Source organism: Mya arenaria, chromosome 5 (assembly GCF_026914265.1).
Source record: "Mya arenaria isolate MELC-2E11 chromosome 5, ASM2691426v1".
Classification (NCBI taxonomy): domain Eukaryota; kingdom Metazoa; phylum Mollusca; class Bivalvia; order Myida; family Myidae; genus Mya; species Mya arenaria.
This window is the reverse complement of record NC_069126.1, coordinates 5,538,620-5,783,620: the sequence shown is the minus strand read 5'-3', so window position 1 is coordinate 5,783,620 and position 245,001 is coordinate 5,538,620. Positions and strand designations below refer to the sequence as shown.

The 245,001-nt window shown below is 36.5% G+C and overlaps 7 protein-coding genes, 1 long non-coding RNA gene and 3 other non-coding genes across 14 annotated transcripts; 8 read left to right on the top strand and 3 right to left on the bottom strand.

The window, feature by feature from the left end:
* The first annotated feature begins 1,872 nt into the window (after positions 1-1,872).
* Trnas-uga (transfer RNA serine (anticodon UGA)) lies at positions 1,873-1,945 on the top strand. The gene has a single exon. It is a non-coding gene; the product is annotated as a tRNA-Ser (tRNA).
* Positions 1,946-2,144: 199 nt separating this feature from the next.
* Positions 2,145-2,217, top strand: Trnas-uga (transfer RNA serine (anticodon UGA)). Its single transcript has one exon. It is a non-coding gene; the product is annotated as a tRNA-Ser (tRNA).
* A 199-nt stretch (positions 2,218-2,416) lies between these two features.
* On the top strand, positions 2,417-2,489 carry Trnas-uga (transfer RNA serine (anticodon UGA)). Its single transcript has one exon. It is a non-coding gene; the product is annotated as a tRNA-Ser (tRNA).
* Positions 2,490-5,815: 3,326 nt separating this feature from the next.
* On the top strand, positions 5,816-28,349 carry LOC128234996 (uncharacterized). Its single transcript, XM_052949669.1, has 11 exons — positions 5,816-6,029; positions 10,633-10,883; positions 15,430-15,531; positions 16,048-16,226; positions 18,600-19,556; positions 20,130-21,271; positions 21,801-21,963; positions 22,654-22,791; positions 22,997-23,127; positions 25,327-25,463; positions 25,848-28,349. The coding sequence occupies exons 2-11, from the start codon at positions 10,643-10,645 to the stop codon at positions 26,528-26,530; spliced, it is 3,873 nt and encodes a 1,290-aa protein (XP_052805629.1). The 5' UTR covers positions 5,816-6,029; positions 10,633-10,642; the 3' UTR covers positions 26,531-28,349.
* A 5,740-nt stretch (positions 28,350-34,089) lies between these two features.
* Positions 34,090-48,388, bottom strand: LOC128233811 (uncharacterized). Its single transcript, XM_052947668.1, has 10 exons — positions 48,110-48,388; positions 46,879-46,980; positions 46,193-46,371; positions 43,827-44,783; positions 42,441-43,564; positions 41,341-41,503; positions 40,350-40,487; positions 38,330-38,460; positions 37,428-37,564; positions 34,090-34,891 (listed from the first exon to the last, which is right to left on the bottom strand). The coding sequence occupies exons 1-10, from the start codon at positions 48,348-48,350 to the stop codon at positions 34,359-34,361; spliced, it is 3,705 nt and encodes a 1,234-aa protein (XP_052803628.1). The 5' UTR covers positions 48,351-48,388; the 3' UTR covers positions 34,090-34,358.
* Positions 48,389-48,601: 213 nt separating this feature from the next.
* LOC128235091 (uncharacterized) lies at positions 48,602-69,678 on the top strand. The gene is made up of 7 exons (XM_052949813.1): positions 48,602-48,685; positions 57,967-58,023; positions 58,526-58,582; positions 61,710-61,796; positions 68,283-68,345; positions 68,569-68,655; positions 69,516-69,678. Exons 1-7 carry the CDS (start codon positions 48,658-48,660, stop codon positions 69,590-69,592), a joined length of 456 nt encoding a protein of 151 aa, XP_052805773.1. The 5' UTR covers positions 48,602-48,657; the 3' UTR covers positions 69,593-69,678.
* A 10,274-nt stretch (positions 69,679-79,952) lies between these two features.
* On the top strand, positions 79,953-113,265 carry LOC128234966 (uncharacterized). Of its 4 annotated transcripts, none has more exons than XM_052949619.1 (3): positions 79,953-80,478; positions 109,863-110,008; positions 110,471-113,265. In XM_052949619.1, exons 1-3 carry the CDS (start codon positions 80,406-80,408, stop codon positions 110,765-110,767), a joined length of 516 nt encoding a protein of 171 aa, XP_052805579.1. In that variant the 5' UTR covers positions 79,953-80,405; the 3' UTR covers positions 110,768-113,265. The 4 variants fall into 4 exon arrangements, with proteins under 4 accessions (XP_052805579.1, XP_052805581.1, XP_052805578.1 ...); XM_052949621.1 differs by lacking the exon at positions 79,953-80,478 and adding an exon at positions 86,202-86,253; XM_052949618.1 differs by lacking the exon at positions 79,953-80,478 and adding an exon at positions 87,958-88,127.
* Positions 113,266-119,044: 5,779 nt separating this feature from the next.
* LOC128234401 (tripartite motif-containing protein 66-like) lies at positions 119,045-121,187 on the top strand. The gene is made up of 2 exons (XM_052948617.1): positions 119,045-119,382; positions 120,096-121,187. The coding sequence occupies exons 1-2, from the start codon at positions 119,045-119,047 to the stop codon at positions 120,700-120,702; spliced, it is 945 nt and encodes a 314-aa protein (XP_052804577.1). The 3' UTR covers positions 120,703-121,187.
* Positions 121,188-125,568: 4,381 nt separating this feature from the next.
* LOC128234400 (uncharacterized) lies at positions 125,569-127,887 on the top strand. The gene is made up of 2 exons (XM_052948616.1): positions 125,569-125,906; positions 126,492-127,887. Exons 1-2 carry the CDS (start codon positions 125,569-125,571, stop codon positions 127,885-127,887), a joined length of 1,734 nt encoding a protein of 577 aa, XP_052804576.1.
* A 46,812-nt stretch (positions 127,888-174,699) lies between these two features.
* Positions 174,700-193,164, bottom strand: LOC128235341 (uncharacterized). Its single transcript, XM_052950157.1, has 7 exons — positions 193,047-193,164; positions 187,346-187,402; positions 185,561-185,617; positions 185,045-185,101; positions 182,638-182,724; positions 182,290-182,376; positions 174,700-175,076 (listed from the first exon to the last, which is right to left on the bottom strand). The coding sequence occupies exons 1-7, from the start codon at positions 193,066-193,068 to the stop codon at positions 175,000-175,002; spliced, it is 444 nt and encodes a 147-aa protein (XP_052806117.1). The 5' UTR covers positions 193,069-193,164; the 3' UTR covers positions 174,700-174,999.
* Positions 193,165-214,466: 21,302 nt separating this feature from the next.
* LOC128233709 (uncharacterized) lies at positions 214,467-225,422 on the bottom strand. The gene is made up of 6 exons (XR_008260758.1): positions 225,227-225,422; positions 220,937-220,987; positions 220,493-220,549; positions 216,692-216,778; positions 215,913-215,999; positions 214,467-214,776 (listed from the first exon to the last, which is right to left on the bottom strand). It is a non-coding gene; the product is annotated as an uncharacterized LOC128233709 (long non-coding RNA).
* Positions 225,423-245,001: the final 19,579 nt, after the last annotated feature.

Genomic DNA, 245,001 nt, shown 5'->3' with positions numbered 1-245,001 from the left:
GGTTTAAGAGTGCAGCTTTAATAGTTCTGAAAGGTCATTTCTTCTGCTACAGTTATAACGTTTTGCATATATGATCAGGAAGAAACAATTCCCATTATTATAAACAATATATTTTGACAAAGTAATCAATTTTGCGTTCATGGTAAGGAAAGAAGAAAAAAGTTTATTCGAAAGCAATTCACAACACACTTCATATTTGAAATAGGCCAATATGACCCTTAATCAAATTATTATAATACAATGGCATATATATATATACATTGATGGCGGAGCATATTTATAAGTTTATAAGTTATAGATGTATCTAAATGACAATCTTAACAACTGTATCTGTATAATTCAATATACTTTTCTAAGTACATCAGCTATGTAATTTTTCTCTGTAGTATGCCTATTATAGGTTTAACTTCCGCTTGTAAATACATATGCAATTAAAAAAATGACCTATGATCAACATAATATTCGGTTACAGTTATACCCATTTTGTGTAAATGATAAAGAAACAAAAATTATCCGTTATTACCTTATTATAAACCACTGCTACAGTAACAGGTATTACCCGTCATTCTGCTTCAGGAACCCATTCTGCGTTAATGATCAGGAAACAGGGATTACCCGTCATTCTGCTTTAGGAACCCATTCTGCGTTAATGATCAGGAAACAGGGATTACCCGTCATTCTGCTTTAGGAACCCATTCTGCGTTAATGATCAGGAAACAGGTATTACCCGTCATTCTGCTTTAGGAACCCATTCTGTGTTAATGATCAGGAAACAGGGATTACCCGTTATTCTGATACAGTAACCCATTCTGCGTTAATGATCAGGAAACAGGGATTACCCGTTATTCTGATACAGTAACCCATTCTGCGTTAATGATCAGGAAACAGGGATTACCCGTTATTCTGATACAGTAACCCATTCTGTGTTAATGATCAGGAAACAGGGATTACCCGTTATTCTGCTACAGTAACCCATTCTGTGTTAATGATCAGGAAACAGGGATTACCCGTTATTCTGCTACAGTAGCCCATTCTGTGTTAATGATCAGGAAACAGGGATTACTCGTCATTCTGCTTCAGGAACCCATTCTGTGTTAATGCTCAGGAAACAGGGATTTCCCGTTATTCTGCATCAGGAACCCATTCTGTATTAATGATCAGGAAACAGGGATTTCCCGTTATTCTGCTACAGTAGCCCATTCTGTGGTAATGATCAGGAAACAGGGATTACCCGTTATTCTGCTACAGTAGCCCATTCTGTGTTTATGATCAGGAAACAGGGATTACCCGTTATTCTGCTTCAGGAACCCATTCTGTGTTAATGATCAGGAAACAGGGATTACCCGTTATTCTGCTTCAGGAACCCATTCTGTGTTAATGATCAGGAAACAGGGATTTCCCGTTATTCTGCTACAGTAGCCCATTCTGTGTTAATGATAAGGAAATAGGGATTTCCCGTTATTCTGCTTCAGGAACTCATTCTGTGTTAACGATCAGGAAACAGGGATTACCCGTCATTCTGCTACAGTAGCCCATTCTATGTTAATGATAAGGAAACAGGGATTTCCCGTTATTCTGCTTCAGGAACTCATTCTGTGTTAATGATCAGTAAATAGGGATTACCCGTTATTCTGCTTCAGGAACCCATTCTATGTTAATGCTCAGGAAACAGGGATTACCCGTTATTCTGTTTCAGGAACCCATTCTGTGTTTATGATCAGGAAACAGGGATTACCCGTTATTCTGCTTCACGAACCCATTCTGTGTTTATGATCAGGAAACAGGGATTACCCGTTATTCTGCTTCACGAACCCATTCTGTGTTAATGTCACGGTACCGATACCTACACATGTGGTGAGGAGGTGTGTAAGCGGTCCGGTAGCTCAGTCGGTAGAGCACTCGCCCTGATAGCGAGGGGTCCCGGGTTCGAGCCCCGGTCTGGCTGCACACTTTTCTCACCCTGTGACATTTGGCGCCCAATGAGGGACCGTGGCAGCACTGTTTGGCAGCATAATGCGCTCTCAGTGTTAATTATGTGCATTCCTTAGAACTGGTGTTCCTCAAATTCGAGGACGAATTTCCAGTTTGCGGGGAAGTATGTCACGGTACCGATACCTACACATGTGGTGAGGAGGTGTGTAAGCGGTCCGGTAGCTCAGTCGGTAGAGCACTCGCCCTGATAGCGAGGGGTCCCGGGTTCGAGCCCCGGTCTGGCTGCACACTTTTCTCACCCTGTGACATTTGGCGCCCAACGAGGGACCGTGGCAGCACTGTTTGGCAGCATAATGCGCTCTCAGTGTTAATTATGTGCATTCCTTAGAACTGGTGTTCCTCAAATTCGAGGACGAATTTCCAGTTTGCGGGGAAGTATGTCACGGTACCGATACCTACACATGTGGTGAGGAGGTGTGTAAGCGGTCCGGTAGCTCAGTCGGTAGAGCACTCGCCCTGATAGCGAGGGGTCCCGGGTTCGAGCCCCGGTCTGGCTGCACACTTTTCTCACCCTGTGACATTAACGATCAGGAAACAGGGATTACCCGTTATTCTGCTTCAGGAACCCATTCTGTGTTAATGATCAGGAAACAGGGATTACCCGTTATTTTGCTTCAGGAACCCATTCTGTGTTAATGATCAGGAAACAGGGATTTCCCGTTATTCTGCTACAGTAGCCCATTCTGTGTTAATGATAAGGAAATAGGGATTTCCCGTTATTCTGCTTCAGGAACTCATTCTGTGTTAATGATCAGGAAACAGGGATTACCCGTTATTCTGCTTCAGGAAAACATTCTATGTTAATGATCAGGAAACAGGGATTATCCGTTATTCTGTTTCAGGAACCCATTCTGTGTTATGATCAGGAAACAGGGATTACCCGTTATTCTGCTTCAGGAACCCATTCTGTGTTAATGATCAGGAAACAGGGATTACCCGTTATTCTGCTTCAGGAACTCATTCTGTGTTATGATCAGGAAACAGGGATTACCCGTTATTCTGTTTCAGGAACCCATTCTGTGTTATGATCAGGAAACAGGGATTACCCGTTATTCTGTTTCAGGAACCCATTCTGTGTTATGATCAGGAAACAGGGATTACCCGTTATTCTGCTTCAGGAACTCATTCTGTGTTAATGATCAGGAAACAGGGATTACCCGTTATTCTGCTTCAGGAACCCATGGATTATCCGTTATTCTGTTTCAGGAACCCATTCTGTGTTATGATCAGGAAACAGGGATTACCCGTTATTCTGCTTCAGGAACCCATTCTGTGTTTATGATCAGGAAACAGGGATTACCCGTTATTCTGCTTCAGGAACCCATTCTGTGTTAATGATCAGGAAACAGGGATTACCCGTTATTCTGCTTCAGGAACCCATTCTGTGTTAATGATCAGGAAACAGGGATTACCCGTTATTCTGCTTCAGGAACTCATTCTGTGTTAATGATCGGGAAACAGGGATTACCCGTTATTCTGCTTCAGGAACCCATTTTGTGTTAATGATCAGGAAACAGGGATTACCCGTTATTCTGCTTCAGGAACCCATTTTGTGTTAATGATAAAGAAACAGGGATTACCCGTTATTCTGCTTCAGGAACCCATTCTGTGTTAATGATCAGGAAACAGGGATTACCCGTTATTCTGCTACTGTAGCCCATTCTGTGTTAATGATCAGGAAACAGGGATTACCCGTTATTCTGCTACAGTAGCCCATTCTATGTTAATGATCAGGTAACAGGGATTACCCGTTATTCTGCTTCAGGAACCCATTCTGTGTTAATGATCAGGAAACAGGGATTACCCGTTATTCTGCTTCAGGAACCCATTCTGTGTTAACGATCAGGAAACAGGGATTACACGTCATTCTGCTACAATAGCCCATTCTATGTTAATGATAAGGAAACAGGGATTACCCGTTATTCTGCTTCAGGAACTCATTCTGTGTTAATGATCAGGAAACAGGGATTACTCGTAATTCTGATACAGTAACACCTTCTGTGTTAATGATAAGGAAACAGGGATTACCCGTCATTCTGCTTCAGGAACCCATTCTGTGTTAATGATCAGGAAACAGGGATTACCCGTCATTCTGCTTCAGGAACCCATTCTGTGTTAATGATCAGGAAACAGGGATTACCCGTCATTCTGCCTCAGGAACCCATTCTGTGTTAATGATCAGGAAACAGGGATTACACGTCATTCTGCTTCAGGAACCCATTCTGTGTTAACGATCAGGAAACAGGGATTTCCCGTCATTCTGCTTCAGGAACTCATTCTATGTTAATGATCAGGAAACAGGGATTACCCGTTATTCTGCTACAGTAGCCCATTCTGTGTTAATGATCAGGAAACAGGGATTACCCGTTATTCTGCTTCAGGAACCCATTCTGTGTTAATGATCAGGAAACAGGGATTACTCGTAATTCTGATACAGTAACACCTTCTGTGTTAATGATAAGGAAACAGGGATTACCCGTTATTCTGCTACAGTAGCCCATTCTGTGTTTATGATCAGGAAACAGGGATTACCCGTCATTCTGCTTCAGGAACCCATTCTGTGTTAATGATCAGGAAACAGGGATTACCCGTTATTCTGCTACAGTAGCCCATTCTATGTTAATGATCAGGAAACAGGGATTACCCGTCATTCTGCCTCAGGAACCCATTCTGTGTTAATGATCAGGAAACAGGGATTTCCCGTCATTCTGCTACAGTAGCTCATTCTGTGTTAACGATCAGGAAACAGGGATTACCCGTTATTTTGCTACATTAGCTCATTCTGTGTTAACGATCTGAAAACAGGGATTACCCGTTATTCTGATACAGTAACCCATTCTGTGTTAATGATCAGGAAACAGGGATTACCCGTTATTCTGATACAGTAACACCTTCTGTGTTAATGATCAGGAAACAGGGATTACCCGTAATTCTGATACAGTAACACCTTCTGTGTTAATGATAAGGAAACAGGGATTACCCGTTATTCTGCTACAGTATCCCATTCTGTGTTAATGATCAGGAAACAGGGATTACCCGTTATTCTGCTACAGTAACCAATTCTGTGTTAATGATCAGGAAACAGGGATTACCCGTTATTCTGCTACAGTAACCAATTCTGTGTTAATGATCAGGAAACAGGGATTACCCGTTATTCTGCTACAGTAACCAATTCTGTGTTAATGATCAGGAAACAGGGATTACCCGTAATTCTGATACAGTAACACCTTCTGTGTTACTGATAAGGAAACAGGGATTACCCGTAATTCTGATACAGTAACACCTTCTGTGTTACTGATAAGGAAACAGGGATTACCCGTAATTCTGATACAGTAACACCTTCTGTGTTACTGATAAGGAAACAGGGATTACCCGTAATTCTGATACAGTATCACCTTCTATGTTATTGATAAGACAACAGAGGTTACCCGCTTTTCTGCTATAGTAATTATATATTTATAAAACAAAATTCTTCGTGATACTGTGTTAAATATTTACTTGAAATTCTGCCGAAATATCTCGAGAGTAAATCAGGTTTTGAGTTTATATGACATGAAATACTCACGGGGGAAAATTTACCAATTAACCCTTGAGGACAATTTAAGGATTTATATGCACATATTTCCCCTAGGGTTAATTTAATAACGGGGGCATATTTGCACCGTGGGTTAATCGCGTCATATAAACGGGGTGATAAATTCCTTCCCGTTACCTTTGCAAGGTCGGGCTGTTTTTGTAAACAAGGTAGACGCTCCCATTCTTAACCAAATAGTTGAATTGATCCTGTAAATGGTTTAAACTCACTGAAGCATTGAAAGGTCATAAATAGAACGTACTTTACGTCAATTTACATACATACAGTGGAAATAAACATTGTTTAAACTATTTGGGATTTTCCCTGCGAGTTTGGTTTACTCATATATTGATTAAATAATGATCATTTTAACAATTTAACTGTGTGTAAAGATCGATATATAGATTATAGGATACTTTTTTAAATATCGGGACGTCTTGTATTTTGACATTGGCATACACAGGTAAGGCGTTTACTTCATTTTATACGTGACTAAAAGTGTGTGATATACGAAATAACTAAGATTCCTAAAGTATTGTTTTGTGTTATTGAAACTATTGCACCTTTTTAATATTAATATTATATACATGTTGTAACATGATATTTCTTATTCGATATTTTAACAATAACAAATCAACAGATCGATCTGTATGCTTAATAGCTTCCCCATTTAACGATGTTTATTTTATAATACTTTATAATCAGTATTACCCAAACAAATCTCAGCATGTCACAGTTTCATTCAAGTATTCACGTCTGAGTTCTCATTTTGAAATGAAATACGTGAGTAATTTATTAAGATTCAAAATTTATCATATATATTACGTATTATGACACATACTTGTTCCATAAATATATAAACATTATTTAAAAACAAGGTCGGGTCCAGGATTTGACGTAAGAGGGGGCGTTACCTTTTGACCTGCGCCCCTCACTCAAATAATTGTTATTATTATTATTATTCATTATTTTTATTCATTATTATTATTATTATTATTATTATTATTATTATTATTATTATTATTATTATTATTATTATTTTACATTATTATTATTTATTTATTTATTTATTTATTTATTTATTTATTTATTTATTTATTTATTTATTTATTTATTTATTTATTTATTTATTTATTTATTTATTTATTTATTTATTTTATTTCATTTTTTTGGAGGGGGGGGCGCCTTATTCGCTAGTGATATATACTATTTATTTCCACAGAAATGTGAATTAAATGTTTCATATTTCAAACGGTCATATAGATTATAAGCATCAACACAAACAAATCATAAGACTCATAATGTAAGAAAATAAATACATGCGCTATTTCATGATCGCGATCTGTTTCGTAAACATGTTTATGTTAAATACAAAACAATAGTACGATTTAATTTAAAATTGAACGTGCTATCTATTACCAATCGGAAACGATAAATGTTAAAGGATTTATTTGAGTGTCACAAATTTCTTAAAGTGTAAGGTCACTAAAAGCAGCTACGTACATAGATGTTGTTGTTGCTAAGATGGCTATACAATAAAACATATACATAGATACATTATAGATGAAAGGACAAATATAATATTGCATCTAGAAAAAATATTATCAATAAAAATAATTTTCTAAAAGTTTATTTGAGTATTAATACATATACCACATTATTATAAACAGGATGGACTAACTAACCGATAAACAGGTTGTTAAGATAATGATATATTATGCCATGCTGAGAGATAATATGTATATAACCCAGGCGTATTGGTTGTAAAGAAGTCTGTAAAGGTAAGCAGCGTTGTTAACGTAATCGTTGTTAACAATCAACTCGTTATGCACCAGTCAATTGTAACCGCAGGTCCGGGGGTGTACCAGGGAAATGGGCCGTGTTTTAACCTTTCAGTTGGCCCCGCAGTGCCGGGTGAATGCGGTGGTTTTGTCTTCGCTTTAAATATAGCGGGGACTGGGCCTTACCTAGGGTCCCTGGGGTGCGGGGGCATTTGGTAGGGATTTGACCATTTGTTCGTCCCCGCAGGGCGGAGATTTTAACCGGGGTTGGCTGGACCGAAAGTCAAAGTCCCCGCTATTCACCGGGCCTGGGGGCGTGGTTACAATTGACTGGTGCATTACTGTTGAGGAAGTTGAATGGATACACTTGTGATCTGCAGTGTTTTAAACAAGATTTTATACACAGCTTTTATTCAGCTGTACTTGAATGTTTATGTTTCAAGTTTTGAGTAAATCATTAAATATTTGAAGTTTAAAAGTTAACAAAGAAGTCGTTAACCATGTTGTTAACTTTAAAAAAATCTGAAGAATCGATACATTGTAATAAATTTATTTTGATGAAGATATTAAATTGAATTAAAATGTTTGACGACGTATAAATGCTTCTATTTTTTGTTTACATATACGAATGAACACTGTCTTGCATTAGATCAATGAATTTCATCACACTAGGATTTACTAAGTTTAAAGTGACACTCTTATTCAAAATCAATACATATACAAATGTAAAATAAACATAAATTTTGAGTGATACACCCTCAACTACATACTAAATATAGCGTTTATGGAAAATATTAATTACTATTAACACTATTATAATTGTGTATTTAATAGATGAAAACGCAAACATATTAAATGGCTGTTGAATGCTAAAAGATTTATTGCGATTTACTTTGGTCTCGTAAGGTAGACATACAGTATTTGCTGCACATTCCTTTTAAAGTAATCTCGGTATCCTTCATAACAACCATTGTTTTTGATATTGGTTCATCCTTTTGGGTATATTTAAACAATTGTATTAAATGGGTTAACTCTTATTTTGGAGTAATAGTGCATCTTGAAATTTCACGATATATATCCTTAAGAGGCATAAAAAGTAAAATTTCTGTTCTCTTATCACCATAATTACAAATATTTTTTTTCAAGTATTATGTGTAATTTTACTGCGACCAAAAAGCCCTGTTTCAATAGGTAACTGGTGAAATGAGGGTTTCAATTAATAGTATTATCGTCCCAGCTAGTAGGGAGCTCGAACCAACACCACCAACACTAGTATATGTGAGCAATAGCATTATCGTCCCAGCTAGTAGGGAACTCGAACCAATACCACCAACACTAGTATATGTGAGCAATAGTATTATCGTCCCAGCTAGTAGGGAGCTCGAACCAAGACCACCAACACTAGTATATGTGAGCAATAGTATTATCGTCCCAGCTAGTAGGGAGCTCGAACCAAGAACACCAACACTAGTATATGTGAGCAATAGTATTATCGTCCCAGCTAGTAGGGAGCTCGAACCAAGACCACCAACACTAGTATATGTGGACAATAGTATTATCGTCCCAGCTAGTAGGGAGCTCGAACCAAGAACCACCAACACTAGTATATATGAGCTATAGTATTATCGGCCAAGCTAGTAGGGAGCTCGAACCAAGACCACCAACACTAGTATATGTGAGCAATAGTATTATCTTCCCAGCTAGTAGGGAGCTCGAAACAAGAACACCAACACTAGTATATGTGAGTAATAGCATTATCGCCCCAGCTAGTAGGGAGACCGAACCAAGAACACCAACACTAGTATATGGTAGCAATAGCATTATCGTCCCAGCTAGTAGGGAGCTCGAACCAAGAACACCAACACTAGTATATGTGAGCAATAGTATTATCGTCCCAGCTAGTAGGGAGCTTGAACCAAGACCACCAACACTAGTATATGTGAGCAATAGTATTATCGTCCCAGCTAGTAGGGAGCTCGAACCAAGACCACCAACACTAGTATATGTGAGCAATAGTATTATCGTCCCAGCTAGTAGGGAGCTCGAACCAAGAACACCAACACTAGTATATGTGAGCAATAGTATTATCGTCCCAGCTAGTAGGGAGCTCAAACCAAGAACACCAACACAAATATATGTGAGCAATAGTATTATTGTCCCAGCTAGTAGGGAGCTCGAACCAAGACCACCAACACTAGTATATGTGGACAATAGTATAATCGTCCCAGCTAGTAGGGAGCTCGAACCAAGACCATCAACACTAGCATATGTAAGCAATAGTATTATCGTCCCAGCTAGTAGGGAGCTCGAACACAGACCACCAATACTAGTATATGTGAGCAATAGTATAATCGTCCCAGCTAGAAGGGAGCTCGAACCAAGAACACCAACACTAGTATATGTGAGCAATAGTTTTATCGTCCCAGCCAGTAGGGAGCTCGAACCAAGACCATCAACACTAGTATATGTGAGCAAGAGTATTATCGTCCCAGGTAGGTAAGGAGCAGGAACCAAGACCACCAACACAATGAATGTTAGCAAGAGTTTTTTTAGCAATTGTTTGAGCGTCCAAGCTTCTAAAATTAAATTGATGTTTTTAAGCGGTTTAAGAAAAATGCATAAAACATCAATTTTGAGAGGAAATATGAAAATCTGCGATCTGATCTTTTGTCATCAGTCTTTTATTGCTGGTTTTCAGATATTTACGCAAAAAACTGCTCGTTCCAAGACAAAAAATAGAAAAGTTGTGAAAACGTTCAACCTGTGAGAGTGCAGCTTTAATCTACCTTTAAGCACAATCCCGCAAGCCCTGCACTGGGCTTCGTCAAAATATTGATTTTATAATACAGGACTTGTTAAAAAAGGTTTTTTGGGCTTGCTGATTCAAAAGTATAGTTTCAATGACTGTTATAATTGCCAAAAAATGTGTTTGCACATTTTATGAAGTCATATTTTACGAACCACGTTTCGTACAGTATTTATCTTCCTACTTCAAACAGTAACTGCCATATGCACGTATCTGTTATTACTTTACAAAGAGAGAGATGTTCTATAACATTATATTCAAATACTCAAACCATTTACACAGTATGATTGTTGGATGAATTATCGTCAATCATTCGCTATTGTACTTTCGTGTTTTAAATTCCGCATGAAAAATACACACAAAACAAATTTCACAAAAAAGATTAAAACAAAATGTTAAAGACTTTAAATTCTTTATAAAACTTTACTAAAATTGTCATTAGGGTGTTTGTGAATTACCTTTGTATCATAAACTTCCAGATCGGATTTCATGGCGCAAATACGGTCATTAACGTCAACTGTAGCGGTATTTGGTGTCCTGCTGATATGTCACGTGGCTGGGCTTGGTGACGACATATTGCATGGTGACGTATACGTGCAGTACCTTGGCGCCCTCTACAAAGACAGCACGTGCACGACGGTGGAACCGGAAACAGTTCAGAACCTGCAGGCGATCAAGTGGACCCTGGATAGGCTCAACAAGTTGAACTTCATCAGCGGTGTCAGAATAGGTATTTTGATAGATTATGTTTATACTCACTGAATAATAAGAGTTACTTATTTGTGAAATGCAACTATAATTATTGTTCATGTCTGTGAGTGTTTTCCCATATCAGAACGGCAACACGTAGGTGGAGCTTGTCCGTGCAATAACCATCGTGCGGATAAATTACAACGCTATTTGAATTGAATATATTTATCCGTACTAAAATTTAAGATTTACTTATTTGTGAAATGCAACTATAATTATTGTTCATGTCTGTGAGTGTTTTCCCATATCGGAACGGCAACACGTAGGTGGAGCTTGTCTGTGCAAAAACCATCGTGCGGATAAATTACAACGCTATTTGAATTGAATATATTTATCCGTACTTAATAAAAGGTTTAACTTATGTGTGGGATGCAACTATAATTATTGTTCCATGTCAGTGAGTGTTTTCCCATATCGGAACGATAACACGTAGGTGGAGCTTGTCCGTGCAATAACCATCGTGCGGATAAATTACAACGCTATTTGAATTGAATATATTTATACGTACTAAATAATAGGTTTTTCTTATGTGTGTGGCGTAACCAGAATAATTGTTCCATGACAGACAGTTTGTTTCCCATATCAGAACGGCAACACGTAGTAGGAGCTTGTCCGTGCAATATAATATTGCGGATAAATAACAACGCTATTTGAATTGACGGATAACTTACAACGTTATTTGAGTTAATTATATCCATACGTACTAATAGTCCGGGTTCCAAGTCATCATTTTTGAGAAAAAAGTGTCCGGCATGTTATACAAATTATTTTTATATGTCGTGTTAGGAGAATGTCTATTGTTTATGAAAAGTGCCTTTGGCCACATGGCGGCTCTTGCGAATTCGCTAAATTCAAGATGGCGTTCAAAATGGCCGCCAAAATTTGTAATATGAGAAATAATATAATAATAGGTTGATAAGATACTTTGAAAGTAAATATTAAAACCAAATCACTTTTAAATATATACATACACCCACTACTGTTCAGATTCAAGTTTATTTACTTTTTTATATTTTAAAGGTCAAGGTCATTTTAGAGGTCAAAATGTAAATTTTGAGAAAAATACACTATCAGACTGGCTTCTTTCTTTTATTTTTTAAAAATGATAATGTGTATCAAGCTTACATATATACCAAAATGAACTGCTATGTATGTTCTTTCAATATTTTATTTTGAATGCACCCTAGACATGGGTATGTTTGGCTCTAAATAAGCATTATTGTAGTCACAATTGACTTGATAGATAATTGAACCGACTTAATTATAGACCTATTGATATGCTTGACTGTACACTGGCACTGGTACTGTTTCGGCTCGTATAGAACCTACATGGCCTTGAATATGGCAACTTTATGGATCACGTGGCACTCGATTGGCTTCATACGGTCTATATTTGGCAGATATCAGAAATGAAAAAAGTTTATTGGACACAAACTGGACTTGCGAACAGCCATAGTTTGATGATGGTCTGGAAGATTGAGTTAGGTTACAGCCGAACGCGGTTGAATGGCCACTGGCTTGGCTTTCGTAGAGCCCGTTTGTGTTTATTTGATAATGAAAGCGTTTGTCTGTTACCATAATAGTGATTTTTGAGCACTTGACGAACCCTTCTGTAGTAAGAAGGTACAAAATGGGCTTTATTGCAATCATTCAGAGGGCTGTTGGGGACCTTTTGTGTCATGTGGATTCTTTTTTTGGCGCTTAGAAGGGCACAAAATGAGCCATAATGGGGTTTCAGGCATTCAGTAGGCTTATATATAAACACTTTATGGACTGCTTAGCAGGTATTATACCTAGAACGAACTGATTTTGGATTATGATATCAATACATTAAGTTGGCAAAACATTGGATGGACTTGAAAAGGCTGGATGTGCTTACATAAAAATATATGTCATGTAGCATGTTTAAATTGGCTCAAGAAGGGACATTTTGTGGTTGACTTGACTTTTAATATGGGAAATATATTAACTATGGTTAAAACTGCTTGGTGATTTTGATAATTTATAGACGTTTTTAGATCAAATTTAACCAAAATATAAATAAATTAAATAATAACAGCGTCGATATTGAACATATTTGCATTTTGACATTCAAATGACATTCAAATGAGTTTGACTTTGATTTTGAAAAGCTTTATTTTGTATTTCAATATGAACTTCTTTATAAAATAGATAACATCTATTCGTATGGATATATGTTTAAAAATGAAACAGTTACAATGTAATAATGAAGTATCTTGGAATAAACAAATTGTTGTAACTGCCTTGGGTAACATGTACAAGGACGACACCTAGTTGTCTCCATATCATCTTTAAAACATTTCACTTAAAAGTAACTGAACAGAGATCAAAATAGAGAAAACTATCAATTACTTTTCTGCAAACACAAATTAATTAACAAAATTTAAAAAATAAATAGGCGAAAATAACAATATTCTCAAATGTTTGTGTTTCAATATATTTTGACCTTGAACTGACCTTGACCTTGAAGCAATCAGATAAGTATGTCAGCATGAAGCACAGTATGAAATCGATACATGCCATGAATTAAGATATACATATGAATTGACTGTTACACTAGCACAACTTGCCATTAGACTCGTTCAGCAATAACAATCTTGCGATCACCTTTAATTGGCGCACTCTAACGGTATGATCCTTGGCGGTGGCGGTTTCAAAAAATAAAAAAGCTATACCCTAAACAATTGTTTTAAATGAGGAAACATATAATTTACAATTCTGTCTACGCCTTAAGACACATACTAAACGTAAATTGAAATGAAAATGAAAAAAAGTATATACAAAAAAACAAATTTTGAGTTATTTTGCATATCTTGACCTTGAAATGACCTTGACCGTGAAATGGCTGAAATAAGCTTAAACTTGACATGGGAGAGGTCAGATGGATATGTCAACATAAAGCATACTAATAGATACAAGCCATGCATTTAGACAGACTTTCAGAGTAACACTAGCATAGTTTGCTATAAGACTCTTACAGCAATAGCAATCTTGCGACCACCTTTGGCATGCTATTATAGTATGAACCCTTGCCGTTTTCAAAATATATAAAAGCTATATCCTAAAATATTGTTTTAAATGAAGGAACATACAATTTACGATTCTGCCAGCACTTTTTAACACACAATTAACATAAATGAATTAAAAAGAAGAAAAGTAAACAGGAAAAGTAGAATTTTAGGGCATTTTTTATACTTTGACCTTGAAAATGACCTTGACAATGACCTTGACTTATTTAAGTTTATATGTCAATTTGAAGTACAATGAGAAAAGTAATATCCATGTGAATATTTTTTCTTATTTATTTAATGAAAATAGCTATATTCGAACATAGTATTTTTACTGAAATGGCAATTAATGGCGGCCATCTTGGACGCCATCTTGGATATTTCCTTTTCGCAAGAGCCGCCAAGTGGCCAAACGCACTTTTCATAATCTACAGACTTTAACCTACAATTTGATACCAAATTATTTTGTATAGCAGAGGGGTGCAGTAAATTTCCTTATTTTTCACATTTTTCTGCCTTGGAACCCAGACTATAAATAATAGGTTTATATGTTTGACGTAACCAGAATAATTGTCCGTTTATTTAACTATCGTGCGGATAAATTACAACACTATATGAATTAATTATGTTAATACGTACTCAATAATAGGTTTTACTTATGTGTGTGACGTACCCAGAATTACCATTGTGCTAACTGGACACCGTGCCCAATTCTGTTTCTATTCAAAGGCATGCCGATGTCAACGGTGATATAATCGTTCTAGGATGGTGTTGGTTTTGAACGTTCCTTTATGCACCAGTCAAGTGTAACAACGAATCACCAGGTCCGGGAAATAGTGGGGACTTTGACTTTCCGTCCAGCCAAGTCCGGGTAAAATTCCCGTCTTGCGGGGACGATCTGCTGGTAAAATCCCCGTAAAATGCCCTGCACCCCAGAGAACTTAGTAAAGGTGCATCCCCCGCTATTTTGGGCGCGAAGACAAAAACACCGCATTCACCTGGCACTGCAGGGCCGTGGTTTCAACTGACTGGTGCATTAGCGAGTATCAGTAATTCAATCATTACGTGTTCCCATATTATTTAAAAGGGTGTCATATAAATTGACATTGACGTCATATCGCCTAACTAATGTAACGTTGTGCTTTTAACTAAAAAAACCTCACACAATTACTGTGTTATGAGACAAAAAGAAGATTCCATTACAAAAAAAACTCGTAACGGAAAAGTTATGAAGCTTATCAAAAACTTGTATAATAAAACTCGTTCCACATAAGTTTATTAATATTGCATTATAAATAACAACTAATATGTGTTCATTATGTACACATCTTAATGTGCATATAATTACATAAAAGTGACCACCAACTGACCTATGGCCGCGGTGCGCAGTTTCAGAATGTTTTTGTATACATTTAAATGCCACTGTCATCAAGAACTTAGTGAGTGTTAGTGAGAGCTCATAAAGAAAATATGTGAGCTGAATTTCTTTTTTTTCAGGTCTGCGGGTGAAGGCCTCATGCAACTCAGTCGAGGCGGCCCGGCAGCAGGCGCTGCGCCTTATTGTCGAGTTAGGGGCCTCAAATACTTCTGACGTCATAGGTAAGGTATCCAATACCATCCGACGTCATAGGTCAGGGCTCAAATGCCATCTGACGTCATATGTCAGGGTTCAAACACCCTGTGACATTGGTAAGGACTCAATTAACCTCCGACGTCTTGAATCAGGGCTCAAATTCCATCCGATGTCTCAGATCAGGGCTCAAACACCCTCTGACATCATAGGCTATGATTTATGTACAATGCGGTGTTATAGCGACGTCGAAAAGCGGGCCCGCCCTAATATTACGAAAATACTTAAGTCAAATCTCAGTCTCAACTCATTTAACCACATTGCAGGGTTGCGGAATAGGAAAACCGGGGAAACCGGAATTAAACATGCTATTAAACATGCTATTTTTTACTCCTTATTATAACTATTGCTTGAAAGTAAACCACACAAGTTTACCTGTTCGAAACATTTCAGTTTTCATATAAGCTTATAAAAGCTTATAATTACTCAAGATCTTGAACATCTGACAGAATTTATCTTTACCTTTAGTTTCATTTTTCAACCAGGTGTAATCGGATCGGAGTACAGCTCGGAGGCGGAAGTGATCTCGCGGCTGCTAAGCCCACTTCCGGATCGCTTCCGGTTGTTACAGGTGGGCTTCTCAACGACGGCCGCGAAGCTCAGGGACCGCAGTATATACCAGAACTTCTTTAGAACCATTCCACCGGATGATCTTCAAGTTAAGGTAATATTAATGAAACGTTGTCACCCATGTGTCTGATGTCTTAATCCGTCTATAACATTGTTTTATCAGTTCAATTATGCCAATATAAATTGACTGCTAGATTTTCATCCATTTTTTTTAAATGGGGGCGGGGATGAAAATGTATTTTATTATATTTTTAGATGACTGTTTTTCCGTTGAACATGTGTTCATGCTCTTTCTTATTGAATAAGGGACCATATACGTGTGTTTCTAGACGAGCCACGAACACGATCATAACAATTATCCTTTTAACATGTGAATGTTATGCACCAGTCAATTGTAGCCACGCCCCCCCCCCCCCCCAGGTCCGGGGAATAGCCTGGACTTTGACTTTCGGTCCTGCCAATCCCGGGTAAAATCCCCGCCCTGCGGGGACGAACTGATGGTTAAACCCCGGCCAAATGCCCCCGCACCCCAGAGACTCTATATAAGGCCCAATCTAAATATGGCGCTATTGCAAAACCACCACGGTCAACAGGCCCTGCAGGCCATCTGGAAAGTAAAAACACAGCCCTTTTCCCCGGCTATCCCCGGAATACCCCCGGACGTGGGGGGGGGGGCGTGGTTACAATTGACTGGTGCATTATACATCGACTCCGTACGAATGAATGAACGCCATTCCCGGACAGCACAGTTCAGAAAACCAAATTCAGACCCTAGCTCATTTATTTTTATTTGAGTCAATAAAATTAAAGATACGGCGGAAAAAGAGGGGCGGGCGGTGATGAAAATCTAGCAAGTGATTTATAGTCGCCTGAAATTGCATGATGTCTAAACAAACATGCTTTTCGAAAATATATGAAACATAAGGTTGCTCTATCGGAGCTTAGCTCAAGTTGAGAACATGATAAACGACATCGTTGCTATCTTTTAAACGTTTATTTCAAAATGTTTGAAGATTTGCTCACATATTTAAATATAAACACGTACGGCTGAAACAGTTTGTTTTTAAATCTTGTAAGAAATACAGCAGAAAACAAGCGTATCAATTAAACTTCCAGAGCATTAAAGATTTGAAAGTGAAAAACGTTGAAGTTTGAAACGTTGTAAAACTTAACAAAGTTCTGAATAATCGGAACATCGTAGTATTGATTAGGGGTCGTATTCAATAAAGAACTTAGAATGAACTTAAAGATGCATTCTTATTCCCACATATGATTTACCACAATTAAAACTTTTGTTTTAATATTCCAAAAAAGATGAATAAATGTCGAATACAATGGTTCTTAAGAAGGATACCGAGTTTAGTTTGAAAGAAATGTGCATAAACACGGTATTTCTACCTTATGAGACTATAGTAGATCACAGTAAATCTCTTAGCATTCACCAATCATTTAATATTTTTGCGCTTTCAGCTATTAAATACACGGTTACAATTATGTTATCAGTTATTAATATTTTCCATAAATGCATTATTTAGTAAGAAGTTAAAGGTTTATCACTCAAAATTAGTGTTTGTTATACATGTGTATGTATTGATTTTGAATAAGAGTGTCACTTTAATAATAACTTAATGTTAGAAACTAAGTGTTTTTGATTGGACCGTATATTATACTGACCGATAGACTGAAAGGAATCACTGAGGCGTGTCTAAGTTAGATAAAGATAAGATCAATATTGAATACTGGTCAAGCGGCCGTATTCAAAAAGCAACTGAGATTAAACTGAAATTTAAGATTATAAAATAAGTGTTTTTGATTGGCCTGTATATTTAGCTGACCAATAGGCTGAATGGAATCACTGAGGCATTTGATATTACTCAAGAAATTGCTCCAACTTTGAAAAATTAACATTGAGCTCAATTGTTTGTTTCGAAAATGTCATTCGAAAGAATGAATTCCAGATAATTCCCTCTTAATGTCTAGTATTTCTTATCCCCGTTCTATTTACTCATAAGAGTTAAATGTGTTCGAAATCAAATACAATATATAAAGACCGGAATTCACATAACATGCCGGTACAAATAAAAGGTGAAGTTCATGCTATTGAAATTCATGTATTAGACCATTGATTAAATTGTTTCCGAGGTAACGTGTGTATATTTTTGGTATAATTTTGTTTGTACCGGAGGATTAGCTTGGGTTAACCAGAATATACATAATTCCGGGTTTAAACTATTGTAACAATATTATCAACCATAATGTCTTTCCCAACATGTTATCATTGAAATAATAACTTTTTTTGGTTATCTGCATGCACGTTTTTCTTCTGATTTTATTGCGCCTACTTGATGCTATGCATCAATTTTTTCTTGTTGAATACTGGCCCAGAGTTCTTATTCATCAACGCTATGGCTGAGTACCTAAATATATATAAATTAATATTAACTTCCTTCTTAATCTTTATATCCAGGTGATGAAGGAATTCCTAGTCAGTATGAACTGGACATTTCTTGCGATAATCCACGACGACAACTCGTATGGCTCCGGGGGCGTCCAGACACTCCTTCAAGAGGCGAAGGGCATTGACGTCTGCTTCCCGGAAGTGATTCCCGTGGGTACCGATTACAACGAGACGGTTGTGGAGAATCTTCTTCGAGAGCGAGTGTACAGAATAGGGCGGTCACCGCTACCTCCTGTCACTGGTATAATCGTATTCGGTACTTTCTACCTCACTTCCGCTGTGCTGAAGGCCGCAGATAACATTTCTCGCCAGGACGGTGACGCCGCTAACATTCGGCCCGTTTTCCTGTTGTCGGAGGCGGCTGGTTATCTTGAAGGCGACACAGATCCCATAACTAAAGGCGCCTTTGTTCTAAGTCCGCCTCGCCGAAATATGTCTGAATTCGAAACAGAATGGAAACTTAACCTAACAGACAGTAACAGATTAAGAATCGAAGCAGAAAACAATTTATATTTTAAGAAAATGTATGAACAAATAAGAAATTGTCAGTTTTCGGAAAATAATACGTCATCAAGCGCCTACTGTAGAGCTATGACTGACGCGGAGTTTCGCGATCAAATCCCCAATACAGTTTACAACCAGTACGGGATACAGGCCGCCATGGTGGTGGCGAAAGCGGTTGGCTTGGTGAGTGGCAAGGTATGTCCCAAGGCCGCCTCCTGCCCGCAGCTGACAAACACAAGTCTTGCACCAAGGGCGGAATTCATCTCTGTTCTTGAAAACCAACCCATTGATTTTGACGCGGATTTTGGATCGTTCCGGCTGAACGCGTTTATGAACCAAAACCTTGGCATTGTATTTAATGGGTCGGCGGATCCGGTCTTCTTCCCGGCGGGACAGAGCCCGGAGTACGAAGTGTACAGCCACCAAGATTGTCCAGGACCTAGTTCCCCGTGTCTGCGAAAGGTAATCTCTGGTTTACTATTGATGCTTTGCATGTGAAGTATTTATCATACACATGTACATGAATTATATGTCGTTTTTTTCACATATATTATATATTTATTTTACTTTCTATTTATAAAATTGACAATGCATGTTTACTACATGTTGCATTTTCACAATGATGTTTTAAATCATCGTAATTGTTGCACCAGTCCGGGTGTATACCGGGGATAACCGGGGAAATGGGCCGTGTTTTTACCTTCCATGTGGCCCCGCAGCGCCGGGTGAATGCGGTGGCTTTGCCTTCGCGCCAAACGCGGGGATTGGGCATAATTTAGGGTCCCTGGGGTGCGGGGGCATTTGGCGGGGATTTTACCAGCGGTCCGTCACCGCAGAGCGGGGATTTTACCCGGGCTTGGCTGGACCAAAAGTCAGAGTCCCCGCTATTCCCCGGACCTAGGGGCCGTGGTTACAATTGACTAGTGCATAACTTGAGGAATATAACTGGACTGAAAGATGAATGACCGTGAAATTCGATGAAGTGTTTTTTCTTGTCTTGGTATTTATCTGGGACACTTTAATTCAATGTTTCAGGTAGCGGAATACAGATTAGGTCAACTTAAAACCTCGGGTTTCAATCCCATTAAATGTTACGACCTAGCTGGCACAGAGACCGACTGTTCCGTCAATCGGCCGCAGGTGCCGGATGGCCTCCGCTCAGGCACGTGCCTTGAACGACAGGAACTGGATACCATTCTCTTTGAGAAAGGTGACATGTACATAGTAGGAATCGCACCCGTTCATAACGTGGGTAGCTCGCCCCTGGAGTGTGGTGTTATCAAAAAAGGTGGCATTGATATTGTTGAAGCCATTCGGTTTGCGGTGAGTGAGAAACATACTTTATTTTCGGGTAAAGTCGGAGTTATTATAGTGGACAGTTGTAACGATCCGCAGATCATACAAGAGAAGGTCCTCTCCATTCAGAGACTGGGCGTGTATCACGATGGTGTCTATGAGCAGGTCCAGGGTAAGATTCTTGGCTACATAGGCGGCTGGTCGAGCGACGTAAGCACGGCTGTCGCACACATCACAAGCCGCCTCGGTCAGGTTCAGATCAGCTTCGGATCGACAGCCTACGCCTTGAGCCGGCGGAACGAGTTTCCGTACTTTCTACGGATTCCAAGCCCGGACAATGACCAGGCACGGACGATGCTGGAAATTGTTAAGGAACTCCACACAAACCGGACACAAGTTCAGATTCTCTACAGCAAGAGTGCGTATGGTGAAGGTGGTTTGAGCTTGATCAAGGAGATGGTTGACAGTTTCCAGTATGACATCTGTATAGTAAATCAGATACCATTCTCGGCGGAAATCAGCCCTCAACGCGTCGTCGACAGCCTACGAGAGAACGCAGGCGCCAAGCTTGTTCTAACGTTCTTGGGGTCGTTCGACGTGGATATCATTATCGACACTCTTAACCAATTGGGCAAAAACGAATTCCTCTTCATAAGCTCGGAAGGATGGGGGCTAAGGCAGGAGATGGAGCGCTACCCGAACCTCAAAGGCTCTATTGCGATCGCCTCACGCCTGTGGGTGACGGACTCGTTCGAGAACCACATAGCTGCCCTGGTGCCCGAGGGTAGCTCCATCAATCCCTGGGTCCGCCCCTACATGGAGTCGCAGTTTGACTGTTATTACCAGTGGAGTTTTGACAAGTCGTCCAATAGGACATGCACGTATGTATTTCGGATAGCTTAGCATGAGATAACTCGAACAGGCGATTACTCGAAAACGTTTTATTAATTGTCACACTTTTACGTTTAAAATACAGGATAGGGATAGGTTCGCGAATTTTCCACATTGCACAGCTTCTGTGAAAAAAATCGGTATAGTCCGGCTGAAAAAATGTCCGAAATACACATCAAGTTTCTGTTTACATATGACGTATTAATCACGTGGTATGTTAAACATTATATGGACAAGCGCGTGGTATGTCAAACATTAAGACAACTACCAAAGGCAATAAATATTATGTGATGTATTTGTACAGCAGCCTTTTTGAAGTCAAAGGATTAATTTCCCCAAATGAAATAATATCCAAAGGAAGCTAAATGTGGGTAAGCCGTCTCAATGTCCAAATACCTTGAACTCGAAGCAAAACGCATTTTCTAGTTAAGTAAAAAAAATGTTGTGATTGGACCTAATACACAGAATCATTATTATGTATTAAAACTAAAGTATATTTTCTTTCCTCGTTCATTCCAGAGGTCTTGAGCGGCTAACCAGCACTGTGTACGACATCGATTCGTGGGCACCGTTCGCTGAGCGTGCTGTGCAGGTGCTCATGGACGCCGGAAAGAAATTCCTGCTGTCCACGTGCGGAGACTCGAGCACAATCTGCCCAGCGTTTCACAACTCGACGGACAAGGTAGGAAAAATATACACCATTTTCGTAGCTCTGTCAAAGTGATCGTTGCAATTCATTTTGGCTTTCGTTTATGCTTTCAAGTTCTAACCCTTACCATAAAACAGAACAGAACATTTAGTCACCAAGGTCCTAGACCGGCGTGGCCAAACACGCAATAAATAAATGGCGACAGAAACAAACATCCATATGTTTTCATTAAAGGGACAGGGCCTCGATAAAGCAGAGCAGGACACGAATTAGTTCCATTTTTTTGTCACCGGCGGTGACGTCATCACGGCCCTGTATACGTTGTCGCCCAAGCTAACGAGTATCTATATCCGTCCTAAAAATTTATATCAGAGTCTCAAAGCATCGTCACCATGATGTTGGGTACCCGAAAGTATGTTACGAATGTATGAATGTCACTTGGGATTGGTTTCTGTCGGTCCTGAAGGACCGTGATGACGCAAGAAACCTAACTGTTTCAAGTGTCTGACGTCAGTTGTGACGTCACTATGACCTCGTGTGGCTAGTGTGATACATGTACGTTATAAGTCTAACTGTATCAATCAGTTGCATTTAGTTGCTGGCAGTGCTAAAGAACAAGCGTGTTACGAAAGAGGCACAGAATCTGAAGCTTATTGACGTCATCAAGACCTTTGGTATCAAATGGTAACATACAGATTTATGTTGACTATACACTTCTTTCAGTTTCTGACAGTCTTAAAGAATGAGCGTGCTAAGAAAGAGGCCCAGGACGCTAAGTTATATCCCGTATTTGACGACAACGGTGACGGCACTATTGGATACCGGATATACGTCTTCGATAGCACCGGGGACCCAATAAAGGTAAGCTTTACCCCCGACGACGCGGCAAGTGTGCCAGAGAGCCTCCAGGGGCGTTGGTGCACAAACCTAGTTTATCTTCTTTTTTTCTGGGGGTGGGGGGTGGGGGGTGGAGGTTCTCATAGCTTTTGCAACATTTACAAGTAATATAAAATGAAATAATTTCATCCATGATGGAAATGCATGCAAATTCTACTTTTTTCTTCAGATCGGGTCGAGCGGAGATGAGACGAGCTTCAACCTGCAAGTGGACACATTCAACGTGCACCGCCCAAGTGACTCTTACATCTCCTCGTGCGGAAATTCACCCGCTTGCAGCAAATGCTTCCCCGCCCCTATGTAAGATACCCTTGTATATATTGTCTTTAATTTGGGAACCAAAATTTTACACCTTTTTTTTTTAGCTCACCCTAGCCGTAGGCTGCGGGTGAGCTATTAGGATCGATGAATGTCCATCTTCCGTCGTCTGTCGTCCGTCCACACTTAGTTTGTTAACACTCTAGTGGTCACATTTTGCCTCAATTGTTACGAAACTTGGTCATGTTGTTTGTCCTAGTAATCACTCGAACGAGTTCGAATATGGGTCAACTCGGATGAAAAACTAGGTCACATGACCCAAAAAAGAAAAATCTTGTTAACACTCTGGAAGCAACCGTTTAGTCCAAATAACCTGGAAATTTGTCAGAAAGGTTGTTTCGTTGATTTCTAGCTCAATTTCGAATATGGGTCATCTGGGGTCAAAAACTAGGTCACAGAGCTCAAATATGGTAGAACCTTGTTAACACTCAAGAGGTAACGTTTTCAGCCAAATTATCCTGGAAATTTGTCAGAAAGGTTGTTTTGATTTATTTAAGTCAAGTTTGAATATGGGTCATCTGGGGTCAAACACAAGGTCACAAAGCTCAAATATGGAAAAAACCCTTAACACTTTAGAGGTGACATTTTCAGTCCAAATATCCTAAAAATTTGTCAGAAAGGTTGTTTTGATATTTTTATGTCAAGTTCGAATATGAGTCATCTGGGGTAAAAAACTAGGTTACAGAGCCCAAATATGGAAAAACCTTGTTTACTCTCTAGAGGTTATATTTGTAGTCCAAATTTTCTGGTAATTTGTTAGAAAGGTTGTTTCGATGATTTCTATGTCGAGTTTGATTATGGGTCATTTGGGGTCAAAAACTAGGCCACAGGGCCCTAGTATTGAAAAACCATGAAAACTATTTAGAAGCTACATTTTCAGCCCAAATATTTGTCAGGAAGGTTGTTTTGATAATTTTTAGGTCAAGTTCAAATATGGGCCATTTGGGGTCAAAAACTAGGTCACAGATCTCAGTTCTCACGATTCAGTATAAATTTCTTGAATGTCAAGGATGGCACTGTGATGTAGGGATAAAGCATCTGATTCCGCATCTGTTGGTCATGTTGATATAATCCCTGCCCAACGGTGTTACAGGTGAGCGATCTAGGGCCATCGTGGCCCTCTTGTTTTCAATACTCAGTGTCAGAGCTCATTTGTAGTTGTTTTATATTAGACCCTTTAATTACTAAGATGAGGTTTTCTGCATTTCGCGCTCTTGTTCAAGTAGTGTACGTCCTTTTTTTTAACAATCTACTAAAGCATTGACACTGCTTCTGATTTGCTTCATTAAAGTGAAGTGAAGTGGCTAGCACACTCGCTTCTCAACAAGACGTCGCAGGTTCGATTCCAATTTGAGTCGTATGTGAGTTTGTTTGGTGGTCACCAAGCCGGACAAGTGGGATCTCCTGGCAATCCGGTTTTTCACACGATACAATACGACCCTGATTTTAGCACTTGTGTCTTCAATTTAGTTATATAAGATACTTCACAATTGTACAGACCCCGATTGTTAGGAAAACTGCGGATTTTCTTCTTAAAAGCTGCACTCTCACAGATATACAGTTTTTACTTTTTTTATTTTAGTTATTGTCTTGGAAAGAGCAGATTTTTTTTGCGTAAATATTTGCAAACCAGTGATAATCCTGACAAAAGATCAGATCGTTTGTTTTTAATATTTCCGGTCGAAAATTAATGTTTTATGGCTTAAAGCGTTACTAACGGTTGAAAAAATGCATAAAACATCCATTTTTGAACATAAATATAAAAATCTGCGATCTACGTTTTTGTCAGCAGTCTTATATTACTGGTTTCCATGCATTTTTGCAAAAAATGGCTCGTTCAAAGACAAAAATAAAAAAAGTTGTCAAAATGTTCAATCTGTGAGAGTGCAGCTTTAAGGGTTAGTTACGATTTAACCCATAAGACATCAATTATCGAACATTAATATGAAAATACTGCTACCTTATTTTTTGAAAGCAGACTTATATCACTGGTCTCCACCTATTGACAAAAATGGCAAGAGAGGAAAAATAGTTGTCAAAACGGTCAATCTGTGACAGAGCAGCTTTAAGATTGAAATCTTACTGTCTACAATTTTAACGATAAAATACATATCTCAATAAGCATGGATATCTGATAGTTGATATTGAAATTCTAATGTCATTTATCTCTGAAAATTACAGTTCGTCTGATTCAACCGGAAGTTCGGCGGTTTCTGGGGGTATTATCGCCGTGATCGTGGTCCTTGGGGTGCTGTGTTGCGGGCTGACGGCCATTCTCCTCTATATCTGTAACCGATATGGATGCTGCCTCCGCATCCGTAAGACGCTTTTAATTGTGTTTTTTGTTGTTCGTATCGTCCATACTGTAAACTAGCTTTAGAAATTTGTTAACGCGAAGTCAACGAATAATTGAAAAAAAAAACCCATCATAAATCACAACAAATATCAGAAAAATATATGATTTCACATTGACATAATTTTATAATACTGATATCAATACAAAATAATATTACCTATTTTCGTGGTGTTCCAATATCCGGATATTTCAAGCTTTGAAAAATACGAAAAAGACTTTATTCCACCGAGAAAAAAATACTTATAACACGCAATATTTTCCGTTTTATCAATGTATTTCTTTGTTATTAAAAAGGGTCAGTAAAAATACATTATTTACACATTAAAAATTAATCCATACATTACAGAAAACGGAAAGCCACAGTTTACGGGCACGTACCTGACGCCAGTGTACGCGTCCCAGGGACGATCGCCAACGGCGGACGGCAGCGAGTTTTCGGCGCAACCACAGAGAGCACTTTCGCACGTGCCACAAGAGCAGGGCTACGATAGTATAAGCAACTACGATATCAGATCTGGGGATGGCCGCTTCGCCAGTAACCAAACCATGGCGTCCAGGAATACTTCCGGTCAGGCGGACAGCGCGGGAGGGGTGGTGAACCTTGTATTTGACGGTGAAAGTGCCGGTATGCCCAGGAACCCTTCCTCGGACACGACGCTGAGCATCTCTAACGGAGGCTTCGGGACCTCAGACGGTGGTATTGTCACAACGAGCCCACAGTCTCACAGGTTTATCAAACCTAAGCCTTCACAACAAAACCAGAATCAGCAGCTACAACAGCAACAGCAGCAGCAGCAACAACAGCAGCAGGAGCAGAATCCAAAACCGGAAGATAGGCAGAGTGTAATCTTTCAGGATGACGGGGGCTATATCACGGCACCGCAAGAATCATCACAGACTATGCAGAATGGACAAACCGGAAGTGGTGAACCGGAAGTGTTGGGCGAAGAAAAGCCGCTTGGATGCAGAGTTAGTGACTCTAGCTTAGGTTACCTAAGAAGTCCTAAGTCCGCGCATGACATTATTTAAAAACTGACAGTTGAGAGCTTCCAGGAGCAAGAATGCTGCAAATTGTTGTTGAAATTGATCATTCTGTATACCATGACAGAATACTCCCCTCATGATTTACGAGTATACATTTGTTTGTTTAGATGAGTGTGGTTATAAAGAAGTATTTAAAGCGCTTTTTATACGTCCGTTGTGGGCGTACTGTATTATAGTGTTGCATTTGGCATAATGGAGAACGGTCGATCGGGCAGCATTCAGTACATTTTCCGATCGATAACTTTAGAATGCTTTGTCCATCATCACCAAATTTGGTCAGGATGTGTATGTGCATTATATCTCGAACAAGTGCAAAAAACAGTTATATGGCTTTAGTCAATCGAGAGTTATTGCACTTTAATTTTAGAAATAACCTTAGATTGGCCTTTTCCGATCCATAACTTTAAAAACCTTTGACCAATCATCACCAGAATGTGTATGGGCATAACATATTGGACATGTTTGATTTACCCAATCTTATTTCGTGAGTTACTCGAAAGATACCGCCCATTAACTATAGAAGTTACCTTAAAATATGTCATGTCCGATCAATAACTTTAAAAGCCTTTGTCCTATCATTAACGAATTTGGTCAGAATGTGTAGGAGCAGAATATCTCGGTCAGGTTCGATCACCAGCCTCCATCACTCCAGAGTTATGACCCCCTGAATTGGCAAAAACTGTCTTTACAGTATACGATATTTAAATGTGGCTTAACGTTCAACCATTGATCATCAAACTTGTTGTCCTGAAAGGCCTAGTTTAAGGAATCTTTGGCATGGCAACCCCTGCTGTACATATCCTGTTAATTGCACTGGTGTCACAGTAGGGACCTTTTTCCTGTGTATTTGCTTATTGGCTCAGGGCCATGTAGGGTCCATTTCTTGTATAAAACCTCGAAAACTGCACAGCAGGTTACTCAGATCAGAGATCTGATACGACAGTTATGCGATTAGAAAAAGATCAAGATCAATACACAGAAATTGTGTACTATATACAATGTTTTTTTTTTTTTTTTTTTTTTTTTTTTTTTTTTTTTTTTGGGGGGGGGGGGTCACTTTTAGAAGGATTAGACTAGGCCTTTTAAAGAGAACGAGCGTATTTTGAGAGAGTAGTAGCTATAGTTATAGGTTTGGTTGCTTGACGAATGCTTACGCATGCATTTATGAGTATATATTCACCTTAAAACGTGAGATTAGTTCTTTGCCATACTTTAAGTGATATCTTAAGGCATTGTTTACATATGTGCAATAACATTTCGTGTATGATTATGTACATAGTTAACTATCAATTGTGTAATTATGATAGAAAATATTTAATGCAGATGTTTTTATAATTTGTTTAATAAATACTGTATTGTATACATTATATTCGGCTTTATTATCATGAATGTATGGTTTATAAACATAGTAAATCTCTGTTTCTAACCATGAATTAATTGTTTTATATAAATGGGCAATGTCTGTTTCTTATCACGAATGTATGGTTTATAAGAATGGGTAATGTCTGTTTCTTATCATGAATGTATGGTTTATAAGAATGGGTAATGTCTGTTTCTTATCACGAATGTATGGTTTATAAGAATGGGTAATGTCTGTTTCTTATCACGAATGTATGGTTTATAAGAATGGGTAATGTCTGTTTCTTATCACGAATGTATGGTTTATAAGAATGGGTAATGTCTGTTTCTTATCATGAATGGATGGTTTATAAGAATGGGTAATGTCTGTTTCTTATCATGAATGTATTGTTAATAAGTGCAGATAATCTATGTTCTTCACGATGACTAATAAAGTTTAAAAGAGCGGGTTAACTGTGTTTCTTTCCATGCCTACATCATTACACTGACCATATGGTTTGTAAAAGCTGATATTTTCGTTTCTTACCATAACTATACATTTTGTAAGAGCGGATACTCTCCGCTTTTACCATATCGATATAGTTTATAAGAATGGGTTATCTTTGTTTCTGATCATGACGATATGATTTGTAAGAATGGGAAATCTTTGTTTCTGATCATGAAGATATGGTTTGTAAGAATGGGAAATCTTTGTTTCTGATCATGAATATATGGTTTGTAAGAATGGGAAATCTTTGTTTCTGATCATGAATATATGGTTTGTAAGAATGGGAAATCTTTGTTTCTGATCATGAATATATGGTTTGTAAGAATAGAAAATCTTTGTTTCTGATCATGAATATATGGTTTGTAAGAATGGGAAATTTGTAAGAATGGGAAATCTTTGTTTCTGATCATGACGATATGATTTGTAAGAATGGGAAATCTTTGTTTCTGATCATGAATATATGGTTTGTAAGAATGGGAAATCTTTGTTTCTGATCATGAATATATGGTTTGTAAGAATGGGAAATCTTTGTTTCTGATCATGAATATATGGTTTGTAAGAATGGGAAATCTTTGTTTCTGATCATGAATATATGGTTTGTAAGAATGGGAAATCTTTGTTTCTGATCATGAATATATGATTTATAAGAATGGGAAATCTTTGTTTCTGATCATGAATATATGGTTTGTAAGAATGGGAAATCTTTGTTTCTGATCATGAATATATGGTTTGTAAGAATGGGAAATCTTTGTTTCTGATCATGAATATATGGTTTGTAAGAATGGGAAATCTTTGTTTCTGATCATGAATATATGATTTGTAAGAATGGGAAATCTTTGTTTCTGATCATGACGATATGATTTGTAAGAATGGGAAGTCTTTGTTTCTGATCATGACGATATGATTTGTAAGAATGGGAAGTCTTTGTTTCTGATCATGACGATATGATTTGTAAGAATGGGAAGTCTTTGTTTCTGATCATGACGATATGATTTGTAAGAATGGGAAGTCTTTGTTTCTGATCATGACGATATGATTTGTAAGAATGGGAAGTCTTTGTTTCTGATCATGACGATATGATTTGTAAGAATGGGAAGTCTTTGTTTCTGATCATGACGATATGATTTGTAAGAATGGGAAGTCTTTGTTTCTGATCATGACGATATGATTTGTAAGAATGGGAAATCTTTGTTTCTGATCATGACGATATGATTTGTAAGAATGGGAAATCTTTGTTTCTGATCATGAATATATGATTTGTAAGAATGGGAAATCTTTGTTTCTGATCATGAATATATGATTTGTAAGAATGGGAAATTTTTGTTTCTGATCATGAATATATGGTTTGTAAGAATGGGAAATTTTTGTTTCTGATCATGAATATATGGTTTGTAAGAATGGGAAGTCTTTGTTTCTGATCATGAATATATGATTTATAAGAATGGGAAATCTTTGTTTCTGATCATGAAGATATGGTTTGTAAGAATGGGAAATCTTTGTTTCTGATCATGAAGATATGGTTTGTAAGAATGGGAAATCTTTGTTTCTGATCATGAATATATGGTTTGTAAGAATGGGAAATCTTTGTTTCTGATCATGACGATATGATTTGTAAGAATGGGAAGTCTTTGTTTCTGATCATGACGATATGATTTGTAAGAATGGGAAGTCTTTGTTTCTGATCATGACGATATGATTTGTAAGAATGGGAAGTCTTTGTTTCTGATCATGACGATATGATTTGTAAGAATGGGAAGTCTTTGTTTCTGATCATGACGATATGATTTGTAAGAATGGGAAATCTTTGTTTCTGATCATGACGATATGATTTGTAAGAATGGGAAATCTTTGTTTCTGATCATGAAGATATGATTTGTAAGAATGGGAAATCTTTGTTTCTGATCATGAAGATATGGTTTGTAAGAATGGGAAATCTTTGTTTCTGATCATGAAGATATGGTTTGTAAGAATGGGAAATCTTTGTTTCTGATCATGACGATATGATTTGTAAGAATGGGAAGTCTTTGTTTCTGATCATGACGATATGATTTGTAAGAATGGGAAGTCTTTGTTTCTGATCATGACGATATGATTTGTAAGAATGGGAAGTCTTTGTTTCTGATCATGACGATATGATTTGTAAGAATGGGAAGTCTTTTTTTCTGATCATGGCGATATGATTTGTAAGAATGGGAAATCTTTGTTTCTGATAATGACGATATGATTTGTAAAAATGGGAAATCTTTGTTTCTGATAATGACGATATGATTTGTAAGAATGGGAAATCTTTGTTTCTGATCATGACGATATGATTTGTAAGAATGGGAAATCTTTGTTTCTGATCATGAAGATATGATTTGTAAGAATGGGAAATCTTTGTTTCTGATCATGAAGATATGGTTTGTAAGAATGGGAAATCTTTGTTTCTGATCATGAAGATATGGTTTGTAAGAATGGGAAATCTTTGTTTCTGATCATGAAGATATGGTTTGTAAGAATGGGAAATCTTTGTTTCTGATCATGACGATATGATTTGTAAGAATGGGAAATCTTTGTTTCTGATCATGACGATATGATTTGTAAGAATGGGAAATCTTTGTTTCTGATCATGACGATATGATTTGTAAGAATGGGAAATCTTTGTTTCTGATCATGAAGATATGATTTGTAAGAATGGGAAATCTTTGTTTCTGATCATGAAGATATGGTTTGTAAGAATGGGAAATCTTTGTTTCTGATCATGAAGATATGGTTTGTAAGAATGGGAAATCTTTGGCCAGTCGATCAGCTGTTTCTTATAACTTTGTTTGCACAACAAGACCAAACAGTAAAATGACATCGGGTATGCTCCCTTGTAATCATATAAACTGGGCTTAGGAAGGTTGAGCAACCAGCAAATACTGTGTCCAGTCTTAAGTACCCTATCGGTAAATGGTGAGCAACCGGCCAATACTATGTCCAGTCTAAAGTACCCTGTCGGAAAATGGTAAGCAACCGGCCAATACTGTGTCAAGTCAAAAGTACCCTGTCTGTAAATGGTTAGCAACCGGCCAATACTGTGTTCAGTCTAAAGTACCCTATCGGTAAATGTTGAGCAACCGGCCAATAATGTGTCCAGTCTAAAGTACACTATCGGTAAATGTTGAGCAACCGGCCAATACAGTGTCCAGTCTAAAGTACCCTATCGGTAAATGTTGAGCAACCGGCCAATACTGTGTCCAGTCTAAAGTACCCTATCGGTAAATGTTGAGCAACCGCCCAATACTGTGTCCAGTCTAAAATAGCCTATCGGTAAATGTTGAGCAACCGGCCAATACTGTGTCCACCCCAAAATAGCATATCGGTAAATGTTGAGCAACCGGCCAATACTGTGTTCAGTCTAAAGTACCCTATCGGTAAATGTTGAGCAACCGGCCAATACTGTGTCCACTCCAAAATAGCCTATTGGTAAATGTTGAGCAACCGGCCAATACTGTGTCCACTCCAAAATAGCCTATCGGTATATGTTGAGCAACCGGCCACTACTGTGTCCAGTCTAAACTCTAAAGTACCCTGTACCAAACATTGAACCGTGTATGGTGTACATTATTCACTTGTTACATTGAAAATGTAGGCTTGTATTTGTGATTTTTTATCCTGTGGTACACCCAGTCTTAGAACTGTGCTTTTTAAGAGAACGCAGTCGTGTGGTAATGCAATTCTTTCGTTGTAAGTGTGTCTTTAACTTATATAGTTTTGTAAAGTACTTAGCTGTTTCCAAACCGGGAAATATATTACAAAAACTGAAATAAATAGAAGTTAAATAAGTACACAAATCACAAGGAAGCTAATAAGTTTCTTTATACAGACCCGAGAAAGGAAATAAACAAAATCAAAAAGAACGATGTACTTTTCAGATATGTTGCATTCAGGGGTGGTATTCAATATTGGTCTTAATTGAGGTAAGAACGATGTAGCTTATCGGATTACTCGATATAAATAACGGACATAAACAGTGAATGGAGTCAATGATATATGAACATAAGAATGACATAAGTCGCACATTAAATACCACCCCAGGGGTGGTATTCAGTATACAACTTAAGTTTATCTTATGGTCATACTTGACTTCATTCCCCCTATTGGTCAGTTATTAATAACGAGTAATCCGATTAGCTACACCGTGTCTTATATCCAATTAAGACCAATATTAAATACCAACCAAGATTTAGAATGAAATGTTTGTTAAAACGAGATTTTTATTATGGCAAATGTCCGACTGTAATACCGGCCCGAGTCATGCAATAACAAGAGAATCGATAGAAGCGACGGGTGTTCCCATATGCTCTTTGCCGTCTTTGGCCATGGAGAGGCAGAAATTGCAATACAATGTGCTGGTAGAAGCGGAATTGTTGTAGCACTATTATACACAAGTTGAAAAAAATCATAACATGCAAAGGTATGGGCAGGTTTGAGAATTAAATTTTAAAGTAAAACTGTTTATTTTATGCAAATTAATAAAAAGCCGCAATTGAAATTTACAAATATCATTAGAAGAGGAACGTTGTATGATAGCCTGAAACGGACCTTCAAACGTTTTATAATGCCATTGCCATCTTTGTATATACCAAGTTTATTGGAATCCTTACAATAAAATGAATTCAAATGTTTATGATAGGATTATGGTTCTTGTGCACAGCACTTCCTAGCGTCGTCATCTATCTATATACCAAGTTTTATCCCTATCCCATCAGTCATTGTAAAGTTAAAGTTAATCTCCAAGCAAGGATGTGACGGACGGATGGACGGACGGACAAAGCGGCGAGTTTTTGCTCATCCATTTGGGGAGTATAAAATGTTACCGGGAAGTGATAGTGGTCTAAGCCTTCGCGTAAAATCTCTCGAGCCGACATTGCTCCTCGTGGCCGGTAACATCTTCAACGCGTGTTTATAACCTCGTACGATGAACTCGGGGGCCAATTTCCCAGAGTGACGTATGCAATTGTCAGCGTGCATTGCAACAGTACATTTAATAACATTAAGTTTTACCGAGCCATGTAAGATAAATACAAAAAGTGTCCGGTCGCGCTTTATTCTGCAACAGGTATCCTATTTTGCTTGAAATGTAAGACAACTATTTATTGAATAGATTCTGCTACAGTTCTCCCATTATAGCATTGCAAGAAATAGAAATTACTCACATAAATAAAAGGTTTGGAAAAGAGATCATACACGGTTCTCAGTAGTTGGTCTGCAATCGGAGAACCTCGGCCATTTTCCTTCGAAAACAACCTCGGATGTATATGATGGCGTAAACGTTTTCAGCTTTCGCGTAGTAATTTCAATTTAGCAGTTAACCCTATGAATTTGTTCTTAGGAAACTTAATTATTTACGCATTTATACACTTTACTTGCAATTAATTTGACTTAATTAATAAAAATACACTTTAAAACACTACACTGACCAAATGTTATTGTTATTAATTTTGCGAACTACTTTTACGGCATACACTCGAGGTTCGTCGTATGGCGGAGATGTCCGAGGTGTTCCGATTGGTTAATTTGAAGTTGGCTTGTTATCTTTATCTAATGCTTTGACTGCGAACTACTTAATTTTATAAATATATTTTCACCTGAAGTAGATTTTCTAAATGTGCACAGCCCACGGTCATGTTAGTTTCCAAAATAGGTTTGATAAATAAAGACAATAATATATGACGTATATTTATTTAAAAAAAACCCATCATAATAATGCATGTATTTTTTATCAACCTGAACATTATTAAAAATAAACTACGAAAATGAACACAAACTCAATGTCATTTCATAATTGTCAAGGTTCTTTGTAAAAACCATTTTTTTCACACGTTTTATGACCGAGCAGTATTATCATGTTTTTAATTATCGGCCATCATATTATTATATTAATATCTGGCCTCTCAAAAATCTGTTGAACCAAACCCTGTTCCAAAGTCAGTGTCCGGCACTTCAAAACTCCATCTTGTTCTGCATACTGATATAATGGCCGCCATCCTGAAACATGACACTATGTTGCTCGTTTGGTTTTAGCATCTGATGTTGCTGCTGCTGTTGTTGTTGTTGCGGAGCCTGTTCTTGTTGTTGTTTGGGGTTAATAAACCTGTGAGACTGCGGGGTCTCAGTGATAGTACCAGCGTCTGAGATCTCGACGCCTCCGTGGAAGACGCTCGTCTTCGTGTCTGAGGAAGGACTCTTTAGCATCCCGGCACTTCCATCGTCAAAGATGGGGTTCATAACCCCTCCTGACCCGTCCGCCTGACCGGTAATCTTTCTGGACGCAACGGTCTGGTTACTTGCGCAGCTGCCGTCGTCTACGGATCTCGTCTCGTAGTTGATGACATTATTGTAGCCCGAATCGCACGGTCGTTTCGGAAGTTCCCTCTCGGGCTGTGCAGACCAATCGCTGCCGTCCGACGTCATCATTCGTCCCTGTGATACGTACTCCGGCGTCAAATACGTATCATACAGAGGATTTCCGTTTTCTGTAATAATAGATTATTAGTATCGTCCATGGCCGAGAGTATACGATAGGTTCATCCCCATCCTAGACGTGGGATGTTTTGCGAAAACGAGGTTTACCGAGTTTCCGCAGACACCTGCTCAAGTGTTGGGATAAATGTAGCATACACACGCGGCCTTGCTAGATGCTTATTCTTCTCAGTTTATATAGTACCAATGTATTTTGATTGATGTTATACGTACGGGATTTTTAATCTTTGCCCGTGAGCAAGATTATAAGTATCTTCCATGGCCGAAAGTGTAAGTTAGGTTCATCCCAACCCGAGCGTAGGGTGTTTCGCGGGATCGAACACCCTGCGCGAGGGTTGCAATGAACCTAGCTCACACGATCGGCTATGGTAGGCTATGATAGGTGTTTTTTTCTCCCATCTCAGTTAACAAAATAAAGTAAAAAATGTATTTTTTTTTCGCTGGGACTCTTTTGTGCTTAGTGTAAATAATGTGCGTAGAGATATGTGATAATTCGTGGTTGTCATGGATATTCATGCAGTAATTCGGATTATGTTAATAGTCAAATTGTTCCTTAAATATTTCTTAGAAGAGTGCAGCATTATTTCTTGAATGGAGCGTGAAAACTTTTTATGGTGCCATTCAAAACGAGAAATAATTAATTAGGATTTTAAATATTGTCACAAGAAATGGTTTTCATAATGCTTAAGACGACGGTCTTTAACGAGGTAGGAGTTCCATACGGGTACTTGTTTTATCTTTGCTTATGGGCAAGATTATAAGTATCTTCCATTGCCGAGAGTGTAAGATAGGTTCATCCCGACTGAGCGTAGGGTGTTTTGCGGAAACGAGGTTTACCGAGTTTCCGCAAAACACCATGCGCGAGGGTCGGAATGAACCTATCTTACACGAGCGGCTATGGTAGATGCTTTTTCTCCCACCTCAGTTAAACAAAATTAAGTAAAAATGTATTATTTGCAGGAACTCTTTTGTGCTTAGAAAAAATAATTGCGCATGGACATTCGAAAATTCGTGGTTGTCATGGATGTACGCGCAGCGGTTCAGATAATGTTATTAGTCAAATCGGACTTTAAATAGTTCTAAGGAGAGTGAAGCATTACTTCATGAAAGATGCCTGATAACTGTGTTTTATGGTGACATTTGAAGCGAGAAATAATTAATTAGCGTTCTAAATATTACCATAAGACAAGATTTCCTTGATGCTACTGACGACAGTCTTCAACAAGGGAGGTAATTACAATGTGGTAAAAGGAGTTCCATACGGGCATTTTATCTTCGCCCGTGGGCAAGATAAGAATATCTAGCATGGTTAAATTATTGGATCTACTTATCTGAGGTGGGAGAAAAGAATTTCCGGCATTTTTTGGACCTACTTATAAGGGGTGGTAGACAACTGTTCCATTTTCTTTTACAAAACTTGTATAAAAAACTGACACAAAAGTAACAGTATATTGGTTACAATAGTATCATTAAACTACATGTATATAAATTTATTTTATATATCGGCCATGCAACGTCATAAGTACATGTATACTGATATACATGCACATATTATATTTCTTTGGTTCCTTGGTCAATACTACAATCTAATAATAGTTCAATATATTTAAATAAGACTGTGACCAATCCATATTTCCTTAATCAGGCTAAAATTGCACTTTCACAGATTATCAGCTGTGAGTATTTCTTTTATTTATTTTTGTCTTGATATGAGCCAAATTTTGCGTAAATGTCTGAAAACCAGCGATAAAAAAATGCTGACTTAATATTAGATTGCAGTTTTTTATATTGATGGTAGGTCATAAGGCTAAAAGCGTTACTAACGTTTAAAGAAAATTGAATGTTTCGGCCGTTTTTCGATAAATTGATTTATGTTCTAATATAAATTACTTTATACGAATGGATTGAAAGCATTGATGCCCAAATAATCTGATTCAAAGCAGAAAAAAATGTCAAAACTGTCAATCTGTGAGAGTGCAGCTTTAAAGACGCAAACTTTAGCTTGATGCAAAAACATATATACATTTTAAATTTTATAAAGGCAAGTATTTTTATCTGTACGCAAATCAAATGCTTTTAGCACAACATTCGATTTTGAATGTCCAATTTCCAATGTCGTGCTGGCACGACATTCGTTTTTGAATGTCCAATGTCCAATGTCGTGCCAGCACAACATTCGATTTTGAATGTCCAATGTCCAATGTCGTGCCAGCACAACATTCGATTTTGAATGTCCAATGTCGTGCCAGCACAACATTCGATTTTGAATGTCCAATGTCCAATGTCGTGCCAGCACAACATTCGATTTTGAATGTCCAATGTCCAATGTCGTGCCAGCACAACATTCGATTTTGAATGTCCAATGTCCAATGTCGTATGTTTAGCTAACTTCACACAGCTAATGCTTTTTTGTAATGCCCAATAAAGCCAAATGAATAAAACATAAAAATGCTTTAGTAACTTTTGTACATATTTTTGAATCATTCTCTTTTGCGCGCCTTTCAACCAAAGTAAACTTATGCGTCTTACGGAAGCGGAGGAAACATCCATAACGGTTACAGATGAAGAGGTGGGCGGCTGTCAGCCCGCAACACAGCACAACAAGGACCACGATCACGGCGATAATTCCCCCAGAGACCGCCGAACTTCCGGTGGAATCAGTAGAGCTTCAAAGGTGTTTCAATAAAAAGAATTTGATATGAGTGTATAGCTGACATTTTATCATTAAAGGGACTAGACCAGATGATACAGCTGCAAGAAAAAATGCAAACACTTGTTATTGTTGTGTAAAACGTATTCAATCTGACATACTAATGTAGCACATCGCTTACGGCAAAATCATCTACCAGTATCTTTCGAAGTTTTTGCGTATTTTTACAAATCGAAAAATTACTGTCTTTGTCTACCCCGTAAATCCCGGTGAATTTAAAATTGCTCCGGTATGTGGATCTGTAGTAATGACGTGCCTTTCACATGCTTAATATAATTATACACTATGAACTAGGACAACATTGTACAATTTTTAATGGTTAACTCACATACAGCGATTTTTATTTTATTTCAATCATGTAAAATAATGTTTTATCGGCCTCATACTACTAGCTAGTATTGACAATTTTGGTCTTGTTTTGATGAAATGCTGTATTTGCTGATTTGGAACCATCTGGTGTCTAGTCCTTTTAAATTATTTAATTTTCAATACAAGACAACGTTAAAGCACCAATTTTCACGTTCTTTACATTTTAATCTTTCTAGTAGATCAATATATAGAGATGAAACGTGACATATCATGAATGTAACTTGTTATGTCATTGGCCTGACTTTTTCACAAATATAATGAAATCAAACAAGCAAAAACGTCACCTAAAAGTTTCAAAATCTTGTTACAATTCATAAACTGCAAAAAACACAAGACACAAACTGTGTCTCACCTCGGAGCGGGAAAGCATTTACCGCAAGCCTGGGATTCTCCGCACGAGGAAATGTAGGAGTCACGTGGGCGGTGCACGTTGAAAGCGTCCACCTGCAGGTTGAAGCTCGTCTCTTCTCCGCTCGACCCGATCTAAAGAATATCCAGGCTGATGACGTTATATCGCTTACACGCAAAGCCTTAGCATGAAATTATAGGCGCAAGTTTTGCATTTTAATTATTCAAGATAGAGTTATCTTACTTGACTGTATTACGTTTCATTGGAATATATCAAGTATTTGGTGAGTTGTTGACTTATATATGCTAACATGCAAAACCTTAACCAGATCTGCTAGAAGACGAATAATAAAAAGGCATTTATTTATGAAATACAATTAAGAATTATCTAATTTGATTAAATAAGCAGGTTTGATGGCTGGGATACTTTGTATACAGTTTCAAACAATACATCAAGTACTTGCTAAGACATTGACTTGTGTACGCTTTCATGCAAAACCTGAAACAGAATTTCTATTACGAATAATAAACGACCATATTCATGATAAAGTTATATAACTTGATATATTAAGTATGTTGGATATTTGGAAACACCTGTCTGAAGTTCATTGCAATACATAAGATATTTGCTGAGGTATTGACTTCCTCTTGGTTTTATACAAAACCTAAACCAGAATTTCTATATCAAATTTTAAAGGGCCATAATTTGCATTATATACAAACCAGAGTTATATAACTTGACTATTTTAGTACGTTTGATGGGTGAGGATCTTTGTATAAATATTTAGCCTCAATGCCATACATCACAAAGTTGCTGAGATATAAACCAACGAGTGCTTACACGGAATGCATTGACCAGAATTTTAAGTCGAATGATAAGGGGCAATAATTTGCATTATATGAAAGATAGAGTTCTCCAACTTGACTCATTAAGTAGGTTGGATAGTTGGGAACACCTGTTTGAACGCAATGTATGGTGTTTGTGTCGAAATAATGTCTTAAAGGTCCTTACATGCAAAATCTTAATCAATATGTGATGCTGACGCCGACACCGGCGCCGCCGCTATTATGAGTAGCATAGCTCTCTATATTATTCGAATAGTCGATATAATAATGACTCGATTGTCAGCTTTATTATATCCCGGGACCGATGTGATATTCACTCGTGATTACAGGGGCATATATATGTAACAAGTGCTATGTAAGACCAACGAAACCCAACGCTCATAAAAAGGATAGGATCACACGTCATAAAAGAATCGCACAAGAGGCCAAATGCATTCAGTACTGAATTTCTCAATGTGAGGAAAAACTGAAGTTATCGTTGTTTAAAGTCTTCAGTTTAAGCAAAATATTGCCTTCCGGCGAAGCATATATGATGTAATTTATCACGTGATATACACTCACTGTTTCTCCTACTCCTGAGTATTAAAAAATATACTGACCAAAGTCAAGCACTTGGCTGAAATGTTAAAAACGGCTCTGGCCCCGATTTCACGAACAATCTTAAGTCCAATATAATAAGAACAAGCAAAGCTCACTATTTTTGGTTTGGTATATAATTGGTTATTCCTTATTTTAATAGTTTATGGTGGTATGGGAGTGGAATCCGCAATGAAGTCTGCAGTTTCTTATGTTTATGCATCGGTCAATTGTAACCACGACCCCCAGGTCCGGGGAATAGCCGGGACTTTGACTTTCGGTCCAGCCAACCCCGGGTAAAATCCCCGCCCTGCGGGGACGAACTGATGGTTTAACCTCGGCCAAACGCCCCCGCATCCCAGAGACTCTACATAAGGCCCAATCTCCGCTAAATTTGACGCTATGACAAAACCACCGCGGTCACCCGGCCCTGCGGGGCCACCTGGACAGTAAAAACACGGCCCTTTTCCCCGGCTTTCCCTGGTATACCCCCGGACCTTGGGGGGGGGGGGGCGTGGTTACAATAGACTGGTGCATTACAAAAATAGGACTATAGAGTTATTTACCAATGCCATGGTCTCTAAAGGTACACTAAACACTACCTTAACTGGATCCCCGGTGCTATCGAAGACGTATATCCGGTATCCAATTGTGCCGTCACCGTTGTCGTCAAATACGGGATACAACTTGGCGTCCTGAGCCTCTTTCTTGGCACGCTCGTTCTTTAGGACTGCCAGAAACTGGAAGGTCAATGCCCAATTATACGTTGTAAGTGTCCCACTTTTCACACCAGGACAAAGTGACGTCATCACTGACGTCAAGCACGTTAAAAAGACGTATTGTGTCCATCATAAGCTCAGATCCTTCAGGACTGGCTAAAACTAAAATGACAGCTGATCTTACTATCTACACCTCAATATCATGGTGACGTCTCAGCTGACGTCAAACACTGATATAAAAGGACAAACATATAGCCTTATATATTTTACGCTACGATCCAGTACCCAAGATCATGATGACGTCGCTGTTGTGGTCAAACAAGGGATACAATGTGGCGCTCCGTTTTATTGTGGCACTGCTCGTTAGTGTTAAAGTGACACTCTTATTCAAAATCAATACATACACATGTATATAACAAACATAAATTTTGACTGATAAACCTTTAACTACTTACTAAATAAAGCATTTATGGAAAATATTAATTACTGATAACAAGAATGTAACCGTGTATCTAACAGCAGAAAGCGCTAATTATTTAAATGATTGGTGAATGCTAAAAGATTTACTGTTGTCTACTATAGTCTCATAAGGTAGACATACCGTGTTTTAGGCTCATTTCTTTCAGATTAGACTCGGTATCCTTCATAAGAACCATTTTTTTTCGACATTTATTCACCCTTTTTGGAATATTTAAAGAATGGCATTAATTGTGCTTAATCTTATCTAAGAGTAAGAGTGCATCTTTAATACTTATTGTAACATTCTAGTTGTGTTGTAACGTCGGCCAAGGACTTTATGGAGCAAGCCAAACTATTTAGACAAAATATTGCGATTATTTTAACGGAGCTTCGAAAATGACCCTGTCTTACATACCTGGTCCGTCGAGTTGGCAAAAGCTGGGCAAATGGAGCCGCTGTTTCCGCACGTGGACAGCAGGAACTGACTGCCGGCATCCATGAGCATCTGTACCGCCCGTTCGGCGAACGGCGCCCACGAATCAATGTCGTACACGGAGCTTGTAAGCCGCTCACTACCTCTGGTGTAAGGTGGGAAAGATAAAAAGATGACTTAGCTTAAAAAATAAAGATATTAGGGACATCTTACCAACGCATTTATCGTAAGATCGATTTTTGGAAGCGATATTTCTGATAAATTGTGATATCTATTTCGAAACTAATAACTTAATTGGTCGGTTTAGGCCGTTTATATTGTTTGTAAAAAATAATAATTCATTTTGTGACACTCAATATATATGTAATTGAAATTCAAGGTCAGGGTGTACATATCACTTGATTAAAACGTCATATGTAATTAATTTCGATCATCTTAACGCTTGCATCTAATCCGGGCCTATACCGTTCAATGCGAAGTCACAATCAGAACTCCTCGGCCACTTTGATCGAAAACAACCTCGGATGTATGCCGTTACATCAGTAGAAGTAGTTCGCAAAGTTTTGAATTATATCATTAATTAAATAAGTGTTTTAGCTTGTATTTGTTGATCAAAGATTTAATTGATTGGCAGGAAAGTGTAAAATTGCAAGATTCCAAAAGATTTAAGTCATTATGTTTAACTGCAAAATTAAATCACTACGCGAACTACTTGCAGCGGACTTAAACATACCCATTTCTGAGTATGTAAACCGTCCATATACATCCGAGGTTGTTTTTGATAGAAATGGCTGAGGAATTCTGAATGTTTGAAGTGATGAATTGATCAGAGAGGCTGAATGATTTAGACTATTTGTAATCAGAAACTTGAAGATAATTTCGGATATATTTCAGTCTAGATCAATAATGTTCATAGAAGCTGTAACATGGGGAAAATGACAACATAGAGGTTTGGTGTACATTGACCCATCCTTATGAACAATAACTCTGTGTTTTAAGCGTGGAAGTGTGACAACTAAAATAATGTTTTCGAGTTATCGCCTGTTCGAGTTATCGCATTCTAAGCAATCCGAACTACATACGTGCAAGTCCTATTGGACGACTTGTCAAAACTCCACTGGTAGTAACAGTCAAACTGCGACTCCATGTAGGGGCGGACCCAGGGATTGATGGAGCTACCCTCGGGCACCAGGGCAGCTATGTGGTTCTCGAATGAGTCCGTCACCCACAGGCGCGAGGCAATCGCAATGGAACCAATCAACGCTTGTCGCAGCCCCCATCCTTCCGATGTTATGAAGAGGAATTCGTTACTATCCAATGTGTTAAGGGTGTTGATGATGATATTGACGTCAGACGATCCCAAGAACACTAAAACAAACTTGGCGTCTGAGTTTGCTCGGAGGCTGTCGACGACGCGCTGAGGGCTGATTTCCGCCGAAAATGGTATCTGATTTACTATGCAGACGTCATACTGTAAATTTTCAATGACGTCCTTGATCAGGCTCAAACCACCCTCACCATACGTACTCTGGCTGTAGAGAACCTGAATTTGTGTCCGGTTCGGGTGGAGTGTCTTTACAATTTCTAGCATTGTCCTCGCCTGGTCATTGTCAGGGCTTGGAATTCGGAGAAAGTACGGAAGCTCGTTCCGCCGGCTGAGGACGATGGCTGTCGATGCGTAGCTGATTTGAACCTTACTGAGGCGGCCAGTGATTAGCGCGACAGCCTTGCTTTCATCGCTCGACCAGCCGCCTATGTAGCCAAGGATCTTACCCTTGACCTGCTCATAGACACCATCGTGGTATACACCCAGTCTCTGAATAGAGAGGATCTTTTCTTGTATGATCTGCGGATCGTTACAACTGTCCACTATAATAACTCCGACTTTACCCGAGAATAAAGTCTGTCGCTCACTCACAGCAAACCGAATAGCTTCAACAACATCGATGCTGCCTTTTTTAATATCGCCACACTCCAGGGGCGAGCTACCCACGTTATGAACAGGTACGATCCCTACTATGTAAATGTCACCCATCTCAAAGAGAACGGGATCCAATTCCTGTCGCCCCACGCATGTGTCAGACCGGAAGCCGTTAGGCACCTGAGGCCGATGGACGGAACAGTCGGTCTCTGTGCCAGCTAGGTCGTAACATTTAATGGGATTGTAACCCGAGGTTTTAAGTTGACCTAATCTGTAATCCGCTACCTGAAACAGTGAATCAAAGTTGAACAGTTAAATACGAAGACAAAAAACACTTTCTCGAATTCCACAGTCATTTATCTTTCAATCCAGTTGTTTACCTCAAGTGAATTACGATGATATAAAATACCATTGTCAAATGAAGCGTCTAGTATACATGTATTGTCAATTATATAAATAGAAAGTAAACTAAATATATTTAATATCATATAATTCATATTTGTTAAATACTTCACATGCAAAGCATCAATAGTAAACTTAAGTTTACCTTTCGTAGACACGGGGAACTAGATCCTGGACAATCTTGGTGGCTGTACACTTCGTACTCCGGGCTCTGTCCCGCCGGGATGAAGACCGGATCAGCCGACCCATTAAATACAATGCCAAGGTTTTGGTTCTTAAACGCGTCCAGCCGGAATGATCCAAAATCCGCGTCAAAATCGATGTGTCTGTTCTCAAGAACGGAGATGAATTCCGCTCTTGGTGCAAGACTTGTGTTTGTCAGCTGCGGGCAGGAGGCGGCCCTGGGACATACCTTGCCACTCACCAAGTCCACCGCCTTCGCCACCACCATGGCGGCCTGTATCCCGTACTGGTTGTAAACTGTATTGGGGATTTGATCGCGGAACTCCGCGTCAGTCATAGCTCTACAGTAAACGCTTGATGACGTATTTGTTTCAGAAAACTGACAATTTCTAATTTGTTCATACATTTTCTTGAAATATAAATTGTTTCCCGCTTCGGTTCTTAATATGCTGTTGTCTGTTAGGCTCAGCTTCCATTCTGTTTCGAATTCAGACATATTCCGGCGAGGCGGACTTAGAACAAAGGCGCCTTTGGTTATGGGATCTGTGTCGCCTTCAAGATAGCCTGCCGCCTCCGACAACAGGAAGACGGGCCGAATGTTAGCGGCGTCCCCGCCCTGGCGAGAAATGTTATCTGCGGCCTTCAGCACAGCGGAAGTCAGGTAGAAAGTACCGAATACAATTATACCAGTGACAGGAGGTAGCGGTGACCGCCCTATCCTGTACACTCGCTCTCGAAGAAGATTCTCCACAACCGTCACGTTGTAATCGGCACCCACAGGAATCACTTCGGGGAAGCAGATGTCAAGGCCCTTCGCCGTTTCGAGGAGCGCCCGGGCGCCACCGGAACCGTACGCGTTGTCATCGTGAATGATCGCAAGAAATGTCCAGTTCATACTGACTAAGAACTGCTTCATTACCTGGAAGATCGACATATAAAGAATGCAATCTGATTTTCATGAATGAAATTTATTTCGGCACCATTGAAATTCAATGAGAATACAACCACAATCATCATTTACATAAACTATTTTTAAAGGTAAAACAATGTAAGTAAAAATGAGCGAATGCAGCTGCTAAAACATCTTATGAAAATCGTAACGATATAAAACCAAAATACGACATGCTGTTTATAGATGAAATTATGAGCATGTCCGTAAAGCTAGCGGCCTAGCGACCAGCGTCCTGGAGTTGTCCGCCTAGCGACGTGAAGTAAGCGACCAAGCGGCCTAGCGGGGTAAAGTAAACGGTCTGGCGGCCTAGCGGCGTGAAGACAGCGACCAAGCGGCCTAGCGGGGTAAAGTAACCGGCCTGATGGCCTAGCGACGTGAAGAGTTAGCGGCCAGGCGGCCTAGCGGGGAAAAGTAAAAGGCCTGAAGGCCTAGCGGCGTGAAGTCGGCGACCTGGCGCCATAGCGGCCTAGTTTTTTTCAAACAATTTGATTTTGATTTGTTTCTTTTAAATTAACGTTTATATGCACAAATGAACATCATGTAACGATAATTAAAAAGTTATCCCCAATGTTGCAAAAGAAGTGTTTGGGTTTCAATCGAAAGCTAAATCAAAACTGTCATTTTATAGCACCTTATGGACAATGGGGCATCTTTTCATTTCAAGAAGTTTTGAAAACAAAAAAGTCGATCAAGCACTCCAGCGGCCTAGCGGCCTGAAGTTAGCGCCATGGCGGCCTTAAATTGTATCTATAATCGCTACAGTATGTTAATTTGTGCATAAACAACGTTTTAATTAATTTTTTTTGAAGAAAACGCACCCAAAAATGCTTTGAAATAGAAAACAATTTAAGGCAGATAGGGCTGTTATATCGACCTTTCTGTGTTCATACTTCTTTATATGCACAGATAATGCTTAAAATAGAAAACAATTTGAGGCCACCAGGCCGCTTATTTCTCGACAAAAGGCCGCTCGGCAGATTAATGGTAGGCAGATAGGCTTCTAACTTAAGGACGTTAGCCACTTGGCCACTAACTTGAAACCGACATTCTGGTCTAAGGCAGCTAGGCCGCTTTGCCGCTAACTTCACACCGCTAGGCCGCTAATTTCACGCCGCTTGGCCGCTTGGCCGGTACCTTTGCGCCGCTAGGCCGGTTGGCAGCTATGCATCTACGCCGTTAACTTCACGACGCTATGCCGCTTGGTCGCTAACTGCACCCCGCTATGCCGCTTAGCCGCTAAATTAACGACGTTACGCCGTTAACTTGAAGCCAATAGGCAGCTAACTTGCATTGCTATGCCACTTATTTGACGTTAATATTATCAGCCAAAGGAAAAAAAAGATCATAATCAACATGGATGACAAAGATTCACGTACCTTAGCTTGGAGATCATCCGGTGGAATGGTTCTAAAGAAGTTCCGGTAAATACTGCGGTCCCTGAGCTTCGCGGCCGTCGCAGATAAGCTCACCTGTAGCAACCGGAAACGCTCCGGAAGTGGGCTCATCAGCCGCGAGATTGCTTCTGCCTCCGAGCTGTATTCCGACCCGATAATACCTGATGAGAATACGTCACTAAAGGTAGATTTTGACATAAATATAAAGTCAAATGTATCGAACTTGAATCTGAAACATAGATATAAGTGCCGTAATAATTGATTGTTTCAAAAACAAAGCCAGAGGAAGTATTTTATCAAATAAGATTGCTTTCCGGCAGCAGAATCAGGTATTTAAGCAAAACCTTGCACAAAACCATAACAGTTGCCATGGTGGGCTCTCAATTTCAGCCGTCGGACTAAGACCGAGCGAAACTACTGTTAAATTCCTTTCTCGCGTTTTTAAAGTTTTAACAGAACACAACAATATTTTCGGACAGCGTTTGGTGTTTTGACAATACTCATATGACATCATTACGTATGACATCACCAAGTATTGATCCCTTACCTATGACGTCACATGTTTTTATAAACCTTAATGACGTTGTAAGGTATTTGCGCCCTGATGATTGACGTCATTGGGTACCTAGGCCCTGACGTATGACGTAGGTAAGTATCTGAAACCTTACCTATAATGTCGGAAGTATTTGAGGCCCCTAACTCGACAATGAGACGCATCGCCTGCTGCCGGGCATCCTCAACCGAGTTGCATAAGGCCGTCACCCGCAGACCTACAACGAAGTTTTTTTTTATATTTTTATCTTTATTGTAATATCTTAAAATAGACTAAAATGTCACCCAAATGTATGCTTATGGATTTTTAAACTCAATAATTACAACGATTGATCGTGATTTTTAAAACTGGAAGCCAAAATCATAACAAGAAAAGAACACTTCTAAAAATGCACACGTCGCCACGCCTTTAAAACACATGTATAATCTACGTTGTCGCATTAATGATGTCAGAGACCGCTGTCTTGACGCACACACGTTAACCTTATAATAACATAAATAACTTTTATACCACTGATGAATATCCGTGTTGTTATTAATGAACGGACAAGCTCCACCTATGTGTTTCCGTTCCGATATGGGGAAACACTAACAGACATGGAACATTTTTTCTTGCAAATTCTACTACTTCTACTACTACTACTACTACTACAACTAATACTGCTACTGCTGCTGCTGTTGTTGTTGTTGTTGCTGCTGCTGCTACTACTACTACTACTACTACTACTACTACTACTACTACTACTACTACTACTACTACTACTACTACTACTACTACTACTACTACTACTACTACTACTACTACTAGTACTACTACTACTACTACTACTACTACTACTACTACTACTACTACTACTACTACTACTACTACTACTACCACTACTACTACCACTACCACTACCACTACTTCTTCTACTACTACTACTACTACTACTACCACTACTACTACTACAACTACTACTACTACTACTACTACTACTACTACTACTACTACTACTACTACTACTACTACTACTACTACAACTACTACTACTACTACTACTACTACTACTACTACTACTACTACTACTACTACTACTACTACTACTACTACTACTACTACCACCACCACTACTACTACTACTACTACTACTACTACTACTACTACTACTACTACTACTACTACTACTACTACTACTACTAGTACTACTACTACTACTACTACTACTACTACTACTACTAGTACTACTACTACTACTACTACTACTTCTACTACTACTACTACTACTACTACTACTAATAATAATAATAATAATAACGATAATAATAATAGTATTAACTACGTATAAATATAATGAATTCAAATACCTATTCTCACACTGCTGATGAAGTTCCTCTTGTTGAGACTATCCAGAGTCCACTTGATCGCCTGCAGATTCTGAACTGTTTCCGGTTCCACCGTCGTGCACGTGATGTCTGTGTAGAGGGCGCCAATGTACTGAGCGTATACGTCACCATGCAATATGACGTCACCAAGTCCCGTCACGTGGCTTATCAGCAGGACACCTATTACCGTTATAGTTGACGTTGTTGACCACATGTGCGCCATAGTATCTTAGCTATATGATACGAACACTGTATAATGGTTGCTTAAGACCGTTTGCGCACCTTTATAAATCTCTTTATTGTGAATATTTTCCATGCGGAAGTTATAAACATGAAAGTATTTACGATGGCTAGTGTTCGTTTGTAGACATATGGATTAGATTGCTATTGGACGTATTCCCATTTGTTAAGAACAAAGATTTATTGGATTTGGAAGTAAATGTTTGACGTAAAAAGATAGATATTCTTTTAAATGAGATAACGCTTTGCACAATATGAAAAACACATTTATTTTCATTTTGCAAATGTGAATGACGCTTTCAATAACAAAATCATCCAGTAAGGGTCACATACCTTTTTGAGTAACATTTTTCATGTCAGCTACTATATTTCAGTATCGTGAACAAAAGAGTGATAACCAATCAGCCCGAATGGTTAATTGGGAGCACAACCTACTAACGAAGACGAATTTTGCAGAGTCGATAATACAATTGCTAAAATATACTAGTGTTGGTGGTCTAGGTTTGAGCTCCCTACTAGCTGGGACGATAATACAATTGCTCACATATACTAGTGTTGGTGGTCTTGGTTCGAGCTCCCTACTAGCTGGGACGATAATACAATTGCTCACATATACTAGTGTTGGTGGTCTTGGTTCGAGCTCCCTACTAGCTGGGACGATAATACAATTGCTCACATATACTAGTGTTGGTGGTCTTGGTTCGAGCTCCCTACTAGCTGGGACGATAATACAATTGCTCACATATACTAGTGTTGGTGGTCTTGTTTCGAGCTCCCTACTAGCTGGGACGATAATACTATTGCTCACATATACTAGTGTTGGTGGTCTTGGTTCGAGCTCCCTACTAGCTGGGGCGATAGTACTTTTGCTCACATATACTAGTGTCCGTGGTATTGGTTCGAGCTCCCTACCGGCTGGGACTAGCTCCCTACTAGCTGGGATGATAATGCTTTTGCTCACATATACTAGTGTTGGTGGTCTTGGTTCGAGCTCTCTACTAGCTGGGACGATTATACTATTGCACAAATATACTAGTGTTGGTGGTCTTAGTTCGAGCTCCCTACTAGCTATGTCGATAGTACTATTGCACAAATATACAAGTGTTGGTGGTCTTGGTTCGAGCTCCGTACTAGCAGGGACGATAATACTATTGCTCACATATACTAGTGTTGGTGGTCTAGGTTTGAGCTCCCTACTAGCTGGGACGATAATGCTATTGCTCACATATACTAGTTTTGGTGTTCTTGGTTCGAGCTCCCTTCTAGCTGGGACGATAATACTATTGCTCACATATACTAGTGTTGGTGGTCTAGGTTTGAGCTCCCTACTAGCTGGGACGATAATGCTATTACTCACATATACTAGTGTTGGTGGTCTAGGTTTGAGCTCCCTACTAGCTGGGACGATAATACTATTGCTCACATATACTAGTGTTGGTGGTCTAGGTTTGAGCTCCCTACTAGCTGGGACGATAATGCTATTGCTCACATATACTAGTGTTGGTGGTCTAGGTTTGAGCTCCCTACTAGCTGGGACGATAATGCTATTGCTCATATATACTAGTGTTGGTGGTCTAGGTTTGAGCTCCCTACTAGCTGGGACGATAATACTATTGCTCACATATACTAGTGGTGGTGGTCTAGGTTTGAGCTCCCTACTAACTGGGACGATGATACTATAGCTCAAATATACTAGTGTTGGTGGTCTTGGTTCGAGCTCCCTACAAGCTGGGACGATAATACTATTGCTCACATATACTAGTGTTGGTGGTCTTGGTTCGAGCTCCCTACAAGCAGGGACGATAATACTATCGCTCACGTATACTAGTGTTGGTGGTCTAGGTTTGAGCTCCCTACTAACTGGGACGATGATACTATAGCTCAAATATACTAGTGTTGGTGGTCTTGGTTCGAGCTCCCTACAAGCTGGGACGATAATACTATCGCTCACGTATACTAGTGTTGGTGGTCTTGGTTCGAGCTTCCTACTAACTGGGACGATAATACTATAGCTCAAATATACTAGTGTTGGTGGTCTTGGTTCGAGCTTCCTACTAACTGGGACGATAATACTATAGCTCACGTATACTAGTGGTGGTGGTCTAGGTTTGAGCTCCCTACTAACTGGGACGATGATACTATAGCTCAAATATACTAGTGTTGGTGGTCTTGGTTCGAGCTCCCTACAAGCTGGGACGATAATACTATCGCTCACGTATACTAGTGTTGGTGGTCTTGGTTCGAGCTTCCTACTAACTGGGACGATAATACTATAGCTCAAATATACTAGTGTTGGTGGTCGTAGTTCAGTCTCCCTACTAGCTGGGGTAATAATACTATTGCTACCATATATTAGTGTTGGTGGTCTTAGTTCGAGTTCCCTACCAGCTGGGGCGATACTATTATTGCTTACATATACTAGTGTTGTTGGTCTTGTTTCACATTTTTCGTCCAAAAATAAATTTCATCATCTTAACTTACATCCGTGTTTATGATATATAAATCTTATTTTCTAAGCATTCCAGGACCTTCACTACTATTTTAAACCATTATAAAACGCAATTACCATATAAACATGAAACTCGCAAGCTCAAGATTTAAATGTACGGCGTGGTAAATTATATTGAAGTTATTAAATTAGATACTTATTTATAGCTATCCGACATCCGTAACCACAACTCTATACAATGTGCGGTTGAATTATGCTTTTATTTTTAATTTTTGCATAGCTTATGATTCGAAACCGTCTATGAATACATCCAATGGTTGGAAGTTTATTTACTATTGCATGAAACGAAGTTATTGTATACATGCAGGTTTATGTATCACAAGTTAAAAGTAAATTATACTCAAGGGAAATAAGATTATAGTGGATTATACGCAAGGAGATATAAGATAAGAGTTAATTATACTGAGGGGATATAAGGTAATAGTTAATTCTACTGAGTGAAGATAATGGTTGATTATACTGAGGGGATATCAGAAAATAGTTTATTCTACGGAGGGGATATAAGATAATTGTGAATTCTACTGAGGGGATGTAAGATAATAGTTAATTCTATTGAGTGAAGATAATAGTTGATTATACTGAGGGGATATCAGATAAAAGTTAATTCTACTGAGGGGATATAACATAATAGTGGATTTTTTTTATTCCAAAAATATATTTGACCATCTTAACTTACATCCGTGTTTATGATATATAAATCTTACTTTTCTAAACATTCCAGACCCTTCACTAGTATATTAAACCCATTTAAAATGCAATAACCATATTAAACCTGAAACTCGCAAGCTCAAGATTTAATGGTACGGTGTGGTAAATTATTAAAAAAAGTTATTAAATCAGATACTTATTCATTGATATCCGACAGCCGTAACCAAAACTCTATAAAATATGCTGATGAATTAGTTTTTATTTTATTTTGGATAATTTATGTATCGAAACCGTCTGTGAATACATCCAAATGTTGGAAATTTATTCACTATTGCATGAAACGAAGTTATTGTATACAGAAAGGTAATGTACCACAAGTTGAAAGTAAATTCTACTCAAGGGAAATAAGATTACAGTAGATTATACGCAAGGGGATATAAGTTAATAGTTAATTCTACTGAGGGGATATCAGATAATTGTAAATTCTACTAAGGGATATCAGAAAATAGTTTTTTCTACTGAGGGGATATAAGATAATTGTGAATTCTACTGAGGGGGTAAAGGATAATAGTTAATTCTACTGAGGGGATATAGGACAATTGTTCATTCTACTGAGGGGATATAATATAGCAGTGAATATCAGAAAATAGTTTATTCTACGGAGGGGATATACGATAATTGTGAATTCTTCTGAGGGGTATAGGATAATAGTTAATTCTACTGAGGGGATATCAGAAAATAGTTTATTCTACGGAGGGGATATAAGATAATAGTTAATTATACAGAGGGTATATAAGATAATAGTCAATTCTACTGAGGGGATATCAGAAAACAGTTTATTCTACGGAGGGAGTATAAGATAATTGTGAATTCTTTTGAGGGGATATAGGATAATAGTTAATTCTACTGAGGGGATATAGGATAATTGTGCATTCTACTGATGGGATATAATATAACAGTGAATTCTACTGAGAGGATATAACATAAAAGTAAATTCTACTGGGGGGATATAACATAAAATATAAGATATAAGAAAATAGTGAATTATACTGAGGTGATATCAGATAATAGTGAATTGTACTGAGTGGATATAAGATAATGGTCAATTCTACTGAGGGGATATAAGAGAATAGTGAATTCTACTGAGATGATATCAGATAATAGTGAATTGTACTGAGTGGATATAAGATAATGGTCAATTCTACTGAGGGGGTATAAGAGAATAGTGAATTCTACTGAGATGATATCAGATAATAGTGAATTCTTCTGAGGGGATATCAGAAAATAGTCATTTCTTCTGAGAGGATATAAGGTGATAGTGCCACTAAGCGTGTTAATACTTATAAGTTTTGTAAAGAGGCTAGGTTAAAACAACTTAAGTCACGCCGAGAGCAACACAGACTCACACCGTTCTATAAGATGATTAACTCCATGACATAAATTTATCTATCAAATCTCATCCCAATTTAGTACAGAATGTTACATAATATTATCTACGGAATTCTTCTTCTACAAGAAATTCCTTTTGTAATACACAGGTTTTCGCAAAGTCATTCATCTCATCCACTATTGCCTTATGGTACAATCTCCTTTCTAATATCCGAGAGTCTGAAACAGTGTCGATTTTCAAGTCACGACTATCAAAACTTTATCAAATATCCAACCTACCAATCTTACATTATGAAGGCAATCGTTTCGACTCAATAATGCACTGTAGAATAAGGACCCATTGTAGTATGTACTTGGTTTCGAAGAACATAATTCCAGACCCATGCTGTCAGTGCGGCCAGATAGATGCCACCGAACACTGCTTCTTCCACTGCTACACTTATTTCGCCTTGTTCATAAGTTCAGCTCAGCCTCGAAAATGTTTTCGTAGTTTATTATAAAGGCCTATTCGGGATTATCCTCGAACAACGAGAGCAAACCAGTTTACATGCCCTTCTTTCTACTACCTCTTTCTCTCCTGTCATTTCCTTTCTCTGTCACAGCCGGTTAAAACTCCGCATAAAGAATCTTTATACCTACTCTTATTGACCCTTCTATCATTTCTACTGCTTCTTTTCTAATTGAGTAAATTTCACGTATGAATAAAAAATATTTAAATGTGTACGCTATTTTTCTACATAGCGATACATTTGTGATTTCCGACAACCTTACTACATGTATCTTTTCTGTGTTGCTATACATTGTCTATACCATATCGATGTATTAACAATATGAGGAAGGAGAAAAGTTTTAATATAAGCTGCAAGCTAACTCTTCAATCCTTTTCCTTGTATACTTGTAATGGTCGCTAGTTTTTACTATTTATATAATTCGAAATTAGTTTTTTCCGCTCATATATATATATATATATATATAAGTGTTACAAGGACGTTTGGGAAGGTCGCATGATGGCGTCTCAATTTTGTGCTGGTAATATAATAATATAACTTTAAAGTTGGATTTAAGTTTTTCATTTCAATATTTACGTGTTTTTGTTGATTACAAGTAATTTGCATAAATATTTATGTAAACTTTTCTCAATATCCTTCTCTTACGCAGGGAGAAAACCCAAATGTTACACGTTTTCGCGACATTGACAAGGAAATGGTCAAGTCCCTGCAAAGAAAAAACAATATATTAGCTTTTTGGGCAAATCAAATAATGAATGGTACTTAATTAGGATGGTATGATAAAAACTAATCATTGAACCACATTGATTTTGAAAGTCGCTTTAACATGGTGGTGGGGAATCGCGCACAACCGTTACTGCTGGTGGAGCGAGAAAATTGTTTTGCAAAGTTCCGGTGATGGTACTTTAATGGATATTTTGACAGGGGAAGGTAGGTGGTCAACTTTGACTCATTTTCATTAAAATTTCAAGCATTTCTTTGAAAATCGGGGAATGTGTTTCAATGCTTGTTGGATTTATCTGCACGCTGGTATAACAACACTCTACTGCAATATAAGCATATTATCATCTATACATTTCGGCATCATTTATGAATTTTTTGATTTGCCGATCTTTGCAATTCCGTTTAAAAGTGATCCTGTAGACGAACGGACGTTTACGTGACCGCAATACGTACATTAAACATGTGATTCCAGTGGATAACGTTAATGAATGTTATCTTGCACAACCTTCACACCCGTAGCAAAACCGCTACCGTATAATTGTGGCCAGCATTTTCCTAAAAACAGCCTACACAGTTAAACCAGTCACTGGGAATAAACAACGGAACAAAAATTTGTTGTTGCAGTGATATAAGACATAAAATATTTCAACTAAATACTGCATGGAAATAAAAAAAAAACCCCACTTCACCTCTCGTTGAATTTCACTCAGTTCAGAGCCTGATTGTTCGTCAAAACTCAACGATGTTTTTACATATTGGTCTCATATTATACCAGCGTGCAGATCAATCCAACACACATCATATTCCCCGTTTTCCAAAGATATGATTGAAATTTTAATGAAAATGAGTCAAAGCTGAATACCTACCTTTCCTGGTCAAAATATTTGACTTTGCAGAACAATTTTCTCGCTTCACCAGCGTTTACCGCACGATTCCCACCATCCCCGTATTTAAAACGAAGTAGAAAACACATTGAAAACAAATGCACTTTGACATACTTAGTTATGCATCTGAAACAATATTCCGTGGGCGCAATGCTGTGCATATCATTCCGTTCTATTTGTGTGTGTTCTTTTAAACTTTTAACTGTACAAACATATACTACTTTGGGATTATGTTTTATATCTCAGGGATCCACATGCCACATAATGCATTGATTATTTTTTCGTCAAAGCAAAAACTGGCCAAGGCTAGGAATTCAGAGAAAAACTGAATATTTCTAGTCAGTCTAAACATTGTGGACTTCAATTGTGTCGATGTAGATATACTTAAGTGTGACTATTTCCTTTTAAATAGTTTGCAAAAATATGAAGAAAAAACAATCTGAATGATATTTTGACAAATACATTTTAAAATCCCTCAATGATGTATATCAGTCATCATAAACAAATCTTTTAATATAAACAGATCAATGCAGATTAACAGTTGGCTTAAATCATACTCTCAAAGAGTTAAGGCATTACATGTTGTAAGAAAAAATAGAACACAATAGTTTTTCTTGTGGCTGAAAACAAGAATAGCGGTGCCCATTATGTCATGTGTTTTAAGGTCATGGGTACTTTTAAGTTGAGTTATGTTTGATGTAAATATGTTAAGTATAAAAACCGAATTTGAATAAATGCCAAAAACTAAGTATTCTTTATGTTTGTTGTGGCTCAATACTAGTATGGAACATCGACAAGAGGTTATACATCAAGTATTTTCAAATAATTTCGTTTGGGGGTAAATGGTTGCCGTGTTCGAGGTTCATTGTTTCTATAAAGACTTTACCTTTTAATCACATTAGTCATATCCTTGAATATTTAGCATTTCAGATGTACTAGCGATTGTTTGAAAAGATACCCCTTTTGTCAGATATGTACCAAATGAACACATTTTATCACTAATAGACAAATATTAAATTCAAAATTTAGCCATACACTTTGCTTTCAGATGTGTTGTTTCTGCGGCTGTTTCAACATCTCGTCATTCGGACGTTGAATGGTGAGTACTGTATAATAGTATTACTGTTTGTCTTGCATCAAGACTTTTTCATTGAAAAGGTTATGTTTTGTGTTAATGTGACTACAACATACCAATAAAACAAACATTATATACCTTGTGTTTTTTGATAGCCTTCCTCACCTACCAGACATTAAGTTTTCTTAAAGGGACTGTAAACCATATTGGCACCAGAAAATGTTTTTTTTTCTGTAACGAATCTCAGGACAATTATCTAATAGAATGTGTTACGCTTTGATTTCATAACTGTAAAAAAAATAACCAAAATTGTAAACAAAAAATTGTGTCGGAGACCGGGTTTGAACCCGTGTCGCCAAAACTGCAGTCAAGCGTCGTTTCCACTGAGCTACAACGGCTTGCTCTTAATGAGTGACATAATTAAGCTATATACCTACATCGGTAATATCACGTGATAACACCGACTAGCCAATCACTCATAAGGTAGGATTCTACCTGGTAGACATACCCAGTAATCTTTTTTAATGGAAAAATACGAAATAACTGCTAAACTTAAATAAATTGTAAACTATGTGGTACTTCAGTTAGTAAGTTTCAATGCATTGTACACATCGATGCCAAGTTTACGACAGTTTTCGACAATTTTCGTTTTCCCCCGCTATTTTATCATACGGAGTACAGCCCCTTTAAGATGTATCACTGCAGTAATTTTGAACTGGATTATATTACTTGTAACTTATTCTTGAGGACACACTATGGAATAATATATAACATACTGCTTATATATGTTAGATAATTGGAGAAATGTTGTTGTAACGTGCGTAGTTGTTTTGTTGCTGATGTTTCTCAAATTGAGGTTTCTTTACAATTTCTCAATTAATGGCAGCTCGCCTCTCATGTAGGGTAACCAATTGCGCGACATTTTAACAAGAGGCAACACAAACAAGATCCATGTTCCTTTTTTGAAAACGTTAACCCTTTGGTAGTTTCCGTAAGCCAGGACGTGCAGCTGCAAAGCAAATGGCAGATGCTCTGTCAATCACAATAAGGAATGAAAACATAAAATTATTGATCAATAACTAATTCTGGAATAAATCGTTAACAGAGTGTTGTTTCTTGCAAAAGTTATGATTGTATAATATTCAAAATGGAAACCTTAATGAAAATGCCTCCTGCAGGGCTGGAATTCTATATTGGTCTTAACTGGAGAACGATGTAGCTAATCAGATCGCTTATTATTTATAACAGACCAATAGAGTGAATGAAGTCAATCATGTATGACCATAAGATTGACTTAAGTTACATATTGAATACCGCCCCTTTACAAAAATGCATATAAAAGTGATGTTATGTAACTTTACACATATGGAGGTAACATTTACCGTAATTGATTCATAACACAGTTCTTTAATAAAATAAATGAAATGATTGACAGTTATGCAATTCTTCGAAAGATAAAACGTAATAAAGTAAAATTGTCAACGAGGTTATCAAAATTTACATACATGAACACTTTGGTAGTATTTTTACAGATAAATTGGGGAACTACAAAATATTCTTTGCTTGAGACATATTTAGTTCGGGTGAATATGTTAAACAAGATTTAAACTCTATATCATTGGCACAACGTAATAATTTATATATGAACTTGGCGTATAAAACTAACTTCGCGTAAATAACTACATGGTTCAAAAGTCAAAACATATGCATCCGTAAACCAATTTCCTGAGTTGTGACGTATACTCGTGAATTCACAGACAATTCTAACATATGATTTGTTGACACATGTGGTGAAAGTTTGAATGAATATAAGAATTACGACACTAATGATGTTTTAAATAACCATTTTACATTTATTCCAGGCCTCCAGCACACTTTGCCGCCACCAAACCAACCGGGGTATAGATCGCTAGCACGTGGTTAGTACAGTTTACAATAAAACAATGAAAACAAGAGGGACATGCCAGGGCCGAAATTCATATAGCACCTTCAATCACTCTCTAATTTAAGTAACTTTCTAATAAGGCATATGATAAAAAACAAATTTCCAATTAGATTTTAATTTACATACATGAACAGTAAGGAAATATTTGTACCGTTAAAATGGGGAAGTACAATAAATTCTTTGCTTGAGAAATATTTAGTTCGGGTGAATATGTTAAACAAGACTTATAGTCTTTAGCATTGGCGCAACGTATTAGTTTATATCTGAACTGGACGTATAAACCTAATCTCGCGTAAATAACTACATGATTCAAAACACATATATCCGTAAACCCTTTTTCTGAGATGACACGAATACTTGTGAATTCACAGACAATTCTAACATATGATTTGTTGACACTTGTGGTGAAAGTTTGAATGAATATAAGAATTACGACACTAATGATGTTTTAAATAATCATTGTACATTTATTCCAGGCCTCCAGCACACTTTGCCGCCACCAAACCTACCGGGGTTTAGATCACGTTCACGTGGTTAGTACAATTTACAATAAAACAATGAAAACAAGAGGGACAAGCCAGGGCCGTCTTTCATAAAGCACCTTTAATCACTCTCTAACTTAAGTAACTTTCTAATGAAGCATATGATATAAAACAACTTGGTACTTTCTGAAAAACATTGTTTATTATTTACGTTATAGAATAAATACTGTTTAATGTTCAAAACCCTTAAACGTTTCTTTCATGAAAAATATGAAAATCTAAGAAATCGACTTAAGTTAGAAAGTGTTCTCTAAGTAATCAACAAAGTTTATTAATGGAATACCAAACAATTATCTTTTAAAAAACAACAACAACATATGTTCAAGGACAGTAGTCATACTGGCAACATACAGCCAAACTATCTATGCTTCAGTTCTCTAAATAGCAACAGACATGAACATGTCTTGCTCATCAGGCAGTTTTAAACATTATTTTTCACAACGTGTGAATTCTTCGCACGTTTATGTTACACTTTGAAAAGTGCCCTATACGTCTAGTCATTTTATGGGTTTGTAATATGAAATGCATATGTCACATACTTTGTTGACATTCCAACTCTTGCTCCTGTATGAAGTCTCCTCTGATAGAGCCTGTAATGTTGTTTCATTAAGAAACTGTTTAAGGTTGTTGTGTAGCTTCCATGTGTGTTTTTGATTGGGTATTGTAGAGTTGTTACAGTCGGCGATATTAATTGTGGCTACGATTAGTTATTAGCTGATATAGACTACATTCGTATTCACTTACAAAGGGAGCAGGCATTAACACGCGATAATCCAGAGCTGTTGTAATAAAACCTGGATTTTTTTTCTACGGGCCCTTGGAATTTGACCCACAACCTTTATCTTGAAATAGTTGTCTAAAACCCCAGCTTTATCTGCACAAGATGTACATGTATGTGCAAATGTTTCTTGCTTGTCCTTTGACTATCATTTATACCCGGACACCAAAGGAAAAGTCGCTCTAAAAAGCCTTCCACAATGTAAAAGTTAATTTAAAGGACCAAAACTTAAGTGTTTAAAAAATGATTTTTTTATTTCATTTTAAGGCTATATATTTATCAAGCATAATACATTCGTTGCAACATGTGTAGGTTAAATAAGGAGTTAAACAGCTTTTATGATATGAGATTTTATCAGATTTTCCAAAATAGTCAACAATTTATTGCTGCTTTGTCGTGATTGCAGGTATTTTTAAAAATATGTTGCTTTTTTAACACGTTAATGAAACAAATCACCATAATGCATTTTTCTTTTGAACAGTTCCTTATTTGAAAAGATATCACCAAGAACCCACAGTACATTGTTGATTGGGTAGTCTGGAACATTTTGACAAAAATATATTTATATTGTCGACAGACCTTTCCAAAAAAATCTGATCAAATCTTCTTTCATCAATTTGCTGAACTCCTTTTTACCAAAGAACATGTTGAAAACAGTGTTTGTTCAACTCCTGAAATATATAACCTGATGATTGACTGTGAAGCTCGTGATTTCCATTTGCTCTTGGGGTCATAAATGACACGCCATTTGATTTTAATATATAGACCCGCAGTTCCGAAGCCTGTGTAGGTTTAGGTTGATGATTATTTTGTTCTTTGACTCTAACCTAACCCTTACCCACTCGAGCTTTGCGGACTATCGAGTCTACGGGTCCGGTTACTTTAACACGCTAGACCGTTGCCTCACAGGTGTAAAATTTGTACAATGGGTAATTAAATAAGATGGACATGATATCCTTGGATCTTTATCTCAATTTGCAAAAAGAGTATTTCTTTCTATTGTTTTTTTTAACTTAAGAGTAACTTCTCTCGAAATTCACTTCAGAGAGGGGTCAATTATGATCAAGGCTGTCCAACAGCTCTAGGGAAATGGGGCATTGGTCCTTACAAAGAGCAATGTAAGGAAAACGAAGTTTTAATAAATAAATAGTTCTTACTCTTAAAATATTAAGTTGTATATGGATTGTTGTGTCATCATAAGTTATCACATAATCTATAACTTGATTCTAGTGATTGCCTATTGCAGGCGATTCCATGTCCACTTTTGATAAAAAAGAAACGACAAGCAGCCGTTAGGCGACGACACCAGGTCTTAGTATATGCCATTAGATAACTGGGCAAAATAAATGTGTTCTGTGCCTTAATGAAAATAATGGTCATGCTAAAGTAGTGAAACGGATTGAGTTTATAACAATGTTTCCTGTAATACTAACAGCTTTATTGACATAGACCCTACTAACAACTTAATCATATTTCCATAAATTTTTATATGGACCATCAAATGTTGCAGAGCTCGAATGATAGACCCCCATCAGGTCGGAATAATATAAGTCCATTCCTGGAACGCTCGGATAAAAACGATGACATGCTTTTAAATTAGTTAAAAACTATTGTAGAAATTGATTGATTTGCTGGATGATAAATCAGTCAGTAAATTTGCTGACGTTTAGGCAAGAAAGAAAATGTTTTGGACTAACAACATTTCAAACCTTAATATGATGTCACGTCTTTATGCACTGGTAAACATAGACTTTGTGTAAATCTACATATTATCTTTGAATTTGTTCAGCCTTATTCCCAGTGGATGTGTTTGTTACGTTATTGGTAAGGGAAGATACGTTCTGTGCCTTTTTGGCTGGGTAGGACACTGGATGTGTTGTTTGCTAAATGAGCACATCGTCTTCGGTAAATGAGTAAACAGAGGACTTTAGTATACTGTACCTGGCATATTGTACATGTATTTGATGATGGTTAAAAGACAAGTGTGGTTGATGGTGAAACGAAACACCAATGTTTATGAATAGCAATTCCTGCATACGAGTGTGCTTGTTTAAACAATATTTATTTCGACATAATATTTACAAATAGATCGACAAATTTGAGCATAATCAAGGTTGACCAAATATGTAATGCATTTAAACAAAGAACATGTAAATTATGCACAAAACAATAGTGTAAACAGAATTGAGAAGAAAGCCTTAAGGCTTAAACTATGTCTCGCTTCTACGAATGTGTTGGATATTGACCTGGCTTAAATGTAAGGAAACTTTAGTGGTAAGATTTGTACACGAGACTGTTAACGAACATTAACTGATCAAGCGAAGTCTTATTATATTCTAGGTGTCACTCCCATCCCTCCGAGGCCCTATGGACAACTTCCAGGCGATCTAGGAGCTGGCAGGAGCACGCCCGTTATTGCACTTTCCGGTACGCTCAGGTTTTCACACATACGTATACTCTTTATTGTATCAATTACTGTAGTCTTGCCTGCTGTAAAGAGAATAATCTGCATCACACCATAACACTAACAAAGTTATGGCTACAAATTAAACTTTCAATGCAATACCTGTTTTGACCAAAAAATTACGTCATGTCATTTCCCAATGGAGGCATTGCCACCTTTTTTAATAGCACATAAATGAATTTTGCATATTTGTGATGTTTGATATATACTTTGTGTGGAAAAATAAGGAAAATCTAACTGTGCAAAATGTGATTTTTGGGGTAAAGTGTTAAATATTGTAAACAAAAGTATGAATTTCTTTGATTTGTCCATTTCAAAATTAGATCTATGAAAATAAATATCAGACTAACTGTATTTATAAGATAGTATACAGCAACATAATATATCTTATGTGTAGACTTATCATATGTTGTTAAATGTGTTTTTTGGGTAAAATGTTAAAAAAAATGTAAACAAAAGTAAGAATTTCTGGAAATTGTCTACATTGACATCAAATTTTACAATAGAAATTCCAGAATAACGGTATCTGATAGATAATATACAACACCATAACATACCTAATGTGTCTACTCATTACTAATATGAACTATGATATTATTGGGGTAAAATGTTAAAAATGTAAACAAAAGTATGAATTTCTGTTATTTGTACATATCAAAATTTTATTTAGCAATAAATGTACCAGAACAACTGAAAGATACCTAAATAACTGTATTCAACTTACATTGACAACAAAGTCAAGGTGCAGATTATCATTAAATGATAAAGGGGATTATTTGGTTAAAGTGTTATAACTATAAATGAACATGAAAATTTCTTGAATTTGCTAAAAACCATAACGAAATTTAGTATTGACATATCAGAATAACTGTATCCTATAATCCTATACATGGATATCAATTGTATAGAAATATTGCTAACTGTGAAATTTCAAATTAAAGGGGCTGTCTCACGTATGATAAAATAGCGAAAAAAAAGAGAAAATTGTCGAAAATTGACATGAACTTGGCATCGATGTGTACAATGCATTGAAACTTACTAACTGAAGTACCACATAGTTTACAATTTATTTAAGTTTAGCAGTTATTTCGTATTTTTCCATTAAAAAAGATTACTGGGTATGTCTACCAGGTAGAATTCATTCCTTATGCGTGATTGGCTAGTCGGTGCTATCACGTGATATTACCGAGGTAGGTGTATATCTTAATTTTGTCACCCGATTAGCATAAGCCTTTGTAGCTCAGTGAGTAAGAGGCTGGACTTCAATTTTGGCTACGCGGGTTCGAACCCGGTCTCCGACACATTTTTTTTTACATTTTGGTACTTTTTTTACAATTATAATATCAAAGCGTAACACATTCTATTAGATAATTGTCCTGAGATTCGTTACAGAAAAAAACATTTTTGGTGCCAATCTGTGACACAGTCCCTTTAAGGGAAACACGTTTAAAATATAAACAGAAGTTGAACTTTCTGGAATTTGCTATTATTCAAATAGAATAAAAAAAGACATAAACACGTTCTGTTATTATTATTATTATTATTATTATTATTATTATTATTATTAGATAAATAATCAATCATAGAAAGGAAGTGAAGTCAACGTCATACAATGTTTAATAACGGCGCATTGTTTCGCAGCAATACCAATGTCGTTGATATAAAAAGAAATATGATATATGATATAGACCCAACAAATCGGTTTATTAAAAGGTATTATGGATCCGAAGTGATGCAATAGCCTATTAGAAATTGTTTAATAAAAACATAGTAATAGGCAAACATGTTACAAATATGTGACTCAATTAAATATCAACTAGATATTAATTATTGAGACCGTTAAACTTCTATATGATATTTAAAAATAAGAACTTAGTTTGTCTATAATTAACAAAATAAAATCTATAGAAGATGATAAAAGTGTTGGACTCTGCTAAATAGAAAAGAAAAACATGCGTATGAGTGATTTTCTTTCTAAAACATAATTGATTTAATGATTTGTTTGGACGCTTGTGAAAAAAAGGCTCAACAAAGAACTGTCTCGATGATAGTTCTGAATGTGATCAGATTTACTAAATTTTTGTTAAAAACCGAATTATTTTGTGACATATACGGTATTTTATTGAAAAGTAGTTCAATAGCATCTTGTGATTTTGGGCTTAATGAGGTTGCATTCCTTTCAAACTTATTTCTAAGTATTGTCATTTGCACATCATTTTCTATTTTCGGTTTGTGCTAATTACTCTACTTGGGTTTCGATAAGAACTGCGAAGTTGGACCCGACTTTTTTTCAACATTTATATTTCTTTATGATATGCTATGCGGTGGCTTATAGAGATATATCAGTGAAATAAAAATTATATTTCACTGTTTCAAACAGTGAAATGATCAATTTGATATTTTACACTGTTTTGAAATTTTAGCCCGCTCTCATTTCCGAATCAAACGTAATCGCACATATCACGGGGGATGAGCAAAAAAAGTCACGTGACCACAAATGCAAACGCCAGTAGTATTTTGGCTCGATTGATCGTCAATCAAGGTAAGTTTCTTATCGATATTTTTGTTATACGCGAGAGTTAGTTCAAATGACATAGCGCAAAAAAGAATGCATTGTTTTGTCTTTCGATCGGTGTATTGGTCACCATTCATGTCTGCATAGTTTCTGAGAACACTTCGATACAAATTGTGTCCATGAATGCAAACGCACGTAGGTAGTGTTTTAATGTCACATATTTTGATATATTGCCACATTTTATTCAAATGTTTGTTTTTCAGTTGTTCAATAATTGTTTTTAATTGTTTTATGAATAATTTGAGCGATGCAATATGTACAAAAATGCATTTTCTGAAGTATTTCAAATTTGGCAAACGTACGTAGTCTACCTAAAATGGCAAACGCACGTAGGCATCTTATAATAAGGAGCAAACGAATATTTCGTTAGCCTTTAAAAACTGAAAATGTGTTCAAGATATTGAAGATATTTATCCGCTTTATTATTAAATATCCATCATAATGAAAGTTATATAAATTTATGATACGTAACAAACATTGACACGATATTATGCGGAAGTGTTGCGGGAAATATGAGTTCTCGAACAAACTCTCATCCGGCCATACCGGTGGTATACAGACTTAACTAACTTAACAATGCTTGTAAAATGTTTATCTCGAACATTTAGAACAGCTGATTGCTTGCACAATCTACTTCTATGCCGATAACATTTCCCACATTCAGCGCACTGGTATGATTTCTCGCCAGTATGGCCGTCAATATGAGCCTTCTGGTCTATTTCTCCTCCATTGAAATCCCACACATGTCGCACGTATAACGTGTCGTGCCATCTTCTCCTCGCCAGTCCCTGTTCAGGTACGTATGTGTGGTGAGCTCCTGCATGCATTTCGGGCACAGAAACTGCTTATTGGATCCATGTGTGCACCTGTATAAATACATGTATACCTTTAAAAGTATGCAATTAAAATACTTGAAATTGCAATATTTTTGTACCCTTTAATAAAAACGCCTGAGCTTGTGACTGGTAGATAATTGCTTAATTATAGAATAATATAGAATAAAACAAGAATAATATAAGCATTTTGTAATACTATAATACACTTTCATATGGCGCGTCAAGCTCTCCGTGGTGTATAACTGTTTCTAACAGCATGTAAATGCTTTTACACCGTCAGTGCGGCGCTCATGCAATTTCAGCCCCCACGTCTTTGTTGTAATTCCAATGATATTGAAGATGAATTTCACTTTATCTGTGTGTGTCAAGCTTTTAATGATTATAGAAAAAAATATATTAAGAAATGCTATTATACAAGACCGTCTGTATTTAAATATTTACAACTGTTGCAATCAAATGATAAAATAGAGCTTATTAAACTATGTCTGTTTGTTAAAGATTCGCTTAAAGTAAGATCCACGATAATTAATGTTATAACTTAATACTGTAATATTAGTTCATCCTCTGATTTAGATAGATGATTTATTTATTTTTGTTTTTATATATACTTATTAGTATTACATTGTTTGTTATTATGCATACACGTTGACATTGACTAGTATAAACATATGTGTTGTTGACGATGTACATTGTACAAGTCGAAATAAACTGTCTGTCTGTCTGTCTGTCTGTCGTTTTCAACGCATTCCCACAAACGTGGCAAACAAATGACATCACTGAAACAGACACTGTCATTCATTTATTAAGCGCCACTTGATTTACTTCGCAAAATATATTACACAAATTGTTTGTTAAAAGAATATCACATGTAAAGACATTTTCATAAAAAATACGTCTCGTGCAAACAAACGCTTATTAAAATCTTAAAAAATGGCTTATCTAGCTAAGTAAAACGACATAAAGCGTTTCACTTTCCCTTAAGCATATGACCGTAAGCATTATGATCATAATAATAATTTAAATATAAATTCAAAAATCTTACAGCAATAGTTATGGATATAAAAAGGATAAAATGTTTTAAAAGCTTTCGACATATACGATAACTCATTATTATTATTATATAAGATGCCTACGCGCATTTGTCATTTTAGGTAGACTACGTACGTTTGCCTTATAAAAATGTCAACGTGCGTTTGCCAAATTTAAATACTTCAGAAAATGCATTTGTTTGTACAAATTGCATCGCACAAAATATTCATAAAACAAATAAAAGCCATTATTGAACAACTGAAAGTCAAAACAATTGAAAAAATGTGGAAATTTATCTTAATATGTGACATTTTAACACTACCTACGTGCGTTTGTATTCATGGACACAATTTGTATCGAAGTGTTCTCAGAAACTATGCAGACATGAATGGTGACCAATACACCGATCGAAAGACAAAACAATGCATTCTTTTTTGCACTATGTCATTTGAACGAACTCTCGCGTATAACAAAAATATCGATAAGAAACTTACCTTGATTGACGATCAATCGAGCCAAAATACCACTGGCGTTTGCATTTGTGGTCACGTGACTTTTTTGCTCATCCCCGGTGCATATGCTCGGGACAAAATGACAACGACGTCATTTCTGACGTTTCGTTCGCATAAAATTTAAAAAATCTACAATAAATTGGCATTTTATATTCTTTTAGGCATACACTAGAAAAGGAAAAAAATCAGTATAAGGTCGCAATATATTTAAGCTCATGAAACCAAAAGTAATTATTTAAATCGTGGCTACGCAATTTATGAAATATAGCTTTTGGTGCTCACTCGGTAATTTTTTTTACACTTAAACAAACAATGATTCTCTATGTTTCTGCTTAACCCGCCCGATTGTTTACAATTACAATGCATTCTCAAACGTTTCTTTCTTTATGCTCCATAAAGATTCCGTGCTTAAATAACGACTCAAATTATAAGCATATTAGAATATCACAATACATTAAAATTAAAGCGTGTCATTTCAATAATGTCTTAACGTTATAACGTCATGTATATGACGGCAACATGCAAAACAAACTCTTACGTATAAACACGTAATTTGACGAAAATAAGAGATATCATCATGAAATGTTCAATAGTTCTTCCTGAAATGTCATTGAACTGATATACCAATTCAACAAAGGAGGCAATCGTTTATCAAAAGGGCCAAATTTGCGCGCTGCGGCTCATATGGATCATGGATCTAATAGTGTATATAATGAAAATGTCTGTACATGTAAAGACGAGACAATAAGTTCCTTCCATGGCCGAGAGTGTAAGATTATAAGTATCTTCCATGGCCGAGAGTGTAAGATAGGTTCATTCCGACCCGAGCGTAGGGTGTTTTGTGGAAACGAGGTTTACCGAGTTTCCGCAAAACACCCTGCACGAGGGTCGGGATGAACCTATCTTATCACGAGTGGCTATGGAAGATGCTTTTTCTCCCACCTCGGTTAAACAAAATTAAGTAAAAATGTATTTTTTAATGGAACTCTTTTGTGCGTAGTGAAAATAAATGCGTATGGGTATGTGATCATTCGTGGTTGTCATGGATATGCGCGCAGTGATTCAAATTATGTTAATAGTCAAATCGGTCTTTAAATAGTTCTGAGGAGAGTGAAGCATTATTTCTTGAAAGGTGCGTAGAAACTGTTTTATGATGACATTTGAAGCGAAAAATAATTAATAAGCATTCTAAAAATTGCCAAAAGACAAGGTTTCTATGATGCTACAGACGACAGGTAGGTAATTGCAATATGATGACCATTAAAAAGGAGTTCCATACGGGCGTTTTATCTTTGCCCGTGGGCAAGATAAGAATTTCTAGCATGGTTAAATTTTTGGATCTACTTATCTGAGGTAGGAGAAACCAATGTTCATGAATATGACTACTTCAATACAGATGTATAAAATATTGAACGGAATAGATAAAATGTGTTGAGGCATTTAGCAAGAGATTACTTACAAATATGAAATCATCCAGAGAGGCCCTATTTTTTCCAGGTGTGATACCCGTCCCACCGAGGCCCTATCGACAACTTCGAGCAAACAGGCGCGCGACTTCAGGTACGACCTGGCTTTGATATATTTACTCATTACTTTTGATTATTGTACGTTTGAGTAAACGAATGACTAGAGTTCAATGTACATTGTGTGGTTGAAAAGCCTGGTGCATATGGGTCTAATCATGGGTATAAGGATGTATAATATGTAGCATACTTTCTGAAAGGCCTTAAATGTTAGGAGACTGTTAAATAAAATGATCTAGCAAGGCCTTGTTATGTTCCAGGTGTGATTCCCATCCCTCCGATGCCCTATGAACAACTTGCATGCGATCTAGGAGCAGGAAGGCGCACGCCTTTTATTGCACCATCGGGTACTGTCAGGTTTTGGCATAGATACTCGTTATTTAATTGATAATTATACTTTTGATAGTGTTTTTTTTTCTGAAAAAGTCGTATTTGCAGTAAACTGTGTAATTTGCAACTAGGCCATGATAATTACAAAGTCAAGGGTACAAAAATGAGACCTTTTCAATGATATACGTGTTTGGTATCTATGATTCTAAGTGTAATAATGACTACCTATGTAACATGAGAAAAGACAACCAGTGCATGCGACTTCCACATGAGGTCATAATCATTCAAACGATTTGTATATATAAGGTTCGTAGTAATGGCTGAAAAAAGATATATTGCTATTGAATCCGTTTAGATCAAATACCTAAAATGAAGTACATAATGCTTAAGTACGTCGATGCTTGGTATAAAACATTATTATGTATAATGAAGAGTGTAGGTACAGATACATGTATTGCATGGTTTATTTTGTATTAAAGTAAGAACAGTTGAACATGGTAACTTTTTGAAATCACTTTAAAAATGTGTATACTATATTTTCTGTCTATTAATATTCGTTCGTATGTAATTTACAAAATGAACTATATACGAAAACGATCATACAAGTTTTAGACATGTGTTTTTCACAAAACGTAAGAAAGTAAACCAGGTTGCAAGACAAACCATTACCCGCAACTAAGTCTTGATTCAAGAACCACCCATTTTGCTAAAGACTATTGTTAGTGTTACACGTTGTTTAGTGTTATCATAATTGAAAGATTCAAACAGAATCCCATCCATAAGAGAATACATCAGAAACGTAAAACTTTGGTAGAATGCAGATTTATGTTTTATGTGAAGAATGAAATATATTTGATGAATATCATTTGTTTTCCAGGGAGGCCGAGAAGCAGGATTACCTATGTCTGTAGAATTGGGGGCTCTCTGTTTCGATTCGACAGAAAAATGACATGAAAGGGCACTGTACACAAAACGTATTAAATTACTGAGTCAATCATTTGAAAATTGTTGATGAATAAATAATTATAAGTATTAAAGTTATAAAAAATCATATAGAACTATATTGTTTATTACTTCATGAGTAAGGTTTCTTCTGGGTATATGTTTTTTTTTATCTAACATAGTATTCGTAATGCTAAAAATATATTTAATATGTTTCATTTGCCAAAACATAAAGGACAGAAACATTGCGGTTTGTCCCATGGTTTGCAGAGGCCCCATGTCCCATGATTTGCCAAAACACTGTAGCTTGTTAAATAAGGGCCCCATGTCCCATGATTTGCAGAAACACTCCGGCTTGTTAAATAAGGACCCCATGTCCCATGATTTGCAGAAACACTGTAGCTTGTTAAATAAGGGCCCCGTGTCCCATGATTTGCAGAAACACTCCGGCTTGTTAAATAAGGGCCCCGTGTCCCATGATTTGCAGAAACACTGCGGCTTGTTAAATAAGGACCCCATGTCCCATGATTTGCAGAAACACTGCGGCTTGTTAAATAAGGGCCCCGTGTCCCATGATTTGCAGAAACACTGCGGCTTGTTAAATAAGGACCCCATGTCCCATGATTTGCAGAAACACTGCGGCTTGTTAAATAAGGACCCCATGTCCCATGATTTGCAGAAACACTACGGCTTGTTAAATAAGGGCCCCGTGTCCCATGATTTGCAGAAACACTGCGGCTTGTTAAATAAGGGCCCCGTGTCCCATGATTTGCAGAAACACTCCGGCTTGTTAAATAAGGACCCCATGTCCCATGATTTGCAGAAACACTGCGGCTTGTTAAATAAGGGCCCCGTGTCCCATGATTTGCAGAAACACTGCGGCTTGTTAAATAAGGGCCCCGTGTCCCATGATTTGCAGAAACACTCCGGCTTGTTAAATAAGGACCCCATGTCCCATGATTTGCAGAAACACTGCGGCTTGTTAAATAAGAGCCCCGTGTCCCATGATTTGCAGAAACACTACGGCTTGTTAAATAAGGGCCCCGTGTCCCATGATTTGCAGAAACACTGTAGCTTGTTAAATAAGGACCCCATGTCCCATGATTTGCAGAAACACTACGGCTTGTTAAATAAGGGCCCCGTGTCCCATGATTTGCAGAAACACTGTAGCTTGTTAAATAAGGACCCCATGTCCCATGATTTGCAGAAACACTACGGCTTGTTAAATAAGGGCCCCGTGTCCCATGATTTGCAGAAACACTGTGGCTTGTTCAATAAGGGCCCCGTGTCCCATGATTTGCAGAAACACTGCGGCTTGTTAAATAAGGGCCCCGTGTCCCATGATTTGCAGAAACACTGTAGCTTGTTAAATAAGGGCCCCGTGTCCCATGATTTGCAGAAACACTGTAGCTTGTTAAATAAGGGCCCCGTGTCCCATGATTTGCAGAAACACTGTAGCTTGTTAAATAAGGGCCCCGTGTCCCATGATTTGCAGAAACACTGTAGCTTGTTAAATAAGGGCCCCATGTCCATTGATTTGCAGAAACACTGTAGCTTGTTAAATAAGGGCCCCGTGTCCCATGATTTGCAGAAACACTGTAGCTTGTTAAATAAGGGCCCCGTGTCCCATGATTTGCAGAAACACTGCGGCTTGTTAAATAAGGGCCCCGTGTCCCATGATTTGCAGAAACACTGTAGCTTGTTAAATAAGGGCCCCGTGTCCCATGATTTGCAGAAACACTGCGGCTTGTTAAATAAGGGCCCCATGTCCCATGATTTGCAGAAACACTGCGGCTTGTTAAATAAGGACCCCATGTCCCATGATTTGCAGAAACACTGCGGCTTGTTAAATAAGGACCCCATGTCCCATGATTTGCAGAAACACTACGGCTTGTTAAATAAGGGCCCCGTGTCCCATGATTTGCAGAAACACTGCGGCTTGTTAAATAAGGGCCCCGTGTCCCATGATTTGCAGAAACACTCCGGCTTGTTAAATAAGGACCCCATGTCCCATGATTTGCAGAAACACTGCGGCTTGTTAAATAAGGGCCCCGTGTCCCATGATTTGCAGAAACACTGCGGCTTGTTAAATAAGGGCCCCGTGTCCCATGATTTGCAGAAACACTCCGGCTTGTTAAATAAGGACCCCATGTCCCATGATTTGCAGAAACACTGCGGCTTGTTAAATAAGGGCCCCGTGTCCCATGATTTGCAGAAACACTACGGCTTGTTAAATAAGGGCCCCGTGTCCCATGATTTGCAGAAACACTGTAGCTTGTTAAATAAGGACCCCATGTCCCATGATTTGCAGAAACACTACGGCTTGTTAAATAAGGGCCCCGTGTCCCATGATTTGCAGAAACACTGTAGCTTGTTAAATAAGGACCCCATGTCCCATGATTTGCAGAAACACTACGGCTTGTTAAAGAAGGGCCCCGTGTCCCATGATTTGCAGAAACACTCTGGCTTGTTAAATAAGGGCCCCGTGTCCCATGATTTGCAGAAACACTGCGGCTTGTTAAATAAGGGCCCCGTGTCCCATGATTTGCAGAAACACTGTAGCTTGTTAAATAAGGGCCCCGTGTCCCATGATTTGCAGAAACACTGTAGCTTGTTAAATAAGGGCCCCGTGTCCCATGATTTGCAGAAACACTGTAGCTTGTTAAATAAGGGCCCCGTGTCCCATGATTTGCAGAAACACTGTAGCTTGTTAAATAAGGGCCCCATGTCCATTGATTTGCAGAAACACTGTAGCTTGTTAAATAAGGGCCCCGTGTCCCATGATTTGCAGAAACACTGTAGCTTGTTAAATAAGGGCCCCGTGTCCCATGATTTGCAGAAACACTGTAGCTTGTTAAATAAGGGCCCCGTGTCCCATGATTTGCAGAAACACTGTAGCTTGTTAAATAAGGGCCCCGTGTCCCATGATTTGCAGAAACACTGTAGCTTGTTAAATAAGGGCCCCATGTCCATTGATTTGCAGAAACACTGTAGCTTGTTAAATAAGGGCCCCGTGTCCCATGATTTGCAGAAACACTGCGGCTTGTTAAATAAGGGCCCCGTGTCCCATGATTTGCAGAAACACTGTAGCTTGTTAAATAAGGGCCCCGTGTCCCATGATTTGCAGAAACACTGTAGCTTGTTAAATAAGGGCCCCATGTCCATTGATTTGCAGAAACACTGTAGCTTGTTAAATAAGGGCCCCGTGTCCCATGATTTGCAGAAACACTGCGGCTTGTTAAATAAGGGCCCCGTGTCCCATGATTTGCAGAAACACTGCGGTTTGCTAAATAAGGGCCCCATGTCCCATGATTTGCAGAAACACTGTAGCTTGTTAAATAAGGGCCCCATGTCCCATGATTTGCAGAAACACTGTAGCTTGTTAAATAAGGGCCCCGTGTCCCATGATTTGCAGAAACACTGCGGTTTGCTAAATAAGGGCCCCGTGTCCCATGATTTGCAGAAACACTGTAGCTTGTTAAATAAGGGCCCCATGTCCCATGATTTGCAGAAACACTGTAGCTTGTTAAATAAGGGCCCCGTGTCCCATGATTTGCAGAAACACTGCGGCTTGTTAAATAAGGGCCCCATGTCCCATGATTTGCAGAAACACTGTAGCTTGTTAAATAAGGGCCCCATGTCCCATGATTTGCAGAAACACTGCGGCTTGTTAAATAAGGGCCCCATGTCCCATGATTTGCAGAAACACTGTAGCTTGTTAAATAAGGGCCCCGTGTCCCATGATTTGCAGAAACACTGTAGCTTGTTAAATAAGGGCCCCGTGTCCCATGATTTGCAGAAACACTGTAGCTTGTTAAATAAGGGCCCCATGTCCATTGATTTGCAGAAACACTGTAGCTTGTTAAATAAGGACCCCATGTCCATTGATTTGCAGAAACACTCCGGCTTGTTAAATAAGGGCCCCGTGTCCCATGATTTGCAGAAACACTGTAGCTTGTTAAATAAGGGCCCCGTGTCCCATGATTTGCAGAAACACTGCGGCTTGTTAAATAAGGGCCCCGTGTCCCATGATTTGCAGAAACACTACGGCTTGTTAAATAAGGGCCCCATGTCCCATGATTTGCAGAAACACTGTAGCTTGTTAAATAAGGGCCCCGTGTCCCATGATTTGCAGAAACACTGCGGCTTGTTAAATAAGGGCCCCGTGTCCCATGATTTGCAGAAACACTGCGGCTTGTTAAATAAGGGCCCCATGTCCCATGATTTGCAGAAACACTGTAGCTTGTTAAATAAGGGCCCCTAGTCCCATGATTTGCAGAAACACTGCGGCTTGTTCAATAAGGGCCCCGTGTCCCATGATTTGCAGAAACACTGTAGCTTGTTAAATAAGGGCCCCGTGTCCCATGATTTGCAGAAACACTGTAGCTTGTTAAATAAGGGCCCCGTGTCCCATGATTTGCAGAAACACTGCGGCTTGTTAATTAAGGACCCCATGTCCATTGATTTGCAGAAACACTGCGGCTTGTTAAATAAGGGCCCCATGTCCCATGATTTGCAGAAACAGTACGGCTTGTTAAATAAGGGCCCCGTGTCCTATAATTTTCAGAAACACTGCGGTTTGTTAAATTAGGGCCATATGTCCGGCATGATTTGCAGAAACACTGCGGTTTGTTAAATAAGGGCCCTTTGTCCCATGATTTGCAGAACCACTGCGGTTTGTTAAATAAGGGCCCTATGTCCCAAGATTTGTAGAAGTGTCATATCCCTCATATACAAACAAAGGACGTTTGAACGGTCCTGATGAGGAGAACTTGAGAAGTTTTCTTGCAAATATAAAACGCCTAGCATGCCTTGTTGCATACAAAAACTAAAACTTTATATAAGAAATCAACGCATTTCCTTATTATGTTCTTTTAAAGATAAGAAGTTAATCAATGGCCCAAACACTCTCAATCTCCCAAGACACCATTTTAAATATATGTCAACTGGCTGAATTATCAAAAGCATAGACCAACGATTAAAAACACCCAACTTGTTACATGATCTTAATTAAATCAATGGCAAGACATTCCGGGTTCAGATTGCTATATGTCACTACATAGAAACAATGAAAATCTTAACTCAAAGGCTAATGATTGTGGTTAAGATGGCAACAGTTTCACTGTCAGGCATAATCTATGTTAACCTCCTTTTGAAATGAACAAGGTAATACATATTTCGCACATGAGCTTCAGATGTATTCATGGAACCACGTGGAACGAAAATGATTAGAGAGTGAGATATCCCACAACACATATACAGCTACTCTCTTGAATAACAGTAATATTGTCACCATGGCACCATTAACATAGGAAAATAGAAATTCATGCTGTAAGGCAATGTCTATGTTTTGGTATCAGACGACATTGGCGAGGTCTGCAACAATTTCCGAAAATGTTTTTTAAGAAAGAAATAAAGGTTTGTTCGGTAGAATCAAATAGAAAATATTGCCCCTATTCAGGGAAACAGTGCATCTTGTCAACCCGAGGCAATACTGTCAATTATAGCTAAACCCTCGGTCGACAGTGTTACCTCGGGTTGGCAAGATGAATGCACTGTTTCACTCAAGGGAGGCAATGTTTATATAATTTTACCCGGATCATTTCATTTATTTGACCAAATGATAAACCATTCAACTGTTATTGCAGTATACGCTATAGAGAAAAAATGCTGGCACTACAAAGCTCCGGAACATAGTGTCAGTTGGAAAGTAAAACTTAACCAAAATGTTATTCTTTTTGAGTGATGACCTTATAAAGAGGTTTTGGTATGATTTGAAAGTTTGTTGCTCGATGATTAATAATTGTCAAATCAAATCACGGTTTTTATTCAAAAGTAATTGCAGTTTGTATTTTGGTTTTTTATTTCAAATGTAATTATGCGTGAATAAACCGTTTCGCAATATCTACAGACCCAAAAAGCTGGTTTGATTTTGTGTCGGTATATTTTTACAAATTTCATTTTCTTCGCCTAAAGCCCTTTCGAAGAATACCAAACTAGTAAGGATCACCAGACAATCGAAATAAATAATGAGTAAAATTTCAGTACTCTAAAATTAAAATACGAGTAGATAAAGGGCCATAATAAGTCTAATACAGATCATATATTTTATCTAGAGTTTGCGCTCTTAGTACTTACGTAATTGAAGTACTGATCTTTAGGAGATGTTCATGTATCAACCAAGCGCTTGTAGTGTTTGCAGACGAGATCATCTGTCAGCTTTGACAGATTCGAAAAATGGATGTTAAGAAACGAGTCGGATATAGTTGATTTATATCACTCAAAAGATTCTAAAGTACAAAATGATGTCTAAAATGAAGCAATAAGCAATTTCGTGCGTATCTTTGCAAAGATAACTTTAGGAAAACCTTCAAAGAAATGCCAAACTACCTGCTGAACAACCACTTGGGAATGTTTTACGCATCAGTTTGGACCGAAAATGGAGAGAAGTTGAAGAAATCAACCATGCATTAAGTGAAATATGGACTTTACATATCAACAGAAAGTGAATTTGCTACATCCAGGGAAGCGTTCAAAGCAAAGTTTATAAACTAACAGAAAAAAGGAAAAGGATTATTGAAACATAAACAAAAGATTGCTGAACGTGATTTTAAAGAAGCTGAAAGATCAAGCCAAAATTGTTTTAAACATTTCCACTCCTTTTCAGCCTTCAAAATAAGGTAAATAAGTAAAATTAATTCATTCCTTTTATCTTACTTTGTTGTCAAACCTCTAAAGGGGACTTACACTAAGATGTAATCAATGGACATATGAAGACATATGAAGGAATTACGGCACCGTATCGTTATGTCTGTTATTGCATAAAATTTCCAATTACGTGAAATATAATGTTTTTAATACTGCCCGGTATTGTTGACAGGCAAATAATATTACATGCGCAGGAAATATGCGCGTTCGTTTTATATCTTTTTTAATGGCCGACTAAATAATTAAAGCCGATGCCCGCACAATTTATATAATTGCACAACATAGCCGTTCAAAATATCGACTACAGAATGAAATAATATAATATTATAATCATGTATTTTGTTTTTAATCATTTGTCAAAGCAGATCACTGCATATCCGTATATCACACAAACGCTTATTGTGCTTTATTTCCATCAAAAGGTCAAGGCAGTTTTTTCTGTCGTCTGTGTGAAAATTGTGAATTTGAAAACTTTTGAAAGGATGTTTTGGACAGAAAACTTCGTTTATCTTTTACATGTTTAAGAGTGATGGTAAAGACATGAAGTCCCCATCTTTGAACTCTTTCAGGACAGCTTGAGTAAGCACCTGAAAGACCAATGTTGTATATAGGCTTAAAGTCAGAATATTTTATAACATCTGAACAAATGTGAGATGTTACCTTAAAAAAATGGTTTAAGGTCTGTGGAACACAAGTTGGAAATAGCCCTGGATGATGTGAAAATTCTTAGCGCCACAGATTGTTTAGGTATGAGTTTCGACAACCCATGTGGGCTACAGAGAAAGAAATGGTTAGACATAATGCATTTCCTGTATCGGCGAGGTCGAAAAAACCTGCGTTCTATTAGGAAAAACACTTTCGCAGTCAGCCGAGATGCCGCCGGTCGAGAATACGTACACCAAGTAATTGATGAGGCTGATAAGAACCATGGGTAATCTGATATATATTAGCTTACTTAGTTCTATATATCAGAACAATAATTATCTATTTTTATGACATTTTTAATTTTGGCACGCATTGTCTAAAATTCATCAGAGTTTAGATCTGTTAATAGTAAACATTCAGTAAGCGTCCTTATAAAATGACTTCTTAAGACAAACATATCGCGAAAATAGTGTCATAAATTGTGTTAGAATTTTCCATAGATGACTGAAGAATAATATCATTTGTCATGTGTTTCCAGTGCTGATTGAAATTTCCAATCCGAGAGTACCTACGTTGCCAAGTAACGAGGCTTGCCGAGTTCGGATCTTTTAATCAGTAACGGAACCACATGATTTCAACTGTTTTGCATACATTAAACTTTCAAATATTAACAAATAAAATATCATTTTTCAGGTAGGAGTTTGTGCCTGATGATAATTTTGGAGAGGGTAAGATGTATGCCAGATTGGGTGACCCAACATGTCCAGTTGCAGAATTCAAGAAATATGTCGGCAAACAATCCTCAGACATTGGTGACTTGTGGTAGTGACCACTTAACACATATATTGACACAGATCTTGTCTGGTATTGTAAGTCTCCTGGCAAAAATACATTTATTATATTAAGGAATCATGATGCCAGAAATATCGTGGTTGTACAATTTCTCTTAGAGGTACACCAACCATTGCATTTGAGCTACAACAATTTCTACATTAGATATGGCTGAGAATGAGGCTGGTCACATTATGCGTACATCTGGACATAAGTCTGAGTCTTCTATAAGAATCATCATGTCATCTTTCACAGGACAAACAGCACCAAATGTCTGACTGTTTAAATAGTGCCCTTAGGTAAAACAACACAACCAGTGATAAGAACATTGTGAACAACGAACTAGAATCTCCGACCTCATCGTTCAGTGACGCAATTTGTTTGTTGAAGTGTAAGCTGAACTTCTCATTGCCTCTGTGCCAGTAGAACAACGTCAGATTATGCAGTCATTGTCATAGTCAGTCAGTACTGTAAACACAAACAATAATGACGTCCTTACTATAGCACCTCATATCATTCAGTCCCCAATGGAGCAACTGCACTGTGGATTTTCTTAAGTTTATTGTTAAATTACATGTTGTGTTATTACCTACATGTATATATGTTTAAATGACACAGTGATATTTACATTTGGATAAATATATTGTGATTAAAGTGCAATATGTGATAAAATGCTAAAAATGAGATGAAGAAATGTCATGTTTGTATGAAACCTGTGATAACATGCTGAATAATATAATGATCTAGGTGTTCTGCTATTTTTGAAAAAAAAATAATTTTAAAATGATAATTGTTACACGAAATTTGTTGATTTTATTTAGTATAGTAAAATAAATATAACATTCCTGTGGGGGCGCAATTAAAAATTGTCAACCTTCGAAAAATAATTTTGACCTCGACGCTGCCTCGGTCAACATTATAATTCTCAGGCTGACAACAGAGCGTTGTACTCAAAGGTCCATCACCAGACAACTGCCAGGGGGGGATAAACTACCATTAATTTTTAACGTATTTTCAGGAGTTTCGTGGTAAAATACTATCCGACTGATAGTGTTTGCATTTTATTTGCCGTATTGCGAGACGTTCGTGTTTCATCAAGTGTTTCTACATTCAATTTCATATAAGGAGTAATCATTTCATGAGCACATTCATGAATTGCTAGAATAGTACACAAGTGTATCTATAGCAGGTAAATTTGCTTAACAAATACGCGGTACGTTCTTATTGGGTAACACATTGCCGTTTGTTATAAATATGAACATGTCTAATAGCTCGTGTCTTATTTACACTTATATTAACGCAGGCTTATTCTGATTCTGCATCGAACAACAACTGCATAAAACATCCACGCCAAACATATTATAATATATATTATAAATATGAGAAGAAAATCGCCTAAAGAAAACTAAATATGCATAATAAGTCTATATGGCAAATCCAGTGGTTAGCTGATGATTGAAAATCATCAAAATAGCCGAGTCGGTTTTAATATGAAGGAAGGAGGCTTAGAGCCGAGTCTGTTTGAATATGATGGAAGGAGGCTTTGACCCGAGTATGTTTGAATATGAGGGAAGGAGGCTCAGACCCGAGTCTGTTTGAATATGAGGGAAGGAGGCTTAGACCCGAGTCTGTTTGAATATGAGGGAAGGAGGCTTAGACCCGAGTCGATTTGAATATGAGGGAAGGAGGTTTAGACCCTTTGCAAATTGCTTCGCAATTCGTTAATTGTGAATTCAAAGTACTCCAATTGGTCTTGGTGCAAATGTCCGAGGAAACAAACAGTGTTCATAACTGAACACTAGCCTGAAGTAAAAGGCTCTCAATCCTGATTTCATAATTAATCTCAAGAACCTCTTTAAAGCAAAGAATGTTGAAGCTGATGAAATTAATATTTAAAATAAATAAATAAAACCTGAACATTGCGGATGATGTTAAAATGTTTAAATGAAAAAGAACCTTATGCTGATAATCAAAATATTGATTGTATTACCGTAGTTTTTCAAGTGCTTGAATGCTTGAACTGCCAAATGGAATCATTATTCAAGCTAAATAATTTAGCAATTATGTTCCCGACACCCTTGAAATGTCGCTGCTTGCAATAATCTCTGTATCTGTTTGTGGTTTACAACCACAAAGTACAAACTACATTCCTTGTCCATCGTAATATCGACTTTCTCATCTAAAAGATAATAGAAATTGAGCGTTGTGAAATTACAAGCCAGCTTTCTGAGAAATGGTGACTGCCTACCAGCACACCAAAATAGAAGGTCGATACGAGAGATATACGTCCGTCCAATATATGTGTGAATGATTCTGCTAACTTGGAAAAGTACTGTCCTTGCGCGTAATACAAATGATTCGTGGGTAAAATACAAATTTTGATATATCCGTGGATTCAATCACCAATTTCGATCAGAAGTTTGACTAAACCAAAAGCAAATGCTAGTTTAGTTTTAACATTAGCGAATGCAAGCGTGGATATGGAACATTTTTCAATGGATTTAAAACCGTTTTGTTTTAAAACGCTTTAAAGCCTTACTTATCAAGTAACGGCATAATTGGCAATGCTGTTGCACTGTGGGGAAAAAGTATTACATTTCTGGTGACAATGCAAATAAGAAAATCCGTTTGTTCGATGTGAATGTTAAGTGGTTTTGGAATAAAAGCAATGACGTATTGGCAAGGGATCGTGATAGTTCTGGTGGCATTTATTGGTAAGATGATTTGTTCTAGCAATCATAGCGCCTGTTCTAGCTGATGCGACCATTGTAACAGAATACATAGATTGCGTTGGCATTCCGATAAGGAAGGTTACCGGAAAAAAGAACGATGCTATTTACGTATGTGCTGACTGATTTTTGAGTGACGTTGAAGTTCGATATACTTATACTTATAACATATCTGTCATTTTACATTTTTTTCTATTAAAAACATAGCCTGATAGGAAGCTATTATTTTATTTGTATATGCTTTTTACATTCCTATTTGCATTCTTTACATCCATATTGATTTAGTATTATGAGTTCCCGTTTTCAGTTCAGTACTGGAAGGAAAGCCTATTGCAAAACTGGTGACAACCCAGACATTTGCAACACTCATCTAAGATTTGATGTCAATAGCGATTTAAAAGCAATGGGTAATGACGTCATTGTTGAAGTATTACACTATGATTGGTTAGTGTGATGATATTAAAAAATGGTATTTGACGTTACCTTCAACTGTTTTTCTTTAAAACAAACATTATTTATCAATGAACATCATTTAACCATATATACTAAGATGCGGAAGACGTTGTTTCTTTTAAAATTGATTCGTGATTAACATGTAAACATCATCTATTTATCGCATTTCCCCGTATGTTTATGCTTTACGAAGGCAAGAAGAGACGCTTTCAAATTCCCAAGAAGCGCTCTTTATGGATTTTGAAACATTTATATGAGTACGGAGATCCTTTTTTATGACAAGCACTTAGCTCGTTTGTCTTGACTGTGCTGTAACCATAGTAGCTATTTCTGCATCTAAATCGTTTGATCATCCGATGATTGTTCATTGATGTAATCTGCTTTTAAATTCCAATGTATCAGTCTACCAATCACAGGATAATTCTCTTTCATGGAAGTATTGTTTTGTCTTGAAACGTTAACTCACGCAAATAGTATTTTATGTGTCTGCTAGTCGTGACTTTATGATAAATTTACTTGTAGATTGTTTTTGATGTGCATTTCCTTACACACGAACGAGAAAGTAGTTATTCGTGTGTCCTTTATTATACTTGTCATATTTTGATTTTCATTTAACTTATTCAGGATAAACAACACGTTTACGGACATACTTCTCTTTGAAAACAACACACACACACACGCACGCACGCACGCACGCACGCACGCACGCACGCACGCACGCACGCACAAACACACCCACGCGCGCGCGCACACACACGCACGCACGCACGCACGCACACACACACATACACGCACACGCACACGCACACAAACACACACACACACACACGCACACACACCCTGTGTAATGCCATTTCGCAACGAAGGGACGGTCAATTTTTACTGTCTTACAATCAGTTTCTGCACTTCAAAGAGTTTCGTGTGTCACCGCGTTGGTCCTGGTTGTATTTTGAGATTCATATTTACTGTACAAGTCAAACATAGAACTCTGAAAAGAGCTTTGTTAGCCCCTTATTCAAAGATATGATATTGTGTTCAAAGAAGGGCAATTGCGTTGTGAGTACGTCCTCCATAACCATAGTAACTTTCGAAGTGCTGGAACTTTCGAAGGCAACCATACTCCAAGATAGATCGTTTAATAATTATTTTCCCTCCACACTCAAACTGTTACAATTTGCCACAAACTTTTTGAGACTTATAACGACAAATTATATTATTATACCTCACGTGACTTTGCCGTTTTGAATTCCCATATACCCATCATGGGCAATTTCATACTGCCACATGCTGACAGCTCGGCGTTGACCAGTTGACATGATACTGTCACATAGCATGGACGTCTTAAAATACATTTTTGGTTTCCTAAGTCTGAGATGGACATCGCTTTTAAAATGTGTCGTAAATCCGTAATTTCCGGTGTTTGCAACTGTCAATACTGCAATAGTTACATTTTCAGACTGATAAAATGTTGCAGAAAAAAATACAGAATAAATTGTTCCAAAAATACAAAATTGTTGAAAGGACTATTATGTAATTGTGTTCGGTATAATAAAATAAATATTGCATATCTACCAGTGTGACAGTAAATATTGTCAACATTCGGGTACAATATGTTATCCTCGGTTTCCCCTCGGGTAACAATATTTCCGTCATATTGGCATTTTGAACTGTCACACTGGAAGCCATGTGATATTTATATAATACATATCTTGCTCTCTGTGGTATTGACATTTTCTCTACAAAGATAAAAGAAAATCAGCGTTTGTGAAATTACTCAACAGCTATTTTAGAAACTGTAATTCCCTTTTAGAACAACAATATAGAAGGTCGCTCGAATGTAGACGTAAATTAAATACAGAATAGAATAGAAAGTTTATTCAAAAGCAATATAGAACACACTACATATTTGAAATAGGCCAATATGACCCTTGATCAAATTAATGTAATACAATGATATATATATACATGTATGGCGGAGCATATTTATAAATAGGTTTATCTATATCACAATATTAACAACTGTATCTGTATAATTAAATATATTTATTAAGTACATCAGCTATGAAATCTGTCTCTGTTGTATGCCTATTATAGGTATTACACCCGCTTGTAAATACAAATTGAATTAAGAGCAAATGACCCATGATCAAAAGTAAGAAAGAACTGTTCATAAATAAAATCAATTAAATTATTGAACAAATGGACAAATCATAAGACAATAATTTTATCTTAATTTAGTATACCAATCTGATAATGATATAATGTTCATAACCTTAATAGTGAATAAACATGTTAATGAAACAGGTTAAAGATCTTGGTCGACCAGCATGAAACCAAAAAATATATTGGTATGTTTCTTCCCTCTTTCCCTTAATTAATGTTGGCCTTCGGTGCACTACTAGTGATGCACGGATACAATTTAAACATATATATATATGGGGACTCAATCACATAACCGATCAGAATATTTGAATTTATAGTTACAGGAAATACCAGCATTTTATATGTTAAGCAATTCTGTTTCAAAACTAGTCAAAGACTTCGTTACCAAATAGCGACAACATGAATAGTGCTGGTGCTCTGTAGAAATAGGAGTGTTCATTATTAATGTTTACCTGGGGAATACTGACACGATTGTTGTTTGGAATTGAAAAATGCAATTATATAAATCACACTTGCAGCCATGATAAAATACATATAACAACAAATGCAGTATTGCAGGGAGAAAAGTGTGCCTTAATTAGTTCCGACGTGGATGCAGAGTGGTTTTTGGAATAAAGGCTATGATTTATTGGCAAGAAAAAATGATCGTTTTGTTGGCTGTTAATGGTGAGATGACTATTACTATCAATGAAAAATAATCATTAGTTTATTTTATGTGACACCATCCAGATATAGGAGGATGCAGGAAAAGCCGTGCACATTATTCGCAATGCTATGTACATCCCTTGTCTTATGGGGATGTACTGTACCTTACACGATGTGTCACCATAGCAGCGACTAATTGGTTTTTGATCGATTGATTGGTTACTCATTGATATTTACTTAAATGAATGATGCAATCTTACAGTTTAACTTTAATGTATTGATGACTAATTGCATCCAAGCAATGCCGTTTAAACGACTTCGGCGTTTTGTCATGCAGTACATCCCCATGACAGGTGTACGCTTTAATTCCAGACACATATTAATAAATATATTAATAAGTGTCTGGAATTAAAGCGTACACCTGTCATGGTTAATGTTAGAAATCATCTTTCTAAAATATAAGTCACACTTACTGTGTTCTACAAGTGTCACAACTAATTCATTTCAGTTGTCACTCTCATTTACTGTGGACAAGACAAATTTGCCTAAGTTTGTGTGATCCATTTCACGACTTCATAACGATGCGATATGCTAGCGCATATTTAGTCGGAAAATATCTAAACAGAACCTCATTTGAGACATGTATTGATCAAAGAGCTACATACACAACAGGGTTAATCTATTTCCTTCAATGCTAAAATAAGTAATTTAGCGGAAACCCTGTTTCCACCCTTTTTTCTGTTTCAGTTTCTATTTCCTTGAGTAACAGCGACCTTTACCTACACCAAACTGACCACACAAGTAATCGCAAAGTGCGTCTTCAAATAAGCTTAATAAACAACGTTTAATGAACATATGTTGTTCCTAAATGATTTTATCCAGCGGTATAATGTTACAGTGACTTTACCCTTGAACCCACATACTCCAAATTTAATCTCAAGGTACATCTCATTGTGAGCATTTTACATAACATTCTTCACTATACTAGACACTGTTACGACCACCAAAACAAACCAGCAATAAACTTTAAACGACATTTATTAACTAACAACTTGAAATGCTTTGAAATGAATACCTATTATAAAGATTGATGTTTAAAGTAAAAATGTTCACAAAATATCTTCACTGATCCTGGTATATTTAATGTCCACTGTATTAAATCCACATGAAATATTGAACACCCATTATGAGCACTGTTTAAATCAACAACACTTTCAGAATAATTCTCAAAAAGTTTGAGATATAATCCTCACAGAATAATTTAATTTAATCCAATGTTTTAGAACTGTTCTAACACTGATAAAACTTTAATAAACAATTAAAGTTTTCGAAAGATTTGCAAATGTATTAAAGTCCAATGAGCAGAAACGTTTGTCCATAATAAGAATGCTCAAGTACATATTACAAACACCATTAAAGTGACACTCGTATCGGATAAACTGTAGGTTGTAAAAGAAATAATGTGATACCTATTAGCGATAACGAAACGTAACTGATGAAACATCAGAGGAGTATAAATTGTTTCCAAAAGCGGATTCCCTACTTAGGTCGTCCAAGTTTACTTTTTATTTCAACAATACATACACATGTGTAACAAACATAAATTTCGAATGATAAACCTTTAACTACTTACTAAATAATGCATATATGGAAAATAGTAATTTCTGATAACAATATCGTAACCGTGTATTTAATAACTGAATACGCACAAATATTAAATGTTTGGCGAGTACTTAACGTTTTACATTGTTTCAAATTAAACACATAATATTTGATAAGAACCACTCTTTTCGATTATTATTTATCCTTTTCGGTAAAATAAAACAATTTCAATAATTGTGGAATACCTTTTTTGGGAGTAAGAGTATTTTTTAAGAACTTTTAAGAATGTTCTCTAATATTTTGTTTATTCTAAAACTTTTGTAGATCTACATGATTGAATAAAAGTTATGCTTCTAGAACCTGATAAATACAATCTAAAGGCACCGTAGGTTAAAGCATTGTTTCTTTTCATTAATCTTGTTCACCTAACTGTGTAATTATATTGAATTTTAAATATTAAATATGTTTGAACACCCTCACAATTATGCTGCCTGCCATTAAATATGGCCTTATAACGACATAGTTGATAGCACTAGTATTTTTCCATTGAGCGATTTTGACAGCTTTTAGAGAAACAGTAACGACCTTGTATCGAAGGTAGACGTTTATCTAATATAAATTCTTGTATTAGTATTTCTTTTTTTCTTGAATAGTTTTGTCCGTTCGCGAACTACAAGTGATGCGCAGATAAAAAAATAGAATTACCCCGGAATTCAATCACCAATACTGTTCAATCAGTTGTGCGTTAGTTTGTCACTCTTGCAAACGTGTCGGAATGCATAGGCTACCTTGTGCAGTAATATAATAATACATTAGTTCGCCGTGAATTCAGTGGATCCGGAATAAATGCAATGATTTGTTCGCAAGCGAGCGTAATAGTGCTGTTTGCAGTCGTTGGTAAGATGATTAGTTCTATAAAATATTAAGTCTGTTTTAGTTAATTCTGTTTTAGTTGATGTTAACATTCCGACAGAATACCATGTTTGCGTTAAGAGATACAGGTTTACAAAGGATAAAATTGCATATGTGTTGAGTTTTGCGTTTTGTAATAGCTCAATAAACTATTAAATAATAAGTGTGTCCTTTTTTAAACAACGTCCGAAGTTATTCGGATTATACAATGTGTTTATCTTTATTATTATTTTTTTGCCTAATTTTCATGAATGAAGTTGTTGAATTGCCTGTTAGGTAATAACTAAGAAAGCCTGTAGGGACACCATATATAGAACTGTGATTCAATGTCATAGCAAAAATAACTTGACTTCTTTTTTGTATTAAACGTAAGGGGTCATGACTTTATCTTTCATATAAGTTTTGCTATACTACTTGATCAGCGAGACGTGATTTAACAAATTGTATCCTTCATTTTACCCTTAAAAAAGTTGCGGTATGTTTTTCTAATATTAGTCGTTATAAATAGTTATTTAAAATGCAAAGGGAATGAATGATTACATTTTCCCGTGTGTTCATCCAATGTGAATACAGGAAGGCGCTTGCAAATCCCACCAGAAGCGCTATCTGTGTAATTTAACGCTAACATGCTTTAAGAGATCCTTTTTTGCCAAGCACTTAGCCGCACTATAACCATAACGGCGATTAGGTACCTCTTAATCGTTTGATCATGCTGTAATGTTCATTGATGCAATCTCTTCTAAAACTTTAAATGTATCAGCCAACAAATGACAGGATTTGAAACGCGATCTCACGCTAATGGTCGTATATGTATCTGGAAAAAAAATCTTCTGACATTTAGTTATACTAACAGAGTAATCAATATTTCCCATCTGACCATTGTATTCAAGCCTTATTTTCCTGCTGTGACGAGAGTTTGTAATTTGAGCATGGGTTTATCCATTTAATTGGGTTCGGGGGATTTTCTGACAAATGCGTAGTGAACTCTAGGGATACGTTAGGGAAGTACGGAGTTCATTTCATTGCTCAATGGACATAGCGGACGCCTTACGTGGAAGTAAATATCCTTGCAAATCACGTGTTTAAATCATAGAAATGAATGGCTACCAATCAAAGTTAATAGTGGTTTGCCAATGTCAATGCAAAAATGGCAACTGTCTACCAAAATGAAAGGAAATATACAAATACTGAGTTTCTGATAGAAAGCTGTTATGAATTGTATGTCTTCCTCAATAGCAATTCAAGTGCTTGGCAGTTACCAGCCAGGATAGATAGATTTTCATTTTTTCCTGACTCCTTTACAAATTAGCTGCTTTTCATGAACTCTGGATTTGTCTAAAACCTACTTTGTCAAAGTACAGTACATCCCATGTTTTCTCTAGTATCGACAATTATTCGAAATCGCCGAGGAATTGTTTAGGCTAGCAACATACCAAAACAGAAGGTCGATCAAATATAGACGTGTATCCAATATATATATATGTGTGTGTGTGTATTCTGTTTTTCTGTTTTCTCGAACTTGTAGTTCGCGAAAGGACAACAAAAGTGATACGCGGATAAAATACATACATCAATATACTTGGGACTCAATACAAATACCATTCAGGAGTTGTCCAATATTGGAAATTATAGACACTGTTGGTGTTCTGTGGCAAACGTAATGCATGTGTTCCAGAGGCAAAGTTTCAATTCTATTTTCATCCTTGCGACCTAGGTGATAGACAGAGAACACTCACTTATGCAGTAAGGAGGGTGCACATTTGATTAATTAGTAGGTCAAATGTGAATGCATAGTGGGTTTGGAATCAAGGTGATGGCTTATTGGAAAGCGAGCGGGATTGTTTTGTTGGCTGTTGTTGGTGAGATGATTAGTACTATCAATCATAGGTTGACTTTTATCTTTTATTTTATATGACGTTTTAACACAAGTTTCAATCGCTGTTGTCAAAATTTAGATCTATAAGATACAGAAAAAAGCGTTTGTACGGATAATAATTGACCAAGTATGGATATTTGTCGGTAAATATAAAATGTTTTTAAAGTTCTTTAAACTTGATCTGTTAATGCTTCCTTCATTTCTATTATATGCGTTTCATGAATATAAATATTACCGCGTCATTCGACGCTGTCGTCGATATTTAGATTTATCTTTATGCTTTATGGTAAGGTAATCAGAATAAACTATTTTTTGGACGACAACATTGATTCCTTTAAGTAATGTGGTTCGGCAAGGACTCAATTGCATTAAATCAAGTTAAAATGGTTGTAACTTATCACGAATTAACCACATTTAAAATTATGTTAGAAAATCATTATTGATGCCATTTACATCACTCGCATGATGCAGATGTACTAAACCCAGCACGATGTGTAGCTGTGGCAGCGATAAATTGTTACTTGGTTTAATGATCACTTATTGATCATTCATCAATTGAGTGATGAAATATACCTTTTCAACTGCAGTTTACGGATGACTAAATACATCAGCTCATCAGCCGCCCAGCAATGCTCTCTCATCGAATTAGTTTTCTCTTTGGTGTTTTTCTAATCGTATGGAACTAAAGCATCCACGTGTCATAATCACAAGTGTGAAGTAGATTTCTAAATTATTAGTCACACCATGTTTATGCCCATGTCAGTACTGCTTCAATTCAATTTGTAAAATATTTTCCAGAATCAATTTATTGCATAGACGTGTTCAATAACTATTAACGATAAACAAATTAACGAATATTAGGTTGGGGATGAAATCAGCACAGATTCCGTGGAAACATTATATACAGCAGAATGCACCATTTAAGACATGAAATAGCTTAACTATTTTTATGGAGGTCCATTAAGCCCTCATATTATGTTTTTTTCTGATTTCTGTGTTAGAAGGCAAACGTTTTAAGATGCGCAATTCTCTTGACCCTAAGGTTCGCTTCCTACAAATTCCAATCATAGAACCACCCTTGTAATGGTCCTAATTCATCCAATTGTCCTGAAAAATACCTGCTTCCGTTGAATGCTTCCTCAGGAAAAGAGATACTAAACATTGATGCAATAAACGGATGTTAATTTCGAAAAGCTCTTTTCTCCTTCTTCTGATTAATATCGATATAAATGTCTGTATCTTGAAGAATGTCTCTCTTGTAATCAATTCCTAAAAGCTTTGTGCCGTTTCTTTTAAAATGCTAGCAAGAATGTGTCTGTATCTACTTGATGATAATTATAACACGAACAGAATATCTAGCTTCACAAAACATTGTGTATCTGGTTTGTTTTAACAACAAAATGGGGAGAATCGAACTGTTTATTGTCTGTAATTTGAAGATAAAAACCCTAAACATTTGGTACATCTCTACAAAAACTCAACTCAAGAAACAGCTTTTATTTATTTTGACTGCAACATGCAAGATACGTTACAGTTACTTCAAATGTTAACCGGCAGAAACAAATATAGAGAATAGTTTGTTTTTCTTTAGAAACAGGAGTGAGTTAGATTAGATGGGGCCAATTATTGTGTATGAAAAAAGTTTATGTTGTTAACAAATGATGATTAAGGTAAGCAATCCATTATACCGATACAAAGATGTGTAAGTACATTTAAGATATTTATATCGAGATTATTTTGATTTAAATTTATATTGATTAACCATATATTATTTTTGCATGAATTACGATTTTAAATAACATCATCATGACGCTAATCTTATAATCATATTATATATTATATATTATATCAAAGAAAGGTAATAATTCAAACGTTTACTATATATAAAGCGTTTTTATTAAACTTTCTCCTTTAATAACATAATGCCTCAATCAACCATTTTTTGCAGTACAACTTTTTACTTTTTGTCTATCGATATACACATAATAATTATTATGTTTTCTAAGTAATCATGTGTAAAATCCCTAGATGTTAAACATTTCTGATACTGATACTGATTCTGCAACCTATAGGCTTTTATGAGAGGCTTATGGGTTAAATACTTCGAAAAGATTTATAAGTAGCGGTAAGTTCATGATCGCCTTAAAGCTTCAGAAAAAAACGCTTAAATGTATATACCGGGCGTAAGGTAGGTTAGAAAACTGAGGAATAGCGTCACAGTTTCAAGAGGTAGATATATGAATTACTTGCAGTACAGTCTATCCTTAGGGCCATGACTATTTATTATGTTTGTGCAGCATTCGAAGCACGATCATGAATTGATGAGCTAAAATCTCAGGAGGTTTTTGAAGTCTCTTAATTAAAAGATTTGTCTTGATCAATGGCTGCCTCTGATGTATTATACGACCTTCATTCACCTTAATGTTAAAAGCTGATGCCTGGTGACCCCGGATAATTTTGGTATCTTTGCAAGGCATTTGTTTGCAGATTACTAATTTGTAATATAATTTACGAAAAGTACGTTATGAATGCAGTTATTACAGTTTCTCTACATTTCATCTGAAAACGGACGTTATTACTATTATGCATTCTCTGAAAGCTAAAATTTAATGCTTTATTCTTCCTTTTTTAGTTTGTGTGATTATTCATGTTTTTCTTTCCAACCCTTTGAAATGACAGCACAATTGATGTTGGACCAACAGGCATGAAAAATAAAAATATTTGTTGGGCTGTTTCCTTAAATACTTTATAGTATACCGTTTATATGAGAAACGATCGAGAATATCATTGACAAAATAACGGAGCAAAACATTAATTTTAAACATACAAAAGATATCTCATTGTAGTTATCAGACCCGGTAGATATGGAGTTGTCCTAGCGGATTGATTATACATTTAAACTGTTAAAATAAGTGAACATAAACCGTATCACCAGCCTGCTGTGTTATATTTGGAAATTATCTTTAAATGTTCTGTCAGAAATCGGATGAAATATGATTTTTTTTGCATTTTGGAAGGCAAAAATAAAATGCTTAATTCTTCTTATTTTGGTTCGTTATATTCTTATTTCTTCTTCTTTCCAGAACACCCTTTAAAATGACAGCAAAATATTATTGGGGCAACTGGCATGAAAAATGAACATATGTGTTGGTCTGTTTCCTTATATACTTTATAGTATTCCTTATATACTTTATAGTATATAGTTTATATGAGAATCGATCAAGAAATACATAGACAAATTTATGAGCAAACCATTAAACAAAATATATTTCTGTGTGGAAATCAGACCCGATAGATGGAGTTGTCGTTGCTAATTGATAATACATTTAAATTGTAAAAAGAAATGAACATATACCATATCACCAGTATACCGTGCTATATTTGGAAATTATCTTTTAATGGTCTGTCAGAAGTTTACTCATACGCTTACTTCGAGAATGTAATTCTTTATAGAAAAACTCGATATTCCAATAAACTTCTGTATAGAGTATATAAATAGCCATTTTAAGCTAGTTTTCAAATATTATTTGGCAATACTTTCTTTTGCAAAAATACCCCATTTACAATAAAATATGAAAAAAGTTTTATGTCCCAATAAAAGGAATGATATTTGTTTTCTACAAACTCATTCGTCGTTTTTAAAACACAAGGGTCCAAAAAAGGTTCAAAATTGATAGAAGTAGCAATGATAAATGAGAACCGTTTCTACTCTCAGACTTTCTGAATAATTCATGAACTCGCGTTGTAAGGGATGTTATGCACGCTCTCAATCGCATGTATAATGTGAAATAAAAATGGTTTCAGTTAACCTTGTTGCTAAGCGCATGCTCAATCACATGTAGAATGTGAAATAAAAATGGGTTCTGTTAACCTTGTTGCTATGCGCATGCTCAATCACATGTAGAATGTGAAATAAAAATGAGTTCTGTTAACCTTGTTGCTATGCGCATGCTCAATCACATGTAGAATGTGAAATAAAAATGAGTTCAGTTAACCTTGTTGCTATGCGCATGCTCAACCACATGTAGAATGTGAAATTAAAATGAGTTCAGTTAACCTTGTTGCTATGCGAATGCTTAACCACATGTAGAATGTGAAATAAAAATGAGTTCTGTTAACCTTGTTGCTATTCGCATGCTCATCCACATGTAGAATGTGAAATAAAAAAGAGTTCAGTTAACCTTGTTGCTATGCGCATGCTCAGCCACATGTAGAATGTGAAATAAAAATGAGTTCAGTTAACCTTGTTGCTATGCGCATGCTCAATTGAAGTTGTGGCAACATTTCAAACACATCGCATTGGCCAAGAATGCGCCAAGTTGTCAATTTTGTTTTAAAATCATGTTTATCAATTATATGGCTACAATTCAAGTGATGTGATGTTACTTGTGATGTGAGCAGTAACGATTTGAAAGTTAACTTTAATGTTAACTGCGTTGTTAACTTTAACAAAGTTGTGAACAATCGGTCCTTTTGTCCAAGTTTTGCATCGAGTGTTTCTTAAAGAGCATGAAATCATTCATGACGAAACGGTAGTTGTTCACATATATATTCGAACTGTTTATTGAAGTCATTAATCATGTTTAATTAATCACCTATCATCTGCTAGCAAGCGTAATAGCAAGCTTATTGTATCACATGTATTTAAACTGGTAAGATCTAAAAATACAGATAAGTCTATGTATTTTTCATTTTCAACAGCATAATTAATTGTTTAGGTTTTAGCTGAATTTTAGCTGAAAAATTGCTCGCAATAAAATGACAAAAACTGTCGTTAAAAATATTCAGCAGTTTTCATCCAATTAATATGAAATTTAGTCAGAGAACATGTCTGTATATTGTCTTGAACCATAATTAATATTGGTCACCTCAGATCAAAACCGTCACTAATCAGATATAAGGTAATCCAAACTTGGTCAGAATACTTGTCTGCATGTTGTCTTGATCACTTATGAATATGTGTTATTTCGGGTAAAAAAACTAGGTCACTAAGTCAATTTTTAGTGGACAACTCCCTTACATAAATTAAATAGTTTTTAACCAATCGTTATGAAACTTGATCAGAATGCTTGTCGGTATGTTCGCTTGAAAATTTATGAATATAAGTCACTTCAGGTCTAAAACTATGTCATAAGGTCAAATCCCAGAAGAAAAAACCCTGTCTAAATTCCAATTGTTTTTAATCCAATTATTATCAAACTTGGTCAGAATAGTTATCTGCATGTTGTCTTGATAATTATGATCATATGTGACCTCAGGTAAAAAAGTAGGTTACTAGGTCAATTCTTAGAGAAAAAAGAGCTTTACAGTAATAACTGTTTTTCGCAAACCAAAAAGGTGTTTGTACACATTTACATCAGTTAATAAATTCTTGTAACTATGTACGCCCTTTCGTTCCACCGTCGTTAGCATGTATATTCACTTTACGTGTACTTCCTGCATTACAGTCGAACCCTGTTGGCTCTGTAAATTAATTTACACTGCCAATAGCATAACTATGCGTGGATACTCCCATACTGCTTTTGGCCATCAACTCAAAATCCATTTTAGACTCATCAAGACAATATACAACACATCTCTCTGTCTCTCTCTCCCTCTCTGTCCCGTATCGACTGTTTTCTCTACAGAGATAACAGAGGTCGAGTATTTGTAAATTGACTTTAAAACTGTTTTAGCAAATGTTACGGCATTTAAGCACATTAAAAAAAGGTCGATATAAAATGTTATTCAATAAATCTGTGTATGTTTCGTTACTGTTTAAAATGAATTGTGTTCAATTTGCGCACGACTATTTTGTGCACAATTAGTTACTCGCTGAATCAATAACTTCGGAAGCATCCACTAAAACTGATCAAGTGTGCAACATTGAAAACTATTGTTAAAAGTAAATACGCACATTGTAAATGCTTCCAACTAGCGGAAAAACTGAAACTGCTGGTGCCCTGTTGGAAAATTGTTTTTCATTATTAATGAGTACCAGAGACTTAGCGACATGACTGTTGTTTGGAATTAAAAATTGTAGTTAATCCAATCACCTTTGCAATCCTTGTAGAAGGCATGGAACATTTTTTGCAGTTTTGCATTCAGGAGAGTGTACCTCAATAAACTCAGACTCGAATGCCGACGTGTTTTGAATAAGGGCAATGGCTTTTTGGCTAACGAGTAGGATCGTTTTGTTGACTGTTGTTGGTAAGAAATTAGCACTTTAAATAGCCCTTTTTATTCCATCTTAGTTTAAACATATTTATTTTACAACGACTGTGAAACAAGTTATTACAACATTGTATTAATCACTCTCGTTGGCACGTTTTACGCGAGAGTGTGATATTGCGTTGTGGGGGAAACCGTAGATCCAGGAGAAAACCCACTTGTCCGGCTTGGTGACCACAAACCAAACTCACATGCGCCCAAAGCGGGAATCGAACCTAGGTCGCCTATGAACTATGGACACAAAACACCACAATCATAAATACAAATACCACAAACATACCACACACGCATCAAAATAGTTTAAAAACGTTAAGATAAATCTGAAGTCCTTTAGATCGACATTCCGATACAGGATAAATACAGAGAAAGTACTGAGTAACGATATACTCTTGTCAGATAAACAGACTAATGGTCGTTTTTCAAATTATGATTTTTTAACAAACTTTACAGTATGTCTTTATCTGCGTAATATAATTATTCATAGTACAAGTTGCATTGGCTATTTCGCGCCTAATAATGTTTCTAAGGCTGCATTTTCAAGCTAGAATTTACATCTATTATCCCGACACCCTCGCGACTTTGCTACTTGCAATAAACACTGGATATATCTGAGGATAGTTGAGGCTTATATCCCAGTAAAAGTTGTTGTTTTTTAACGTTAAATTAGATCTGAAGTCCTTTGGATGACATTTCGATACAGGAAAAATACAGAGAAAGTACCGAGTAACGTTATACACCTGGTAGATAAATACGTAAGTGCTGGTTTTTCAAAGGTTCTTTTTGAAGAAATACGTCTTTATCTGCGACATATTATTATTCATATATTCAACAATTTGAATTGGCTATTTTGCTCATGCATTTGTTGTTTGGGTTTTAATACCCAAATTTTAGTATCTTAAATGTCTTTGTAGACAACACTATTAAATTAGGAAAACTCGTCAAACTTTTAAAACTTGTGTCGATGTAACAGTCCATAGAGCAAGCACTGAAATACCAATACCAAAATGACAATTCAACGTATCAAGTTCATTTTAATAAATAGATCTATGTTATTTTGTATTTCCTTTCGTATCATAAACATTATAAAAGTGACAATGGTTGCTGAAATAAATATGCAACAACGTAATTACATTCGAATAGTTTCACCACCAGCTATTAAATGTTTGTAACATAAGATAAATTTACCACATATATTTATCACTGACATTGCTCGTGTGTTGTTACAAATTGCACAACGAATGTGTCACCATAAAAGCGGTAATTATCTCTTGATCTATTCATGACTCAAGCTCTCTCCTATTTGTTCATGCAACTTACATTTCCAACTGCAGTTTTGTGATGACTAAATGCATCAGCCCACTACCTAGTCATGATTTGTTCTTAAGGTGGTCCTCTTGGGTATTTATCCATGGAGTGTATGTTTCAGAAACAAAGGCATGCATCAATTTTAAAAGTTACACATACAATTCATTTTTCTTATCGCAGTCACACGATATGAATTTATAAAAGTGCTTTTATGATGTGTGTTTTTCTGAACGTATTTGAATTGTAGGTCAAGAAAACAATAAACAAATATCATAAGACTCATCTGTGCCAATTAACATACGCATTGAGCTAATCCTATGCGTTATACAAACCGTCTTATTCTGTCAAAGAAGTGTACTTTTGAGAGAAAGAAATTACTTTGACAAAAAGAGTGATATGTATATAGATTAAATATCTGACAATTTCACGGTGATGTGCTTCCAAATGCTTTTATGTGATTGTCTTTTCTGATAGGATATATGTCTATCTTTAAAAATCGTTCATTAATAGGATTTGTCCAGAATTTGAAATAATTACTGACGTTGTGATTTTAGAAACTACAAAAGTTAACACACATGAACGATTTCAGGACAGTTTTTGCCATGCGTGACATCTAAAAAGTTGTCTCCTAATGTATTGATTATTCATCGATCTTGCCTTAATTGGTTAATCCAATGTACCTTTTCATCTGAATTTTATTTCTGATTGAATACAACAATTGCCAGGGTTATTAGTCGGAATCATTTATCTTTAGTAGTCATACTACTTGATTGAAGATGCACTCTTACTCAGATTTACCACAATTAATAATAGTGTTTTAACATTCCAACAAGGATGACTAAATGTCAAAAACAATGATTCTGATGAAGGATATCGAGTTTAGATTACAAGAAATGAGCATAAAACACAGTATATATACCTTATAAGAGTGAAGTAGGCTACAATAAATATTTTAGCATTCACCAATCCTTCAAGCGTTTTCAGCTATTATATACACGGTTACAATCTCGTTATCAGTAATTAATATTTTCCATTAATGCATTATTTAGTAAGTAGTTAAAAATTTATCTGTCATATTTGATGTTCGTCATACATATGTATGTATTGATTTGAATAAGAGTGTCACTTTAAAGGTCATGCGTATATGATATGTAGTGTTATGAACTGTGGTCATATGATTGACGATTTAAAAAAAAAATGTTTTATTGTATCATACAAAATGTTTGAACGTATTGTTTTGGAAATTAAAAATCACAAACTCCGTTAAGACTTTAATATATATTAAATTCCTTTGCAAACGGTCTCATGAAATCAGACAAGTGCCAGTTCGAGAGAAAGAAACTGACTGTACTGCATATTGATGAAATAAAGAATTTAACGGCCGCATGCTTCCTAATGCTCTTGTCTCTTCTGGTTAATGGCGATTTAAAACTGTCTTCTTTGAAGATCGTTTTATTCCGACAAATAGGATTGTTTTGAAGTGAGTTATGATGTTGGAACGACAACTTAATAAAACGCACGATTTCCCGCCTATGCATGCATTTTACAAATACTATTCATAATAAAGATTATCTGTCGTTTTACAGAAGAAAGGAAGGGCCTTTGTTGTAACCTTTTCCCACCAGTTACACAAACATCTTTATAAACTTGCGAAGCACAGGCAATGTTTTTTTTTAATAAGTTAAATAGATATGTTTGACTGTAAGTGAAGTTAGACTTATTGTCTGATCCCTAGAGATCATCAATATGTTAGCAGTGTCTATTTAGTCGAATATTGCTACAACCAAAGTATCTGATGTGCTGCAAACACTTAAATTGACAACTTCACACGATGTTTATTTCGACCTCAATATGATATTATGTTGTAATGTTTCCTTCCAATGATTTTATATAAATGTACACCGTTAAAGACTTTTTTTTAAAAGATGAGTTATAGGCTTTGTATTGAATGCATGCATGTTGTTGCAATAAGAAGTGTACCATGTGTCCGTTTTCCAGGAACCATTAACATTTTCATCTTGAGTATAGTATTGCCACAACAAAAATTAAAAACCTAGTATCTAGATTTGTGGATTTTAAAAGCATTTGAATTAGTCAACCACTTAAGTTTGAAAAAATCATATAGGAGGTTATTGTGCAATTGTGGTCTTCCCGAAATTCATGTGGAAACATGCAGACTGATTGGAAGCAAGTCTGTACTTCAGGTAAATCTACGGTACTTTGATAAATAGAAATAGTTGTTGTGTACATAAACGTTCTGTTATAAGTTATATATTCTCTAATCTTGAAAGAGATCTAATATTTTCGCTACGAATAAAGACTTTATTCGGGCGTTCACGTGTCGTTCATGGAATGATTGAAAAGCACGGGTTTGCATTTAAATACAGATGCAAACATGGAAATACAGATACTAGTATTGGTATAATGATCCAAGATGTGCTGTTCTTACATTTGATAACACTAGGTATGCAATCAAATAGTTATCACGATATTGATAACTTTCCTCTTGATTCATTGCCATCCAATCTTTATCGTATGAATGGATATATACTTTTATACTGATCATTCTTGGAAAACTAATCAATATTTTCCATGAAGACTAAGTTTCCTGGTCCGTTGGTTCTGATGACACTTGAGCACGTCATATGGTCACTGGAATTTCGAGGTAGTTTCTGAAAGATAAGCAGTTTATTCAATGATACTATGCAGTGTGTTGTGTTGTACAATGACCATGGTTGGTATATACAATGGAAGAAACTACCATTGCAAACAAACGGCTATAAATAAATCATTGTAAAGAATGGCGATTTTGTTTTAAAGTTTACTTTGGTGTAGCAAAATAAAAAGCATTACTGAAGTGAAATGAAGAAAACAAAAAAAGTACCGAGTTTCAAATTGCTCTGAATTTTAAGTGTGTCCATCTAAACGTTTCTAAGGATTGAACTTTCAAAGGCTATCATTATCCAAGCTAGATTGTTTTACAATTTACTTCTATTATCCTGAAACCCTAACGATCTGCTACTTGCCATAATTCTGGATATATAACGAGAATAGTTGAGGCTTATACGACAAAGTACAACACATCCCTTGTTCTCTGTCGTATCGACTTTTTCCCAACAAAGATGAAAGAAATGGAGCGTTTTACTCACCAGCTATGTGAGTTACTATTACGACCTTCCAGCACAGCAAAATAGATAGTCGATAGTAGAGATACGTGCTTCCAATATACATGTTGATGTTTCTGTTCGGTTTTCATGGAGTAATGTTGTCCTTTCGCGCATGTCCAGTGATGCGAGGGTAAAATACAAACATCGATATAAACGGGGACTCAATCACCAATACCGATCAGATGTTGTGCAATATTGGAAATTATAGTTCGAATGAATGCTCCAGTGGATATGTTGCAGTTATAGAGAGAAGAAATCTCATTTAAAAACGCTGCAAAGCACCGCTTAGCTATTTATACTGAGTTTGACACTGTATGTGCATTGGGGAAAGGTGTGTTTCATTGTTAATGTGAGCCAGGGGCATTATGGACGGAGTCTAGTTCGAAATTAAACTTCGTAATTACACTCATCGTCCCTGTAAACAATTGGTGAAAGGCGTTGTCCATCTTTTGCATCGATGCAGTGAAGAGAGTGTAACTTAATTTGCTTTTTTAATTAGACGCGAAGGCAGAGAGGTTTAAGAATGAATTCTATGGCTAATTGGCAAGCGAACGGGATTATATTTTTGGCTATTGTTGGTAAGATTGTTGATACTAATAGTACTATGAATTATAATTTATCTTTTAAAATGGTATCAAAATATGGTTCAACGTTTTATTCACAATATGTATTCGTTGAGAACGACATTCCGATAGACGAAATATAAGACAAAATGTATGCGGAAAACTGCAGAAACAAGCTCAGTAGCCAAAAGTTTAAACATAAACCCGGTATAATGGCAATGGGTATACGCCAAAAACATAGAACATAAAAACAAAAAAATCACAAACAAGAAACATGGAAGAAAGCACAAAACTCCACAAACAGCACAGTGCATACATACTATATATAAAACACTAGGTATGCTTATCACAGATTGCTAGGTACTGCATTGGAACGAACCTTGAGTTTTGAAATATTGTATGAGGATTAATAAGCTCTATCGAATGATTTCGTCTTTGTCATATCTACGTGGTTATATTTATTACCATGTTCTTTAATGCTTTCGCCTTATTGCTTCCAGTGTGTGAATGCTCAAGTAATTGAAATTAACATTTTTAGACGACACTTATCGATGTTGTTATTAGCTTGTTAAACTGGTGACAAGTTGTTACAACGTTTGACAATAAAATTGTCTGTTCAACAAGTACTGGAGAGGCAGCTAAACATACTACGGCCGGCAAAACTTATAATGAACTTATTTCATATAAATGTGAAAATATATGTTAGGATGCAGTTGCATTAAAATAGTTTCAAAATGAGTTTGTTAGTTACATGATATCAATATACGTATACAATCATAAATGTCTCATTGAATCGTCTTCTGTAGCTATGTCACTATAGCAGCGATAAAATATCTCCTTATATATTGAATACTTATTTATCTCTTCTTAATTGGTTAATGCAAGCTACCCATTCAGCTGCAGTACATTGATAACTCAATGCATCAGCCACCACATAGTCATTCTCTTTTATTCAAGGATATATTTTTTTCTGGTTGTTTTTTCTTATGGAGTGTATGTTTCTACAACAAAAACATGCAGCAACCGTTATTAGAATAATTAATTTGTCCTATAGCTGTCACACGATTATATTTGTGTTTGTATAACTGCGTGAATGATGTGTATTTTAATGAACTATGCTCACATGTTGGGCAAGAAACAATTAACATATATCCTTCGATGCATCTGAACCAACTGATCACCTATAGAGGTAAGAAATAATTGATTAAGAAAGTAAGAAAACTCAAAAACTCCTTTGAGACTTTTGAACATATTGAGCCATTCCTTCGATGCATCTTTGCTAATTAATTAGACAGGAGGCATTAACGAATTTAATAGGAAAATAAGAAGTTCAGACTTTTATACATATTGATCATTCGTTTCTTTTGCATAATGCAAACGGTCTTATTCCATTACAGAAGAGTATGTTTTCTTCTTCAGATAGTGAAAAATTGTATAATGATGAAAGTATTGTCAATTTCATGACCGTTAAATTCCAAATGCTCTCATCTGATTGTCTCTTTTGATAAATATCGATAGAAATATGTCAGCCTTGAAAATTTTAAAAATGTCCAGAATATGAATTCAATAAAAACGCTGTGTTTCATTTTGTACTTAAAAAAAAGATGACAAACTTTTCAAATTGTTCACAACAAAAGCAATGTAGGACCTGCTATTTAATGTACATGTATTATTCCCGACATCTTCTGCGGCTTCTCATACATTGTCTTTAGATCTATTGATTATTCATCGATCTTCCCTTGATTGGTCGATACTACCTTCCTTTTCAACTGCATTTTGTTGATGACTAAATGCATCAGCCTATCTATTAGTAATTCTCTTTCAATACAAGTATCTTACTCTTCCCAGGCAGTGTTTCTTTCTGAAACCCAGGCATGAAACAAATTCCATAGCTCCAAGTAGAATTATTCAATAGCAATAACATTATTTTCATTGATTATAGGCATTACATGTGATGCGTATATACTGTGTGGTGTTATGGCCATGATCATATGTACGAATACTAATTTTTCGTACTACCAGCGGTTCATCTGTGTAATTTTATCATACGAAATGTATAAACGTATTTTTTGGGGGAAACTTTCCCCTCCACCAGCACACACAGACTCTCATTTTCTATTGAACTATTCTTATGCATAATACAAACGGTCTCATAACATCAGACAAGTTCCAATTTGCGAGAAAGAGGTCGCCGCTACTGTATATTGATGGAATAAACACTTGACACTTGAACGGCCAAATGTTTTCAATGCTCCTATATCCATGTCTTTTCTAGTTGATATCGATATCAATATATCAGCCCTTGTAATCGTCTTACGTCGTCGTAAAGTGTTGAAAAGAAATTAGTTTGAAATGATTGTTTTTACAACAGTTATCAAACATGAAAGATGTTTTGTGTTGTAGTGTCAAAGTATTGTACGAAGTGTATGAACTGATATATTTGGAAAATATAAATAATACACAACTTCACTTAAGACTTATAATTTTGATATTGAACCATTCCTCTGCATTATTAAACCAGTCTCATAGCCTCAGACAAGTGCTTATTTGAGAGAAAGACATTACCTCTGTTGCATATTGATGAAATAAACTGACAATTGAACAGCCGCATGTTTCCAAATGCTCCCATCTTATTGTCTCTTCTGGTTGATATTGATAGAAATGTGTCTGGCTTAAAACATTTTCGTCAAAAAGTCTTTTCTAGAAATTATTTATGACTTTTTTTACACCATTTAACATAAAAGATCTTCCGCATTTGCATGCATTTTACAAGGAAAATTTATAATAAAGTTATCTGTCTCTCCACAGATGCCATTCATCATAATGAATAGTACATGCATTTTACTTATTGTTCTCGTCGGTATTTCGACACCTGATGTGCTGCCAACACATTCTCGACAAAACACAGGTTGTTTATTTTGGCTACAAAATGACGTGTTGTGATATTCTTTCTCCAATCAGTTAAGTATGCTTATAATGTTTTAAAGATTTGCAAACACATATAGTTTTTTTCGAAAAAGTATACAATAAGATGTGTAAATGGCTATGTATTGAATATATACATTTTGGTTTGTGAGTATTTTTGTTCAGGTAAACAAATCTTAATGCGTAAGAAGTGTACTTTCCTCGTTCTGTCTGGTTTCTATGTATCATAAAATATCTAAGCAGTGTACATTTATTATTGCTACAACGACAGTTTCGGGAAAAGCATCTTTGACGTTTTTGTACAGTTGTCGTTTTCCATAACTTAAAAACAAACCAATTGCCAAACAAATATTGTATGTATTGATATCTGGATTAAGAATTTAATAGGAATATGTTTCGTGCACATTAATGTTCCGTTGTTAGTCATGCATTGTCTTATCTTAAAAAAATATTATATTTATTTTCACTTTTATTGGCTTTACAATTTATTCGAGTGTAATTGACACCATCACACGGGTAATTTGGACGTTCTTGTGTCGTCTTTTGATCTAATTTAAACGCATGTGTTTGTTCAATTATATACTTATTTTACAAACAATTATAAAATCTTTTAGACAAGGATATAGAGATACAAGATATCCATACATGAGATATGCAAAACTATTTCTTTTCAATGAGATCGTTATGGTGATATCAGTCAATTCTCTTTGTTTCATTGCCCTCAAATCATATTTATACAGTGATATATACTTTTTCTGGTCATTCTCGGAGAAACTAATCAATATTTACCATCAAGACTTAGTTTTCGGTTTCTGATGACTCCAGACCCAGCCATATGAGTATTGAGATGAAGTCGGGGGATTTTCAGACAAATAATCATTTTAGTCCATGATTACTTTTGAATACTAAGCAGTTCAGTATATTGCACAATAACACCATATTCGGAACACACAAAGGAAGAGACTTTCCTTCGAACGGCTTGTTCAGTTTGTTCAAAGTTTTTTGTGGTTTATCATTATTAGTGAAACATTACAACTGAATATGAAGTCAAAGAAAATATACAAGTATCGAAATTGTTTGCAATGAAAAAACAATTGCTCTGAATTGTAAGTATTGATAACTTTTTAAGTGACTTAAAGACAATCATTATCCAAACTAGATTGTTTTACAATGTATAACAACTGTCCCCACACCCTAACCATCGCTTTGCCTGCATTAAACTCAGAACATGTTTTATACTTATAGGACATAATACATCACAAGCATTGCTTTCTCTAATATCGACTTTTCTTAGGGAATATGACAGTAATTGAGCCTTTTACTCGCCAGCTATTTGAGAAGCTAATACGGCCTTTCAGGACAACAAACAATTTGGTCGATCTAATATGTATTTGAGTTCAATATATATATGTGGATGTTTCTTTTTTGCTTCCATAGAGTAGAGTTGTCCTTTTGCGCACTACCAATGATGCGAGAGTAAAAAAAAACATCGATATACTCTGGGACTAAATCATCAATACCTATAAGAAATTGTGAATTGTTGGAACTATTGTCGAGATATATACACACGCTGATATGTTGTATTTTCAAGTGGAAGCAACTTTCGATTTATAATATTTTAACGCCTTTGTTACCATAAATTGGCATACTTAACAGTGTTGGTTCTTTGAAGGAAAAGTTAACTTTTGGTGTTGTTGGTGTAAATCAGGGTCGATGTGAAATAATATTCATTGAACAATTTGCATTCTATTTTTTCACATGCAGTCGTGTTGGACATAGCATTATTTGCAGTTATCCATTAAGGAATGGCGATGGCTTATTGGCAAGCCAGCGTGATCGGTTTGTTAGCAGTTGTTGGTAAGATGATTAGTATTATCAATCATAAGTTTAACACAAGGCATTCAGATGAAGGAATATACAAAAAATGTAGCTCGTAATAAATGACCTTGTTTTGAAGTAGTGTGGCTGGATTTTTAAGAGTTTTAGAGAGTTCGTTCAATTGATCTGCTATTGCCAATCTTTGGCAATATCTTTGACAAATGCGAAAAATGGTAATAAGTATTACCGCGTTATTCGATGCCTTCGTTCATGTTTGAAATTCTCTTCATCGACATGGACACAATTGCATTAAAACACTTCAAAAACGTTTTGAACGTTTGTTGCATAAGATAAATACCACTGGCACTTTTGGTAACAGTTGGACAATTCCCAATGATGGTATACATATTAATTGTCTAATGTCGATGTACCTTAAACGACATTTCACCATAGCAGCGGTAAATTGTCTCTTGATCTATTGATTACGTATTGATTTTCCCTTAATTTGTTGATGAAATCTACAGTTTCAACTGCAGTTTATTGATGCCTTAATGCATCAGTCCTCCAGCCAATAAGCAATGCTCTTTCATCTTGGGTATTTCTCATGCAATGGATGAGTCTGGAACTGAAGCATACATTTGCTTCTGAACTATTCGTCAAACAATTTTTAATGCAGGAATCACTGCTGATTCTTTTGAATATGTATTTAAATGAACTAAGGAATACATGCAGTCAATCTATTGCATCAAAAATATTCATTAACGAAACAAGAGTTTACGAATATCAATTCAGAGATAAAACCAACCCAGACATTTGTGCGTAATACACACGCAATTGTGGATATAGGGGAGGATTATTAGGTGGGGTAATTTGAAATAAATGATGTGGAAACATATGTTTAAGAACACCAGCTTTCACCATTGAAGACTTAAATTAGCCATACAAATCTTGAAGGGGATCTCCCGAACCATAATCTTACGTTTGGAGCCTAGTTCTGTCGGTTCATGTGATGCATGGCGCAAGTTCAACCTCTCTGCCCCACGAAGGTGTTGCCCGCTGAAGTCTTATCCTGGATTCGCCATTGTAATGGTTTTATTCCATCAGACAAATGTCCATTTTAGTGAATTGCTTTATCAGAAACAGAGTTAAAGAATATTGATAGAATAAAAGGATGCATATTCTGAAAAGGTCTTATCTCCTCGCCTTGATTGATATCGATATGCTTGCCAGTGTCTTCAAGAACCTCTCATTCGTCACCAATTCTTACAATTACGAAAACTTCTAAACAACGTTAAATGATAACAAGAAGGTGTGTGTATGTATTTTATGATAATCATTGCATAAAAGATGATCCAGCATTCACAAAACAATGTTGTTTTTTTCTGTTTGTTTGTTTTTTAACAATAGAATTGCGCAAACATGAAACTTATGTTAAGTATGTGGTGGTCCGTATCCTAAAGATCAATAACACACAAAAAAACTCGACAAACCACATTTTCTTTAGAATAGCTACCACATGCGATAAATATAACGTTTATTGCTCTTTTTCTAGAGAAGTTTTTAATAGAAACATATTTAAAGCACAGAATGTTTTCTTCTTTTTTTATAAAAAGAAGTAAGTTTATTCAGATGAATCAAGTATTTTGTTAGAATTTATATAGTTTATATTTGTTTATGAATTTAACACTGTTTTAGGACTTTGTAATTTGTTTACAGATGTAAATAGATAAATGCTAAGAATGAAATAAAAGTTAATGAAACTTAACTCGTCAATTCTTCTAAATTATTTGATTAGGTCATCTATTCAAAAATGCTCAATACAACTGGGATGATTACAATTTGTAGCCTTCTTTACGTATACTTATACGTTTCAAAGCGAAGGCAAAACTATTGAATACTGAATTAACAATCCAAATTTAAAACAAAATTTAGGCGAACGTCAAGGTTCTGTTTTAACGACCGTATTCTTTCTACTATAAAATGCTAACGTAAACTACGGACTTTAGATCGTCCTGTGTTGATGGTCCCCGTGTTCCGTCCTCATTTCCCATTATTTAACAGCTACAGTTCGTACCATAGTGTGGTTTAGTTTGATGACTGTTATCACCTTTAGGCTTTTAAGAAATAACTAATTCAATATATCAAATCATGAAGAAATATTTTACATTTTCGCTACCAAGCTTTTCATAGCTTTCTGATTCTCGTTGTCTGTGTCTGTGGTCATAATTTGCATTCCTCACATTTTTTAGCGTTATAGCATATATATTTTGTTCATGCGTCCTTAAGCTTCTTTTCAATGTCCACCGACAATTGTGTTTATTACTGCCCCATCAATTGACGTCAGTGTCCTATTATCTCAATGTAAAACTGAAATAGAGAAGATGGTTTAGATAAAACCTTTGTATTGCAATGCCCTGTTTGGTTTGCTTTCTTAATTTAGAAAAACACTGAAAATGAATGCTACGAATGTCTCACTTTGAGACTGTCTGTTGTCAATGTCTGTCTTAAAAACTGTTACCAAAACTGGCCACGAGACCAACAAACCTGATACAAGCGACGCATAGAATAGATGATGCTATTTTTTTGCCACACTATATGCAAAGGTCAAGATAATGCCCCAATTTCTCGAAACTTCTTTAGCGTAACAGGCTTAAGAATATTATTTACATTAGCAAAAATACATACATTTGTACTTAAATTTGATTTTCATCAATGAAAAATGTTTTATTGTTTTTATCATAATGATATTTCCTATTTAGGATGTAAATACTCTTAAAGAAGTAAACATAACGCTTATTATAGATACACAAAAATAGTGAACTGAGCTTAACCTGTTATAAGGGACATAAGAAGTTTCGAGAAAATGCATGGGGCCAGATTCTCTGCCTGCGATTATTTTTGTCTGATTGCAGTGGGTCGTAGGAGACGACTAAATTGTTTATGTTGTTCAGCATGCGAAACACGTAAATAAATGGAACTTATGTCTCAGGAGGTTCCTGGAATCTTTTAGTTAAATGGTTTGTCTGGATCAATGTCTGCCTCTTTTAGATTTTACGACCCATTCCTCGTCAAGAGCTTGATTCGAATCATTGGCTTTTTCAGATTAAAGGGACTAGAAACAAGATGATAGTATTGCAAGAAAACAAAAATCCTATAGCTTACGACACATGTATCTTTCGCAGTTCATGCGTGTTATTCCAGTTCGAAATTTCCTGTGTTTGTCTACGACGTAAATCCCAGTTTATTTAAAAACAGCGTCAGTATATGTATCTGTAACAATCACGTGACTTTCACATGCTGAATATTCTCACTAAAAGCTGGGAAAACACTATTCGCTATTTTAAACGGGTAAACTCAGCTGAGGCAGCGACGAAATATTCTTTTAAATGACGTTAAATGATGCATTTTTGGCCTCATGCTTGTTCGTATTGCTAAGTTTAAGCTTGTTTAAAAAATACTGAAATTGCCGATATTGGTGCAATCTGGTGTCTAGTCCCTTAAAGACCATTAGAGCATTATGTAGATATGTATATAGGGTTACTTTAGTTACCAGGTTTATAAACTTTTGATAATACACTTAAACAGGATTTAGTATATGGTGGGAACGATCAAGCATTATATTGACAAAACTACTTGGGAAAAACAAAATAAATAGGAATATAAATATGTAATCTACCAAAGTAAAGATGGAATTGGCTTAGCTTATTGATGATTGAAACTAATAAAAATGATGAAACAGGCTATCGTGCTATATATGAAAATTAGATAGCATGCAAAACACAACTTCGACAGGTACGTGTTTTTGGGCCCTTTGTCATGAAAGTACACGTTTATAATTATAAATTATATGTACGGTAGTACGAGGAAAATTATGTAAGCCTTAACAGCGATCCTATAAGTACAAGTGTAGGACAAAGTTATCGAAGAAGTTGAAACTTACTGCATTTTTGCATGTGCGTGTAGCCACATGTTTACGTCGTGTTACGAAACCTCTCATTAATTGACTTCAAATGGTCTTTTGGACGTGTGCTCGGAGATGGTATTGTTATTATTCAACTTAAGTCTATGTTATCTTCATACACCATTGCCTTCATTCACTCTATTGGTCATTTTACCACATAATACGATTAGCTATACCGTTCGTAGATTCAATTAAGAAACAATATGAAATACCAGCCAAGATGTTGTTTTAGAAAATGTTATATTGAGTCATGATTTTTTTGTTTAACAATTAACAATTGTTTCATTTTCATTTCATTTATTATAAAATAAAGCAAATGATTTAAAAATAAAATATATTTTTTACAGACAACTCTGAAAACTCATACAGGACTGTCATATTAAAACTCACAACGGACCATCGTTTGTTTTAATTTCTAAATGAAATAACTAGGAATGATAAACGAGAACCACATCGTGCGTTAGAACCGATCCCGCTCCCAGACGCTCTGAATAATTCATGGACTCGAATCGTTAGTGATATTCTGCACGCACTCAACTACTTGTGGAAAATTTGTAACGAAAATTGGAGTTCAGTTAACATTGGTGCTTTACAAAATATTTTCTTAAAGTGTATTTTTGTCCACATTAGTGTCCAATATAACACTTCAATGGCAAATATAAACTATAAAGTCATTACTTCTAACAAGTATGCCCCATTATTAAAGGCACCGGAGAGATCAATAACTTTAAACTGAAAATGGTCTTAGCATCCTGCGTAACGTCATATCACTTGTCATCCCTGCGACCAGTCATAACTACTAGGCGATCTCAGGCAAGCTCGAGATAGATCGCAGGATAGAACCCACGTGTGTCCCGATTATCATGCACCCTGTTTAACATTCGGAGCTCCTCGGCCATTTCTCATTGAAAACAAACTCGGATGTATGCCGGACTATCAGTAAAAGTAGTTCGTAAAATGTTAACGTGTATGTTGCTTATCTAAGTTTAAATTGTTAACCAGTGAAGTATTTTATTGCATAAATAATTAGTATTCCTAAGAAAATGTCGTTAGGTTAAACTGCTAAATTGAAATCACTACGCGATCTATTTGCAGTGTAGTTGAATGTAAAGATTTCTGACATTGTAAACCGTCCTTATACGTCCCAAGCTGTTTTCGTTCGATGGAAACTGGCCGAGGAGTTCCGAATGCCTGTAAAAAGGCATTTTGGGATATATACGTCACAGTGACGTATGCTCATTAAACATATATGAACAAGTTGAGAACGAGATGTGAGATTGGGTTCGTGCCAAATCGAAGGAAATCGAAGAAATTGGGGCCTGAGTTGTATCTGGTGTGTTATTGCTTTGAATCTGATGTTTTTATGGTTTTGTTATGACCATTATAGATTGATAGGAATTGACAAAATCATACCTTTAAGTATAAATGCATCTAATTGCACATACGAGATATTGCATCGAGTGCTTTTAAAGTCGATGTAAAGGAACGCTGACACAAAACGGTGCGGCAAAACGGCAGCTCACTTCCGGGCGCTCCTTTGGCCGAACAGCATATCATTATTAAATGGATACTTTGCAAGGTTTATTTTTTTTACTGAACTCGCTTAGGGTTGCCGGCTGGCCTTTGCTGTATCGAGTTCTCTTGGAGCCGCGATAAAGGAAAGTTCAAACCCTGTTATCTAGCAGCTTCCTTTCGGGCGCCCTCGCGGCCGTGTTACACCGTAGAATGCTCATGTATGGTTTGAAAATCAATTCTGTCAATGTTTCCAGGGTTGTCGGCTGGACTAGACTGTATCGAATGTTCTTGGAACCGAGAAAATGGGACTGTAGAAGACGGGTGTCTTGCAGCTCCCTACCGGGCGCCATCCCAGCCGTGTAATACCTCCACCGACTCAGGACAAAAACATTTCTGTCAGGTAAACATAATTATCATAATGCTCCGCCCCTTAACTTTGCGCATTTAATACTATGCATTCATTCAATGAGTCTCTCTGTTTGTGGTGTAAGTTTTTTCTGTGTGTTTGTATTTGTGTATGTGATGTTTACGTTTGTGTCTAAAGTTCATTGTCGTTTGGGTCCTTGTGCCCTTAAAAGTTTTTTTTTAAATTTTCGACTACTCGGCTTGTCCCTGTATTTGACATTGTATTTTAAAACAAATTAGATATGCATGCACTTATAAGTAAAGGTACGTGCTTGTTTGTATTTAATAATAATAATAATGGTAAAAGCCAATATGATTAACGTTGACCTATGTAGAGAAATGTTTATTTGAACGAAGATTGTAGAAACTTGCCAATATTACAAAACAAAATTGAAACCATTAATAGTATTTGAAACCGACCGATTTCTAATCAGATTAAAACAAAATGTCGTTTCAGACACATGCAAAGTTTGAAGTTAAAAGCGGTGTCATGAGTCTGACGTCACTGGATCGACTGTGTGACGTCAAACATTCCCGATGCGACAACGAGTGTTCGGACAAGAGCATAGACTGCTGGTCGTGTTGCCTTGACTACAACAACTGCAATAGTTTTCCCGTGAGTGTGAACATAGTGTTCACCAGCGTCTCCTCCGCTAGGCGACCGGAAGCGATAATGACGCTCGCGTTATCGGCAACAGTCTTGTCCGCGTTATCTACCATTCTCAGGTTAACCAATGATGTTGATGCAATTTAGTAAAAAGAATAGTTGCTCTGCTTAATGTTAAAGGAACTCTCTCATGATTTCAAAGCACATGCAAAATAATATTATTGCTCTGTGTCATGTGAAAATATCAACTGCTTATGACAATGGTAATATAATAGTTTTTAATAGTTCTTGGAGTCATAATTAAAGGAAATACATGTATGATAGAAAATGCTTCCTTAAGCTAGTGTAACGCTTTTAAATATGAAACGATTTTAGGCTTGAATTGACGAATCTATGTTAAAATAATATTCTGTAAGTTTATGGTTGGTGTTTGTTTTTTTGAATTTCTGTTTTTAAAATAAAATTAGTCGTCGACATGAAATCTATGAGAGAGTTTGTCAAAATGTTCATCATGTTGTTTTTTAAATGCCGCGCTTTGATTGCATTACGAATAGCAGAACTTGGATTGAATAGTGACTTCGATAACTTGTTTTGACTGGATAGTGACCTCATTGCAGAACTTGGATTGGATATTGTCTTCGATTATTTGATTTGATTGGATAGTTACATTAAGAATTGCAGAACTTCGATTGGATATTTTCTTCGATTGTATAGTGACATCAAGAATTGAAGAACTTTGATTGGATAGTGACGTCAAGACTTGCAGAACATTGATTGGATAGTGTCTTCGATAATTTGATTTGATTGGATAATGACTTCATTGCAGAACTTTGATTTTTTAACGGTTATTAAACATTGCATTCTCCATTTTTTTAAATGAATCTAAACATTATCAAAGGCTATACACCTTAAGCAATAGTATGTTGAAATATACATTAGTGAAGTGTTAAATAGTTGCTGATTTTAGAGATGTAAAGATGTGAATTGAACAGTGTTAGGAAATTTCGTCCTTTTGAGATATTTTTGCATTGAACTAACCTTATTAGTTGAACGATTAAGTAATAAAGGGTCGAAAAGGGCAATTCCGCTTGACAAATTTGCTTGCAGGCTTTTATCAAAGGGCAAATAATTATATCATTATAAATACCAAATACCCGCTATTTGAGTGGTGATACTGTCAAGCATAATGATACTTTAACATAAATTAATTTAAACTATACACAATGACCGCTCGGCTTGCTGCGCGCGCTTAACAATGAACGTATCTCATTCGGAACTCCTCGGCCATTTTTTCAAAAACAACCTCGGATGTATTTGGACGGTTTACATTCTCAAAAAGAGGTACGTTTAAGTCCGCTGCAAGTAGATCGCGTAGTAATTTTATCTAGCAGTTAAACTTTACGTCTTTACTCTTGAAAATCTTAATTATGTTTGCAATAATACACTTCACTGGTAATCAATTTAAACTTAGATCAATTAATACAACTCTTAAACACTAAATTAAATTAACGATAAAATTAAAAAAAAATACGAACTACTTCAACTGATATACCGGCATACATCCGAGGTTATTTTTGAAGAAAATGGCCGAGGAGCTCCGAATGGAACGTATCTCTGAAACCCAGCGCCACATATCACATAGGAATTATGGGAAAAGCGTGAAGTCAGAGCGCTTAATAATTATCGTATTTAAGTCTACCGACATAAAATCAGGGTTCATAACCAATTATGTGTTGTAGCGCATTGGCGTTTTCACTGGACTGTCAGTGGTTACTCTCAACTGTTTGTGATTTGAATCAGGACCCATTCAAATACAGTCGAACCCCGTTGGCTCGAACTCTCAGGGACCGGCGAAAATACCTCGAGCTTCGGAAAATTTGAGCCAAGCGGAAGCGTTAACCCTTAGTATTAAAACGGTCATATAAATCTTATTCGAGCCGACCAGGAGTTCGATTCAAGCGAGTTTGAGCTAACCGGGTTCGACTGTATGAAATAGCTTCACAAGACGCTTACCAGCCGATTATATTACATGCAAAAAGTATCAAAAATGGGGCTTATAACTTATTGTTGATTTGGGATATATATATATGCTTCAAAAACTGTCCGTATTAACAAAGCAATACAGCGAAATTATTTATAAACAAATTACCTTAAGTTTCAGATTTTCAAATTATTCAATGAATTTGTGAAAAAATAACAACACATTTTTGTTAAATCGAGAATGAGGCCCTATCACTTTTTATTATGGTTGATATGTTAATGTCGTCGCTGATGTTGTAAATTTGTTGTTGATTTGTGATATACATGTAAAAACTGTCCTTATTATCACAGCAGTGAAGTCAAATGATTTGCGAAAAAAGTTATCATTGTTTTAAAAACTGAGAATGGGACAACTAATTACTTATGATGGTTGATATGTAGGTGCCGTTGTTTGTGTTGTAAAATTGTTAGCCACAGGTGGCCAGACAGGCAATGGTTGATGAAAAGTGATATAATTATTGTACAAGGTTGTATCATTGTTTTCACCATCCATGACCGATACTGCCTCCTGTGGTCGTAACGCATTTATAAGTTGTACGTACATGTGTTTAATGTGATTATATGTAACAAATACTCGGTTGTGAATAATAAAACGGAAATCGTCATGTATTTTGTTAAAATGAAGTGTATGACATACACTGTGGGAGATGTAAATTATCTATAAGATACTGCTTGGTGTTTCTTTTTATATTTTTATTTAAATCTTTTTATGTCGCCGACATGGAATCCCGCAGGACAAAACCCCTTTAATTATTGCTAGGTAGAAAAATACCCCATATAAATTTGGAAGGTTATTTACCAGACAAATTGCTTAGAATGTTAAGCATGGCGAATTTTGTATCTCATCTGATAAGGGGATATTGCCAAAAGGGGGATTATCCTACAGCCTTAACTTGTATATAAAACAACACCAACACACTTGATGATTATTTTGAGAAACAATAGGCAGATTGCTCAGAAAATTGTTCAAGTTAACAACGTTGTTACTTTGATTGTTTTAAACTTTCAAAACTGTATTACTTTAAGAGTTTCATGGAGACACATCTGCGGTACTTGTCAAATTTTGAGATAACTAACTCAGCTATGCTTGTTTAATCTAAATATTTGAGCAAATAATAATATATTACGTTTAAAAGCTAACAACAATACCGTTTACAACGTTGTAAACTTTAACAAATTTTTGAACAATATAAACAAATTACTCTGAGGAAAATAAGCCAATTAGTACATGTATTGTTAAAAAGCAACAATAAGAAAAACACTGGACATACCTTTTTGAAATGCGGCTTTCAAGATTAGTATATACTAAGTGGTCACACAACATTTAGTATCGCGTAGAAATTACCAAACATTTAATTACCAAATTTTAATCCAATGAAAGATAAATAAAAAAAAACTAATTAAAAGCGAAAAGACGCTGTGGCGTTATTCTCCTCTTCAGATCCATGGCGATGTTAAAATATTTGAGCACAATGCACTGATTGTTCAGAACTTTGTTAAAGTAAACAAAGTTGTTAATGTTAGGGTTGTTTACCTTCACAAGTGTTTATTACAGCATAATGGATACTTTGTGATTTGCATTGTTCCTAACAAGAGTTAAGACTTCAGTTCAAGCTGTTCTTGTTCAAATTCAGGCACAATTAGGCACAACAAAACGTGTACTAATTGCTGGTTCTATCGTCCTCCAAAAGCTGGTAATAACTACCTTAGCCTCATTGACAAATCTTTAGGTTTGGCCAAAGAAAGTGGCATTGATGATAGTCTCATTACTGGTGATTTCAATCTAAACACTTTAGTCGAAAATCCAGGGCGAAAGAATCCTTATCGCAATAGTTTGCCATTGAACTATGTATTTCAGATCATACACACTTCAAATAACATTCTTATTCTAAGAAGGTCACTCGTCGTAGAACAAGGAAACATGACAATGGGAACTATACTCAATTTTGCCAGAAGCTTTCGAACACTAATTGGGCACTTATTAGGGAAACAAATATAAATTTGTTTACTTCTATTTTTTCTGAATAGTTAGTTTAAATGAAAAAAAATCGACAACGAGCTAACTCACTAACACTCAAATACATTGGACTAGGTTTCGCGGGCTGTGTAATGAAGTTGTGGATCTGATCCGGGGTTCAAAATCGAAATATTTTGATTCACTCACTTCGAACTCATATCCAGTTTACTAGGGATTAATGGAAAACTCTTAAGTCTTTTATCAGTTAAATCATGAGGCATTCGCCACTAACCATCCCACTTGATGGTCAGTGCGTTGCAGACAAAGAAGGCAAGGTCAATATCCTCAATGATTTCTTTGTCATCCAGACCTACATTGACCTCAACTTAATTTAATAACTTATGATGCTTAACTTCATTCGATTGTTTTCATACCCACCGAAGTTAAAGATGTTATAAGTAGTCTCTCGGTTGGTAAATCATCTGGGCCCGATGACATTGATAATCGTATTCTACTTGAATTTTCTTCAGAACTTATCTAACCTTCACGTGACTTGTGCAATTCTTTATTAACTTCTTGTGTTTTTTAATCTAATATTCAAATGTTTGCGCTGTCTTTAATAAGGAGATCCTTCGAACCCATCAAATTATCGTCCAACTTCTCTATAAAATACTATGAAGAAGGTCTTTGAAAACATATTCAGCTTTTTTCATGATACACATTTCTTTACCCGATTCCAATCCGGGTGATTTTACTGTCAACCAGCTTACCTACCTCTATAATAGTCTTTGTCATTGTCTCGACAATGGTGTTGAAATACAAGTTGTCTTTCTTGATAAAAGTAAAGCGTTTGGAAAAGTTTAGCATCGTGGTCTACTTTATAAACACAAAAAAGCAGGCCAATGTGGTCGCCTTCTGTCTTGAGACGATAGAGGCAGCGGCAATGAAGCCGACGACAAGTTTAAATGCGACTGTGGAGCCGTTCAGCGTGTCTAAATACTAATAGTCTTCCGGGAGTGACGTTAAATGGGGGTCCCGTGTGACAGTGCTATACACTGGTGCACTTTAAAGAACCAAGGTAGTTATAACCAGGGCTACATACTGTCTGTGCACTATGCTCCAACAACCTACAATGACTAACAATATTAACGGAGTACTCGACGAATGGGCAAGGTTCCAGTACGAGTATAAATAAGCTTGCACACCAGGTTCAGCGTGTCTGTTTATGAGAACTATAATGGTCCACGGGCCAACTCGAAAAGGAAACAGTTAAATAACGAGTCTGTGTCCCGGAAGCTTGTAGATAGAGTGCACAACAAATACCAAATATTCACCTCATCAGAATGGTAATAGACATCGTTTTATTGACGCGAACATTTTTAAATACCACATGTTACCGCATTATTCCCGATTTGTGTGTATAAACAAATTTAATTATCGATGCTCGTTTAATAGTGTTTTTACATATCATTACTTACGTAATAATACGTGATGTTTACGTATACACAACTTAAAGCTGCATTCTCAGATTTACCGTTTTTACCAAAAAAAACTGATGTCTTAGAATGAGCCAATGCGTCAATATCAGAAAATCAGTGATATAAGACTGCTGCCAAAAGATTAGATCGCAGTTTTTATGTTTACGTTCGAAATAAATGATTTAAGGCTAAAACCATTTCTTAATCCTTAAGAAAAATGCATAAAACATCAACTTTTCATCATAAAAATGAAAACCTACGATCTTATTTTTTTACAGCAGGCTTTAATCACTGGTGTCCATGCATTTTCGGAAAAAAATGTTCGTTTCTAGCAAATATAATTTTGCTTTCAAAACGTTCAATCTGTTAGAGTGCAGCTTTAAGAAAAAACTTTTACAGGTGGCACGCTATGTTTCTTTGATGTCACGAATTATATGACGATAGTATTTTAAACCTTCGAACATGACCTCTTGAGAAAAACATGTCATTGAAATAGCATTTTCAATGTATGTGTATGAATATGTAGAATGAAGAAGTGTATAATGTATATACTCTAATAAGCAATCTCAGTGCTTAAGCACATTGAATAATGCATCTTTGGAGTAACATATTTTCCTTATAGTTCGGTATAATCTGTATGCTTGTTCCAAGATGTAATATGAAGATACATGCCCGACTAGACCATATATGATATGTTGTATATAACCAGTTATATCAGCTCGTTTATATTCGTATTGAAAAGTCATAATCATTGTCCAGATTTAAGGTTTATTGTAGATGATTTAACGTATAATAATGATAATTGCGTGCTGAAAATAGACAAATACAATCATAAGAATAATATAATACTTAATCTTATACAAATATACCAGGTATAATTTATCCTTATAAATCAACAACATATTTAAACGTGATTTTTAACAATTTATAACAATGAAGCGTGACCTTAATCTAGTGGCAACAATGAAAATAAAGGACATAAAAACAAGCATAAAAACAGTACAATGATAGACAAACAATAGCAGACAGTACATACAATAGGCTATCAAACACACACGCAACAATAGCTTACCATTTGTGGAAAGAAAGGATGTACACGTATTCAGCCGCCTCTCTCTCTACCGTGGCTGGTTAGGAATAGTCCATGGCATCAGGTGATGGCAAAGTGATTGTAAATGGGTAAGTTAATTATCAACTAGATAAGAATTTGCCGCCATCTTGAATTCTCAGAAACTTGTGCAGAAAAGTAAATGTGTACCTATGCATAATCATCAATACAAAACACATATCAACTCATTGCAAATACAGAAAGAGTAATTGCAGATACAATATTAGAAATATTACGCACCAAAATATATGTCCAAATCCTGAACAAATAAGAAAATATACACCTTAACTTCCATTCCTTAAATGAACTGCCTTTCAGCAAATGCGTTCATCAACCGATAAACGCAACAATTTCGGATATGTTCGGATCGCAATTCATCGCATAACAATATACATGAAAACTATTGATCTTGTGATTGTTTGTATTGTGTCAGCAGGTCGCGTAAAATATAAATCAACATTTTAGAAAGTGTTAAGCTATTAAATTTTAAATGTATTGTTGCCAAAAGTGTTTCAGTTTTACCTTTAAACGTGATTTTAATTGGTTGATCTTTTCCCGCGTTATTGGGACGTCATCTGAAAAAAAATGTTTCCGGTTACATTCGGGTCGGTCTATTTACAGAATGGTTAAGAAAGGATTAGTGAAAGGTTTTCTCAAAAGGAATGGAGTATTTTTTAACAATTCTTGAATGAAATAATGAACTATTGGTGTAAATATAAGGAATGAATTGCGGGGTTGATGTCATTATCATTAAATGGTGACTTATAAAAGAAGGCCAATCCCCCTCATCAAACTCTGAATAATAACCTCAATCTTGTGACGGATCAGATGATTGCAATGGCGGGAACAAACTATTATCCTATTCCTACATGGTCGTGGTCACAAGACAGGTAATTAAAAATACAACGGTCACAGTGAACGAACTAAAAAAACATGAAAAGGTTACACATAATCTATCCTTAATTTATGCAAAGAATTGTACCCTGTTACATAAAGTTGGCCCGGTTGTAACACATGCCTTGTATGCTCATCTTATAAAATCTTATTTCATAAATTTTGGTCAACTCCTTATAACCCTAAGCGTGTCACAATTACTCCTGAAACGATTGCTCCACAAAACTAAATAAAACATAAACGTTTTGTGCTTGTCTTTCCTCACCCGCTTTGAAATGTTGAAGACCCTTGATTAATTTCACATAAAAGTACCTCGCACTAATTTGTTGTTCTTTTTAAAGTGACAGTCTTATTTAAAATAAATACATACAAATGTATAACAAACATCAATTTTGAGTGATAAACTTTCAACTTCTTACTAAATAATGCACTTATTGAAAAAAAATACTGATAGCAAGTTTATATCCGTGTATTGAATAGCTGAAAACACTAAAATATTAAATGATTGGTGAATGCAAAAATACTTACTGTGATCTACTATTGTCTCATAAGGTAGAAATACTGTGTTTTCTGTACGTTTCTTTCAAATTAAACACATTAACCTTCAAAAGAACCATTGTTTTCGACATTTATTAATCATTTTTGGTGAATTAAAATAATTCTATTAAATATGGTAAATCTTATTTGGGAGTAATAGTGCATCTTTAAAATGCTCAGATATGTGTAACATATGTTTACATCAATTAAAGCATAAAGGCCTTTAATCAAGTTTACAAAGAAATAACAATATAGTCCATAGTTTAATTGCTTTTATCATCATCTGCTTCATTGTCAGCAATCATATGATTATATGATATGATATTACACCAAGAAGATAAAATTATTATCCAACAAATATTATTTACAAACCCGAATTGTTGCTTATTTAACAAGCAGTCAGCTCAGCAATGGCTTCCGAGTTCCAAAATCAACTGACAGACTCGGTGTTAAGTTCCTCAGACTTACTACATGACTTTTCCTGCTCTGTGTGCAAAGAAGACGAACTGAATATTGAAGCGGAACATTTCTGTGGAGAGTGCTCCAAATATTACTGTGACAAGTGCCTGACCTTCCATGCCAAAATACACAAGCGCCATGTTGTATTAGGCCGTAACGATGTGGACGAGTGGACGGAACTAGTTGACACACTGATTACTTGTGACCTTCACCCTTCGAAGGTCTTAGAACTTCTGTGTGTGGATCACGATGTGCTCTGTTGTCACCTCTGCGTGCCGCTGAACCATAGGTGAGTGCTTAGTTCTATCTTTGTTTTTTTTTTAATTCAGTGAATAAACAGTTACGACTGTACTGGGAAAAAGCATGTAAATTAACGATAACTCTTACACATTTTAATAAGTATGTTTCCTTATTAACAAATATTTTTCAACCAGAAAATAATAAAGAACCCCTCACTGAACTATATTAAAATACATGTGTTTTACCACAAGAGCACGATTACTGAAATATCTATACGTAAATATAAAATGTATCATCTATGAATTTTACTCTTTTCTTTATAAAAGACAGTTTCAGTAAATTATGTCAATACAATTAATTGTAGCTTGACACTTGCCAAGCATTGTTACATTTCAAAACACAATATTTACTTTTTCTATTTTTTGTGTATTAATTATCAACAATTTTAAACCTCAATACATTGAAATAATTCGATATTCCAAAAGCGTTATAAGTTAAACGAGAGCTAGGTGGAACGAAAGCAAGCGCTATTCTATTTTGCTTTGTTTTCTTTAGTAGAAAATGGAGTTCTACTCAAAAATTATTAAAAGCAGAATTATGGAACGTCTAAGTATTGTTTTTTGCAAGGTTCATTTCAATGTCTTGAACAACTTTGGGTGATGGCCAATGTTTGTTTTGCACGACGACACCGTCGCTGTTTTAAAGATATAAAATAAATTGTAATCAAACGAACAATCTATTTCTTATATCCATTTAAAACAGGTTATGCAAGGACATCAGCTTGATATCTGAGGTAGCCAGGGGCATACCCAATACGGCCGACTTCAAGCAACTTCCAGTCAATGTTACCACGGTAACAGCCCGCCTAAACCAGATAAGAGAGGCCACTAAGAAGAACCAGACCTCTCTCAAAGCTTCAGGCAAGTCCATGCTAACGAAGATCAAGGCCCTAAGGTTTTCACTGAACCAGCTGCTAGATGAGCTGGAGAAAAAGACAGTGAAACAGATGGAAGATGTCTTGGCTGACCTGGATGGGTCCCTTCAGAAGGATATTGACCACTGTGACCTCCTACATGACCAACTCAATGCCTTATTAGAAACCACACAAGCCCGGAGCAGGGACAATGAGTCCAGCTCCTACATTGGCTACAGGAAATGTCAGTTCAAGATGGTAGAGGCAGAAATACTACTCCAGGAGCTGTTGACCAAAACAGAGGCGACTATCACTTTCCAGCCAGACAAACGAGCTAAACAAATTCTGTATGACTTAAAGTTACTAGGAAACACCCATGCGTATCGTGGTCCACAGTGTGAACAACCATCTGAACAGACTTTCCTTCAAGGTTATCAATGTGAAAGAGACGTTTAACACTAACAGCGAAGTTCAATACACTCAAAAATTGATTATGATATTCATGGCATAACAAAACTTCCAGGTCGAGAGATTGCTTTCTAGATTGTAGATAATAACAATTGCAGACTATAGGGTAAAGACAGCAGATACAAAGTAACATCATACTCTTATCTTCCGGAGAATCCACTGAACACCTGAAACATCTCCGACCACCAAGTGGCTGTAACTATGGTCGGTACCCTTCTGTCAGACATGAGGTCAATTTTCTCACCGAACAACATTTTCACAATTGATACCACAGGTAATATTCTGGCCACAATGCGTGGCAGTTACTTTAATTGGTCGAACAGTGTAAATCTGAATGAGGGTGGACAGGTGCTAGTTTGTTCAACTAGACCCCACATAGTGTTGGAAGTTGACCAGAAAGACAGGAAGAAGCTGGACATACTGGTCAGAAATGGAGATTGCATCAACTTACGTCGGCTACACTGTTGCATTATCATTTGGGGAGTGCAAAATCTTGGTGATAAAAATCTAGTAGTGATTTTCAGTGGTCAATTAATAAGAAAGATAATCAAAAGAGAGGAGAAACCGAAGAAGCTTTATTTAAAATTAAAACATGACTCAACATAAAATCCGTGAAATCAGCAAATGAGACTGGAGAAAGTAAAGCATTATTACAACCTTTCATTCTTCGTTTGGACTATTCAGTTGGTAGAGTAATCACAGCTATCAATGTATGATTTAATTGTTAAAACTTATCATTACATTTTTATATGCAAACGTTTATCAAAATCAGTGATAACAATTATTGAAATATCAAAATATTTTATTTCAGTTAAAAAAAAACTTGATCTATAAACCTACACCTGTGATTTATAGATATACACCGTAATCTATGGACCTTGATCTTTTGACAAACACCGTGATTTTAGACCTAGTACAGTGATATATAGACAAACAACCATGATTTTAAGACCTACATCTTTGATCAATAGCGTTACAGTCTTGATATATAGACATACAACTGTGACCATATAAGCATACAACTGTGACCATAAAGGCCTACAACCGTGATCTTCAACCCTGCACGCGTGATCTACAAACCCTGATCTGTTGACCTACATCCGTGATCTATTGACATACAGCTTTGAAATATAGACCTACAACCCAGATCATATAAAAACCTGCAGCCGTGATCTATTGACCTATAACTGTGATAAATTGACCTATAACTGTGATATATTAACCTACACACGTGATATACAGACCTACATCCGTGATATTATGACCTACAATTGTGATATATAGACCTACACACGTAATAAACAGACTTTCATCCGTGATGTACAGACCGATATCTATGATATTTTGACCTACATCCGTGATATATTGACCTACTTCCTTAATATATCAACCTACATCCGTAATATATTGACGTACAATCGTCATCTATTGACCTACAGCCTTGATCTTTACACCTGCAGCTTTTATTATAAAGTCCAACAACCCTGATCATAAACAAACCTACAACCGTGATATAAAGACCTACAGCCGTGATCTAATGACATTCACCCGTGATATATTGACCTACAACCAAGATTATAGACAAACCTACAACCGTGATCTATAGACCTACAACCGTGATATATTGACCTACAACCGTGATTTTTTTACCTACAATCGTGATCTATTGACCTACAACCGTGATATATAGACCAACAACCGTGTTCTATTGACCTACAACCGTGATCTATTGACCTACAACCGTGATCTTTTGACCTACAACCGTGATCTATTGCCCTACAACCGTGATCTATAGTCCAACAATCGTGATCTATTGACCTACAACCGTGATCTTTTGACCTACAGCAGAGATCTATAGACCTACAACCGTGACTATAGACTTACAGCCGTAATCTATTGATCTAAAACTGTGACTATAGACCTACAACCGTGACTATAGACCTACAACCATGATCTATTGACCTTCAAACGAGATAAATTAACCTTCAACCGTGATCTATTGACCGCCAATCGTGATCTATAGACCTACAACCGTGATCTATTGACCTTCAAGCGAGATATATTGACCTACAACCGTGATCTGTCGACCTAGTGCCGTGATCTATTGACCTTAAACCGAGATATATTGACATTCAATCGTGATCTATTGACCTACAACTGTGATCTATTGACCTTCAAACGAGATAAATTAACCTTCAACCGTGATCTTGTGACCTACAACCGTGATCTATTGACCTTCAACCGTGATCTATTGACCTTCAACCGTGATATATTGACCTTTAACCGTGATATATTGACCTACAACCGTGATTTATAGACCTACAACCGTGATCTTTTGACATTCAACCGAGATTTATGGACTTTAAAGCGTGATCTATTGACCTACAACCGTGATCTATTGACCTTCAAGTGAGATATATTGACCGACAATCGCTATCTATTGACCGCCAACCGTGATCTATTGACCTACAACCGTGACGAAAGCTATTCTTCATCATTTTCTAAAGGGGTAGTCCATGTTTATTTAATATTTATCCAACGAATGTATATCATTGCACGCGTACACATTATAATTAAATCACCTTAATCAAGAAATGAGGTTATCAGTTGTATGCAAAATAATTTGTATTTATATCTGTATATTGCAATACTGTACATTGATATGTAATACCTGCGTTATTAAAATGATATAATAAACAACATACCTTGATGATATGAAAAGGAGAAAGGCTTCAAACTGTCCAATACTGCATAGAATAAACACTTAGAGGCCCCATCGTACAAGAGAACTGGTAAATATAAATGAAGAGTTTATGCCACAATAACTTGCCGAAAACAATCTCTATGAGATGTTATGTATTTCAGATGATAACAATGTCCTTTACAATTTCGTAACTAATAACGAAAATGTCAACATAATTAAGCTGTCCAATAAACGTGTACATGTATGCGTGTTCAACATGATCTACAACATTAACGGAGTATAAAAATAAATTTCTTCAAAAAACACGCTAACTTTCAGATTATCGCTCCACGTACCGTTTGCGATTTTCCTGATTGACGGTAAGGTCACCGCATCTTTGGCATCGAGATGGTATAGATAGATCTTTTATTTCCTCCATACATGGAGAGCATAACATATATACAGCAGGTTTAGTTGATACCAATGTACAAAACAAATGTCAAATAATGCATGGTTTTATATACACAACATTGGACAAGACATACAAAATAAATGAACTGGTGTTTTTTAATTTAAAGGATGATTACACCTATATGTGTAAGGTCAGTGAAGATAACTACTCAATTATCACAACTAAGATATAACTGAGTAATTGCCCGAGGTGTTTGGTTGATTTGTTTATAACTGCAGGTTTTTGGAACCTAGAGACGAAAGCGAAATTCCCAAGCCGGTAGAGTGAAACGCGTATACTCATCCAGATGAATAAGACTTAGTGCTCAAGATTATATGAAGAAACAAAGTTGCATGAAATATTGATACAAAAAGATATCGTTTTTAACATATATAACGCATCACTTAATTATCAAAGTTTCGTGCAAACATCCAACAAATAAATTGACATCATTAACGAGTTCTGTGGAGAAAACAAATACGTTTTCATTTTTGTTTGGTATTAGTCCTCATAAGAAGGCAATCGCAGACATGATATTAAAATTGATAAGTATCTTTAATTGTTCATATTGTTTAACGTTTGTTTATAATGCTTGGTAAATCTTTTTAACATTAACTTGAATCCCTCAACAGAATCCATTTGCGGAAAGAACCTCACCTATAAATGTGAGCATAATTATAACCGGCGGGCAGACAGCTGTATTTGTTATATTCCGCTCACCGTGCATGTAACAATTGTAACGTTGGTCGTAAACCTGGCGTTAAACCATCACGTCGCCATACCGCAGTACATTGATATGGTCAACATCAACATACTGTGGATAGTTCGGACGTTCGCATGCATTCTGAATATTTATTAATATAAATCGGGAGTTTAACGCAAGAAAACAATTTTACAGGATTGTCTGTTATAAATACTTACAGAGAATGAGCTTACGTTGACTCGTCAACAGCTGGAATTAGAATTGATTAACATTTTATAATTTCATGAAAATATACCGAAATTAAGCTGCATGCATTTGATAAATTAACTTCATGAGCACATTGACGGGAATTGATGGGAAAATTTGCATCCGGGAAAAAGACTATAGAAATGCAAATATTTGGAAAAGGGATGGGATCAACTAGCCCCAAGGCATATTTCATGACGATAATTCAAACCAAGTTCCATGCATAATATGTAAAAAAAATCACGATGTCTTAATTTTGGAACATTAGCTATCACCAGCAATATCCTTACTTTACGCATATACATAATGCACATAAGTTCGCGGGGTGACAGATGACAGACATTACAAAGACCTCTTTGTGTTTAAGTGTAAACTGTTCTTAAAGTCATATTCTCTTTTTGACCATTATATGTGTTTATACTTATGCATAGAGAAATACATTACTGGTTGCAAAACGGTTTCAGAAAACGCTTTTTATGTATTGTTTTATCCTTACTTTCATATATTGTTTTTAACTCGTAAAAAGATCTTGCATTAATATGGATGTTTTTAAAATATTTATCTCTGATTAGTTCAGCTAAATGGCATTTTATCAATTTAACTTAAGTCTACAATATGCATAATATTATCACTGTTATCATCGTGGGCCTCATTATCAAAATTCATATGTTTACTTAACATCAACAAGATAAGTCATTGGGTCATCCCTCAAATATTTTTAAACTAACCATAATTGTTATTGTATTGTATTGTTAAGTATTTAATTCAAACATGGCCTCCAAGTGCAAAGATCCTCTGGAAACCTCGGTGTTAAATGCAAATAATTTGAAACATGACTTTTCATGTTCTGTGTGCAAAGAAGACGACTTGAATGTTGAGGCGAAACATTTCTGTGGGGATTGCTTAGAGTTTTACTGTGACAAGTGCCTGACCTTCCATGCTAAAATACACAGGCGCCATGCTGTGTTGGGCCGTAAGGATGTAGACAAATGGGTTGAGCAGGGTGACGCCCTGGTAAGTTGCGACTTGCATCCATCGAAGGTCTTGGAACTGCTGTGTGAGGATCATGCTGAGCTCTGTTGTCACATATGTGTGTCCCTGAACCATAGGTTAGTATTTCATATTGACTTTTATTGTTAGATTATTTGCATAGGGTCACAGATAAGCTTTGTAAGGGGGCATTACCTTAGGATGCCAACGGCTTCGGCCCCAGTAAAAGCACCAGTTAATGTAACACTGCAAATGTATAACAATGTTGCACATGAATCCTGGTCAACGACCCCCACTGTCTACAATTAGTATTTAAAAGCTGATGCTGGGTATGTCGTGTGAAAATTCAGGGAGGGCACAGTCGTTACTCCGACCCTTGGGATAACGGTCAGGTGTTTTACCACAAAACCACGGATCCGCCAAGCAGTCTGCAACATGTACTGCATCAATTTATTTATAACATGGTTATGGGCCTTGCTTGTGCGCATTGATTCTTTCAGTTTGTATAACAAGATTTATTTGAACATCTTGAACTGATTTTAGTAGCGGCGCCGACGAAGACAACGAGACGTCGACACTTATGCTATCAAAAACATATACATCGACTTTTCTTCTTCAAAAGCAAACATGCTGACAATGCTTTACATATATCTAATGATATGTGATCAAACATACATTCCATTCATTTTAATCGTTTTGAACAGGTTATGCAGAGACATCAACTTGATATCTGACGTAACCAAAGGCATACACAAGATGGCAAACTTCAAGCAGCTTCTAGTCAATGTAACAAAGGTAACAGCTAAACTGAACCAGACGAAAGATGCCATAAAGAAGAACCAAAACTTGTTGAATACTTCAGGAAAATCCATGCTGACAAGAATCAAAGACCTTAGGAAGACGCTGAATCAACTGCTAGATGATCAGGAGAAGAGGACAATGGAACAAATGGACAGGGTTCTGGCTGACCTGGATGGGTCACTTCAGAAGGACATTGACCACTGTGACCGCCTACATGACCAGCTCCATGTCTTACTTGACTCCGCCCTATCTCAGGACAAGGACAGTAAGTCCGGCTCCTACATTGGCTACAGGAAATGCCAGGACAAGATGGCAGAGGCTAACGAACTTCTCCAGGCGTTGTCCATGAAACCAGAGGCGACTATCACTTTCCAGCCTGACACACGCCCTCAACAATTGCTGTCTGACTTAAAGGCACTTGGAATCATCCAGGTGTATCTTGATCCACAGTTTGAACAGTCATCGCGACAAATCAAACAGTCCTCTGATATACTCAAGGTTTTCAAGGTAAAGGAGAAAAACACATTTGCGGTGAATATAAAGGCAGACAAAATTCTTTGTGACATTATTGGTATGATAGAACTTTCAGGAGGAGAAATTGTTTTAGTAGATAGTAAACATTGCAGAGCAAAGGTGTTAGACAGCAATTACAAAGTGACGTGCCACTGCGATATCCCTAAGTTTCCACAGGACATCTGCCTTATCTCAGACCATCAGGTAGCTGTAGCTGTTGACGGTTACCCTTCTGCCAAACATGAGGTCCATTTTCTTACCGTGTCAGCTGGCACCATTACAACGACCAGGAAATTCAAAGTAAACCATCTGTGTTCTTCCATCAGACACCATGGGGGCCAGCTATATATTGGCTCTCTCGCTGCACTGTACCTACATACAACAACAGGCAAACTGTTGAAGAAGGTCTACGAAGACACTTCTGGCAAAGTTACAGTGAACAACTTCGACTTGAGCACAGATGGCAGTAAGATCTACATTTTAGCCTCCAGCCACAACAAGGTTGTCACCATAGATACCAAAGGCAACATTCTGGCCACACTCATGGACCCTGATTTTGACTGGCCACTCAGTGTTCATGTGAGTGAGTGTGGGCATGTGTTTGTGAGTTCACAGGCTTCAAACACAGTGGTGCAGGTCGACCAGGAAGGCAAGAAGAAATTGGCTACACTGGTCAGAAAGGGAGATGGCATTAATATTCCACAGGCAGTCTTGTACTGCACCCGCACAGGCAGGCTTATTGTGGGGGGTCAGCAAAATAATATTTTGGTGATGGAGCTCCAGTAGTGACTTCCAGTGATTAAAAAATATGATAAGATTCATATATAGACAACAAACCGTGATATACACAACTCTGATCTATAGACAATACAATACGTGATCCTTAGATCTACAACCTTGATTTATAGACCTACAACCGTGAACTATAGACCAACACCGTGATAAATACACGTACACTTGTGGTCGATAGACCAGCAACCGTTATCTACAGACCTACAGCTGTGATATTTAGACCTACAACTGTGATCCATAGAACTACAACTGTATTTCATAAACCTACAACTGTGATCCAAAGACCTACAATCTCGATATATATACCTATATGTATAATTTTATACAGTCCGTGTTTTTTTAGACCTACGACCGAGACAAAACTTGGTTGGTCTCGTTGGAATAAGGTTTAAAATATTCATCCAATGGATGTATAGTCTTGCATGTGTACATTTTGTAATTTTCAAAATCACCCGTTGAGAAATAAGGTTATCAGTTTACTTATAAATCCTTATCACTTATATAGGATATTGCAGTACATTCACATGACTAATGCCCTGAGATACTGAAAATATTATGACGTTTTAACTCTAACACTGCCAGTCATTAAATAACCAAAATTATACATAACAACATTAACTATTTTAAATTACTCTAAATAAACTTATGAAGTTGCTTTTTTACTCTTATTTGACATTTAGGATTTTTTTGCTTGTTAAAACAATATATTATAAATGTATTTGTCCGCATTGGCCATGGCCCTGCGGAATTTCGGTAAATTAATTACGAATCTTAAATATTGATTCATTTTCATATGCTAAATGATACGAATAATAACAAACATACTATATAGTTTACATAGATTATTATTTCCTTTGTCATCCTTAAACATAATCTAGACTATACATCGTGCTGATATACTCTTTTTATCTTATTGTAATGGTTACAGGTACTTAAAGGTCTACCTACGAACATGAATATATTCATGTATAAATCAACTAGTACGTATACGTATTTATATCATACAAATTATTGCATCTTACCATACATTGCTGCAACTTATTCACTATATGTCCATGGTTTGATGTCATTCACAAATTTATAATACTTTTCATTCATTGAAAGTTGTTCGTAGTACTGAATAGCACGTGGGTGTCAAGTCATTGACTACATACAAAAACACGAGTTAGCTCATGATATTCACGACTGGACAAATAGTACTCCATCTAACTTCTGTTGAACAAACACTCGGACTTGGGTGAATTACTTGTTTAATTTTTGATCTATCAAATTTTTAATAAAATGTTTTATATAAGCATTCAAGATTTACCTTTAATTGCAAAATAGTTCACTACTATTGACTAACAATCATTTATCTTTTTGTTTGCATTTTATTGTTATGCTTCTCGCTAAATTTTACCTGTTTGCTCGTAAACCGTTTGTATGCTATAGGCATTATTGCCTGAATGCATTAAAAGTTGTTGTTGTTGTTGTTGTATTTGTCGGGTTATCAGGACTATCGTTGAACTTTTACTTGACGATTAAAACTATATGTCAAACTTCGCCTAGTATCGACCAGTCGGGCAATCTGCCGTTATGATTGGCTACTGAACTAGCTCTAGTATAAGAATGCTGTAAATAACTTTAAAAGGCAGCCATTTTGTTTTCCGTTTTACGGAATGTTTTGAATTTTTTGTGCCTTGCTTAAAACATATTAAGAATAACTAGCCTATTAAATACTTCAATTACTTTGAACGGTTGATATTACAGTTGTTTTTAAGCTGTTGGTTGATTTTATGACATTATTGTTTTTGAAACCGACAAAATGGACAACGAAGTTGTAAATAATTTGTAACTTTTGCCATATGATTTACGAAATTATCACGAAACGATATGCTTCCTTACACTGTACACTGTAATCAATTTAATTGATAAAAAGGATGCATGTCAAAATCAGCCATGAGCCAAAAGTCCAACCATGAATGCAAAAGGGAGATGAGCTTCAATAATAAGGTAAGGTAAGGTATTAGAATGTTTTTAACCAAACTGCCATTGCAAACGTTATAGTTTACTTAAAAAGTACTTATTTATTAGGCGATTTCACATTGACCGAGTTATGTGGCCTCAGTCAGCAGTATATAGCTGACTTCAGGCCAATTATTGGGCTAATGATGTCACCTAGCTAATAACATTATAATTAAAATAAATATAGCTGTGCAGTTTATGAAATCCTGGATGTACGTATAAAGAAATTATATTTATAATAAAACTTAGTAATGAAATAACATAATAAAATTGTATTAGCCATTAGAGTGAACGTGATTGTGTACGTGAAGCTTAACGTATAGAAAATAGTCAAGCTTTAAAGTCGTTTGCGAAATCTTTATACTTACTACTCGTACACTAGTGGAATTATTGTTATCGCATAAGTCACCTTTCTCGTTTTATCACACATGTATTTATAAAAAAACACATACTGAGATGATATAGTACAAAATATTCGCAACTGTTTTTCGCAACTTCTCTATTGATTCAAGTTACAGCCCGCTACCATACGCACACATTTACTGATGTACAAGACGGCGTAAAACTAAATTTCCCGTGAGCCGTGCACATCCTTTTGCGTAAAGTTGGCATGTAACCGGCGTCACATGTCAACATTTCCAAATGCTGAAAGCCGATAACGTCAACGTTTAATTGCCATAAGCACGGGCTGTCAGAGTATGGCGATCTAGCGATATTATAAAACAATGTCGATCAGGTCTATGTCTATATAGTTTGACACTGACAGCGAGTATGGTCATTTTCTATTCGGTAACTCGGTGCTCTTCCGTCGACACTACATTAATTTGGAAAACTGACTGACATCATGTAAGGGTTTTGTTACTAAACATAGAAGATCTAAAGAGGTTTCAGTTCAGCACTTTAGAAATTACCGCTTGGATTGTTTATGGATCACATACATTTGAATATTCACAACTCTCGTTGCCCCGAATGTTGACAATCTTTTTACCATAATTATAAATTGTGCTTTCATCATATAACGATTTCATAAAACACCATGCCTTTTATTGTCCACTGTGGTGTAGATCGTACGGTATCCGATTGCAAACCAAGATAAGTTGGAATCTACTCTTGCTTCCGGTCAAATACTTTAGTATTTATGTTTTAATGTACTGTTTCATCTTTTGTTTATGGTATTAATTTAACTTTATAACATATTTATTTTACAATTGTTTACATCAACACTTCAGCTGGAGGGCTTTTGATATATTTTTTAAAAAGTTACAATATGGTCCATTTTATTATTACTGTTATCATCTTCATTATAAAAAAAAATCATATAATAATTTGACGTCAACCAGATAAATCGGTCGACAATCCCACAACTCTTTTTAAACAAACGATAATTATTACTACCAAAACTAGTAGTAAATTCACAAATGGATTCCAAGTTCCAACTATCAGATAGACTGATAGACTCGGTGTTAAATGCCTCTGATTTGATACATAACTTTTCCAGCTCCGTGTACAAAGAAGAGAGCCTTAATATTGAGAAAAAAAGTATGTGGGGATTGCTCGAAATATTACTGTGAGAAGTGCCTGATATTCCATTCCAAACTACACAAGCGGCATGTTGTATCGGGCCGTAAGGATGTTGGCCAATGGGTCGTTCAGGGTGACGCCCTGGGTAATTGCGACATTCACCCTGGGAAGGTCTTAGAACTTCTGTATGAGGATCACACTGAGCTTTGTTGTTAGCTCTGTGTGTCACTAACCCACATTCGAATTCTTAGTTATATCATTTACCTTTGTTCAAGGTCATGAATAAACAGCAACGTCTGTACTGGCGAAACAACATGCTCACACCGCATATAAACACCGCTAAAATGAACTATATTCTAACAAATCTCACTAAGTAGTCCCTTTTTAACAAACATAATTTAACCCTGTAACAACAAACGAATACTCATTGTAGTAGTGCATATGCGAACTCTGAAATAAATGAAACATGTAGCAAAAGCAGATTTCATTGTAACGTTGAACAAGAATCAGACACAGGGACGGTTTTGTCTAATATCTCCGACACCGTTGAAAAGACGTGGGCAAAAAACTCGACCTTGTCCTTAAAAAGTAAACATCGAAGCAATATTTAGTTTGATTTGTTCCCAAATAACATTCATTGATTAATATTTTCGTTTTTAAGTGGTTTATTGTTTTCATTTTATTGGTACTTTTATGATAATGATGATATTAAAACTCAAAATGAGAGATAAGCGGCACCAGGGTACACGTCCGCTGCATACAGTTTGCGTTTACACAATACCAATACCTTTAAAGTTCAAAACAGATTAAACTGTTTTACAGCTATATAATAAATCAATATCTTAAAAACATTCCAGACCTTAAATTCTTTAAACGTATTGTGTTAAGACATCAGGTTGATATCTGATGTAAACATACACAAGATGGCCGACTTCAAGTAGACTCCAGCCAATTATTACCAAAGTAACAATAAGCCAGAACCAGGTGAGAGAGGCCACTGAAAATGACTAGACAGGGTCTTAGTTTAATATGAAAGTATTACCAGTCTAACTTTCGAAGCTAACCAAATACTTCTAGTGGGAATGTTAGAAAGGCACGGGTTTGTTTGTCTTTATTGTACCGTTTCAGATATCATAAACATGTAGTTCCACTAAACGTAATCCTTATAATATAAGAGAGAAACATTCTGAAAATAGAAGAGAGTAACAATACTTTTTAAATAATTAAAAATAATAATAAATAAATAATTAAAAACGCTGATCTGCAAAAAAAATTTTTTTAGAATTATAAGTATATATATTTGCAAATGACAGTTTATTTAATAGGACATTCCTGCAAACATGCATTCAAGAGACTGAACATTCCTTCTTCAGGAGAAATAATAAATCATTGGAACAAGGAACCCAGACTGGCATAGTGTTGCCTATATTTCTACCAGGTAAATAACGGTTGTTGAGAATGTTAATAGTCCGTAATGAAATATTTAAACAATGTCGAAACCATATATGTAATGGATACCAGTGAATGGGCTACCCAATAAGTAAACTGATGTATCAATTAAATAAGCCCTATATATTTATTTATTATGCTCAAAACTAAGACAGTGGTCTTTAATGTCATGCACCAGTCAATTGTAACCACGGCCCCCAGGTCAGGGGGTATACCGGGGATAGCCAGGGAAATGGGCCGTGTTTTTACCTTTCAGGTGGCCCCTCAGTGCCGGGCAAATGCGGGGGTTAATTGTCTTCGCTTTATATATAGCAGGGAATTGGCCTTTCCTAGGGTCCCTGGGGTTCGAGTGCATTTAGCAGGGATTTTAAATGCACGGATTTTACCATTTGTTTGTTTCCGCAGGGCGGGAATTTTAGCCGGGGTTGGCTGGACCAAAAGTCAAAATCCATGCTATTCCCCGAACCATGGGGGGGGGGGGGTGCGTGGTTACAATTGACTGGTGCATTAATCACTAAAACAAAGGACAGCTTGAATGGAAAGGTCAGCTATGTTATTGCGGGATACCGGTAAGACCAGCAAATGATAAGCCTTACACTTAATCCTATGCATACGTAATTGGCGGCTTGGCGTTAAAGCTGCACTCTTAAAGATTTACTGAGTTGTAAGTTGAAGAAAGGATGGTTATCATTCTTTATATAATTATTTTTATGAAACTGAGAATGTCTGTATAAAGCGGTAAAGGTTTTAAACTACATTAAAAAAACATTTCTTTTTTATTTACTTTATTTACCCTCTGACTTTAAAAACAATATGGTCAGCACCTTTTTACAGTCGGGTAACTCGAGACAAATGTATTTTTTAGGCCTTAGTTTTATTAGGAATAAAATGGAAGAGAAGAATTTAATATTGTTATTGGAAATAAAATCTTCATGGCCATGGCATGTGTTGACCTGTAAGGTAATCAGCTGTTCAAGTTTATGTGGACAGAAATGTAAATGTGGTTATTTCTATGAATATTATTTTTTTGCAACAGGTAGAGGCAGTCATGGACAAATCACCAGAGGAATAATGAGCTCATCTCTAGCAGCGGATTTGAAGTACCTTGTATTGTATAATGTAGAAACAGAGACCCGAGGGAGTGCAACAAGAAGCAGTGTTTTAAATTAAAAACAATATAAAAAATAGCAAACTTCAGTCGGGACAATATTAAACCAGATTTAAGTTGGTCCATGTAGTTTTCAGGGTGCTTCTAGACTTACAAGAGGCATATAATCAAACCAACGCATTCTCCAACTTTTCAACGAATGGATATGTTTGATACAAAATTATTGTAATATTGCTTTTCTGTTTGTGACATATGCAGATAAATTAATAACCAAACAATTGTACTCCATTATATTAATTTAAGTTTTAATTTAAATTGATAAAAAATGAGTGTGTCCGAAGTAGGAATCCATATTTGGTAACTTTACTAAACATGAAAAATTAAGACTGATATTGTCCTTGGCTGAACTTTCACTTATTTTAATATCTTAAAATTTTCCATGAGAACCCTTGAACAAATATATTTTTTACCAGCATTGATTACTGTTGCAGACAAAATTAGGACTTGCCAATTAAATAGCGTTGTTAATTAAAAACAACTCTTTGGGAGTCCGGACGAAACTCCTATCCCCACTCTAGTATGCAATGTGCCTCATATTTTCCATTTAGGTCTAAAAGAAGAAACAAACTAAATAATCTTGCCATAAGAGATGCATATAGAATTGGAAATAACATATTAAACACTGTATAATATTTTTTCTTTGCATAATATATCCATGATGTGAAATGTTATGATTTGTTCACTTGTTTTCATCTTTATGAGCTCATGCATTCCTTGATATTTAAGTATCACTTTGTTAATATGTAGCAACTCATATTCGTGTATTGCTTATTGAACATTTAATTTTATTTATTTATTTTTGTATTTGTTTATGATGAGAAACTGTAAAATTTTAAATCAAATAAATTCTGTTCTGTTTTGTTCATCTCTTCCACTTATACCCCCTGAGCAAAATAACTCACTAACATGTTTATTATGTAATATTTGGTCAGGTTGGTAAAACAGGTAACTCTATTTGCCATTCTTAAGTTTTTTGAGGTCAACTTGTTATGGAACATGGAACTTATTTTACCAGTAGAAGTAGAAACATAACATTCATAAATATTAGTATACATGAACAAAACTGCCCAAGGTTCTTGGTCCCCCTTCATACTGGAAAACATTACTGATTAGTTGCACTTGCAGACAGTGTTGGATAGAATAAGACTGTATGATAATGCATTGTCATGTTTCCAGTATGAAGTATTATCTGTATAAAACAGGGGTATCACTGGATACCATCCAGTTCATTGTTGCCAAGTTTAGGACACAATGTTTCGATAAGTTTTAAATACCGTAGTAAGTTTCGAACGTCGATTCAGGGACCAAAATTTTAAAAGTTAAAAAAAAATCAACTTCTGTTTAATTTTGAGGTTCATTATTTAACAAGCATGACTAATATATCCGATGCAACTTAAAAAGCTATAATTAGGAGTTGAGCATTTTTACGAAAGAACATTTTATCAGATTTCCATTCAAAAAGCATTCACGCTTTCCAGGAAATGTCGTAATGCAAAAAGAATGTTTGTGAGTCAAATTTATCGGAACTGCAAAATCAACAATGTCTTGTGGCTTTGTGTTAATTGCAGCTATTTTTAAAAAGATATATGCATTTTTGTTAACCGGAAATGAATTTCATCCGCGAAAGTTCATTATTGTTCTGATTAACATTGTTATTTGACAAGATATCATTAAGATCTCTCAAGACATTGTGGGATAAGTAGTCTGTGGCATTTTGACATAAAAACGAAATACTAATGTCGACAGACTTTTTCGTATTAATGTGAATGATTTTTGATCCTAAATCTGTTAAAATCTTTCTTTGTAAAAAATGTTGATCTCCTTAATAACTCTAAACATGTCGCCAAGAATAAATGTTTCACCCACCAAAAAGACTAAAAACTAAATACTTAACTAAATAAAAGAAGCATTTTTCAACGATTTAAGTTTTTGACCTTCCCCAATCACTTTTGCATCGATGCAGGCCCTAAAGTATAGTGATCACTCCCATTTGAAAAGACAAAAGTTTTCATGGTGTTAAAAAACTTTTTCACTCGGTTGTTGGATAACATTGGTCATTTCTCATATATTAATATGACAACTAATACCAGTTTCAGATTTATTTAAAAGAATGCAACATATGACAAAGTACAAATATGCATAATCAATAGAAACATAACAACATACATTTGAATAAGAAATTTGATTCATGAAACACAATCAGAAGCAAAAAAGTACTAGGCTATTCGAGGAATAAGGAGGTCTTTACTTCTCGCCCCAGCGTCGGCGTCCGGTTCAAGTTTTAGGGCAAGTTAAGATTTTCACTTATAACTTGAATACCCTTCATTCAATTCATTTAGTATTTCACACAGTTGTTCAGGGCCGTGACTTTATAAGGTTAGATTACTCCATATTATCCTTTATACAAATTATTGCCCCTGATTGATTCTGGAATTTAGGTTAATGTTTTAGGGCAGGTTGGGATATTTATCGATAACTTCTATACCCTCCACTCATTAGACTTAATATTTAATTAATACAGCTCTTGTTTTATAAAGAACTGTTTTTCCATGAAAGTGGTCACTCCCTGTTTTTCAACCAGACTTGTGACTGGCTTAGGTCAGGTTAAACACTTGACAAAGGAGAAGTTACACACCATTACTCTGCCAGCACCCTTAAGAGCCCTCCCAGGCGGGTTATCTACTGTAGAGGTCCTAGCGAGGAGTAGTACTGGGCCTCTCGGAACATTTCTACGGGGCCACACTGGTATTTTATGGGCATAACGCCAAACTAATGATCAAGATACACGAACAGATATACTGAAGCAAGTATAGGGTGCATCAGCCGCATAGTCCGATCAGTTACGAAGGGATGTCTGCAATCAACATCATGTACTTAAACCACCAGTCAGGCTTGAAAACTCTAATGAGTTCACCTTCAAACATGCATCATTAGGTAATGAAGCAAATGTTTGGCCACAGACTCACTTTGTCTATTAAACAGTAGGTAGGAAATGGTAACTAGTATCGCAGATACCTATTTCCGTTTTTTTATTTTTTTTGTCATCACCATCATTACCACCACTACCACCACCGTGGTTATCACCATCATGATCATCACCTTCACCTCCATCACCACAACCATCGTGCTCATCGCCATCATGACCAATACCACAACAACTGTGTTCACAACCATCATGACCACGACCATTATGACCATCGCAATCACAACCGTGCTTATCAACAACATGACCATCACCACAATCACTGTGCTTATCACCATCATGACCACCACAATCATGACCACCACCTCAACCTTGCTTATCACCTTCATGACTACCACAATCATGACCCCTATCTCCACCGTGCTCATCCCCATCTAACCACAACAGTCATGACCACCAACTGCACATCAATCACCATCACCATTACCATCATCACCTTCTCCATCACGTCCACCTCCATCACAAACACCTTGACCTCAATAATCACCATCAGCTTCATCATCTCCACATCCACCATCACCATCACCTCCACCCTCACCACAACTTCCAACTCCACCTCTGCATCAATCACCAACGCCGTCAATGCCCCCAGCATCACCACCTCCATCACCTCCACCACCACCACCATTTCCAATTGCACCTGCGCATCAATCACCGTCACCACAACCACATTCATCACAACCACCACCACCATCACCTCCACCTCCATCACCACCACCTCAACCTCAATCACCATCACCGCCACCAGCATCATCACCTCCACCTTCACCATCACAACTACCTCCATCACCATCCCCATCCCCATCATCACTTCCATCTCAATCAAGATTTCCAACTGCAAATCAATCACTATCACCATCATCACCTCCACCTTCATCACCCTTCCATTTCCAACAGCACATCAATCACCATCACCATCACCACCACCAGCATCATCACCACCACCTACACTATCACCTTCATCTCCATCACCTCTACCTCCATTACCACCACCTCCACCTCTACTTCAATCAACATCCCCATCACCACCACCAGCATCAATACCTCCACCTCCACCATCACCTCCACCTCCATCATCAGCTCCCCCTCAATCACCATAACCACCAGCATCACCTCATCTATCACCTCCACCATTTCCAACTGCATATTAATCACAATCACCATCACCATCATCACCTCCACTTTCACCATCTATTCCATCTCCATTTCCACCATCTCCAACTCAATCACCACCACGAGCATCATCACCCTAACCTTCACCATCACCTTTATCTCCATCACAACCACCCCCATCACCATAACCCCCACCTCCATCACCTCAACCTCAATCACTTTCACCATCACCACAACCACCTTTATCACCATCAGCATCAACATCACCACCATGATCACCACCTCCATGTCAATCACCATCCCCATTACCACAAACAGCATCATCACATCCACCTCCACCATCACCTCCACCTTCTTCACCACCACCTTCACATCTATCACCATCACCATCATCATCTCTCCCTCAATCACCATTTCCAACTGCACATCAATCACAATCACCCTCACCATCATCACTTCCACCTCCACCATCACCACCACCTCAATCACCATCACCACCACCAGAATTTACACCTACACCTCCAACTCCATTACCACCACCTCCATCACAATCACTTCCACCTCAATCACCATCACCATCAGTACCACCAGCATCATCACCTCCACCATATCCTCCACCTCAATCATCACCACCTCCACCTCAATAAACACCACACGCATCATCACCTCCATCTCCACCATCACAACCACCACCTCAATCACCATCACCATCACCACCACCAACATCATCCATCACAACCACCTCAACCTCATCACTATCACCATCACACTCACCACCTTCATCACCACCACCATCATCATCAGCACCATCGCCATCATCACCACCTCCACCTCAATCGCCATCACCAGCATCATCACCTCCACTATCACTTCAACCTCCATCACAACCACCTCCACCTCCATCACCATCAATCACCTCAATCACCATTTAAAACTGCACATTAATCACCATCACCATCATCACCTTCACAATAACCTTCACCTCAATCACCTCACTATCATCACCTCCACCTCAATTGCCATCACCACCAGCAGCAGCACCTCCATCATCATCAGCAACATCACCAACTCCACCTTAATCACTATCACCATCAGCATCACCACCACACCTCCACAATTTCCAACTGCAAATCAATCATCATCATAATCATCTAAACCTTCACCATCACCTCCACCACCTTCATCTCAACCACCACAATCAGCATCATCACCTCCACCTCCACAATCACCTCCTCCTCAATCACCACCACCATCATCACCACCTGAAACATCACCTCCACTTCCACCATCACCTCTACCTCCGTCACCATCAACTTCACCTCCATCACTTCAACCTTAATCACTTTCACCATCATCACCACCACCACCAGCATTATCACCGCTATTTCCACCTCAATCACAATCACCACCACCACCATCATCACCTCCTCCTCAATCACGATCACCATCATCACCTCCACCATTACCTTCTTCTTTAGCACCTACACCTCAATCACCATGCTTATCGGGACCACCAGGATCATCATCTGCACCATAACCCCCACCTCCATCACCGCCACCTCCACCTCAAAAACACCACAATCATCATCACCTCCACCTCCACAATCACCTCAATCACCAACACCTCTATCACCATCACCCCTACCTCAATCACCATCACCATAACCACCATAAACATCATCACTTCAACATTCACCTCCACCATCACCACCTCATCACAACCACCTCCACCTCCATCACCTCAAACTGATCACTATCACCATCAGACTCACCACCTTCATCACCACTACCATCATCATCATCATAATCATCATCACCATCAACATCACCTCCACCTCAATCACCATCACCAGCGTCATTAACTCCACCATCACCTCCACCTCTATCACCGCCACCTTCACCTCCATCATTATCACCTCAATCACCATTTAAACTGCACATCAATCACCATCATCACCTCCATCATAACCCCACCATTATCACCTCCAACTCAATCACCATCACCACAAGCATCACCAACACCATCATCATCAGCAACATCACCATAATCACCATCTTAACCTCAATCACTATCACAACCAGAATCGCCACCTTCATCAACTCCACCATTTCCAACTGCACATCAATCACCATCACCATCATCGTCTCAACATTCACCATCACCTCCACCAATATCACCACCACCTTCGCCTCAATAACCACAGCCAGCATCATCACATCCACCTCCGCAATCACCTCCACCTCAATCACCACCACCTTCACTATCACCAGCAACATCACCTTCACCTCCACCATCACCTCCACCTCCGTCAACATCACGTTCATCACCATCCACTCAAACGCCATCATCTTAACCTCAGTCATTCCACCGCCACCTCAATCACCACCACCACCAGCAGCAGTATCACCTCTACTTGCACCTCAATCACGTTCACCATCACCACCACAATCATCATCACCTCCACTTCCACCATCACCTCCATTACCACCACCTACGACACCATTACTTCCACTCCATCACCTCAACCATTTCCAACTGCATATAAATCACCATCACCATCGTCACCTCCACCTCCACCTCCATCACCACCACCTTCACCTCAATCACCATCATCTCCATCTCGACCATCACCTCTACTTCCACCTCAATTACCATAAGCATCACCACCACCAGCATCATCACCTCAACCATCACATCCATCTCCATCACCTCAACCATTTCCCACTGCACATCAATTATCATCACAATCACCATCGTATGTTCCATCTCCATAATTATCTCCACCTCCATAACCACCACCTCCACTTCAATCGCCATCACCATCATCACCTACACCACCACTACCATCATCGCCTCTGCCTCAATCACCATCATCATCATCATCATCATCATCATCATCATCACCTCCGCATCCATCATCTCCACTTTAACCTCAACCACTATCCCCATCACAATGACCAGCTTAATTTCCTCAACCTTCACCATCACCTCTACCTCCATCACCACCATCATCACCTCAGCCTCAATCATCATCACCACTAGCAACACCACCTAAATCACTTTCAGCATTTTAACTGCACATTAATCACCATTACCATCATCACTTCCACCTCCACCTTCACTGCAATCATCGTCACCACCACCACCACCACCAACAGTATCACCTCCACCATCTCCTCCACATCCATCACCACCACCTCAAATACCATCACCTCCATCACAACCACCACCACTTCCACTATCATCTCCACCATCACCTCAACCTCCATCACCCTTCCGTTTCCAACTGCAAAACAATCACCATCGCCATCACCATAATCACTTCCACCTCCATCTCAACTCAATTATCATCTACACATTAATCACCAACACCATCACCATCATCACCTCCACCTTCACCATCAACTCCATCTCCATCACCACCAACTTCACCTCAATCACCAGCACCAACATCATCACCTCCAATACCATCACAACCACCTCAATCACCATAACCCCAATCTCCATCACCTCAACCTCAATCACTTTCACCATAACCACCACCACCTTCATCATCACCACCATCATCATCAGCACAATCATCACCACCTCCACATCAATCGCCATCACCACCAACAGCATCATCACCTCCATCTCCACCATCACCTCCACCTTCTTTACCACAACCTGCACATCCTTCACCATCACTATCATCATCTCCCCCTCATTCACCATTTCCAACTGCACATCAATCACCTCTGCCCACACCATCACCACCACCTCAATCACCATCACTTCCACCTCAATCACAATCACCACAACCAGCATCAGCGTCTTCATATCTACCATTACCTCCACCATATCACCGAAATCTCTATCACCATCACCTCAACAATTTCCAACTGCACACCAATCACCATCACCATCATCACCTACACTATCACTTCCACCTCCATCACCTCCACCATTTCTCACTGCATATCAATCATCATCACCATCACCATCGTATGTTCAATCTCCACTACTATCTCCACCTCCATAACCACCACCTCCACTTCAATCACCATCACCATCATCACCTACACCACCACTTCTATCATCACCTCTGCCTCAAATACCATCACCTCCATCACAACCACCACCACTTCCACTATCACCTCAATCACCATCACCTCAACCTCCATCACCCTTCCGTTTCCAACTGCAAAACAATCACAATCACCATCACCATCACCATATTCACTTCCACCTCCATCTCTATTTCCATCTACACATAAATCACCAACACCATCACCATCATCACCTCCACCATCAACTCCATCTCCATCACCAACACCTTCACCTCAATCACCAGCACCAACATCATCACCTCCAATTCCATCACAACCACCTCAATCACCATAACCCCAATCTCCATCACCTCAACCTCAATCACTTTCACCATAACCACCACCACCTTCATCATCACCACCATCATCATCAGCACAATCATCACCACCTCCACATCAATCGCCATCACCACCAACAGCATCATAACCTCCATCTCCACCATCACCTCCACCTTCATCAGCACCATCTGCACACCCTTCACCAACACCATCATCATCTCCCCCTCAATCACCATTTCCTATTGCACATCAATCAACTCTGCCTCCACCATCACCACCACCTCAATCACCATCACCACAACCAGCATCAGCGTCTCCATATCTACCATCACCTCAACCTCATCACCACAATCTCTATCACCATCACCTCTACCATTTCCAACTGCAAACCAATCACCATCACCATCATCAAGTACACCATCACTACCACCTCCATCACCACCACCTCCACCCAAATAACCACCACCAGCTACATCACCTCCACTTTACCATCACCCCCACCTCAATCACCTCCACCCTCAACAAGACTTCCAACTCCACCGCTACATTAATCACCAACGCCATAATTGCCCCAAGCATCACCACCTTCATCACCACTGCCCCAGGCATCACCTCCATTTCAAACTGCACCTCTACATCAATCCCCATCACCATCACCATCATCATCACAACCACTTCCACCATCACCTCCATCTCCATCACCACCACCTCAATTACCATCACAACCACCAGCATCATCACCTCCACCTTCACCATCACCACCACCTCCATCACCATCACCATCCACATCATCACCTCCACCACAATCACGATTTCCAATTGCACATCAATCACTATCACTATCATCACCTCCAACCCTAACACCTGCACCACCATCACCATCATCCCCTCCACCTCAATCACCATCACTATCATAACCTCCACCTAAACAATAATCTCCACTTCCATCATTTCCACCTCAATTACCATCCCCATCACCACCACCAGCATCATCACTTTCACAATCACCTCCACCACCATCACTTACACCATCGTCACTATCACCTCAATCACCATCACCACCAGAATCACCCTCCCATCACCTCCACCAATTCCAAATGCACATCAATCACCATAACCTCCACCTCCACATTCTCCAACACCTCCACTTCCGTCACCACCATCTCCACCTAAATAAGCACCACCTTCAACATTATCACATCCACCACCATCACCTTCACCTCAATCACCATCACCATCATCACCTCCACACTCACCTTCTTCTTCATCCCCTACACCATAATCACCATCCCCATCACCACCACCAGCATCATCAACTCCAACTTACCCTCCACCTCCATCACCACTACCTCCATCTCAATAAACTGCACAAGCATCATAACCTCCATAACCACCTCCATCAACATAGCCTTTATCTCAATCACCAACAACATCATCACCTCGACCTCCTTCACAACCACCTCAAGCTCAACCACATCACTATCACAATCACACTCACAACCTTCATCACCACCACCATCATCATCAGCATCATCACCATAATCATCACCTCCAATTCAATCACCATCACCAGCATCATCTCCATGAACATCAATCAACTCAATCACCATTCAAAACTGCACATCAATCACCATCACCATCATCACCTCCACCATAACCTCTACCTCCATCACCTCCACCTCAATCACCATCATCACCAGCAGCATTACCACCTCCATCATCATCATCAGCAACATCTACAACTCCACCTTAATCACAATCACTAACAGCATCATTACCTCCATCAACTCCACTATTTTCAACTGCAAACCAATCACCATCATCATCATCGTCTCAACCTTCACCATCGCCTCCACCACTATCACCTCAATCACCACAATCAGCATCATCACCTCCACCTCCACAATCTCCGCCATCACCTCCACCTCAATCACCTCCACCAGAAACATCACCTCCACCTCCACCATCACCTCCATCACCATTACCTTCACCACCATCAATCCTCCTCAATCTCAATCACTTTCACCATCACCATCACCTCCACCTTAATCACCATTACCACGCTAGCATTTTAACCTCCACCATCACCTCCACTTCCACCACAATCACCATCACCACTACCAGCAACATCACCTCCACCTCGATCATGGCCACCTACGTAACCATCAACTCCACTTCCATCACCTCAACCATTTCCAACTGCATATCAATCACCATCACCATCACCATCGTTACCTCCTCCTCCACCATAATCTCCACCTCCATCACCACCACCTTCACCTTAATCACCATCACCATCACCTCCACCTCGATCATCACCTCCACTTCAACCTCAATCACGATATCCAACTGCACATTAATCACTATCACCATCATCACCAGCACCTGCACCACCATCACCTCCACCTAAATCACCATCAACATCATCACCTCCACTTCCACCATAACATCACAACCACCTCCACCCCCATCACTTCAATCTCATCACTATCACCACCAACATCACCATCATCACCACCTTTACCTCAATCTTTTTCTTCACCAGCAGGATCACCTCCATCATTTACAACTGCACATCAATCACCATCACCATCATCGTCTCAACCTTTTAACATCATCTCCACCTCCATCACTACCACCTTCAACTCAATCACCACAACTATCATCATCACATCCACATTCACCTATACTTCAATCAACACCATCATCACCATAACCTCCACCTCAACCATCACCACCGTCACTATCAACTTCATCACCATCAACTCCACCTCAATCACCACAACCTCAATCACTTTCACCATCACCACCACCTCCACCTCAATCTCCATCACCACCACCAGCATAATGACCTCCACCTCCACTTCCACCTCAATCACCATCACAATCACCACCACCAGCTTCATCACCTACATCTTTACAATCACCTCCACCTCCATCAGCATCAGCTACATAACCATTACCTCCTGTTTCATCACCTCAGCCATTTCCAACTGCATATCAATCACCATCACCATCACCATCTTCATATCCACCTCCATCACCACCATCTTCACCTCAATCACCATCACCTATAACATCATTACCATCATCACCTCAGCCTCAATCACCATCACCACCATCACCTCCACCTCCATAATTTCCACCTAAACCTCAATCACCTTCCCAATCACCACCATCAGCATCATAACCTTCACATCCACCATCACCTCCACCCCCATCACCACCACAATCATCATCTCCACCTCAATCAGCATCACCACCAGCATCACCACCTCCATCACCTCCATCATTTCCAACTAAACATCAATCAGCATCACCATCACCATCGTGATATCACCTCCATCACCATTATCTCAATTATCATTCCCAACTGTACATCAATCATCATTACCATCACCATAATTATTTCCACCTCCACCATCACCTCCAACTAAATCAACATCACCATCACCACCACCAGCATTATCACCTCCAACAACACCTCCACTTCCATCACCACCACCACTTCCATCACCACCACCATCATTATCACCACCAGCATCACCACCTTCATCACCTTCACCAATTCCAACTGCACATCAATCACCATCACCATCAACATCATCAACTCAACCTTCAACATCACCTCCAACTCCATCACCACCACCTCCACTTCAATCAACACAACAAGCATCATCACATCCACCTCCATTACCTCCACCTCAATCACCTTCACCTCCATCAGCATCATATCCACCTCCACCTCCATCACCATTACCATCATCACCTCCACCTTAATCACAATTTCCAACTGCACATCAGTCACCATCACCATAACCAACATCACTTCCATAATTACCTCCACTTCGACCTAAATCAGCATCACCATCATCACCACCAGCATCATTACCTCCAACAACAACTCCAACTCCATCACCATCATCTCCACCTCAATCAAAATAACCATTTCCAACTGCACATCAATCACTATCACCATCATCACCTCCACCTCAATCCCCATTACTATCACCATCTTCACCTCCACCACCTCCACCTCAATCACCATCACCATCATCACCTCAACCTCCATCACCTCCAACTTAATCACTACCCCTATCAGCTGCAGCATCATCACCTCCACCTCCGCCATCACCTCCATCACCACCACCATCACCTCCTCCACCTCAAAAACCATCACCATCATCACCTTCAGCTCAACCTCCACCTCACTCACCATCCCCATCACCATTGCCAGCATCATTACCTATACCATCACCTCCATCACGATCACCATCATCTCCTCCACCTAAATCACCATCACCACAAGCATCAACTTCACCATTTACAACTACACATCAATCACCATCGCCATCAACACATCCATCCCCACCACCTCCACCTCAATCATCACCACTATCACTTCCAAAACCATCACCATCATCACCTCCACATCAATCACCATCCCCATCAACACCACCAGCATCATCACTTCCTACCTCCACCATCATATCCATCATCACCACCACCACCTCCACCTCAATCACCATCACCACCACCAGAATCATCATCTCCACCTCCACCATCACCTCAACCATCATAACAACCAAGTCTTCATCATCACCATCATCAACTCCACCTCAATCACCTTTCCAACTGCACATCAATCATCATCACCATAACCATATTCACCTCAACATCCACCATCACCTCCATCACGATCACCATCATCTCCTCCACCTAAATCACCATCACCACAATGCATCACCTTCACCATTTACAACTACACATCAATCACCATCAACATCTCCATCCCGACCACCTCCACCTCAATCATCACCTACTGAATCACCACTATCATTTCCACCACCATCACCATCATCACCTACACATCAATCACCATACTCATCAACACCGCCAGCATCATCACTTCCACCTCCACCATCATATCCATCATCACCAACACCACTTCCACCTCAATCACCATCACCACCACCAGAATCATCATCTCCACTTCCACCATCACCTCAACCAGCATAACAACCAAGTCTTCTCCATCACCATCACCATCATCAACTCCACCTCAATCACCTTTCCAACTGCACATCAATCACCATCCTCACCTCCACATTCACCGTCACCTCCACCTCAATGACCATCACTATGACCATCTTCAAGCTCCACCTGAACCACCACCCCCATCACCATTGCCAGCATCATCACCTCCACCGTCAACATCAGCATCATCTCCATGGTTTTCAACTGCACAACAATCACCATCACCATCCCCATCAACACCTCCACATCCATTACCACCACCTCCACCTCAATCATCATCTCCAGCACCATCACCATCATCACCTCCACCTCTATCACCACCATCATCATCAACTCCACAGCAATCACCATCACCATCACCTCCACCAGCATCATTACCTCCACCTCCACCATCACCACCACCAGCATTATCACCTAAACCTCACCCTCAATCACTTTAACCATCACCACCATCATCACCTATATCACCACCACCTCCACCTCAATCACCATCACCACAACCACAACCACCAGCATCATTACCTCCACCTCCACCAGCATAACTATCAAGTCATCCTCCATCACCATCATTATCATCAACTCCAACTCAGTCACCATTTCCAACTACACATCAATCACCATCACCATAACCATCATTACTTTCTTCATCACCGCCACTTTTAACTCAATCACAATCGCCATCAACACCACCAGCATCAACACCCACACCTCCTCCAAAAACTCAAACTCCATTACCATCACCTCCACCTTCATTAAATCAACCATTTCCAACTGCTCATCAATAACCATCACCATCACCATCATCACCTACACCTCCACCGTCACCTCCACCTCAATGACCATCACTAGCACCATCGTCACCTCCACCACCATCACTACCACCACCATCACCGCAATCACCATCACCATCATCACCTCAATCTCCATCACCTCCAACTCAATCAATATCCCCATCACCACCAGCATCAACACCACCACCTCCATCACCACCACCATCACCTCCTCCACCATCACCTCCACCTTCATCAAATCAACAATTTTCAACTGCTCATCAATCACTATCACCATCACCATCATCACCTACACCTCCACCGTCACCTCCACCTCAATGACCATCACTATCACCATCGTCACTTCCACCACCATCACTACCACCTCCATCACCGTCACCTCAGTCACCATCCTCATCATCACCTTAATCTTCATCACCTCCAACTCAATCACTATCCCCATCACCACCAGCATCATCACCTCCACCTCCATCACCACAACAATCACCTCCTCCAACTCAATCACAATTACCATCACCATCATCACCTCCAGCTCCACCTCAACCTCAACCACCATCCCCATCACAATTGACAGCATCATCACATCCATCATCACCATCATCATTATCACCTCCAACTAAATCACCATCACCACCAGCATTACCTTCACCGCTTCCAAATGCACATCAATCACCATCACCATCAGCATAATTACCTCCAGCTCCATCACCATCCCCATCAACACCACCAGCATCATCACTTCCACCTCAACCATTCCCTCCATCATCGCCATCATCACCTCCTCCACCTCAATCACCATAACCATCATCACTTCCATCTCCATCACCTCAACCTAAATCACCATCCCTTTCACCATCACCAGCATCATTACCTCCACCTCCACCATCACTACTTCAATCACCATCACCTCCACCTTCATCACCTCAACCTCAATCACTTTCACCATCACTGCCACCACATTGATCACAACCACCATCATCAGTAGCAACATCAACATCATTACCATCTCCACCTCAATCACCATCACCATTACCAACACCAGCCTCATCACCTCCACTATCATCTCCATCCCAATCACCACCACCTCCATCATCATCACCTCCACCACAATCACCATTTCTAACTGCAAATCAATCACTATCACCTTCATCACTTTCAACTCCAACTTCCCCTCCACCTCAATTGCCATCACAATCACCACCAGCATCATTATCACCTTAACCTCAATCATCAACTCAATCTCATTCAACACCACCCCAATCCCCATCACCTCCACTAGCATCATCACCTCCATCTCAATCACCACCACCTCCATCACAATCAACTCAATCTACATCACCTCAACCATTTCCAACTGCATATCACTTACCATCACCATCACCATCGTCACCTCCACCCCATTACCTCCAACTCCATCACCACCACCTCAAACACCATCACCATCATCACTTACATTACCATTAAAATCATCACTTACCCTCAATCACCATCATCACCTCCACCTGTATCACCAACACCTTCACCTCAATCCCTATCCCCATCACCAACAACAGCATCATTACCTCCACCATCACCTCCACCCCCATCAACACCAACATCATCTCCTCCACCTCAAATACAATCACCACCAGCATCACTACTTCCAACACCATCACCTTACAAAACCCCATCACCACCACCAACATCATCACCTCCACCATCACCACCACCGCAATTTCCATCACCAACACATCATAACCTCCACTTCAATCACCATTGCCAACTGCATATCAATCACCATCACCATCATCACTTCCACTTCCATCATCACCTCCACCTCCATCACCACCAACTAAATCACCATCACCTCAAACATTTCCTACTGCAAACCAATCACCATCACCATCACGACCAGCACCACCACCTCCACCATTTCAAACTGCACATCAATCGCCATCACCATCACCATCACCTCAACCATCACCATCACCTTCACCTGCATCACCACCATCTCCACCTCAATACCCACCACAAGCATCATCACCTCCACCTCCATATCCACCTCCATCACCATTACCATCATCAACACCACCTCAATCACCATTTTCAACTGCAAATCAATCACCATCACAATCATGACTTTCAAGTCCACAATCCCCTCCACCTCAATCACCATGAACATCACCACCAGCAGCATTATCGCCTTCACCTCCATCATCATCTCCACCTCCATCACCATCACCTCCATCATCATCAACTCCACCTAAATCACCATCACCACCACCAGCATCATCCCCTCCACCTCGACCATCACCTGCACCTCAACCACCACCACCTCCATCTGCATCACCATAACCATTTCAAACTTCATATCAATTACCATAACCATCACCATCGTCACCTCCATCTGAACCATAACTCCCATCTCCATCACCACCACCTCCTCCTCAAATACCATCACCATCGCCATCATCACCTACACCACCATTACTTAGCCTTAATCACCATCATCATTTCGACCCTTATCACCACCATCTCCACCTCAATCACTATCCCCATTACAACCAACAGCATCATTACATCCACCTTCACCATCTCTTCCACTTCCATCTGCACTCCCACCACTATTTCTAACTCCACCTCAACATGAATCACCATCACCACCACCTTCATCAGCTCCACATCCACCATCACCACCATTTCCAAATCCACCTCCACATCAATCACCATAATCACAACCACCACTGCGCTCATCACCATTATGACCACCACCACCATCACCGTGATCATCACCATCATGACCACAACCATTCATCACCGTGCTCATCACTATCATCACCAACACCACCACCACTGTGCATATCACCATCATCACCATCCCACCATCACCGTGCTTATAACCACCATCACCATCATGACAATCACCACTGCCACCACCACCATGCTTATCACCATCATCACCATCACAGTTATAATCACCATCATCACCACCACCATCCACCATCCACCACTGTGCTCATAACCATCTTGACAATCACCACTACCAACTTGTTCATCACCACCACCAACAACCACTGTGCTTGAGACCATTATGACCATCAACACCACTACCACCACCAACTATCGTGCTCATAACCATCATGACCACCACCATCGCCATGCTCATCCTCAACATGACCACAACCACCACTGCGCTCATCACCATTATGACCACCACCACCATCACCGTGATCATCACCATCATGACCATCACCACTATCACCATGCTTAGCACCATCATGACAATCACCAAAATCATCTTGCTCATGATAATCATGACCACCACCAACACCACAGTGCTTATCACCATCATAACCACAACTATCCACCACCATCAACATGGTTATCACCATCATAACCACCACCACCATTCTTACACAATCACCACCACCATTATTACACCACCACCACCACCACCACCACCACCACCACCGTTCTTATCACCATCACCACCATCACAGTGATTATCACCATCATCACCACCACCATCCACCATCGGGCTCATAACCATCTTGACAATCACAACTACCATCTTGCTCATCACTATCATGACCACAACCACCACCGTACATATCACCATCACTGTGCTTATAACCATCATCACCATCACCATCATGACAAACACCACTACCATCTTGCTCATCACCATCGTCACCAACACCATTCTTATCACCATCATTACCATAACCACCTCCACCGTATTTATCACCTTCACCACCATCACTGTACTCATAACCATCATGACAATCACCACTACCATCTTGCTCATCACCAACATGACTACTGCCACCACAAAGCTCATGAACATCATGACCACCATCACCACCACCACTGTGCTCATCACCATCATGACCACCATCACCACCACCACTGTGCTCATCACCATCATGACCACAACCATTCATCACTGTGCTCATCACCATCATCACCAACACCACCACCACCATCTTTACCGTTCTTATCACCATCAACACAAACGCCACACTACTTATCACCATCATCACCACCACCACCAACCACCGTACTTGAGACCATCATGACCATCACCACCACTACCACCATCATTACCACCACCATGCTCATCATCATCATGACCATCACCATCCACCAATGTGCTTATCACTATCATGACGAAAACCACCACTGTGCTCACCACCATCAACACATCCACAACCACCATCTTCACCACCATGCTAACCATGCACATCAGCACATCCACCACCACCGTGCTCACAACCTTCAGCACATCCACCACCACTGTGCTCACCACCATTAGCACATCCACCACCACTGTGCTGCCCAGCATCAGCACATCCACCACCACCGTGCTGCCCAGCATCAGCACATCTACCACCACCGTGCTACCCACCATCAGCACATCCACCACCACCATGCTGCCCAGCATCAGCACATCCACAATCACGGTGCTGCCCAGCATCAGCACATCCACAACCATCGTGCTGCCCAGCATCAGCACATCCACCACCACAGTGCTGCCCAGCATATGCACATCCACTATCACCACTGTGCTCACCACCATCAGCACATCCACCACCACCATGCTCACCACCATCAGAACCAACACTAACACCACCACCTTCACCGTTCATATCACCATCAACACCAACGCCACACTACTTATCACCATCATCACCACCACCACCAAGCACCGTACTTGAGACCATCATGACCATCACCAACACTACCACCACCATGCTTATCACCATCATGACCATCACCATCCACCACCGTGCTTATCACTATCATGACGAACACCACCACTGTGCTCACCACCATCAAAACATCCACAACCACCACCTTCACCACCATTCTAACCACCATCATCGTGCTCACCACCATCAGCACATCCACCACTCCCGTGCTGCCCAGCATCAGCACATCAACCACTACCATGCTGCCCAGCATCAGCACATCCAAACCACCATGCTCACCACCATCAGCACATCCACCACCACCGTGCTCACCACCATCAGCACATCCACCACCACCGTGCTACCCAGCATCAGCACATTCACCACTACCGTGCTGCCCTGCATCAGCATATTCACCACCACTGTGCTCAACACCATCAGCACATCGACCACAACCACCGTGCTCACCACCATCATCACATTCACCATCACCGTGCTCACCACCATTTGCACATCAACCACCACGACCACTACCATGCTCACCACAATCAGCACATCAACCACCACCACTACCATGCTCACCACCATCAGCACATCAACCACCACTACTGTGCTCACCTACATCAGTCACTGAAACATGGAACCAATGCAGTCACTAATTCCCATAAAACTCTGATATATAATTAAATTAAATCATAATTAAAGAGGCAAATATCACATATATTAATAAACACGCTTATATTAAACTTGCTTATATTAATATATATTGTTTGAAATCAATTTAAAATATGTTCATTACACTAATATATCTACATTGCTGTAAACTATTTTTCACTTCTTGATTCATGAGTCTTTCTATCCAGTCTATTATAAGCCAGTGCATATGAAGCCACATGTGCAACTTTTTAAATGAAAGTATTATATAGGAATATACACGAATATGAAATAAACCTTTTCTGATACCCGTGTTTGGTTAAGGAAATCTTGGGAAAGAATGCTGGTGCCTTTTAGCATTTTCACTTTAAGATTTCAAAAACCATCATAAAATGCCTTTTTCAGTTTTCGTGTTTTTCTTAGAAATAAGTATGATTTGTTAATTTGACAAACATTTTAGAAAATAATTCGAAACTAATGATTTAATGATAAAGAATTGAAAATAATGTCCATAAATTTTAGACAAAAAAATGATAAGCTCATCCAGTATGAAGTGAAAGGATTATTTCAATGAAGACTGTTGTTTTTTTCTTTAAAATAACAGCATTGATCCGACATTGATCAAATAGTGCACATCATTGAACTTTCTTCACAATTTTAAATACATAGTATATTATTTTTTATTTGAACAGATTTTAATACATATCTTTGTTGATGATGTTGTCCACAGCATATTGTGCGAACAAGACTGCCAAAGTAGTCCCATCACAACCTGGCCACCACCATCATGACAGACAGCCACCACCACCACCACCATGCCAATGTAGCTCCATACCACCAATCTAAATAAAACAGCATAGGTTCTATGAACAAGCCATTTGAAGACCTTCAAATGTAAGCTTAGGGATAATCATCATTATCATTATCACAATCATCATCATCATTGTTATCGTATGACCACAATGACAAACAATATGATCACCATCACAATTATTATCGTCATTACCATCACAACCACGATCACCAGCATCACCATCACTAACAACCATCATCATCATCATCATCATCATCATCATTTATGGTTGGATGGTTAGACACTTCCAGTAATGGCAGTAGCTGAAAAAGTGAACAGCTGGAGTCTCTTATTTTAGTTAAGAATATATGCATAATCAAAACATGTATCAAATCATGTATGTTTTTGAAACAAAAATAGTCATATATATTATTTGATTTTTTTCTTTTACTGTTTTGTACTTTATATTCATAAGCCATTTAGAATTTCATTATCTATACCATTTTTACCAAAATATTTAAAGTTTCATACACTAAGATCACTTTTTGTCATCAATACTAGCATTATCTATATATTTACCTAAAGGTGCTAAGTTTCATGCACTTTGACCACCCGCTTCAATCCAGCTGTCAAGCTACTGTCATCAGTGAGTTATCGCCCATTTCCAACCGAAATGCATGTGTCATACAGTTGGGCACTTCCCAGTACAGTGGGCACTGAAACATTGAACTGTCATTTATTTCAATAAAGAGTTTATATATAAAATTAAGCTTATTAAAACACATATTAAACATATTTAGTGTTAATTAACTAATATTATTCAATGGTAATAAAAAACAAACGTCACATTACTATAACAAGAACCACCATTGCACATTTTAATTTATAAAGACCTAACTTTTACGACACCTTTCGCCTTATGGCAACAATACATTCAAAAAAGATTAAATTAACACTTTCTAAAATGTTGATTTAGATTTTACAGGACCTGCTGACACAATACAAACAATAACAAGATCAATAGTTTTCATGTATATTGTTATGCAATGAATTGCGATTGGAATATATCTGAGGATGTTGTTTTCATCGATTGATTAACGCAATTGCAGAAAGACAGTTCATTTAAGAAATGGAAGTTGAGGTGTAAATAACTTATAACTGGCCTAAAAAACTTAGAAGGCTTCATTTAGGTATGATTTTGATGTTTTTTGTTTGCGAAATGTTTTTGGAGGTTTGTCTTATTGGCCCGTCAACTTCAGGCCCCAGTGGGGTTTCAATTGCAGAAAAACACGGGGGGTTTCAACCTCCCACGTGATTTTTCTCCAGCTTTTCAAAAAATGGGGGAAAATCCCGCGGGGTTTCAATAATACAAGATTTAAGTTATTTTAGCTCAAAACAACATCTTATATTAAAAGGAGCATTTTGCTTCGACACCGGAAGTGAAATAACGCGAAACAAAAAACCAGCTTTTCAGTATGGGGTTTTTCTCCTTTCGGATAAAATTCCCAGATTTTAGCAAACAAAAGGAAGTCAATTCAAGCCTTATTTTTAGGAGATTATTTACATTATTTTTAAGTAAATATCTTCTTTGATGGACTATTTAAGAGTCATTTCTTTCATTTGAGAATTCCCTAAATTTAATGCATATTTTACGGGAGAAAAAACAGCAAAAATCAAGAATGCCATTTAACGAAAAATAGCATGATAAATGCACTTTAAAATTCAACTTCCAGCAGCGGTTGGATGTTGTTTAGATGTAAAGTTGTTAAACCTATTTATATTAAGTAAATGATACAAAGTTAACATGTGTTTTTAATATTATTTTTTTTAACTTCAGATTTTAATAATTAGTTGTGTGTAACCGTCGGCATCGTCGATATACAGACGTCGTAAAATCTAGTTATGTTATGGCCTAATGTCTCCATCAGTTATCTTCCAGTTTATTTATTGCCTAGATGATCACTTTCATTAAAGGCTTTAAAATTTCATTTAAGAACTACCAAGTGATATATAATTTTGTTTAAATAATGGATAACTACCCCTGCCCCCACCTCCCCTCCACTACCACTAAACATTTTAAAGCTGCACTCTCACAGAATTGCCGTTTAACAGATATTATTTTTTTTGTCTTCGAATGAGCAAATTTTTGCGTAAATATCTGCAAACCAGTGATCAAAGACCGCTGACAAAATATAAGATCCGATTTTTTTTTTAATTTCAGTTCGAAACTAATATTTTATCTCTTTAAAGCGTTATTTACAGTTTAAGAAAAGTGCATAAAACATAAATGTTTGAACTTGAAAAGAAAAAAAACCTGTGACTATTTTTGTCAGCAGTCTTATATGAATGGTTTGAATGCATTTTCATGTTTCATGACAAAAGAAAAATGTTGTTAAAACGTTCAATCTGTGAGAGTGTAGCTTTAATAATTATCTAGAATGATTTTATTGTCTAGGTAAAATACCATTAATGACTACAATTTATTTTTTGCATAACCAAATGTTACAAAAATCCAATTCAATGGTGAAGTACTACCCCCCCCCCCCCCCATACACAACACATTTAATACCAATGAAATACTTTTGTAATCTATACGCTATGTACACAATGTTTTATATCGACTGTTAAAGGGTTGGTAAAACTTTATGGATAAGTGCACCCAATATGGGGTTTAAACCCATGATAGACAATGCACTAGCATTGTCCCCTACTCAGTCCCGGTGGCTGATTCCCACCCAGACACACATTAAAGGGACTAAGACACCAGATGATCCAAAAACGAGATATTCAGTATTACCTCAAAACAAGCCTATCAGAATCAATACTAACTATTACGAGGATGATAATACATAATTTAACGTGTTTAAAAGAATTCATCACTGTCTTTCTCAGCCAAGTTATCTTTAAACAAGAAACGCCGCAATGCCACGTAACCAGGTTTTTAATGATTGACAGAAGAACTTCAGCCTGTGTCTGTTTTTCTATTTTTAGTAACAGTGACCTTGACCGTAGGGACCCCAAATGCAATCCATTGAAAGGTTTCCATAAACTCTTCCTTTATACCAAGTTGGGTCAAGATATGTCAACACTAACTTAAGAAATTCAGTTTCAACCATTTTTCTATTTTTAGTAACAGTGACCATTCCATTGAATCTAGGGACCCCAAACGCAATCCCATGAAAGGTATCCATAAACTCTTCCTTTATACCAAGTTTGGTCAAGATACCCCGACGCTTACTAAAGTAATTCAGTTTCAACTGTTTTTCTATTTTTAGTAACAGTTACCTTGACCTTGACACTAGGGACCCGAAACGCAATCCTATGAAAGGTCTCCATAAACTCTTCCTTTATACCAAGTTTGGTCAAGATATGTGGACCCTGACTAAAGTTATTCAATTTCAACCATTTTTCTATTGTGACCTTGACCTTGACCCTAGGGACCCCAAATGCAAAACCATGAAAGTTTCCATAAACTCTTTCTATAGACCAAGTTTGGTCAAGATATGTCAAACCTAACTAAAGTTATTCAGTTTCAACCGTTTTTCTATATTTAGTAACAGTGACCTTGACCTTGACCTTAGGGACCCCAAACACAATCCCATGAAAGGTATTCATAAACTCTTCCTATAGACCAAGTTTGGTCAAGATATGTCAGCCCTAACTAAAGTTATTCAGTTTCAACCGTATTTCTAATTTTTAGTAACAGTGACCTTGACCTTGACCCTAGGGACCCAAAACACAATCACATGAAAGGTCTCCATAAACTCTTCTTATAGACTAAGTTTAGTCAAGATATGTCAACTCTAACTAAAGTTATTCAGTTTCAACCGTTTTTCTTTTTTTAGAAACAGTGACCTTGACCTTGACCCTCTGGACCCTAAAAGCAATTTCATGAAAGGTATCCATAAACTCTTCCTATAGACCAAGTTTGGTCAAGATATGTCAACCCTTACTAAAGTTATTCAGTTTCAACTGTTTTTCTACTTTTAGTAACAGCGACCTTGACCTTGACCCTAGGGACCCCAAACGCAATCCCATGAAAGGTCTCCATAAACTATTCCTATAGACTAAGTTTAGTCAAGATATGTCAACCCTAACTAAAGTTATTCAGTTTCAACCGTTTTTCTATTTTAAGTAACAGTGACCTTGACCTTGACTCAAGGGACCCCAAACGCTATCACATGAAAGGTACCCATAAACTCTTTCTATAGACCATGTTGGGTCAAGATATGTCAACCATTACTAAAGCTATTCAGTTTCATTGGTGAGTTTGACACTGCCTGACCGCCCGCCCGCCCGAACAACGACGTTCGTCATTCTAAAAACCAGGTTTCACTATGTGATCAAGTAGTTGCTGAGATATTACCGATGTGTGCTTGCACACAAAACCTCAACCAGAATTTCTAAGTCGAATAATAAAGGCCTATTATTTGAATTAAATGCAAAGTAAAGTTATCTTACCTTGTTATTTAAGTAGGTTGGATGGTTGAGCATTTTTGTCAGCAATCTTATATCATAAATTTGTTTGCAGATATTTACGCAGTAATTTGCTCTTTCCAAGACAAACAATAAACAAGAGCTGTCGTAAGACAGCGCGCTCGACTTCGCCGCTTTGACTTAGAAGTAAATACAATGTTATATTACCAAGTTTGGTCTATTTATGTCAAACCTAACTAAAATTATTCAATACATAAGGTGACTTTGATGCTGCCCTCCCACCACCCAAAAAATGATGTAAGTAATTCAAATAACTTGATTTCCCATTATGAAAATGTGGTAAAGAATATACAAATATGCCTTTCATAAGAAATTAAAATAAAATAAAATTAAAATAAAATTAAAAAAAATAATAATAATAATAAAAAATATTCAAGGGCCATATAGTAAAGCCTCCTTGTTTTCCCTTGGTAAAAAACTGGTTAATAATGTAAAAATGTGCCTGTCAAAAGAAATTTAATAAAAAAATATATATATATATTCAAGGGACATAATTTGTATAAAGGGTTAAAATGGAGTTATGTTTCTTGTTGGAAGATGGTCGTAAATAATTTTGAATTTTATTAAGTGCATTGAATGTAAGGTATAGAATTTTTTTTAGTAAAATCCCAACATGCCCTTCACTTTTTCTTGCCTAAAACTGTAACCTAAGTCAATCAGGGGCCATAACTTGCATTAAGGATATGGAGTTATGTAACCTCATTGGGTGATGGTCCTGAACAATTGTGTGAAGTATTAAGTCAATTGAATGAAGGGTATAGAAGTTATTAAACAATATCCCAACCTGCCCTAAAACGTTAACCTAAGTTCCATAGTCAATCAGGGGCCATAATTTGTGTAAAAAATAATATGGAGTTATCTAACCTCATCATGTGATGGCCCTGAACAACTGTGTGAAGTATTAACTCAATTGAATGAAAGGTATTGGACTTGTAAGTGAAAATCCCAACTTGCCCTAAAACTGACATGCATAGGTGCCATTTAATTTGATTGCCTCTAAAGACAGCTTCAAGAAACTGACAGAACTCCACGGATTATTTTGTCTCGCCAAGGTTTGTTATAAAATGAAACCCATTTCATCATAAATTCTGTTTATTCCACACTTAAACAATAGTTAAGAGCCTTTCAACTAAAAAAAATAATATGAGTATCTGCAATTCCACAGTACTATCCACCCATGGTATAATCATTGATCATGGTGTAAGTTATTTTGACATCCTAGTCTGTAAGTATTATAAATATACTGAAGTAATAATTATTGTCACATGTACATTACAGAGACACAGTCGCCATGGGAAGACTTATTTAGTGATGGACATTACATTGACAGACCAAATAGAAATTAGTTATCCTGACATGTACTTAACAAACATTGATTCCCTTCATCGGGACAGTTTATTCAGGGACCAACATTACAATGACATTACTAATACTATTTCTGACATGAACAATGAAAACACACACGCCATCAGGCCAATTAATCAGGGACGGACATTAATTACAATGACATACAATATAGTACTAGTTATTCTGACAAAACATTTTATCAAAGACATGCGCCATGAGGACAGTTACTCAGGGACAGACATTACATTGATATACAATATAGTATAAGTAATTCTGACATTAACACTTAATTAAAGACAAAAACGCCATGAGGAGAATTATTCAGGGACACATACACTATATAGTACTACTAGTTATTCTGACATAAACATTTTATTAAAGACAAAAACGTCATGAGGACAGTTATTCATGGACGGACATTACATTGACATATCCACTATAGTACTATTTTTTCTGACATAAACATTATATTAAAGACACAAACGCCATTTAAGGAGAGTTATTCAGGGATGGACATTACATTGACATACATTTGTACAATATAGTACTAGTTACTTTTTATCAAGCCCTAATATATAACATTCAGAATGTGAGCAAGCCTTGCTGGAAGACATTTTACCAACGCAGGGCTCACAGGCTTGTGTCAATTTCAACCGCTGCAGTCAGCTAAATGTGCCACTACAATCATGCGCCAACCTGCAGATCACATAGGCAAAACTGTTGTCTGTGTCATATATAAATAAGCTTACTGAATTTGATTAAAATGGTAATTATTATACCTATTATTAAATGGAATTTATCTGGGCAAGGAGAGCTCTGTTAAAGGCCCCAGATTCTATCTTTAATGCTAAAATAATTTAATATTTTGTGCTTTTGCAAAATACAAATACAAATAGTTTAATATTATAAAAAATAATATATCATAAGCATCAAATACTTCTAAAAATTCAATCACAATACTTTTTGCAACACCATGTTTTCTCAAAAACCTGTTTTATTTACAATAATGAGCAATCAGGGATACTTTTTTTTATTATTTTGACATTTCTTGTGTAATCCTGTACAGTGATTCTTTTGGTGCAATTTGCTGCCTTCAAGGCTGTTTCCCCTTGATAATTTTTTTGCCATTTTCCCTCAAAGTCATATTTTTTCCCAATTTAATTAATGCAGACTTAGTAAATGAGCTGTCACAGAGACAGCACACTCAACTATTCCGTCGCTTTTCAATGTAAGGATTGAAAAATGCATGGATTGAAAGGTCGAAAAAGGGGCATAATTCTGTCAAAAGGCTTGATAGAGTTACCTCATCCTGTGTACAGGTTTGGGGCATGGTGGTAAAAAGGTGTGCAAAGTTTCAAAGCCAGATGACAATTGAATGGGGAAATATTTGAGGTGGTACGCAAACTTTAACGTAAATTCTAAGTCGAAAAAGGGGCATAATTCTCTCAAAATGCTTGATGCAGTGACCTCCTCCTGTGTACATGTTGGGGGCATGATGGTGAACAAGCATGCGAAGTTTCAAAGCCAGATGTCAATGGACTTTGAAAATATTTGAGGTGGTACGCAACATTCAACATCAGTGGTTACCCCGACGCTGACGCTCGGGTGGCTAGGATAGCACTCCTTATTCTTCAAATAAGCGAGCTAAAAAAAATCACTTCTGTAATGCTACAACTCTCTACCATTTAAAGTTGCACTCTCACAGATTTACCTTACCATACAACTTTTTTATTTTTTGTCTTGGAAAGAGCAAAGTTTGCGTAAATATCTGCAAACAAATGATATAATATTGCTGACAAAAGATAAGATCACAGATTTTCATATTTCTGTTTAGAAAATTAATGATTTATGGCTTAAACCGTTACTAACGGTATCGGTATGCGTTTTAAGCATGAAACATCATTTTTTAAACTTGTATATAAAAATCTGTGTGCTAATATTTTGTCAGCAGTCTAATATAACTGCCTTCCATGTAATTTCGCAAAAATAGGCTCGTTCCAAGACAAAAGAATAAAAAAGTTGTCAAAACATTCAATCTGTGAGAGTGCAGCTTTAACACTGGGCAAACAAATATAAAGTAGAAACCTAATATTACGCATCAATGTTGAATAATAATGACAAAATTATATGCAATATATACTCGACAGTGATCTAAACTGGATTGAATTCGTCAATAGAGTCGTTTATTTCACATTTAAATATGTCCCGTTACCGTCCGGGTCATGAAATGATTGTTGCTTTCCACCATTTTGTATACATGTTGATTTCTATTGAATTAATTAATGTAGCAATCCGTCAATGATTTTTAATCCTCAAACGTGCACTCAATGTTATCCTCGCTTCTCAATGTATTGAGAGCATTGTAAATTACATGTGTCCAGAAGAAGTGTGATCCCTAATTTGTCTGTTGTATAATGTTAACTAGGAGATATAATTAATTACAGACAGGGCTTTTTCTGCCCAATTTGGGAAAAAGATCGACCCTAGACATTTTGGGAAATTTTGCGGCGTGAAAATGCCGAAATTGGGAAATTTTACAGTTAAAAGAAAAAGCTGTCTAGTCTCCAGCAAATTAGGAAATGATTTTATATTAGTTTATTTCCCTTTAAAAGACACAAAATGCTGAAATATCAATCCTTGGGTGTAAATATCTATTGCAATAAATCGATCATGACAGATAATATTTCATACTGATCTCTGAATGTGATGAAAATCAATGATTTCCGAATTCAATAAAAAAACAAAACTTTACATCACATAATTGATTAGGATGTTGAAAATGAACCAGTGTATGTAAAAAGACTTTCTTTTGATTGGGATTTTTTTCTGAAGATTGGGAAAAATTTCTTATATTTTGCTTTGGGAATGGGTCTGATAGTCAGACCCGTTGGTACTATAGAAAAAGTCCTGACAGAGTATATTTACTATATAAATAATTCATGCAATTCTCATAGTAAAGTCATCATCATCCTCATCATCATCATCATCATCATCATCATCCTCATAATCATCATCATCATCATCACCAATCAATCAATCAATCAATCAATCAATCAATCAATCAATCAATCAATCAATCAATCATCATCATCGTCATCATCACCACTGATGATATAACGAGATACTAAAAAACCTTATTTAATATCACCCAATAAATGTCATAATTACGTCGTTTTTTCATCACCAATGGTGTTCTTTTGTACCCAGTTGGCTCTGGGTGCAAATACTTTCTAACATTTAGGCAATTGCATTTTCGGTAATAGTAATCCATTTAACCCAATTTTTTAAATTGTTCCAAATCTTATATATCTTTAATTAACAAATAATCATATTCAAATAATGTTCAATGTGCTCATGAGGATAAAAACAAAGTGTATAGAACCATCAACATACATGTATAAACATGGTACATGACGAAAATACTGTCCCTTGTTAAGTCTTGGCCGGTACCACTTTGATGCGGTAATATTATAAAACACAGGGTCTACATTGTTGCCTTTTTAGTCTATGTAATGACTATTTTCAGCGTGCGACATTAACCTCTGTACCCCGGTAGCCAATGGGGCCAAAGGTGCTCGTCACATTGCCTGGATACAGTAATACATTTTTTTTTATAATTTTTTATTTTTGATTTTTTTTTTTTTTTTTTTATTATTTATTTTGGTTAAAATAGTGATTATATGTCATTTAAAAAATTATTCCACAATTTTTCATAAAAGAAACATAGTATAATATATAAATAAATATAAGGTAAACATGTGCAAAAAATCATCGATTCCAAACGGACCTAATCAATAGAGCATAGTTCCTAAAATAATTAAGATAATCTAATAATCTTTACTGTTCTGATAAGGTAAGATTCCCATCTACAAGAAAAATATAACTTTGATGCTAGTAAGATTGATCTTTACGGCATATTCAAACAGAATGCACCGACCAGAAACTGAAACATTATACTAATTTTCTTTCATGAAAAATTGTGGAATAATTTTTTAAATGTATTCACTATCTTGACCGAAATAAATAAATATTTTTAATAAAAATAAATAAAAAAATAAGAAAATATGAAATAAGTATGTATTACTGTATCCAGGCAATGTGACGAGCACCTGTGGTGGTGACAGTTGACTTGTGCGTACTAACGAGTTGTCCTACTTCTTACTTTTTCAACAAGCCAAACAAAAATGTAAATTGTTTATCTTCGATGAAACACAAAATAATTCGTCTGCCGCATACATTCGTAATTTCCAGCAGTGAGTATTGATTACTGTATGTTCGTGTTAAACCGGTTTAAAGTCACATTCGAGTACCAATAATAAAACAATTTTACACAATATTGACATGCTAACGTTACAGTACAACTCATTAACGCAACTCATAATTTACTTTCATGCAGCATTTTTTAAGTCTGTTAAAAAGAGGAGGAAAATTTTAAAAAAAGCACTACGGTTACATTACACTATTTCATAAGTTTCGAAATTAGTCAAATGGCCTTAATAATAGCAATAAAATAATAAACTTGGGTGTTATATTAAACAAGTGAGATATTTATGTAAAACATTTGTTTTTGCTTTAAATGAAGTGCAATATACGCGTTTAAAATAATATATTGTCAAAACGGGTTTTGCTGTTTTTTCTCCTGTACAAAATACTACTGTAGTCAGTAGTCATCCCGCAGGAGAAAAAACCCGTACTGACTGTAAAAAAAATCTACAGTAGTCAGTAGTCATCCCGCAGGAGAAAAACCCCGTACTGAAAATATAGGTTTTTTGTTTCACGTTATTTCATTTCCGGTGTCGAAGCATAATGCTCCTTTTGGTATAAGATGTTGTTTTGAGCTAAAATAACTTAAATCTTGTATAATTGAAACCCCGCGGGATTTTCCCCGAGCTTTAAAAAAGCTGGAGAAAAATCCTGCGGGAGTGTGAAACCCCCCGTGTTTTTCTGCAAAAAAACCCGCTGGGTTGAGTTTGCGAAATCTGGGAATTGCAAACACAAATTGCAGGTCGTTGCGAATATTCAACTACTTCACGTTAAAAGTTAGCAACGAAGTAGTAATCACATTTAATAACTTTAAACAATCTGAACAATCGAACCATTATTGAACCATTGAACTTATTATTGGACCATTTCGTTCATATAAAAAGCCAACCTTAATTATAGACCATTGCGCCACCAATGATATGTCTCTTATTGCGTCTCTTCAGCCAACTCCATTGGAAAAGTTTCACTTCCGGTTGGAGGGAGCGACACTTCCGGCACCGTTGGCGCTGAAACATTGAACCAATAATTATGTTCAAAAATGTCGATTTAAGAGTTTACATGAATAACACTTAACTAGCATCAATTTAAAGGCATTTTAAGATGTAACACCGAAGGCGAAGTAAGACCTAGTAAAATCTATGAGTCGCATCGCGCCATTTAGGGCCTTCGGTCATCTCGCTGACACACACACACACACGCGCACACACGCGCGCGCGCACACACACACAAACACACACACACATAAAACAAACTCTTACAAGATCTCATGATAAAGGAAACACACTTGTGGACATTTTACTTTTTGCTGTTTGACAACAATTGAAAGCAAAAAACTAGCAGAATAAAATCAATAGAAACAGTTCGGGATATTCGTACTACTCATTAAAATTAACAGCAAGCAAAGTGCATGTAAAAGACAAACAACATACCTGCAATCCAGAATACACAACTATTGCGAAACGTCCATCTTGTCCCGGTTCCCACCTTCACCTGACCAATGTAAATGCAAGGTTGAATTTATCGCTCCATGCATTCACACCTATGCAAACACATGTCCAGGGGCTAGAATGCATTTTTAGTCTATTTTGTTTTGATACTTTCAGTGAGAGTGTGGACGCGCTGGTCCGGCACGGAACACATCAATGATACTGCTCAAGTGCGAGTTGTCCTATGTAACGCCCCAAAGCAGTATCAGTGGCGGGTCTACCGGGGGGGGGGGCACATAGGGCCCGTGCCCAGTGGCGGGTCTTCTCGAATGCATTTTTAGTCTATTATGATTTGATACTTTCAGTGAGAGTGTGGACGCGCTGGTCCGGCACGGAACACATCCATGATACTGCTCAAGTGCGAGTTGTCCTATGTAACGCCGCAAAGCAGTATCAGTGGCGGGTCTACCGGGGGGGGGGGGGCACATAGGGCCCGTGCCCAGTGGCGGATCTTCCGGGGGGGCATAGGGCCCGTGCCCCCCCCTAGCGGGCCGGCAAGCAACGTTTTTTTAGGGGCACATCTTTATTGATTTAACTGTACAAATAAGTTGTTTTGTCACAATTTTAATTTTATATAGCGTCTGAGCAAATAAACAACCTGATCGAGTATAATACAGTACACGAAACGATTTTTTTTGAAAATGAGATCGGGGCCCGAACATTCGATAAAAAAATCGGCGCCGCATTTTACACAGACAGCTGATCAAAAGTAGAAAAATATGGCTGCAGTTAAACGCGTAAGTTTACTGTTTACAGAATACAGTAAACAAAATTCCTAACCGGCCACCTAAATAATCTTCTTATATTCCTTTCCCTGTGAAATACCCGGTAAGCGTAATTATAAATTAGTTTCACGAAAAGACGATTACATCGTACACATGCTGTGAAAACTTGGTTCACATATTTCGCGTTGTCAAAAAGATACAGTGCCTCAAATGACAACACCCTCGATCATAAAAGTCACAAAATCTAACATAGCGTGTAAAGGAAGATAAATAAAAATACCACCCTTAGTCACTTTAAAATGGTATTTCATCGTATGTGAGACTGAAACACAGTCATCAACGACTTAATTAGTTCAAATGAATGTTCAACTTTAGCATTACCATTTATGTGAAACAAAGCCTGAGTCAAAAGATTGTAAAAAATCCAAAAACAAAGAAAATTTTGATTGCCTATGGATTTTGCATTGCTATTTCTTTTCCTTGTGACTTTTGGATTTAGGAGTAACCGCATATGAACTGTGTTTTCTCTGCCGTTTATGCTTCGATTTAGCTGAATTTTTCAATTTTTTACTTTATTAAGTCGCCGGTTAGGAATTTTGTTTAGAGTATATCCATATACCAGAAAATATAAGTTGTTTTAAACTGTTAACATTTGCACATTATATGTTCGTCATTGCTTTTAATAATGTCATTGTGTGCCAACAAGATATGTGTGTGCATGACGTGCATTTAACAAAAGTTTAAATTCAAAACGTTGACGCTTTGAAATTTTCCATTTCGGCCTTTATTATCGTCTAGTTCTCTGAATTATGCTAGAGCCTTTGTAAATTAATACATAATCATTTATTTGAAACCCTATTTGGAATTCGTTGTCAAATTGGTTTTACTTCAGTTAACTTAAATTTATAACAATGACATCCGAAGTACCTACATTATCTTTGAGTGCAATCAATATAAGGTAGTGTACATCTTTATATAGCACTAATTTTAAAGCATAAATATGTGTGTCTCCGGTTGACGATTGGTTAAAGACTGGTGCGATTCCCCAAAACAGCTAGATATTTTTTTTGTTTTTTTTTTGAGAGGTTAATCTCAGTAAATAACATATTTTTAATTCAATCTAACTGCCAAAAATTATTGACAGTGAAAACAACTGTTAATTCAATGTCATTATATGCTTAAAATAATGCATTCAAAAAAGTTTGATATGTTTATAATTAGTTGTGCCCCACCCCCTTCATTGAGAAAGTCCTGGATCCGCCGCATAAAGTTTTTTTTTTGTTTATGCGATGACCACGTAAATGCGGCGACGCTTAAAGGTACTCCGTATGATAAAATAGCGAAATAAAATTGTCGAAAACGGACATAAACATCGATTTTCACATCGATGTGTACAATGCATTGAAACTTACTAACTGATGTACCATATAGTTTACAATTTATTTAGGGTTAACAGTTATTTCGTATTTTTCTGCTTAGCGTTTACTCTGTTAAACGTTTAATCTTTCATACGTATACCCTGTGATACGTTTACCCCGTATTACGTTTACCCTGTTATACGTTAACGCTGTTATACGTATACCATGTGATAAGTTTCCTCTGCTATACGTTAACTTTGTTAAACGTTTAAACTGTAATACGTTTACTCTGATATCTTTTAACCTGTGATATGTTTACCTTGTTATAAGTGTACTCTTTTATACGTTTAATCCTTTCTATGTTTACTTTGTTATACGTTTAATACGTTGTACGTTCATCTTATTATCCGTCTTCCCTGTTATTTGTTTACCCTGTTGTACGTTTACTCTGTTATACGTTTACCCTGTTATACATTTACCCTGTTATTCATTAATCCGGTTAAACGTTTAGTCTTTTATACGTCTATCATGTTTATATTTTTACCCTGTTATACTTTTGCCGTTTTACACGTTTACCATGCTATACGTTTACTCTGTTATACATTTACCCTGTTACACATTTACCAAGTTATCCGTTTACTCTGTTAAACTACTCTTTTATCCGTCTACTCTATCATTTGTTAACCCTGCTATACGGTGAACTATATTATAAGTTTACTCCGTTATAAGTTTACTATGTTGTACGTTTACTCTTTAATACGTTTACCCTGTTATACGTTCACCCTCTTATACGTTTACTCTATTTTCCGTTTACTCTGGTACACGTTCTCCCTGTTACATATTTACTCTGTTGTACGTTTACTCTGTTATACGTCTATTCTGTTATACGTTTACTCTGTCATACGTTTACTCTGTTATACGTTTACCCTTATACACGTTTACCCTGACACCGTAAACTCTGTTATACGTTTTCTCTGTTTGTTGTATAACCTGTTATTTGTTTACCCTGTTATTTGTTTACCCTGTTATACGTTTACCCTGTTATACGTTTACCCTGTTATATGTTTACTCAGTTGTACGTTTACTCTGTTGTACGTTTACTCTGTTATACATTTACTATGTTATTCGTTTACTCTGTTATTCGTTTACTCTGTTATACGTTTACCATGTTATACGTTTACTCTGTTTCACGTTTACTCTGTTATACTTTTACTCTGTTATACGTTTACTCTGTTATACGTTTACCCTGTTATACGTTTACTCTGTTATACGTTTACTTTGTTATACGTTTACCCTGTTGTACGTTTACTTTGTTATACGTTTACTCTGTTGTATGTTTACTCTGTTATATGTTTACTTTGTTATACGTTTACTCTGTTATACGTTTACCGTGTTATACGTTTACCCTGTTATACGTTTACTCTGTTATACGTTTACTTTGTTATATGTTTACTATTTTGTACGTTTACTCTGTTATACGTTTACTCTGTTATACGTTTACCCTGTTATACGTTTACCCTGTTATACGTTTACTCTGTTATTCGTGTACTCTGTTATACGTTTGCCCTGTTATACGTTTGCTCTGTTATACGTTTACCCTGTTATACATTTACTCTGTTATACGTTTACCCAGTTATACGTTTACTCTGTTATACGGTTACTCTGTTATACGTTTACCCTGTTATACGTTTACCCTGTTATACGTTTACCCTGTTATACGTTTACCCTGCTATACGGTTACTCTGTTATACATTTACTTTGTTATACGTTTACTCTGTTGTATGTTTACTCTGTTATACGTTTACTTTGTTATTCGTTTACTCTGTTATACGTTTACCCAGTTATACGTTTACTCTGTTATACGTTTACCCTGTTGTACGTTTACTCTGTTATACGTTTACCTTGTTATACGTTTACCCTGTTATACGTTTACTCTGTTATACGTTTACTCTGTTATACGTTTACCCTGTTATATGTTTAGTTTGTTATACATTTACTCTGTTATACGTTTACTTTGTTATACGTTTACTCTGTTGTATGTTTATCCTGATATCCGTTAACTCTGTTATACGTTTACTCTGTTATACGTTTATCCTGTTATACGTTTACTCTGTTTTACATTTACTCTGCAATACGTTTATTCTGTTATATGTTTACCCTTATAAACGTTTACTCTGTTATACGTGAACTTTGTTATCCGTCTCTCCAGTTTTATGTTTACCCTGTTATACGTTTGCCCTGTTATACGTTACCCTGTTATAGTTTACCCTGTTATTTGTTTACCTTGTTATACTGTTACACGTTTATCATGTTAAACGTTAACTCTGTTATGCGTCTACCAAGTTATTTGTTAACCCTGTTATAAGTTTACCTGTTTTCCGTTTACTCTGGTACACGTTTACAATGTTAAACAATTTTCCTTGTTATACGTTAACCCTATTACACATTTACACTCATAAACGTCTATCCAGTTATTCCCTGATATACTTTTCCCCTTTTACACGTTTAACCTGTAATCCATTTACTCTGTTATACGTTAACTTTGTTAAACGTTTACTCTGTTATGAAATCATTCGGTTATACGTTTACTCTATTATCCGTCTACCCTGTTTTTGTTTACCCTGATATACATTTACACTGTTACATGTTTACCCTGTTATTCGTTTACCCTGTAATACGCTTACTCTGTTATATGTTTACCCTTTCTGACGTTTAAAAGGTTACACATTTACCCTATTACAAGTTTACTCTCTGATACGCCAACCATTTTATATTTTACCTTGTTATCCATCTACCCCGTTATTTGTTAACCCTGTTAAATGCTAACTCTGTTAAACGTTTACCTAGTTATACGTTTACCCTTTTACACGTTTACCCTGTTACACATTTACACTGTTATAGGTCTCCCCTGTATTTTTTATGCCCTGTTATACGCTTGCCCTGTTACACGTTTACCCTGTTATCCGTTTACTCCGGTATTCGTTTACTTTTTTAAACTGTTATAATGTTATACGTTTACCCTGTTATCATGTTATTAATTTATCCTGTTATACGTTTACCCTGTTATATGATTACCTTGTTATTTGTTGACCATGTGATATGTTTATTTTGTTTATCGTTTAGCCGGTTATACATTTACCATGTTACACGTTTGCCCTGTTATCCGTTTACTATGTTATACGTTTACGCTGTTACATGTTAACCATATTGTCCGTTTACTCTGTTATACGACTCTGTTATCCGTCTTAATTATTTACCCTACTTTACGGTTAACTATGTTAAACGTTCACTTTGTTATATGTTTACTATTTTATACGTTTACACTCTTATACGTTTACCCTGATATACGTTTTTGATGTTATGCGTTTGCCCTGTTATACGTTATTCTGGTACACGTTCTCCCTGTTACATGGTTACTACGTTGTACGCTTACTCTGTTATACATTTACCCTGTTACATTTTTATTCTGCTACACATTCACTCTGTTATATGTTTACCCTGTTATTTCCTTCCCCTTTTATACTTTTACACTGTTATATGTTTATTCTGATATACATTTTCTCTGCAATACGTTTACCCTGTTATATATTTACTCTGTTATACACTTATTCTGTTATATGTTTATATGTTAAACATTTACCCTGTTACACATTTACTCTGTTTAACATTTACCCTATTAAACGTTAACTCTGTTATACGTTTACTATGTTATGCGTTAACTCTGTTATACATGAAAAGTGTAGTTTTAATCGTTGTCTCCAGTGTAGTCTCCGTTGCAGTCTCAATTGTAGTCTCCATTTAAGTTGCCAATGTCGTCTCCATTGTAGTGTCCATTGTAGGCGCTATTGAATTTTCCGTCGTAGTCCCCACTGAACTCTCCATCGTAGTCTCAATTATAGACTTTATTGTTGCCTTCGTTGTAGTATATATTTATAATTTCCCACCGTAGATTTTATTGTTATCTTTATCGTCATGTAGTTCTACTATAGTCTCCATTGCAGTCTCCTTTTTTGTTTTCATTGTGGTCTCCCACGTAACCGCCATAGTAGTATCTATTGTAGTTGCCATCCCTATATGGTTTCATTTTTGGTATCTATTGTAATTCCTATCCCAGCGTGGTTTTCATTGTATTCTCCATTATCCATCATTGTGTAGTTTACATGTTTTAACATTTTTTGTTTCCATTGCAGTCTCCATTGTTTTCTTTAATGTATATTTTCATCGTATTTCATCGTAGTCTCCATCTTAGTTTCCATCTCAGTCTCCATCTTAGTTTCCATCTCAGTTTCCATCAAAGTTTACATTGAAGTTTACATTAAAGTATTATGCAGGCATTCTAGCATTGCACAGTAAAATAGTTTCTAGGGGCGTAGCCAGGATTTTGCGATGGGGAATATCCCTGTAGCCGTACCGGGGATCGGGCGGCCTCACAAGGAAAGAAATGGAAAATGGAACTAGCATGTTGAGCTCTGATGTGTATTTGGAAAAAATTATAGGTTCGAGGCATATTATAGGTTCGTTTGAAATCAATAGTGTTGGTTGATTTAGGCTCAGTAAGCTATCTCGCACAGAGAAGCAATGCTTACTTTAGCTGATCTTCCTTTTAATATTCTGATATCATTGTTAAGCTTAACCCTCGACTTTGATGTCAATTTGGGCCATATTTATTTTTTCCTTTTTTCAATTGATGTTACGCACATGCGTAAACGCCCCTGGTTTCATCTTTTATTAAAGATAAAGAAGGACATTTTCATAACAAAAAAAAAGAAAATATGGAATTCGTTTGATCAATTTAAGAACATTTTATATATAAATAAAATAGGAGGTGATTATAAAAATAATAGGAAAGGTAGAACAAGTAGAAACTCCGCAAAGCTTAACTATTAAATCAATAAACAATTTAACACATGTGTAATTTCAAGATACATTTTTTGTATACGCTTATATTTTCCAAAATGTCATGTAGACCTATTGGCGCAAACTCTGGTGAAAACTTAACATCTTGGGTAAACTGCATTATTGCCCTTTATCTACACACAGTTTAAATTTAGCTAAGTAAGATTTCTTTTATGATCTCGCACAGCAAAATATCCTTATCTTTTATTTCGGATGCCCGGTGATCCAGAAATTTTATTAGGGTATTAGTAGAAGATAATGTTGTAAGCAATTAACAACAAACAAAATCAAGCAAGCCGTCTGGTGACTAGAATGGAGACTATTACAGACACTGCATTGAACACTACAATTGAGACTGCAATGGACACTAAAATGGTGACTACAATGGAGACTACAATGGACACTGCATTGGACACTACAATTGAGACTGCAACGGACACTTCAATGAAGACTACATTGGACACTACAATTGGGACTACAATGGACACTACAATGAACACTGCATTGGACACTACAATTGAGACTACAATGGACACTAAAATGGTGACTTTAATGGAGACTACAAGGGACACTGCATTGGACACTACAATTCAGACTGCAAGGGACACTAAAATGGTGACTACAATGGAGACCACAAAAGACACTACAATTGATTACGTCGGGTCTTTAGATATTGCAAAACGGTCCATTTCACGCATGATAGCATTTAAAATCTAAAACCCAGAACAAACTGCAGTTACTTTTTCATACAATGATTTGATTTAATATAATTAATAATAAACAAATAAAACCATCAACCAATGAATTTTCAAATGAAACCAATTACTATATATTGGATCATCAGAAAAAGTTATTACCAATGGCTCCCTAATATATAATTTATACATATGATACCTCGAACCATGCCTTTGGTTTAGTTTCCTTCCCTACCGACGCTATGTTCAGTAGCTTGGTAGTGCCAGCAGTTTTTTGTATAATATACAGCAATCACAGATGATTGTATTATACTTTGGTCGAGCAAATCTTCCGAACAACATTGTGTTTGGCAATGGGCCGAGGTGCGCTAGTGGGTAACCGTGCTTGTAGAAGTACAATTTAAGGTGCCAATATTTCTGTTACTAATGACTATAGCTAATTATGATTTGTTGGATATCTCCGTTCCATATAGTTCGATGGATAAATATAAAGCCCGAGAGCTAACTATATATATAACGTTGACTCCCTACAATGGAATCTTGACCAAGACCATAAGTTATAAGGCTAAGATAGTCAGTGTCTCTTTGTATTGAAATTTAGGAGGCTGAAACCAGAATGTCCTGGTTTTCGATTTTATTTAAGTTCATCTTCTAGATTTGTTTAAATCTTAGGTATACGCTTTTGACATTTGGGATTTTTTTTAAACGATGACCCGAGGGACTGAGCGTGTCTGGCCCTACTTTTTGTGGAGCATCTTTTTAGAACACAATAAGGAAATGCATTTTATTTCATAGATTATATTTAGGGAAATTTAGTATTTCCCAAGACATCCAAGGCGTTTTATGCTTTGTACGAACCATTGGTTAATTTTCTACACCGCGTTTGTTCAAAGATCCTTTTTTGGTTAAGGAGAAATATGAAACTTATACAAATTTTGGGAAGAAGGGCACTTATTTGACAAACAGCAGTGTTGTTTTCCTTCTTTATTGGCAAGTGATAAAACATTGTATATTTTCATGCATTACGTATGACATGTTATAGATAACTAATATGCCCAAAAGAACTCCTACTAATGCTAAAGCAAACAATATAATACAACTATTATGAATACATTTATCACAAACCTTCCAAAGCTTAGCTTACGACACACGATTAGGGAAAGCCCACCATTTTCTTAAACTCATAATAGTTATAGTTTCTACACCATTATTTATAAGGAATGCATGTCACCACCAATTATTAATTTAGTTTTATCATTAAAAATATTCTTGTGTCCAATGCCCTTTCTAGTTCATGTTGCTGTCAAATCGGAACAGCGATCTACCAATTCTGCAGACATCGGTGAAGTTGCTTCTGCGTTTCCCTGAAAATCAAACGATATTTATAAAATATGTTTTATTCTTATAACTCTAGTCAATCAATACCCTGTAAAGAATGTGCACAAATCAGAATAAATATGCCTTCTACAAAATTGCTTTATTGCTTGTTTAAACTTCATGATCTGACGTCTTAGAATCACCCTAACTGATTTGGTAGGATGAATAGAGAATACTAGGTTCGTGCCGTGGATGGATGACCTTTATCTCGCAAGGCGTAGAAATATGTATGGTGAGCTGAAAAATTCCGTAGCCGAGCCAGATAAACTTTCCCTGTCCACGGAGCTAACCTAGTAATCTATTTTTCCGTTTAATACCTTGATTATAATAACAAATACGTTAAAATACTTTTATATTAACAAGTTCTTTCAAATTCTTTTAATAAAGGGGGACAACTGATTTTCCTTATTGACATCGGCACATTTGAAATGCAGTCTTTAAATTTGCCAAAACGGATTTTTTTATTTTTTGAAAATGTTCATCAATACATTTATAATCGAAATAATTGCATTTTAAATAAATAAATATAAATTCAAAAAAGAAAGGCTTTTAAAAGTCCATAAACAATATACAGCCACACAACAATTTTCTGATCACGTAACAATTATTCTGCATGTCACAGGTCAGTGTTCATAATCAAAATGGGGTTTACAAACAATCGCGGATCCAACTAATGCTGATGTTGTAACCGAGATGTTGTCATTCACAACAGAAATGAAATTAACTGTCGCTCTATACTGCACTTATTTTTCAGCATTTGCCGGTGGTTTAAGTGTATATGTAGATTTCATCTCCTTAATGTGACACACATTGATTAGATCGCAGCTACCGCAGCCAGAACTTCCAATCGAGGCTTACACCAGGTTTTGTAAAAGACAATAAAAACATTATTTAACGGTATATTTATTTAGTGTTGGGATTCTTTTTATGGTATGTATAACTGCGATTAACGGCATTTCTTGTAGTAAAATAACTCCTTTCTTTCAGATAAACTTTTAGGAAGAATTAACGAATTTAAGGTTTGGATCTGGTGCACATGCCATGATGCCATTTTTTGGCTTAGAGAATTTCCGGGAATTTTATTCCCAGTTTACACTTTCCAACAGCGAGTTACACGATCCAACACGGACGTGTTCTGTTGCCATTGGCAAATCAGTTCATATCCATGGTGAAATGTCGCAGATTACGCTATAATGCATAGCGTTCTCAAATGTATTTAATGCAAATGCATTTACTTGGAAAAAGACATCACACCCGACCCACCCGGGTCGTGCCGTAGTGATCTATGCACAGGGCTTTATGTCGCTGTTAAAATTGTGTTACGACAACTAAACATGATAAAATGTCTTATAAAGGTAAAATGGTGTAGTAACATTTTGAAGTAAGTATTGAATAACGGGTGGCAGGTCTAAAAACTGTAAGAAATCAATTCATATTTCTTCCTCGTCCAGCGACGTCATTGCCAAATATGGCAAATTCATACATATGTATCAATTTTGCATATGCTCAATATAGCATGCGCATTGCTCTATGTGGCACTATCATGCGTGAAAATAACAGAGTTTTATATATCCTCGATTCGGCGAGTAGTTTTACAAGTAGCATCTCCGCATTCATACTTTCATGTTGTTGTCAATGAAACGAATCAATGACGGCTATTTTTAGACCGACAAAACGTAAGTTGCAAAAGATGATTAAATAACAACATTTAACAACATAAAAACTCATTGCAACATATATTGTCATGTCTACGATACAATTATAGTATTTATTCTTTCTGTTGTAGACACGATATGTCAAACAAGGAAAAGATGTTACCGGGGGGCCAAGACGAAGAGAATAGCAATAAACAAGGGAGAGAACGCCCGCAAAGTGCAGGGGAGACAATCCTAGCATCGTTCGAGAAACGAATGGACGAGCTGACGGACTTGGCTAAAAGTGTCAAGTCCTGAACGGAAACGATGAGTACCATCCAAAAACATGTTGGAGGATTAAAGAGGGCAAATAATGACGATTCTTCAACAAACCCTTCAGCATAATTCCCGAGGAACGAACAGGACTCGGACGACACGAATAACAGAAACAATGGTTAAGATGAATCTTCGTCAGAGGATGATGATACATCCATTTCGGGAGCTGGCGTGGATCTTGATGCTTTTGCTCAAGGGAAGGGCAGGGAAGATACCCCGAGCCAATCGTCAATGATGGACGATCAACGGGATTTTTTCACGGAGGAATTGGAAGTAGGCGAAACTATCGATGAGGGTTTGGTGTCCCTCCTGAACGAAGCCATAAGCAATCGTCCCTCTGAGGAAAAAATGAAAGAAATACAGGGCAAATACAAGCGGCACCAGAATGCAGACAGGCTGCAAGTCTCTCAAGTTCCAGACATGCTCTTGCAGGACAAGATACCCAAACTAAAAGCTGCAGACTATCTGCGTCAGAGGCACCACGCGACTATGGTGGCAGTGGCATTCCCACTGATTAAAGCAGTAAGGATTGTCCAGAAATCGCAAGACCCCAATCTGTAAGGGCTCATAGGGGATGCGTTCAAGCTCTTAACAAATGGAATAGCCGGAAATGTTGCAACACGTCGTGAACGCATTCAGAAAGTCATGAAATCCCGCTACAAAGCCTTAGGAAAGCACAGACAATCGGTTGCCGGAACAGCTTTTCGGCGACAAATTTCATGAAACGATTAAGGTTTGGAGCGCCTAGAATCCACCTAATGCATTCGTCACCTAACACTGCCTCAGCATTAAAATCAGCCTTTTTAGGCCAGCGCCAAGGGTCCGGTTTCCCAAGACACCAACTTTGTCCAGACCTGGCAAACTACAAAAAGGGGCAAGGAAGGCAGCCATACCCAAACCAGAAAAAGCAGCTACACACAAAAAATTCCAAAACCGGAAATAGATAAAGCTGTGAGTTCTTGCGCCGTCATTGATAATTTTCAGTATAAATTACTAAACACTAAAGAAAATTTTAAAGCGGAAAAAATACATAAGCTTTAAACAAATGGGCTATGCTTACCAATGACAAATGGATTTCGGACACAATTTCTGATTACAAAATTGAACTAGGCGCAAAACCTCATCAATATAAAAATCCTTAACCATATCACGGGATCTTCAAAACATGAAATTAATGAAGAGCTTAAAACATATCTTGACGCAAACATCATTGAAGGGGTCGAAAGTACACAGGAAATGAAGGAATTAATTTCAAACAATTTTTTCAGACCAAAAAGCAACGGAAAATTAGAATAATTCTAAATCTGAAACTGCAGTGAAAGATATGTTGATAAATGGCATTTTAGAATGGAGACATTGATTACCGCTATGCTGAAAAATTGCTGATTTGCGTCAGTAGATTTGGCAGATGCATTCTACTCGATTTCAGTTGCTCAGGAGGACAGACCATTGTTAAGATTCCAATTTCAAAATAACAAATATCAATTTTGTGCACTAGTCAATGGTCTTTCCAGTAGTCCAAGGGTATTTACGAAGATCCTAAAACCGGCCTTCGCACACTTGAGAGCGAAAGGACATATAAGTTTTGCATACATTGACGATTCCTTTAGAAAAAGTCAAAGAACAAGTATTAAATGAAAAGTGCGGTAAATTTGACACTTTTTTACATTGCCAAAATACTGTTCCCAGTAATAAGACGTTGGATTGACAATATCGAAAACAGTTACAAAAAGTGACTCGCGAGAAACGCGACCTAGTACTGTTTTCTGATGCATTTTCTAGAATTAAAAGCGTGCCAATTTACTATTATGGCGTTTTGTAAAAGCATGATCAATTCCGATGAAAAATATAGAGAGAAACATTCATTTCAGTGCAGCACATGTTCCTGGGAAATTAAATCTTTAAACAAATTGTATATTTGTATCCCCAAATCCAGATTGATTTGTTTAAGACTTTATCATAAGTTAAAAGGATATGTGTCCAGATTTCATGATCATAACGCAGTAGCAATTGATGTCTTTAGCATTTCGTGGGATAAAACTTGTTTCATCCTTTTAGTATCATTCCAAGAGTTCTTCAAAAAGTGGAGGAAGGTCATGCGACGGGCATTTTAATAGCACCAATTTGGCCATAACAAGCCTGGCAGCCGAGTCTACTGAAGTTTCTACATGTATACGGCCCCTGTCAATTGTTACCACTTCCACAAACAATCTTAGCATTGCCCCAAGAACCCGATGCACAATATCCACCGCGCAAAATGCGTCTGGCAGTTTGTCCCGTATCAGGACAGCCCTCCGGTCCTCAGGCATACCGGCACGGGCTCAACAAATCATCATCGACTCCTGGCAACAAAATTACAACCGACATATTAAAAATGGATATATTACTGTGGGGAAGACAGTTATTTGACCAAGGGCAACGTTATAGCACACTCAACACAGCACATTCGGCTCTCAGTACCTTATTCAAAGTATGTGCTAATATTGATATTAATGAGAGCGGTCTTATTGGACGATTCATGAAAGGCTGTTTTTCGCAAAGGACCAACACAATCAAAATATAAGTACACGGGATGTTAACACAGCATTGATATATTTAAGGCAAATGGATTATGGCACATTATTAGCACTTTCACAAAAATTGTCCATGCTATATTTGTTTTGGTTTCAGCCCAACGACGTTAAACTTAACATTTGCTCAAAGTGTCCGATATAATATTTTCGCCAGACAAAGTTACGTAACAATTACACCTTTAGCAGTTTTAAGAACTGCAAAACCAGGAAATGAACTCCTGACTATTAAATTAATAAAATATCAATCAGAAATCTTATGCATCGTAAGGTTATTGGACAAGTACCTAAGTCGTACAGCCAACCTTAGTATGGGAGACAAGCTGATGATCAGCACGTAAAGACCACACAAAGTTGTGTCTCGTGATACCATTAGCCGTTGGGTAAAGACGATAATGATCAAGTCCGGTCTGGAAAATAAGTATGGGCCTCATAGCACTAGGGCAGCTATCACATCTACTGCAAAAAGGGCAGGAGTGGATCTTGGCACCATAATTTAAACTGCAGAATGGACAAATGCGGAGACATTTGCAAAATTTTATGATAAGACAATTCTGAGTCAAAAGACTGTTCAGGAAGCAGTCCTGTCAAACTTGTAGATTGACAGTTGATTTACTTTTTGTGTTGTATAGGAACCCTGATGGGACATAATAACACATTAAAACTTAAGTATATTTCATGTGTTTTTGAGTCGAAACTTGAAATTAACTCTTAAGTCTCTGTGGGACACATTAAGGAGTTTGCAGGAAATGAAATTGAATAGTTTGCCGAGATTTACCTTCGTAGAGGGGAAGGTGAAGGTTGATTATAATTTTATAGACTGCAAACTTCTAACGTGCTCACACCCAACCCTTATATACTTTCAAATTTCGACGAGTCAAAATGTAACTGTTAATTTTGGCTCACTGGCTCTTAATAATTATGTTCTGGCTGCGGTAGCTGCGACATTATCTCTGTGTGAGCACTTAAGGAGTTTACAGTCGATGAAATTATAATCAACCTTCACCTTCCCCTCTTCGAAGGTAAGTCTCGGTTAATTATTCAATTTTCTAGCCAGTTTTTTCAAGTGTTATTATACTACAGAATGGTGGAATTTTCTGCGCGAGTGATTCTTGAGGCTGTTGGATGACAAAGTATTGATAAGATTCTGGAGCACTATTTGTGTCTTACCCCTGACATTTCAGAATAAAAAAGATATCCGTTTTCAAGGTCAAAATGAACGATGGACTGACAATAAACATGACGTGGTCAAATATTCTAATTAAGCAAACTTTACGAGGCATAATATGCTTCAATTTGTAATAAAAGCTTACAAAAATAGCCTTTTTAAGAAACAAACATACAGAGAAGCAACACCACTGACATCATCATGTGTCCTTTTTGATGTAGTATATAGTTCTAGCACACGGAATAGGTCAAAATGCAAACATGGTTTAGACATAATAATGAACATATTAAAAATGTATTTTTTTTCTTTTCTTCAAAACAAAGTTCAAAATTTATATAATCTTCTTCGTAAAGAGATTATTTTGTAAATTCTATTCAAACATATTCTAATTGACATTACATCATTTTTATGTTATACAGATTTTTCAAAGTGAAATGTTCCCATCTTAAAGTGACGATGTTCAAATGTTCATACTTTTGATACAATGAATCATGCAATACATGTATATATACCTACATTCTTTTTTTATTTATTACCTTGGTTCCCAACCTGGGCGCATGAAAGTTTGGTTGGATGTCACCAATCCTAACAAGTGTGTTACCAACGGATTCTCCGGTTTCACAAACAAAACAAGAACACACTCTCTCGCAACATCGTGCTAACGATAATGACTTTGTATAAGCTACCATTACTTTCTTCACAATTCTTGTAAATTAATAATGTTTAAACTTTAAACTAATGTCTCATATCCAGCATCGATATATCTAAGCATTATGTACACATATATAGTAATCGATCTAAAGGGATTGTTTGTTGTTCCAAGTTTTTTAAAAGTTTAACTGTTTTGTAAGCTTGTAAGTATCATGACCTGTTGCACATTACACAGGGTGTTTCATAATATCTGTATATCTTATAAGAAATCGTCATAGTACTGCCGATTTATTTCATAATCAAACTATAAAAGCATAATTCTTAAGCAATTAAATGATAGTTTTGCATCAATGTAAAAGTACGAGAAAATGGCAACGTCATGACGTCATCAATGACGTCATTTACTGTGGGCATAACTAGCATAATGGCGCCGACCAAAGATCAGTGTTGTGAAGTTGTAAAACTATACTACGAAAGTAGATCACTTAAAGCTGTTGTATATACGATAAAAACAAAACACTCCGACGTCGTACAGAGAATTGTAAAGCGATTTGAAGAATCCGGTTCTGTAGAAGATATAAGACATGCATATCCTAAACGCCAGCAATCAGCGAGGAATGAAGAAAATATTGAACAACTGAAAACTGATATAAGTGAAACATAACAAAGGTCAGTACAAAGAATACTTGGAGATATTTCTAACTCTACAAGTGCTACATGTGGCTTCAGAATGTTGAAATATAATATACTATTTAAATCAACTACTGATATTTCAAATAAAGCAATCAAAAGAGTAATAATCAATAAAATAACGATTATCTATGTCTAAACCTGACAGTACCGGAAGGTGCAATGAAAGGCGTGCGCCTGTCTGCTCTAAGATCGCCTGCAGGTTGTCCAAAGGGCTGCGGAAGGACGGGTATCACATCTGGAACATATTAAACAAGGCTTCGCTGGGTCATTTCATATAACAGTCTCCTAACATTTAAGGCCATTCAGTATGCTATATATTATACATCCTTATACCCATGATTAGACCCATATGAACGAGGCCTTTCAACCACACAATGTAATTAACATGGCCTAGTTGCAAATTATACAGACTGCAAATACGGCTTTTTCAGATAAAGCAATCAAAAGAATAATAATCAATAAAAGAACGATTATCTAAATCAAAACCTAACCGTACCGGAAGGTGCAAAGAAAGACGTGCGCCTGTCTGCTCCTAGACCGCCTGCAGGTTGTCCAAAGGGCCTCGGAGTGATGGGAATCACACCTGAAATATTACAAGGCCTCGCTGATTCATATCACGTTTGTTACGAGTTTCTTGCGAAATTCCTTAACATAAAATTATTCATATATTCAAGCCCGTATCATTAACTATCGTATTGAGGTCGTGCTACTACGTACCATGTACCAAGAATGTCCTTGATCCTCGTGAAGTCCATATACCATATGTACTTGATCATCGTGAAGTCCATATACCATATGCTTTCTAACCAAACAGCAAGTACGTTTAACTCAATTCTACCATTTACTCAATAACCCAAGACTAATCTGCACTTTTTATCATGGGAACCAGAACACAGCCCACCCAGGGTCTCATCAAATGCAAAAAGCACAGAGTGTCTACTATTTCCGATTAAGCTTTCTTTACTCAGTACATTCAAAAATATATAGATTTTGCGCTGAACAAATTCAAAGATATTATGCAAATTTATGTACATAATTATGTGTTGATAATTGTATAAAGATATGACATCATATAAGTTTGGAAATGTCTTTTTGTCCGTTAAGTTTCATCATCGAGCAAACAGCTTTTGACCAATGAAAAAAACGGGCTTATTTTTTTCTTTAAATAGCTTTAAGCTTTTAACTTAAGCATGTCATCGTGTTTTTTTTTAGGTTTTAGAATGCTTAGGTAGAATCAAACTTTGCTGTTATTTGGTCATTTTCAATATAAAATATTTCTCGCAATATCAATTACATGTAACTTTCTTTTTAGTTTTCGTTATCGAAAATTCGTTTGACATAAATAACAACATGCTCTTTATGATATTTTTTTAGAATGCTAGAGTAATAATCTTAAAACGTTTTTTGCTAACTAGAATTTCAAACTCAAATAAAGAGAACTACTATCGTGAAACTTTTTTGGCTATTTAACGGTAGTATTATTTGGTAATACTATTAAAAAAAGTAACATTTATTTTGATTCGATTAAAAATATACTGATCATATCTGATGGCCTACGAAACTATCATCGAGACAAACTAGTTCCACTTTTAGCCTTTCATTTTACAAATCGTTCATGTCAAACGTGTATCATATTCAGCCGCTTCCGTCGTATATATAACAAGAGTTCATACAAATTTCACAGCATATGTGCAAAGTACGTTCGAATGAAGTTTTTCAATATGTATAAAACTGTATTTTTCCCAGGCGAAAAAAAATGCAAATAAAATTGATGTTCAACCATATTTTCAAAGCCAACCGCGTTTACTGTATTTTAAGTCCCCTGCATTGTCCAATATAAAAAGATAAAGGTAAAGGATCTAGATTAATGGGACTGCCTGGCTTCGTTCGTACATGCGTTAATCCATCCGAAATTAACGAACCGGAACGCGGGTACCAACATGTTGTCGAAAAGTCTTTGTTTTCGTATTTTACTACTTATTTCTACTTAACCAGGTAGTAGCGAAAAATGCCGAATATGGCCAATACTTTATTTTTTAAGTGAATGCTCGTGACGATTTGCCGGCACAATCTCGTTCGAGTATTCGAATGCTAGTTTGAAATACACCCAAGGGGTTGGTTCTTGATTTTGAATGTTATTCCAGCTAACTGAATGCCTTTTTAAGTTGCTATCTGGTAATAAAGATCCCTTGTATTCGTGGTCTGAATCCACAGGTTTATCCGACTTTTCAAAAACTAACTGAGCTTGATCTGAGTAAAAAAAAACTTAAGTTTAAGTCCTGCCAAATGTTTTGATGCATGTGAAAACTACAAAGGAGTGGATTAAAGTTTCGGTTGTTTTTTGTTTGTTAAAGAATATGTTATTAAAACTGTGAAGCTGATTGAAATTGATATTAGCCTAGTCAATTTCACTACTGTAACACTTAGTTCCTATTTGTTTTGGGCTTAAGAATGATCAATGTATAGGTCGATCCATTCTAAACTGTCTATCTTTTTTTAATTTGTCTTGTGCAAACTATCCTCTTGTATGTTTGTATAAAAATGCAAATGTGGTCCGTCAAGTTTATATATATTTAGCTTAAAATATGATTGGTCGTCATATGCATTTCATATTTCACATTCTAATAAATAACACATGCTTGAAATTATTGACTTGTATAGAATATGGCGCAACAGTACTGTACTTTATGAGTGAATTATGCTTTTATATGATGCCGTTAAGAGAATGGACTCATAAACAGACATTATGGCTTCATGTTTCCATTAAAACAACTTATAATTCTGGACATTTAATCAAACGAAAAGCATTGCAATTTTCAAATATAATCATTAAACTAAATGTATTTTATTCTGGGCTGGCTTGTCCCTGTAGGTTTTATTGTTTTATTGTGATTTACACTTACCACGTCGCAGCGGTCTTCGTCCATGAGGATTTGGAAGCGATAAAATGCGCTGAAGTTCTGGAATAGATGTAAAAGGGTCATGTAAAACATTTATAGTGTTTTATCCTGAATAGTCCATCTATCATCACATGTGACAACAAATAATTTATCTGTCAATTGCAATAGTATACGTTATAATTACTAAAACAATATGTCGATATGTGTGTATTGGATATGGGTCGTTATTTACGCAAACTTTTTTTCTTCCTTCCATTCACATAAATATTATAACAATGTGCCAATGATAAAGTCTATATTAGTATAAAATATCGACCTTAAAAAACACGTCTCAAGCAAAATAACATATTGTAGTGACCAATCTCACAATCTCAGTGGGGAGAATGTACTCATAAACAGACAGTTTGGCTGCATGTTTCCTTAATGCAACTGTCCATTCTATAAATTTTAACAAACGGTTATTCTTGGCTGGCTTGTCCCTGTAGGTTTCATTGTTTTATTGTTACAATTTACACTAACCACGACGCAGCGGTCTTCGTCTAGGAGGGTTTGGAAGCGGCAAAATGTGCTGATGTTCTGGAAAAGATGTAAAAGTGTCATGTTAAACAACAGTGGTGTTTAGTCGTGAATATTCCAACTATCATCACATGTGTCAACAAATAATAGGTCTGTTGATTGCAATAGTAATCAGAATCGGATATTTAAATGCAATGTTTAAGCCTTAGAAAATATGACAGACAATGTTGTTTTGGAAATGGAGAAATAAAAAATATAATCTGTAATAAACAAAGTATTATTTCTAGAAACTATGATAATGGAAATTCGAGGTAGAACCATGTATTATGGAAGTTAAAAGTCAAAGGAGAAAAATATGCAAGAAGGAGAGCTTTTAAATGTTATATACAAGATAGTGTCAGGAAGTATAGCCTTAAGACGGACGAACGTTTTGGATGCTTTAGTTTCAGAGGATCAAACAGGATTCATTCAAGGTCGAAATATAAGAGAAAATACACGTTTCTTTTATGATGTCATGAAAATAGGCGATGATAAGAACAATCCTGGCTTAGCTATGCTGGCTGACTTTGAAAAGGCGTTCTTTTCAATATCTTCAACTTTATTGAAAAGGGTTTGACTCTATTGGTGATATGTTTATAAAAATGGTATAATACTTTTTTCCGTACTTTACTGAAGTTGCAATCCGATCAAATGGACATATTTCTGACTTTTAGGAGAGGAAAAGGTTGTAGATAGGGGGACTTTTTTCTCCATATTTGTTTGTTTTATGTGCAGAAATTATTTCAATTAAGATAAGAAACAATTAATATAGAGAGTGTAAAGTTATTGATGGTGAGGCATCGAAGATGTTTCAGTTTACGGATGATTTAATTAGATGGTACAGAGAAAAAAGTAAAAACAGCTTTATATTTGTTATATCATTTTTTTTCGCAATAATCAGGCCTAAAATTAATTATATATATAATAAGATAAGACCAAACTAGTTTGAATATGACAACTAAAGTACTCATCAAGATCCATTAAAGCAAAGTTCAAATAATCATGGTGTACTACTATATTTAAATTTCTCAGTTTGCATTTTGATTTAGATTTAGATCAAATTGGTAAGATACATTTTAATGAAAAATATGTCAAAAGCTTATATGGTATATGTATTTAGCTTATAATATGATTGGTCGACATAAGCATTTCATGTTTCTACCACATTGAACGATTACATGCAAACTCACATTTCAAAATGTTACAGACATATTCGAATATATAAATACTTATGTGAAAAACAACAGAAACAAGCACAGTAGCCAAAAGTTTAAACATAAACCCGGTTTAATGGCACTGGGTAAACGCCAAATACATAAAACACAAAAAAATCACTAACAAGAATCATGGAAGAACAGCACAAAACTCCACAAACAGCACAGTGCATACATACTATATATAAACACTAGGTATGTTTATCAAGGATTGTTAGGTACCGCCTTGGAACGGTCAGTAAATTGTAAATTTACTGGGGGTTTGAACAAGTTTATGTTCACAAACCTCACTCTTATCCCAACAATCCTAAATAAAGAAAAAATGTAAAAGGTAAATCTTATCGGAGTATGCATTTACTTGAGGAAACAAAAAACACGTGCTTGAATCTTTTGACTTGTTAAGAATAAGGCGAAACAGTACCTTTTGAGTGAATTATGTTTTTATATGTTGCCATTTAGAGAATGGACTCATAAACAGACATTATGGCTTCGTATTTTTTATATTTTTGTAGGTTTTATTGTAATTTACACTTACCATGTCTCAGCGGTTTTAGTCCGGGAAGGTTTGGGAGCGGCAAAATGTGCTGGAGTTCTGGAATATATGTAAAAGAGTCATGTAAAACAATAGTGGTGTTTAGTCGTGAATATTACAACTATCATCACATGTGTCAACAAATAAAAGGTCTGTTAATTGCAGTAGTATACGTTATAACTACTAAAATAGTTTATGGAAATACGTGTTTTGAAAACGTGTCATTATTTATGCAAAATATTTTTTTCTACCCCCCATTCACATAAATTGTATTACTATTTGCCAATGATTAAGTCTATAGTAGTATAAAATATCGACCTTAAAAAACACGTATCAAGCAAAAGATCATATTGTAGTGCCCAATCTCACAATCTCAGTGGGGAAAATTAGTCCATACTGTATTTTTGTCTGATAACATCGTCATCTATGATTTATTATCTCTTGGATTATTGCATATTTGTCTATCTTTTGATTTATCATTCAAGGAATGTGTTAAAAAATCAAATAACAGTACATATTACCTCAAATACAGTTGATGAATACATAAAATCCATTTTGTTTTAAATATTTGCATTTCCTTTGAAGGACGATTTTTCATGGAGACTTTCAGTTTGAATATTTTTGAATCATAACATTTGCAAGAGGCTACAAACCATAATATGCTTCTGGAAGGAACATTTTTCATTGCTATTTTGTTAATTTTTGTAACTGAGCCATTTAATTGGCATTCGCGAGGATGGTTTACGGACACTCTCGAAGGAACAACCTTTTCAAGAAGGTAGAGTTTTTGTTGTTGTTTCTACGGTGTATAAAAGTTTTGCAAGCAGGACTATGGCACTAGGCTATCTAAATTGAAGCCACGTTTGTTTACTCTACTTAATGTTTGTTTTGTTCTATTAAAATCATATATGTAGGGATATTTTCATGGATGATGTTTAAACTTGAAAAAGTATGTTAAAGTCTATATTTTGTTACTTTGATTTCTTTGACGGACAACTTTAGGTTTTGAGATAGTTTGCCGTTTTCCTGAGTTAATTTTAACTCAGTGTTTCATATCAGGGGTATTGAGATAATATGGTGCCGTTTGGACGTAAGCTCCATCTCAACGTTTACCACTAGACGTTTGCGCGTTACCACTATTTGAGCACACACGAGGTTATCTCATTTTTTGAAACACCAATGGCTTAAGATGGACACGTTACAACATAACTCCACACGTATACGCATGATATTTCATATTAGTCAAAAGTGTTGCCTCAAAAACGAAAAACAACACTTCAGATAAATCCAGTTAAAAAGTTCTGAACTTATACAGAACAAGAAATGTTAAGTCTGCTAGGGGAGAAGGGTGTATGTGATGGATCTAGCAAAAAGAAAAAGTAGCTAACGTTTGTTTTTCGGGGTAGTGTAGTCATACAAAAAACTATACCTAACTCTATGATGGTATATTTTGGCAATTTTGTGTTCCAGTGTATTATTTTAATGTTGTTTGGGAAATGGAGAGTTAAAAAGAATCTGTAATAAACGAAAACTTTTGTCTAGAAACTATGGTAATGGAAATTAGAGGTAAATTTTAAATGTTATACACAAAACAGTGTCAGGAAGAATAGCCAAAAGACTGAGAGGCCATTCTCTAAATGGCAACATATAAAAGCATAATTGGACAAATAAAAATACAATCTGTAATAAACAAAGCAATAATATTAGAAACTATGAAAATGTAAAAAAGAGGTAGAACCATTTAATTTCATTATGCTACTTATAGGCAAAGGAGAGAAAGATGCAAGACGGAAGACTCTCAAATGTTATATACAAGATTATTAGGAAGAGAAGCAAATTGATTGTTAAATGTTCTGGATGCTTTAGTTTCAAAAGATGAAACATACTTCATCAAATGTCGAAAAATAAGACAAAATACACGTTTTAATTAAAATTAAAATGATCATGGTACATTTTTGAAAGTACAAATCTCTCTTTTAATGTAAAAGTTATTATGCAATCGTAAGACATTTGTTTTTGAAGGTACTTTTTTGAGCTTAAATATTTGGATAAAAGAACTAACAACATACAAATATAACATATCACATTGTGTGCATGTATGTTTATATATAAATAACTATATTTGTATCTTTTGTTGACATTGCATTTAACATACAAACAATATATTATGTTAATAGAAAGATTTCATATTATGCTTATCAAATAATTTTGTAAATTATTTGTATTGTCGTCAGTCAATACATATATAAGCAACACTAACATGACCTACCATACTGACAGGAAATTGGTCATTTCCGACAATGAGCTTATATTAAGAAAGCTACGTATGTAAGTATTTATGTATGTATGCAATGCTTCTCATAAGACTTGTGGATATGTATACATCGCTGTTTTGTGTTGAAGTCCATGCACATTTTGTGTTTGTATGTCACTTATGTTTGAATGTAGCGTTTCTTTGCATGTAGAAATACTGCGTTATAAGAAAACATAACAATGTGAATGCGTATGTATTATTAATAATATGAGGAGCACACATAGATGCTTATTATTTAAGTGCCTATGTGCACCTTGTGGTTATCTTTTCTGAACAAAAAATCACTATTTAAAAGCATATTATTATTTGGTTTACACTTCATTAATGAAACACAACGAAAGCTCAACAAATATGATTTTTTAAATCCATTGTTGTTGGAATAATATTCAAGGCGTTTCAATTTGATATAAGTAAACTATTATGTATTTAATTATTTGCTGATTCCCTAAGACTCCCTTTATGGCCTTTTTCTATTGTAGGGATTCACGAATATTCAGTTACTAATTGATACGATGTATGTGAAATTGATTGTCTACTTAACCATAAATAAAAACATGCAATATTTCAAAATGAGTCATCACCATGGATGCCTGGGCTGTTTTTGTTTACATTGAAACTTACAATGTAAAATTATATGTATATAAATTCAGGAAAAAACCCCATTTATGATGTAATGAAACAGTTATTTCTTCAACACTTTTTATTGAATGTTTTTCTGGTATGATGGATGCATTAAATCAAATGTAAACAGTTTAAATGTATGTATTTGTCCACGTTGGCCATGGCCTTCTTGATATTCTGTTAATTTAAATTAAACCTGCAACCTGAAACTTTAATATAGAAGAAATTAAATAAGTCTTCTTTTCTAAAATATTATTTTGATTTTAGGTTTATTTACATAAAATGTTATTGAAGAAGACCTTCATTTATGATAAGTACAACTTTAAATTTTGATTTATTACTCATGTTCATTTATGTTTCTAAAATGATATTCTTTAAAGTATCGAACATTCCTGTTAAGGAAGAATGTGCTTTAAATAATAGAATCAAAATAATTGAGATTGTGCACGATGCCAAACTGTTATGTGGATGGTTGAGATATTGAGTTAATTCTTCAATATTTGGGATAAACTGGGTCTAGCTTAAAATATAAGCTGTGCCTCATTCTAATTATATAAGTGTAATTGGCAACAGTTAAATATGCACTCTTATTCCCAAATAAAATTGTCCACTATTAATAATATGTTTAAACATTCAAAAAGGATGAAAAAAAATGTCGAAAACAATAGTTCGTATCCTGGACACCGAGTTTAATTTGAAAGAAATGAGGGTTAAACACGGTATTTCTACCTCATGAGACCAAAGTAGACTACAGGAAATCTTTTATTTAGCATTCACCAATTATGTTTTAGCGCTTTTTGCTTTTAAATACACGGTTACAATCTTGTCAGTAATCAGTAACTAATGTTTTCCATAAATGCATTATTTATTTAGAAGTTCAAGATTTATCAGTCAAAATTGATGTTTGTTATACATGTGTATGTGTTGATTTTGAATAAGAGTGTCACTTTAAAATAATCTAGCTAAGGCTCAGAATCAGATATTCAAATGCTTTTGTCAACCCGACAATGAAAGAAGTAATGTCACTAGAAGTGGGCAAAAAATGTTTCATTACCAGAATAATTTCTCCTTTGGACAGAAAGGACCCTGCCCCTTGATTTTAAACAAACTTATACAAATCACATTGTAAAATGTTCACCTCGGAATGAATAGACTTTTAACAGTTGGTGTGAATCCTTGCCCTTCGGTGCCTTACCCAAAATGTTCTTCTATGAAGCTTAACTATTTGGTCTGTAGGATCAAGATTCAAATTGTCAAACATGTGTTGTAATTAAGGAACCCATTGCTTATATATTGGTTCGCATTAGAATTATTTTATTTGCTTTTCTCGCAAAGTCCTCTGTCAAGTTTGATTAAAATATGTCTAAAGACATATTGTTAGACATAGATTCAATAAGCTGAAACAAGAATTTTGTCTGAATGCAGATGACATCCATTTATAACTGTGTAAGTTAATTAGATTTCCTTGCCAAGGGCTAAAGTCATGGGGTAAAACTTTGGGTTTGCTCAGGACTCATTCTTAATGACTTTCTATGGACTATTTACAACAATCTTATTTCTACCGCAAGCATAGAAATTTGTGTTTATGTCCAGTTATATGTCGTGAACAAGGTAAGCATCGGTACAGTTTTTTTTTATAAGTTTTAAAGCCAGAATGCCACCGAATATGTTTAACTTAAAAAAAAATCTAAAGATCCCAATGCCCATCCATCAGTACACAATACTTATGTACAGTATTGTAAATAATTTCTCAATAGAGGAAGCATGTGTTGAGGATGCTGATTGAAACCTTGGTTGTACCATAGTTAGTCAAAGTTAATTAAAGACACTGATGACTCATAAAACGATTATAATAAACAAACATGTTCTTGTTTAAGCTTGTATGCCAAAGGCCTTAGAAAGTTTGAATGAAACATGTGTTAAACAATTATAACCAAGCTTTTGTAAACCATGGATCTTTCGTCTTAAATGGCTTTACCTGATTCTGAGTGCTATAACACTGCTATATATAACAACTTTTGAGAGAACAACAAATACTACAACAACACAATTTTAATGGGATGTACATTTTAAGAGATAGAATTATGAAACCTGATATTAATCATTAAGCGATTTCAAAAATTGATTCATCAAAATATCAATCCGGTTTTTGTTGATTTATATATTTTTTGTAGACTATTTAATTGTAATAGTAACGCAAAAGTTTGTCTTAATGGACCACAATTATATTATTTATTTGTAAGCATCCATGAAGTCAGAAATGTCATGACTAAATATAAGAAATATTTAGTGCATTCTGTTACATGTGTATCATGTATGTATAGTTATGTACGAAACATTTAATAACAAGCAGAAACAACGACAAAAAAGCAGAAAACAACGAGCACAGAAGGACATGCATAACATAATTGTGACCAGAGGATCAATTTTCATATGTTGAACTAAGTGCAACTGTCTTACTGTGTTATATACATTTGATTTTAAAGCGACCTTATTATTGAAATGTTTATGAGATTTCATCATATCTTCATACAGCAGCACCAATCACTACTTAAAAACTCCAACTTCCTTACACAAAGATTTCACGGTAACCTCAAAACGTGCTTTGTCACGAAAATGTATAACATTCGAGTATTTTCCCTGATTAAAAAATGGGCAATGAGAATATTTTTCATGACTATGCAAGTAATAAGTTTTAAACAAAAACAATCTAACGATTGGAATGAAAAACGTAGTTTCTACTTATCAAATATTGAATTATCGTACTACCAGAAAATAAAGGCGAGTCCATTTTACAACAACTTTAAAACCAAAAGCAGAACACATAACGGTATATGTGCAGTACTAAAACAAAACGGTTAAGTAAAAAATAAATCGTTTGATAGCGATGTTTACGAACTTGTAGTTTTAAAACTTTTGAAATGTTCGTTTTAAGTTCGAAAGGAAACAATTTAAATAAATTTATTGAATACACAGAACATATTGTGGCTTGTGTAAAAAAACTGCAACAATAACAAACTATGATGTAAACATTTATATTTAGCAAATTCATTTAAAAAAAACTTACTTACCGTATGCAATTTATAAACACTTGAGGAATCCCGGAATAGCCCCGTCCGTATCTTTTCTATCAACTACATATATCCAGAAAAAAGAAAAAAAAAAAAAAGATTGAATGTTCATCATTTGCTTTAATCAATTTATTTGTATAAAACAATCAGTTTAAAGACAACAATTTTAACATTTATTTCAAATTTCGTATCCATTTATTTAAGATTTCTCTTGCCAATATGTCACAGTACTGAAATTAAACTGAAACATTTTCGTTGACTATTTCATATCCTTCTTTAATCAAATATTAAATTAAGTAAATTTATATGGGAGTACTTATATTATAAGTATGATCATATTAAGATATGTGTAATTAGTATTTCCTGAAATATAAACTATCCTATCCTATTGTTTTCAGATTGAAATGTATACATATAAGCGTTTAAATAATATCCATCTATCCCTTGATATGAATCATGATCGAGTCCGTTAAGTTTATCAAGCGATTTCAAGTTCTGGTGTTATTTGACTCCACGATAACACTGCCACCACTAAAAGAAACACCTTTTTAATGACCATGGACTTTGTTTTAGCCTATATCATGCTCAAATGTGATCAACTCACAGTCAAGGAGGTAAACGGGCGAAGGAGAACTGGGGGTGGAGTGGGCGTGTTACCCTTGTTAGACTTAAGTATCGTCATGGAACCTAACCCTGATTACACGTTGATGTCGCCATGGAACCAGATCCGTGGTTGAGTAGATGTTACTTGGAATAACATCTTATGACAATCTTTAACTAGATATGTATGTGATTGACCATACAATGTTTAAATTGGAACACGCAATACGAGTTACTAACAAAGAAGTGTATCTTATCCTAAAAGGGGCGTTTCAAGCGAGATAATTCTTAATCACACACACAATATTTCCAACTACGATATGTCAAAAGACGTGACAAGGACTTACCGATAAGTGTGAATAAGTCTTCAGAACTCTACGTGCCCGTTCCTGGGGATACACGTGTGGCTTAATAAGGAACCCTAAGTCTTTGACGTAATCACGTAATCTCCATGTGTTGGGGAAGTAGGGCTGCCGCGATCTGTTTCGAATATATGCAGTTGATTTCAAACGTCTTTTTCTAAATAATTGTTTGACAAATAATTGTTGTACATCTGAAATATTTATTAAACGTGGGAGAAACATGCGGCGTACCAACGGGCTGGCACTGCATGCAAGACAAGGTGCACTTAAATATTAGTGACATCACCGTGTATACGTAGTTTATGTAAATTTCATTTGGTCATTGACGTCATCGGCAGAAAAGCACTCTACTTGAAAAATACCATACATGTACGATTGCAAACTTATCTTTAATGCAGATTAATGTTATAATTATTGACGTGCTAGTTCATTCTAAAATTGAAGTTCGAAATTCAAAATCTAACTCAGAGCCAAAGATGAGATTAATATCTGTGAGATTGAGTGCCTTTGATACGAATATCGAGCTGTGAGTTTGATATTGGGCATTGTTCATACATCCAACACCCATTGGCTTTTGAGGGCTTAGTACCCACCGGGAATATCGAGCCATCTGCCAATGAAGAGCTCTAAGCCTTTCTCTGAGGCAGATATTTGGAAACATTCAACAATCAAGTATCTGATAATGTGTTATTTTGTTTGTTGGTGGATGTTTTTACAAAAGGTGAATATCGAGCCAGCTGGAAATATAGAAATGTGAGAAGGAGTTTACACAATAAACAGAAATCATTCTTTTAAGGGCTATATATTTGACGCTGGCTCGATATTCGCATTTGGATTTATCCCAACAGGCAAGTTCCATGAACATCTAATTAATGCATATGTTCGATTATCGAACTTACAGCTCGTTAGTCGGCCCTAAATCAATTTCTACCTATTACTTAGCCCGATAAGTTAATAAACCCTTCAGCCCCTGAAAGTACGATTTCTGTATGTTAAAGTGTTAAAGGTAACGGGACCAGCCTGGACCAATAGCGTTGCGTCATTCATGTTGGATGCGTAATATTGTCGAATATCGAACACAAAGCTCGATACTAGCATCTAGCGTAATGTTCGCCTATAAGTATGTATATTGTCGAAAACCGAGCTGAAAGCTCGATATTAGCAGCTTGATCGATATTCACATCATGTTGTAAGCTCTACGCAACACACCTATACACCACCACCAACGTATACTATTTTATATATTTTGGCAGATCTAATTAACAGCTCAATATTTGCAGGAAATGTTGCCCATGACGGTTTGGTTATGCATAAATTCGAAAACGATATAAAACTCATATTTCGTTTTCGCAGTTTGCTGGATGTACACATCTTGTTACACGATTCACCATGAAACATACTAACATATTCATCCCTTCATGCTAATGTTTTTTTTTATATTTTTTAATATCAAACTCACAACGCAATTTTCGCAGCTGGCTCAATATTGAAAAAGATTGGTATGATGAGAGTTGCAAACAAAAGTTATTAGTATATGAAGAAAACTTGACAAATTTTAATAAGGCATCAGGTAACGAAGGGAGAGAGAGAGTTTTACAGGCCAAAAAAAGAATATAAATACCAGTGTAGAAAGTCCAAATTATCATTTCACGCAGAGCGTAGTAGGGTTAGGGTAAGGGTTAAAAAATGAATGACATGCGTAGAAAATCACCTAGGGAGTTTTGGAAGATTTTTAGGGTAAAGGCTACATGTCAAAAGGGTGACAATATTCCAAATGAAGATTTTAAGGTATACTTCGAAGGGTTGATGTCTGGTGTTCAGGACCATGATGATGATTTAAGCTCTGAGTTTTTAGCAGATTTTGATAGGAACAATGATGGTACCTACGTTTGATTGTCTCGATAGATTAATCAGTGAAGAAGAAATTTTAAAGACGATTAGTAAACTTGGTAATAATAAGGCATGTTCCATAGAATGATAATGTTTTATACGAATATTTTAAAGCCAGTGTTCCGGTTTTGATCAAGCAATTGCATTTGTTTTTCAACACTATCCTTGATAAGGGGACGTTCCCCAAGTCATGGGCTAACGGGGCTATTTTCCCCATATATAAGAAAGGAGCCTAACATTTACAGGGGGATTACACTGATCAGTTGCTTTGCAAAGTTGTTCACCGGTATATTAAATGAGAGGCTTAAGAAATGGGCGATGGAGTACGATGTTCTCACGGATGCACAATTTGGTTTTAAGAACAATTGTAGTACGGTAGATCCCATATTTATATTACAATCATTGATTCAAAACAGTTTAATTCTAAAAAAGAAGTTGTATTGTTATTTTGTGGACTTTAAAAAGGCGTATGACAGTATAAGTAGGAGCAGGCTATGGTATAAACTAATTAAATTAGGCGTCGATGGTAAATTACTGGCCCTCTTACGCTCAATGTACGAAGAAGTGAAGCTTTGTGTTAAACATGTTGGGGCATAGTCTGATTTTTTGATAGTAATGTCGGATTAATTTAAGGGGAAATAACTTCCCCGATTTGTTTCTCTCTGTTTTTTTAATGATATAGAGTTACATATGCAACAAGGAACTTATGCCGGGATCTCTCTGGATGAAATAAATATCTTTCTGTTGTTGTTTACAGACGATGCTGTGTTAATGTCAGAGTCGAAAGAAGGCCTTCAGACGTCATTAGATAACTTACAAACACACTGTGATCGCTGGAATCTCACTGTAAATGTTGAAAAAACAAAAAAAAATCGTATTTAGAAAAGGCGGTAGATTGTCACAAAATGTTGAATGGAAATATAAAGGTGTTGTTGTAGAAATCGTTAATTCCTTCAATTATCTTGGTGTTGTTTTCTCATCTGGTGGCTCATGTGCTCAAGCAGCTAAAACTTTAGCTGGCAAAGCTATAAGGTCTATGAATAGTTTATTTGCGGTTATAAAAGATACACTCGCCCCTGTCCATATTCATTTTAATCTGTTTGATGCATATGTTAAATCTAAACTAAATTATGGATCTGAGGTATGGGGATTTGGTAAGTATAAATGTTTGGAAAGAGTGCAAAAAAGATTTTGAAAATGGATCCTCAAAGTGAAAAGGTCGACAAATACGTTATCGCTATATAGCGAGCTGGGCCGGTTCCCATTGTATATTGAAAGATACATGCGATGCATTAAATATTTTGTTAAATTGTTTCATTTTAAAGGAAGTGAGTGAAGTAGAACTAAATCCTTTTGTCAGAAATTGGGCCTCGAATGTTCGACATGTATTACAACGCTCAGGTTTTAATGATGTTTGGTCATTCCCCGAATCAGTGAATATGTCTGCATTTGTACCTCTGCTTAGAAATAGATTACGAGATATTTATATTTCAGAATGGAGAGTGGGTATGGACAGCTGTAGTTCATAATATATATATATATAAAGAATTTAAATGTAATTACCAAGTTTCTAATTATATTTCTTTATTAGACAATATCAAATACAGAAAAGTGCTCGCACAATTACGGCTATCTTTCCATAGGTTAAATATTGAAGTTGGCCGACATGATGGTATTTGCAAGACATGATGTACCTATTGCAACCTTAATGATATAGAAGACGAGTACCATTTCGTTTTAAGATGTCCACGATATGCTGATATTCGTAGAAGATATTTGCCAAATTACTATTAAAGACACCCTAGTATGGAAAAATTTATTACTCTACTGCAAACAGATGATAAATCTCTTCTGGTTAAACTAGCGATTTATTGTTTAAAAGCTTTCAAAGAAAGAAATGATTATATGTTTGAATACATATATGCTTTTTCTAGAAATATTTATATCCTTGTACTAATGTAAATGTTATTCCATGTGTTTTGTATATGTCTTAAGATTAGTTGTATTTGTACTGTTATCGTTGCCGTTATAACTATTTAGCACCGTTATCAAACCACTGTATTCTTTTAAAATACCATTGCCTAACATTTGCCTAAACGTTCCTCTATGGAGAGTCGAGTGTGAACACTCTCACAGGTATTTATAGGCGAGATGAAAGCTGTCGTTTTGTTTTTGTTTTTTTTCTCTATCACTATATATAGAAATTGAATAATGATTCATGCATTTATTCATCAATTTATTGTTGATTTGTATGTGTATGCGTATTGTGTATGTTGTGTGATGTGACGATGAGCTGTTTATATGCTTAAGTCAAAATAAATTTTCTGTTCTGTTAAATATTCGCATTTTGTAAATTCACAAGCTCATGGTTGTCTTATTGATGCATGTTTTCTAATACCCAACCCAGAGCTCGATAATAACAGCCGGCTCGTTATTCAACTTTCGTACTAAGTTCTCACGACCCCATGGATGTTTGCCTTCAGTAAATTGTCAAATAGCTAAGAGCTCTATAATCACAGCTAGTTTGACACTTGCATCATAAAAAGCACCCCACTTCACAGCCTTACGAATATTGATATCAGAGATAGCCATGAGTTCGATATTGAATTCCGATGTTTGATCTTCGATCTTCGAACTTAACGCGCCTCATTTATTGAGACATGTTTGTGTTTTTCACTTTATATAATATTATTACATTAGGGCTGTCATTCATATCAGTCTTAATAAATGGTTTAGTTCCTCTTTGTTCATGAATTAATTTTGAAATATTTTAAGAAATCATACAGGCGTATTATTTCCATAATCCTGATGTGTATTGGAAGTATTTGTATAGAAAAATGTTGTGCACGTCTTGTATAAATTAGCCGTAGCTTATGACAACAACAAATCAAGTGTCACTTCTTTGAACTAAGAATAAGCAGAAAGTTCCGAAACTTGCATGTTTTTTGTTAAAGAGAAAATGTTGTTATTTTTTGTATAAAACCAAAAAGTTAAAATTCTCAAAGACCGAATCGATACGAAACATACAAGTTATTGTTTACGCTTTATGTCGTGTATCCAATTCCGCAGATATCAAAGTTAACTCAGTGTGTGTATACCACGTGATAAATTACGTCATATATGCTACGTCGGAAGGCAAGGTTTTGCTTAAAATAAAGACTTAAATCAAATATTTGAAGAATCTGAAGTAACAACAAGACAAGGTCTTAGACTGTTGCACATGGCAGGGGTCTGTGGAGCCGTTCACCGTGTCATTTTAGTTGAGACAAATGTGTAGTCTCCATCAGTGCAGCTAAACAGCATGTCGATGTACTCCCACTGAGGCTCCACAGCTGACTTGACTTTTAATCATTTTATTAAGAGTGCTACTTGCCAAAATTAATTCAACGATGTACCCACACTCAGTCAATATGAAGAAAAAAAAATACACCACTTTAAGAATTGGTGCAATAGAAATATAATAGACGTATTACGCCAACAAAGTATCACTACATCACAGTGGTTTGGTACTTGATTACGGCGGCTCCATAGGTGAGATTGTCGCTCCATGTACGGCTCACCTTGATCGTAACGCTACAAACGTTGGCCGTATATCCGATCTCACACAATATCGCAATGCAGCCATTATAGGACAAGGGGGACCTTTATAAACGTGCTTTTCCCAACATTTCTTCTTAAATCATCCCGTAGTCAATTGCTGCAAAATGACCCATAAGCGTCCATACTTGTGGATGATGATACATGCTTTATTTAATATTTAACGTATTTCTGGCAACATGGCTCTCTTGGTTTAATATGTTTTATATCGATTTATGTCATTTTTGCCTATTTCAATCACTTATTAGAATGATTAAATTTATGATTACACTCATTTGAATCATGATAAAAGAATACCGCTTCTTTGATATCTTGCATCTAATTTCGTCTTGTATGGTCACCTTTACTAATTTAAACTCTTGATACCGATAAAGAAAATCAGAGTTCACTACTAAATAATTTCATTATTTTATCAGAATATATATATATATATATATATATATATATATATATATATATATATATATATATATATATATATATATATAGAGAGAGAGAGAGAGAGAGAGAGAGAGAGAGAGAGAGAAAGAGAGAGAGAGAGATTTTTTTATGGCTTTGTTCTTAAGTATAATGTTTCTTTCAAAATTGACTGTATACGATTGTAACTTAAATGTTATTATTCCGTGCATGTGTTCTTGCTTGATTGATTGTAAAAATATAAGTAATTCGATTTTAAGCAATAAAGAGACTACCATCAGGTAATTCCATTTCAACAAAATGTATCAGTATTTCTTTTCGTTTTTTTCTGGTGTTAAATTCCAAAATCTGCTTGACTGTTAAGACGAATTATTTTGTTTAGAAATATCATATTATTCTTTTTTTATGTTTTTAGGCCTTTACCTTTGTAGTTGGTATAAACCAAAAAACGACAGTACAACGAACTCGCATATTCCGTCACTCAACTAATTACTGTTAAAATAAGTATACATTTATACAATTAAAAGTACTAAAACTATGTAGTTTTAAAAGATGATCATTCCAGGATCAAATTATTTACAAGCGGCTGGGTTCTTTGAACCTCGCTCCACAGCGCTCATTCCCGCAATGATGGCTGTCGCTGTAGGCGTGTATCCATGGTACCACGCTAGCAACGCAACGGAGCTGTAGAAAGTTGACGTGAACGTATAATAGGTGGTTACTGGATTGAAGAGAAAATAGAAGGCAAGATATGTGAATTCCTATGATCGATAAAAAACTAATACCACAACAAATATAATAATGCCTTTTACTCATTACTATATACACGTAAAATATCATATCGCGAAGGCCGGTGGTGAACAACAGGAAACTGAAGTAAGGTAATATATAGATGTCTAGCTACTGTTGGATACAGGGGTCGTTTGAACGACGTGGCATGTCAAGCCAGCTGTAGTACCGTAAAGCGTATCTATATATGTATGCGACGCGTGAGTGAGGGCGGGCGATGTACAACATGACACTGATATGAGTAGAGTGAAACGTGAATACTCATCATGACGGATTCAACGGTGTGCCTCAGTATTTCTGTGAAAAAACATTATATTTTGCATTTAGTATTAGTGGATAATGTACATTTTTAAACGTATTATGCCAACAACGTATCATTTAATCACTTCGGTTTGATACATCAGGTAACATCTAAATGTTAAGGGATGACAATTATAACCAGCGTGTGGAAGGTTCAGAGTATCCCGATCTGCAATATGTTCTAAATCACGAGATAGATTTCGAAATAATATAATATTTGTTTAATTACAATGAAAGAGCTTACATATCATTTCCTCAATAGCTACACCAAAAATTGTTTAAGAGATACAAATGAATGTCAGTATCTATATCAAGTTGCATGTATATGACGAAATCTACACCACTGGGCGCATTGAAACATATGGGAAAATTTGTATCCGATATAAATGTCCATTAAGAAATATTCAAGGGGTTGGGCGGAGGGCAAAATTACACTGGTGGATTTCACAAAGACAATATTCTAACCAAGTTTCATGCATAAACAATCAAATGTTGACAACTCTCGCTACCGCAAGTATGGACAAATTCCGCAATAATCATCAATTCTGTTAATATCATAACTGTTTCAAAAACAAACCGTGTCATGACTGGTCCACCGTGGTGTAGAAGATATGGTCAACGACTGCAAATCAAGAGAACCAGGGGTCTACACCTGCTACCGGCACCCTTGATTTTATTAATGTTTGCATGATCTGCGGTATCTTAATTTTCATAAGATTAGAGAGACTAAGACTATGATTGTTTCAAAATGCTAAGATATTTTATGAATTTGTTTTCAACAAAACAGGTCAAAGGGCCTAAAATACTTTTATCAAAATGTTAATATATGGTCCATTAATTATAATTGTTATCATAATGTGCGTCATAAAACATCATATGATCAAGTCAACAAGATTAATTGGTGGTCCACCTTACACATCTCATTAAACAAAGTAGCAGTCAATCATTGCTTCCGAGTTCCTGAAATCACTGAAAGACTCGTGTGAAACCTTGACGTATAACGTGAATATTTCTTTGTGCAAAAATGATGACCTGCATATAGATGCGAAACATTTATGTTGATATTGCTCTAAAAATTACTGTCACCACTACCTGCCCTTCCATGGCAATATACACAAGCGTCATATTGTAATGAGCCGTAAGGATGTGGACATATGAGTTGAGCAGGGTGACCCTCCCTGGTAACTTGCGACCTGCTCCTATCGAAGGTCTTGGAACTGCTATGTGAGGATCACGATGGGATCTGTTGTTATCACTGTGAATCACTAAAGCATAAGTGAATTCTATGCTATGTTATATATATGTACATACTTTTCTTTAGTTGCATGAATTAGATAGATATGCACTGTAATGAGGATGTATTTTACGGCACTATTGACCTTTTCAGAAGCGTCTGCTTCTTTGAGAGAATCATTATTGAACGGTTGATAATATTGTTGCATAGACGTAACTTATCCCTTGTAAAAGACTCTGGTTCTTTAATGTGCGCCACTGTACAGCACTGTCATGAAAGACCCACCGGACGATAATACGAATTTTAAAGGTGAGGCGGCCTAGTATCAAACCTACGACCCTTTCGTTTAATCTCGTGTCTTACCATGGATCCGCCACACATAGTGCAATATTCGTGTTTCCTATTAAGGTCAGTTTCAGGCCAGTGTTGTAGGTATACCTAGCGGCCTAGAATTATCGAGGCCGGTCGGCGGCGTGAAGTTGGTGGCCTAACAGCCTATCAGCAAAGCGGCGTGAAGTTGCATTCTAGCGGCCTAATATCTTGTTTCATAAACAGTGATATAAACACTCGCATTGAAAAAGGAACATAAAATTGATTTCTGACATGTCAGAATAATTTGAACTTGAATACTGCATAAGAACCAATTGTGTTTTCAACGGGTACTATGCAGTCAAACGTCAGTTTTCAACGAGTTTATACCTTTTCTTTGCTTAATTAAACATTTTTTATAAGTATTAAAGCACGTTCGACATGAATACATTTATAATCATATAAAGCATATGACCTTAAGTATTTGGCCGCTTGGTCGCTTTTTACGACTATAGACCACTAGTCTGCCATTTTTATGCCAGCAGACCGTTAGGTCGCCAGCATCACAATTATGAGTATTGATGTCAAAAGCACAAAGTTGTAACTTATATAAGGATTGATTTATACCTGCAAAACTCATTTTCTGTAAGTTTATCTTTTTCGTTTATAAATTATCAACAATTCAAAGCCCCCTTTCATAGTAATAATGCGATATTTCAAGGTTGTGTCGAATCTATGCGTAACATCTGACGCAGACAAGATGACACTGCCTTTATATAAAAAAAATGAAATTAACGAACATTCCATTCGTTTGAATCGTTTCAAACAGGTTATGTGGAGACATCAGATTGATATCTTACATAGCCAGAGGCTTCCAGTCAATATAACAAAGGTAACAGCCGGTCTTAAGCAGGTGAGAGAGGCCAGGAAGAAAGAAAACAGAGTTTCCTGACGACTTCAGGCAATTTCATGCTTCCAAAGATCAAGGCAATGAGATTTTCACTCAACCTGGTATTAGATAAGCTGAAGAAGAGCACAGTGAAACAGTCGGACAGTAACATTGTCCAGTGTGGCCTCCAACATGATGACCAACTGAATGCCTTACTCGACACTGTCCAAGTCTAGGGCAAGGACAATGAGTCCAACTCCTACTCTTGCTACTAAAAATGCCAGGACACGATGGCAGAGGCAAACATAATTGCCCAGAAATAGCCACCAACAAGAGGCAACTATCACTTTCGAGCCCGAAACACACACTCAACAATTGTTTGCTGACTTGAAAGCACTAGAAAATATCCAGGGATATACAGATCCACTATTTAAACAGTCATCTAGATAAATCAAACAGTTGCCTGATAAATTTAAGGTTTTCAAGGTGAAAAAGAAAACCCTTGCTGTAAATATAAAGACAGACACATTGGATTGTGATATTCATGGTATGACATAAATTTTAGGAGGATATATTGTCCTTTTAGGCTTTAACAACTGTTACAGCAGGGTAAACGTATAAGACAGCAACTACAATGTGACAGCCGAATGTGTTATCTTTGATCATTCACGCGGCGTCTGCCACATATCGGACCACAAAGTGACTGTAACAGTTGACAGTTGTCCTACTGTCAGACATGAGGTCCACTTCTTTACCCTGTCAGCTGGCCCTACTATGAATACAAGAAAGTTCTCAGTTAAGCATCAGTGTTTCTCAATCAGTCACCATAAGGGCCCGCTGTTTGTTGGCTCCCCCACTGTACATTTACACAACATGAGACAAAATGTTGAAGAAGGTCTACGAAGATAGAACTGGCGACGTTACAATGAATCACTTTGTACTGAGCACAGATGGCTATTTGCGCTATATATGCGATTCTAGTCACAGTAAAATTGTCACAACTGACAACACGGGCAATTTTCTGGCCACGATGCAGAACTATGCCTTATATATGATATGGCCTTTCAGTGTACAAGTGAGTGAAATCGGACATCTGTTTTTCTGAGTAAAATTAATTCCTGCACAATATTGCAAGATGACCAAAAAGGCAAACAAAAGCTGACCGTGTTGGCCAGAAAAAAAGCCACGGGCAGCCTTGTACAACACCGACACAGGCAGGCAGCGAGTCGGGGGCAGCAAAATGACATTCTGGTGATAAAACTCTAGTAATATTTCAAGGATAAACAGTGAATACAGATGAAAATGTTTTTGATGTAATATACATGCATGTTCAAACCGAACGGTTAGCTTGAGGTCATTTACGATTTAAAGAAACAGTTGAAGCCACAGACCAAAACAACCCGTTACCAAAAGAAGAACACTAGAAGATCCGTGACATCAACAAAAATTGACCCAGGAAAACAAATTAGTCTCCCATTCTTGATTTTGTCTTGATTTTTTGGTGAAGTTACCACAACTACCAATGTATGCATTTTATTTTCAAATATATTCTTTAATAATAAAAAAAGATAAAACCATTGAAAATTGAAAAATGAAGAACAGTCGATTTTAATGAAGTAGCCGTGATCTGAAGACTTTTAACCGTGAAATATATAACTACTAACGTAATCTATAGTCTTACACCATGATCTGTAACGTACAACAGTGATCCAGAGACCTACAGCCGTGATCTATTAATACATACAACATATATGTATAGATATGTATATACCTACAACTGCAATCTATAGACCTGCAATCGTCAATTGTAGACCTACAACAATGTTCTATAGACCTGCAACCGTCATTTGTAGACATACAACCATTTTTTATAGACCTAAAACCGTCAATTGTAGACCTACAACAATGTTCTATAGACCTGCAACCGTCATTTGTAGACATACAACCATTTTTTATAGACCTAAAACCGTCAATTGTAGACCTACAACCATGATCTATATACCTACAACCGTCAAATGTAAACCTACAACTGCAATCTATAGACCTACAACCATGATCCATATACCTACAACCGTCAATTGTAGACCTACAACCATGATCTATAGACCTGCAACCGTCATTTGTAGACCTACAACCATTATTTATAGACCTACAACCGTCAATTGTAGAACTACAACCATTATTTATAGACCTACAACCGTCAATTGTAGAACTACAACCATGATCTATAGACCTTCAACCGTCATTTGTAGACCTACAACCATTATTTATAGACCTGCAACCGTCAATTGTAGACCTACAACCATGATCTATATACCTGCAACCGTCAATTGTAGACCTACAACCATTATTTATAGACCTACAAACGTTAATTGTAGACCTACAACCATTATTTATAGACCTACAACCGTAAATTGTAGACCATCAACCATGATTTATAGACCTGCAACTGTCATTTGTAGACCTACAACCGTCATTTATAGACCTACAACCGTCATTTGTAGACCAACAACCATTATTTATAGACCGGCAACCGTCAATTGTAGACCTACAACCATTATTTATTGACCTACAACCGTCAATTGTAGAACTACAACCATGATCTATAGACCTGCAACCGTCATTTGTTGACCTTCAACCATTATTCATAGACCTACAACCGTCATTTGTAGACCTGCAACCATGATCTATAGACCTGCAACCGTCATTTGTAGACCTACAACCATTATTTATAGACCTACAACCGTCATTTGTAGACTTACAACCATTATTTATAGACCTACAACCGTCATTTGTAGACCTACAACCATGATCTATAGACCTGCATTCGTCATTTGTAGACCTACAACCATTATTTATAGACCTACAACCGTCATCTGTAGACCTACAACCATGATTTATAGACCTGCAACCGTCATTTGTAGACCTACAACCATTATTTATAGACCTACAACCGTCAATTGCAGAACTACAACCATGATCTATAGACCTGCAACCGTCATTTGTAGACCTAAAACCATTATTTATAGACCTACAACTGTCAATTGTAGACCTACAACTGCAATCTATATACCTAAAATCGTCAATTGTAAACCTACAACTGCAATCTAGTGACCTACAACCGTCAATTATAGACCTACAACCATGATCTGTAGACCTACAACCGTGTTAATCAGTAAAACGCCGTGATCTCAGACTTACAAACTGCAACATTTACTAACGCAGTAGGCCTCAACCTGCAACCGAGACAAAACCTAAACCCCAAAATCTTCTCACGTGATCAGGGTAAGCCCCGGTAAAAAAAAACTCTACAAATACGTATCCAACGAATTAATATCTTTGCATTTGTATACATTGCAATCTTCAAAATAACCTTCATCTAAAAATGAGGTGAAATCAGTAAAATACACATATTTTTGTATTGATATCAGTTTATTGCTGTACATTGACATAATCAGCTGATACTTACGTAATTCGAATGCTATTAGGATAAACATACATTACGTTTAAGTATTATTTCCATTTTTTGACCTATCTAAAACATTTGTTAAACTCTTTGAACATGTTGTTATAATCATAACATGTTATTTTATTGAGCGATTGACATGTACGTTGAATGTTGATGCCTGTTCACTTAAAATAATTTGGTATCAATTGAAAGGATATTAATGTTATAAATGATATAAGCGGCTTTGCGATACTGACGCTTGTATGACCTTCTCAATACTAGCACACACACGCACCAAATGGTGTATAATACGGCCTAGAAGTCCAGTCTCTGTAAGCCGTACACGTCAAGCTCGGCCTCTGAGTTAGTTAATCCAAGATACTCATGTACAGATTATCTTAATGCAAAAAATAGTAAATGGATGCCCGGGCCCTAGTTACTCAGTGTCAAAACAGTATTACCGTATCATATTTTTCAATGTTTACTATCAGTTAGGATATGCTGATGGCCTTATCTGTTTGATCCCTAACCAGGACTTAACCAGCTTAAAGATGCCAGATAAAAGGTTTGATCCCTGATCGGAAGACCAACAAATGTGACAGACTTAACAAGAGCTTCGACAATGGTCTTCGCTTTAATATTCCTTTAAGGAATAAATTTAGGGAAGCGTGTCGAAGCACACAAAAGGTTTTAGATGCTGACTTAGTTCTAGGTCAAGGACCAACAAAGTATAAAGAGATTCTATCAAAGGACTTATCTAATGCAATCATAGGCTAAACATTTGTTTCTTGGTTTTTCTGGTAAGATTTCCCTATCCTCGACAAGTTTGCCATAACAAACAGTACCTTTAAACACCTAATCGTTTCATTTTAAGTCCAATAGCTCTTGAGAATATATAACACTAATTATACAAAAAAACAAGAAAATAGCTTAGTTTAATCCTGATATAAAGGACTTAGAAAGTATCGACAAATTAAGGCGAGGCCAATATAAAATATTTTTGTATCTTATGATAGGTCTGGTTAACACCTAGTTGAACAGACATGGGTTTTTCATTGGTTTAACTATGTATTGCGGGCGTTAAATGACATTGACTAATTGAGACCACAATTTGATATTTTACAATCCACTCATCTTTTGCATGAACTACAGATGCTAGCCATTAAGGTATTAAAACCTTTAAAATCATTTTATAGTAACAGACTGGTATGTTTCGTCGTTTAGTTAAGCCCTTTCTAACAAAATTGTAATTTCAGTATCATATTGCTGTTCCTGGATATGCTGTGACCTTGACTTTGTGTCATACGCTTGGTCATATAACCCTGGTAGAGAATAATGAGATGGTGACAAATCTGTCTTGGTGTCAGGCTGACAATTGAAGGGATTTGTAAATTCAGTATTTAAAAATGACTAAGTGTAAGCTTAGTCAACAGAAGTAATACCACCAGAAAGCTAAACCAGTCAGCAAGAATGCGAACTTTAGTGTTAAAAGGAACTTTAGAATAAATGTTTGAACATGACTGTTTCACCATATTGCACACAGACTGAATTTCGTCCTAAAGTGTTTCTATATATTACAAATCAATGGCATTTCTTTGCTTTCCGGTTGAACCAAATATTGCGGGAGGTAAGAATTTCAACCCGAGTTTTAAAATGTCGTTCCTTGCGATACTTTTTTCACGCCTGTATCTATAACGATAAAAACATGCACTATCTTAATACGGAATGGTACGTAAAATGTTAAATCTCCAGAACCTTAGACCAGCCTTCTGTCAACTACATTGTTGAAGAAAGAATCTATTTCGAAAGTTAAAAATACATGTATAAGCATGAGTGTTTCTATATATTACAAAAAGGCACATCGTTGCGGTCGGGTTGACGTCAATATTTTGGCATAATTGAACTAATAAAGGCCGGTTACTAATAGCTCCTACGATAATGTTAACATAACGATATATACATATATTTTCTTTGACCTTTTTTATAATCGGAAACACAGCATTTTTACCAAAATATGTAACGGGACTATTTCTCGGCAACACTGCTTGGTTTAAAAATGAATGACATAGCTTCCGAGAAGTGAACCAATCAGCTCTCTTGTTGAAAAAAGCGTTAAAGCTAGGATATCTTCTGGAAGTTCAAAAAAATGTGTAAACGTGAATGTTTCTATATTTTATAAAATATAATATTTTCGTTGCTATACAAGAGACCTGTATATTGCGGCCTGCATACATATCAAACAAAATTACGAATAGTTGACGGTTTGTTCTGAACCATAACTTTTACTTGTTTTTTTCTCATAACGAGATATGTATGTGAAATGGTGAACCTTTTTAAAACTCAGTAACATCGGTACTTCTTACCAAACGTTTCTTTGCTAATTCTCGACAACCCGGAACTGTACGTAAATAAAGGTAATGCAAATAAAGGTGAACAGATCAGCATACAACTTCACGTCGCAGACATGACGGCGTTGTCGTCCTTTGAACAAACATGTCAAAATTTGATCCAATATAATAAATCTTTGAACATAAATATTCATTTGCCCAATGTCGAGTGTTTGCTTTTTTTGTATCCTTGTGCCTTAAACAAGTGCATAGTTCATGGTTAAGTACTTGTTATGTTCATTGTAGTCCATAGTTGTTTCCATTTTCGTCTCCGACGTTTCCATCGTATTGAGTGTCCTAGTATCCATTTTAGTTTCCATTTCACAATCGTTACCATCGTAGTTTCAAAAGTTGTTTTCATTGCAGTTTTCATCATTGTTACAATTGACGTCTTCATCGTAGTTTCCATTGTTTTGTCCATCATAGTTTCAATTGAAGTCTCAATTGTAGTTTTCGTCGTAGTCTCCATTGTAGTTTCCATTATAGCCTGTATTTTAGTTTCCAACGTAGTTTCCATTATAACCCCATTGTATTTGACATTGTAGTTTCCATTGTATTTTCCAGTGAAATCTACATCGCAGTCTCCATTGTTGTATCCATCATTGATTTAATCGTGGTATCCATTAAAGTCATTTTGTAATTTCCATTGTAGTTTCCGTTGTAGTATCCACTGTATGCTTCACTGTAGTCTTTATTTCAGTTTCCATCGTATTTATTATTGTTGTCCTCATTGTATTTTTATTGTGTTTTCCATAATAGTCTTAAATGTAGTCTCAATTGTAGTCACCATTGTAGTCTAATTTTGATTGCCGATTATACTTTCAATTGTAGTTTCCATTGTAATCTCTATATTAGTTCCCATTTTAGTTATCTTTGTAGATGAAATTGTAGTCTCCATTGTTGTTTCCATTGTAATCTACATTGTAGTTTCCATTGTAGTCTCCATTGTAGTTTCCATTGTAGTCTACATTGTAGTTTCCATTGTAGTCTCCATTGTAGTCTACATTGTAGTTTCCATTGTAGTCTCCATTGTAGTTTCCATTGTAGATTCCATTGTAGTCTACATTGTAGTTTCCATTGTAGTTTCCATTGTAGTTTCCATTGTAGTCTCCATTGTAGTTTCCATCGTATTCATTATTGAAGTCTTCATTGTATTATTCATTGTAGTTTCAATAACAGTACTTAGTGTTGTTTCCACTGTAGTCGCCATTGTAGTTTCTATTTAGTTCCCATTTTAGTTGCCCTTGTAACTGACATTTCAAAATTAGTCTCTATTGTATTTTCACTGTAGTATCGATTTAAGTTTTTATTGTTGTTTCGATTTAAATTTCCTTTGTAACCACACATCGGGCTTTTATTGTAGTCTTTATTGTGGTATTCATTGTATTGTTCATTGTAGTTCAAATTGTAGTGTCCATTGTAGTGTTTATTATAGTATCCATTGAAGTATTTACTGTCGTCTCTATTGTAGTCTCAATCGTAGTCATTATCGTAGTCTCTATAGTGGGCTCCATTGGAATATCCATCGTAGTACCCTTTTTAGTATTAAGTTTATATTTTTTTATTTTTTATTTATAAATTTTAGTCTCTTATGTAGTTTCCATTGAGGTTTTCCATTGAAGTATTCATACATATCTCCATTGTAGTCTCTAATGTATTCTCTGTTGTAGTTTCCATTTTAGTCTCAATTGAAGTTTCCATAGTAGTTTCCATTGTAGTCTGCATTTTAGTGTCCATTGTTGTCTCTATTAAAGTGACTATAGTAGTTTCTATTGGAGTCTGTGTTGTAGTGTCCAGTGTAGTCTCAATTGAAGTCTCCATTGTACATTGTAGTGTCTATTGTAGTCTCTATTACAAGTATTCATAGTAGTTTTCCATTGTAGTTCCCCTTGTAGTTTAAATTGAAGTCTCTATAAAAGTTTCTTTAGTAGTCTATGATGTAGTTTTCACTCTAGTCTCAATCAACGTCACCTTTGTTATGTCATCACAGGTTCCAGTGTAATCTCTCTTGAAGTCTCCATTGTAGTCTTAATAGAAATCTCCATTTAAGTCTGCATTGTTGTTTTCATTGTTGTTTTCATGATAGTCTGAATTGTAGTCTACAATGAAGTCTCCATGGTAGTTTCTATTACAGTCTCAATTGTAGTCTTTATTTTAGTTTCCTTTGTAGTCTTTACTTTAGTTTCCGTCTTAGTCTCCATTGTTAAAAGTTAGATAAAGAGAATTTCCGCAAAGCTTAATTTGTCAAACCCTTAAACAAGTTGCATCAGCAACTAATGATAATAACACACATTTGTCGTTTATTCTTCACCAGAGCTTTAATTTCATGATCGATGCTCTTATATTCCGAGCTATCGCTAAGAATTTTGGGTTTAAACCCAAAATAGGGGATCTTGAGTTAGACTGTAGTATGGCCCTTTAATAACTCAGAGTTAAAATTTAACGTGCTTTAGATTTGAATTTCATCTCGAACAACATTATTCATTGCGGATGCCTGTGATCATTATAAGTTTGGTATAATTCGGTTTTATGAAAAGATGATGAAATTAGTAGAAATATACCGATACAAAATCAAACAAGGTTTTTGGGTCTATAGGTATTACAAAACGCTTGATTACATTTGAAATAAATAATCGAACTGCAATTACTGACATCCATGGGATTAGTTTTGATCATTATTAATCATCAAGCAATAAACTTTCAAATGACACCAAAACCTATATACGATCGTATTATGTCATCAAGCATAAAAAACAACAACATTTTGGGTTAAATTTTCTTCTCAACCTTAACTAACACTACGTTCAAGGATCTTTGCATTGCCAGCATTTTTGTCTCTATATCGTATACTGCAGTTGAATGTAATATCATTTGGGCTTGTGAATGAACTTGGCAACACTATGAACATTGCCTCCCTTGAGTGGAACATTACATGTATCTTGTCAACTCGAGGTAACACTGTCGACCGAGGCTTTAGCAGTGTTTCGACAGTGTTGCCTCGGGTTGACAAGATGCACTGTGTCCTTGAGCGGGGCCATATTTTTTTATTTGATTTTACCTAACAAAACTTCTTTATTTCTTTCGTAAAAACATTATTTTAAGTTGTTGCAGACCTCACTATTGTCGTCTGAATTCAAATTATTAACAGCGTGTTACACCATAAATATGATACATGGCGTTGACGCTTTTGTTGTTATTCAATACTGTAGCTGTATACTGGTTAGCGACCTATCATTCTCCCGTACCACTTTTTCGCCCACCCAATTAAAACCATTCAAAACGAAATATTTTACAGAAATCAGTCTGGCGTTTCGTTTCTTTTTTGACAGATATCAGCTGTTTTCTGCGTTCAAATGTAAGTAGTATGTGGAATTCGACCCAAATTAACATTGTTTACACTTCTGACCTGGTGAGTTGCACGCGGGGATGACGTCATCACGCGCGCGCTCATTTGCATGAGGCCCTGTTAGGATTTTTAAATTTTCCTTATACCTTGGGCTATCAGACGACATTATTTCTTTGTCATTATAAAGAATAAACCGGTGTTAAATTATACAAATACCCTAAATTGCTGTATTTTAAGTTCAATTTTTGAAAAAGCAAATGGTAAAACCTGAAAACGGTAATCGCCGATTTTTTTTCGTCTAAGGGAAGCAACTCAAATTGGAATTAATCATTACATTCTTGTACGCACATGCGTTGTCCCTATTCGGAAGGCTATAAATATGCATACATTGTAGGTCATGTTTCAAGAAGGAAATCCCAGTATTTTTTTTTTAATTTTCAGAAAAGAGAAATTTTTGGAGGAGGTGTTGTACCAGTATCATTTTAAACATAAATAAACAGTATGTAAGAGTTAACATATTATATTTAATGATCAATTGTCGTTTTAAACAGTCGCTAGACAGGTCAAATAAAATAAACATGTTTTAAGATATAGTTTAGAGAGAAATATATAAAAAAACATCAGCGAATTTATGGGGTGGGCGAATAATTGGTACAGTAGGGTGCTTATTTCAGCGAAATTATAGGGGTACTTTGCATGTAAGAATATTCGGAATCCCTAGCTATTTTTAAAAACAAATTACACAGTTTTTGTAGGAAGAGCCAATCTGTCTGATTGTAAAGTTTTATCGTAATAGCTATCTTGTGTCAAAAGAAACATAGGAAAAACCTCCATTTCCGTCCGAAAAGGGGTCGCTAACCAGTATGTGTCATGGATTATGGCATTCTCTGATCGTGATTCAATGAATACATCTGAAGTCCAAGAGCGAAACATGTATTACTTTCTATATCTCTAAAAGAAGTTTACATAAATCAAGCCTCATAATGATGGCATCTTGACCAAAAGTTTTCTTTTTAATTTAAGAGTGTCATTGTTTCTGTGTTACGGTAGTTACATATGTGAATCTTAACCAAGAATGTCTTAGCCAATGACTTTAATTGAGATAATCTACCAAGTGATTTTTGGGGGGTCTAAGTCTTTGGTATTTAAGCCAGTTGACAAGTTTGGTTTTTTAAATTATGACCTGGGGGATTGAGTATGATTGGTCCTGCGAACTGTTTGGTATCTTTAGGAGAGCATGAATATGAAATACATTTGTTCTTTTATATTAAGGTTAAAACAGTTTATTGTATAGAACCAGGCATCCTAGGCGTTTTATATTTTACATGAACACTTGTTAATTTTCACCAGGTTATTCAAACATCCTTCTTTTGTCATGGAGATATGAAACTTCTGCATATCTTGGGACATAGAGCCGATAATCAAGAAACCGCGTGTTCTGTCCTTTCGTTTTGCCAATTACACAATGTATATGTTCATGCACTACACATGCCATGTAATATGTAAAAATATACCCAGAAAACCATTACTTATGCAGAATTCAACTATAATTATTTTATATTTATTTATTACTATATGAAGAATATTACCACTACAACATTCATCGCAAACGTTCAAATGATTTGTTTACAAAAGACGATGAAGATAGCACCATAACGTATAAAAAGAACTGAAATTATTATATTTTAAATCAATTCAGGATTACCATTATTTATGACCTATCCATGTATCCTTCAATTATCAATTTAGTTTAACTATCAAAAATATCTAAGTCCAGTGCTTTTTAGTTCATTTTTCTGTCGAATCTAAACAGCGAGGCTCCAATCCTACAAACACTTGTATTGTTGCTTCTGGGCTTCCCTGAAAATCAAATGATATTTATAAATTATGTTTCATTTTTGTTATAAATCATAATCCTGTAAAAGACATTTAAAAATCAAAATATTTATATGCAACGTGTTTCATTAACAATGGCCGGCATACTAAAAGATGGTTGTTAAAACAGGACTGGGTAAAGGTTTGTCTTGAAACCTGGTTAAGCCTGATTCAAATGTCCGCTTCAACCCAATTAATATTACTAAACTATTTTTTGTCAAAATAAACGGTCAGCATTTGACACAGGATTGTAAAATGGTTCAAACCAGCGAAATAAGTCAAGATTTTTTATGGTTCACATTTAAGAATGAACTTGCTCAAAATATAGTTTTTTTTTCTATTTTACTTAGCAATACTAAAACTGTTTCTTTTTCTTCGTTATGGTGATCATTTCGTCACTTATATGCATATAAATATTAATTGACATAGCATACTTTATTAATATCATATTTTCAAAAGTGAAAGGTTCCCATCTCAAATTGCGGTGTTCATCTGTTCATACTTTAATTGTCAATTCATCATACAATACACATGAACCTACACTTTTCTAAAACTATATTATGTTTTAAATCAAGCATCGACTCATCTAAGCATTATCATTGAAAGTCAACGCTCTAAACGGATTCCATAGCAACAGTTCAACTTAAATGTTCAAAACGTTTGAGTGATAATGTGGCATGCAATTATTTAATTCTTTCATCTTATATAGTTAACTGTAGCTAAACTTACATTCATAGAAATAAAACAGGTATTGAATGAAAAATCTTAACGTTTTAGGCAAAAGTTTGTCCATATCATAGCGTATTGCACATTATTTTGTTTACTGCAAACATGGCTTTTTCAGATAAAGCAATCAAACATATATGTAATGTTTAGATGACATGAAGAAAAGAATGGGCGGAGTAAGCGTAGCGATCGGGCCTTTCTTAATTGTAAACAAATTATTTGACGCAGTAAGTGTGTATGGGATGAATGTCATGAATAGGCGGACCTTTAAACACTCGCGAATTATTATGCTTAGTATTTAATGATTGCCTATAAGCAATTTAATAAGCTGAGTATGTAGTTTGTAATGCAATTATCAATAATAACGAGTATCTTTATCAAACCCTAAACCGTACCGGAAGGTGCAATAAAAGGCGCGCGCCTCTTTGCGCCTAACTCTCCTCCATCTTGCCCAAACTGCCTTGGAGGGGGCGGTATCACACCTGAAATATAACAAAGTCCCGCTGGATCATATCATCTTTGTAACAAAGTTCTCTTTCATTTAAGCCCGTTGAGTTCAGTATCCTTCACATTTGTATTGAGATAGTGCTATGATAAACATTGGTAACTTGTTTTAAAATGGACCACAACTCGATTCGTGAACCAACTGCTTTTCAAATGGCATGTTTACACATTAACCAAACACTAGCTCACCGAGTGAAATTGTTTCGAACACTTGGGTCTGCTCTGTACGTACTTTAATTTAATTAATATAACTAACTTTTGTTTTGTGGAAATTTATTGACATAGAATTTGCATATGGGTCTAGTCCTCAGATAGTCAAGATACAAGCATGTTTTAGAAAAAAAATGCAATCATACTCATTTTTTCACATAACAAATATCAGTACCTATAGTCTTTGTTATAAAATATATGTTTTGTTTTTTTATCAAACATATATATATATATATAATGCTGAGAGAAATCGTTCGAAACAGATTACATGGAAATATGTCTTCAGTCATAAATTTGAACATATGTTCAAAACGTGTGAATGATAATTACTTCATGGAATGTAGCATGGCGTAATTTTCTCGTCCAAACAGGTATTTCGCTTAATGCAAATATAGCTTTTTAAAGACAAAATACAGTTATTGATGAAATAAAGAGAATCTGTGTCAAAACCTGACCGTACCGGAACGTGCAATAAAAGGCGTGCGTCTGACTGCTGCTAGATCGCCTGGAAGTTGTCCAAAAGGCCTCGGAGGGATGGGTACAACACCTGGAATATAACAGGGCTTTGCTGAATCATTTCATGTTCGTTAACATTCTCTTGCAAGAATCTTCACACAAAGGTTCTCTTACATTTAATCCAGGTCAATACATTTGTATGCAGGTAATGTTATTCATATAAATTGGTGTTCCGTTTTACCAATTGTCCTAAAATAATTTAATTCATGTACAATATGCATTTCAACCAAATACCAAGCACACTATTCTCAAATTCTCTGTTTACTCATTTACCCAAGACGATGTGCTCCATTAGCAAACAACCCATCCAGTGTCCCACCCAGCGCAAAAAGCACAGAACGTATCTACCCTTGTCCATAACGTTATAAACACACCCACTGGGAATAAGCCTTTGATCTTTTCTCAATTTTAATAATATTAATAATGTGCTGAACAAATTCCAAGATAATATTAAGCAGATTTATATATACAATATGTTGATTATTTCATACAGACATTAAATCATATTAAGGTTGGAAAAGTCGTAAGTCCAAATCATATGTTTCTTTTCTTTCAATAATATCAGCCAAATTGCTGACTGATATTTCATCTAGCAAATCAATCAATTTCTGCAATAGTTCCGAGGATGTAAACTAATTTAAAAGCATGTCATTTTTTTCTCTCATTTTACGAATCAAACTATAATGACCGGTGTTGGCAAAATCAATATGAAATATTTCCTTGCATTGTCATCTTATTTTTTTTTAAATGTTTATTATGGACAGTTTGTTTTACATACAAAATAAGATGTTCGATACGAGGTGCCTTGAATTAGTAATGGTATTAAAAGAGTAACATATATTTTAATGCACATATCTGATGGCATACGAAATTATCTTCGATACCACCTAGTTCTTTGTTCACCTAGTTTACTTATCGAATTTGCCACACATGTAATATATGAGACAGATTCGGCAGTATTTATCACAACATGTTAACACAAGTTCATAGTATATTCAAAGTATCTCTTTATGTAGAAGCAGGTATCTGTCACAAAAACAATGTGCAAATTGAAAACAATTTATGTAAAAATGTATTTTTCACAGCTACCTGTATTCCTTACATTATATGGCCCCTGATTTGTCCAAAATAAAGGACAGTATTTGGGTTAAAGGGACTGCTTTGCTACTCGGCAATGCGAAGTTAGCTTCCTTCTGATCTTTCGTACGTCAGTTATTTCGATCGTATATTCGAATGAACTATTGAAACTCACTATAAGTGTTGGGTCTTCATTTTCGATTTAATTTCAGGTAATTCGCTATCATTTCTGAGTAACATATGGATATGTTTTAGGGTCGAAAAGGATCCCTCGTATCTTAAAACACCTGATTAGATTCCTTCCTGGGGTATCCGAATGTTCCAGGATATATTGATCCGACCTGAAAAAAGGTCTATCATTCGAGCTCTGCAACATTTGATGGCCCATAAGGAAAGAATAGGACTGGTAAAGATGACAGTAGGGTCTTTTTTCAATAATGCTGTTAGTATAATAGGAAACGTTGTTATTAGCCCAGTACATTTCACTTCTTTATTATGGCTATTTGTTTGCATTTAAGCACAGAACAGAATTTATCTTCCAAGTTCTCTAATCTCTAATCAAAATCGGATTAGGAAAAGCCTGCAATATGCAATCAATGTAATGAAGTTATATATTATGTCATAACTTATTATGACACAACAATTCCTTTACACCTTAACTGTTTTAGAGTAAGAACTATTTATTTCTTTTAACTTCGTCTTCCTGTATATTGCCCTTTGTGATGGCCTAGGCACCATATCCCTGGAGCTATTGGACTACCTTAATCATAATTGACCCCTCTCTGAAGTGAGAGACATTACACTTAAGTTTAAACATAACTTAAGAAATTCATCATGATGTCACTATTAGCAAAATAAGATAATAATCCAAGGATAGTATGGCCATATAATTTAAATTTGTCAACCCTTGTGCAATTCTTACACCTGCGAGGCAACGGTCTAGGTCTTAAAGGGCAGCAATTTTATATTTATGATTCGCTATAAATGTTTGAAAATGGTGCCCGCTGGAAAGTTCGAAGTTACGCGAACCCGTATGCTCGCTAGTCTGCATATCTCACATGGGTATAGGTACGGTAAGAGTCAAAGTACAATATAATCCTCACCCTAAACCTTGTACTCACAGGCTTCGGACCTGCCGGACTTTGGACTAGTGTGCTATATATTAAAATTCAAAGACGTGTCATTTATGACCACACGAGCAAATGCAATTTATGTCAGATAATAATGCAAATCAATTTGAAACCGCTATATCTTATGGTTACGCGAGTAGCCTCTGTAGTAAAATTGTTAATAGTTTCTGAATACAAATCACCAACTCTTCAATTGATTAAAAGTGATTGGTTGTCATCCCAATACTTTGTTTTTCTTTGAGAAAAGATTAGCAAAAGAACAGTTTTCCCCAGGGACGATGGTAAGTCGAACTGCCGCCTCTACGTGACTGGGTTAAGGGGGGAGGAAATAGTTTTTAAGATTTCGGAAACAATAAATCGGGAGTCTTTTCATCAAAAAATGCTTTCTTATGCTTAAGGTTAGAAAATCATTATCGAGAAACCCTTTATAATTCAGGGCCATCCTCGATGCAAAAGTGGCCAAACCTAAACTGTTCGAGCAAATTTACGAAATGAAAACAGAAAAGTCTGTCGACAATATTATAATATTATTTTATATTTTGTCAAAATGCTTCTGACCACCCAATGAACAATGTCTTATAGGTGATATCTTTTAAAATAAGACAAATTTTCAAGAAAATGATGAAAAAAAAAATGATTAAATTTATTTCTTGGTTAAAAAATGCATATACCTTATTTATAAAAAACCCTGCAATCACGAAAACGCCGCAATATATTGTCGATCGGGTAGCTGTCGATAGCTGATTGCAGCCACTATTAATATCGCCGACTGTTACAACCCCCCAAAACTCAGTAACAAACACACATGAAGTCTACACGACAAACTGTTACCGTTTTTAATGAAACGCCATTACAGGCTCTATCTGAGGAGACTTCATACAGGAGCGAGTGTTGGTAATAAAGATAGAATTTGTTTGGACCATTTAAGAGATTCACTGGGATGTGTAAATAAATAATTGTATTTTAAAATGATTCAGTGTTGTGATGTACTGGCATATATGTTCTTTGTATAGTGATCAATTATGTGTAAATAAAAAATGTATTTTTCAACTGATTCTTTGGTTTGATGTTGTGTTGTGATATACTGGTATATGTGTTTTTTTATGGTTATCATTTATGTTTTATGCAATAATTTTACCATCCTGTAGATAATCATTAAATATCAGATTATATTTGTATTCTTTGTAATAAAGAATGTCAACAAATGATGTGGCATAGTCGTGTCATATTACAAACCCATAAAATGACAAAACAAATAGGTCTCTTTTCAAAGTGCGACAAAACGTGCGAAGAATTTGCACGTGAAAAATAGTGTAAACGTAGATTTTCAGTTTTTACATAAAGGAAACGTTTAGGTGTTTTAAACATTAAATAATATTTCTTCTATAAGGTAAATAATAACTCATGTATTTCAGAAATTACCAAGTTTTTTTTATATCATTTGCCTCATTTGAAAGTTACTTAAATTCGAGAGTAATTGAAGGCTTTATGAATGTTGGCCCTCTTGTTTTCATTGTTTTATTGTAAATTGTACTAACCACGTGCTAGCGGTCTTAACCCCGGAAGGTTTGGTGGCGGCAAAGTGTGCTGGAGGCCTGAAATACATGAACAATGATTATGTAAAAAACATTAGTGTTGTACTCATAATACTTATATTATTTCAAACAATCACCACGGGTGTCAACATATCACATGACACAAATGACTGTGGAATCACTAGACTGTTCGTTACATTTTCAACTCAGAAAAAATGGTTTACGGATATAGTTGTTTTGAATCATGTAGTCATTAACGCAAACTTAAGTTTATACCCCCAGTTCAGATATAGATTATTACTTTGTGCCAATGATAAATCCATTTTGAAATTGCTGCAGGTATACATCTTAAGAAAAAAAGAGTATCTATCGTTTGTTTATTTGTGTGTTTTTAAATGAAAAAGTATTGATATAAGACAAACAGTCAAATTGTCCTGCAGTACTCACCATTTAGCCTCCGGATGACGAGATGTTGCAGCAGCCGCGGGAACAACACACCTGGAAGGAAATTGTATGGCTTAATTTTGAATTAAATATTTGCTTTTTATTGATTTAACCATGTTCATTTGGTACATATCTGACAAAAAGGGAACACTTGAAGTAACTTTTCAATCAATTGCTGGTTCATCTGGAACGCAAAATATTCAAGACTACGACCAATATGATTAAAAAGGTCAAGTATTTATAGAAACAATGAACCATCGACGACGACAACTATTTACCCCTGACGCAATACTTTGAAAACATTTGATTTATGGCCTCTTTTCAATGTTCCATATAGAACTATAGACCACATAGAAGCGTAGCGTGTGCGTCAAACATAAATCATAGACCCATGACCTTGATGCTCCATTTATTCTTACAATATGCAATGTCTCAAATCTTTGAGCATATGGTTTGGTCCAACTGTCGATGAAATAAACTTAAAATGCAAGTGATGGGGGTAATTGAGATATAAGTTCAAAAAGATTGGCCCTGATTTGAATATTAATTGTGCAACACTCCAAATAAACAAGTCGAATGAATAAAGGTAAACGAACTATTTCAACTTTAGACTTTGAATCAGTTAGCAATTACAACGTATAAGCATTAAAAATGTATCGCTTCTTTACCATGCAGTTTACCAATTTGTTGTGTAGGATCAAAAATGGGTTCACCATGTGATTACATATCGGTACCCATAGCTTCGATATTTGTTTACATAAGAGTTATTTGCTATTTGTCATCAGGTAGAGGTCCTCTTTCAAAATTGATTAAAGCATGTCCCAGGAGTTCCATATTAACTTATATGCAATAACTTTTAACAAGAACTTTGTCAGAACGCAGATGAGAGAGATTAATTGTTTCTTTAATGACATTTATAGGACAAATGTACAACATTCTTAATTCTTGATCAGATATATGTCATGAACCAGGTTAGTTTGGAAACAATGTTTCTTTTAGTTGTAAAAAAAACAGAATGTAACAAACTGAGATAGTTGGCATTATCATTAACTGGAGATACTCTTAAAATCTCAAATGTATGTCTATCAGGCCACAAGAAGTCTGTTCATAATTGCAAATATAACTTAATAAGCAAATTATATCGGCTAAAATTATATAATACAATCAATAAGAAGACAAACAATTTTCAATAAATATAGCACGCGATGATTCGCGATACGAATATATCCGAATATGTTGCTTTCATTGAAAAATATTCGCTATTGCAAAAAGGCCGTTCGTTTTGAAAATGGAAGTTTACGTGTATTCATTTTCTTGTACTTTTTGATCCCATGTGAAAATAATTGTTGATTATCAGATGTACATTAAAAAAACTTCAAAAATTTATTTGTGTACCATTTTTCAGCGTAAGAGATGGTAAACAGTGCGATCAATACGCGCTTTTATGAATGACTCTGGAATGCGTAGTCAATTCCTACGCTACTACCAGGAAAGAAAAAGAAGCGCGTTATCAAATCAATAGTAAAATCTAATGTATGCATGTGTCGGTGGTAAAATGGAATGCTCGTTACCGACATCTCCATGAGCCACTGGGTCAGAATTTTCTATCCGTACCGCAACCATATGAACTGTACCTATATTCTTTCAGTATAAGATCGTTATAAATTTATCCAAGCGAGCAACAAAAGTTTTTTAGTGGCGTAGCAAGGAATTACACATTTACTTTTGGTGTGCACAAGTTAACATATGATTCAATCTAACTCAGAAACAAACACTTTTGTTTTCAGTATATACCTTAGAGGGATAAAAATGGCAGTTAATTGTGAATATTTAGCAAAACTCGCCAAATTGTAGGCGACCCTAACATCAATTTGGAAGACATCTGATGTTTGTTTTGGAAGTGAGGGCGGGCTCAATTCTCAAAACAGTGAAACTTACCAAAAATGTCTGTAACAGGGAAATATTATTTTTATTTCTCTGATCTCTTTCAATCAACGAAAAGCATATTATAAATTATTTTTTGCTATCGAAAAGAGGCCATCATTCGTGCATGAAGCAATTGAACACAACTGATACATTCTGAGTAATTACTCAAGTTCATTTTCTTTTTAAAAGGACATTCTTTAAACATCGACTTATTACATGGAAGAATGTGCTTTCAATAATAGAGTCAAAAAATTATGATTGTGAACACTTCCAGGTTGTTAAGGGATATAATTTAGATTGAATGTAAATTATTCAATGATTTCGAGAAACTGGGACCTGCTTTGAATATAAATTGTGCCACAGTCTAAAGATTATAGGAGTCTTATTTATGCAATGTCTAAGCAATAGAAGATGTGACGCTTTCTATCAACATACCTAAGTAAAAGTGTACAGGTGCTAATTGTTGTTAAAATGTTTCACTACACAAAGTATTTTTCTCTTGGTTTTAAATGACCACTACCCGTGGCAATTTGATTTCATACAAACATGTACAAAAATGTATGATCAGATGTTCTCGTCGAAATGAATGCTTTGACCTTTTTATAAATTATGTGAAACATTGGCTATCGGTGCTTAACCAAAAGTGTTTTTGAATGAAGTTTGGCTATTTAGTGTGAAACATGAAGAATAGGTCCATCATGTGTTTTATTTATGGTACCAAACCAAATGTTTCCATATTGGTTTGCATCAGAAATAAACTTATATTCAATAAACGCAAACATATATTTTGGCATTACAATATTAAAATACTGATTGTAAGTTGAAAATCAATTGAAATGTTAAATGTTGTGTTAATGGCATACATTAAGAACTTGGTTAGTGTTGTAGAATTCCTTCTCAAGTTTGGTTTAATCATTGGGTGGAATATTATATTATATCCTGCTCGGGGTTCATTGCTTCTTGAACGACTTTAAACGGACAACACTCTTATTGTCTTAACTTGCTATCTTCCCTCAAGCTTAAAAATGTGTTATTGTTTTCAGATATATGTTGTAAATTAAGTTTAGTTTCGGAACAGTTTTTTATTCGTTTTACATCCGGTATGCTACAATATATAAATATATATATGGATAAATATCAATCTGTGTTATTTTTTTCATAATTTTGTTAACTTTCTTAAAGCGAATAGAAACACAACAGTATATATATATTTACATATATATAAATGAACCAAAATTTAAATGTATATTTGTATTCCCATATGAGGTTCAAAAAGATCCTAACCAAATTAGTTTTTTTTTCTGAATTGTTTAGCCTTAGGCAAGTTTTGAATTCTGTGAAAAGTGTTTCCCTGAGATAAAAATCATAACCACAAACTATAACCATTTAACATTTTTTGTATAAAAAACACACAAACCAAAACGAAAGAAGGATATACAATATAGAATTTTATTCTACATGTTTAACAAAGTGTGTCTTAGTACTGTCGTTTTTGCTGAGTAGTAAACATTGGTTAAAAAAAGCTTTGTGACCTCTGTTTTATGCTTTAATTTTCATCATATTTGCCTACTGCTGCCCTATTTACTTTTTGAGTTGCCGAAATAGCTTTCAAAAGAGCATTTTCTTCTCGGTGACCTCGGCCTTGTCACTGTCGCGAAAATGTGTAAAAACGTGTTGTTTTTCCCTGATTGGAAAAAGGTAATGAAAAAGGGTTATATAACTATGCAACTTACGTGTTAAAAACAAAAACAACATACTATTACCAGTTCAATTGATTCAACTATTTTCAAATAAAGAACTATTAAATAGAATTACCAGTAAAAGGCATCGCCATTATCAAACTGCTTCAAAAATTCCCTTGCATATATTTAGACGGTTTTGCAATGTCAAGGTTCTTTACATTATGCTAAGCAGACAGTAGATCGCGTAATAAAGCAATTAAGCCTAATGGCCTTTCTCTTATGAATCAATAAATGTATGCAATAGTATACAACAGTTGGAATCAGTTTGAACTAAAAATCCCATGTTAAAAAACTACAAAAAGTGTTCCATTAATATAAATTTAGGAACTACTTCTATACCGGTAAGTATGGCGGATATGGCCGAGGTGTTTCGATTGTATGCAAATTTTACCCACATCGTTTATAAACAAGTCGTGCATCGCAAATCATAAAAAATGGCATTACTAACAACAAAACTGTTTAGTTAAAACGTTCATTTTTAGTTGAATAGTTGTTGAACCCAAAAAACATTTCACAGAATATAAAGTGACTAAAATAAAACGTCTTCAATAAACTTTCTAAGTTCCCTTATGTGTATCAAACACGTTTATTTTCTATAAAAGCTAAAGACGAAACAAACGGTTACCTCAATTGATTGACAAACGTTTTTAGCAATCCAAGGATAGTTCCGTCCTATCACCACGTAAAAATCATATCACAACGCAAGATTAAATCTAAACAAGTCTTAAAATCATTTTTTTCATTATTTAACCGGTTAACAGATAATAAATTTCAACTTATTTCAAATATTGATATCCATATTTTCAGACCTTCTCTTTTGAATCGATTTCACTGTACGGAAATAGAACTTAATCAATACCCAATATCTCTACTCAGTAAAAGCAAAACCTAATATTTGAACAAGACTTGTTTTCAATACCACGTATGAATTACGACGATCAATATTAATATTACTATAGTGTATTTTACAATAAGGGTAGATATGTAATATTTTCAATAAAACACTATCTTATCTCACTTGTTCATTGAATATGATCATACACAAATTATAACCAATATGATGGTTTACTACTTGTTTGATTAGAGTTGTCTAACAGCGTCTGGTTTTTCGTGAGATGTTACATTGGTCCTTGTCTTTTTAAGCAGAAACTTATGAATGCAGGGTTACTTTAGATTGCATTGTTTTATTAACACAATTATAGTAAACATTCGTCTGAAATTTCAAGTTAAACAAAATGACTTGTCTTCGTATTGTTTTAATCTTTAAAACTTAGCTTTCATAACTAACGGATAAAATATATTTGAAATAAAAATAGAAAAGATATTTCCAAATTTTAAATGCTATCACATGATTTCGTTCATCGTATAGCGTGATGACAAAGAGTTCATTTGTCACATTTTCTTTTAATTTCATGCATTTATCGTGTTGTTGTTTTTCAATATATTTCCCCACAGGAGTAAACTGACTTACGTTATTCGAAATGTCTATGATTAGTTTAAAAGTTAACTTAATGTATTTATGCTTTAATTAATTGAAACATTTTTACGCCAAAATAAATGAAATAAAAAGAAACAATCTACACAACCAAAACACACGACTGGCCGTAACTGCCTGGTTTGCCGCTACAACAAAAATGAACACGATTTGCGACCAAGACAGTGTGGTGGTTATAATGTATGAGCTATTAAATTGTTTTCTTTACAGAACATAACTGTTTCTTTCTTTTATTACGCTAAACAATACACATGTGAATATAGGTAGACATTATATATTAAAACATGTTATAATTATAATATAACAAACAACAACTTATTTTAATATTAAGATAAATAAGATACACTTAACCTCAACTTATGATAGCCGAACTATTTATCTTTAAAATTCTAGGTAATGTTGCCAGGTAGGTTTCGCAATGTTTTAAATACAAAACATATGCATTTGCATGTGCCGATTTGCTTTTAATAAAAATGCTGTTAAATAATGAACATGATTAAATGTAAAATTAAGTTATTGTAATTAATAAATGCAGGTATTGTATTACAATAGAACACTTAACAACTAAATAACAGCAAAATGCTTCAGTCAATTCCCAATCCCAAACTCGATCTAAAACAATTTTACCACTTAACCGCATAAAATGCTCCATAATGAAGATATGTTACTCTGTTCAAAGGCAAAATAAAGCACGAATTCTCATAGGTAAGTTTTTAACTATATAAATCTGACTCATTATAGTTTACTTATTTCTCAAGTACATGCTATGCTTTAGAAACATTTCCCCTTAAAATTTCTTAAAACTGCATTAGAACTCGTAATATACAAATCCTATGGAAACAAATTCTAGTATATATGCCCCATCACACTAGGCGATGTTCCAACTAAATCCTCAAAACTCTGGCAGGACGAAGTCAGAAATTTGTCAACGTAGAAGGAGCGAGGTAGACAACGATAAGGACGTGATATGGTCTATATGGACGTGAAGAACCAGAGCGGACTCTGAACATGTTAAAAAAATGTAGTGAGGACGTCGCGAATCAGGACGTAGTAAGTAAGTAAGTAACTTAAAAAGAGCTTATTAACGACGGCATGGACGTAGTGACGAAACTCAATTAAAACATAGTAGGAATTTATTGACGTAGTGCAAGCGTTGGGGACAACAAAGGTCATAACCGTGCGAAAAATGTTTTCCTTATTATCTTGAATCGAATTAAAACAAGAACTAGCCTTGGGTGCGCCACATAATTTCCGATTTCATGTGGTATACTGTCTGATGTTCTTGGTTTCGTTGTTTTTGAGAACATTCAGCAGCAAATTTGGAATCGGCGATGCAGACGACCACACATTTTGCATATCTTGCAAAAACAATGATAAAACAGCTAGTCCCAACTGATTCTTTAGGTAAACACATGTAAAGCAAATATATACTATTTAGAGTACCATTGCAAGGCGTATTGGTGTTTTTGTAGGCAATATTAAAATATCAAATTATGCGAACGACCACACTCGAGAATTTTAGGCGAACGACCATACTTTTTAGATTAGATTTAAGGCGGGGGGGGGGGGGGTGCGAATAAAGCATCCGTTATGTCATTTTTTTGTCTTTCTATTGATAATATTCACATCAAATGGAATCTTTTGAACGATTAAATCTAAAACTAACTAACTAACTTTGTTTAAGTCTAGAAAGACACCATCAATTAACATTTTTCTTTTGAATAATACTTTTTAGATGGAACGTTCACAGCCCTAGGCTAGTTCTGTTTATTATGTCCACGACCACATGGAGCACAACATGCCGGTATATATATATATATATATATATGAGCTTATGCTGAGAAAAGCCAGTCACACTTGAATACGCTAAGGTTTGTTTCAAATTACATTGATTATGTTTTCTTAAAAAGCACTTCTGGGCAGAAAATAGTATTTGTCATATGATCTTACATGCGTAAAAAATCTCAAATTATTATGTTTCATGTTGATTTACAATAAATAAAATGGTCACTTTTCACTGATTAACGAAATATATTGGCGTTTCAAATTTTAGACCATCACACCTATATCTCTTAGTCTGTGTCAATCGTTCGACTTGTTAAAACATCAATTTTTTTTATTATAAGATGAAAAAACATACATTTCATTAATCTCATCCACACAATTTCAGGGACCATATGTTCGGCGAAAATGAAGAAGAGCGGCACAGTGTGTTTGGATCGAAATTAATTACAAAAAGGGGCACTGAGTGTCAGATGGGAAATGTCGAGGAGAAATTATTACAAAACGTTAGTTACATCCAAAATGGGACTCCTAAACATTCAATCTTGACTATCGATATGATCATATGTAACTTCTAATGCTACTGGGTAGTTCATTTATAGCCGGCGAATGACATGTGTAGTTATTACTCAATACAATGTTGTTTCTGATTAAATGTGCTGTGCCATTATTCTGTATTGACACGTCACTTATATGGCAAAAATTGTTATTATATGACAATAATTGTTAAGATTAATCAATTGAACTGGTATTTGAAAACGTTAATTGTGTTTATTTTAAAAATACAAACAAACCGCAGTAAAGAATCACAGAGCATAAATCACATCAATATAAAACAAAAAATGTCAGCATTTGTTTGTGAAACAAACGCATCTATAAGATTGATATAGCATGTAATACTGATCGGACTGTTTACATGCAAAACTAAAACATAAAAATGTTATCACAGAGCAAATTACAAAAAGTGAAATGAGTCACCTTACTATAATCTGACTTTTCTGAGAAAGACATCCCATATTCGTGACGGTTACACCCTTGCTTTTTTCACGTCGAATATGCTTTTGAAGATCAGCATTGGTTGCAAACGACTTCTCGCAATTAATGCAAACAAAGGGCTTCCACTCGCCATGCACATGGCATCTGAAAAGTAAATGAATATCATTTTATAAAAAAAAATATTATCATATAATATACTAAATTTAGTCTTTGTCTGGAATATGTCAACACGAATGGAAAATTTGAAGTAGTCGACCTTTTTACATAAAACGAGGCAACGTTCACCCAATATTGCTTATTAAAGCACAGCAACACAAGAAGATAAAACACCGCTAGATAAATTTCTATCTAGGAACATCAGTCATGCTATACATTGGCTTATTTTCACTATTAACACATACAACGCACTGTTATGACGTTAAGACGACGACAAAGCCGACGGCGAAAACTTGGTTTTAAAAAACAGTTTGGTCTTACCTATTCGGTAGATGACGGGTTTGTCATACTAATAAACAAAATAAAGGTTTTAAAGATTTGACATGTACGAAGCGATCATTCTTTAAGGTTTCAAATATAAATTATTCTGTATTAACTAACCTGTGTCTATTCAAGTTTGCCCTGTTGAGGAAAATCTTTTCACAGCACATATAACCCTTTCCCGTACCGATATGTGTTGTTTCATGCTGACACAGTGTGGAAATGTTCGCAAGGACCTTGCAATATCTGCAGACCTAAGGTTGTCGACTCTCCATCTAAAAGATATACCATACAGATTAACAAATAAAGTATTTAAAGCCTTTTTCGCACACCAAAATTAGATAAAAATGTGTGATCGTTCGCCTAAATTTCTCGTGTGTGGTCATTCGTATAATTTAATATTGTACGATTTCTTTCAAAAACATCATTGATACGCCTTGAAAAGGTATAGTAAATGGTATATATTTGCTGTTTATATATCTTTTTTTGTAAAGAACCAGTTGAAAGTAGCTGAATTATCATTGTTTTTGCAAGATTAACAAAATGTGTGGTCGTCTGCATCGCCGATTCCAAATTTGTTTTGGGATGTTCTCAAAAGCTACAACATTAAGAATGACAGAAGTAAACCACATGAAAGCGGATATTATGCGGCGAATCATGTGCTATATCTTGTTTTAATTTGATTCAATTTAGTAAAGAAAATATATAAAAAAATACCTTTTGTTGTGTCAAGACCGCCGTGGTCGTACACATTTGGGGTGACGTCACAATTCTTGCTCCCTCACAGTGTAGTAAGAACGTACAAAGAACGCATTGGGCGTGGTGCGTGCATATTGAGAACGCATTGGATGTGGTGCGCGCGTGAAGATGCGCGCAATAAGAACGTATTTGGGGAACGTGAGAGACGCAGTGAGTGCCTGTCAGGGACGCAGTAAGGACGTAGTATGAACCTGAGTAAAACATTATTTTTAAGAATTCGGCCACGTCCTCGCTGCGTTCGTCGAAATTCCCCGGACGTAGTTCGCTCTTCATGGTCTTCGTCTAGTGTAAAGGGGGTATTAAGGAATTTATTTAACGTCATATTTTGGTTAACGAAATCAACTATACCAAGTATGAACAGTGCCTTCAGAATTTCATTCAGGTAGCCCATGTATAAGCTTATATTTAATTGACATGTGTATTCAATTGTTTTCTGAATCATGACTAAAGCCAGGCATATGGAGTTTATGATGTACATTTTGTTAAGAAAAAGAGAAGGACTATTATTTCAAGACTGAAGCCAATTATGAACTTAATTAATGATATTGACACGTACAATTAAAGACAATGAAGTTCAGTACTTCGCTTTGTTTTAAATATATGTTATATTCATTTATAGCCGAGATAACGTTATTGCTTAGCATCTTTTTAGTGCATGATTGCAAATTATGGATGTAAACAGCTTCCATGAATTGAAGGGTTAATCAAGGGTCCTTTTCAGTCCCGCTTTTTCTTGATAATCCAATTGTGGTATTTAAAATGCATGTTTAAAGTGACACTCTTTTCCCAAATTAATACATAAACATGTATAACAAACATCAATTTTGACTGATAAACCTTTAACTGCTTACTAAATAATACATTTATGGAAAATATTAATACTGATAACAAGATTGTAACCGTGTATTTAAAAGCAGAAAGCGCAAAAATATTAAATGATTGGTGAATGCTAAAACATTTACTGTGGTCTACTATAGTCGTATTAGGTAAAATACCGTGTTTTATGCTCATTTCTTTTAAATTAAACTTGGTATACTTCATAAGAACAAATGTGTTTGACATTTATTCATCCTTTTGGTAATATTGAACAATAATATTAAATGTGGTAAGTCTTATTTGTGAGTAAGAGTGCATCTTTAAAAGAAATATATACCTTAAGTGAAGAAACGATCTAAATAATCATTTTCTCTTTCAACAAATAAATAAAGGAGAACTTCATGGAAGTCATTACAGACAGAACATTAATGTGACGATCTTTTTATTTTTCATTAAATTGAAAACTTTTTTATGGATGAACGCATCCTTCACAAAGTTTAATTTCTTCCCTTTGTTTATCGTTTTCATGCAAATTATTTGGTGAAAATTTTCTTCTGGAAAGATGGTTGGCAACATTCATGTTTTCTAGCAAATTCATGAAAATGGCAAAAATTCATAATTTTCTCCTTTTAAACTATTTGTTTAAACTGTGTGCTGAAATAAAAAAAGTTTAATAAAGATGTGTATCACATACGGTTCATATTTAATACTCAATGGAGTTCATATCCAAATCTAAACGAAAAAAACTCACCTTAGGCTTGGTCTTGGGTGACGCCCAGCAGCCTTCTTTGCATATTCTTAAGGTTAATCCTTCTTCTCCTGTTCTTGCTTTGGTGACTTCTCTAATTCCTTTTAAGTTTACAATGATTTAAAAGATCTGGATCTGGAGCTGTCCTTCTATCAGATCAATACAACACTGCAGAAAGGGTCACTGACAAGCAAGCCGATGTCTCCGGTCGGGAGAAGGCAATTACCCCCGCACACAAATTCAATGTGCCTATAGACAACAACCTCATTACCAATGTTCTGACAACAGCTAAACTCGACGCCAAGGATTACTGCTTGGTTGTGGCACTGTCACCTTACGACTTTGAATAAGTCTACATGTCTTGATGTCTGAACAGCGACTGCGATGGTTTAAGCCGTAAAACACATATTTTCTGGAACCATCAAGCTCTATGTCTCGGCGCTCTCGTGTCTGTATCTGCAGCTACAATGTTTGTTCGGAACAGAAGCTCTCAATCTCGCTCAGGAATCCATAACTCAACCTGCAACGTTTCTCTTTTTTTGCGGCACGTTTCTCGCCCGAGAGGAGAGGAGCTGTCGAGAAACACTTTCCCATCTTCGTTACATGTCGTGTCTAAGTCTTGAGAATGAAGTTCTGTTATGTACCGCATCAGTTGATGGAGACTCTATCAAACAGTTAATTATTCCGGGATCCAAACATTATTTTACATTTCCAGGCGTACACAATGAAAGTGGTCAGCGTTTTTTTCTGGCCAGGTATGGAGTGATGAGTTTTAACGACTAGTGTCCTCGTGCAGGACTTGTGTATGTAGAAAGACCCCTCGAATCCCAGCAGCGACGCTCTTGTCCATCCGAGCCCACGCAGTTTGTCTGAAGATGGAGAAATCCAAGAGTGGTTACGAGGATGTATTGGTTATCACAGATCATTTTATCACCATCGCTAATTCCCGGAAAATATGCACGACACCATTCAACTGGACAACCCTTCACCAAAAAGGTTCAACAGACCTTTTTTGCATGCTGGGAACTCTGGAAAAGGATCACAAGTCCAGGTGGGCCGACCTCATTCCTATCCATGTACAGGCTGAAAATACCACCAAAACAGCTCAACTGGGTTATCTACCCATTATCGGATTTTGGTTGGCGTCCCCGGATTTCTGTGGATGCGTATCTTGGTACTGCACCTGGGAACGCGAATGGTGCACACCGTTCTTCGTATGTCTCCCTACTCCAGGAACGTATCACATATACCTAAAGGATAGCTGACGAAGCGACAAGTAAGAGGGCGGAATAGAACAAGGTCCAGTATAACCAGAGAGTCGGGGAGAACAAGGTATATATTGGTGATGTAATACTGGTACGGAGGTTCAACTTACAAGGACATCAGGAGCTTGCTTACAAATGGGAGAAGAATGCATACACCAGTCAGGACTTGTCAACGGAATCTGCTCCCTCCGATCTTATCTATTCCAGACCCCGAAGAGGTCCATCTACTTTAAAATGGCCGCTAACCCGGAACAAGGTCGACCCTTCTTCCTTATCATGACGACCTGCAATGGGGACATCAGGTCAACAATGTCAAGCTCGTCTGCGGTGTATGTCATATCTCATGGGAGAACCACATCTTTTAGTCGAGCTCCCATTCCACCCGAAGTGTCAGACCAAACAAGCCTTCTTCACATTTTACTCCCGTTCTCTGTCCATGAGATCCTATCCGTGTCCCAGTTACTCCCCTAATTGCCAGTCACACCACACAATGAAACACACACATGACACGGTTTAATACTTAAGTTTCAGGTCAGTGACCGAAACACCAAGAGCCCCTACAACCCTACCTCAATCCTTCGCCTGCATCAAGGAAACATTGTTGAACACTCGGTTATTTTTTTACTTCCCTGTGATATGGTTAACGTTACCAGGATGTTTGGCATTGATGTGTGTGCCTATTACACATTTGTACATTATATGGAGAATTTTGGTTGTACATAATACATCGAATTCAAATAGAAATAGAAATCTTGAAATTGGGTTTTACAATATTTATTGAATTTGGCTTGTACAAAATATGCTGATTTTTTTTGTGCATAGATTTGCTAAATATTACAATATATTTTAAATTTTCTGAGTACAAATTATATCGAATTGTGGTAGTACAACATATGTCGACTTTGGTTTGTTCAATTTATGTCGAATAAGTGTAGTAAGCTTTTTATGAAATTTGGGGAATTCATAAATTAATGCTTATTTTTTTTTATGTTCATCGCTTTATCGCTCGCTAATATCATTTAAAAAAGAATCCGATTGCCATGTCGTTATTTTGGTCTGGCTTTTTCTGTAAATTCTAAAGATAACATTAAATGTTATGATTACTTGTCTCTTAATAAGCTTTTGCCTTAAAGGATTTTCTATTGTAAACGTAAGGAAAATAAGTTGTTTTAAAATACTGCATTAGGTATTTTTATCACAATCACGGATGCTATACGTATTATTTACAGTGGGCAAATTATCGAACGTATCAACTAGGCTTTTTTCATTATTTTCTTGAGGTCAACTCGTAGTTCTTATGAGAATTTAAGTCAAGCATGTGGCATGATGATAACTTAAAAACACGAAATAAAATTGTAAAAAAAAAAAGATTCGTCGAAACGACTTAAAGAGTTTTGTAATGTAACCATGCATTTATTGTCCCAATGTCTTTTGTTGCAATTTGCTTATTTTACTTGTGTTGGCCTTGCCTTCCGAGTTGAATCACAAACGGAACACCTCGGACATTTCCATCAGACACATGCTCGGTTGTATGCAGTACATCATTTGAAGTAGTTCGTAAAATAACTTATTATAATTTAAATTAATAGTAGTTTTTTAACGTGTAAATTTTATTACTAAGATCAATTTTTTAATAGTGAAGTGTAATACTACAAAAATGATTAATAAATCAAAAAGTGATGTTTTTAGGTTTAACTGCTAATGTAATAACTTCGCGATCTACCTGCTGCCTAGTTAAATGTACAAAAAACTGACATTGTAAATCGCCCAGGTATACATACTTCGAGGTTTAATTGGGATGTAAATGGCCGGGGAGTTCCGATTGAGGTGTATCATTGATTGAATGGACAGCTCCTTGAGCGGATTATCCAATAGCAACTCTGGAATACCATATGATGGTTGTCATTGATAGCGCATTGTAGCATTTGTGAGGAGTTAGTAGTAAATGTAGAAATATAAGATAAGAATCCCTTAACAATAGGCAGAGAAACCATAGTCACGAAAATCATTGAGTCTGAAAAGCAAATTTAAAGAGGCTAAACACCAGATGGTCCCAAAATCGGTAACTAAATTATTTCCACAAGACAAGCATAGATTTGTTAAATATTTACCATTCAAGGACGCCATGTTGCATGCAAAATACATGTCTATATGTCAAAGGTCAGGGTCACAATACATGGTTATTGGTCAAAGGTCCTTGTATTGCCAAGGATGTATCATGCTAATTATTTGGCAATAAACTTGGAATAAATTTTCACCATCAGAAGTCGCAAGACCCAGGTATGTAGGCCAAAGGTCAGGGTAATTCACAATGGGTCCCGCTTATCAACGAGCAAATCGTGAGATCCATGTTTCCCTGATATTCTTGATTGTTACGCAAATAAAAAAGAAAGATGTTGGGTAAAAGTTTATCCGAATGTTTTTACTCTGGATGCATTGCCGGAGTGTAATAGTTTGTACTCGTGGTGAAGGTAATACGGGGCAGGGGGCATGCGAGAAAAACAAAGATACGGAGATTGGAGGAAAAGCGGTCAGCGAGAGACAGACTGAGATAGGGCCGAGTAAGTGGGGAGAAAAAAGGATGGGCAGGTATAGCGGAAGAAGACTGATGAAAGAGAAAAGCGGGGAGGCAGGGAGAGGAAGGTGGGTATGGAAAACAGTTAGTGGGGGAGGTATGAACGGGAGGGTTCACATGCGGAAAAGGAAGGAATGGCGAAGATAGAGTGCTGAAATGGGAAGGATGGAATGGAGGAAAGATTAAGGAAATTGGTAAGGAAGGAGAACATAAGGAGCGCGAGACTTATAGGTGGGTAGGAAAATATTTAGAGAGAAATAATAAGGAAAGGTGAGGGGACAGGAAATAGCAGGGCAAGAATGGAAGTATGAGGGGAGGGGAGTGTCATTAGTGGTATAGAATGGATAGAACAGTTCTCGCTCAATGCGCAACCACACACACAATAACGATGGTGGCCCTAAGAGCCAAGTAGAAAGACAGAAGAAAAGACAGATCTCGTACCATGCACGACCACACGTACTAGCGGTGGCTCTTAGAGCCGGGATCGGAAACCAGCACAGTTAGTTTATGTAGAAATGCATGCATTATACAAACCTGCTACAGTGTATCTGTCAATAAATAAACTACAGTATAGAAGATAAAATGGAATATTTTTATATCATTTTCCGTGATATTAAAAATTGTAAACATGACCAGTTTTACCCATAAAAACCTTCATGTAACACTATATTGTTTTTATGTTTTTACTCCAGTATTATAGTTATTTTATCTTGCGCTTATTGTTATATTTTAATGATTTATTAATATTTTTCTGCCTTCCGGTGTCATTACCAGTCTACGTTTATTATTAAAAACATTCTATAAATTAACTGCTTATTATTAGCATTACAATTTCAAGCGCGTATGGCCATTACAATGAAAGGTGCGAAAATTTACCCGTACCGTTTATGAATAACGGAGACGTGTACATGTTAAGATAAAACGCCTTATAAATAAGTCGAATCAATTCTTGACTTATGAACAGTGCTTGATGCGTTTCATGCAACAAAGTACGTCACTCAACGCGAACGCGAAATATTGGTACAAAATAACCAATAACTTGTTCAAAACGGCTTTGGTTTTAAATAATAAGGGTTTATATATGGCATTCAAATAAAAACATAGCACAGTAAATACGAAATGAATATGCATACAGAAAATATAAATTAAAAACTTTATTTTGAATAACATTATGGTATGTTGTATAAACTGATGTTGTGATCAGTTGTTCTTGTTGGCTTGCATTATGTCGAACGACATGAAAACTAGGTTATTGTGAAGTCGACAGAACGTTTTTAACCAGTTTTATGAACACAACATATCTAGTTAATACGTGAACAAGTCGTCATAATTTTGACAACGAGTTATTGTAACTTTTCAAATGTAATTAAACAAGACGACACATAAGCAGAAAATAAATATATCATATCATCAGTATTTACTATATAAGATACCATATCAACATGATAAAATATGTATTAAAGGGACTGTACATCAGATTGGCACCAAAAAAAGTTTTTTTTCTGTAACGAATCTCAGGACAATTATCTAATAGAATGTGTTACGCTTTGATATCATAACTGTAAGAAGAAGTACCAAAATGTAAAAACAAATTGTGTTGGAGACCGGGTTCGAAGCCGTGTCGACAAAATTGCAGTCCAGTGTCGTATCTATTGAGCTACGACGGCTTCCTCTAAATGGGAGACATAATTAAGCTATAATCCTACCTCGGTTATATCACATGATAACACCGACTAGCCAATCAGGAATAGGAATAAAATCTACCTGGAAGACATACCCAGTAATCTTTTTTAATGGAAAAATATATAACTGCTTAACTTAAAACAATTGTAAACTATGTGGTACTTCAGTTAGTAAATATCAATGCATTGTACACATCGGTGCCAGGTTTATGTCAGTTTTCGACAATTTTCTTTTTTTTTCTCGCTATTTTATCATACGGAGTACAGCCCTTTAAAACAATGCGATTTAGTTACAGTCCAACACTGCCCTGAGAAACCAAAAAATCAAATGGACTTCTGTTCATAAAACGGTGCAGGTGTTTTAAAACATAAAATACATAGATAGCAATTTAGCTATTTTCACAAATTGAGAACAAAGAGCACAAAATATCGCCATCGGAAACTGTTGGGTTAACCACCTCGTCTTGGTCAGTGAAAACTAAGAAAGAACTTACAGGGAGTTTAATCAACAGACACTTGAAAGTATGGTGAAAATTCCAACAGCTGCAGGTTAAATTGGGTTAAATTAGTCTTGAACCTGAAAAAAAAAAAAAATACAACATGACATGGACTGCTTATCACGTCATTGGGCATAATACAACCAGTTATGATGATTTATCGACGATATTTCAACAAATTATCAACGCTAAAAGGGTTATATAATTGACAAGAGAAAACTCTTTCTAAGCACAATTCGTCATGAAGACGATACACGTTTATGTAGTTCAGACATAAAGTAACGAGCTAAAATACCGATTCCTGGCATATGACTGCGCTCTATGAATAATCATTTTTTTACATCGAACTGAAACAACAATCGTTCCAATTATTCTAAATAGTAGCAGGAATCCGATTACAAACATACATACTATCCAGGGGCGTACCTGAAGCATTTTAAATTGTACACCCGTACACTTTAGAGCGGTGAAAAAAAGTAAAGGTATTTCTATATTCTTGTCCGAATATAATATATGGGGTTGGAGCGGGACCGATATCCCCTGACGTGGGACTGTTTTACTGGCCATTTTGCGGGAACCTTAATTCATTTGTACGCCTGTGCGTACTGGAGTATGCCTAGGTACGCCCCTGCTGTCAGCTAAATACTGCAGAGGTCGCTATTACGCAGAACCATTCGATTAATTCTACTGCTGCCATGAGCGCCTGAAATGAACCCGATGATCCACGGACAAAACGGTCTCAGTGAAAACGGTAAGTTCACATTACACTGCTATGTTCCTTATAACTCTATCAAGCTGATCATCCTCTTTGTTTCTTCTATTACAATTAGTCTTATATTGATGACGACTTTGTTCAAAACCGTATTTAATGACTCAGTGTTCTATATCTAACTTGGTGGACACATGATTAACTTTACTCGTATGTCTGTACTTGTAAAAGTACAACTTCTATAATGTAGATCGTAACACACAAAAAGGAGTCCACACGAAAACATACCTATATAGTTAGCGTTCACAACTTCAATAATTGTAAACGGACCTCCACCATAGCACAATGGTAGAGCTTTCGCTTCGGATGCGGAAGGTCAGGGGTTAATAAACCAGTCGCGTCAAGCCGACAGACGTTCAGTTATGATACCAGTACCTTTACTTAACACTCGACAACAAAATGGTAGAATTGGGAATTGTTGTACACAGTAATGATTAAACCCACGGAAATTGTATCCCGTGTATGGGTGCTTTACATAAAGCAAGCTTAAGAACCAAAGAGCTAGGGTATCACAGCCGGATCTCCTGTATCTCACCCTGTTTTCTCAAGTCTTCTAGTATCTGGATCTGGCTAGGAATTACAGTCACTTCTATCTTATGACAATTATAGCATTTAAACACAATTGAAGTCGTGATGGTTTCACGGCGGGGTGAAGTCATTATGCAGCCAAAACACGCGGGTAGTCCACCGTAAAGTTTAAAAGGAAAACAAAAATCTAATTACAAACGTGAAGTTCTTAGATAAACTTCTGGCTTTCCTTTAAACATTTTCGATTTATTTTATTCCCAACTTGCGAGTTCAGATCATTTTACTAAACACGACCTTATGGTATCTCTCGTTGTTATTTATATGTATTCACTGCTAATTTATAAATGAGTCGTCTTCTTATTAAATGAAATCTTTCTGCAGGGCGACATCTCAATAACTTAACCGCCTGAGGAGCTGGTTAGCTCATATGCGGCAGTATGTTTTATTTGATTTGCGAGCTGGTCAGCTCATAGGTGGCAGTATGTTCTATTTGTTTTGCGAGCTGGTCAGCCTTTAGGCGGTAGTATGCTCTATTTGTTATGCGAGCTGGTCAGGTCATAGGTGGCAGTATGATCTATTTGTTATGCGAGCTGGTCAGGTCCTAGGTGGCAGTATGATCTATTTGTTGCGCGAGCTGGTCAGCCTTTAGGCGGTAGTATGATCTATTTGGTATGCGAGCTGGTCAGGTCATAGGTGGCAGTATGATCTATTTGTTATGCGAGCTGGTCAGCTCATATGTGGCAGTATGCTCTATTTGTTATGCGAGCTGGTCAGGTCATAGGTGGCAGTATGATCTATTTGTTATGCGAGCTGGTCAGCTCATAGGTTGCAGTATGTTCTATTTGTTTACGAGCCGGTCAGCTCATAGGTGGCAGTATGTTCTATTTGTTATGCGAGCTGGTCAGCTCATATGTTGCAGTATGTTCTATTTGTTATGCGAGCTGGTCAGCTCATAGGTGGCAGTATGATCTATTTGTTATGCGAGCTGGTCAGGTCATAGGTGGCAGTATGATCTATTTGTTATGCGAGCTGGTCAGCTCATAGGTTGCAGTATGTTCTATTTGTTTTGGGAGCCGATCAGCCTTTAGGCGGTAGTATGTTCTATTTGTTTACGAGCCGGTCAGCTCATAGGTGGCAGTATGTTCTATTTGTTTACGAGGCGGTCAGCTCATAGGTGGCAATATGTTATATTTGTTTACGAGGCGGTCAGCTCATAGGTGGCAGAATTTTCTATTTGTTGTGCGAGCTGGTCAGCTCATAGGTGGCAGTATGTTCTATTTGTTGTGCGAGCTGGTCAGCTCATAGGTGGCAGTATGTTCTATTTGTTTACGAGGCGGTCAGCTCATAGGTGGCAGTATGTTCTATTTGTTTTGCGAGCTGATCAGCTCATAGGTGGCAATATGTTATATTTGTTTACGAGGCGGTCAGCTCATAGGTGGCAGAATTTTCTATTTGTTGTGCGAGCTGGTCAGCTCATAGGTGGCAGTATGTTCTATTTGTTGTGCGAGCTGGTCAGCTCATAGGTGGCAGTATGTTCTATTTGTTTACGAGGCGTTCAGCTCATAGGTGGCAGTATGTTCTATTTGTTTTGCGAGCTGATCAGCTCATAGGTGGCAGTATTTTCAATTTGTTTTGCGAGATGATAAGCCTTTAGGCAGTAGTATGTTATATTTGTTTACGAGCCGGTCAGGTGGCAGTATGTTTTATATGTTCATCGAGTTGGTCATCTTAAAAGTGGCAGTATGTTTTGTTTTGTTTTGTTTTTCGACCAGGTCAGCTTATAGGTGACAGTATGTTCTATTTGTTTACGAGCCGGTCAGCTCATATGTGGCATTATGTTTTATTTGCTTTGCGAACTGGTCAGCTCATAGGTGGCAGTATAGTTTATTTGTTTACGAGCCGGTCAGCTCATCGGTGGCAGTATGATCTATTTGTTCACGAGCTGTTCAGCTCATAGGTGGCAGTATTTTTTATTTGTTTACGAGCCGGTCAGCTCATAGGTGGCAGTATGTTTTATTTGTTTTGCGAGCTGGTCAGCTCATAGTTGGCAGTATGTTTTATTTGTTCATCGAGTTGGTCATCTTAAAAGTGCAGTATGTTTCATTTGTTTTTTTGAGCAGGTCAGCTCATAGGTGGCAGTATGTTCTATTTGTATTGCGAGCGGGTCAGCTTATAGGTGGCAGTAAAATCAATTTGTTTTGCGAGCTGGTCAGCTCATAGGTGGCAGTATGATCTATTTGTTTTGCGAGCTGGTCAGCTCATAGGTGGCAGTATGTTTTATTTGTTCATCGAGTTGGTCATTTTAAAAATGGCAGTATGTTTTATTTGTTCATCGAGTTTTCATCTTAAAAGTGGCGGTATGTTTTATTTGTTATGCACGCTGGTCAGCCCATAATTGGCAGTATGTTCTATTTGTTTACGAGCCGGTCATCTCATAGGTGGCAGTATGTTATATTTGTTTACGAGCTGGTAAGCTTATAGGTGGCAGTATGTTCTATTTGTTTACGAGCTGGTCAGCTCATAATTGGCAGTATGTTCTATTTGTTTACGAGCCGATCAGCTCATATGTGGCAGCATGTTCTATTTGATTTGCGAGCTGGTCAGCTCAAAGGTTGCAGTACGTTATATTTGTTTACGAGCTGGTCAGCTCATAATTGGCAGTATGTTATATTTGTTTACGAGCCGGTCAGCTCATAGGTGGCATAATGTACTATTTGTTTACGAGCTGGTCAGCTCACTGGTGGCAGTATGTTCTATTTGTTATAAGAGATGGTCAGCTCATAGGTGGCAGTATGTTCTATTTGTTTACGAGGCGATCAGCTCATAGGTGGCAGTATGTTCTATTTGTTATTTGAGCTGGTCAGCTCATAGGTGGCAGTATGTTCTACAAGTATTTGTTTTGCGAGCTGATCAGCCTTTAGGCGGTAGTATGTTTTATTTGTTATGCGAGTTGGTCAGCTCATAGGTGGCAGTATTTTCTATTTGTTTACGAGGCGGTCAGCTCATAGGTAGCAGTATGATATATTTGTTATGTGAGCTGGTCAGCTCATTGTTGGCTGTATGTTCTATTTGTTTTGCGAGCTGATCAACCTTAAGGCGGTAGTATGTTCTATTTGTTTACGAGCCGGTCAGCTCATAGGTGGCAGTATGTTCTATTTGTTTACGAGGCAGTCAGCTGATAGGTGGCAATATGATCTATTTGTTACGCGAGCTGGTCAGCTCATAGGTGGCAGTATGTTCTATTTGTTTTGTGAGCTGGTCAGCTCATAGGTGGTAGTATGTTATATTTGTTTACGAGCTGGTCAGCTCATAATTGGCAGTATGTTATATTTGTTTACGAGCCGGTCAGCTCATAGGTGGCATAATGTAGTATTAGTTTACGAGCTGGTCAGCTCACAGGTGGCAGTATGTTTTATTTGTTTACGAGCTGGTCAGCTCATAGGTGGCAGTATGTTATATTTGTTTACTAGCTGGTCAGCTCATAGGTGGCAGTATTTTCTATTTGTTTATGAGCCTGTCAGCTCATAGGTGGCAGTATGTTCTATTTGTTTACGAGCCGGTCAGCTCATAGGTGGCAGTATGTTTTATTTGTTTACGAGCCGGTCAGCTCATAGTTGGGAGTATGTTCTATTTGTTTACGAGGCGTTCAGCTCATAGGTGGCAGTATGTTCTATTTGTTTTGCGAGCTGATCAGCTTTTAGGCAGCAGTATGTTCTATTTGTTTTGCGAGCCGGTCATCTCATAGGTGGCAGTATGTTTTATTTGTTCATCGAGTTGGTCATCTTAAAAGTGGCAGTATGTTTTATTTGTTTTGCGAGCTGGTCAACTTATAGGTGGCAAAATGTTCTATTTGTTTTGCGAGCTGTTCAGCTTATAGGTGGCAGTATGGTTTATTTGTTTTGCGAGCTGGTCAGCTTATAGGTGACAGTATGATCTATTTGTTTTGCAAGCTGGTCAGCTGATAGGTAGCAGTATGTTTTATTTGTTGATCGAGTTGGTCATCTTAAAAGTGGCAGTATGTTTTATTTGTTTTGCGAGCTGGTCAGCTTATAGGTGGCAAAATGTTCTATTTGTTTTGCGAGCTGATCAGCTCATAGGTGGCAGTATGGTTTATTTGTTTTGCGAGCTGGTCAGCTTATAGGTGGCAGTATGATCTATTTGTTATGCAAGATTGTCAGCTCATAGGTGGCAGTATGGTTTATTTGTTTTGCGAGCTGGTCAAGTCATAGTTGGCTGTTTGTTCTACGTGCTTTGCAAAATCGTAAGAATATATGTGGCAGTACACTCTATTTGTTTTGTCAGCTGGTTAGTTCCTAAGTTGCAGTACGCTCCATTTGTTTTGCCAGCTAGTTAGTTCCTAAGTTGCAGTACGCTCTATTTGTTTTACCAGCTGGTTAGTTCCTAAGTTGCAGTACGCTCTATTTGTTTTGCGAGCTGGTCAACTTACAGGTTGCAGTTTTTTCTATATGTTATTGGAGCTAGTCAACTCATGGATGGCAGTCCGAGATGTTTAACATTGTATTTTATTCGTGTTTGGGGAGGGGATATCATTGTGTATATAATATAAAAACAATGTAACACCTATCTCTGTTATGTACTAGTACCTATGTGTCAGCATTAAGAGATCATATCAAAATACAATTAATAGGCCTCATTACACTCTATCTGCACTGAATAATTACTATCTACTGATATCAGTTGAATTATACATTTTCACCTCCCATCTTACAATTCTTATTTACGATATGATTAATAATTTAGAACTAATAAGTATTTATAATTATCTTTAAAATTTGTTTTTATCTTCATTTTCATTTTATTAATACAACTACAGAGACACAAATAACAAAAATTTAACAAAATTTTAATGTAAACACACAATGATAGTTTTGTGATTTCAATTAAATAACGCGATAACTATTTTTATCAATTATGTGTGGCTGATGTTGAAACGCGTTTACACAAATTTACTTAAAGGGATATCTTCTGCTTTGATTGATATACTTATTAACACTAATTAGTTAAAAAAAATGTTATATTCCTCTACCAACCAATAGCTTGTTCTCCTTCTACATGATACTAAATTCCTTACCAACTAAATGCGAAATTCCCTTCCACATGACAGGGAATTCTCCTACGACCTGAAAGCGAATAAAACTACGACATTATTGCGAATTCCCCTCCTTTCTGATAGCGAATTCCCCTACTTCTGGATAACGAATACCCCTACTTCTGGATAACGAATTCCCCTACTTCTGGATAACGAATACCCCGACTTCTGGATAACAAATTTCCCTATTTTTTGATAGCGAATGACCCAACTTTCTGACATTGATAATTTTCCATTCACCTGCTGGCTAGTTCACCTTCCAGCTGAAAGCGAATAACAATACTACATGATTTCGAATTCCCCTTCCACCGTATATCGAATTCCCCTACCTAATGCTAGCGAATTACCCTACTACCTGATACCTGATGCTTATTAATCCACCAACTGAAAGGGGATTCCCAATTAATTTGAAAGCAAATGACCCTGCTCACTGTAGGCGAATGTCTACACAGCCTGAAGACGAATTAACCTACTACCTTATTTCGAATCACCGTTCAAACTGATGAAGAATTACCCTACTACCTGATGGCGAATTACCCTACTCCCTGATAGCCAATTACCCTACTACTTCATAGCAAATTACCCTATTACCTGATGGCGAATTACCCTACTACCTGATAGTGAATTACCCTACTACCTGATAGTGAATTACCCTACCACCTGGTTGTCAAGTCAAGTCAAGTCAACACATTTATTCACTCAAGTTCATGCACAACATGAAATAATTGAGGTAATTGATAAATACACTGCATTTCAGAGGCTCAAATTGAGGATTCAAAGACATAACATACATTCAAGTGTATCAAATATTTAAAGACCAGAAAGTCCCGTTTAACAGGATAAATATTTCACATGGATCATTGGATTCGAGCAGTGTTATAGTTACGAGTCAAAAAATGGG

Excerpts from the sequence above, each read along its gene's own strand:
- LOC128234401 (XM_052948617.1), top strand. The coding sequence starts at position 119,045 with ATGGCTTCCGAGTTCCAAAATCAACTGACAGACTCGGTGTTAAGTTCC. Across the intron at positions 119,383-120,095 it reads TGCGTGCCGCTGAACCATAG|GTTATGCAAGGACATCAGCT; the intron begins GTGAGTGCTTAG and ends CATTTAAAACAG.
- LOC128234400 (XM_052948616.1), top strand. The coding sequence starts at position 125,569 with ATGGCCTCCAAGTGCAAAGATCCTCTGGAAACCTCGGTGTTAAATGCA. Across the intron at positions 125,907-126,491 it reads TGTGTGTCCCTGAACCATAG|GTTATGCAGAGACATCAACT; the intron begins GTTAGTATTTCA and ends CGTTTTGAACAG.
- LOC128234966 (XM_052949619.1), top strand. The coding sequence starts at position 80,406 with ATGTTAAGTGGTTTTGGAATAAAAGCAATGACGTATTGGCAAGGGATC. Across the intron at positions 80,479-109,862 it reads AGTTCTGGTGGCATTTATTG|GGTTGTCGGCTGGACTAGAC; the intron begins GTAAGATGATTT and ends CAATGTTTCCAG. Across the intron at positions 110,009-110,470 it reads GACAAAAACATTTCTGTCAG|ACACATGCAAAGTTTGAAGT; the intron begins GTAAACATAATT and ends ATGTCGTTTCAG.
- LOC128234996 (XM_052949669.1), top strand. The coding sequence starts at position 10,643 with ATGGCGCAAATACGGTCATTAACGTCAACTGTAGCGGTATTTGGTGTC. Across the intron at positions 15,532-16,047 it reads AAATACTTCTGACGTCATAG|GTGTAATCGGATCGGAGTAC; the intron begins GTAAGGTATCCA and ends TTTTTCAACCAG. Across the intron at positions 23,128-25,326 it reads AAATGCTTCCCCGCCCCTAT|TTCGTCTGATTCAACCGGAA; the intron begins GTAAGATACCCT and ends TGAAAATTACAG.
- LOC128233811 (XM_052947668.1), bottom strand. The coding sequence starts at position 48,350 with ATGGCGCACATGTGGTCAACAACGTCAACTATAACGGTAATAGGTGTC. Across the intron at positions 41,504-42,440 it reads TCGTCCAATAGGACTTGCAC|AGGTAGTGAGCGGCTTACAA; the intron begins GTATGTAGTTCG and ends ACCTTACACCAG. Across the intron at positions 34,892-37,427 it reads TGGATGTTTCCTCCGCTTCC|AAAACGGAAATCCTCTGTAT; the intron begins GTAAGACGCATA and ends CTATTATTACAG.
- LOC128235341 (XM_052950157.1), bottom strand. The coding sequence starts at position 193,068 with ATGGACTCGCCTTTATTTTCTG. Across the intron at positions 185,102-185,560 it reads ACGAAGACCGCTGCGTCGTG|AACTTCAGCGCATTTTATCG; the intron begins GTTAGTGTAAAT and ends CATCTATTCCAG. Across the intron at positions 182,725-185,044 it reads ACGAAGACCGCTGCGACGTG|GTGTGATTCCCATCACTCCG; the intron begins GTAAGTGTAAAT and ends GTAATATTTCAG.
- LOC128235091 (XM_052949813.1), top strand. The coding sequence starts at position 48,658 with ATGACGCTTTCAATAACAAAATCATCCA. Across the intron at positions 48,686-57,966 it reads TTCAATAACAAAATCATCCA|GCCTCCAGCACACTTTGCCG; the intron begins GTAAGGGTCACA and ends CATTTATTCCAG. Across the intron at positions 68,656-69,515 it reads GCCTTTTATTGCACCATCGG|GGAGGCCGAGAAGCAGGATT; the intron begins GTACTGTCAGGT and ends TTTGTTTTCCAG.